This window comes from Lonchura striata, chromosome 2 (genome assembly GCF_046129695.1).
Source record: "Lonchura striata isolate bLonStr1 chromosome 2, bLonStr1.mat, whole genome shotgun sequence".
Taxonomy (NCBI): Eukaryota; Metazoa; Chordata; class Aves; order Passeriformes; family Estrildidae; genus Lonchura; species Lonchura striata.
This window is the reverse complement of record NC_134604.1, coordinates 65,777,781-66,036,561: the sequence shown is the minus strand read 5'-3', so window position 1 is coordinate 66,036,561 and position 258,781 is coordinate 65,777,781. Positions and strand designations below refer to the sequence as shown.

General features: G+C 37.8%; 1 protein-coding gene across 5 annotated transcripts; it reads right to left on the bottom strand.

Annotated features, from left to right (window-relative positions):
- Window positions 1–22,329: 22,329 nt before the first annotated feature.
- On the bottom strand, window positions 22,330–253,988 carry DCLK1 (doublecortin like kinase 1). 5 transcript variants are annotated; one of them, XM_021541918.2, is made up of 18 exons: window positions 253,716–253,988; window positions 250,383–250,771; window positions 240,663–241,009; window positions 142,396–142,495; window positions 103,045–103,161; window positions 90,182–90,276; window positions 72,970–73,054; window positions 71,496–71,604; window positions 66,646–66,703; window positions 65,808–65,927; window positions 60,504–60,650; window positions 55,318–55,451; window positions 54,506–54,583; window positions 53,771–53,867; window positions 51,887–51,967; window positions 45,429–45,542; window positions 39,738–39,811; window positions 31,082–31,250 (listed from the first exon to the last, which is right to left on the bottom strand). In XM_021541918.2, the coding sequence occupies exons 2-18, from the start codon at window positions 250,756–250,758 to the stop codon at window positions 31,193–31,195; spliced, it is 2,190 nt and encodes a 729-aa protein (XP_021397593.1). In that variant the 5' UTR covers window positions 250,759–250,771; window positions 253,716–253,988; the 3' UTR covers window positions 31,082–31,192. The 5 variants fall into 5 exon arrangements, with proteins under 5 accessions (XP_021397592.1, XP_021397595.1, XP_021397593.1 ...); XM_021541917.2 differs by lacking the exon at window positions 39,738–39,811 and having other exon boundaries at window positions 22,330–31,250; XM_021541919.2 differs by lacking the exon at window positions 39,738–39,811 and having other exon boundaries at window positions 31,082–31,261.
- Between the last annotated feature and the right edge of the window lie 4,793 nt (window positions 253,989–258,781).

Genomic DNA, 258,781 nt, shown 5'->3' with positions numbered 1-258,781 from the left:
ATTAATTTTGCTTTCCATATTAATAAAGCTGCAACTCATTATGTAAACCATATGCCATCCCCTCAGCTGGATGCATTATGAAATCCTCTGAAGAGAGAAGCTTGATTTTTTTTCTATTAAAAATGGGAATTCTTTTTCTTTTGCTAAAATCTCTTTTTCCCCTCTTTTGCCAATTTGCATTTAGTCACAGTCTCCTCAAATCCACTTCTTACACTTCATTCAAAAATGTGACCGAGGATTTCCAAAAGAGCAAGGGCAGAGGGAGAGAAGAATTGGCAGGAGCAAGAAATTATTGTCTCCAGAATTTCATTATCATTTTTAAAATATTTTTTTTGATTTCTCTTCCTTACACCCATGTAAAGTCCCTATGCAAGCAAGAACAGATGTTGCAAGAAGCAGAGTTCACCCTTTGACCCCAAAATCTCATTGCTTCTTTTCTCTTGTGCATGTTTAAATTTAGAGTGAAAACTCTAAAAAAATGCACGAGAGTGGGGTAAGCTGTGAGACAGGGAATGAATCTGATTTTGGAAAGTCTTCCCTAGCAAACCGTCTCCAACTTCCACTTATGTCACTTTGTTTGTGAATGTCCCAGTCCCAAAAGATGAAGACAGCTGAAATGCACTCAGATACCACACTGAGCGACGTTGCATCACAGTACCCAAGTGCATAAATTGGATCTCCTTCTCCAAAATTATTTTCAGAAGATGTGCCCAATTGTCATTCCTACTGTGCATAACACATTCCAGCAGATGACCTCCCCTTGTCTGCAGTAGCCCCATGCACAAACCCCTCTGTAGAGAGCTGTGTCTTAGAGATCTCCAACTCTTTCCTCCACAAACACTAAAAGCTTTTGCTCACCAGCAATGACAAAAATAAATGGAGACAAACCCATATTTCAATACTCTCATTCTTGCCTATTTTTTCATATTGTTTTTGTCATTCTTTTTACACAGACTCTGCTCAAGACCCCCTGCTGCCATCCTCCCATTTCTGCCCATTGTGGGACATGTCCACTGCTCTGCTCCCAGCCAGCCTCTCCCAGCTCCCTGTCCTTGGCAGGGCCAGCTGGCTAGAGGCAGGGTGGGCAGGGCAGGCACAAAGCCAGCTGCCAGATCAGTGACAAACAGCTGGCAAGGGCTGAGGCACTTTGCTGAGAGTAGCTGCTGGCTGTGTTGTGCAGGGCTGCTGGCACAGGCTGTAGCTGCCTCTGTGCTTTGGTTTGAAAACCAAGCCCTGCTCCAAGGAAAGCAGTGCTCCTGAACAGCTTGCCTGCCCCACCACTGCTTGCTTACACTGCCAGGACACCCCAAGCGCTCTGATAGGAGCAGGATAGAGTCTTCCTGAATGCTATGTGACAAACACACTGGAAAAAACTGGCCAGGAATCTTTGAGATGAGCTGCCTAAGGGCTTTGAGAAGATCTCTGCAGCTAGTGCAGGGATCTATGAATATTTCCACTCTCACAGCTCCTTTCTCAATGCCAGTTTTTCTCTCTATCTGAATTGCTTGTAGACAGAGCCATGGAGCCCTGTCCAGCTCAGAGAATGGAGTGCTGCCATCCTCCCACAGGTCTCCTATTTTGTGCTCCCTTCAGTGCTGCAGAGTTGCACTGCCAGTGATGTGCAATGTTGAGTCCTTGCCCCTACCAGAACCAGCTCATGCTCCCTAGCAAAAGCCACTCCAAGAGCTGCAAGAAAATAACCAAGAACAGCAATGCAATTATAGCCATTATATCTCAGCACCTGATTTTTAATTTGTCTGTTCCAGTTTTATTCGTTCAGAGAATGTTTTTTCTGGGGAGATTACCTCTCAGCTAAATTCTCTGTAAAAAATTCTCTCAGCAGACATAGTTTTTCACTCTCTTTCCTCATGATGTTTCTTTCCATATGTCTAAAGTGCACCTCCCTGTTCTTTCTCACTGATATAGTATTTGTAGATGTAAGATGTGTATCCATCTTGACCTTTCAAATGCCTTGTTTTCTCACAATTAATATATGAGTTTCAGCTTTTTACATCTGTACAAAATAGAGTTCTCTGAGGCATTTAAACTCCTTAGAATATGAATTCTGTTTTTCTGTACATCCTTTGTAATAAAGGACAAAATAATCAACATCTAAAAGATGCAGAAAGGTACCCTGGAAACTAGCATTCTATAAAATGATAGAGCACATTTCAAGAATGGAGAAAAGACCAGAGATTAGAGCTGGCAGTTCTCCATTGTGTGGCCGCTTACTGTCACAGAATCCAGCAAGAGACAGCTTCTGCCATTTCCTTTCAATTTCTCTGTATAAATCTGCTCTCACCTAAAGCTTGACCACATGACAGCAGATACTCACATTAAACTGATTATTTTTGTCTGAGCTATGTTTAAAAGAGGCAGTTTTACCTTCCACATAAGAAATGTCCCTTCTGGAAATATCCCCCATTCACTTCAGAAGGAGCTGCCTTTCACATCTCTAAGAGACCCCTGTGTTATGTTAACTTCATGATGATAACCAGGCAAAAGAAGATCCAGCCTAGCATCTGCATTTGAATTTCATTAAAATGTCCAGATAAGGTAACCAGATGCACAGAGATTAACATAAAAATCTACAGGTTTCTGATACTATATGTCAAGTTTAAATTTTACAATTTCTGAGCAATATCATCCACTTGCCACAAACCCTTCTCCCAAATTCACTTCACTAACCTTGAACAGGTTTACAGTTACCCAATCTTCATTGCCACACAGGGGCCAAGAGTCAGTTCATAACCTATTGAGCTGCTGCTCCCCCAAACGTAGAGTGCAAGCACAGAAAATACGAGCAGCCACACTTCTGCAGGGAAATAAATATCCTGACCAAAGAGATTTCTCCTAGCAATATTTAGGCCTCCCCCTTCCTGCAGATACAGCAGAAGTTGTGTGTCTTGAGAGTGGGGCTGTTCTCAGGAGATCACAACCCTCTTTCTCAAACACTTTTAAGATCACAGAAGGAATTTGACCTGAGATAAGCTCAGAATGGGCTCACTCCAGTCCTGGGCCTGGTGAGGTCTGGTTAGCACATCCTGGGTAATGCATCCAGACAAAACTTCCTGTTGTGGCAAACGGTGAAAAGATCACCCAAAGTTATGGGACAGATGGCATCTGCAGCCATTGAAGGAGTCTGCCCACTGCAGCAAACTGGGTAAAGAGGCAACTGCTCACCAGTGGCCACTCAAACCACACCTTGAGTATGACTTTGTGGATTCCTGAACCTTGGATTGTAAATAAAGCCATCTGATGAGAATTTGAGCTAACATAAAGGAGGTACTATTGTCCAAGTGTTATCCCAGGCATAAGAAGAAGGAAATAAGCTGGGGGAGCACTGATAATGGAAAAAAAAATCCATGAGGAAAGCCATCTCAACTAAACTGAAAGCCAACTGTGCTGAAATCAGTCCCAACTAAGCAAAAGTTAATTCCAGCAGGGGAGATTGCCCATAACCCACCAACTTAAGAAAACCACCAACTCAAAAGAAAAGAAGGATTAAGCATGCAGACTAATTAGCATTGGAAGCAAGGGGATCATTTAATCAATGGAATGAGAGAACTGTGTAGCCAATGAATGTTAATTCCTTTGTTTGCTAAGATGTATAAATAGTGAAGAGTTTGAATAGCCTTGGGATCCCACCACTAGAAGACCAGGCTGAAGAAGGACCAGTGGGACCCTGTAGGATCCATGGGTGGTGAATATCTTCTAATCTCTCTTTCCCTCTCTCTCCCCCTTCCCTCTTTCCTATTTCTCTCTCTCTCTAGCTCACATTTATTGTTAAATAAAATCTATTGCACTGACTTTGGCATATGGTCTCATTTGCACCTTAATTCAGGCAGAGACAACTCTCAATAAATCAGATCATAACAGCTGTAGGCAAGTTGGACTTGTTAAACTATTGAGCATCCTGCTAGTTGACTCAGCAAGCTGTCTCTACAGTCCCATTGGAGCAAGAGAAGTATGGCTATTTCCTTCTTCCCCTAACCTCACAGCTGTTGGGTCAAAGCATGCTTTAAATCCATTAATAAAGCAAAAACTGCATAACAAAATCCAATCAGATGCATTTTATTAATATCTTTCAGAAGATGCTGACATCACAAAAAGTACAGCTTTGTAGGGGTTTTTATTTTGAAAATTATGCTAAAATAGAACAAAATAGATAAATCAGTCAGATCAACAATTCTAGAACTTCAAGAAGGAAAACAGGAAAGCTTCTATGCATGGATATGACCCAAAATGATTTAGAAAGTCTCATTAAAAGGAACAGGATGCAGCATTTCAAATATTTCACCATCTCTAGCTTTGTGATAAAGGTTTCAGGAACTCACAAAATTAAGCTGTTCACATTGCTGGTTGCACATCATCTCTGAAGCCACAAGGAAGTACCTATCATCACATATTTTTTTTTCCTCTCTGTTTTGTGGTATGCTGTTGGACTGCATAATGGAGACCAGAAACTCCCAATTTAGGATTTTCTGTAGGAGCATACAGAGGTTACAAGCACTTCTGAACAGAGATCCTTAGACCTAAAAGCCACAGGCAGCATCCTGCTGTTCCAGGTGGCAGGCAAAAAAGGAAGGCTTTGAAAAACTCACAAACTGAGGAACGCAAGAAACGGACCTTGCAAACCAACAGCCAAGGGATTCTATCGAAGATTAAGACTGCTATGGCCAGCAGGATACAAAATGGTCTCAAGGGAGTAACCAGCGAGAAACTTCACTGTAAAGCTGGTGGGGAAGTTCTCTAGGAAAAAATGGGAATGGGATGGCAAGACAAGTGAAATAGAAAGGACTCATGCCATTTTTGGCAGATTTCATGAAAAGCAGTGTAGACTGTGGGACCACTTAGAGGATGCCTAATAGACTTCTAATAGAACCCAAAAAATACCCTTTTGACTTACATAAACTTGATTCAGTCTTTGTCCATACTGGCATTTTTACATTGTCATATTCTACCATGTCATCCACTACAATCTATCTGTCTAATTTCGCTTTTTCATCTTCTTTTTTTAACCGTATGCACTCCATAAATTGACCTAGGCAATAAAGATTTTCTAACAGGTTTCTCTTACCCCTCTGAAATTTGCTTGCACTTCTGAAGCCAGAGGTTCTTTATCTTTTTCCCCACTCCAATGAACTTTCATATTTATATGTATAAAATCCAAAAATGAAGTATATAAAAGTGTCTGTTGAGTTTGTATTTCTGTTTCCAAGTACATTCTCCATCTGTTACATCTCTTGCCTATGCCGTGCAAATTAGGAACTCTCCTCAGAAGAATATAGACCTCATGGATTCTATTTTTTTCAATTTCTGTCCCACAATTCATTCCATTATTGTCTCAGTAGCCACACCTCCTTCTCCTCTTAATTTACGCTCTTAAAATAAAAATCACAAATCATTAAAAGTCATGCACAGCAAAAGTACAGTTATACAAGGAGGATTCCTTTTAGTGACACAGCCAAAACTTTACAGAAAACAGCCATATTGATATAACAGAGAAACACTAAGTTTATAAATATTTTTATGTTGTTATGATTCAGTGAAAATTATTTCTGAGACTTTTGACTCCTATGGTTTTCCTGCTTAAAGAGAACCTCTATGTGAACATCTGTCAGAATCAACCTTTGCCTTTCCAATTCTCATTTGCTGCATAGATCACCTAATGAATTCCTCAAAATAAGTTGCTGCAAGGTTCCTCTCCATTTTTTTCAGCCTTCTCTGACATTTTTGCATTTTTCCTGCATGGAACCTTTTATGAATTCACCAGCTATTGCTCTATAAAGAGATATGTTGTTAATATTGGATCTATTCCTCAACCATTACTTATTTGACTTTTTTCTGACATTTTGTTTCTCAGCCCACATATATGTATGCAAATCTGCCTAGAATATTTTCTATTTCTGTACAGCTTTTAGTTCCCACAATTGCATATCTTCTACAGAGTCATTCAACTCCCTATTCATGACCAACATCTTGACACTAGCAAACAGCCATTCACTGAATTTTTTTTCCCATGACTTAATTTGGGAATTAGTTTTTTCCCCATTTCCTTTGTCTGCATGTAACTTTAAGATCTGAAGGTTTCCCTCTGAAACAGCCACACTAGCCTAAGTTCACTGAATTTGCCTTCCTTACATCCTGCACCCTAGTGAACCTCCCAGTCCAGAAACCATAAGGAACCCCATCCAGACAGTAGATTCTGGAACAAAGCTTCCTCTAATGAGGCAAAAGAAATCAAATTAATTGTATCTAATGACTTTGAAGCCCCAGTAACAATCACAGTACATGGAAAGACCTCATCACTATCTCTGCTATTTTACAATTTATTTCTTTCAGCTCCTCAGATTAATACCATCTGCTCCTAGTAATTCACTGCATTTGTCTTTCTCAAGTTGCTTCATAACTTCCTCTTGAGAGACTGCAGTCTCTCTTAAGGCCAATGTCTGGTTTCCCATAGGAAATGCCCTCTCAATAGTACCTTCCACAGAGAACACAGATGCAGGAAATTTGTTTGACTTCACTCTTAGCTAAGACTCCCTTCCAACTGACTCCTCATGGCCTATCATGCACAGTCACTTGTGCAATTTTCTAAACAATAACAGGTAACTATGAGTATGTTGTATTGGAAATATTTTTTATAGTTTAGACAAAGCTTTCCTGTACTTATATGGCACAAAGTCACTTTATGGTCTCAGTGTTTTTTTATAGTGTTTTTCCCCAACATTTCTTGGGATAGAATATTTCAGACAAAGAATAACTATATTAATAATAAATATTTTCATAATTTAAAATATTTTTCTTTCTTCCTAAACAACTGTGTTTTCATGGAAGAATTTCTCTTGATTAGAAGTAAGCTGAGCCTTCTACATTCCTCACCTCAGTTAACTCCTGCAATTAGATGATGAATATTTTCCTTTTTCCACAATCTCCAAAATGAATTATGAAATAATCAGTTGATTATGCTCTCAGTAAACTACTCCAACCTGCCATTCTGCAAAGGCCAATGAGGTAGTGCACTAATTATGCATTGCTAGAATTGCCAGTTTAGTAAGTATCTTACAAGTTATTTGGCTAAAACAACATCTTGGGTTTGAATGTCTTGTATGGGTGCTGCTTGTTCAAACAGAACCAATAGCATGAAATCTCACTGACTCAAGAAATTATGGAAAGGCATGTAAATTCTGCTGTCAAGCCAACAAACTAAACAAACTAAACACAATAGGATTAAAAGATGGGATGAAAGTATAAGATCAAAGAATCCTTGTCAGAAACTCTTATGCACCAACAGTCACTTCTCATGCAAAATGAGTTGTAACTATACTGAAATTAGACAGGTAGAAAAAGCAATCCCCAGAACAACCAGAATTTTTGGTTTCCAAGGGGTTTACATCATCAAATACAATTCCTTATAATACTGTTATAAACAATTTGGAAACTAGGAAATGCTACAGAGAACAGGTGTAGAGGACTTCCTGCAAGGATTTCCAATTAATTGGCAGCTGTATGCTGCACTTCTGCTTTACAGCACAGCAGATCCAACAGCAGTGAAACCTGTTCTCTAATTATGATGTGCCAAGTGGCTTAATCAGTTTGCAATCTCTTTTTTTTTTTTTTCCAGGTATATGAAAACATGATTAAATAAACAAAAGGTAAGAGAGTATCTTATGAACAAGATAATTCAAGTCTAGGTAATACTGAACTGTCATCAACATCTTATGACAGTGTGGAAAGAATCAATCCCTGAGTACTTTTTTTAGGTTTGGAAAAAAGAAACTGTGCAAAGATAATATGTAATGAATACACTCTTAATAATGCCACCTAATAGCTATAAGATGCCTTTTTTACAACTTCAGATATGATATACATTATTTTCTTCTATAGTAATTATAGTATTAAAACTGTTAATAGTCAATTTTTGTAGACTCCTAAAAAGTTCTCTAACAATGTAGTCATTTGTGTGCCTATGATTTTACCAAATATTCTTTGACTTACTGAGTTTCCATTGATTTGCTCAAGACAGGTGGGGCTCAGAAGGATTTTAAGGAAATTAAACTGCAGATTGTGTCAATGGTATGGCCATAACAGCCACAAAAGACAGAAGAAACTTTCTGAGAACCAGCCATGTCATGATTTACTTGTGACTTCTATTTCTATCTACCACAATTTGAAAACTGGATCATGCTTTGAAGGATACAGAAATTTTATGCCTTCAAACCTATACTAAAATTATTTTTGGGAGAATTTCAGATATTACCTTAGAAGCTTTTAAATCTTTTTTAAAGAATTCGAAAATTCTATTTTTGCAGGTTTTCTGGGTATTTCTAATCATGCAGAATAACTGCTGGTTGTTCAAATAAAGGAAATAGTTTTTCATGTCTGTTGGTATGTGGTGTCTTTCAACTTCATTGAAAGCACTTACTTCTGTATTCTAATAATGGGTGTAAAAATAGTGCATGTTCACCTGTATTTATCAGTTATTTCTTAGCACATTTTTATTATGATTTTTTCTCTCTCTTCTGCCTAAAGAAAGCAAGTCAAGGTATGAATTCTCCATTTAATTTTTCTAAATTTAAATGGAGAATCCATGCCTTGACATGAATGCATCCCTTCCTGATGAGATATAATGCGTTAAACACATTATAAAGTAAGTAATTTTTCTGTTGTTAAATAACTACTGATATATGTAGATGACTTTATCATACCTCCTGAGCCCTTGTCGGCCATTGTCTAAAATATTGCTGAGACTGGGGTTTTTAAACTGGTTTTGCACATTGGTTAGAAGTAATAATTATATTTCCATAATAGTACCCAGGTGTCTTTCCTGTGTTAATTTAGGATACAGCAAGGCATATGACTAATTAAAACTTCATTTAGAACCAGGTACTCTTGAGAGCTGTGCATAAATGACTTTATGACATTTTTAAACACACAGAAAAATGATCTGTGGGATAGGCTCCTTGTGTCTTCTGCCTTATAGGCAATTGAATTTTTAAGAACTATATCTTTCTCTATCTTAGACTTTTGATTGTATAGAATAAGTAACAAAAAATATAATTTTTTTTCATGTTGAAAATATAGTAAATGAAGAAGCCGTGACCATCAATCTAATATTAACTGTTTTAAATGTTGAGGTAAACTTTACAAGAGAAGCCCAGTGAGGAGATTATTCAATGGAGTTATCAAAAGCTAGACTGGTCTTGGATACAATGACTTGGTTCTTACTTAGACTCAGCTTACAAACCCTGCAGGTAATAAAATATGGCTCTGGAAGAGAAAAGGAGTATGAAGTTATAAATAGAAATTCACTGTAAAATATTTCTTCAGTATCAGTGGAAACGAGGTACAGACAGAGAAGAGATTAAATCTACAGGAGACCAGGGGTATATTAATTAAGTGTCTGATATTGCAGAACATGTCTGCAGTGAACATAACCAATTTTGTCCTGGTGAATTGATTTTCTGATAGAGTCTTGAAGACTAGTGTCCAGCATCCTCGATAAAAATCTTTACATCTACATTACTTAGTGAAATCCAGAAATAAGAATCACATTCTGGTCATTTATTAGATTTAGTTTAAATGCTAAATTCTTGCATGGCAAACAGCCACTTACTCTCAGGTTACTGAACTTACTCTCTGTCAGATCTAAAAGAAACTGTGAAAAATATTTACATAAGCATGCTGGGACTCCATCAAAGCCAAGTGTTTGGGTAAGAGAAAATTTTTCATCTGATCTCCAAGTTTCCTAAAACATCACTCTCTTCATTGATAGAAGCTAGAAGAGACAGAAAATTTTGTGTAACTTACAGAAATTAAAACCAGAAATGTGCTGGGTCCTGTAAGACTGTTTTCTCATGCTTTTAAAAATTCAAACATTGATAGAACTAAGCAAAAGCTGTATTAAAATAATCTGAATAAGCTTGCAAAGTCAAAAGGTGAAAGTAAGGAAAACTGAGGCAGCCTTCACTCAATCCCTCTTATACATCTCCCTTACTCTACAGTACCACCCTAACACAATCAATCATGCAGTCTGCATTATATTGAAGGGACAGTCTTCTGAAAATCTGGGGACAGTTTGGGGAAAATTCCAGTTTTCTTGTACATAAGCACACATTGATAACCTCTCCTTTGCAAATTATTTTCCAGTGCTTACTTACAAATCACTTTTTTTTCATAGCAGCCTAGTGATTTCCTTCTCCATTGCATGCAGGTAGGAACTAATATAATTTCTGACTTGAAGTTTTCTTCTCATCCTTCCAATATCTCTTTGCGTCTAAGCATATATATTAAATCAATGAGTAATGCAAAAAATAACTGTTTTTATTGCCCCTTAAAGAACACTGCATCAGCAAAATGAGACAAAAAGAAACCTAGCAAGAGATTCAAGTTCAGATCTTCTAAATATATAACCTTGTCCTGACAAATGTAACAGGAAAAGACAAGTAAAAGTTGTATGTGAGAAAAAGAAATAATGAGAAAATTATTACAGTTTAAGATGAAACCTTAGCTCATTCTACCAAGACTTCTACTTACATACACAATACAATTTTCATTTTACTGTTACCTCTGACTTTTTAAGAACTCAGTGATGAAGCTTTTTGTTCTGCTATGCATCATCTACTGTGACAACTTTGTGGTTGGTGCTCCTGTGCATGGCTTTAGAGCAATAGCAAAAGCCTCCCATACCAGATTTATTCCTGAGAATTTTTAGCCAACATAGACAACATCAAAATTTACTATATGATTTATGGATGCTCCCTTCAGCTCAATTTTACCTTCAAGTAGGTTCCACAGTCTTACTGGAGTGTACATATGTATCATCAGCAGAACAAACCATTGAGTATATAATTATTTTATATACTTTAGTACATACTGGGTAGAACTGCACACAGTGGTATATATCCACTGAAAGCCTCCTCTGAGAAGAAATTCCATTAGAACAAAGACAGCTGGCTTCCATGAAAATTCAGCTATAAGCCACTCAGAGCAAAACAGTGTTGTAGTTGAAAGGAAGGCACCAGAAAACTTGAGAAGCTGGAGCGTGTATCTCAGCACTGTTTTTCCTCTGTGTCCATGCGTCACTGGTCCTTAAGTAGCCCAGGTGGTGGTTGGAAAAGATAAGGAGGTGACTGCTCAGTTGTTCAAAGTACGAATTAAAGTTTAATTAATACCTTAACAGGTATTAATCACATAGACTGTTCTCTTCTCCAATCTCCAAGCCTGTGCTATAGGTACAACTCCTGTCTATTTGCTCTTTGTAGGCCAGATCATCAGTAGCCAGGATGAACTTCTAAAGCCAGTTTTCAAGTGTTAGCCAAAGAGTTTTGCCAATCTATTCAAGTAAGAATACAAACACATTATATGCACACATATAAAATATACATCCTATAATATGTGTGTGTGTGGGGGCATCTATGCGTGCATATAAATATACACACATTGTTAAGTATAAATATATTACTTGCAAAGGAACAGCAATGGTAATGGATAGAAGATTTCTACTTATTTACTTTTAAATTAATATAGACTCAAAAAGTTGAGGGAATTTTTTAAAGCAGCACCAAAGTCAGTAGTAGTATTCTACAGCTATTAGTGAAAGACCTTGTTGTGTTTTCCTTTCTACAGGGGTTGTGCCCCTTACAGTGTTTTATTTTCATAGCTCTTTAGAACTGAACAAACCAGAAACTAAATTAAACTCAATTAAAATCATTGTAAGTAATCTAGGTGTGAAGCATGACATGAAAAACAGAATTTTGCCCACTTTAAACATGATAAAATAATCAGCCTTGGCTGAGTCACAAAAGTTAGACCATGTCTACTATAAACTGATGAAACTTTATTTCCCTAATAAAACCTGTCTAGGATTTTGGGGGTCTTTTATTTATTTATTTATTTATTTATTTATTTAGCTATTTAGTTAGTTCATTTTTAAGGAATGAAGATTTTAAAAAATCTTTAAAATACTTACCTACATTTTTCTAAATCTCTTAGAATCTGGGAAGGACTGACTAAAAATTTCAATTTTCTTTAGATTTGGAGATACAAGAGAAACCTAATCTGAAAAATTTATTTAACAAAAAGAAAGAGTCAAAGAGAAAAAAAAGAAAAAGAGAGGGGAAAAAAAGATTAAGGAAGTTCTCATGAAGCTAATGTCTTTGGAAACCTCAGTTTCATACTAGTGTAGATGTACTTGAACTTGTATCTCAGTTATGAGAAGGTACACATATGAAAATTTTAGAACTACATTTCAGTAACTGAAGCAAGCAGCTTCATAACTCAGCTTTATCATTCAGATCAGCATATGAGACAACTCTTCTCACCAAAGCAATATATCAGCTGAAATGAAAGGTCTCTTGCTGATTTTATACTCTTTATGTTCAGAGGTCTTCCCTTTCCCTGAAACTATTTGTAATCCTCTTAAATTTAGATAATTTATAGCTTCTGTCCTCAACATGCAGTATATATTATCAAAAATAAACATGAAAAAGATTACTATAAAGTAAGGTTTCTTTACTGTTCTGTAAATGATTTACAGTTATACTGTAAAATTGCTGTTAACTTGTGCAACAACAGTACTTGGGATTTTCCCCTTTGTCAACAAATCCTTGATATTTCTGTAAGGGCACTGAACTAGGTAGGATGTCTGGGAAAACAGAAATTGCTACTGCAGCACATCAGCATCCTGATGCTTCATCTGGCACAAGAGGAGCCAGTTCCAGAAGGTGAGACTCCTTGTCTTCATGCATGGAATATGTTTTGCACACTGCAAGGGTCAGAGAGAGTGAGACTTCTAAGATGACCAGGGGAGGTTTCCAAGATACCAGTAGACATTGGGCAGAATGGCAAAAATACAGAAAGTCCCTGGGATGGCTGAAAATGAGCCATGAGGAAAGGACCCCAGGGCAAAAGGGAGAGTTACTTACACATCCTTGTTATTTCTGTCTGTCTGACTCTATCACTAGGAGTTCTATTACTTGGGAAGGCAGTTAATTACCATGGTCCAGATGAGAATAAAACCTGGCTCTTCAACATTCAAGAGCTTTTCAATCTCTCAGAAGCATTCACTAATAAAAAGTCTTACAAAGCATCTTTGGCTAATTGATCACTGGCCACAGCTTGCCAGTCATGACTTGCTGACACCAACTTGTGAGGCAAATAAAGCACTTTGAGGTACTCACCCATCTGTCTGCTTCTGCAAAATGCCTGTACATGCACTAGTGGCTTGGTGAATATACAAAGATAAGAAGCATGTATTCCCCTCAACACCTAAAATAACCTTTACACATGTTAATTAATTACTGCTTCTGGATGCCTTAGGTCTTTGCAATAGCAATTTAGTATACAATGTAGCAGAGGATAAAGGAAAGACAGTGCCTTAAAGTTGTTACCTTCAGTTATCTAAAATTTGTTGAATGGGAGTATACAAGCAAGGGTTTTTAGTGGGAAACTAAACAATAAGTATCCAGAAAAAAATTTTCATCAAGCAGCGAAGTAAACAGCCATCTGCACAAAAATTAACTTTATTTAGAATGAGATGTCAAAAACCTCACTGACCATGGCGCCGTAGGTTTTGGGCCTCTGAAAATCCTAATCATAAACATTAATTGAATTTGGGACTTGAGGCTGAGGTACCCAGAAACACGGGAGGCTGAGGATAGAAAGGCCTGGAGAAAGCAGTACTGGAACAGCGCATTGCTCAACTCAGCATCCCTTACCAGTCACAGAGCACAAGCCTTGCAAAATGGGCTACCCATGGAGCTGGGAAAGTCAGGCACAGCTGCCATTGGGGTTAGGGTTCAGAGAGCCACAAAGCCCACAGCTCCAAGAGCCCTGGGAGTGGGAAGGGCATGCCAAGAGGTACATGGGTGTGCACTAGCATTGTTCAACCCTTTGTAGTCTGGGACATCCATGATGTTGGGGACCTCATCCTCAGCCTGGAGCCATCATTAAGGTTAGGGATCAAAGCTACAGGGGCTGCAGCTCCAAGAGCACTGGGGCTGGAAAAGGCATTACATAGGGAGCACGCCATTGCACCAATGTCATTGGCTCTGCAAATTACCAAACAGGACAACCAATGCTGCTGGAGACCTCATCCTCAGCTCCCAGCTGCCATTAGGGTTAGGTTGTGGCTTCAGGAAGCTGCGCTAGAAAAGGCATGCCAAGAGGGACACAGCACTGCACCTATAGCATTCATCCTAATAATTTTTTCAATTTGGCACACCCATGGTGCTGAGCCCACAGTCTCCAACTGCCATCAGTGTGAGCATTAGGTTTCAGAGGTCCACAAAGACTAGAGCTCCAGGAACACTAGTGATGCAAATAACATGCCATAGGAAGCACCAGCACTGCTGTTGCAATGTTGCACTTCTGGATGCAGTGAGAAAGACACAGGAGAGACAGATCATCTGTCTAGGCTTGGGGCTGAGCCTGCCACAGGCCAGGGAGAGGGATGTCTGCTCTTCCTTCAGCTCAGGCTAAGCTAAAACACAAACATGCATTTATTCATAAAATTCAAAGCAGACAACACAGCCACAAATGTTTATGAAATATGTAGGCAGAAAAAATAAAAGCAAAAATATGCTTGATCTACTTATACTAAGGTAACATGAGAAAGTTCCTTCATTCCATTATTCAGTGAATTTGCTGTTTACTTCCTGATGAGATGACAGCTTCTGTTTTTGCCCCTGCTTCCTTTTTGAACTGATAGTGCAGCTTTTGTAGCCAATGGATTTTTTGAAACCTCCATAAGGATAAAGACTGGCTTCATCTTTCACTCCTAAATGCTCTTCTTTTTCTGTCTGAACTAAGAGACAGGCTGTTCACTCTCATTAACAGAATAAACCACAGCATTATAGAATGGTTTGTGTTGGAAGGGACCTAGAAGATCATCTAGTTTCAAACACCCTGGTCAGGGAGCCTTCCACTAGACCAGGCTGCTCAGGGCCCCATCCAACCTGACCTGAACACTGCCAGAGTGTTCAGGCAATGCCTTGCCATTCTCACAGTAAAAAAATTCTTTCTAGTATCTAATTTAAACCTACTCACTTTAAAGCCATTGCCCCTTGTTCTGTCACCACATGATCTTATCAAATGTCCCTCCTTATCTTATCCCAGAAGGCTGCTATAAAGCTGCTCCCAACTGCAGCAGTGTTATGGCAACCACTATCTACTATGCCACTTTATTAGTAATTTTTGGATCGGTTGTATTCCATTTGTAACTATAGTCCTAATTTTAATTAGTACTATATTATTACTATAATTAATAATATTAAAATATTCATTGAATAGCCATTGCTGATATAAAAAATAACTATATTTATCTATGAATAATTTTCTAAGGAGTGCTCCATTAGAAGTCACCTGCTGCTTATAACTGGTGAGCACAGAACTGTGGCTAAATGAGGTCTAAATCCTGTGATCTCTCCCTTCAGCAGCTTTGTGCTGGGACTCAGTGAGGAATGCACCTTTTGAACCCTGTGTTCTCCATCATTTTTGTTCTCAGGAACCTGTGCACTTGTAGCACACTGGCTGCAGATAATTAATTACTAATATTTGTCTAGAGAAGACAGCAATCAATTAGTGAGGCAGCAAAAAAACATTTTGGGTGTACAAAATGTGCAAAAAACACATTTTCTGCTCCTGAACCTCCGCAGAGAAAGATGTGGTACATACTCATAGATCTGCATGTAGATCTGCAAAAGGAAGATGAAAATGAGAACATTTATCTCCATGTTTTCTGCTTTGTAGGTCCTCATTGATCTAGAAGAAGCAAAAACCGGTTTCATTGGTTGTTTGTTTGCTTTTATGCAGAAAGATTTAAGTATGTAAATTATTAGTTCTCCCTCTGTAACAGAGGCATATTTTGTTGCATTCATTTAATTATGAAACTGAAGTCAGTGCTGTGACCTGTTGCACACCAGGAGATTACAAGACAGGGACTAGGGGTCCTTTTCTGTTAAAGAGCATTAGGGAAGGACAGCAATCATTTGCTCAAATTGGATTAAGGTCAAAAATAACTTTTGTCTACTGGTTCAGATCAGGTTTTGTAGACCACCTCTCACCTTACAGAAGGTAGAATAAAAGGGGCACAAAGGTACAAGACATGCTTAAGTTATACAACTCTGAACAGGTTCAAATGCTCCCATGTCTGTGTTACATTCCTATTGGATCATGTTTCCAAAATAGAGTGTTTACTGAAAGCCAGATGAAGGTTCTTCTCTAATTAATCCATCAGCTGATCAAAAGGGTAATCAAGAACAAAAGGAGGAAGAGAGAGGGAAAAGATGCACTAAACAAACAAACAAGAAAACATTTAAACTAGAAGTCATCAAATTAGCATGAGTAATGGCAAGCTGAAGTGATGGCAACCTATTGGCAGGATTTCAAAGACTTGGATAGTGTCAGTCTATCATCCTGGAGCTAAAAAAGCAGAGTCATTAATATTCAAGAATTTGCTTTTGAAGCTCTGGATCATTCACATCCCCTACACAGTTTTTCCATATAAAACAACTGAAGCCATTGGAGAAGGATTGAATTACATAGCAGGTTATATAGATGATGAAGTGGGAAAATGAATGGTGAGGATAAGAAGAGTTTCTTAAATTTTAAGTTCTTGTACAAGAATGAAAGAGAAACATACTGCTTAAATTAGCAGAACAAACAAAGCAAAGAATGGATAAAAACCTCAAGTAGGAATGATTCAGCTCGTAAACCTGAGGGCTCAGCAGGAAAAATGCACAACAGAGAGAAACCAACTTAAATTTAAGAAAGAGGAGCTTTAAACTGGATTACAGGAACAAAAAGATCTGACTCAAAAGGTTATTGGGATAAAGACAGGCTGCCAAGAAAAATAGCAAGAGATACAATTATCAAAGAATTTAATGGTAAGCAAAGAGCATTGACAGACTTGTAACATTTCTGTGTGGGATGAAGTCACCCTGATAAAGCCCAGACTAGACAAAGCTGTGATTCTTTACAGCCAAATCTCTCTTAAAAAATGGAGTGCAATTTCTTTTACTCATTTCCAGTAAATTAAAACACATTATACAATCTTTTTTATACTTAACTGTTGCGATGTGCTTGTCCTGTCAGAGTGTTTGTGCCTGGCCCAGGTTTACAAGGTTAGTGCAGGTTACAGCATTGTCATCTGACACATGCACATCATCAATGGCCAGGCTGAAGCACTGCTTCTGTAAACAGCAGTGGGCAAAGAGCTTCCAGGTCCAAGTGCCAACACGAGCTTCTGCTGCCATATGGCATGGAGACAAGCAGCAGGGTCAGCATTTCACAGTGTGTTGCCTGGTTTCATTCCTCAGATTGATGAGCATTAGCCAAAGAACTGCTCGGATAGGCTTGCAAGGCAGTGTCACTTGTGTAGTCAGCTGGTGCAGATTTTTTTATAAAAGTCAAAATAATCTAAATGTATCAGTATTCAGGGGTTCAGTTTTCTGGGTTTCCCCTCCCTAACCTTTTTATTTTCTTTGTTAGGGCTGAGTGGTAACTTCTAATGAAAGCTAGATGGAAAATCAATGTTTCTTTTGAGAATAAAACTGAAATTATGAAACAAGGAAATGCTTTTATTTAAAAATACTCACAGGACTCAAATATTTAAAAGGTCTTTCAACAAGAGCTGCATTCATGGTCAAAAAGTTTCATAACCCATTCTGTGCTGGAAAGATCAAAATTATACAATTCAACCTAACACAGGAGGCCTAGTAGCAGTCATTTTCACCTCTAATTTCAATGCACTAAGACAGAAAAAAGGAAAACATAAGGGTACTTCTCTCTAGCTGAGAAAGAGGAAGGATAATAGCAGTGCTTCACACTCAGGGATGAAGCAGAAGTAGGAGAAAGATGAGGAAAAGATGAGGGTGTTGCTGCTTCCTCTCAGGGCTTTATTCACTTATGTTGGAGAACAGCGAGATGAAGTCCTCCACCTTGCAAGTGGGAAAAGGCTCCTGAAGGTCCATTGTACAGCTCCAAGCCAGCATCAAGCCAGCTCTCCACTCATCCCTTCAGTGATCACAGACCTGAAGGCCCTTGCAGAAAGGCAGCCAGGTACAACCACCAAGCTGCCCTTTTGGGCAGGAGCACTGCAGGCTCCCATCTGCCTCTCTTTGGCACAGGGACCAACAGCTAATTTAGGCTTCTCTCAGCTACTGAGCTTCTGATTTTCACAAAATATCTATGTCCTTAACTATTTTTGAGAATTCTGCCTCTTCTCTCCAGATGGGTTGAAATCAGCCAACAGACTCAGAAGTCATGAAGGGAGGAGTGGGCGAGGATGACAGTAGGACATGAGGAGACAAAAAAGAGGTAAGAGTTTAACTAACAGTATTCTGGCACTCAAAGTAATGATTTATTTCCACAGATACAGGCAAGTGGTGGTACGTTGACAACTCTGGGGCACAGGAGACTCACTGGAGTGTAATTTAAGACACATAAAAGCACACATGAGACTGAATGAAAGTCCTATGGGAGATTTTTCTTTCACATTTAGACTTCAAGTAGTTAAGTAGCAAAGAGTTTAATTCTTCATTTCTAGCTATTCTGTTCAATCTTCTGACAAGCCTAAATTTCCATTGCCTTCACACTCACTGGAGGGGTAAGCACACAGCCCTGGCGTCCCAGGGAAACAGCTGCATGAGAGAACTTGCTGCCTTGTGTGGGCTCACTTTGAAATGCATGGCCATATTACTGCAAATTCACATGGTTTTGTATCGGTTCAATCCCTCTTACATTTTTTCTGAAACACTTTCTGGAGAAGTACTTTGAATTTGTCAGGTCTCTCTCTCTCATGGTTATTTGTGGTTTGGCTTTCTCAAACTATCATATATATATCAGTCTCAATCTCACTCAAGCTCCAGTGACCAACAGAGTTCCTCTCTCAGGATTTTATCAGTGGCTTCAGGGCAGAACAAGCCACTTTTTGCCAGTCTGTGTTTCCATGCAAACACACAGCTTGGTCACTAAATCTTTCCAAAAGCCTCAGAAAATTTCCACCTATAGCACTTATGTTATCTTCAACACTGAGTTCAAGGAGGAACTTACAAGTCTTCCTTCCAAGTAGAGCTTCAACAAGGAGCATAGGTTGACCTTTTAATGGCAACCATTGCATATTTGACAAAAAATAGGCTACTGAGCACATTAATACACTCAGTCAGTGAGTTAGTTACTTAACAGAGCCTCTTGGGTTAAATGACGAAGACAGCAGAGAATGAAGATCAGATTCTCCTGACAGAGGAAAAAGGAATAATGTGATACTTTCTCATTTGCTACAGACAAATTAGGAGAAAATACAGTGATTAATTACTAAAGGTGTTTTCTTAACAACAATAAAAACATCATCCACCATTCTCAAAAAATAAATGCAGAAAATCACCAAAGTTCTCATACACAAGCGAGGGAAGGACTGTGGTTTTGCCACAGATGCATAGAAAATAGTGGAATTTTGAGAAAAAGAAAAAGAATAAAAATCTGGGTTTTCTCCTCCTTCAGTCAGTGGAAGGGATCTCTACTGCAGGAATGTGATGGGACATCTCTAGTGCCACTTCAACCCATCATTTCAGTAAAGACTCAAATTGCTGTGCCACAGCAGTGGGACTGTGGTCTATAGCACACTCTGTTATGGCTCTCAGTGCAGGGGACACAGCTTGTCAGGCCACAGTGCTTTGCTTCCAGCTTGTGGCTGCAAGGTCTGCAGGCAAAGAGGGCCTGTGGGATCTGCAGCCCTCAGTATTTAGGTGTGCATTAAGGAAAGAGTTTGAAAGAATTTTTAGCAAAAGGGATCTAGGCCAAAATACCTTTCTCAATTGCAGTTTAGTTTAGTATTGCCTGAGCAAAAATGAGATATTTCATATTCTTAAGGAAAAACTGGAAATTATGAATTCATTACTTAATCAGGCTAATGTAGTAAATTAAGAGGTAATTCTGAAGGAATAATGAAAACCCTCTAGTGGCATGTTAATTATGACTTTCATCTATTTAGAAAGGAGGATTATGGATGTGGGCAAGGATAAAAAGAGATATATTTTCAGGGTCAGTGAATTTATCTTTTCAGGCATCTAACAGAAAATAAATTGATTTCCCTCAATGCAGATGATTTGAAAAGTCTTGGATGAGATATGCCAGTTTTTTACTCTATGGCAAAATTGAACTTGCTATATTTCATACTTCATTACCTGCTCAAACAAATATATGCAAATTCATGCTTTTGATCAAAACTATGCAACCTCTGATAAGAGACAACCATCCAAGTGCTAGAAGTTCAACTTCGTAGTTTTAATGTCGTTTATTAATTCCTTACTGTGGATTTTGTTTCTCCTACCTAGAGTTGATATAAAAGGGTTACAGTCTGGGAGTATCCTGAAATATTATGGTATGTATACATGGTAATTGCATGTAAAATAGCAATACCAAACTCCATGTTACATGAAGGGAAATAAAGAATGAATTAGTGATTTCCATTCAGATGATTTCTATGCCTGGAGTGTAATATGTCTGCAGTTCAGAATGCGCAGCTGGACATAATTGTGAGCCTATCTTCCTTATCTACCTGTTGCCCAAAGGAGACCCATCATAAGACTTGGATAGCTCTTTGATACAATGCTACCAATCTCCTTCCCCCCCTTACCCCGATTTCCAAAGTCCAATTTCAAACATAACTGAAACAAGTACCGGGAGGAATGTTAGAGTTTTGAACAGGTCTCCTGTTTAGAAAAATGAAAGAAAAAGTCGAACCCCAAATCCAACTTCTTTCCAGGGAAATCTTGGTTATGACTGTGCACTGCTGATTTGCAAGCTGCCCACAGGGTTTCCATTTGCTTCCTGATGTCTGCTGCCCCATTTGCTGCCTGGCAGCTGCTCACAGCCAGTAGACAGGCAACAAACCAGCACCAATAGCTGTACTCTTTGGTCCCTTTGCAGAAGCATGTCTTTTAAGATTATCTTGGATTCAACTATCTTTCAAAAAGGGGATTTTGCTGGCCTTCATTTAGCAAATGGTAAATGGTACTTCAGGCATCAGCAGAAGCTGCTGCTGACTGTGCAGGGCAGAGGAACCTCGTGACTGCTGTTGTTTTCTGGCAGAGACCAGCACTGCAAATGCTGGCACACAGCAGGCCAGAGTTTAAATTTCTACCTACACCATAAGTGGAAAACATAGCCCAGCTAGTGTAGCTTTGGGGCAGAGCAAGAAGCTACAACCAGGGCAGCATTTAGGCCTAAGGTTTTCAGCAACTGCCTTTTCCCATATTGAAGGTTAAGTGGTAACAAATAATAAAGCTGAATGTCATCTACCACCTGGGGACAAGTGACTGCAAGATAGAGTCTGTGCATGTCTTCCATTATTGTCCTGTATAAGGCATTCCAAAAGCCTAAAGCATGGATGTAATTTCAAGTTAACACATGATGCCTCCTCTCCATTTACTTCCCTTTCCACTGAGTATATGCAATATTTAAACATACTGTGCTCCAACTTTGTCCAAGTCTTTCTTCTTTTGTAACTGCAGTATTTTTTCACAATACCCCACTCTTTCAGTTTATTAAAAAAAAAAATTCCTTGAAAGTCCAGCTATAAAGAACAACAGTGTAGAACTTAATCCTTAAAAAACAACACATAATTTTCAGCCCTTACCCCTTAGTGTAATTTACTATTTAAGCCACCACTATTGTTGACAGCAGTCCCATCTTCCCACTGCAGTAGTCAGTTTCTTTGTACCACATTTCCTTGCATGCTGGTGCATGGGAACAATGAACAGAACTAGGTAATTAATGCAGGGCAAAGCTTTTTTATTCCCCTGGAGCAGTTGCCCTGCTCTGTTTTACACACAGATGTACAATATTTGAACCACACAAGAGAAGTGAAGAGTAGGAAAGGAGAAAGAAACAAGTGGCTGGACAGGCTGGAGGTGTGTGGACAGGAGCAGAGGAAGAAAGGGTTGACAGTGAAGGTTCATGAAGGATTATTATATTCACAAATCATTAGCCTTCATTTTGGCATGCCAAAATCGTGTGCTGCCAGTAAGATGCAGGACAAATTCTTTGGGATGACAAAATCCAAAAGGGAAAATACCACATGCCTATAACCCAGCTGTCAATTAATAATCCCTGTGGGAAAAAAAAAATCAATATTCTAGACAGACAGACATCTAACAGACTCTTTAGATCTGCAGCTATGTCCTGCATCAAGAATAATTCATGAACCAGTGGTTAAATTGCAACTATTAGCTTGTAAATGAAAGTAGGGTTAAATACATATTTTTATCAACAGAGATAAAATAGCACTTTTCCTGCCTTTCATCAAAAATAATCAGAGAGCCCTGGTGGGATCTTGTAATTTTTATTACTTGTAATTTTTAAACATTAGTAACACACTTGCTGATAGTGAAAGTACAAAATGAAAATTAAATCAATTGTCAGAACAAATGAAAGAGCACTATGCAATGCATTATTCTCTGGTCCTTTATTCTATTTCTTAATTCACCAGATAATTCCTAAAATCCAGCCATTTACAATCAAACTTCCAATCATTAGTGGGATTTAGCAGGCTTCCACTGTTAAATACCATTCACATTTCTCATGAGAGTTGGTATGTATAGTGTTGAAGGGCACTAGATACAAAGCCTGCCCATCCACAGCTAGACAGTATTTGATTTTCATACCTCTATCCAAACTGACCTCCTGTGCTGGGATATTAACACATGAAGTGAGAATTTTCTGAATAGTTACATCCTTTTTTTATTACCATGTTCTTCAAGACTCACTGTTGAACAGAGGTTTATATGGGAAAGCTAGGATGTGGCTGCATGACTAATTTTTAAAGGTTGTGCACAGCTTCTCAGGAATGCAGCTGGATCTAACTCCTTGGTGGCTTGCTTGTGATGACTGAACTGAAATATATTGTAATGATTTTCTGCTCAAGAAACATGAACTCATTAGAAGCTGAGGGTAGAGCTGAAGTATTAAGTAGTTTCTCCTTTTTTATTCTTTTATAACCTTATTAGAGCAAATATTTTACATAAGAGTAAGCAGAAACTTAAAAAACTTACCTCATAAATTAAGGTGATAATATCAGATGTAATTTCTATTCACTCACATTTTGAAAAATTTGTCTTTCCTCCTTATTTTTGCAGGAATATGTAGCATATAGGACTTATTTAATTAGTACCTTGAAAATTAAAGATTCCTTTATACCAATCAAATACATAGCATAGTTTTTAAAAAAATCTTAATTTTTTTCTAAATTTAAATAACTTCAAAACTTGTTTGAAGGCCACCAATTCCTTAGATGGCTTTTTAGCTGGCATGAGAAAAGTGCTATTTAATTTCACACTCCAGTAATCCTTTAACAATTTCCTTTCAGGCAGAATATAAAATCTTATTATTAATTCCTTAATAAAATAATAAAAAAAAAAAGTTATTATGGCTATGTCTTTAACCTTGGGCCATTTTGAGCAGTTATTTTCCCCTCAGACAAGACACTAAAGATCAGTACAAATGGCAAGTGATAAACTGGCCTTTGGGAAATACTCAATAATCCTCCTCCCCCCTTTTTTTTCACATCAACTCTCTGGAAATGCCTCTTCAGGACTGCTTGTTTTAGTATCAGTCAGTCAGTTTGATACCTCCCACCCACCCCTTAACTGGCAATGGCAAAAGTTTCCAAGATCTAACATTACCTTAAATTCATCTCCCTATTACCATGAAGAATGTCACAAAGATTACACCTTGTTAAGATTAACAATAAACACCAAATTATCAGAAGTTCATATCTCAAGGGCTTATTTACATTTTCCTACGTGCTTGAATTTGCTGAAGAAAAAAATCGATCACTCTCTTTTGTGAGATACAGCACCAGGAATTCCCTTGGACATTGTATTTATACTTTACAAATAATCCTCTCCTTCAATTTACCAATACATCTCTTTCCAATTCTCAAACTCTCACCATATGATGGAACACAGCTTCAATAGCTGTGGGCATTCTGTTTGAAAAGAAAACAAATTTATGGATTCTCTTACTCATGTAAGACCTTGTTGATCTTACTGGCATGTTTGAAGCATTCCAGGTATCTAATGGAGATGCACAGGTCAAATAAAGCAATTACCTCTGAAGGGCAACGATGGTGGTAGTAGAATAGTAATAGCAGCAGCAACAGTCGTGGAGGTAATGTCAGCTCTTCCTGAGAGTAACTCTAGACAAGTAAGCTAAGCTTCTTTTTCATCACTGTTTTTTTTTCAAGACACCTAAAATTCTATGTGTATGCATAACTCATCACTAGCATTAAAATATGTTAGACACACAGAAATAAAGCTGTCTTCTGGCTTTTTGAGTCCAGAGTCTTCCTACATCAGGAAACACGTATGAGGACATATCAGACACACCTCAAGAAGAAAGTTTTTCATGAACAGATCAAGTAGCACCTAACAATCATTTGGAGTTTCTCAGTTTCAATGGTTCTATTGGAAAAATTCTCAAAAATCTGACTGATTGGCTGGTTAGAAACCATCTTCCAAATGCCAGTCTACCCTTGCCATGGCTAATACCAATGTGCTTTTTCTGTCTCTATCATTTGGTGCAAACAATTATTTTTCCAACCTGATATTTACGCATGGCTTGACAAAATGTGCAACACTGTAGGCGGGTGCAAAGAAAACAGGTGCCAAGCTCTATCCAATGTCCCCTTCCCACCCACTTAGGTAGGGAGAATATTCTGGACATGACTGAGCACTGTAGTTTATCACCCAAGCTGATCACTAAGAGAAAGATTAGAAAGAGATCTCCATTACAGGTGGATCAATCCACAAATCCTTTATTTCATGGAGGTTTTTGTCCCTTCCTCTGGCCTCTGTTGCAGAAAACTTCAGGCAACATGAAACCTCAATATAGCAACTCAATTTTTACTGAAGCCATTTGGCATGGGCTATCAGAGTATATATGCACGCAAATACAAAATGCATAGACATCACTTTTTAAAAGCTGTACTTTCCTAAAAGGACCCAGTGAGGTAGAATTGCTATTAAAAACAATTAATTTGCAGCCATTTTTTAAACACCTAATTTCCCCACTAGTCTGTATGCAACACTACTTCAAACAGCTGCACACGGTCTCATTTAGTGAATATATGAGGAAAAGGTTTGCATTATGTTTGCTAAAAGGACTAGGATTTCAATTCCATCTGCTGTTGGGTGTGTTTGATTTGTGTATTAATTATGCCTGTTTGTAGCTGTAAATTTGCTCCAGATTAGTAGGTGATTGGTTCCACACACAGATTCACTACACTGCATGGCTCCCTTGCACTTTTATACTCCCTTATACTTTTCAAATGGTTCCATACTTATGCTTCCATGCTTTTTAAATTGTTTTTGATACCTATCTTATTCAGTGTGAGCTTTCAACTCTGTCTTATTCAGACAATTTTTTTTCCCCTTAAGAGAAAATATCCTTTTGATTCTTCTCTTCCCGGACACCTTTCACTTGTCTGGTATTGTCAGCTTTGTCCATGGTGCTACTATAAAACACAAGAAAAAACTGCTTCTTTTCCCAGTCTTACAGGGAAATTCAGCACATTCATATTTAGTGTTTTCTACAAGGAATGACTTAAACTAATGGGTTTAGGAATTACATGAGCACTCAGCAGGGCGTATACATACCCATTACTGTGCAAACTTTAAATGCTTGTCACGTCAAAATAAAACTCTTCCACATGTGGAACACTTTTGCTCTTGATCACTGAGTTTTCCTCCTGGTTTTCAAAATGCCCAAAAGTTCTGAGCTGTCACCTTTGTAGTTAAGACCTGTGAGATATGCTTGAGAATGTGACACATCTGAAATGAGCTGCATAAAAACCGCCTTTGTGTCTACAAATGTTTGTGTACACTTAGAAAATAAATGTTGAAGAGGTCAAGCTGATTTCTCTCATATTTTAGGAAAAGAACTGCTCTGAGCTGAAAAATTGTATGCCAAGTTATGGCCTGAAGGAAATTTTTACAATCAAATTAAAAACCTTTGAGACTAAGAGTTTATAATGGAAATACTAACACAGCCTTAACCATGGCAGCACTAGCAGGCACTGCAATAATATTAGGAAAGCTCTCCCTGCCCACAATCTAAACTAAATAAAAAAGATACCATTTTCCAACATATACCCCAGGCTAGCAAATAACAATGATTTAATGTACTTGCCCTGTGGTAATATAGTACCACTGCAAACCTCTGAGCCAATTTTTCTTTTCTTTTCTTTATTTTTTCTTTTCAAACATATATGCCCCATAGGGAAAGGATTGCAATTTAGCTCTTATTTGTGGATATATCGCTTTCATTTCAACAATTCTTTAAAGCCTTCCTGCTGTCACATGCTACTGTATGTAAGCCCCCAACTGAATAAAGACCCACCAGGCTTTTTCAGGAGTTTATTCACAGGTTTGGCTTTGCTTATTTTAGTATGCACCACATTTAAATTAGATGAGGGCTACTGTAAAGCAATAACATTGTCAATGACTAGAATCTCACTTTCCCCTCTAACAGTCTGAAGCAAATTAATGTATTGGTTGTTCATTAACAAGTAAACAGTTTTTGCTACAATGTCAAGGAAAAGAGAATGTGTTCATTAATATGAACAATCTTCATCTACAAAGATGATTTACACAATGCATGTAATGTGATAGCTTTCCCCTAACTAGTACACTACCAAACTGAAAAGCTGATTCTTAGGACTCTCTTGAAATTACAATATTGTTTTTTTACCAATAAGAAAGACAGTCTCAGTCACCTATGCCACCATTGTAAGCTCTATAAGTACTTAAAAAAAAGAGAGATTTCTGGAATCACTTGTGGAATTAATAAAATTGATAACTACAGACTTACACTGCATCAATGATACATATTATTCAAGTGATAACTTGAGCTAAAAATAAGATTAATTTGGTTATAGAAATTCCTTAAACAACAACACTTAAATTATTTCAAACTTGATTTTTTTCAAGAATTTTCTGAAAAAATCAGCAAACACTGGCTAAAAAAGCAAAGCAGTTTGGATACACCAATGTAATCAGCATGCCTAGTGCTTTTCTGTTAACCCTCTGAGTAGAACCATAGTATTCTGGATTTTTTGTACATTAATGCTGTGAAAATTATAACTTACAGAAATACTAATTTATATGTCATGACTTAATAAATCACATTCTAAATATATTTGGGCTAAGAACCTCATCTCATGAGTGATTAATCCATCCTAGAATTTTAATTATCTGTTAGAGAAACAAGTCTCTAGCACCTGTATGGGAAGCTTAGATTATTGCCCTATATTAGATGCTTAACTCTCAGACAGATACATCTAGATGAGACAATTCCCAGCTCACTATCTTTTAGCTAATCCTGCACTATCCAGTACTACATTTTCGCATCAAAGTTTGCTTACTGCATGTAAGCTGACTAGAATATCCCACTTAGGTTAGAGTCCACATTATCCCCACTTATATTTAATTGAGAGGAATTAAGCTGGAAGCGACCCTGCTCTACTTTCCTGCTAATACTAAGATCAGGCTGTCAGGCATCTCCAGAGACCAAACAGTAGATGACCTGAGTCACCCTTCAGAAGTGCTCGTCTCCATCTCCTTGGTGATAGATGGTGCCTACCACAACTGCCATCCATCTCTGCTAACTAAAACAATTGTTGTCACATTTAGCAGCAATACCAGCCAATGATTCAAAAGGGAAATGAATGAAGTCAGGACTGGTCTGTATTACAGTAAAATGACCATGGTGTGCTCACACAGATTTTCACATTAGAAATAGTCTACTATGCTTGATTTCTTTTTTAATTGGTGTTTCAAATATTTATAGGGACACATATTCTGTCTTCACTTACCCCCAAGAATTCAGAGGTTAGACTAAAAACATGGCAGTTACTGCTAAACAAGCCTAAACCATTATAACTTCCATGAAACCATAAATATATATATACATATATGGATATATTAAAATATATATCTATGGATATATGGATATATTTTAAATCATCATTGGAAACTCTTTTGAAACAGTTAAAATTTTCAGATACCTTTCCTTGAAACCTAAAATAGGCTATTAGCAATTTGAAACCCAGTCTTTCACAAACCTAAAAATAACTTAAAGAAATATTTTTATGGTTATGGTCATAAAACATGAATCAACAATCAGAAACATAAGATGTTGAGGATGAGTAGGACTTTCAGGATCTAGGATTATTTTTATATATATTTTAAGTAATACAAGATGGTCTAAGATGAAGGAGCCAAACATCTTATTTTAATGATAACCCTGTATTCCAAAGCAAAGAAAATGTGATAAGAAAATCCCAGATGGGTTTTTGAATAATATTTCTCATGCATAAGGTAAACCATATTTTTTTTCTTCTGACTTCCTTCTCTAATTAAGAAGAATGAACATTTGCCTTTGCTTTAAGACTGCCAAATTTTCACAATAGTCAAGGAGCATGTGGTATTAATGGACACTTTTTTATTACCACATGTATGTCTTACATTTACATAGCTGAGCTGTATCTCTTCTAAAGGGAAGGCTGTGATAAAATGTGGGAAGGTCAGTGCTGGTCAAACTTGTGCCAGATTCTGACCTACTGTAAATTAGGGTAGGTAAGCGGCAAGGAATGGCTTATCTTGACTGAGGTTTTGATCCTACAGAAAAAAAATCCTTGTCCCATCAAAAGTTATGAATGTACAGCCATTAAGATGACAGTGGTTGTTCCCTATCTACTGAGCATCTTCTCTCCAGAATGAGTCGAGGGTTGGAACATTATAGTGAAGGATCTGACAAACAGATACAACCCTTTCCCAAACCTAAAATCAGAGAACATTTGTATGGTAGTTCCTTTGTCCCCTCGCCTCCTGATCCAATGGAGTTCTCTTATTTGCTTCACTTGATTTAAAATGTTTTTACTCAGGTTCCAGACAGACTAACTGAAGCCTTCTGCCCATGGACATGCATTCAGAGATCAGTCTCCTGATGGCTTAGATGATTTTCTAGTAAACTCAAAATCTGAAGTTGGTGTCTGATGTAAGCTTCTACCAGCAGTTCCTTCTACAGTTGATGAAGTGAGACCAATAGGTTAATCAAAACATGAGTCCTGCCTAAAATGTGTGCCTTTGTCAGGTGAATCAAAACTGGAATGCTCATCTCTCTGTATTACCCAGGAAATCTGAAGAACTGGTTTCTACTAAATATCTCACTTCTAGATCATCAATATTAGATGGATTAAAAAATATTTATTAAATACTTATACCACTTGTGTGAAGATCCACAAGATTAAATTCCTGTAAGTTTTCATGTCTGAGGCAATGAAAGATGCTCTTTGTAAGATGGAGAACAGAATTCCAATGTTTCTTGAACTACAGTTCAACTGATACTTCCACCTAGAAGTGCAAAGATCTTTACACTAGCCCCCACCGGCTGCAGGTATACATTGGCTGCCACAACTGCTCATAGGGACAGTTCTGTGAAGTAACACCACTCAGAATGGGAATGGTACTGTGGGCAACTTGCCCCGTTCCTGAAAATTTATTTATACTTCCCGGAAAGCTGAGAATATCTGCACATCATTTTGGGTAGTATATTGATACTTCTGGCTGTATACCAGGAAAGAAAAATGAAGGAAGAAAGAATAAAGGCAAGATAGAAGGCAAGGCTGGGGGGAGAGAGAAAGAGGAAGAGTGAGAGAGAAAAGAGAGAGAGAGAGAGAGAGAGAGAGAGAGAGAGAGAGAGAGAGAGAGAGAGAGAGAGAGAGGAGACCACATGTGACTTTTAAAAAACACTGTGATGAGCAATAAGAAAAACTATAAATTTCACAATGTTTTTTATTTTAGAACATGATTTTGAAAGTTGTTTTTCATTCAAATGAAATTCTGAGCCATCTTTTTTTTTTTCATATCACATCTGAAGCAAAAGTCTACACACTGTAATATTTCTGTGGAAGCCAACTTTATGATAATTGTCAAATAAAAAGCTATAATGTTGTCTTGAGGTTTTAACAAACCAGTAATATATATATACTCTGTGTAAATGCCCACTTTATTAAATATTACAAATAAAACTGATGAATCATTTTTAGTTTCTCCATTCTAAAGACAAAACTTCTCATTCTGTTTAGGCTTTACATATATATTAAATGACTTCTATTTTCTCCAATTTAGAAGTACTCTAGCTATTTAAAGGGTAATGCTCATCAGTGTTAATATTTTTAAACGGTTCTGCTGGAAAAACCAGATCGTACTGAGAGGATACCTGTACATTCCTCAATGTAATGCAAAGGAACCAGGAACTTCTCAGCTAGATCATTACATACTATTACATGGCAGAATGTGTCCTCAAGCAATTTCCCAAAACGACATTATCATTAGCAGCAAACTATATGGAAGCAATCTTTTGTGGCCATCATCATGTCATCTTCTGTAAACCATGAGAATGACCTAAACTGAATTTCCCATTTAGCTCTTCATCATAGCCTCCAATAACAGTCACTCCGTGTTGAAATACGATGCAGGTTTGGAATGAGCTGCTGCAGAAGATACCATTTGTTTAATTTTATTTTCATTTTTAAGCCTATATTCATCATTCCTAAGCAATAGTATATTTGATCTATTTTTGGCCAGAAACAGGCAAGGAACTTCAGGATACTATAAAAGATATGTGCGTATAAAAGCAAAAAAGCCAGAATAAAACCCTAATATGGGTTGTCAAGATTTAAGGTGATCATTTACTCAGAGGGTTAACATGTGCTAAAATTACATACTGCAGTTCCTAGCTCCACTGATGAAAACATTCACTGCTTCTATCTTTAAATAAAAAAGCAAAATAGCCTTAACCCTTTGAGGATCTTATTAGCAGCAAGTTGCAATCTAAATAGAGAACAAGTATTTCAATAAATTAGGAAATTATTCTTACAAAGGCTCTATGAGCACCCTTATGTGTTCCACCATCCCAGCTTTTATTGTTGGATAGATCAACTGTATTCCCTCCACACAGGCCTGAAGCAGTTTCAGGGTCTCAAAGGGTTAAAGCCAAAGCTTTTGAGAAAAAGTGTTTTCTTAAAAGGGTGAGTTAGGTGAGCGAACAGTCTCGGAGGAACTTGGTGAATAGTCTTCCGATTCGGAGTTGAGTTCGGGTGGAGCTTGCTGAGCCTTATAACGTCCCCTCACATCCTGGTTGCGTCTTCGTCGGAAAACCTGCCTCTCCTTATCAAGAGCGGTGGTCTGGCAGGGGCATAAAATAAGAATAAATGAAATTAGGCTGTGTGTGAAACGCAAAGATAATGAAAACCATGAGGTTTTATGTGGCCTGCAAATACCAGGGATAATAAATGTTCAGACCAAATTAAGCCTGCTCTGTCTCTGTCAGGTCTGAAAGGTTGAGCCCACAACATAGCTAAATGCTTTAAAAAGTGCATTTCCCAAACCTTAAGAGGTAGTGTGACATCATCAAGCAGATACAGTACCATATATATGGATGCCATATGTTCTACTTCTGGATGTTATTAATTTCATCCTTTAACAGGATCAAATTTCAAGCCAAATACCAAGTGACCTTCCCCCCATCCTTCTCAAAGTATAAATCTGTTTCTACAGGCAAGGCAGAGATGTACACTTGTCTTTGATTTGACCTAATGAAGGCTGATACACACTCACCCGTGTTCAAGTCAGTGCAATCAGCTAACAAAGATGGATTGTGATGAAGTTGTCAGACAAGAGAGATAAACAAACACTGAAGGGAGCTAGCCCAGCTCCTTGACACATCATGCCGCTCAATGGATGTTCTTAGGGAGAATGTTGAAGAGCTCTGATGGAAAGACCTGTTTAGCCTGACCACACTGTCTCTTCCTGTTAACCAAGGTCTACTGAATTCAATACTCTGCTAATTTTATACATGCCTTGTTAAGGTATCCAGGAATGGGACAGAACAATATTTACTCGATGGGCATTAATTTTTGGTCGTTCTGCCATTATTGAGAATGCAATTCTTAATAAGATGGTTGTTACTTCTAGCCACATTCTTTCTTCTGCTTTTCTGGCACATTTACAAGGTGAAACTTCAACCCAAGTAAGGGTAGCCCTAGTCTGACTATCAGTTTCAAGCACAGGACTGGGTTTTGCTGTCTTCTTGATTATGAGACCTTAGACTGCAACCCCTGAAATCACTGTAATATTACAAGTTCAACAGGATGGCCTTGATTCAGCAAGAGCACTTTAACACATGATTAGCTGCTTCTGAAGCAGAGCTGCCCCCTTAAGTGCCAACCATGACTGTTTTGGAAAAAGCAAAATGGGAAAAGGCAGGTGACCAGTAAGATGACATACAAAATGCAACCAACTATCTGATCATGGCACTGGAAGCAAAGATAACTTTGAGAACTAAATAGGTTTCACTCATAAGGCTTGTAAAATTTGTCCCTATATTGAAAAGGTCTGTTTAAAGGAATTCAGACAAAAGGTTATTCTGCTTCAAAGAATTTATTGCATTCTCTTAAGATATGCATGACTGATTTCTCTAGAAAATTTACCAGTTACAGTGTAAGCCTCATAGGGGAGCAGAGATGTATTTATAGTCAACATATTTTTGAGACTAAAATGAAAACTAATTCCATCATACTGGTGCAGAATAGCATTATAGCAATCCATGCTTTCAAATAATGCAACCAGCATTCAATAATGATGTAAGAGAGACAGAAAAATGGACAGGAGTACAGAACTACTATAGCAAATGGATTTAGTTAGGCTATATTGCTGAATGATTATTTTTGTGTCTAGAAACCATACAGCACTAGTTTAAAAGGGTAAAGTGATACACTTTGAGAAGTTCATCCCTATATTCTTAATAAGAATTGCTACAAAATCCAACACTTTGCATCTGCCAATTTTTTTTTTGTTTACTGCTATCTTTTGGTTAAGAACTCTAATTAGTATTTTCAATGCCTTCTATGTTTCTCAGTCTTGAACCAATTCAGTTTTTGATTATTTTTAATGTGAAACAGAAGAATACCTAGATCTTTTACACACAGATAATATACTGCTTACAGTATGTAATTTTGTGTGAAAATTGGAAAGAATGCCATATATTACTACTCTATAAAATACAGATTTCCATTTAAAGGATATTTTTTTATGCTTACAGGAAATAAGCATTTATTTAAAGTTTAAACCACATCACATCATTCTGCGGTAATAGATACTCTCCCCTGAGAAATTTAAACATTTCTTGTTGAATACAGAAAAATACTTGTATTAAATTGAGAATTTATTTTTCAAACCTACTATATGGGAATGGCAAATGTGTATGTAAAATCTGAAGGTATTTAAATTTAGATAACTGACACATAAGGGAATATATAAGAAAATTGGGGGTTTAGGATATTGCTTTTAATAAAGAACAAAGATAAGTAGGTACCAGAACATCTTTTCAAAGATGTCTGTAAAAATAAACCCCAAGGTATTATTTCTATGTTTGTTAGGAAAGTTTTAGAGACTCTTCTTTAAATCTCTTTGTTTAAAAATACATAGAAGTACTCCCTCAATAATGAAAGATATTAAGAAAAAACCCCATGATGGTATCACCTAAACTAGCACCTTATGCTGCTGTAGTTTGTAGGGCCAAATATTTCTGGCTTTCTAACCCTTCAGAAACTTCCTGAGATATTTTGTTACTTTCTTTACATTTTTATCCAGCGTTTGCCCTGGATTTGATCTAATCAGTCTTTGTGAAGACATATTTCTAGAGTCCTGGACATTATTGTGGTTACTCTCCTGGGCTGAGAGAAATCCAGAGCCTTTCTCATCCAAAGAGATTACTGAATAAATAGTTACAAAGCCACAGAGAGTCAAAGAGGTCAGTATTTATCTAGTGAGAGCAAAAGCTACGCAGGTCATATTCTAATGTTTGGTGTTTACCATGTCAAAACCATGAAATGGGGCACTTTTGGCCACAGGAAGTTCAGGCCCTATAGAACTTGCAAGAAAAGGCTTATTTTGCCCAATGTTCCAATGACATTTGACACCTCCAGTGTGTAATACACTGCTGATGGTATCATGGCTCTGCATTCTGCAGATATGCTATTTTTCATTTAATGATGTTGTGGTTACTTTTTACCTTGAAAGAATTTCAAAATATGACAGATCCATCCTTTGGAACATAGAGAAGATGCTAAGACAGTTACATATGAGTATTAACTGTCTGGGTTTTGTAAGTTCTTTCACCTGCTGTTCATCTGGGTGATTTTCTGGTGCATGAACCAGTCCATTATGGATTTCCAGGGCATTTCTACTTCAAGCAACTCTTTCAATAAATAATAGGATAATCTGAAGTACACTTATGCTTCACAGGGTTGCAAATCCCAGATTTTCATTATCACATTTTGACATTTTATTTTTCCCAGATCTAGGTTAGAGACTGAGAACTTGGAAAACCATATGAGAGTAATGGCAACAAAAATGTAAAGACAGCATTCTTATTTAAGATATGCAGCTGCCTCCTGCAATCCATATGAGAAAATGTAGAGCTTCTTATTCAGCAGAAGATAAGTGGATTGCCCCTAATAATTTGGTAGCAATGGGTCTGTAGGACTTCATTAAGAACTAATGCATTTTGCACCAGCATTTAGTAATCCTGACACCCTGTACCAAGTGCTTACTAAGCCATTTTTGGAAATGTATTTAATTTGTAGTAACAGAGCATTATTTTAAAATAATTGTTACTGTCATTGACATATTAAGGTGTAGTTAGCATTTTTCCAGGATTTTACCTTAAAGAGTGTTCTCATCCTGATTTCTACTAACTTGAAGTTACAGGACTTATGAGCCATGCAAATCTATTTTCATCTTGGAAAACACTGCACTGTGTATTTATGAACAGATTTTCACGAACTACAACCGCTTTGATATACGTGGTGGATTTGCAATGGGAAGAGCCTTATTTCAGCTGTGGGCTGATATTTTCCGTCAGGTCAGTAATTACTAGATTAAAGTAACTGAATTTTATGAAAGTGAGCAGTGACTGTTATTCTTTTCACTTGTCTTAATTTACTGCTGGCCACCAAATATAGATATATATTAGTTTCATTAATAAAAGAACATTAATGTGCATTTTGCCTCTTAGTCCATACATTATTCATACCAGCCAGGAGACTAAACTGGGGATGCAGCTGTTCATGCATTAATCTAAGAAACCCTTCCCTTCACTCGCTTTTATTCTGCAGGAGCATACTTGCAATTTGTTAGCAATTTTCATGAAGCTTTGTTTAGCGTGTGGAATTAGATGAATCTATGTATTGAAATACTGGTATTTTTTCTTCCAGTACATTCTTTTATATCGACAGTTTTATACACACATTTAAAAGCTCACACCTAGATAAGTTTATCTTATTTCTTTAAACTTCTAGCTAGTGACCTTTATACATTGTCAGGTTTCCTTGCTGTAAAAATTGCCATTAAACATTGCTTGTGACACAAGCCAGGCAGCCCTTCAGTCTCATCTTTTTTAAAATTTCTTTTCCATGGGTTTCTCAGGGGTTTTATATATATATATATATATACACACTATATATATTTTTATATATTTATATATATATATATGTGTATACATATATATATAAAAGTGTGATTGATTCATGAATCAAGACACTTTTTTGAGAGTATTTCAAACTTAGCAATGCACCTCATCCAGGAGCAAGACACTCACAGTATTTTCAGTCCCTCAGGCACAAAGTATAACTAAGTGAAGTTACACGGTGATTTGGAGACGTGCAAATGACCACATCGAGGGGACAAATTAATCGAGTGGATTTGAACCCAGACCTCCAAATACAAAAGCCCGATGCTTTAGCACACCATGTAACTTCCAGCATGAAATTTAGCTAAAATGAAAGTAAAAAAAAAGGAAACCAAATCAATTTGATATATGCTTTGTGCTGGTATTGGTGAGTGAACACAAAGGCAAGTATTCTATATACATAACTGTTGAATTCATATTGGTGTATTTAAGTTTGTGTTTACTCTTTGACATCCCCCTTTTTATAGACACGATGCCTCAGCTGGTTTCAATTACATGTGGAAGAGAGTTAGTGCCAAGTTGTTTGCATGAGTGAATTTTATTTATAGTTTGTAAATCAGTTGTGGGTTTTTTACTCAAAGATTGGGAGAAGATATTTTATATTATTTTAGGTATCTGCCTGTATTTACCAATATTTTGTTTACAGAGGCCTTTATGTTATTAAAAATGGCACTTTATAGATAGCAAGCCTGATTCCCAGCTTCCTTGTCCCATCTCCAAGACGTCCGGCTGCAAATTTTGACTTGAAAATGTGTTGTATCCACTTGGGACAGGTGTAAGTAACTCGACAGATGCAAAGTAATGTGAACTAGGAACTAAACTGAAGATGGAATTATGGGTTTCCAAATGAACTATTTAGATATATTTTTAACAGTGACAGTGAGAACTGTATTTTAAAAATCTAGTATTTATTAAATTAATATTGACTAGATTGACAATTTTGTTAAGCATCCAATGTAACTCATCTTCTTACTATTGTCATTGTATAGATAGATCATTAATGAGTTTTCCATACACTTCCTGGATTTTATTTTGCCCATTTTCCTTTTCTAGAGTGTCTTGGATATATAGAAAATAACACACCCTAATATTCTACACTAATATAATATACATACTACTACACATACTGACATTTTGTATTAATATTTTGTTGGATGCAACCACTCTGATGCTCCTTTCATATTCTGTATCAGCCCAGTCTACAGGGTTTAAACTGGGACCTCCAAGACTTGTCCCCTACTGATGCTGCTTTGGCTTTTACTGCACTTATGATTGCAGGGCTGATGTTCCAACAACATTTGGTGGATTGGTTTTAAAACATGTATTAGTCTGCAGTCCAAATGATTTTACTGATTTGGGCCCTGTGTTTTCCCAGGTCACTATATTCAAGGAACTGTGAAAGATTTTCCAGGCTCATGCCAGCTACAACAATTCTGCTCTATCTAAAAAAATCATGTCACTTCTGCATGTATTGCATGTCACTGAAAGGGAAAAAAAGAAGACACAGAATATGCTCAGAAGAATTAGGATTTTGAAGGACTTCGAAAACAGAAGTCTTTTAGGCAGAGAAAGGACAAAGTTTTCTGGTTGTTGAAGGAAGAAATAGTGCAATTTTGAAAGTATTTCAGAAGACTTCTAGAAACTACAGCTAAAAATGAAAAGAGGAGTGTAGAAGAAATGAGTAGGTTAATGCTAACAAAGGGAGCATTACCTTTTCCTTGAGACATGGTTTCATTTTTCTCTGTACTTGTGAATTCAGATTAATTTTCATGTGCCTGTGATAAATTATTTGTTTTATAGACATGAATTGATGAACCTTCTCATATGCTTTCCATCTGCACTACTAAAATCTAAACACTTACTACATCAAAATGGTTTTATTTAGATGAAAATGTTGGTCAAGACAACAGCTGCATGTTTCTGGGAGATGAGAGAGGCCCAAATACACAGCAGTGCTTGGTCCACTCGCAGAGGATTTCTTAATTAAGCATCCACGCCTAGGAGCCCTGATCTCCCAGTTTGCCTTTCCACACTAGGTGCACAGTTTAGAAAACCCTAATTATAAACATTGTTGTTACTGCCCCCAGCTGGAAAACAGAGCAGTTTATGTATGAATAAGAGAGATTATTGCCCATCTGCTCCAGACCATTATTCAGGGATGTGTCATTTTGCATGCTGATGGCAGCCATTACTAGTGCTTTAGTCAAATGACCTTTTTTTTAATAGCTTTATTTATTTACCAAATTCCAGACCTAGAGCCTTCCCCTCTACCTCTTCAAAATGCATATAATTTGTTTCAAAACCTGGGCTATGCAGTTAAACTGAGTCAAGGCCAATCTGAGGAGATGTTCACTTTTTCTCACAGGATCCTGTTTCTGGAGATCTGCTCCCCATGAAGCAGGGTTTTTAAAACATCCACATATTGTGTATAGCAAATTGAAAGACTTTCATTGCTTGATTTTTTTTTTTTAATGTAAAAAAAAAGTACATCAGAGAAAGAGTGTAAACTGAAAATGGATAGCAATTAACCTCCAGGAAGATAAATAAAGCTCATGTAATCTTCCACACCATTTTACAGACCAGACATTAAATTTGCAACTGTTCATCAAAATTCTGCTTGACAGAAAATGCCATCTTTCCTTCTTCAGCAGAAAATTCCTCTAATACTATCAAACCCACAGTCATCTAAATCTGGGCACTCAAGTACCATTCTCCCTTCTCCAAAACCAAGGAGCACAAAGAAGGAGGCCAAGTGACAAGACAGATCAGCCAAAGTGGGTTTGTAGCCACCACCACAAGTGTGATAGGGTGGAATTAGATGAATTACTGCTGCACACTCCAGCACGCAGAGTGAGAGTGTTTCTCAATTTTTGCTAGCCAGTGTTCAACTCATGAATAGGATTGACTTTTCAAACTTTTGCCTGAAAAATAGGCTTATTTTTGGGTTTGGGTTTGTTTTGTTCTTCTTTCCCCAGAACATCCATATCAGAAACTACTTAGCTCTCAGTGTGCACTCAGGGAACCATTAGGTTTTATGGAAAGCGTGCTGCAGCCCAATCCATGCACTTGGTGAAATGATCCAGGGTGGGAATTTTACTTTACTGAAAACACTCACAGTGACCATCTCTGCTGTTTTGCTAAGGTGGCTACTTTGCTGAAATTTTACAAACCCCTCACAGACAAACTCTTAAATGCAGTGTCAGAAAACACAGGCCTTATCAGAAACTTATACAAATTTCTCCAGCTATCAAAATGCAGGTCTTGTGAGTAATAAGGAAAAAGACAGCAAGTAACCACTTGATGGAAATTCCAATGCTCTGGATTTACTGAGGAGGTGTGTGGGCCTCTTGTGGGCTATCAGACCTGGAACCCTCCTTGCCCCCACTCCAGAATAAGCCCGTCCCACCCAGACTCCCATTTTATAATACATATAATTTTAAGCCAGCTAAAGACAACCCTGGCACAGTTACACAATGAAGAAAAATATATTCAAGAGACTCATGCAATATTAAAAAAAAAAAATCAAACCAAAAGAAAAAAATAGTTATCAGAAGGATTTTAAAAAGAAAAAAGAAGGAATGCATTGTTAGAAACACAAGCTTACCAGCACATACAATGCATTGTATTTCAGTGAACTTGGGAGAGTTTCTATGCCCGCGTTATGCAAATGCATTGTTCATTCTAAGGTAAGGATTGTGTTTAGTGGGTTTAAAATGACAGTATATAGCTCCACATCTTGCATGGAAAAAGAAGAAAATATATGCTGAGAGCCTGTTGCTGCTCCATGTGTTTTGAAACAGGAGCACAGGGGAAGCAGATGCCTTAACAAGCAGAAGGGAGGGGGAGGGTGCATCAGCATATCTGTAGATTTTCTATATACACTGTCCTTTTAACTATAAGGGAGATTGATACTGAGCATGTGCGATGAAGAGAAAGCTGGCAATGTGGGTGTGCGGGATGGGTGAAGAAAGGGAATGAGGGGGTGTGGCATCTCAATCAAGATTAAAACGAAACTGATAAAGCAGCATATGGACCGGATAACAAATCAAAAAGCATGTTTATCCACTGAAGGAACTGGTTAATGGAGACTGCCAGCACGTTGCCATGGAAACACTGACTGTTGGCGCTGCACCATCTCATACCTTATCCAATACATTCCTGGTTGTTGGTAGTAGTCCAAAGACCCTGATCTCTTGATGGTAAACCCGTGGTCCAGCTGAGCAGAGAGAAATGGGGCAACTCAGTGGATCGACATTAGGCTAGAGAATTCAGACTCCAGAGCAAGCTGTTCCTTATTTAGTGCATATTTACTGTTTTCACTTTCACTCTTATCTAACATGCTAAAGCTATGTACCGCAGAGGAAAAAGAAAAAAAAAAAAAAAAAGAAATAAAAGAGAAAGATACTAATTCTAGATTTGGTCTTGCCAAATTAGAGGCCAATTTATTCAAACTAAAATGGTTTTCAAATCTGTTAGTTAATGCATAATGCATTCATTTAAAAGTCTGAAATATCTCGTTACCTCCAAAGACAGTAGTGCCCTTTTAAGTTGCACATACCAGTAATAGAATATTGTCTTTTGCAATTAAACTGAGAAGTTCAATAATAATAATTTTTAAAAAATTAAATTCAGTGCAACCATCACAAGGAGCAGGCTAGACAGACTACACAAGGCTTAAATTAGACTGGTTCATAATCATGGAATGTGTAAAGATGAAAAGAGTCAGGTTTTGATACCCCATCAATCATGGTAATTCATTTCTAAAAATGCGTTAACCTTGGAGAGTAGGACTACTCAGAGCCATGAATAACATTGTTTATCATTTCAGCTTACACCTCATGCTCAAAAAGATAACAGTACAAAACTATTTGATTTAAAATTGCACCAATTAAAGTCAAAATGGAAATGAACTTAACATTGTGTCCAGGAAATTGTGTTGGTGATATTACTTAAGGAATACAGATCTTTCAAGTTTATTTTATCATTAGCAAAATCATGTGCATAAGAACAAAGAAAATGTGTTCTTTTCCCTAACCCTTCTGTGCTACACTTAACAGACGGTGGAAACATTATTTAGCTGAATTACATAAAATTTTGTGGGGAAAAGTCTTGACAGAGACACTCTAACTGCTCTAAAACTGTTGCAATGATTTTCAGATTTTTGCTCTATGAAGGAAAAAGGCCATTTTGGGCTTCAATAAGAGTGTGGCATGTATTTCCAATACTGATGACAGTTTCTAATTCTAAATTCAGAATAGCAGTTCAACACATTTCCAGGTACCAACCACTTCAAGGGGAGTTAGGAACTAACTGCAAATATAACTTTTTCTTGATAACTCCCCTGCAAGTGTAGAATTTAATAATTTATTCTTTTTTGTTAAAACAATGCCTCTTTCATCTTATTTAGAATTACTTAAATGATGTTTCCTGTTTAAAACCATGTACCTAGAGTTAAATTTGTGTTGGCTTAACTACACTGGTCTGCTATTGCCATCTACTGGCTTCCTTGTATGCTGCACATAAAACACACAAAAGGGATGTTTTCCTAAAAAGCAGATCAAAAATATTGCCCTAAAATTGAATAGCCAAAAATTTATTCAGAGAAAATGGGGAAAGTCACTCCCTAGTAAGATCTGAAATAGTTTTGGTGGTGTGGAAATTCTGCCGTGAGAAACACAACTACAGAAAGTGACCCCAGGACAACACAGACAATAGATGTGAAAGGATAGCCAAGAGGTTCAGCTTTAAGACTTGAAGTAAAACTTACAGTCTAGGCTTGGCTTCTCCTCCACACCACCCAAGAAATCCCATGGCTAAAAATTCCACTTGGTATGGGTAATTTTTATTTTAAAATCAGCAGAATGCAGGGCAATGACCCACACGCTGCCTGCCATTGCCAGGGTCCCCAACCCAGGACCCTGTAAGCAGAAGAGAGCTGCACCAACTTCCTAGGCAGCTTTTCTCTTTTTCTGTTCTACTTGTTTACTCTGCATCTCCAGCTGGAGTTTACTCCCATTGCCAAGAGAGAGACCTCATACAACCTTAACAGCAGATTAGCATTAGTCTTTTTCTCTGTCCTAACAATGGCAAAAGTACAAGTACCAAAGTGATGACATACAGGCTAAGATTTAACACTTCAGACAAGGACATGTACTAAACAATGCTTGATTCATACAAGGAATTACAGCACACCTTTGGATTGCAGAAGCATGCCTAAAAAGCGATTTGCACTCTTAGTCGCCCTAGCCACTGTCACTAAAGCCTAAAGGGTACAGCCACAAGGGTACCTTTGTGGCCAAACCAAAGTAAATGGAACTGACACCCTTGAAGAACTGAAGAATAAATCTACCTCCAAAATTTAAAAAGGCTAGCTAATATAAACCTGCTTTTATGTTTTTACTGCAGTACCTTTTATAAACACCATCACAGAACTAAAAAATACTGCTCCTGTTGAAAAGCTCTATGAGAAACATGATCCTGCAAATATTTTGGCACATGTTTAACAGTAATGTGGCCATTCTGACACAGACTGAAGGGCACTAGCCCAAATGGTCTCCCACAGAGACCGGCAGTCAGTGCCTGTGACAAGAGTATAAGAACAGGGCAAGTAAAGTGATATTTCTCCTACACAGTCTCTCATCAGCAAGCAGTGTTTTTCAGGGACTTGCTAATTCTCTTGCTGTTTTAAAAGCTAACTCTCCAATTAAAATTTTGCTGGCAAAGCTATGTTGGTTCAGGGGAATTTTTTCCCAACTGAACATAGTTACTCTGGCATAATTTTAATAATTGCATCACCAGAAAAGTCTCTTTGTTTGTATAGTTAATTTTGTTTGAGAAATTATTCTACTACATCAGCAAAGGAACTGCTTTGCTAGGCATGCACATGTTCATTAGGGTAGTTCGTCCAAACTGATGAATCCTTTCAAATGAGGACAAACTTGAAGTCTGGACACATGCACAAGAAGTAGAATGTCTCTGCTTGGATAGACAGAGATAGCTTTTGCTGAGATTGCCACATCAATAAAGCAGAAATAAGCCTGAACCAAAGGAATCAATGCAATTTGGACATTGCTGAAGGAAGCAGTAGCCACAGAAGTCGTATGCAAAACACATGTAGCTTCAAATTTCCTTTCAGTTAAGCTGACCAGAGACACATCTTTAGGAACTTAATTTTCATATTAGAGTTTTAATTGGTGCATATGGTAAATACTCCTTGAGATCTTTGAGGTGTGTTACTTTTTATCACCAGAGAAAACAGGCATATAATATCATATATCACTGTGAGGACAAACTAAGAACTAAATACCACATATTAGCGAGCTTTATACATAAACAGGGTTATAATATTCAAAATAATGATAATATTTATATTTCATACTATTAAGCTATAGAAATATAAGCACATATTAACACATTTTCACAAACATAGACACAGATGTGTAATATAATATACAGATGGCAACTCTATATATTATATACACAAGCACTCTCTCAAAAAGTATGTAAACATACAGGCAGGCACAAACCCCCAGTATTTTTATAGCAAATAAAGTTAGTGCATGTCTTTAGTGCCAAACAATATGTTACAGCATCTATACATACTTTGCAAGTTCTAAATCTAGAGTAGCCTTTGTTAATAGGATTTAATTTTAGCTTATCTGAGATTTCACAGTTAAAGGGAGATTCCCAACATAAAACCCTGGTGACATGCATATCAAATGTATATTAAATAGACTACCAAATGCAGAAACAACATTTAAAGACATTGCTGTTTCACTTTTGGCTTTCTTTTACATATTAAATTATTTTTGTAGAAAACAAAAGTAATTTATTCATAAAATGGAAATTATCTAGCATTCTGAAACATTACCAAAGCACTAAAGAGGTCTATACTTTCCCATCTCTTCCCATAATCAAGTCACTTTCTGAATTATGTAAAAGTATTTAACACATTTCTACTTTATAGGCCACGTTGCAAGATCAGTCATATCAGGATATGAAGTTAGCCCACAGAGATGACCACTAAAAATAATCTGTTAAATTTCCAAACACTAAAAAATAAATAAAAAATATTTAAAAATATTAAGAATATAATTAATCATACACATTTTTTCCTGATGTTTTGCAGTGGACAGATTCACTACAGTGCCTTTTTCATTACTCAGGTGTTAAATTGCTGCAAACAATTCCTTGGCAAAGCAACTGGGGCAAATAAAAAAAAAAAAGGAGGGCAGGGAAATTAAAAACATAAAGGAGGCAACGGATGGATGAAAACAGAGGCATAATTTCTTGCTTTTAAGCTTTGAAGTCATTAGCATGGAGGATCTGAGCAGTAATTCTCATGGACAAGCGTGCTGGCAGTCCATTCAATAGGAACACGGTTTCAGCTAGTCTAGAAAGAACATACCTGCAGTTCAGATGAGCAATGGGTATGTGATGTTTTAGTTGTGGGAGAGTTGCTGCAGTATTATTGCTTAAAAATGAAAATAAATAAAAGCTGACTATGTTAGCTGATGACTGAAAAATCTAGGCAAAGCATGAGGAACAACTTGCTTCCATGTTGAGGACATTCAGGGTAGGAAAGAGTAAAGAAAAAATATGAGAGAGGCAAAGTTTGAAATGTTAAGTACTTATACCAAGTAACTTTGAGAGAGTATCCCTTTTGCTGCACAAGCACTTCACACCTGTGAGCCAGATTGCATGTGCTGAGCTGAATTTATTTCATGCTGATTTAACTCAACACTGGAGGGGCTGAGCTGAGAAACATGAAAGTGGAAACAGTACAAGAAAGTGTACATGTGCAGTCACACCACCTGCAATTTATGGAAGCTGGGAATGAACACTGAGTAATCTGATATGAGAATGGTTACGTTTAACATGTCACATTTTTAGTGACTCTTTGGAGTGTTCACATTACTATGAGTAATAAAGGAAAGCTTACAAACACAAGCAGATGTATCAAAAATGTGAAGGATGTGCATGTTACTATTCAATGGCATTAGTATGAATAGTCTCTTCATATGCTGAATATATCCTGTGTCCATGTATATGTAATACACATCTGTATTCATCTGTGAGCAAAAAATACAATTTTATGTCGTGTATGCTCCACTGAGGATGACATTGAAATCTCAGTAAAGCTTGGTCAAAATTTTGGCCAAGCTTTGTTTCAGACACTCCGACATGTTCAAACCTAGAATGGCTCCACTGGAATTGCAATGTGACAGAAGGCAGCAAGAAGTTCCATTAAGTCTTTACCCCTTTAAATATTTCTGCTGACAGGGAAGCAGGCTGTGTGTGGCACTACAATAAAATGCTGCTGCCCAGCTAAATCTGAAGTGGCTAGACTCATGTTAACCATGAAAGCAGCAGTGAGGCATCACAGCTCTCTTTCATGTCTTCAGAGAGGAGAGGCTTAGGCTGCCATACAGATTTTCAGTTAAATTCTAAAGAAATTTCCATTTTAAAGTGGTGTTGTCTTGCTACAGTTTCTGTGTGGCCTAAATGCATATAATGAGTCTGCTTCCAAGTAAAATGTCATGATCCCACAGTTCAAATTGTTGAATTATGTTGGAGCTAGGTCCACTGATCTTCTGGTAAAATGTGGAACTGTGTACTGTGTGTACAGTTATATCTCCTCGGGCAGTTAAATAACAATGTGACTCACAAGGAGAATCAAAGAAGTTGTGCAGGATACCATCTAACTATGCTGATATTAAATAATGCTACAATTATCTACAGATTAACCCTCTCTGGTTTCTTTTGGTGTCATAAACATAAAATTGTCTGGTGGGCACATAAATCTGTTTCATCTGTGTATTTCAGATGCTTACTGCTATGACAGAAACTCCAGCTGCTGTGCTGTTCGGCTTAGGGCCTGTGTTGAAATGCTTCTTTATCTTCCCAGCTACTGAGAGCTGATGTTCATTCTCTGGAAGGCCATCATCCTGCAGATAAATAAAGCAAAATAAAACTTCAGAGAGAAAAGACAAAAAAAGAAGGAACTGAGAGGTGAATTGAACTGAGAGGTGAAAAGAAGGAAATGAGAGGAACTGATAGGTCTTATCAATACAGAAAAGTATACAAAATTTTTATATTAAAATCATTGTCTCCATCAATATATTTAAGGTACTTACAAGATGGACATATTGTATCACCAAGCACTCTCTCTCTTCTTCCTTAACCAATACTTTCTTCTCAAATTTTAGGTAATTTTCATTAATAATAATTAAGCATTGCATTCTTCTTAACATTTCTTAGCATTTTCTTTCATTAATTATCACTACCTAGTTATTTTTATGCCCATCGATATTTTAAAACCTGAAGATTTCAGATGCGTTTAAGATTCTCTTTACTCATCACACAGATTTAATGATAATGACCTCAAAGGTAAAAAGTATCCAAGATATTAAAAAAACAAGAGCCTGGGCTGGGACATTCCTCCTTCCAGCTGAGACTTCAGAGCAAACCTGGATACCTGCACCTAGGGATCCTGGCATCCTCCATGCTGAGCAGAAGTCCTGACAGAAAGAAGGGAGTTTGTGGTTTTATACAAGTCTGCAGACTGAATTCAAGCCCAGGAAAAGAGGTTTTTTAGAAGTTGTAGAAAAGAGCCTTATGCCTGAAAAACGTGCAAAAGCCACTGCTCAGTGAGACTTGCCCCACTAGCAGCCTATCCAGGATTTCAGGCAACAAATACACAGAATACATGGACTAGGAAACAAAATGTAAAACAGGCAAAATATACAGGGCCACGTGCCAGAGTCATCCCTAACTGGTGCTGTATGGTGTGTATAGGTATAAACAGCTGAAATAATTATTAAACTCCACTTAGGCAAAATCCTAGCAGAATAAAGGTAAACACAAAAATATCAGAATAGTGAGAGATGACAGACAATTTTTTCTTTTATTTTTCAGCCATTATGAGTGCCCTTAAAGAGTTACAGAGCTGCTGCAGTAAATCATGAGTTCAATGAGCATATGGGAATTTTAGGGAGGTTGGTAGGGTTTGTTATTTATTTAGCTTGGGGAGTTTGTGTTTAGAGATCCCTCACTCACCCCTTAACAAAATGTCTCAGCTGGCAAAATATGGTCAAGTGCACACAGCTGCAAAACACAAAACAAAACAATACAACCCAGTAGCTGATTATTGTCTATCACTGGGGAGTCCTGGCTCGGTGGTATATGACCCCTAAAAATAACCTGCTTCCCATTGACCTTGCCTTTCCCAGAAGAAAGCTAGTCTGTAAAGTGAACGCCCCATCACGAGAGGAGGGAAGAAAAATAAAATCATTCTCTTGGCTTTCTTGACATGAAAGTCTGCCAAGCGTTCATGTCATCTTGTCAAAAGACTAAATTACAGACAAGACAATAGTTACCGAGACTGTGGTCACATTTTATTGGTAAAGCACCACACCCACAGTTCCAGTGGCAACATGCCACAGACACATAGTTTGGGCTCCAGCTTTTAAGTTAAATACCTTCCAGCCCAATTAAGATGCAGCATAGGGAAATATCAGAATCCCTCTATTGCTACTAAGTTTTTATTACTACTGTTGGTGCCACCTGATGTTTAGTAGCTCTCTTTTATTTAAACATGCTTTATAAACAAATCAATATATATTAAACTGGTTCCTAGAATTACTTCAGTAAACAATAAGATAGCTGTTGAGGGGGAGAGATGACAGCTGTTTAACTAAATACAAAATAAGCTGCTCTGCAGTTTTGAAAGTCAAGAAGTGAAAAAAATATGAAATTGATCAGAATCATCAGGGAAAGTTGTAGAATTGGAGAACAGTGTAAACACTGCTGGCAAGAATTTCATTGGGTTGCTGAAATGGGAGGGATGTCAAACCCTAAAGAGGTTAACTGTTCCTTTCTCCTATTTAAAATCTTTGCTTTTGGCTAGGATCACGGAATTAATCACAAGAAGTTTTTAAAAGGTGACCAGTGTTTTTTGCTGCTCCATCTGGGAACTGTAAAGAGTCCTGAGCTTCAGAAGATGTTGACTGCTAATAGTATGAAAGTAGACCTCTCCTGTGCACACCTCAGAAGCTGAACAGTCAAAAGAGCTTGAAAACTCTGGCCCAGAATTTGAGTTTTCATAGTCAACATGAACTGCTTGGAATGGTAACATATTTTTGGTTTTTGTTTTGGGGTGTTTTGTTTGTTTGTTTGGTTTTTTTTAATCAGCCTCTACAAAATACCTTTCATGGTCTGTTTACAAGAATTCAAAATAAAAAACAATAAAAAAGAGGCACAAGGTCTTGGAGAAATTCCAGTAATTTATAAGAACTGGTTTCATATTTGCATTGTTCTCTGTGGCAGGAGACATTGCCACTCGAAGTGTTATAAAGATATAATGAAGCTCAGGATTCCCAGACTCCCACTGCCCTGGAGCACTTAGATCCATTTCACAAGATGGTCACAAGAGCTTTACTTTCCGGGTCTAAAAGTGTCAGATGGCTAGATCATTATACAAGTAACAGCAAGAAATTAGAGTAAATAGAAGTGCTGGAAAAGCTTTTGGACACTGCTTCCTTTAAGGATTTAAGGAATTTTTTTTTGTGCCGTGTCCTAGGGTGTAACCAAAAGTAGTGCAGCTGCAAAATAAGGAATGTATTTTAAAATTCATTTTCTTACAAATGTTTAGCTTAATGATACTTATCTCTTTGTTATTAATTTCTTTTGCACACAAATTTCCAAGGCAGACATAGTGAGGGAAAAATATAAAATCTCCAGGTTCTTTAATTCTTTTTAGGCTGGTGTGTGCCATCTTCCTCTTCCAGCAACAACACACATTTTATATTGATTATTTTAACAGAGAAGGATTTACAGAATGCAAGCCATCCCTTTCAGCATTCACTGCTCAGTGATGTATTAGGAAACATTTACTACTTATACAAAAAGGAATGAGTTTGTCCTGTAACTTGTTTCAGGTTATAGATAACATCAAAGTTTAAAATGCCAGACCTCAGGCTTCCTGCCTCTTTTATAATTCTTTGGCTCTGCAAAAAAACTGAGCAGGTAAAGATTTGGGGTCCCTGTAGGGGAAGTATAAACTAATGGATTTGTTTCCAGGTCTAAGTGTATCGCATAGGAGAGATGACTCCAAATAAACCAAATGGAGGGGGCAAAGAACTGCTGCTGAATTGCATTTAGAATTCAAGATCTCCATCTGTGGCAGTGGCACGTAGCCAACAGCTTTTCAGGTTTTGTTTTTTTGAATTGAAAACAGCTGGGATATTATTCACATCGAAACTGCTTTACTGGTCTGACTCTGACCATAACAAGTTTTGCAGTTTCCAAGAGGAATCCAGATATTTTTATAGCAAAAATTTAAACTGAAATGAGGGTTTGCTCCTACTGAAACTGTCAAAGCACATTCCAGGAATCTCAGCAATTTACCAAATAATCACATAATAAGCAGCTATAAAGCAGAATGGTTATTTACAATCTACAAAATGGTTTTATATAGTGTAAGCAGTTACAACACTTCTATCAAAGGTTTGATCAAAGAGAGAAAATGTTTCTTAAAATTGTCAAAGAAAACACATGCCTGCTTTTCAGACCAGCTGTTCTATCTAGTATTTTAGCTGCAGCTTTAACACTCTGAATAGGTTCAAAACTGAAATAAGGGAAGTGTTGTAGTGAGCTCTATCCAAGCTGAAATGAATAGAGAAAATAAACTCCAGCATTTGACACCATGGAAAAGTATTTAAGCAGGTTACCTGTGAAAATAGAGTGTAGGTGAAAATTCCATATGCCATTTCTTCTCAGAAAGACAGTATACACATAAATGCTCAGGTAATTACAACACATAGATTGCAGATCCTTTTTTAAACAGGAATGAGTGCATTAATTCTCTGTCCTGAAGCTGGGAAAATGAGGTCCAGGGAGGCTGTGTGACAGACTTGCAGCTGATCCAAAGGGGGATGGCAGAGGCAGGTGTAGTTGGATCTGATACTGTACATTCTGCCTCAACAGGCTGCCCCCGCTAGCTTATCTACTGATACTGCCCAGACACACTTCAGGGAAGTGCCCTTTCTCATGGAACCATTTAAGCAGCTGTTTCAACTCAGCCATGTTCTTATTTCTTCCAATGTGAACTAGGATTGTAATGCCAATTTGATGCCCAGTATTAAGTGCTTCCATGTGTGATGCCTTGAAATGGCAGCAATGTTTGGAATGTGTTAAAGTACTTTCCTGAACTGGTCCCCATGCTAGACTTTTTCCTCCCAGAAAAAAATATATGGAGGACCTAAGAAAATTCAAAAGCAGTTTTGATCTGCGTTATGAACTATCTCTAGTGTAATGATGCAGACAAAATACTGATTTGTTTCAGTTTTTAAAAGCAGCAGAAAAAAGGGAGTTACAGAATTGTCATGAAATATTTGCTTCACTTACTTATAGACAGAACTGCTACAGGTTTTGATTGCAGAGAATTATTACCAGCATAAAACTACAAGTGCAGCAGTGCTAGACCTAAGATTAATTGTTCACCACCTGTTGTTTCTAACAGTGCATCACAGCCACTTGTTAAGAAGTAGTATATTTAATAGAAGCAAGTAGATCTTGACTTTTCCGTGGTATATCCTCTAGTTCATGCCAACCAAGTACTTAAGAACTTTGTGAGCCAACAGTTCTATCCAGACCACTATATTTAATAAGCACCAATGGGATCATCCTTCAAAAAAGGTATTAAATTCTCTTTTGCATTCATTTATTCCAGTTCTCTACACCAGCTTCTGGCAAAGGGTTCCACATGTTATTGCACAAAAATTCAGGAATTTGCCAAGGTGCTTCAGTAACTAGAGCTCAGGTTTTTCTAGCAGAGCTCTGGAGTGTTAGAAGTCTTTATCCCCAGCCCCTCTCCCCTGCTATCCTCACCAGCAGGTGAGAGCAGGGAAGCAGATCCTCATGTCACTTGCACGCCACCACCATTGGGTTACTGCCAAAGGGCTGCACCTCTTCTTTTTTATACATCACACTAAAATGGTTTTCTAAAACACATAGTGGCATAGCAATTTAAAAAATTGTTATGGGAGGTAGCATTAACATTTCAAATATATTTTTCATGAAATATGGAAGATTAATGACCACTTCCTTAAGTGGTGTAAGCAAGTGACATTTCAGTAATCTCAGCAGCATTGTGCAGGCTGGCACTGTGGGTGACTTGGCCTCTCTGTGGTTTCTGATCAGTCACTTCCATCACTTCCTCTTCAGCACTCCAGAAATCTCCACACGTCCTCCTCCCATGGAGACAGAGACCCCTCAATCACCATAAGGCATTATAAACTGTGACAGAACACTATGTCCAAGGATAGCCCCTGGCACCAAGAAAAAAAATATTTCAGCTGCTTGAATGTCATCTTCAAAGTGAAAAGATTTTCATCAGACATTGTCCTAGATCCTTGCATTCTTCATACACCACAGACAGGCTCTGCATGTTAATAGTATTTACAATTTAAAAAGTAGTTTGGGTAGTAAGGGAGCCCTCTAAGTTTAAAACATGTCCTTGGAAAATACTTAAGTGATCACTACTACTCTATATGGAGGACACTTTCACAAAAAAAAAATTAATATCTGGAGTGACTGTATATTAGAATTTTTTGAATAGTCTTTTAGGGAGAAGGGGATTTTGGGCACAGCAGCTAAGGGACCAAAGAGTATTCCAGGAAGGACCGCACACCTCAAACTTGCAAAAAACAAAATGAAATATTATTTCCTCTTCCTGTATTTTTTTCACTGTTCATCCCAATTGTGTTTCTTTTCTCAGCTGATCCTTCTGAATTGGAATATAGATTATGCCAAATTTTTATTTTTGTCATACAAATATTTTAAAACATGTTAAATAGTCTGGAATAATTAACAAATTTTAAATACCATCAGAAGCTAAATATGATTCTAAATGTTTCCCTGCTGCATTCTGGATCAAGTAGGCTTAATATTTCAGTAACTCTTACTCATGACTGCAAGATTTTTGAATGCACCTCATCTCAGGAGAATAAAATATGTCACTGAACCTTCAAACTGAGAGTTAGAGATATACATTTATCAAACAGAAGTGAGCTTTGTTGAAAGTCCATTTCAGAGAAAATGTAGCTTAGCACACACAAAATAGTGGCAACTCCAAGGTACACAAAATCAGTCTGTAACCAGTTTATTTCCAGTTAAATCTGTGGCATCTTTAGAATATAATGGCCTTCAAAAGGGCATAGCAAGGGCTTGACAGAAAAGAGCTCAAAGGTGCCAAATTGCAAGAAGCATCTACAAGTCTGAAAATACTTACATTAACCCATGGATGCTCAAGAACTTGCAAGGCTGAGAATCGCAGATCTACATCTACTTGAAGCATCATTGTGATAAGTTCCTGAGAAATTGAATACAGGGTTGAATTTAAAGACAACTTTCAAAGAACAAATCAATATTTCATACACTTAAGAACTCTTTAACTGATTTTGTAAGAGTGCTCAAAGAGAAAATGAACTACTGACTGCAGAAATACACTAAGATTATTCAAAAAATAGAAAAACTGGGAACTGATGAACTCTCAGCTGAACTTTTTAATCAGTATATGACAGTACCTTGAAAAGCTAGAAGACAGTTCTGAGTTACAGTTCTGAAGACACTGTTTAAGAGAAAAGCACTTAATACATAATGTGAAAAACAGATGGTCCCATGAAATTAGGTTAGCTTCCCATTAAGAAAAAGCCAATTCCTTTGTAAGAAAAGAAAAAGCAATCAAATATAGTTTTACTTTGAACCCTTGTATAAATTACATAGAAGATATTAAAAAAAACACCAAAACAAACACTTAAAACCATTATTTTTCATAGTCCAATTTTCTCTGCAATTACTTAGATTATTTTATTCAGAGTGGAATAAATGGAAACAGTATGGCAATATGACAGCAAATAAAGGTACATCATCAAGGACCAAAGCTAGTAATTCTTAGTTACAAGAAAAAATTAAATCGATAGGCTAAGGCTTCAAACCAGAAATTTTAGACAGAACTATTTAGCAGAAGGAGTTTCACAGGAAAACCCACCAGCAAAGGACTTGCAGGGTTCCCACTAATGATGCTATTAAATAATGCCTGCTACAACACAATGATTTGGTTTAGAGGATTTCCAACTCTATGACTGTATCTCATTCTTTGACATCATTAGTTAGCAGGATAAAATAGTAGTCCTGATCACCCTCCACATACCTGTAAAAGCAGGATGTAACTCTGCAAAGAATGGAGATTCAGAGCTACTCTCATTACCTGCATCCACCTCTAAATTTAACTCTTTTTCCTTGTGATTAATCAAACACTGTCACACTTAAGGAAACAGAGAGATAGTTTTTCATAGATTATTTTACAGACCAGAGAAGTAAATTGACTGAAAGTAAGCACTTATTTATCTACAGAATGACCAATTTTTATTTCTAACATGTACATATTTATTATGTCTTTGTCCACACATATTTATACATATGACTACAGTGAATACTAGATCCCTAGAAAATCTTTGAGTTAAACTGTTACTCTAGTGCATTGGTGAGACTTAAAAAACATGATCTGCTCTGCAAGTATAATGAGCTCTGTCAAGGCCTGTATCTGTAAATAATTATATCTGCCTTAGCAAACCAAAGACTGCAGGTCAAGAGCTGTGACCAGAACAAGTGTGTATTTCATACCACTCTGCAACAATAAGGCAATGGGAGGCCTGGTTCTTTTCCAGGAAGAAACAACAGATATAACATCTAATGGGGTCAATAAGGGAAATCAGCCTCTCCGTAATATTATTAAATAATGTTCAAAGGCTCCAGGCCGGTACCTGGTCCCCTCATAAGTACATATAAAGCACAGTCCAAGGGAGCTTTTGAGCTAGGAAGTGAATTAGTTTAATTTTTTTCTTAATAAATAAGGGCTGCTGGTATCTCTGTTGTGTGAGAAATCATATAGAGATATGATGTCCATTTCAGAATGGGCTCCATTTGAGAACCACCTGGAGTCTAAGAGACTATAACCAAATGAAACATAACTGCTGACCCAGAGGAATTTATAGGTGTAGCAGGAGATACATGAGACATATCAAATACAACACTGTGAAAGGATTAGAATGCATTAAGCACTCCCACTGGAAATAATATTGTAGAAGAAAATAGCACCAACTATAAAACTCACCTTTGCAGAGTCAGAAACATTGTCCCAATATGGAGATGGAAAATCCATCTGTCCCATCAATATCTGATCAAAAAGAACTTCTTGGTCATCTCCACTTCTGTAAAGTAAAAACCAAAGAAAACCAACAACAAAACCCAAAGAGAAATTATTTTCAGATGTGGTTTCAATAGACTTAAAATTGCTTTGCATTGCTCATGCCTTACTACGCTTTTGGAAGTTGTTGACTGCCCCAAACATGCAGCCATGGGTGTTAATGGTGAGATCATAAAACACAGTGCATTTGGTACTCTCTTTCTCTCTGCTTGTCTTTAGGATTGTCCACAATTTTGCAATTGCTTTGAGGGGATAAAATATCTGACAGGTCCTTATTAACTGGCTTACATTTTAATTACCTTTTACCAACTACAAAATATGTTGCATTTTGTCCATTAAAGAAGATGGTTATTTCACATTGTACTTAAACCTTGAGGCAAAGGCACGCAGAACCTGTAATGAAGGCTCTTGTTTTGCAATGCAATAAAGTATAAACTACAATAAACAAACACGAGACAGAGATTTTACCAGAAAATCACAGACATTTATGGGGCTCGTGTAGAACACTATGCAGAGCACAGGAAATAAAACATCAGACCCTATGAGCAGAGAACTTCTACTAGTGGGAATCTCTGTGCTTAATGTGAAAGGAACACAGGGACAATTCACATAACAAGGATGGTTGAATAGGTCAGTCCATACCCACGGAATGGAGGAAAACCACAGAGCAGGATGTAAGTAATCACACCCGCTGCCCAGATGTCCACCTTCAAGCCATATCTAGAAGTGCGAGAGACATGCATGGTTAGAGACATCTGATTCTTTTGGACTACAGTGCAAGAACAGAGGAAATATGTTCAAAATCATTAATAATTTCTTATAAATTCTCATGTGAACTTTGTCTACCTACCAATCCTAATTCTGCTAACAAATATTTTTTACATTTACATCTTAAAATTAAAATTACATTAGATCAGAATGTGTGACCAGAATGTAGACCAGAAAACATTGGACTATATTCTTCAGTTAGCTATCTAATTCAAGTGGAGTTTACTTGAGTTAGTGATGGCTGTCAACATGAAGTCTGCAAAGGTGACACAAGTGGCTCAAGCCAGCAGGCATTTACTCTGTGGAACAAATTAGAAGAGGACAGTGTATAATAATGAAATAGAATTAAGTGAATGGTAGTTAGCAGTCTCTACAGAATAGAAGTACTTCCACTGTATCTGCAAATGACTAGTTAGTAACTCAGTGTTAAGCTGAAAATTTGAGGCCAACAACTGGCAGAGGCTGACCAAGATAACTCCAAAGCCAGCCTGCTCTGAACTGGTTTGGGTAAGATAGCCTCCAGAGGTCCTTTCCAAGTGAATTGCTCCATGAGCCATGATTCTGCATCATAGCCAACCAAAGGCAGCATAAAAATCTTAACTGCAAGAATTCCAGTCTGGCACAATGGCAAGAATGCACTCCACTGAGTACACAACATCAGTGGATCACCACTATAAGAGATTTACCCAGTTTCAGCGATGATTTCTGGAGCTACATATGTTGGAGTCCCACAGACAGTATATAGAGGTCCATCCACAATTGTTGCTAGACCAAAGTCTCCCAGCTTCAGGGACTTGCTTCCGTCTTGGTGTTCATAAACCTAAATCAGGAGGAAAATTGAAAGCTTTATCACAAAGCCATCAAGGCAACTACTATAACCACTTGCTAACTGCCTGAAATGTTCTTTCTTATTTATAGTTTTTTTTCCTCCTGCTTACCTTTAACATATTTCTCTGCATGCTTTGAAAATTCACAGAAAATTTGGACAACTTCTCTCAAATACAGTCAGGATGTTTGGGAAAGACTTTTCTTTCTACCTGTCCAGCAAAAGATATGCCACTTGATAGGTGCTAAAGCCCAAAAGTAAATGTGTGACCTTCCAGCAGTGGCTTTCCTACGTCAACTCTCTACTGAATTCACAGTGTAAGTGGGTTGAGTTTATTCATTTTACTTGCAGAGAGCTTAAAGGTTTGCACAGGAACTTCCACTACTTAGATAATAGAAAAGTGACTATACTGACTTGGACTTTCCAAGCTCTTCTCTGTGTGCTGAAGCCGCAAGGCTCTTTTGGAGTATTTCCCCTAGAAATAGTGTCCTCTCCTTGCATGACTCTTACACACCAATGAGTTTCTTACTGGCATGCTAGTGTCGGGATCAATGGGCCATAAGCAGTTAAGGCTGCTAATGGGGATAGGTAAAAATCCTGTCTTAAAAATTGGTCTTCACAGTGGCAGCGTGTCCTTTCATGGGGTTTTATGGGTGCAAAGGGAGATTAAGATGTAGTCACATTAAAAAAAAAAAAAAAAAAGCTAGAAACATCAGTAAAAAAAACCATAATTTTAAAAGCTGGCTCAGAGCAAAAGAAGGGCTCCAAACCTGTAACCACTGAAAACTAATGTCCTAGAGTGACTTTATAATGCTGTATTGTGTCCCCCACCATCTGCTTATGTAAGATAATAAGTTCTGTACCTTTAAGATTAGAGCAAATAAAAAATGCTTAAAATAAATAATACAAAAATGTATCTAAATTAAACACTAGACTGTAAGTCTATCTTTAATCAATGTTCTGGTTTGAGTCCTTGCTTGCCATTTTGGAATGTTTTCTATGACAGCACCTTAAAAAATGGAAACATTCTAAAGGAGACCTTCTTATAATATATATGTGTCAGTTAACTATTTTGCAAGCCAAACCAAAGCTCTATGCAGTCTGGATCACCGTTAGTGATATAGTGTAAACAATTTGCATCAAAACAGTGCAAAAATAGTAGGTATCATACTTAATAATCAAAGCCAAAATAATCCTTTATATACATATCTTGACCAGCTACTCCTACATCCAAAATCACATTTATCTACAACCATTTTAAGAAGAAAATACTATCTTTTTTTCTTATAAAAATACAATAAATTCTACATGGGATCCTTGAATAGTTTACCTGGAGCAAAGGTAAATTATTGAAGCCTCTCCCCACAGTTTCCTACAGATCTGTTATAGCTCATACTAATTAGTTATATTATATGGCCCCCATCCCCCATTTCTTATCTGTTAATGTTAGTCATGTCTAGAGAGAAAACCCCTCTCTGTCCTGAATCCCTGCTTACCAGGTGATACAGCCACAAGCAGACATTCAGAATACACAAAATTCTTCTCCTCTCCTTATGTTATTTTTAAGAATTCAACTGGATCTTTAAGAGGACCAGCAATATATAATGGATTCACATTTCTCTTCTACTAAGCCAGAAAAAAGTTATGTTTATAGAAAAGCACTGGGAAAAAAAAAAAGCAATTATGGTTTTATTCAAAACACAGATTGTTAAATACATCTGGTTCCTGAAACTAAAGAAAGTGTTCTCTGAAATGGCAGTAATAAATCTAATTTCAACAACAGTTTTAATTAAAGTCTAGAGACTAGGGCTTTAAATATTCACTTGTTGAAGTATGTAAAGTGTGCACTTGGACATCAAGACCTGAATCTGGCCTAATGAGTATTTCATATTCTGTTTCATGCAGTTATCTTCCTACATAGCCTTCTCTGAGCTGTACTAACCTAGCAAACATTCATAAATTCCCTCCTTCAATAGACCACACCTTGTGTGAGTCATCCATACTAGAAATTAATTACAGAAGATGTTTGTTTGGCAATATTTACCAATGCAGAAGGTTTGGTACAATGAATTTTCTAGTATTATGCTTAATCTGTTTAGAGGAATTACTTTTCCTGGAAAACTACTTCAGTTGACTTGTAAAGAAAGTAACTTTTCCTCACCCTGTTACAACTTCATATAAAAAAGAGCCCAGTGTGAAGCTGTGGTATGTTACTTGCCAGTCAAGGAATGGGAAAGATAATTTAACGCTCATGTTATTTAGAATAAATGCTATATATGTTCCTGCATTTAAATACTGAAGGGCAATTATAGAAATGGGGATTAGTGCAAATTGCCCACTACGTAGTGCTTTCACTGTTTTAACTAAGCTATAAAACTGTGTAATTGTACTACACTAATTGAATGCAGCCACACATAATTGTATGCCACCATATGTATCCTATTAGTATAAAGACTGTCAGTATTTTCTAAGCTGCTCTTGTGATCAGTGCAGATGGCAACAGTCAGAAAAGTTGTTCTCCAGGGTTTATTATATGGCTATAAAGACATCCCATGACTTGACAAAATAAACGTTCTAAATAGCAACAATTATGAAAAATGTTTCAATTAAAACATGGAAGACTCCCTAGAGAATAAAAAAACAGACAGAAAATGCTAAAACATTACAGGTATGCAGCACAGCCTAAACTCTTGGACAGTTGACCATTAGGTGGACTTTACATGCCTTGAGGGTGATGTGGAATATTTAAGCAGCTAAAAAATAATGGGTGCTGCACACAGGACAGGTTCACACACACAAAGATTTATTAGCAGGACCTAGATCTGGTCTCACACATCAGCTCTAAGCCTGAAAGTTACTTTTGGGAAGAAGGAAAAATTAAGAGACAAAGGAGCTGGGGAGAGATGAAATAAAGCAGCTCCAGGTGAATATGCTCTTCTTGTCTCCTTCTCCAGAACAGCATGTCCCCCTTCACTCCCTGTGTTCTCTTGCAACTCTACAGCCTTGCTCATCCTCCCTGTTGTCTTTTTGCTGCTAATGAGGTTGTTTAGCCTCAGGACATGCTCCTCTAAAACTAGTTACCATCCATGAGTAGGAAAAAGCTGGGGGAGAAAGGGTTGATTCTCAAAGTACTGGCCAGGAGAACCAGCAATAGCACAATCAGGGTTTGCATGTGGAGCACTGTGACAGTAGCAGAGAGAAAGCCACAGCACAAGAACAAGGGAAAAATACTGCCATTACCACTTAGGGGAAGGCTTAAAGAGCTGCAAGGTAAAGGGCGGGCAAGTGGAAGGTCTTTAGCAAAAGAAACACTGAGATCCATGTGGCATTTTTCAAGGGTTTTGCAAATGCCATGAAAATAACACTAGCTGCATTTTTGTGCCATAGGGAGCCACACATCCCATTTGACAGCTAAGAAAAAAGCGGAAAGGTTCAGGCACACTGAGGCCACAGGCAGCCAAAGTCAGAATCAGGGTCAGAGCTCAGGTAAGGCTGGTTCCAAATCACTCTTCTAAAGCAGTGCTTGTTTCTTTCAAGGACCTGATAAACCTTACAGAATCAATGCAATTTGTGAAGCAAATGCTGGCTTTTGAGAATTAGGATGCTGCAAGAGATTAAATGCTGTATCCTTACAGCTCAGTCTCAAAATCAATGCATAATTCTGGAAAAGTCACTAAGAAATAATTCAGCTACAATGTGAACAATGTGATTATTCCCATTAGTGGGTAATTACCAGAAAATCTGAGCAGGCAAATCTAGTCCTTGGCCTGCTGCCCTCACCTCCTTCCCAGACCTCCTGACCATCTCTTTTCCCTCAGAATTTTAACTCTGACAACAATAGAGTTTAGGCATTTACAGACAAGTCAAGACAGCAGCAGAGCAAAGCTTGTTCCAGACCAAGACCCTCCACACTCCAGGAACAGCATTAATGAATCCTGGCATGGGATTGCTACAATATCTGCATGCAGCCACCTATCAACACCAGTACCAGAAATTAAAATGGATTAAAAGGGCCAAGAAAGGTGTATCAGTCATTAGTGTCTAGTGAAACTTCCATCCAGTGTGTTTTCAGCAGTTTCTGGAAAATGAGGACAGGTCACTTCCTCACCCAGAACCTGCCACTAGAGGAACTTCAGCTGTAAAAATTCTACTGCCTGGAAGTTCAGTAATATCTGCTCAAGTCAGCTTTCTCATAAAACCTCTTCATTATCAAGCAGGACTAAATGCATTAAGTCATGGCTGAGAGCACACAGCTGAGAGAACTGATACTCTATGCTTCTACAAACATTGTTTTATGGTTGCAGAATATATGGAGAATTGGGACATTCTCATGTTGGAACATGTCAGCAAATTTAAAACTCAAAACAGTGAAATAATCAGGAGAAGCTAATTTCTCAGGAGAAATAAAACTACATGGAGGATGCAACTGCTGCATCCAAGTGTGCAAAATTCTCAGAAGACTAATTGCCAGGGTACGTTTTTCACTGTCTTCAGTGGATAAGGGTCACATAGATTTAGTCAGAAAAACAAAGATGTAGATTGTTGGTTTGTACAAGTGGCTTAATAAAAAGTGCTATAGATTTGGGAGATGCAGTAGGGGGAGGGCAATGAAGTCTCTTCCTGGCTCTGCTCTGATATGTGACATGATTAGGACACAGCATTTACATGCACCATATTTGTAAAACTAAAGGGTTGCTAATTATTTAGGCAGTGACAGAAGTACAGAATAGTCTGCTGAGGACAGAACACTTATATTTATGAGAAGCTTGAAATTTTATTGCAGTTTACTACAAGTTTACTTCTAGTGATCCCATTACTCAGCTGTTGTGTCCTATGGAACAATCTAGATATATGACCTTACATTGCTGTACTTCCTGGGACAGCTGTTATTCTTAGAAGAGCTTTACAATGCAAAGGTTAAAATTAAAAGATCAGCAACTTAGAAAACTGAAATAAACTTGGCAGGCATGTGGAAGGAGGAAGTGCAGACCTTTTTTCACACACTCTAAAGTTATCAGCAATACTGAAAGATGAATCTTCACTTACCAGCAGATTCTCCGGCTTGATATCCCTGTGGACAATGTTCAGGCTGTGAAGATATTTGATAGCACTGGCCAGATTGTAAAGCATCCCACTGGCATCCCGCTCTGTGTATTTGTTGGTTGAAGTAATAGCATCAAAAAGATCTCCTCCCTGGAGCAAAATTACCATGAGATATGAGCAACATTGCCTGTGAAATGACTGAAAAATTTAGGGAAGATCAAGGAACATTTGTACAGAAGGAGGAGGAGGAGGGGAAGGGAGCAACAGAGTTTCCTTGAAGCTATAAACTGTGGGTACCATGATGACATCTCCCATAATGGCAGGTAAAGAGACCAATAACTCAGAACCATTGGTCATGGCTGAGTTGGTCAGCCAAGAGGCTAGAGTTTCTACTGCAAACCATTCCCATCTGCTGCTGCTTTTGTAACATGTCCAGCACTTGCCCACCTGTGTGTTCAGAGCCTGCTACAAATGTCTGGCAAGATACATACTTGAATATCATGATGCCATTGGCATTTATAATCATCACAATCAGATTGACATCAAACTTTTGCCCAATGCCTAATTGAACCTCAGAAAGATGAAGGAACTCTGAGTAAAACTCAGAACTCAAAGTTACCTATCCTCACTGCAATCGTATTTTAGAAGTCTGTTTCCATCTCATAAAGCTTTGCAAACATGGATTTTAGAAACCACTTTTTCTACACGAGATGTGGGGTTTTTGGTAGTGTGATGCCTCTTGCAGTTAATACTGAAGGACTTTACAGCATGTATGTCAGGCAATTATACTGGGAGACACAGGTGGCTGCTTGTGCAATTTTCAGCTCATCATACTGCCTAATTCAGCTAAAAGCTGCTGTCAGTGAAAGAAAAGCAAGAAAATGAGACAGAAAGAAGGAAAAAAGAAAAGAAAGATAACTAAATGGAAGTCCTCAAAGCTGAAATGATCTTCACCAGAGTCTGAGGCAGCCACATTTCCAGAGGTGAGCTGGCAAGCAGGGAGAGGGACAAAGATGGAAGAGTCATTTTAAAGAGGAGATTAAGAAGGGAGCTTGACAGATTGGAGGAAAAACCAGTGATCTCTTTTGGGAGATTCTACTCAGAGATTTTGGCCTTTGGCCAAAATCAAAGCAGAATCACAAAGAAAACACAGTCCAACAAGAACCAAAAAAAAGAAAAATAAAAGGCAAAGGATAATTGCAAAAGCAATGCTAAAATTCCCTGCTGCAGTCAAAACATCAAGAAAAAAAAAAATTAGAGAGATCTGTTTTTAAAAGAAAAAGAAGGTATTTTTTGAAGGTAACAGAGGAGTCACCGCTTTGGGACTCTCATAGTTTTATCAAAAGCTTCAAGATATTTTCTGGGTTTTTTTAAAGCTCAACTCCAGAGTAAACACTTTTTCCACTTTCCAGAGAAAAGAGAACAGAGGGGAAAGAAAAATAAAAATTCCAGGAATCACGGCTACAGAAAAAACGGTAGGAAAAGAGAGCCACCAAAGACTCAAACCTGGTAAAACAGACTTTACTAGTTATAAAAAACCAAACAAACTATTAAAATTTTTGCATTGTTGAGGTGCAGCTGAAGTATGCCAGGGCTAGTTTATTCCCATTGTAGATACAAAATCCCAGCTCTTTGGAAATTGCTTACAGCCAACCATTTTTAAATCTGGACCACATCAAACTTCTTGCCCTGGCTGGTGACTGCTCAAGACACATCAAGATACATAGTGTCAAGGAAAAGGAAGAACAAAAGGCCAAGCTAAACCAGATAGAGGATTAGAGAGAAAGAGGCCAAATATTTGGCAAAAGTACAATACCATGTACTTCATGGCATTATCTGATCCCTAAGTATTAGATATCAGCATGTGGCAAAGTATGTGAGATAAATAATCTATCTTCCCTAAGCTCCTTCCTGTGAAACCCCTGTACCAGCTGCTTTTTAACATGAGGCAGTGGATTAGACAGATCTTTGGTCTTATCTAATATGTTCCAGATGCTCAGAAGAAGTGTCAATAACATCGGCAAAGCATCTGCCTCCAAACAAAGAAACTAGTCTGAGCTATGAGGAGCAAGAATGAAAGAAGCTGAGCCTTAAAAACAGAAGGAAAAATTTTGGCCCAAAGTCAGAAGAAAAGGAAAAAATGTTCATGCACAGGAGAAACATAAACTCAGAAAAAGATAGAGGCTGCAGAGTAATTTAACAGACAGTCAAGCCAATCTGAAGCAGAATAATTTTCTCTATTTAAGCATACTGTAGTTGGTTAAGTTTCTTACCAGGCATGCTGCTAAGAAAAGAGAGCATATATTTAGTCTACGGGATTCTCTGTGGTTAAAGGAGAGGTGATATCCTGGAAAGAGTTAACAGAGCTGACAGCTCTATCAGGCAGAATTGTTTTCAGACTTTGCTCTCCCCAAAGAGCACTTTAACCTGCAAGGTTCTGCTAAGCCGATTCACACAGCAGGTCACTATCATTTATTCAGGCACCAGGGGTGAGTTCAGGATGACATTTCAGTCTTAAATCCCCTGTTCTGGAATGAAACAGGACCAGCAACATCTGAATGCAGTTTTTATCATCTGTGCACATGAGGAAGTGTACTTGGAACTACAGTAACCAATTATTTATTTATTACCTTGTTATGTAAATGATTTGATCTCTCTTTTTCTTCTGCAAAAGTGAAATCATATCCTGGAGCAGTAAAGGAAACTCAGCAATAAATCTTGCTTCTTAAATTGGCCAAACCCCTGTTAGGTTTAAATAACAATTTTGTTTTGCCGTGTAAAAAGGCAATGTGCCAGAAACCAGGTCTTTGCTTCCTTTTACAAGCACCACTTGCAATGTGTTTATATTTGTATTTATGAAGTGCTTTTTCTTACACTTTACAAAGCAATGAATGGCCTATCTGCCATGAGGTGAGGGTGGGATTTGCAGCAGTCACTTATGTCAAACATGTTACTGCCAATTAATGCAGGGTGGTATTAACTGAAACCGGGCTCTGCACTATCAAACCTTTTCTCCGTGCGTCTCTTTCCTGTCTGTAAGTTTGATTTAAATGTAGGGCTTCTAAAGTCAGTCAATAACAGATGGTTAATCAATTCTAACAGTGCACGCTATGAAATGGTAACAGTCACCAATTGGTGAATTAACATTTAATGTCTTTCCAGAAATGCCTTCCCTAGTACCCAGAGAGTGCAACAAGGCTTTTATTCCAACTATGTATTAAGGAATAGATGTTTGTACCAGAGAAACAAAGTTGATTTCCCCAAATAAGGTTATTTCTTCTACATTTTTTCTATTATCCTACATAAAAGTCAAGATTATTAGAACAATGCTCTCTAGGAGATGAGAAGTACAGATTCCTATAGAGCCCTTCCATAATACAACTAAAAGAATATGTGCAGCAATCTTTAAAAATAAAGAAGAAAGAGCACAAAAAACCAGATTTCTCCAGAAAGTGACTACAATGCCTTTTTTTAAAACGTACATCTTTAACATTTATTTTCTAAATTGTTTTCTAAGAGTTTTCTGTTCCCTCCTCTCTCATTTAGCTGAGTAGGACTTCAATTAAAAATCCATTGGACACTACAGTTTACACATTTTTCAGTCATGAATAGCACAGCAGGTTTCACCCATAAAACCAGCTCTGTGCTTATACCTTGGCAGATTAGACAAGGCACAGCTTTTAGTTCTTAGCACACCTCATGGGGCTAAGATGAAGGATTTGTCAATGCAGGCTAAAAGCTGTGGATACATGTGATTACAGTGCTGTGCAAGGGGATTGAGGTACCTTTGAACAAGCTCTCGCAGACACTGAGGAAAACCAACAGTATTTGGTTTTCCTATTGGAAAATATTGGAAATACCAATATTTCTTGGTATTGTTTGGATTATATCCATTATGGATCTCATAGTGAGCTCACAAATGAATAGAATAGAATAGAATAGAATAGAGCAGTAATTATGATTAAAATAGTGTTACATGGCTAATGGTATCTGATCTCAAGCTGTGCTATTTCACATTGCATGCCTAAGAGTGAGAGAAGGCTGTGATTGCCAAGGGAGTGGGGAAATTATTCTGGGCCTGGTTACACAAAGGGATTCATGGCATGAAAGAGTGCCAGTATTTTTCTTTTGTCTTAGGATTTAACTTTTTCATCAGAAAAAAATATGTCAGCTCCTTAGTACGAATATCTCCTAGTGTGCTTCCTCAGAGTTTGGAGATGGTAGACAGCGGGGTTAGGGGGACCATAAGCTCCACAGCACTACTCAAGCCAAACAGGGCATCTGTCCGGCACAAACCTATGAGGACAATGTTGTCATCTCCTAAAATGTGGGACATGGCCTGAGCTTCTCATGGATGACAAGACTTTCTTTCCCAGACTGCTATGAGGACGGGGAAAATCTGTGGGCACCCACCCGTGAGGCACATAGAGTCTTCCATCTTTGGACTGGGAATATGGCTAGTGTCACTGGTGCTGCTTGGGGGATAATGGAACAAACCCAAAAACCTTCTTATTCTACTTGCTCTTATATTCCAGACCAGAGACTGAAAGGGTATTTAAGAAACACCTGGACCTGGAATTGCCCTATTTAACATCTCAATGAGGTGCCTATATTAAGGGCACCTTCTAACCTCCACCTACAACCAGAGCAAAGCAGATTAACAATCCTGTTTTCCAAAAAGTGATTTCTCTAAGTCACTGTGAAGAAATAAATAGGGTCCAAAATATAAATTATTGCATTCGCAAATTTACTTTTTAGAATAGAACCACGCTTTAAAAGGCAGAATTTCTTTTTCATTTTCCCTTTCCTTCAGCTTAAATTTAGATTGCTATTGAGGAGGCAAGCTTGAGACTGTGTTAATATAAATCAATAGAGAAAAAACACATTTAATATTGTTTAGATTTAATGTAAATTAATAAAAACTAATGAAACCCTTTCGCCTTTTCGTATTTTGAAGGCTGGTATTTATGGCTATTTGGACTGGGTATATTTTCAATTCACCTCAAGGCAGATTATAAATTTTTAATGAGTTTTCTTTTGAGGAAGCAAACAAAACTGGTGGTATACAAAGTACTGTCAAAGAATGTTTCCAAGTGTGGCTTACAGGAAGTTAGACAAATATTTGAAAGCTAATTTAAAAAAATCTGACAGTGGATTACACATCTTTCAGTAGGATTCTAGACCACTTTAAGAGAGCTCTTCCACTTTACATTATTCCATGATCCCATGTTTTTCAGTAAGCCTAAGCAGGAATGGAATTTTTCAATATGGTTGATAAAATAAGCAGGTTTACTCCAAAATACTCACCTTTACAAGTTCCATGACAAGGTACAACTCAGTTGGCATGTCCATCTCCTCAATCAGAAGTACAATATTGGGATGCTTGACTCGTCTTAAAATAGATACCTCATTCTGGATCATGTGTTCCTGACACACAAAAAATCTTCAATGAATATGGGTTAGTGGGAAAAAAATTCACAGTAGAAAAAGCAGAGAGAATTGGGAGCTGCACAGATTCTCTGGGGTTTTTGAAAAAACTAACAGATGTTGCCTCCAGCAACAGAGAAGGAACATGTTTAGAAACATCAATGTGGTAACTGAAAGTAGAGAGAGCAGAACACAGAAAAAGAAATGGAAGAAAAGATGTGTTTCTGGTGCAGAGAAAAATGAAAGCTTTTTAAAATTTTCTCTGATGCAGAATCTTTAGATTTAACAACATCATAGCATCTTCTCACAGAACCTTTTGTTACTGATTTTAAAAGCTAACAGTCACTTGGTGCAAAATTGACATCAATTTAATTAACTTATGCCTTACACACAGTGACCAGTGTTATTATAATTATTTGTATTTTCTGCTTTCTATAACACCTGGAATGATGAAAATTAGAGGACATAATTACATAGATAAAGTGAAAGGAGTCACGCGCAAGCAACCAACTGGAGAATCATTGCACAAGTCTAGAACAGCACATGACTGCCTTTTCTCCTGAAACTCCAAGAGTCTCCAGAGGGTAGGCAAAGACTTCAACCAAAGAGATTCAAACACTTGTCAGGAAGGACACAAATACCAGCTTCTCAAAATGATCTCTCACAAAAAAATTCTTGGAAAAAATAGTCTTTTGGTCTCATATATTTTGGTACTTACTTTTCCTCTACATTTACTTTTCTTGATTATTTTCAGAGCATATTCTCTACCAGTTGATCTGAGGAAAGATAAAAAATATGTTCAATCACATTGAATATTTTTATCAGTTGAGTTTATATTTGTTATACGAGTATAATAAGTGTAGTAAAAGTTCTAGTAAAATATTATGTTTTTTCTAAGAAACAAAGCTTAGATTTGACTAGTATTTTAAAATGGAGCTAAAGTTATTAAATATGCATGCTTGAGAAAAAGACATATAACTTTTTTGTTTTAAAATGAAAGCATTTCAGTGTTTTCAAAGCAAAAAAAATTGCTTGACTTTTTCTTCCATTTTCTAATGAGAATTTTTATTTGTCATTTTTATGTAAAAATACCTTACAGTGTTCACAGGTTCAAATATTTTCAAAACAAAGAAATTTTGTTTTCTATCCTACAAAAAATACAACCCATGGAAAATTCTTACTTACTTTTTAATGAAAATGAAATTGTTTGCATATCTGCAGTCACAAGAGCTATGATAAAAATATCAGTCCTTGGAATACTTTTTTATGTATTCAGTAATTATAGGATATTTAGCAGAGTTAAATATGTTGGCTTTTAGCGAGAATGTGGAAGGTTCTGGAGACAGTAAGAGAAATTAGTTCAAGATGACAAGACATTTCCTTTTAACTACTGTGTTGTTTTGAATCCTTATAATGTTTATCACTACTACATATATCTATTATCTAGAATACTAACAGAAAAATTAGCTTGCAGACAAGTTAACAATATCAACTTCCATTTCTTAATTAAGTTACAAAACCAGAAGATGGCTGTAAGAATGAAAACAAGAAGCTCTGCCTACAAGCCCCAGTTTCACTATAAGATTAAATGGAAAAGGGATAATTTAAGAAAAATATATTACTTTATATTATACTTATATTTTCATTTTGTAATACAAGCCTAAACAAGTTACAAATGTCTATTACATTGCCTTTAGGCATGCTTGGTTAAAAATTAAGGAAAAAAAAAACATTTCAAGAATACAGGGTCATTTTTTTATTCCTCATTTCACAGAAGACAATAGTTAAACTGATATATTAAACTGATAGAGAGCATGTTCAACAGAGATATTAATGTGTCTAAAAGTGTGCTCAGTCTGTTAAACAGGACATGAAAAGTGAATAATACACTGAAAGCACTGTGTCTGGAAAACAACTGGGCATTTTTATTTCTATATTAAAACATGGAGAACTCCTCTGGCAATGATGTACCACCAATTTTTAATTTAAGGAAAAATGGGTATTTCAATAAATACCACAAAATATTCATTCTGTCTACCTTTCCAGGCAAAGAGCTAAAACTGTCTCTATTAGGACACCAATTAAAATAAATCACACAAAATAAGAAGGTTTATTAATTGGAGGGGGTGGGGGGGTGGAATTACAGCATATCTGTTCAAGATTTATGCAAATAAAAATAAAAAACTTATCCTATTTGTACTCTCCCACACAGAGGTTTAGTGCTACAGCCCCCAAGAATGGGCTGCACACCACGTAGAGTGCCACCTTCCAGTGCTACTCTTCAGTGGTTACAATCCAAGCTCAGTGAGGGACAGGAAGAGATTTGGACACTATTTTTGGGACTAGAAGAAGGAGGTTGAACAAGAAATATTAGAAATTAAGATATCTGGGGTTCAAATTCAGACAAAATACAGCCTCTTTCAATAGCAGTCTCTTTCAAGCTGCTTGGTTGCCCTAGGAATGCTTCCTTTCTGTCATGAGAAAGGAAATTGATGGTTTTTGTTGGCCATGAGAGACTCCATGTACTCCAAGACACTGGGAAATGTGAGCTAGTGAGGAAATGTCAGCATTTGAAAGTATCTGAAAGTTAAAAATGAACACATATGAAAACACCGCAGGACAAATTGTGCGTACGATAGAGCAGATATGTAACAAGCAGATGACAACTCTGACTGCTCTTTGTTTTGGTAAAAAGAAAATTAAAGCTAAGATAATGTAAATCCTTTCCCCTGAAAAGCTGCAGAACCGTGGCCTGTCAGCAGCACTGCAACTTATACACCACCAAAAAATATGCATGGCCATGTCAGAAAGTCACTGTGAAAGAGTCACCAGTGTACCTCTTGCCTCTCACTTCTTGCTCACTCAAAAAAATAAAAAGGGACTACAAAAAGAAGGCAACATGTTATGGCTGGACAGGAGTCTGGACCCACTGCACTACCACAGAGTTGTACCTCTAGCTCACAGGGTTTGGTGCTGTGTTCCCTGGCTTTTAAAACTTTTGCAAACTTCATGGAGATTTAGATTGCACTGGAGACAAAAGTCTATCTTTGTTGTTATATTTGTGCATGCATTAAATGTATTTAAGGGTGTGTGCCTGTACATTCACAGATGCTCAAAACGGGATTTAGAATTTCTCATGTGAAAATTTTGGAGATGGTTTTTGATTTCTATTTGGACTGTTCATTGTCAGAGGAAAACGCTTGTGAATGTATCAAAGTGATCACAAACCTATATTAACAAGTGCTCACAGACTGATCTCACAGCTATGGAGAAGTATTCATGTGACCAGTGAATTTGTGCAGCAAGACCCATTCCTACTTGTTTAACACCTTATGGTGCTATTCCTTTGAAGTGTAATGCACACAGGAATTGTACTTCAGAAGAAAATGGAAAAGTTCTCTGTCCCAGGTATCACCCCATTAATTCTGGCTCTGCAAATGATGGACATATCAGACTTTGAAGTGAGGAGGTTAAAGAGGCTTAAAAAGACTGAAAAGAATATTGAAGAAGTTTCACAGGTACTGGTATAATTTACCCTCCTTACACACTTGTGGTGGGAAGGATATACTGCTTTAGAAGTATAACCTCACAGAAACAATTACACTTTAGTTTTCAAGATCTCCAAAAGTAGTAGCTCTGATAGAAATGGGATCTATGAAATGGTATAGCCCAGAGACCACAAGTCCATATATCTGGGAATAACTGGGTAAAAATGCTATTTGAGTACATTAGACACACCATGTTACTGGATACTTCTGGGATTGGTGGGATAGACAAGAGGACAGGAAACAGTTTTCATTCAGGCTCTCCAGGATATTGTAATCAGCATTATTTTTAGGTGTGATGGGACTTTTAATTTTGTTCATGTATTTTCTCTCAGTTTGGGAAAGAATTGTGACATGCACACTAGCACATCTATATTGCCTCTCAGCACAAAGTGCATTTTCAGCTGAATGAGTTTATTAAAACCACAACTTTTCTTTATTTTAGCTTCTAATCTGCTTTTCCCAGTCACTATTCCCTTCACCTTAACGTGCTTTTGTCTCTTTTTTCACCCATTTATTTCATTAGTCATGCCCCTCCATAGGGTTTTACAGTGTTTCCTTTGTTTCATACCATTTTGATTTGCTTCCTTTAGGTTTCCACACAGTTGAGTGCTCAGACCCCGAGGTTTGATCTGAGCAGCTACTGCCCTCTGGATGACCAGCTCCACCAAGAACTCTGGCAGAACACTAAAGGCCTCACCAGAACTTTGGCCAAGTCCCACAAGCACACTGTCAGCTGACATGAAATCCACTCTCACCCTTTTCTGAAACAGCTGTCTTCATGATCTCCAAGTTGCACTTTTGGATGCAGAGGTGGACCTGGATTTTTACAAGGAGCCTAGTTTAAAACCAGCCAAGCTAATTTATCATTGTTTGTCAGGAGATTTAATCTCACTCTCCAGGGCTTATATCATATTCTTACAGGCTAAAGAACAGTTTTACCTTTGAGCCCAAAGGTGAAGTTATAGTCCTCTGTAAGAGTCTCCTCTCCAGGATATGGTAATAGGGGATAGAAAACTTAAATGATGAAATTTCATTTTCAAACCTTGACATCTCTATTGTCCTCTCTTTTGGACACCTCCAGCTCCAGCAGCTTTTTTCTTTGTCTGCAATGCTACAATTTAACATGAGCAATCCTATGGTAATTTCACAAACAGGTGAAATGCTTTCTGTCTTTTATATCCCATAGTGTCCTATTTTTAACAATACCACTAAAAGGCAAGCACTGTTCTGCTTAGAGCATTCCTGCTTTGTTCCCTATTTTTTACACTCTTAAGGTTGGGTAGAGCCAGTTCAAGCCTGAACAGATTTAGAAACAGACACATGAATAGTCAACCTGGACATTTTCAGCAACATTGACACTTGAGGTAACTTGTGACTTCTCTAATATGGAGTAGACATCTAAAATCAATGACTCTTTTCACCTCTTAACAGTAAAGGTCACTGAAGAAGTTAGATTTTGGTGTCTGCAGTGAGGCTCATAAAGTTGGAAGGAGCAAATATAGTGGCACAAAGCAGGCAAGCAGGAGTTATACGTCCATTAAATTAAAAATAAATATGGAAGAAATTACACCTCAGTGTCAGATGGTAGAATAGATGGATCCAAAATTACTTCTTTGTGCTGACCATTGCCACTACACCCCAATCAGAGAACTTCCTGACATCTTTACAGAGTGCTGCTATATGTGAAATGTTCCACTGGTCTAATGTAAAAGGAGCATTGCAAGAACATACTGCAAGAAAAGATGTTATTTCAGTGCAACAACAGAGATGTAACACAAGGAATTGGTAAAATCATGTGGAGTGTAGCAGAAAAAACCCATATAAACCCCACAACGAATTAAATTTATAGATTGCCCCTTGAACTCACTCTTTTTTTAATTTGAGAGGACATTAGTTTTTCCATCTGGCATTGAGACATTACCTTATTACATTTCTGTATTCTACAAATAAAGATACGATCTGGAAAAAACATGACATTAATAATTATTTTTTACAGTAATAAGCTTGTTATCCTCCTCACCTTTCTATACACTCCTTCACAATAGCAAAATTTCCGTCTCCTATAGTCCTTCCAACTTTATATCGCTCTGCTATTGACGCTGGGACCTGGAAACCTTCCTCCAACACTTCTGAAAGAATCATTAGTACATTTTTATTGTTAGTGAAGGAAACACAGATGTTGCACATAACATGCATTTTAAGTCCACAGTTTAGGAGCCTGGAAACCATTCAGTCAGTATCTCACTTACTGTACAGTGAAACCATGCTGCTGACATTGTATATACTCAACAGGTTTCATGCAGATACAATATTGAAAAATAAGACTTCTGGGGGCTCAAACATACCACCATTTGAGTGTTATATAGTTGCTCTTGCAATATGCCCCCAAGACAAAACCAAAATTGTATTTTTTTAATTACAAAAAGGCCTCTATGATCTGCACAAGCGCAGACCAGCCTCCAAAAAGGGCTGGAACTCCTTGACACAGCATGATTAAATATATGTACCAAAGAAGTCCAACACTCAAGCACTTATTTTATTACATCCTGTAAACTGAGACATCCATAAAACTCCTCATGTGCTAAGTGCTAGTTCTCCCCATCCCCCAATATCAAATATTTAGTTTTTAAACAAATGTTCTCAATAATACTACCTCACATGCAACCTGGGTACCAGATGTTTAGGTAAAATTGCATTACACAGTGTCTAAGCATACGAGAAGCTTGTAGTTTAATGTGTTTTAGTGCTCATTCCTGTACTGTTATTTTTAAATGTATTTGAAATAGTGTTACAAATACCTAACATGCCTCTAAAAGCTGACTGTAAACTGCAGCTGATACAAACTACTATATAAATATTGCAATGTAAAAAAAAATCCTCTCAGAAATGTGATTTTTGTTTACGATCTTTAAGACAGTGCATTTAACTGTGTATTACTCTGTCCTTTGTTCTAGTTTAGTATTAAAAGTGAATGCTAGGAATGCTAGGAAACAAGGAGGCTGGGGTTTGTCTGCATTCACAGACAGCATGAAGAGCTGTTCTCCAGCAGGAGCACAGATACACACACACACGTACATAGATGTGCATGTGAGCCAGCAGTGCTCGAGCAGACCTTGTCCCTTAGCCAACTCGCTCAAAGCCTTAGCATGGAGTAAGGCTATCCATTTCTGAGTAAAGACCCAGGACTGCAGTGTGTTCTTTAGTACCATGGCAGATGAGACAAAAATACTGAAACAAGCCAGTCAGTACTGTGTTGCATACAGAAATAAAACCTCAAGTATTCCACAATAAAAATACCTCTGAAGAGTGATGTCCAGGTCAACTCTGATCCAGAGTGAACCTAACTGGTTTGCTAAGACTGAGAAGCTGCCTCACAGAAAATTATCCAGCCTGTAATGCTCCCACCTTCTCTGGCAGGAAGAATGACTCATTTCCTACACAGCTGCTGTTATCACTACACTGACTGCTTTGTAATGTCAGCCTCCAAATGTTACCTTCTGCAGGGCCATCATTTTCATCCATAGAGCTGCAAACTTTGGTGGATGCTAATGAGGTAGAGGAGCCACTGTGTTGGGAGCTCTGGAAATGGAGACACAAATGAAAACAGATGATTTTTAAGAAGCACAAGTACCCACAGCACGTTCCCGCTGGACACACGTCCTGGAGAGGCTTTAGTGTTCCCTATTGTAAAGTATCTACTTCGGTGGATGGATACATGGATGCTTGGGAAGAGTCCAACTTCTTCCACTGAAATTACACTTTCGGTAACCTCACATTACTGGAGAGATCCTTGATCCATCAAGTGCAGCAATGTGCCTACAAGAATACTTTGATATATGCTCCAACACTTTCTCCCTATTCCTCATGCATTTTGGCAGGGAAAACAGAGGAGCCGTATGCCCTCTACAGGCCGGAGACCGTGCTCTTAGAGACCCTATTAACTCAGCAGGCACTAGAGGAACCTAAGTTGGCTGTGTTATGGGCAGAATTCCTCAATTTTACAAACCTCCCTCTGTTGGAATCCTCCCCAGTTTTGTTCTAAAAGGGAGAACTCATTATAGTAATGTATGGACAAATAAAATGCCAGGGTGGTTGCAGTTTGCAACCAAAATGGTTGCTGTTTCCTTTGACTGGGGGTAGCTCACTTGCGGCAGTGACTCTGTTCTTGTGCTCCGTTTCATGTACTTCTCCTGCAACTGTAAGAGCCTGTCTGTACAGCTAATGGGGGGAGAGTGGTGTCTCTGTGGCCCCTCAAAGGAAACTTGTAGCCACCCACCTTGGATGCCAGAAGCGTAGGAGGCAGGATCTCACCGGGGAAGCCTTCCAAAGCACCTATCAATGTCTATCAGTTACCTACAGGCTTTAGGAAAACTGCTTCATCATGCATCTAGATGGATGAAGCTACACAGATATTTGAGATGGACTGGATTTCACCCAAAACTTTTATCCTGTGGTGCATAACAATTATACAAACTCATCTTCAGGATTCTCCTATCTTCAAAGGAAGCAAGAACTATAAATGTAAAGGTGGCCCTTCAAACTTAAATCCAAATGAAGCATTTCTTCAGGTCCTCCTATTACAACTTAAGTGAAAAATATTCAGAGGATTTGCAAAACTAAAACTTCCTTGGGTTCACGTCATTCACATGAGGAAAGTGCTGCACTATTTCATTATCTTCTTCAGTCTATATATTATATAGATTGCAGGCTTACTTCATGTAACTAACACTATCACTTCCTTATCAGTATTTTCAAGGTTTTTAGATGCCCACAATCATGGTGCCAATCCACTTTACAAATTAAATATAACTACTTTGGAATTATTTCTTTTGTCTGGCACTGCAGAACACAGCTCATGGCTGGAGCAAGAATAACTGAAGTTGCAGCAGTTCAGACATTTGCTGAGTACCAAGCCAAGGAAACTGCAATCAACAACAAAATCTGGCCAGTATGCCGAATTCATTTGAACAGAGTAACTTTTAATTTCTCCCATAACAAAGGTCAGATGACTTAGACAAAGTCTGAACTTGGCCTACTTTTCACTAAATAATCCTGAGAGCTTGCACATCCCATCTACCATGAGATTCTTTACCCTTGTTTCCTTTAATCAACCCCAGCTCCCTCTTTTCATCCAGGCAAGTATTTCTTCTGAGCTTTGACCAGAACTGAAGAATGCATTAATCAATTTTTGGACTGTTTTTGTTGCCTCTTGACAACAGACATCAGCACTGAGTGATTATATGCAGTTTGCTAAGATATTGCTGCTCTTGTTTCATGGTTAGGACGTGTTTATATATGTTCTATTCCCGCACTAAACTCTGCGTGACATCCCAGTAAAAACTTACCTCTGGTTCATTTTTGAACAAATGAGCAGATGTGGATCAAGGTAACGGGAAAATGCTAGGAGTTCTCATGCCTGGAAAAGTCAGTCTCAAAGCCTATTTTTATACATGTGTAATGAGAGAATTGTTTCCTTTACAGTCCTGCTTGTAAAATAAGTAGAAAAACATGTTCTCTCTACTCCTTCTGCTATGTTTGTTTGTTTTCCTAGAATAGAGATCCAATTTCATACTTATTTTCCCACTCCACAGTATTTTCTGAAAGGAATTGCAATTTAAATATGTTTAATATTTATTACTTCTATGATCAGGAATGAATCATTACAACATTTAAGAAGTACAATCACAACAAGGTTAGTGCAAGATTTTCAACAGATTATTTAACAGCTACTTTTTTCATATTTTGCACTTTAAATGGTGAGATTACACTACTAAGTAGATGTTAGGTCAAGGCTGCTGACTGCACAGCACTGCAGCTTCCTTTAGCAGCCTGATGCTTCTTTACAAGTCTTGCAGTCATTGCTGTCATCCATAAGAATGGGAGACATGAAAATTGAGACCTAACTCAGTGGCCATATCATCTCAGAGTGGGTGCCTAGAGACACTCAAATTTCTGTTTGAGGACTGAAATTTTCAAGGACCTTAAAACAAGGCTTAGCCAAGAAATGCAATTGCTTAGTCCTTCCAAAATGAGATATCTTCAAAGACTCATTTAAGCAAAGCATTTTAGCAAGTGTTTCAATTTAAATACAAATAATCTTAATGATCTACACATGAGTGAAATTAAATTGACTCCTAAATAGGTCTTGGACAAACTTCTTAAATATGTATTTAACCTAGGTTTAGTCTAATAGACTGAAAAAAAGTGGCCCAAAGAAAATTTAAAGGAAAAAATTTACTTCATACTGAGGTTTTAAGTGGCTCTACTTCTTTTTTTATTGGCCCTGTTAAAGATGGGAAGGTTCCAATGTTTTTTGTTAACAGCAAAACTGAAATAATGCATCAGTATATGACATAACACTGGTCTGCAAACAAAACATACAGCCCCTTTGGTGACAGCAGCCTGCGAAGCATTGGCACAGAGGCAGAGGCAGAACTCGTCAGTGACAAGAAAGCAGTAGCTAGGAAGATGTGCTAAAAATATACACTAAGACTTTTAAAACTTTAAATAATTATTGAAAAACATATCAAAATGTACTCTTCATTACCTTTGCTGAACCCATCCTATTAAAACAACAACAGATTGAAAATAAATCAGGAACTGGACATTCGCACATATTCACCAAATCTGCTGGCAGCACCCCTTTCACAATTAAAGAGATGTTACTGGATAAACATGACACAAATATTTTCATCTTTATTCAGCCCTCTCTAACAACACGCAGGCATTTATTTATCTTTACTTCAGCTAGAAAGAGATTTCATTTATTTAGACTTTAATTAACTCGCTGTTCTCACAAGCTGAGAGCCCTGCGGGTCCAGCAATCCTTGTGGGTCTCAGCCTTCCTTCCAGTTGGCTTGCCAATCGTGAGGCAGTCTGTCGTGCACGCTGTTGTTCTCACATATGTGGACCCCATCAGGGATTTTGCAGATGGGGAGGGGGAAAACCAACCCTAAGCAAGAGTATAATCTCTTCAACACACAGACTTTAATGCAATTAGCTGTTTTAATTTTAAGAGATGCTGAGGAGCTTGGAATGTCATCACTTTTACACAGATTTAAAGGGGTCCAGTTGCACAGGTTGCCAGCACATGGCCAGTTTTATGGCACACCTTCATAAAAGCAGTGGCATAAAAAAATCAGGTCTTTGGTGTAAGCATTTCAGATCCTATTCAGGTTTATACAACAGATGGCCAGCACACCACACACCTCACTGATGTGAATGGAAATATTAGCACTATAGAGTTTCAGCCATGTCTCACCCAGAGACTTATTTTTCAACTGTTTGGTAAATAGTTTGTATCTCAGTGGAAACTGTGCTAAATTCATGAAAAAAAAAAAGAGGCAGCAAAATAAAAATTACTGTAATCTCTCTCTGTTGATACTCACCTTTGTTCTAAACAGCAGAAATTTTTCTTGTGTACTACTAAGTGTCAGCAGTAATAAAAAGAGACTTAAAACAAGTATGATAGGAAGTTTGTTAGTGCAATTCAGATTCCTGAATCTCAACCCTAAACACTGCATTCTATTTGCTAAACCTCTTAAAACCTTTTTTAGTGCATGTGGAGTTTACAATGTCTCTCAACAATAGGTTCCTTTGTATTTTTCCAGTATGAAGGAAGCATCTGGATGAAATGTGAGTAACAGAAAAGCACACAGGTGTAATGCTAAGTTTGGATCTCATGCAGAGCTCTACTCTTCTAAAAACTGGCTTAATGTATTGAGCATTAAAATTAGTAAATAAAGTGTAAGTTCAGGAAGGAGGCTCAGGAGAAGGGAACTATTAATATCTTTAAATTATGCCTCCTAAGATGTTCCTATTCCAAAGAACTCAAAAGAATCTTTATAAAAAATACAAAAATATAATCATGCCAGTAATATGTGTAAGATGTAGCTCAACTCAGTAAGGAAAAACAGCTTTAAAACCAAGACTAAGCATTTAGCCCCCTACAGTCACCTCTTTTGGAGCCCATACTAATGCTCAGTCTGGTTATAAAACAACCTTTGAAAGGTAGCTGTCATGGCTTCCTGACAGGCTCAGTTCCTTTGCATAATGATGAATAATGGTAAAATAAAGACAACCATCCTGTAGAGGTATTAGCTTTTAAAGACTGAAGGAGATAAAAAAATTCCCATAATATGTAACAGTGTTAAGCAAGAAATAAGTGAGTCAATGAACAGCAAAATGGTACATCATCCAAGAACAAAAGCAGAGGACAGCTGATTTAAAACAACAAAGTAATATATTTTGATGTAACTTTTAAGAAGATAAACTGATTTTTTTTTTATTATTCAACTTAGAGAGAAGCAAAGGGTTACACTGAAATTCCCTCTCCAAACTATAACCAGTGAAAAATGTTTTTGATTTTCTTTTGTTTAACTTTACATTTTTCTGCTGAGACAGGGAAAAAAAGCTTTCATGTAAACATTACAGAGTTGGCAAAAAAATTACTTCATGAAGAAACATGAAATCCACAATCTTCATTCTGAAAGAATGGAAACTAATGGAGTTCAATGTATATAAAGATAAATGATGCAATTGTTTTCCTTTCCGGTTTAGATACTTCACTAAAATGGCACATCAAATTCAAATTTATTTATAAACGGTTTCATCTGGAAAGGAGCAGTAGAAAGTGTATGCAAACCTGCTTGCAAACTTATTCATAATTCTACGTCCTGCCCTGTTTTGTTAGACACTTGAGAGAGGTCCTACACAGGGAAGTGATTTTGTTGTCGTTCATTTATGCAATTATGCAACACAGCTTGAAGAAGAGATAAATTCAAATGACACAAGCAATTATCTGGTGTATTATCAGGGTCTTGTGTTGGTTTTCTTCTTTAAGGGATAGAGGGAAAAATGGAAGAGTTTGCAAGGAAATGGAGCTGACAGACTGAAGTTAAATTTGCAAGCTTGAAGCACTTTGTTTTATTAAGATCCCCTCACTAAGCTGCAGTATTGGATGCTTATACACTCATTTGATTTGTGTAACAAGACAATTCAGAAAGACAAATATAATTTCCTACATGGTATTTAACAATAAATTTAAATCTAACCTCCACTGGTTCCTAACAGCTGATTCCAAAGTTGAGCCATAATTCACTCTAGGCTCACTCAGTCTTTGACATCATTCAGGAAAGACTGATGATTTGAAAAGTGAAAAATCAGATTAGTGGTATTGGAAGTTATTACTGTCATTTCTCTATCCTCATTGAGATTAACCTAAAAAATTACATGTACAGTGATACAATGTGAAGGAGTCCTTTTACCTCTTCTAAAATTATACACAGGTAAAATTTTCTATTCAACTACAGAATAAAAATTGAAAAGCTACCAACCTGAAGGAGTATCTTATACCTTTCATCTAATTAAGGGCACAGAAAAATAACCATTTCACTTTAAATTATTTAGTTGTATTTTAAAAGCTCTCACAGTATTTTTGACTGTTTCTTGGTAGAGGCAGAAACCTCAGATATTTTATTTCTACTCTTCCCCATTTCTATCATATTGCTTTCCTTTCCATGTGTGTACGCCTTTTTTTAGGCAGAACTATTTACCAGCAACCAAGGGCATTTCAAATCTAGGACTTTTATCATGCCCACAGTTTCCTCCAGGAACATCAGCTGAAGCATCAGGCTGACAGATGACATGTCAGAATTTGTAACATCTCTTTTCCCCCACCCCTGCCAAACAAGAAATAAAACTAGGCTATGGATATGTGACGATGCATTTTTAGAGTGGAAAAATGTATCAGAAAACTACGTACTTTTTAAAACACACCAAGTATGTTTCAGTACTATTAGCTTTTCACAAGCATATTTTCCTAATACTTGTCTTAGAAGAAGTTCTGCTGGGGCTCAGGCTGCTGGTTGGGACCTTTCTTTGGATATTCCACTAATTCCCCACTTCATGCTTCAAATCCAGCCCATCATGTGCACACAAAATTACCCATAAGCAATTCCAGGCAGTTATATTTACTGTCTTCACAACACCCACTACAAACCAAACTCCTCCTTGAAGCATTTTTTGTATCTACACACTAAAGCCCTGAGTTTATTACTAAAAAACACACTGAATGCATCTACTGTTTAAAGGAACCCATTAGGATGCATGAACCCCACATGCTTACACTAAGGTTAGATGGACAATGTTGATCCAAAATGAACAAGGAACACCAAATGCAAGAATTTTGTTAAACCATGTTAATCACGTTTCCAAAATAAATTCTCCGAACAGTGTGCATTTTTAATATATATTTATTACATCACTTACAATAATCTACATTAATGTTAAATCTAGCAAAATAACAAATTGCAACCAGGATGACATGGTCAAATATGAAACACAAGTACAATACAGTATGATGAAACAATGGCACAAAAATGAAGGTGATTTTTGTCAGCTGATTATAAGAAATAAAACATTCATCAGTATTTATTTTGCAAGTTTTACATATTTTGTTGATAAATCAACAGCTTTCTTTTTGGTTTCCTGTTTCACATGAATACAAAAATGGTATAGTTTTAAAAGCAAATATCCAAGCACTTTTCATTAAAAAAAATAATTGTATGCATAACTTTGTAAAATCTTAAACTTATGTTGTAAATGTGCCAAATATTTACAATATCATAGTGCAACTGAGAAAACAAAGAGGTCTTAACACAAACATTGTTAGCTCCTCTTTCACTAGAGCCCAAATTCCAAAACACTGTATTGCAGGGCAAACCATAACCTAATTACCCCATATAACACCAGACAACAAGGACACGCTGAATATAGTACAGCTTTCTTCACACTTCACTGCTGAGGGTTAACTGAAGCGAACTGGAGGATAATCACCACGCGCAGTCAGGGACACCAACCCGCGCAGGAGCGCGTGCGCACGGTGCGTGCGCTCAGCCTTGCGCGGACACAGCTCAGGTGCCACCTACAGACCCACTGCCTGCCTGGGGACAGCTGCCAGCTGGAGACAGCCAGAATTGTCATGGCAGCAGGCATAGCTCTGAGCCCCTGCTCTGCTCAGCAGACCCTGGTTTTCTGGATGGAAGGGCTTTCCTGGAGGAAGCACACCCATTTCCAAAGAGGAGGACAACCACTTGCTTGCTTTGCTCTGCACATAAAGGTATTGCTGTCTGTGCTTTGTAAAGTTGCTTTTCATTACTCATAGCCACAAGCTCTTGTCACTAGCAGATAGAAAGTGAAGATTAAATAAAAACCGATCTTGTATTTGGTTGCACACCATTAACTGGATATAAAAAAAGCACAGACAACATTAATCTATGCATTCATCAAGGGATGAGGTAATTTAGCACCATAAGGATTTTCTGTCTGTTCATTTCTCTACATTTTTGACAGATATGGTAAACTTGAATTGATCAGTTTCTTTTCTATATTTCTGTTAATTCATTTTACATTCAGAGTGCAGTTTTTGTAACTATGCACCATATAAAGTTCACACAGCATTGTGAATTATGAAACTGCAGAACAAAACATTATTATTTATCTCAATTTCACACAATCTCAATCCAGTTGTTCTCCTAGGATGTTGAACTATATATATCCTTTCTTGCAATATACATTTATAGCCACAATATTAATACCCCAGAATTTTCATCTTTCAGCCAAATATGCCCTGTGAAAATGAATTGAAGAGAAAAATAACTAAATATAATGTGCTGTCTCTGAATTATTTTACGAATTGGAAAGCAATTTTTACATTACATAATGAATGCTAAAGATTTTACCGATTTCAACAAAAGAACTTCTAATTTTTGCATGACTTAATGTAATGCAGAACAGCACCATTGAAGAGGAGGCATAAGACTGAACATGTCAAAAGGATACCATTTCAAATATTCAAATTTCAATTTAGGATTAATGTCTTGTCTTTGTGTATGTATTTGTGCATAAGTGTCTATCCTTCCTACCTTGGACTCAATGGTGGGTTTGCCACTAGCTTCTGGTCGGTTTGAAATTAGCCCTTGTTCATAGATGTGGTCTCTTAAAACTGTACAGAATTCCTTGGGGTAGCTGCTTAGCAAGGAATGGTTGGTGCAGCTCCACCAACTTTACCAGAGCTGTAATGAATCCTGCCAGATGAGCATCCTCCTGTTAAAACATTTTCCCCATTTATTTGTTAAAAGTCACAAATGGGACATAACAGCACATGGGTTCCAAAGCTATTAATCTATGTACGTGTGCATGTGCGTGTAAATATAAACATATGCATTCTGTGCTTCACATGTGAACTGCTTGTTGCACAAAAGAAGAAAAGAGGTTTAAAAACAAAAACGAAACAAAGTTGCAGAAAGCATTAGGGAAATAATCACAAGTATTCATAAAGCTCAAAGGGAAGCAAAGCTTTCACAATCTATACAAGACTCTTTAGCTACATTATAATCACCTTGGAGCAGGCACAAATAATGCAGCATACAGAGAACTTTCAGAGGTTCAAACACTATAAAGTTGCTTAAGCTATTCTATTATTTAATGCAGTTAATGAACTCTAGGAACAAACTAAAACCTGTGCTGTTGCAAGCAGAATTACAGCATCAAGGAACACAATTTCAGTTCCACCCATAAACTGAAACCTTCTGGTCTTGCTCAAAAGAAACATTTCATTTCTGCTCATGTATAATGGGAATTACATTCCACACAAAAAAGGATCTCAAAGTCTATAAACAGTGTACCTTTTCAATCTCTAAGGGACTTTCATTCCTAAAATGAAATATTAATGATATGTCTTGCCCCTGAATAGCCCCTTAATACAAGTCATATGTTGAAATGATTAAATGTTGTGGACTAGTATAATCTTTTTTAAAACAGTCTTGATGGAGAACTCACTATGATAACAATTACTGATATAAGGTCCATTTTTCTTTTCCACAGCTAAGCAAAGCTGTGGGATTCAGGTTTGATGGCAGTCTGTGCTCCCTGTGCAGAACAGTCTTAATAAACTGACTAAGCAGCAGTAGCCTATATGGGAGAAGTGAGGGAAAATAAAATTCCTGGAATTTATTTTCTTTACAGGAAAAAAAAAATTAAAACGTCAGGAAGTATTTCTCTCAATCTAGTCTAGTTGCCTGAATTTTTGGAAACTGATCCCAATGCACCTTTATATAATATGAATTTCTCAGGATCAAGTAACACATTTTGCAAAGACATTCCCTCATAACAACCAAAAATGCAAGTAACTTCACAGCTGTGAACTTTTTCAGAACAGGGCAGCCTATGCATTATGGTATGGGGTGAGGGATGGACTGTTCTTATGGCTGGGAACAGTTTTGGATTGAAGTCTGAGGCAGGAATGGCAAAACATGCATCTCAAAAAGGAATGACCTGACTGCTTCAGCAAACCTGCCAGACCAATGACTTTCCCTCCAAATGATACTGGAACCACATATTGGAAAAAGAGAAGGTAAGTTTTGTATTCTGCTGCCCTTTTATTTCTTTTTGCAAATATTCTCTGTAAAGAAAATTATGTTGATGCAGTCAAGCCATAACATCACATGCCAACATTTTCCATTTGCTGAGTTTTATTATGGACAAATCAGCTTAAAGGAATTATTTCACTCCATTTAGAAGTTGGCATGTAGCAGCTAAAGCTTTTCTTCAATTAAGTAAATTTTCCTGATTTCAAAATATATTAAATCATCACTAAATAGCTCAAAAATAGAACCTCTATAGATTTTTTGCTGAGAATAAGAAACACGCTGATTTCTAATTCTTAAATTATTAGTCTTTGAGAAAATTAAAGGAAAGGTATAAGACTGCAAAAATGTGTGATCACTACACTATGGACTTAATACCACATACAATGGGAAATATTGCTATTATGTAAATTAACTAGACTAAGATTCTCACAATAAAGCAGCAGAAAACAAATAAAAATTAGTAGATATTTGTTAAGCAACTGGTTCTAATGCATGACCTACTTTAACACTAAAGGAGTTTTGCATATTCATGCTGTACAAAAAGAGCACCTCTAGATGCTGCAAAACCAGAAAAATTAGGTCAATAGGAGGATGATTTACAGTATTTACCGTTTCTGTTGGCTTTCTTTTTAAAATGCACAAAATGTCTTATAGGAAATAAAAATGATGTTCCCATTCTCAACATAAGTGAATATAATCAATTACTTTCTCAGGCAAAATACATTTTTCCAAAATATGTCATCATAAGTATGTCAGATGACACCGCTAGACAGCAGGCCCTTGTATTTCCTCAGTCAGAAATCTGTCTCTCTTTACTTGCTACATATGGATGGTCAGCATTAACAGCTCTTGCCAGGTAAAACATTCAGATTGCCTGTGAGCACCCTTCTGTTTACAGTCATCAGATGGCAATGCAGTGAAGAGAATTTGACCACTGCTCTGAAAGAATTACTTTTGGCCTGCGACCACACAGGATTTCTTCACTTTCCTTTCATTTGGATAAAAAGATTAAATTTAGGGTGCTTCAAATGTGCGTGTTGGGATCAGACAGCATGGTGCAAGCAGTTTAATATGGCAGGTTTTTTTCTTCTCTGCATTTTACCTATTCGTTGGTAAAAGCAAAGTACCTATTAACTGTTCATATCAAAATGAATAAAGATAGATATGGTAAAAACGGAACATATAATCAGTACCTTTGATGATAAAAATAGTGCTATTCATAAATGTGCCCACTATGGATTTGTGCATTATATTCACTTTATCCAATCTTTGTGCCTTTAAGTATGCACAATGCTGTTCTGGATTTGATGGACATATTCAATGGCTCATTCATTACAAATTCTTGCATTAAAATGCAGTGATAAAGCCAAAAAATACCCCCACACACTAGAATTAATTTGGCCCCATGTTGTTAATATTAAATATGCAAAACTCTTTTGCGCGGTTCACTATTACTGTAAATTAGCAGCTATTTTCTTTAAAAATGTTAAACCTTCATCAAATCACAAACCATAAACATTGTTCCATTTTCTCTTTTACACTGAGTCTCCTACTGAATCCATATCATCCGAAGAGAGTGGGCGATACAGGTCCTGTAAGATGAAGTGCAGTATAGATTTGTTTATTCTGTTTGATTTGTTGTACTGCAACTGTCTTATATTCTTTTTGTTACTGTGGACCAGAAGACATTGTTCAACAAAAAATACACGTTCTATATGCTCATATTGTTGTCTTAATGTCATATAATTATTTTTTAATCAAAAAGATAGTAAATAAAGCTGAAGTTTCAATGTACAACAAAGAGGAATTATTTTTTTTCTTTGAGTCTGTCCTATTAAACACTATTCAAACAGTATTTGTTCTGAAGAATCTCTTAATGGTTTGGAAACCTGTAAACATTAATTTAATCTCAAAGGGAACGTATTTCCCATTTGGCCATTTTGCAGTGGCAGAGCAGTAAAGTGCTTACCTTACATAAGTTAAAAAAACTAAAAACTTGCCACCCACTGGTGATATAGCATGGATACAGCAACATTTGACCCCTGGACTGCTGGCACTGTATACTGCTGTTGCCTATGTTGTACTGACAATGGTGTTCCTTTTCCACAGCTCCTCTGTGCCCGTGTGAATGTATAAAAAGACAGCATGTTTTACATTTTGTCCCCCCATCACCGTCTCTCTGTCGGTAGCCAAGCAACCAGCTCATGACAGCAGAGGGAGAGTCTGAGTGGATCTGTACATTTCATTCTTTCAACACACTGATCCTCTGATGGATCAGACAATCCTCGAGTGCCAGAGGTGTTATGGGATGATACATCACCCTATCCCACCTCCACAGCCCAACAACCCTCTTCAAGACACACAGTCATAAGGAATGAAAGTTCAAAAAAGAGAAGTGGCACAGGATAGGGTCCTGTCCTTTTAAAGTGATTTAGGCATAACTGATGTCCAGAGGGGTTCTGATTGGGCAGGTGGCCAGCACATCTCATAGCCATTTTTTGATATCTTAAGGTGTTTTGGGGGATCCTTTCTATATAGAACACACTAACAAATTGCAACAAAAAATCCCTGTAAGAAAAAGTACAAGGAAAACATGAGAATGGGAAAGCTGATGGAACCAGCTTTTGGGTTGACTTGAATGGATTTGTTTTGCTTTTTTTAATCACAGTAAGATAACACAGACAAGAAATGAACAAATCTAAAGGCTATACTACAAAAGAGGATCAGCTAAAATGAATGCTTCACATATTTCAAATTGTGATCTCAATAAACAATGCAGGTTCATATTTTACTTGTAGGCATGATGTAAAAGGGATTTAAGTACCTTAAAGGGGGGATGATTCCCTAGAATGCATAGTCTGTATGTATTCTGCCAATGGGCATGTATAGACACAGTAGAAGACATTAGACTGGCAGAGTGAAAATCACATCTTAAATACATTTCTACTATGTTGCAAACAATCTAGACAAGAGAACAATTTTAAACAGACAAGACCATCTTATTCTGAATACTAACTAGTCAGTTAATTATTAAAATTTCCTTTGAGAATGTACAGTTTGGGAATTTCTAAAACATACAGGAAAAAGGAATCTTTTGATTTCCTAGAGAGGGTAATACCCCAAAATTTTGAACAGTATCTCCCAGGTGGCTGCTCTGACTTCTGAATATTAAAAAAAATATGCATTTTGAACTGACAAATAAGGTATTTCTGAATTTTAATATTTAGAGAATATTTTTATGTTTCTTTCATAACTCTATGATTGCTTTAAATCAAAATCATTCACCAATTTCAGTGCCATTTTCTCTGCTATTTTACCTGCTTTCAAATGCTTGAAAGTCTTAAAAAGTTTTCCTTTCTGAAAGAATTTTTGTTACCTATAATTATCCAGAGAGCTGTATGTCTTGAAATTATGAGGAGAATCTAATTATTATTTTGCATAGATTTTATAAGAAGACAAAAATTGCTGAATGAATCTGACTTCTTGGCTACGTGCAACTCAAAAAAAATCCTTATATACATAGAATTCAATCTGTATAATCAGTAAAGAGGTATCTTAAATCTATTTTTTATTCTGTAGGCTGCAACTCCTAACAACATAGAAAAAATATTTAAATTTTTTTCTAAATGCCATGTCACCTTTTCTGCATAGTTAACTGCACTGTGTTGCAGTAGTAATATTTGTGGGTAACTCATTAACTCTACTTGAATCTGCTATTTCAAACCTGAATTTCAAATGTATTAATCCTCTGGGAAAAAAATCTAAAACTTAATTATGTTCATAACAATATAAAAACTAGAATCTTAATTTCCTATTTAAGAATAAAGAAATAATTAAACTGCATGAAAAAGTAACTATAGCACACAGTCTGCTAGATAAAATATTCAGAAGCTGAAAATTGGTTGACAGTTAGCTAAGATAGCTGATAAATTGTTCCTAGTTCACTTTCAACTTCGTGAATTACACCCATGAAATTAATCTTTCAAATCTTACTTTCTTCAAATATAGACTGAGTTTTGCAGAAGATTATAAAAATATAACTTTCACTGACTTCTGGATTTCTGGAAAAAACTCAGCCAACATACATATGCAAATGAGAACAGATAAATTTTATCTTTTTTGTATTCTGGCTTTTGAGGGTACAAAATTTTATCTGTAGGGTTACAAGAGTACTGTTTTCCTGACTATGTACCACAGGACAGTAAGTATGTAACAGCATGTAAGGCCACATTTTTGACCTTATTTACATCAACCAAAAGCCTTCCTTCAAAGGCCAGAATTCATTTTTTTTAAAAGATGAGTGATGAAATATCAGTAAGTAAAATGATTAATCCCTATTTTAAGCTGCCTAATGTACTCCACAGGTAGTTACTATTCCTAGGAAGAAATCCCTCCCTTTGTGGAAGTACCTTGCTTTGGGGCCTCTGGATTCAAAAGCCTGACCTCCTCTCAGCTGTACTTCCAGGAAAAACACAGGCAACCTGCCTTGACTCCTGGGCATGGTGATGTCAGGTCTACAGCTCCCACATAGCACTGGGTGGGGATGCTGAAGAGCTGACTGATTAGTTAAGGCAAGGTGAACCAGGCTAGGCTAGAGGAAGTGTCCCTACCACCTTCCAGACCCAGTCCTTACCACTGGCACCCCATGTTGGTGGCATGAGAGAACACAAACTCTAACTGCACAGAGGCACAAAACACCTCAAATTACAGAGCTGAGCTGGTGTCCCCAGGACCCAGCACTTTATTTCAGTTCTAATAACAGTAGCTTCCTCAAACTGCAGGTAAAAACAGAAAGACAGTGCAGAAAACCAGCCACCACCTTCACCTCCAGCTCATGGCTACAGCAGCCAACACTCTTCCTTCAGGGCAGGAACACCTCACCTCTCAATACAGGTGACAAGATGGGAACTAAAATGCATCTCTTCTCCCTTGTATGTCTATCACATGATACCAGGACTTCAGCAACCTCCTAGGGAATATGCCTCACCCTGCAACTGGCTTGTCAGCACCGTAGCTGAAGCCACTGAAGACAAAAACAAATGTTTTGAGTTTAAATTTGGTTCATGACAATATGGTACATAAAATAACCTAAGTTAAATTTAAATTAAAAGATACAAAAATCTATACTAAAACTGAACAGAACACCACTTATACTGCTAAAAAGGAAATTGTTATCTTCTAGCACTGCTTAATTCCTTATTTAGTCATTGGAATGAACAATATAGCCTTTAATGATACAATCATATGTTTTTACACTGAACTTCTAACTCATTCACTTCACAAGCTAAACATGAAGGCAGATGGAAAAAATTCTCAGACTGAGTGTTAAGTTTCCATCCCTGAACTTCAGAGTTGATTTTGTAATCTAAATAATGTTATTACAATGCTTTTTACATGATTGCAATCTATTTTTACATGAATATATTCCATGTTTCATGTGGTAAAAAAAATAAATCTGTCCAAAATAAAGCCAGACAAGTATGAAAGGTACCCTACTGAGGTCAAGAGGACTGAATACGAATACTGGAGAAGAGAATTCAACTCTCTAACCATCTTAGTCTTATCTCTCCTGTAGTACACTTCAATATTTATTTTCTCTACAGTTAGCAGTCTGATTTTGTTACCGCTACATAGCACTTTGCATCCATAATACTGGCACTCAGTGATCCTATTACACTTACACATAAAAAGAAGCCCATCTGCTCTCCTCTTCACATTTGAAAGTCAGAAATCTTGTGCCTAGAAACCTCTTGTGTCTAATGGTGCTGATCACATGGCTCCCACTCACCCATCCACAAACATTAGCAGAAAAACATGTCTTCACTGTGGAGAGCAGAGCTTCAGTGGTGAGAAAGTAAGTTTAGGAAAGTTACCAATGAAAAGAGACAGCCTTACAGCAAACACAAATCCAGTGTAAACTGGTATCATCCATCTAAACAGACGGCCTCACATCACCAATGTATAATTCATTTGGAAGACTCTTTGTTCCCTCTCCAGTGACTTATTAATGATTCATTAATAAGCCTTGAAAGCAAGAACAAACAGGTGGGGAAGACATTGCATTCAAGAAGATTTTAGCACCAGCTTACCCACTGGAACCTACATCTTTACTCTCTGTGTAGCAGATGATGAAAACCTTGACACTACCCTGAGGCTCCAGCTGCTGCTCACTGGCTGTCCCTACACTGCAAGATCACAGCCTCCCTGTCTGTAAGCAAGTCATGGCAGAGACCCATTGCTGTATCCCAGATGGAGGTAAGATGTGGACATGCTCCATTCCTCAGCTCCCTGACATACATCAGATATAAAGAATGGTCTGCAGGCTAGAAGGGAGTCATGTCATGCTACAGCTATTCCTGATCTGGGTATCTGGGGAATCAGTTCTGCACCAGCTCCTAAAGTCAAGCACTACCAATTTTGTACATAATCCTCTTAATTTTGAGAGACATAAATTGTATCATTGTTTAAAAACTGAAAAGGGAGAAAAGGCATGAGTTCAAACTCTGTTTAAAAACAAGTCTGAGATACAGATTACTGCCTTAGGGATGCTTTCATTAAGTACTGACCACAGTTTAGAAAACAGCAAAAAATACATAGACATCAGTCTTATTTATTTTAACCAGATAAAATTAATTCAAGCAGCATGTGGAGCTTTTGGGTTGGATGAATAATATTTTATCAGAGGGTTACAGTAGTAACCTGGATGCTTAGAAATATTGTAGATTCCTCCATACCGGATAACTAGGGGGAACCTACAGCAACTATCAACTCTTCTCCAGGAAAGTGATGGACAGGTCTCACGTGCCTTGGTGCTGATAGTACCTTCACTGCACAAGGCTGTGATATCACAGCTAAATTCCACAGTGCATTCTTTCACCTTGCTTCAAAATCAAAGCAGTCTGTAGGCTGTGCAAGTGACAATGCCCACAGTGAGTTAGGAACAAAAGAGATTTCTTTGACATTTTTTTTCAGTTGTGAAATATTTGGAAAAAGAAGGTAAAACAAACAAACAAAAAGTTTTGTGAAAAAGGAGAGAAACCCCTGGGTTTTTTTTCCCCAAGGATAAACCAGTTCTCAGTATACTTAGCATTTTGACAGACACAGAACTGTTGCATTCCACTTCAGGTTGTTTTACAAACACAAGGACTGTAGCCAGGCTCTTCCACCCTATAGCTCTACACACACACAAGGGACCAGAAGGGAGAAGGCTATTGGATAATGGCTATGCTGGATTCTCCCCAGCCATGCTCAGAAATCAGTTTCCTCATTTCCTTACCCTCTGTTTCCGTAGGCTTCCTGGGCTGGTGGGAGATGGGCTTGGAGACTTCCCAGAGCGAGGAGTAGAAAGTTGGCTACCAGGGGTTCCATTCACTAAAAGGACAAGAAATTGAAAAGAATGAATACAAGGCATTATTAAAGGAAAAAAATATTTAAAGCAACATTTTTCTTCGGTCATTGTTGAACAGATTAATTTGGTTTTGCTTAATGTTTGAAACATTAAATAAGGTAATCCAAAAAATAATTATTTCCTTAGATTTTTGGCTCACAAATACAATTTTTTATACAGGTGAAAGCAAATAATGAAAAAACCTGAAAAGACTTTAGCCAATGGCAGAGAACATGATCCTATTTTCTCAAACTGCATTGTTCCTTTACTGAAAGTAAAGTACTTCTATTATTGAAAGTAATGGGGAACAAGGTGCTTTGTTAACCTTAAAAGACAAAATATATAAACATTTTCATTCCATTTAACTATGGCTCGAAGTGCTGCCCACTAAAACTAAAACACAGTATTGCTTGCAAGAACAAACCAACTGCCTGCTTTTCACTTTTTGAGTGAGGACTTAACCATTTGAAGAGATTTTTGCAATACTATCTGACCCAAACACCACCTCAGACTTAACCCAGAAGGGCTTTCTGGAGGCAAATGAATTAGATATAACTCCTCCAGTCTGACTTAGAGGAAAGCATCCCTCTCTCAAATAAACAAGTTTCTTCACATATGCCAGTGCCTATCTTTATAGAAGCATCTTCACGTGCACAGCACATTAGCCAATAAATTAACAAAACAATGCCAGCAGAGGACAGAATTCTACTACAAAGTAACCACATGAGAGGCTATCAATAATATTCACATTGAAGCACTGACAGAAACACTACGAAGCGTGTATCACATAGACATGTAAATATTCTTAAACAAGCAAGTATTCTATCAGAGTCTACATTTGCAAAGTGCTAGGATAAAAAGAACAGAAATCAGATTCTGAATCTTAGGAGAATATTTAAATACTAGGGCTATCAACAAGGCATTTGACTTACCTTCTATGAGTTCTAACATGGACAAAATCTGACTGTTTAACCTGATAAGAGCAAACAGCAAAATTCCTGCTCTGTTCTAAGCCAAGCTGTAGCCAAACAGAGAAGCAATGGGATTAGTTAAGGATAGCTGGGGCTGCTCACAGAGTGAGCTGAATGCGATGCAGGATTCATAAGCAGAAGCCTTTTCTGCGTAAGGCTGACGTCTTCTGAGCAGCAGTGGGAGGTGCAGGTGCTGTCTTAGGGCTACATCAAAGGTGTCAATTAAGCATAATGCTGCTGCTTCACAACGCTGAGCCACCGCAACCCCCACTCGCTTTCCATGGAGCCCCGAAAGCCTAAGCAATTTTATATGCTGTTCACTGAATCATAATGAGGTGCCTTTGGGAGCAATGTAGCAAGTGACTCATCCGAAAATCAAAATGACAATAACTCTTGTAAAACCTCGTCTGACTGGCAATCTAGCAAATGCTAATTCCTTTGGATTAATAGAGTAGGCATTTTTAAAAGATTCTTCTAACTTTCTGCATAATACATTGTTCTTACTGGCTAATACTGGGCCCACACAATATAACGAAGAAATATGCATACCTACCACACCACACACATCAATGACCACATTATACTGCATGATAATCACTTAATAGTGCTTAGGTGCTATGAGCGATGCCATCTCAACATTACTTTGTGCAAAGCATTGTTTACAGTAAACGTGCAATATATTTGCATAAGTATAGAAACAATGCTAAGATGCTCTAATTGGATTTAAATAGGCTATTTTTATAGAAAAACATTTCACTCACCCAGGCTTCAAAATATCTTTATACAGAGAACAATGATCTGCGCATATCAACACTCATTCAAATATTGCAGTAAGTGTAGGGGAATTCACATGCATATGTATGCACATATATTCATACAATATTCAGCAAAACAGCCAGAGATCTGTCCAACAGTGACTAAAATAAAATTTATTACTGGTATCACTGAAATAATTTAGGAAAAGAGAAAGATGAGGACATTAAAAATGAGCTTTCTGGAATCTCAAACTTGTAAAGTTATAAAATGTATCTTCTAAACATCTATGGCATAATTTAGAAACTAACAATAATTCCTACTATTCATACAGAGCTAGTCCTCAAGACTGCTGTGTAACAGGACTATTTCTCTGCCTTCTCTTTATATGAACCAGATAGTCTTAGGTCTTATTATCATAAGCAAATTTAAGATAACAGATACATTTCAATATACCTTGTAGCACTAGGCACTGATTCCTGTTCTTTATAGATTAACTCCTTCCCCATAACATTCACAATAGTTTTTTTTTTAGAATTAATGTAGCAATCACTCTGTCCTGAATACAAAAACTTGAGGCTACCAAGTGGTACCAGACAAACAGTTGCAATGGTGTATTTAACTATCAACATATTTCTGTATCTATATCTATATATATATATATATATATGCATTGATGTATATTATGTTGATGAGTATCTATTTAGGATGAGAAAACAAAGTATTATCATAAATCCTAAAAATTTTACTTACTTGTCACCACCAGATTATCCAGAGTGTTTAAGCTAAGTTTGAATGCTCTCTTCAACTGTGCTTTTAAAAAGGAAAATTATGATAGTTGTGCTTATGTTGGCCATCTGCAACATGTGAAATCAAGAGCATAATCAATGAATTGAGGCCCTCAGCAGATTTAAGTGAAGGTTTCTCACCTCCTTACCCATATCTAAAATATAAAGGATATGGTACATATTCTGTACATAAAACATGTACCAGGATTTTTGAGAGCTTACAGGGACTCCCTATAGAGAGCTGATTAGGAAACTCCAGAGATAGCAAGTAGCTCTGGAGATGAGATTCCTTTTACCAGTCTTTAGGTACCTGTTGTATTGGCTTCTACATCTGAAGTAGTTTTCTAGACTTTATTTTAACCAAGTTGCTGTCACAACACAAGTTGTGTCATCCTGAATCAATCATCTAAACCTGACCTGATAAACAATCTACTAGGAGCATCCATTGCAGTGTAAACTTTCAAAGCTACACATGAATCCTTCTGGATGCTCTCCATACCTGGAGATATATATTGCTGTAATTGTTATTACATTATTCTTACTACTGATATTATTAATATAATCCTTAAGACAGACATCACAACAGGACAGAAATGATAATTTCTGGTATTTTCCCAGTACATTCCAGGGGTCCTCCTTTTATACCTTTTTGTTTATGGCTTCCTGTGCTTGTGAGTCATTATACTAAATTTGCAAATGAAGGTGATATTAGGTGCTGTGCATCAAGAAGAGACTGAAGTGATTCTGACCCTGTTCCTGAACTCCATTTACAATCATTACACCATTCTTAGATAACCTACTCATTACCAGAAAACATGTTAACAAATATGTGAATAAAAGCTGTAAGATTTAATAATAATACTGCATTCCTGATCACTAAATTGCTCTAAAATCCATTTCTAGGTGGAATGTATTTTTGTAGCAAACTGTATTTCTATCCAGTATCTGCACTGCATTTCTCACTGACTGATACAGCACATGTTCCTAGAGAGCACCTTGATGTAGATAAAGACATATGAAATTGGTAAATCGCTGTTGTGATTGATCATTTTATTGAGTGAGGCAAGAGGCTTCTTGTCACTTTTATTTATAAAATGGCAAGGGTCACAGACTTGAGCTTAACACACAGCACCCTTCCACCATCTTATGAAAAAGATTTATCAGTTCAAAATTTCAGCAGTGAAACATGTATTAAAAAACTGCAACAAAACCAAAATTATTGTAGCTACTCAGAGCAGATGTATGCAACTGCTTAGCTGTGAGCTCCTTTCCTCACTGCCCTCTCTTGCTGAGGATGTGCAACAGGGCAAGGACCTGTCTTTGTAGTTGCTTGTTCAGCACCTGGCACACACATGAAGATGGAAAAACCCATAAAATAGAACACTAAAGCTAGATACCAGCATCTACTGAGATAAATGCAAATAGGTTTTCATATGATAATATAAATAATAAATATTATAATATTTATTAATAATATTATTATAATAAACCAGTGAAAATGCTGTAAGTAAAAAGTACTTTAACAGCATTCCAATAAATACATTTTGATAGGGCATATTTTCATTAAGTAATAGAAACAAAAAGCAAGAAAAATTAATTAAAGCATCAAGTGCCAGTCTGAGAAGCCACCATACCATTGCAGTGTATTAAAATCAGTCTCCTACAGAGTTGCCTGTGGATGTGCAAGCATATTGTACTCCATAAAACAGATAACTCAGTGTGTTTAAAAAAGTAGTGTGCCAAACACAAAAATGCATGTGAAAAAGAAGAAGGACACTAAGGGAAAGAAACAGTGCAGGCTTTTTTTGCAGCCACAATTTATTAATAGGAAAGTTTGGCTAAAAAATTATTTAGACAAGTCAGAATATGTGTAGGTCATATTCAGTGACTATTAGCAGAAAATATGAAATTACTATTTGACCTTGCCTCAGTTACTTCTGTAGTTTTTCCCTGTCCTTTCCAAAACAACATTTGTGTCTCGGTAACATTATGTAGTTACAAAATAGTTAGGAAATAAACCATATCTTGCCTTTTTATTCTTTCTGCTTTTGTATTTTACTTTTGTACATTGTGTCATTTTTGTCTTAGCACCAAAAGACAGAGTGAGTACAGAGCACCACATTAGGCAAGTGCCCTCAGTGTGACTCCTCAGTGAAGATGAGGCTTTAGAGGTTCTACCTTAGCATGCAGCTGGTTGAGAAAAAAAGCCAGATACCAACACTGCATTAATTTCAACTGGTGCTAAACTGTCCTTTTTATTTTCAATCTTTTGTAGAGTTTGTGTGAAGAAGTTAAGCAGATAAAAGTAGAACACACCTTTGCCACTGAAGACAAGGCCTGGCAGACCCACACAGGATTTTCACCTGATCAACAGATTAATAGATCAGGTTTACATTCCCCATCCCAGCAGCCACCAATGCACAAGTCCTTGTTAGTCACTGGTACCTGTGGTAGCCACACAGTCTAAGCCAAGCTGTGCAGAGCTCAGCAGGGACTCTAAACCCTACACAGGCTCTTCCACCTCAACCCAGAGTCACCTATGTCTGCACTATCAAGCAGAGAAGTACTGCAGACACACAGATATTACAGGCATATCTTGTATCTCAGAAGAAAGGAGACTGCCTGGAAAATGCAGTTCCCTGGAATCCACCAGTATTTGTTTTTTCCTCCAGTCTCAGAAGCTAAGTGCCTCTTGGGTTTGTTTTTCCTTCTGCACTTCAGCTGATATCTATGAAAGTGTCTGCTAATTTAATGTAGTACCTAATCAGGAGAACACCTGCGTGTATGTAAGATTTAATGAAAATCTCTGTTTTGGACTGTTTTGCCTAACTAGAAAAACCAGGATTCGCAAATCTGTCTGTCTGAACAGAGTACAATTTCCGAGCACGTTTCTTCATTTAGCATTTATCTTTTCATCCTTTAAGAGGGTTAAACTACTCAACATTACCAAATCTACTTCTCTTACCAGCTCTTGTTTTTGTTACAGGGTATAAAATGATGAAAATTAATTTTTTACTGATTAGTATCAAAGACAAACACTATAAATAAAAAATTAAAAAGAAGCCAAGATCAAAGCATATATCATCTGGATATCCCTGGGTCTACAGGATGACTCCATCACTCCCATGGGTGTGTGGTCTTGGCTTTAGGAAAATTTTGCTTCAGCATATTTATTACAAAATCAGTCAGCTGAGTACCTGTAACAGTGTGAATAAAGACACGTGACCTTGCAAAGACAATATGATGAGTTATGCTTTTTCCTTTGGGATACAAAAGACCTTCTGGAGTCAGGTGGTTGAAGGAGGGCTGTTTATGGATAACAGCCTAAGGTTGAACTATCAGACTAAATGAAAACATATCCTATTGCAGAGGAACATCTCTACTTCTTTCTTTCTTATTCTTTTTTTTTAACTAGCAGAGAAAAGCACAAACATCTGACCTAGGGAAGACTTCCATAAAATCCTATTTCCATATCCACTTTTTCCTTTAGAGAACATCTACAGTTTTGATCACGCTTTAGTTTAACATGCAGTTTCACAATTTCTTTACCCAGGTACAATTTAAAAAAGAACCCTCACATAGTCTTTGGTAACATGACCTACTATATCCATTTCTCACTATATTCCCTTTGTCATTTGGAATAAATACATATCAACCCAAGTATTCTTGAAATAGTCACTTGTCACACTGAATAACCCAAACTCCTAAATAACTCTTTTTAAAAACCAAACTTTAACACCTGAATTGATATTGTAAATAAGATTTCAAGCATCTGACATATTCTGAGTAATAACTTGAGGAAAACAGGAAGGGAGAAAAAGAACAATTTTGGCGAAGGTGCTCAAACTGAAAAAAAAAAAAAGTAGCTACTTTAGTTGAGAGCAAGTCCTGAAAATTAGAGTTGGAATTTCAGGAGGTAAACCAGAGTTCACCCAAATGTAGCATCTTTCCAGAATTTAATGGAGCATGGGTACAGTAATTCCAGTCATCTCATGTTTTATTTGATTGATTAAAAATAACGATGATGAAGACATAAATGTTGCTGCTTTCTTTGAATCTACTACCTCTTTGTCCACACTGAAGCTGCTACCAATGGTGTTAAATGGCAGCTGGACAGAAGCCACCAGCTACTGAATCAGACATTCATAATTTTCAGTCACAAGCAATGGGCTGATACCCAGCCTCACCAAAATTAAACGTCTCTTTTATTATGCCTTTTCCAAAATATTATTTGATGCCAACAAAAAAAAAACATCAAAGTGGTTTACAGGTTTTAGGAAGACATCAGAAAAATTAAATAGAGGTAGGATAATCTCTAGCACTTGGAATCAGTCATCAGCCTTCTACCTACCCAGGAGGTCACACTATCTTTTCTTTGCTTTTCTTCTTTGCCTTGTTTCATGCTTCTCTTCTCTATTTAGACTGAAAGCCTTTTGAAGCAGACAATATCTCAAATGGATTTGTAAAAAGCCAGAAAGCAATCCTCCTGCAGTGAGATTTCTGTCTGGCGGTACTGTTTTGAAACACTGTCAGATGTAAATAACAAACTGAAGAAAACAAAATAATGTAAAAGTCAGCCATTACACAGATCTTCCTAGCTTACTTGTACTCTTGGAAGTTAAAACATTATTCTGTGTTTTTATATAAAAATAGGATACATCTGTTCTCAGGAGCCAGGGTGACTATCAGGAAAATATAAGTACATTAAACATATGCTCTGTTACAAGAAAAAAAAAAAAAAAGGAAAGCAAAAAGACAAGGATGAAAAAAAGGTGAACACTACCTATGTAAAGGAAATACACCAAAGAATGGTGTTAAGGCAGATGGAGTCCTTTTGCTCACTGTAGATTGCATAGCTCAAGAAACAACAAGGAGTGTGTGTTTCTCACAGACCGATGCATTTTACTGTGCCCTCAGCTAACCAGAGCAAAGATTTGAACCTTTGTGGCCCTGAGCACTTTTGTAGCCTCTGGTTCCATTAAGGGTCTTTTCCCTGCAACCCTGAAGCCTAATTTCCACTCACAGATTCCCCACTTAGCCCTGTGCTGCCATAGCAGTGTGTCCTAGAGGCTATGGAACAGTGTTTTTCCTCTTGTTCCCATGGCCATGTATCTGCAAAGCCTGACAGTGCTGTTATGGTAGGTTCTGTATAGGACTTTCAGGCTTGCCAAGGAGCCTGTCTATAGGGGCAATAGAGGGCAAAAGGCACCTGCAAAAAGTGAAAGTCATCTGAGAGCATTAGAATTGTCATTAAGAGTCCTTTTTCCCCAGCAGCAGATGAGACAATGAGGGAAATGGTTCTCCAGGACAGTGGCTGGTGGCTCCCCAGGAAGAGGGGACATTCAGGGTCCTTTGCCTGTTCCTCACAGAGTCAGGGGTCACCACAACAAGGTGAGACTGAAATGGAAAGCAAGGACCTTCAAGAAGAATTTCCTCAAAAACAATTTAACATTATTGAGTTTATCTTGACAGCACCAGTTTTGGTAAAATATTGTTTTTCCAGACTTATGATGCAAAAACAAGATACAGAAAAACAACAAATTACCAACCCCTCAACCCCCCCCTCTTTGATTTCTGTAAGCAACTTCAGAAGCTATTGGGATGAATTTGGGAAAGTTATCACCCCAAACCACCATTTGCTCAGAAAAAAGAAACTCATGGACTTCATCCAATTTATAAATAGTTAGTGAAAGCCAAAGCTTAATTCATTGTCCACCTGAAATTCTGTGTCAAAGAAGGGAAACAGTTGTTGAGGATGGCATTTAAGTTCTTAAACCAGGACAGGTTGTCTACATGTCTTAGTTTCGTTTATACATCTATTTGTCTAACAAGGGGAAAATGGACCAAGACTTTGCCTTCATTAACTCTAAAAATGATGAATCCAAATCAGCTATGCTGTTGAATACCTGCATTAAAGACTGTACCATATTATAGATGCATACACAAGAGAATAAAAGTTAACTCAAGGATATCTCTTCATGCGACAATTTTACTAGTTTTAATACCCAACTTTGAGATTTGAATATTTTTTAGCATAGTCTTTGTCTATAGAACTTTCCTTTTTTGGCCCATGTAATTATCCATGTGTATTTTCTTAATATGAGCATTAATTTAAGTCAGAAGCAGAAATATTATCCTTTTGTGCTGTTAGAATGTGCAGACTTCTCAAAGTGCAGAGAGAATCAAAAAGAAACAAAAGGAATCAAATTCTTTGTAATTAGCAATAAGCTCTTTTCCATTCACCTCTCAGTTTTTTGTCAAGGGTACACTACCAAGAATGCTTTCTGCTTCACTTTATCCCTACTTGTTTCAACTTTGTTCTATGACAAAACACCATAAAATGATACACCTTTAACTTTTTGTAATATGTATGAATGATCTTTGATCAGAACAAAGAATCTACTCTTTTTCTTATTTTCCCTGTTTATTGCTAATCAAAGAAAAATCCCTAAAAGTAGTTTAAAGGTTAACTGAAAGCAGTTAAAAAGCATACAATAAAAATACATGTACATACAATTAGCAGTAACAACATGAGACCAAAGTCATAACTTCCAGCTATGCACAAGCCATTCAGGAGCTTCTCTAGTACTGAGACATTTAATGCAGACATAATGGAAAAAATTAGCTGCTCGTATGTGTGCTAGATTCTCTATTATATCAATAATAGAGAATTATTATAAATGTGTGCCATTTATAGTGTGAGAACTATTATAAATGTGTGCCATTTCTCTATTCTGCTTCTGTCACAGGTACGTAATTCAAAGAAACATGCAGCATTTTTATGCTTGCTGAGTGGCAGAAAAGTGGAATCTCTACATATTGTTTGCATTTCATGGGAAAACTGGGTTTTGTGTAAAACAATCTAAGAGTCATTGTTCCTCTTTCTTTGTCCTACTGTGTTTTTTAAATGCAATGTCCAATATAAAATTGCATTTTTAAAAAAATCATTGACTGGTTTTAGCTTTATGTGACTTAAAAACAATTCTTGATAGCAAGTGCTTAGTACAATATTGCTTCCTTGTATGAAAGTAATACTGATCTAAGTACTCATGTATGTAAGGTTAGAAATAGGGTTACTGTAACATTCACACATTTTGACCTATTTGCAAAAAACAAGCACCAGAGATACACACAAAGCAGAGCTGTTCTCCTCACTAAAAATACATTCTATAGAAACACTTTCAATTGTTTATATTTTTTAAGCTTAACAAATTTAGAATAGAATAGAACAGGACAGAACACAATAGAATAAAATAAAATAGAATAGTTCAGTTGGAAGGTCCCTACAACAGCCATCTAGTCCAACTATCAGACCAACTCAGGCCTGACCAAAACTTCAGCATGTTCAGCTGAGAAGTGGAGCAACAGAGTGGCTTTGGCGAGCACCTGGCACCTGACCAAACACACAGTATTTCTTGGTAAAGGAATGCTTCCTAGCTATAGAATCATTGCATTGTTTAGACCAGAGAAGACCTTTAGGATCATCAAATCCAACTGTTAATCCAGCACTGCCAAGACTACCACTAAACCATGTTCCTCAGTGCCATGTCTACACATCTTTTAAATATCTCCATGGATGCTGACTCAAACACTTCCCTGGGTAGCTTGTTCCAACGCTTGATAATGCTCTCAAAAAGAAATGCTTCCCAATGACTAGTATAAAACTTCTCTGGTGCAGCTTTGAACCATTCCAACATTCCTTGTCACTGGATACCAGAAAGAAGAGCTCAGAACCTTCATCTCCACATCCCCTGCTCAGGAAGCCATAGATAGCAATCAGGTCATTCCTCAGCCCTTCCTTTTCTCACAACAATACAACCCTGAAGTCCTTAGTTGCTCCCTATAGGACATAACTTCCAGCACTTTTATCAGTTTTGTTGCCCACTTCTGGACACATTTGAGTACCTTCCCATCATTCATGAACTGTGGTGCCCAGAACTGTACACAGTGCTCAAGGTGAGGCTGCATCAACACTGAATGCATCCTGAAGATCACCTCTTTCTCCTGGCTGTGTTTGACACACCAATTGTTGATGCAATTTGTTCTCCTGGTTACCAGGGCATGCAGCTGACTTGTAAAGAGCCTGCTGCCTGGGGTAACCAGCACCTCCAGATCCCTGTCTGCACGGCAGCTCTCCAGCCACTCCTCCTCCAGTTTATACTTGTGCCGGGCATTATTCCATCCCAGGTGCAGAATTTACCATTTCTTTTTCTTAAACTCCATCCCATTAATCATTGCCCAATGTTCCAGTCTACCTAGATCCCTTTGCAAAGCATCTTGTTCTTTCAGAGAGTCATCAGCACCTCCCAGTTTGTTTATATCCTCAAAATTGTTAATGGTGCATTCACCTCATCTATCCAGAACATCAATAAAAATATTGAAAAAAACTGGCCCTAGACCTGAACCCTGAAGAAATGCTGCTGGTGACAAACTAACATGTGCCTACTTCCTATAAATATATTTTCACATAAGAAATGTTTAAGATGGTTACATCTGTCATCAGCACAGAACCATCCAGAATGGCTTGCATTTTTAATATTTTTACTACATTGTTTCATTTTTTGCTATAAATGCAATGATATGTTAATTATTATTGTTGTGTAGTAAAACCATTCACATTTTTCCACAGGCTGCAAAATAATCTTCTGATCTTTTGAAGTATGCAATATATTCTGCTCAGACCTTCACAGAAGTGAATGGCAAGAAGCTAAGATTTACTCACCTACACTTCCCCAGCACCTTTAAGTAAAAACAGTACTTATTTCTTTCAGGACCAAAACTAACATGGTATCATATATTCAACACAGAAAAAAACCAGGTTGCTGAACCCATAGAAATCTGTGTTATTCACAGGATACTTATTTCACATAGAAATGAGCATACATAGTTCAGTGTTCATTACCTGTACTCACAAATTTATTAGGAAAAAAAACCCAGAGCCTGTAACATTCACACACCAAACAGGGCCTCCCTTGCTAAAGTTAAATTAAACTCTGTTCCACCTAGCTACATAAAAAGTAACATATTTATGAAAGAGCTACTCTGGACTTGTTCCTCACAACTGATATTTTATCCCATTACCTCTTTTCAGGTTTGTGTAACTCAGTCATTCTCTAGGATGTGTAGGAGGCAAGTTCCCTCCCAGCCCTGTTACCTCTATCTATCCCTTTGTCTTTCACTGTGTGATCTTTTTTTCTCACCTTTGCCTTTCTGGAAAAGAAAAACAAGAAGTTCCAGTTGGTCTATCTCTACCCTCTTTGAAACCAGCACAGGGTCGTTCTGATCAGCACCTCCCAACAGAGACCTTACAGTGCTGGATGCAGGTTTCAGGATGCCATTTACTTTCCTCTTGGCAGAAGACTGAGGCAGAAAGGGAGGTGGATTTCAGACAGCGCTAATGTGTGCCTCTTGTAAAATCTATATTCACAAGGAATGCTGAAAATGTTTGCATGAGTCTACTCAAATGGTTCATACCAAGAATTTTTTTGTACCTTCAGGCCCCAGTGCTGGCAATTTAATGCACTTTTTAGTTTATTTATTTTTTCTGCTTGGGGAAAAACTGCAGGTGTAAACTACTCATCAGCTATCTAGTGGGAGCTACTGTGAAGGCAGCCAAAGCAAGGCTCTTCAGTCAGAATTTTCTAAAGCTTTTTGCTGTGTCTGCTCTCCAGCCTGTATCCCTGGTTCGTTAGGTCAATTCCGAAATTTCTTCCTCAGCTATCTTGTCACGTCACATTCACATCTGTAATTGCATTCTTTCTCTGCCCTGCCTTGTTTTCTCAATATCTTCATGATCTTTAATCAATCCTTTCCTCACTCCCTCAGAAACAAAATATGAAAAAGATTGTGAAATTAGCCTTTTAGCAACAGAGATCTTATGCTGCATAACTTGGGCTACTTTCTGGATTATTCTCATTCAGATCCTAGTACAAAGACTACCATACATTTTTTCCTCAAAGTTTAGGTATTGGAAGCAAAAACATGCATGAAAATATAAAGTGAATTGAATCACTGTAATGCCAGAGTATGATTTATAAGATGCTGAAGCTTTATTTTGTATTGGGAAGACACTTGACCTTAGATGTCACTGAGAAAACGCATGAATTTTCAGTATCAACTGTTTTGTACATACAATGTTTTTCCACAGAAATGTAGAATTTTAAGTGCATTTCCCACTCTATTGGAACAGAATGGTTGCTGTTGTTAAGAAATGGTTGCTGCTGTTGTTTGCTTGCTTTACCTGAACTAGTAGAAGCAGGAGACTTGCTGCGTCGGGATGGGCCTGGACTCTTGGTGGTGCTCCTACGTGAACTCGAAGCTATTTTAGTATAGGAAGTAGATTTCACCACCCGACATTCTAGAAGACAAAGAAATAGCATAAGTTAGCAATTAAGAAAGCCAGCAAGATTCTGTAACAGAAAGAGCACTGAGAAGTGAAAACATTTAGCCCACGCTTGTTTTCATTCACCTTGAGGAGTTTTATGAGAAAGTATAAAATCTGTATAAATGGCTCCATTAAAATCCAAGTACAGTACGTACCATATCGCAGACAAAGAACTGCTGCAGTAATCCAGACTTTTAAATTCCATGGTTACTGCAGGTACTTAGGACAGCTTAATTTAACAATGCTGAGACTACTCATAAAATTTCTTTGCTTGTGAAGATTTCAGTACAAGTAATGTGGCAATTTTTTGTAAACAGTCCAAATGCAATGTAAGCATTTTTGTCAGCCAAGGCAGTCTCCTCTAGAAAAACCTGAAGTCTTCTTTTCTGTATCAAAATGTTACGATTGAACACGATGACGCAATTGTCTTCCACTGATGAAAGGTTTGAAGAAAATAAAGCAGGTTTGTTGCTCCTGCTTAATCCTCTGGTGAGCAATAGCCCACATTGTGTAGCACACACAATTCATCACAGGTGAGAGAAACAGCACCACTCGCTCATAACAGACATCAGTAAAATCAATGAAGAGGCGAAATTACCCTCCCACTCGAGAACACTACAAGATGTTCAGGTTAGAGTTTATGTACACCCACACAGATCTGTAGGCATCCTTGCATTACAGCTGCAAAATGGTTCTTGGCCCGAGGATGAAAGAACTTATTGTGCATAGCACTGATGTCTTGCACCCCTAATGGATACTAGATTAATCACCAGACATATTACACAGCAGGGAAAAAAAAAATCCACTTCTTAGTCAGTGTACAATTAAAACTCTGCAGCAATGTTTACACTGTCTTCACCTGACATTGTCAGTACACTTCACTTGTTTAAAAATACATCAGTAAACATTTAGTTCTGTACCAGACCTGTTTCCTATTTTATTCCCATGGTTAAGGTTCCTCAACAAAGGTTAAGAGAAATAAACATGAGCTTTTTCTTCCTAGTCAGAAAATACTGTGTACAAGCCTGCACATTATTTAGTCTTCACAGATCAGTGGAGCCTGTAACATAGTTTAGACAGATTAGAGAACAAAGAAATAAAATTGAGCATAACTAATTAACTTAAACATATACACCCAAGACGATGTCATGAAATTTATTTCTCTTGGCTGTCCTGTTTGTCTTCCATCAAGCTGTTCAAGGAAATAGAAGCAAGAACTGATGCATTACTGAGTGAAACATCTAGCACAGGTGCGAGCTGAAAGGACCAGAGAAATGCCTTGATCTTCCCAAAGATTTTCTTACCAAACTCTACACATTCCTAATGCCCAATAGTAACTAATTTCTTTCAGTTGACTTTTTTTTTGTGATTCATTGATGACTTCTCTTGTTTTATACCTAACAGTGGAAATGGAGAAAAACATTTACTCTATGAGGAAGTTATCTACTGAAAACAGGAGGAATCAGATGAAAGTTTTCAATTAGGTGCCGTTGGGCAACTACAGCAGGAATCTAACATTGATTTATTGGCATAAGCAGCTACTCCAGAAACTATATACAATGCAAACGTAAATAAGTTCTTTATCTACCTGTAAACAAAAATGTAAAACTTGCAAACACCTAACAGCCTGTTAAAACTGAGACATAATCCTAGTGTGGGTCTCATTCACAGGAAACAGTCAGGAAGGCAACTGCATATTCCAATGATCAACAAATAACAAGATTAAAGCAGAATGATCCAACCAAGCAAAACCCATTGGAATATATCATTTGCTTAGCTGAAGAATTGAAGGAAACAGCTACTTCATGCAATATGTAAAAAGCTTTCTTGTTTCCAGCATGTAAAGAAAACAATTATCTACATCCCTCTCCTGCAACTCATGCTAAAGCTTAACTCTTATTTTACTACAAGTATTAATACTAATTCAGGTTCTCTCAATACCTTAAAAACACCCAGACTTAAATATGTTATCACACAGGCATTACCACCATAGCTAATTGGGTCAGACTTGGCTAACAATGGGTCCATCCTGGAGCCATTGGCTCTGCATGACATGAGAGAAGTTGCTGGCAACTCCTCATAGAAGCCACCCCTGTAGTCCCCCCCAACCTCCAAAATGCAGCCATGCAAACACAGTTCATCAGGAAATCATCCTGAGGGGCTACATACGGAGCCTGACCTGTGAGTAACCCCACACAAATGGCATACTGCCCTAAGAGGAAGTCACCTCTCGCAGCTAAACGATCTCTCTCCACAGGAGAGAAACACAAATGGCCATGTGATAATCCAAGAAATGTACAAGCATCACAGGGTCATAGGATAATCCAGTTTAGACATGAGAATTTCCTAGTTCAGTTTCATGCTCAAAGCTTGAAGTAGCTCTACATTCATAGTCCTGGATAATTTGGGGGACACTTTAACCCACTTGGGGCATACACAGTGTAGGAGGAAGGAGGATCTTGGAGAACATCAGTGTCAACTTCCTGTTCCAAGTGACAGAAAAAAACAGTAAGAAGAGATGCTCTGCTCACTCTCACAAAAAAAAAAAAAAAAGAAGACTAGGACTGTGCAGGCAGAAGGCAGCCTTGGCTGCAGTGACCATGGTAGGAGAGTTCTGTATTATGAAGGGATTGGAGGGCAAAATGCAAGATCACAGTTCTGGACCTCAGATAAGCAGACTTAGGATTCTTCAGGTATCTGCTTGGAAGAGTCCCATTGGATAAGGCCCTGGAGAGAAGAGGGGCCCAAGAAAGCTGAGTAATATTAAGGGATCACTTCCAAGTTCCACAACAGTCCATCTCAACAAGCAGGAAGATGTTAAAAAATGCCAGGAGGCCTGCATGGATGAACATGTTGCTGCTGAGGAAATTAAAACATAAAAAAAGAAGCATAAAGAAGGTGGAAGCAGGGACAGGTAACCTGGGAGGTATATAGTCTAAGTCCAAGCATGCAGACATGGTTAGCAAAGCTGAAGTCCAATTAGAATTTAATCTGAGAGACATCAAGAGCAATAAAAAGTGCTTCTTTAGATACAGAGGGAACAAAAGAAAGACTGCAGAAAATGCACACCCATGAAATAGAGTGCCAGTGCATGAGATAGGACCCCAGTGACAAAACGTGGAAAAGGTTAAATTATTGAATGTCGTCTTTGCCTCAGTCTTCACTATCAAACCAAACCTTCAGGAACCCCAGGTCCCAGAAGCAGGGTGAAAGTCTGGAGAAAGGAAAACCTATTCTGGGTGGGAAAAAATCAGATTAGAGAATACTTAAGCAAAACTGGCAATGTAGATCCATGGGACCTAATAGGATGCACTGTGCAGGTGCTGATGGATTTGGATGATCTTGTGAAGTCACTCAGTAGTCTTTGAATGATAGTGATGATTAGGAAAGCCATTTGAAAACTCAGCAAATCTCACTCCTATCTTCAAGAATACCCAAGGAACCACAGAAAAATCAGCCTCACATCAGTCTCTGGGAAAGAGATAGATAAATGAATCATGAAAATAATTTAAAGGCACATTAGGGACAAGAAAATAATCAAAAGCAATTATCATGGATTCACCAACAGGAAGGCACACTCAACCCATTTGATACCTCTGCAATGAAATTACTAGCTTAGCAGATGCAGGGATAACAGTGGATATTGTCTACCAGGACTTCAGTGAGGCTGACATCTCAAGACATTTTTCTTTATATCCAGTCTAAAATTTTTGTTTTAATGTATATCTATCACCACTCACCCTCTTACCAAGCATTACTGTGAAGAGCCGGACTCCACCACCTTGATGGAGAAGAGATGCTGCCCCATTCACATTGGAGGCTACTGGCAGGTACCCCTGAAGCAATTTCCTTTTCCATGCTGAAAAACCTCAGCTCCATCAGCCTCTCCTCACACAGCAAGAGCTCCAACTACCTGCATCATGATGGTCCTTCTCTAATTGTGTCCAGTTTAATGATATATCCTTTGAACTGAGGGGTTTTAAAATAAACACAGTATTCCAGATGTGGCTTCATATGCTAAGCAGAGTCAGTTCTCTGTCTCTACTGAGTCCTATTTAGACTATGTCACAGAAATAATGTCTTTTTTTCCTATTTTTCAATTTTTGTAAACCCTTTTGGTTTATCAACTTTTTTGGTACAATTTTCTTGTTCCTCTCAAAAATAATTCACAGGTTGTGAAATTTTAAAAGGTCACAGTTCAAATGAGCATATATTCTTTTAAGGTAAACTTGTCAAGCACCATGTTTCCTATGGGTTTACAAGTTTATTCTTAAAGGACATGGACTATGGTATGGCCTGTGGAGGGCCATGTAGGAAAGCCTTCAGTGCTGCACAAAGCAGGCTCAAGAAACTCATGCTTTCAAAGACTAGGTCAGGGTCTAAAAGGATTTCATGGGTAGAATGTAACAAGGCTGCTTGTTTTAAATAGGTCTCAGCTCCCAGGAACAGTTTATGCATGAGATTGTGTTGTCACATTTAGTTTGTAAAGTAAAATTTTACTGCAGGCAAAGATCCCACTCAGTAACCACACAACCACTGCTTGTTCCTCTAAGACATTACCATAATTTGCCTGTTGCTGTAGGAGAGCTCTGTGTGTACAGAAAAAACAAAACAAAAATGCATGTTTTATTGAAACTGTTTTCTACACAAAATCTAAACTGGTGAGCAAATAAATACATACCTTCTCCTCATTAGCAGTATCTGGATTACTATACAATAGGTCCTTTGCAAGTAATGAAACAGAAGAGCTTTCTCCCAATTTTCTTTTGATGCCAAAACTGTATCAGAAATAGATCTGAACTCCTGGCAGAAGAGACAACTGCCTTTCTCACTCATGTGGGCATGGCATTCCCAGCCAAGAAGAAACATCAAGTGTTTATGTATTATATTCAGTAAGGAAATAAATGTTTCATGAAACCCCAGTCCTTCCTCTCACCATTGACTGACTGAGAATAAAGGAACAAAATTATGACACCCATGGTAATGCAAGACAAAAGAAGGTCAACTTTAGTGTTTGAACTTTACAGAATTAATTGTTTTCCAACTCAAAATATTATATAAATAAAAATGTGTTTCCAGTGAAAACATCTTGCAATAAGATGTTCTATTGTATAACTACAGACAAAGCTATAAAGCAGGAGAAAGAAGTACAGACTAACAGCAAACAAGGCTAAAAATGTAACACTGTAGTCCCTTTATTGTATGGAATATTACCAGAGTTCTGAGGCCTTTATTGGACATTAACAATAGGGCTGAAGAAAAAAAGAGAAAATACCCCAAGGCTACAATCTGACATAATTAAGACTGTAGGGACAAGATAAGAAAAACAGAGTTACTGAGATTGTACAGTGGTGTCAGTGAGCTGAGTAGGAACTGTCAGATTCAGGGTGGAAGCCCAACATACATACTTGTGAGCTCTTGACTCTTCCTGTTGCCAAATGGATAAAATGAGGTAAGCATGAGGTAAATAAAGGATGCTAACACACGGAATCACAATGCCTGCAGTCTCCAGCCCCATGATGTTTCATTTCTAAAATGTTACATTAGCTTCTATGCTCATTAGATTCTACAATGGCAAAAAAGCAGCAGAGAGTAACTAATCTGCAATAAATGTGTCATAAAATGAAAAAGCTTAATATGCTTCTAGAGAAGACTGTGAAAAGTTATTTAAATTACCAGGAGATCAAAAAGACTTGCTTGTCAGCAACTCAGAAGCTGACTGTATGGCCTTCATGAGTTCTTTCTGGGGAAAAATATTACTCTCTGCTGCATTTTGCTTTTCTTTGAGGTCTGTGCGTAGGGAATAGATTTTATATTTTCAGTATCCCTGCCAATCTGTTTCTCTAAGACCAGAACATTTAACTTGGTTTCAGCAACAGCTGTATCCTGCAGATAAGCAAAGGGGGAGGATCAGGGATGTCTGTGGTTGTTGGTAAGCCACTTCACTGTAAGCCTTGGGCTGCTGCCTTTTACCACCACTTAAAGACATTAGCGTCACTAGCAATGTCCTCAGGCCAATCAGTGGATCATTACCCCAAATGCAGTATCAATTTTAGTTTTTAATGTTAATGGTAATTTGTCCCATGCTGCTAATTCTTAATGCAGCTAATAAGATTTTACTTTTCAGCTGTATTCATGCCTTCATATAATGTCAGTAATCTGTTTGCAGAACTAAGTTTCACTCTCTTCAGCAAGAGCCTCCTGTCTAGTGGCATTGATACAGACTGCAATTCACCCTACACAACTGATCAATCACTGGCAGCTGTGACTTGCAATTACATGTTCAAAAGGGTAAATATCATGCAGTTTCCAAAAATGAAAGGGATATAGAGTGTTTCACAGAGGTTTAAGTAATTTCAAAGCTTCTATCATCATGGTTGTGCCTGCTTCAATTTTTTTCTGCATGTCTTCCTATTCAATGTGTTCCTGAACACACTGCAGATGTGGATGGACAGCGATGTATGCGTAGAATGCAAAATCCTGAAGTTTAACCCATGCACTAAGCTCTATGTCACTGTAAATCCATGGAATTTTGAGACATTAGATCTTCTGATTTGATTTCTTACCAGTAATTGGCCTTCCACACATGATAAAGATTAAGAATTCTATTTTACTGTGTGCCAAATGCTTGTGGAAGCAATTACCTAAATCTCCCTTCTTTTCTTTTTTTTTTTTTTTTTTGCAAAGAAATATACTTTGATTGAGGTATAAAATACAGAAACAGCTAGATTTTCTTTCATGTGAAAAATCATTCTCCAATTCAAAAACTAGGGTAAATATATACAATAAAATACAAACCATTAAAGACATCTATGCCTTATTACACATCAAGAAAATAGAGAATCTTGAAAAGGCTTAGGAACACAAATCACCCAAGCTAGGAATGTTTTCAGATGTATGCACTATTCCAAAAATACCTCATTAAGATAGAAATAAGGAATGTATTTGTGAATTCACGTATTATCACTAATATCTCATTCTGCTCTTATGTATAATCTTCAGATTCTGAATTCAAATGTTTCTAAATTCACCAAAGTCTAAATATTTACCAGAAGAGGTAAACATTTACACATAAATCAAAATGTTGCTTCAAGCATTTACTATTTTTTTTCCAAACATGTTCCTATCTTAAGGACACTGTTGGGAGGATAGAACTTATCTAATGCTAGATAGCTAAAAATATGAAAAATTATGAACTATTCACCCCACAGTCCTTCTACAGTCAATGGAACATTGTTCAATGTTCATTTGTATGGCCTTTCTTAAGAATCTGTAAGTTAGAAAAGATGACTCTCATGAATTATCAGATACAAATTATAGGTTTTCAGTTTTTGTGAAAATACCCTAATTAAAAGCAGTATCTCTGGACTGGCTACAGGCTTTGTTACTTAATGCAAACATTAACACAAGATTTTGCTGTATTTTGTAACTTTACTGTGTATGAGTAGATTTTATTTCCCCACCTTCTCCAAGTCCTAACCTTTTTCTCAGATTCATCTCACACAAACCTCTACATTAATATTTTGTCTACAAAAATAACATTATGTTAAATCTTGCTATACATCAAAAAAGAAAACTGCTATCATGAAAGATTCCAGCCCACAGCAGTGGAAAAAAAGGATTGAAAAAACATTTTTAATCACAGCAACAGCTTTTCTGATGAGGCACAATATCTAATTATTTTCGAGCTCTGCATTTGTAGGCAGAAAAAACTAGAAGAATGCTTCAAAACCTGCTTGTCTAAGTGAATCTGAAATACTTCTGACTGAATTAATGTGAATGAACTTGCATTAGTGAAATATTAAGACTGGACTATCAGAAACTATTTTAAGATACCTGAGGACTGAGTTGAAATAAAAATTTCGTCAATAGCTAAAACATACCTTTAGCACATGTTCTCTTTGACATGTCTTGAATATCTTGCCACATACTCTGTTCCACTCCCAGAGATTTTAATTATCACTGTTTGCTCAATATACTTCAGCCAAGATGTTCCAATGCTGATACAAATGTTCATTAGTTTGCCCTTGTATTCAGCACCCTTCCCCTACATCTCCACAGATTTACCATGCTAGCTGCAGTGAACAAAACATCACAAAGCTACTTTTAACTAGAAATGTTTAAGATGGCACAACTAATTACAACTGCAACCACCTGTACTATTTTTATTTATAGCCTCATCATTATTCTTCACGGAAAAAAGAAATATGACATGCCTTTGCTTATGGATTTCCTTTTCTTTCTGTGACAAAAGCTTGTTTACTGGGCATATAGAATATCAACAGACATCTCTCAAAAAACACTGCTGAAGCCACAGGAAAAATTAAACACTGAAGATGCCTTACTTTATCTGCACAGTTTAGGATGGAAATTTTCTTGGCTTTGTTTTATTCATTCAGCTGGAGATTAAATGAAAAAATGGTAAAAATTAATTCTCAACTATTCTGTTCTTCAAAATCAATGGCATGCTTTCCTTTTCAGCACAAAAAGGTAATATTTGTCCTATTACCCATTAGATAATTCTGTTCCTTACTTTGAGAATAACTGGACCTCCTATCCAATCCATATGATAAATATTAACATCACCCTTAGCACTAAGTACATAGGCATTCTATCATATATTTTTTCAATTACAGTCCAAGAGAAGTGTCAGTGCTGCAGTCCAACAAATTCTGGTGTTCTGGTATTACTACTTGCTATCTGAAGAGTATAACTTGTTTTCAATTGTTTACTATTCCAAATTACTCTTTTGGTAGTTTACAAGCTTAAGTTACAAATTTCACAGCTACAAATATAAACCCTCATTTGCAAAACATCATCTTCACGTAGAAAGTATCAGCTAAAGGTATTCCTGAGAAACACCCATTCTAAACAGTTAACTTTTAATGCAATTTAGCAAGGTCTCCTGAAGTTACAGATTTTTCTGTATAACTGATTTGTGGTGAGCACCAAAATATGTATTTTAACTGCCCTACTTACTTTTGCTTTGATTTTTTTTCAATTAAATCTGCCTACTTATAATGCACTTATTAGTCTAACAACTTTATTGTGAGGTATTAAATTTTAAAGGCCTTTTTTTCATCAAAGAAATGAATTAGACTATATTGGGATAAAGATTATAGTCATAACAGTAAAACACAAATCAAATTCCCATGGCTTACACAGCTATTTAGTTAGATTAGCAAGGAGTCTTGCACAAAGCCAGTGATATACAAATATAAAATATCCATTTAAAACAGATGAATATGAGAAGCCAATTGTTGTGAGTAGTTTTGTTATTTGAATGATCATTAAAAAGATAAAATACAATCAGGCAGATAACTCACAACAGTGAGACTAAGAAACAAGATATATTAAGAAGAAAATTAATCAGAGAGAGTTTTTAGATAACATTTTCAAATTAGCGAGATATGAAGAATATTTAGATATACATCTAAGATGAACTCTGAGCTACCAGACACTATTTTATGAGAATTTAGAAGGACAAAGATCTCAGAGAGAAAGTCAAAGCAAATGTCTGTCTTTAAAACTAGGACACAACAGAAAACTGGGAGTTGCAGAAAATACACCCTTATTTGAGATTATTGAGAGAAGTTATCCAAAGGGAGAGTATAAAGAAGAGAGACCATGCTCCTTTCATTTTGGTTGTGGCAAGACAAGAAGCAATGGGCACAAACTGAAACACAGGAGATTCCCTCTGTACAGAAAAAAACCCATCTTTTCTCTTTGAAGGGACCAAGCACTGGCACAGGTTTCCCAGAGAGATGGTGGAGTCTACAGCCTTGGGTATATTCAAAAGCCATAATCCTGGGCACCCAGCACCAGATGACCTTTAGACATCCTGTTAAAGCTCAGCCACTCTTTATTTCCATGACAATACAAAGCAATAAAGGAAACACAATATTTGAAGTTTAAAAGATATTAAAATTATATACAATAGTCAAAATAGTTTTGTTGAGAATAAATTGTGCCAAAGTAGTCTTCCTATAAAGGATAACAGGAGAGACAGCAGATATTATAAGGCTTTCTGCTCAGAACTTTGAAACTCAAGCTGTGAATCAAGAAAATACCATCTATAGAAATTGCTTTTAACATGGGCATGGGAAAAGCTAACCAGGGTAGTTTACTGTCAAACTAGGAGACAATGAGCAGAGAAACTCACCGGAGTTTCTAATCCTGGTCAACATTTACTTGTCTTATTGTGCAATTAATGAAATTGTTTAAATGCATTTTAAATCTGTAGATGTCACTATCATAGGTAAAGCTGTAAGCACTGTGGAACAATATAAATCTGAAGACTGCAAAGTCATCAGAAAAAACAGATAAATTTAAACCAGTCCAAGGTACTAGAACCACAAAAGAATAAGTGACGCAATAAAGGTTGAAGCCATCACTACAAGAGTCAGTTGCTTAGATGCAAAACAGCAGTTCTGCAAAGAGGGATGTAAGTTTTGCAGTTTATCACATGCTCGATATGAAGTAAATTACTACAGCAAATAGAGTCATCCCCCTGCTGAGGGTATCACCTCTGTGAAGGACATCTGACTTAATCCCCTGGGTTACTGCAGTGTTAGCTAACACAACAAATCCACTTTTGTGTTTCCCATTTATAAACATGAGGATTTCACCTTCAGAGGATTAAGAGAATACTAAGGAATATTATAACATGAGGAAATATGACTAATGACTAATATAAATGGGATCTTTCTTTTCAGAAAAGAAGTGATGAGACAAAACAGCAACCTCCAATACTTAGTAACACTGCCAAAATGAAGAAAAACTAAATTCCTGCTATTAGTTTTATTACAAATACAACAAAGCAGAGTGATCTTAAGCTTCCAAAAGGTAAATTAATTCAGACATGAGAAAACCTGTTTTCAGCTGCAAGATAAGGAAATACTGGAACAGAACATGTGGAGGACTTGTTGAATTTCCCTAACTACAGCTGCACACACACACACATGTTAGCCAGAAACCTATAAAGTCAATTTAGGTAAGGGCAGGTTCTCCCATGTAACCTCTCAGATCCCTTCCATGATTCTTCTGATTAAGTTTTCCTAGTATGACTCATAAAAGGTACACCAAAGTTTTTTCACTGTCAGCACTTCTACCTGAATGTAGCTGAAAGATAAGTAAAAGGAGGAGATACACTCTAACTGTATGTAAAACTGAGTGAAAGTCAAAGAACATATTAGTGAGGGAAAAGTGTTTGCTTAATGGGTGAATTAAAATCATTATAGTTTCCTTAGTGGGGAGACTATTGCGATATGAATCTTTTATTTGTCTTCAAAAGCAAGAATGATTAACTTTTAGACGTTTTCTCAGTAGGACATTAGCAGAACTGGTATCTCCAAAAAACAGACCTTCTCCTTTACAGACAATTCAGAGCCTTTTGGCTAATATTGTCTAATACCATTGAGATATATGTACATTACCTCCAAACCAACTAGATGACAAAACTTCAGACTGAAAGAATACATTTCTTACTGGCTTCATGAATTAGATGCTTTTGTATTTTTATTGGACAAATCTAAACTGATTTTGTAATGCTAGGTTTGATGAAAAGGCATTATGTCTCTATCTACATTTCCCACAACTCAATCTGCTCTCGAAATACATCTTTCATTCTTAAGCTCACAGGCATGTCCAGATAAAAAGATCTAGATGAAAACAGAAAAGCTACATTCCATGTAGCTCAAGAAAAGCTGTAATTAAAAAAAAAAAATAAAAGAGAGAGAATGAGAGAATAAAAGCCAACCAATCAAAACCACATTAGCCTATATAACCTTCTGAAGCACTCTGGACTGTAACCATGTGAAGCAAGGATCAGATGTTAATATTCAGCCAGTGCTTAAATGATAATCAACAAGAAGTATGTAGGCAGGGGTACAGGAGAAGTGCTAACTGTGGATCAAAAAACTATATTTATATACATTCCTTAGGTTATTGTTGAAAGCAATGCTTTACACTTTACCTAAAAAGTTGTAGGTATCATTTATGATAGTGCCTAGCATTTCAGCAGGTCATTGTTTACAGAAGTATTTTTCCTAACCTTTTTTGTAACCTATTTCACTACTGAGTTGCACAAACTTAGCTGATATTAGACAAACCAGTGTGACTTGATCTTCTTCCATGAAATGAAAGCCATTACTACGATTTATAAAGTTTTCAAATGTGGAAGCCAATCAATTTCCAATTTTTTGAACAAAGTTGATATCCTACTGTCTGAAGAAGGCTATATCATGTGAATTCACAAAATATTGGGCTGCTTTTGAAGTTGTATAGCAAGTATGAAAGATCAACTAACAATTAATTTAACAAATTCTACCACATTATTCTTTTTGAATCCCCCACAATTTTCTCAGATATGTCCTTATGTCTTTCTCAGATATGTATTACTTATTTAAAACATTCATTTAAAATTTTTAAGTTATTCCATACTTTAAAGTATTCCTAGTTTTGGAAAGGATGCAACACTCTGAAGCTGTTTCTGAGTAGATAAGGAACAACTCTCACTAAAGACCTTATGCTAACTTATCTACAAATATTCTCAAAAAGCTACTTCATTTCCTTTTAAAAGTCATTAAAACATGCTTTTTGTTTTTACAGGAATATATATTTTTAAAAAAGGAAATACAGAAAATTCCTAACACAGTTGAACTCAGAAGTTAATTTTAAAAGCAGATTTATTCACAGGACCTACTTACCTTCCTCTAGACATTCTAAGAAAGAATGTGACTTCTTATCACCTACTTAAGCATAGAGATAACAATGTTGTTCAAAGTCACAAAATACTGATATAGACAACAATGACAATGATAAAATAGTCCCTAGAACTCCTAACTTCCATTCTCCCAGTGTCTGAAACAAAAATCTCTTCAAGGACATCATAAATCCACTTCATACCCAAAATGTAGAAATACTGAAGACAACAACATATCCTTGTCTTAACTTTCCAATTTGCTTCTAACCTTCCCATGGTTTTGTGTGTCAGTCCCAGCCTCCCATATGTCTGTTCCTCCCACAAAAATGCCTCTACACTTTCTCTGACACTAATGTCTATGAATAGAAAGCTCTCTCTGAGGCAACCTGAACAAGGCAGCTTCCCTCTCCGTATGATTCCCCGATGATTTTATAATTTAACTATTGCAGTCTAGATGATGTAACACAACCCAAAACAAACAGATGGGCAAGAGATATAAAGTGTGGCAAGGCCTAAACTGGCAAACATCACTGCCAGAAATGTTGTTGGGCTTGCAGCTGCTGACATTGCTCCTGGGACATGTGCACGCTGAGGATTTGCTGGCAGCTGCATTGCTGGCTGAGATTTTCGGCATGTGGTTCTACTTAGGTGCCACAAGCTGGGCTTTGTTTGCTTACTCCACATTAACATGTGCCTGCATGCAAACCTGTAGAGATAAAAGGTAATTCTGGATGCCAAAACTCTGTTTTGTAGATCAGGCATGTTTTCCTGTGCTGAAAGAATGTGATGAACAAATGGAGATTTTTTGATGAAGCACGTTTACGTCTGCAGCATAAAGATCTGGAGGTATTATCCTAGAATTAATTTGAGTAATGGCACCAACCTAGCTTTGTGACAATGGAGCTCAGAAGGGTAAATTATCATATCCTAACTTCTGTGCTCCTGCAACAGGCTGCTGGGCTGTGTGAGAGGGTTTATTTAAATCTCACTTGGGCATCTCTAGTATTAACAGGAATTCTGTGAAAGTACGGAAAGTAAATAATCAGCCCCTGGAAAATTTCTCTCCTAATTATTATTATTCCATGCTATCTTTTAGTGACAGAAGGTCCAGTTCATTAAACAGATAAAAGCAGAGGACTAAAGATATTGCTTTGAGGGGAAAAAAAATTAAAAACTAAGAAATATTGGAAAAAAGATACAAGTATAATAATCCAGTGCAAATTCAGTGATAAAACATAGTAAATCAAACCCTCAAGTACTCTGTTCAGTCTCAACTCATCACTCTGTAGACTATGACTAGGCAATGGCATTTCCACTGCAGTTATGGAGTACAGCCAGGAGCAAGAAACACTTGATGGACTGAGCTATACAAATTAAGTGATCAGTAGGAACACCTGAAGAAGGGCAATAGGATTTCAGTTGCCTGAACTGTTTCAAATAAGCAGCATCTTTTAAAGTCCCCAGTCTCATGAGAAAATTGACTTACTGTTCGAAGAGGAGCTCCTTTCCCTAATACTCACACCTGATGAACCAAATATCTGCTTTCTCACAACATATAAAATAAATAATCTGTGTACCTCTCACAGGTGAGAGGAATGTTGTGCATACAGCAGAGTCTGAGATTAAGTACTGTAAATCTGAGATATTTATAGAATACAAAAGTAATAGATATGGATGCAGAAGTAATGTTTCAAATGGGTCAAAAGGTATTATGGGGACAGAAGGCACCTTCAGAAGAGCATGAATATTGAATTCATACCTTACTTCCAGCAGAGTAGGATCTGTAGAATCTACAGTAGCTGGATTAACATATGGGCTGCTTTGAAACAGAAAGTGCAAACAAGTATTTTTATTTTGTTCATTATTTCTTCCATTCCTTCACCAAAATTAGTATTTTTATAAGGTAAATATGGCTTTAAAAACAGGTAATACAAGTACTTGGTATCTATTCCTAAAACCTAACTCTTTATTCTAACAAGCTTGCAAATTACATACTGATACATAACAAGACAACATAGTTGAACTGCACAGTTGTCATCTGCAAAACTGGCCCACTTTCAGTTACTATTTAGATGTCAGAAGGCATGAAAGGAAAGGCTTGATGAGGCAGGAGGGTAACATGATCCATATATTTTTTATTAAGGCAAAATATTTTTTTCTGGCTATTGATGCAAAGATGATGGAAAAATTTTCACAAATGCTCCCAAAATCAATCAGAGACTTTGAGGCAGAAGACTTCATCAGCCACAGTTCCTACTCACAGGCACCTCATCAATGATTTAATATGACAGAGGGAACTGCAGCTTCATTATCTGGTAATATTTTATTTATTAATATTTAATTAATGCATATCATAACAATTCAGAATTAGACTGCATTGCAGAAGACGAGGGAAGGAATGAAGCTGTTCTCCTGCCTGTGCTAACACATCTGCTCCACAGACCTACAGGGATTCACTCAGCCACAATATACAACACAAGTGAAAAAACACTTATATTCTACAAATGAGTTACAAATTCTCCGTATTAAAACTGGGTGAAATAAACAAAGATGTCTCCAAAATTCATATAGTGGACATGAAGAAATCTATTTATCTTCATTATAGTCTGAAAGTGTTTGGGTAAAAGTCCCCAGTTTAGGTGAACCATGAGCGAGAAAAAAAAATGATGGCAGAAGAAGAAGAAAAAAAGTAACATGACAAATTAGCAGAACCAAACCTCTCCCCCACTGGGAGGGAGAGGTGAAGGCCAAAGGGTAGATTAATCTTGCTGTATCATATGGTCTTGATCTTAAAAATTTCTCTGCGTGTTTAGCAGAAATCACATGCACAATGGGGAGACTTTGAAAAGATCAGGAGCCAGAGCAGATTAAGATGAAATGGGGCCAGATCCAAAAAGCTGTCAACCTCCCACCCTTTCCTGCAGACTCCCATGTGGGCAGGAGATTGTTTAGTGGCTCCACACTGCTGGTCTGTGCTGAGCTCACTGATGAGTGCTCTTTCTCCTGGTGCCTCTAACAGAGAAGGACTTTTGACTTCTCTTTTCACAGCAATATGAGCCACAGCTGTGGACACAGGTCACAGTAACCCCTCTACCTTTGTGGCCCCAAGTTAAAGTGCAGAACCTGGCTTATCCAGCCTCACCAAACAAAAAGGATCCATACCTAGCCAAAGGTATGAAAAGGTATTTTTGAAAAGGAAAATAAATCAGAAAATTCATTATGTCTGTTTTAAAACAAAAATTTAAAAAGAGAAAAGGGGCTCAAGCAGATGAGCAGGTTACTGCAGCTCACCCAGTTACTGCATGTCAGCTGAGTCAGAGCCACTATCTGCATATATGCATAGTAAAAGTGACTTAATGCAACATGGCTTAGCTAAGCCTACAATAGAAAATTTAATTATGTGTACATGCACAATTTATAGATCTGAGCTGATGGGTGATTACTTTTCAAGCTACTGAAATTGCTTGCATACACAAACCTTGAAGTCAACCAAGCAAATCATTCAGGCTTTTAAAAAAGGAATTTAAAGAGTAATAACATAATCTATTTATTTAATCACATGATGACAAAAAAATGAAGAAGAACCCCTAAAAGTAGAAATACTCTTTTATCTATTTTTCCAAAAACTCAGAGAGCTGTTTTACTAATTTGCTTTCAGAACAGCTAGGTGCAAAAGCATATGTTCATCCACATAAATCTAACAGCAGTGTTTTCACTCTTTTTTAAGATAAAAGATAATCTGTTCCATGATTTATAATCTCACTGACTTCCCATACTGAATCAGGCAGCTGAAACCATCCCTATCAACCTGCAAATTATTATTAATGTGGTAGCATACACACATACATTGATACATTTTATTTTAATTCATGGTGGGCCAGGATAGCATAGTAATTTTATGTCATCCACTAATGACAAATTATTACAAACATTCACTCAGAACTTCCACACAAAGCGTGCCAGACACACACAGATACATAATTCCCAGTTTTACACTGGCACAACTATTGTGATCTTCAGCTTGAGAGAAACCTTGTGTGAATCAGATGTTCCCCATTCTTCATTATGAAGAGCAACTCAACAGACAACTTTTATAGCTGCTGCTGTACATGTCTACTTCAGCTTCTCCTTTCTTATTCTTGTTATTTTTTTCACAATTTCCTAATTAAATGACTTACATTTGTTTGCTCTTTTAACATTACCCTATAAAAGTCTACCAATCAAGTTATTACTCGCTGAACTAGGCAGAACTCTTTCTTCTTCCTCATAAATTTTCCCTGCAACCATAACTTCATGCTGGTTTCCCCTCTAATATTTAGATGTGCTTGAATGAAATGCATTGGCTTGTACCTAATGCAATGCATGTGTTTACGGAACACAGCGGGCATTACTCCATTTTCAAAAGGCATAACAAAAGAACAGCCATTTATGAAAGTTTTACTGTTTCTGACTTCCTCTTCACCCCCACCCCTTCCCAGAGTCCAGCTAGAACATCTGGGTGCACTGGATTAAATAATGGCCTCTTTGAAGAAAATTCACAGGAAATATTAAGCTTCTCTCAAGACAGGAGATGTTATTGCATGGGAGCTGGGACAGGAGGAGCTCAAATGGAGAACTGTGCTTCTTCAGGATGGAAATGTACATGCATCACTCAGATGTGCAAAGGTCCACCACAGATACCAGGGTCCTGGTGAAGTACAGAGCAGTCAATTGTCATGGCAACATGGGATCCTCAGCACTTCCTCTCCTTGGGTGAAAAGGCAAGGCTTTTGTTGATGGACTGTAGTTTAAAAGAGACTGCAAATAATTTTGTCTGATCTGTAATCTTTGTCTATCTCTGCACAATTTTTGATATGTTTTTGTATCTCAAGCAGGTACATGCTACACTTTCTTTTGCTAATTTACACCATCGAGAGAATAAAGCAGCTGATAACATCTGCAGAGGTTATGCAAGAGAGGTTCATTGTTTCTCCAGTTCAGTTTCTCCAACTTAGTAAGATAGCTTTTTATATCAATAGAACTCTATATCCTTACTAGGTTTAATACAATGCATTGCTTTTCATTATTCTGGCAAATGAGCAATTAATTTCATTGTAATCTGAAAGTTAGTTTAAATAATACAGAAAGTTCTACAGCATTAATTTTAGATATTACCATCAGTATACAGGTTTTTTTTGTTTTTTTTTTGTTAGCTTTTGCATAGATCCAGCCTGCAAAGTTAACTGCAGATCTCTTTATCTGGACTCAATTGTATCCAATAAAAGATTTCTACAGACGTAGAATTAAATATTTTATGGCTCTCCTAGCAATTTGATATGGAAAATGAATCTCTATGGAAGCAATAGAATTTGAGGCAAGCAACGTGATGCTGATCTCCACAAGATTAATTTTACATCTCGGGCATAAGCTATTTTTTCTTTAAATACGTAGGGGGTGGGAAAGTATGTGGTGATTTTACTGTATTGGTACTACAGAAGTGGAGAACACCTACATAAAGCAAAGCCTTACATTTCACTTCTCTGGATTTATTCTATAACCTACTAAGCAGCAAAGGAGGCAGGGGACACTCTTATCTGTTTTCCCCTTTTTCAGTTTACAGGGAAAGAATACTAAACCAATTCGTTTAAGCTGTTATCAGATACAGGACCTAGATTCACAGTGTGTCACCTCAAAAACTGTCCACCTGCATGTCCTGAAGATGAGCCATGCTGTACACAGTAATGAGAACCCCTGCACTCATCCTAGGAAAGCTTGAACTTCTCTAAGCTGGGTGATTTTTTTCTGCAAATTTACCTGATCAAAAAGCTAGTAGTTTGGCACCTTTGTTCATGTAAGCCAGTATGAAAAACAGAGCTATATCCCTCATCCTCAAGTTTTGAAAAGCAATGCAGAGAGACTGCACCAAAAGAGTCTTTTAGCATATGCATCAGTAGGGAAAATTTATTCTCAAAGCGTACTATAAAAAAACCCAAGAAGAAAACCAGTTCTACTCATTTTTTCCATCTTTTTTTACAAAATTTCTCCCTTCATTTCTTTTGAATTTCTGTAACTTTCTACCTTTACATCATGTCAAGTACCTAAAAGAAACTGACTGGATTGGCTTAGCAAATAGCCTTATTTAATATAATATCTCATATCCTAGATTCCATCATTTCCATAATTAAATGGACTTGGTATATCAGGAATTTTACATATACAAACTACAGAGCTAAATGTCTTAAAAGATTAAAAAAACCAGAAAGCAGAATTTTCACAGCTTATTTCCCTTTTCAAATATTTTTAGACTGTTTTTAAACAGCAGATGTTTAATATGCACACTTCAGTGCATTTTCAGCTTGAACAGCTTGATTTAAACTGAGTTACCATGAAGGAATTATGACAATATATATGTCATATATATATTACATGCTGCTGATATTCCTCCTGGATGATAATTGACCATACATAGCCTTCTAATAAGACATCCTATTTTTTCTCAGATAAATTATAGATATATCTGCAATTATATTTTAGGGTTCTTTTTACTTATGTTGATTTTTTTTTTTTTATTCTGAACAGGACATAAAAATAAAATTTTGAAATAAGCCTTATTTCAGGGTGAGAGTGCCTAAATATCACCCTCTTCAAATATTCCAAGCTTGTAAACAAGCTTTCTTTTTTTGACAGTGAGTTTGCTTGTACCATAAGCAGTACAAACATCATAAGGAGGAAATCCTAGTGATCACTCTAAGCATGTAAGGCCATCAAAGTCAAAGCATAAAAAATAAGAAAGACACAATCTGATTTGATTTACCACAAGGAAAAAAAAAAGAAAACATTGAAAGACTTTGCTATAATATTTTATCCCATTAACATAAACACATATCACTGTAATTCCATTTTCACATTTGCAAAACAATAGTTTTTGTCAGTAAAAAGAAAGGAACACAGGACACTTTTCTTTCAAATATCAGTAAAATCTTAAAATTAAGTTGTCTAAGAGACATCATTCATGAGAAAATCCCAGGACACAGAAGCTTTGACTCAGTAACAATTTTGAAGAATATCTTTAACTCAGCGGGAAACAAAAATACTGTCTACCAGCATCTTATCACATTTTGAGGCTTATTCTGTCTCTCCCCTCTCCCCTAGGAATAGGCAGGGGTTTTGTTTGTTAAGAAGTAGGAAAAGAAACTGGGAGGGGAAAATACAGGAGCTAACTGTGAAGAAGTTACTGTGGAAAGTGTGATCAGCTGTGCAGAATCTGAAAAGGGTGGAAGAGAAGAATGATGCAAAGGACATTTTGTGATCCAGCCAGGAATGGACAATTAAGAACCCCTGACAAATCACATCTGAGGGACTGGGTATAACAAAAGCAACACTAGGGCTGCAGCTGGAGACAAAGCAGATGAAAACAAACAGAGAATTTGAGAAGATTACATGAGGGGAAGCCCACCAGTGCCATCTGTAAGAACAGTGGTGTCCTGGCAAAGGAAAAATTGCAGTGTAAGACTAGTCTTTTTATTTCCAGGTGAAGAAAGCTGCAAGCATCACATTTTATACTGTTATTTGTCACTGTTATTCCTGTTATTACACCATTTTTGACTACTTTTTTCTTGTTTGAAATACTCTGTGTTGCCACAGATATTTGCTGAAGTTTCCATTGGCAATCACATGGTGCTAGAAAAGTCTCATTTCTCCATGGAGCTAATTTCTAATTTTCATTGTTCCAAACTTGTCATATTGAAACATTAACATTGGCATTATGAGATGAAAGGGACTAAACACATTTTCAGCAGAGGCACAGATGTAACTTACTTTTTCAGTCCAAAGATGTCTATTGGCTGAAAACCAAATGCCAGGGTTGCATTCTGTTTCAGGCCCTCAGATTTAATAACTAAGTCACACATCTCTAACTTATCTTCTCATTTCTAATCTTTCAAAGGCTTTTAGCTCAATGTAACTTGCTTTTAAAATCACCTTTTCTTGAGCAGTTCAAATATTGAGCTAAATTTTTTTCCTACTCCAAAAAGTCATTAAAGGTAAAATATTTTAATAATACAAGTATTTATTTTCTTTAGTTTTACCAAAGCCATCTCATACTCCAAGGTTTTGATAATGCATTAAAAATTTTTGAACATTTTCACTGATTCTTTGGTATAAAAGATTCCCAGAAAATGCTATAATGTGGTTTTGGTTTTTTGTTGGTTTTTTTTTGGTTTGTTTTTGGTTTTTTTTTGGTTTTTTTTTGCATTGATGGTTTATGTCTCCGGACATCTCCAAGCACCAACTTTTGTGAGGACTTTGGTCCTCAGGCTAATTATTGCAGAAGTCCTAGATGACACCTTTGCATCATTCTCCAGACACTATACTTTACTGCTATCCCAATGTAAAATACACAATTACTTTCTTGCTCTGGTAATTAGTAGCAATATTTAAAATATTTTTTTAAATAAGATAGCAATTTTAAAATTTTATACTTCTGATGAAGTGCATGTCAAGAGATGTACAAAGAAACACCAAATTATTCTGTTCTCTGACTCATATTTATCACATTGCCACATTTAAAAGGTAAGATATTTGGTGCCAGCAACTTTTGTTTCTTCACAACTCACGTGTACAATGTTGTCTACACGGTATCATGAGCCCTCCTTTCTACTGCAAAACACATTGTTGAGATGCCATTAAGCAGAACATAACAGTTCACTTCAACTGAACGTTCAGCTCAGTGCTACAGTTGAAGCTGCTTGATGCCTCCCATTATGAAATGTTGTTTATCAGTTCCTATAAATCTTCATGAACACTTTAAATGTGGACTGAAAGCTTCTATGTTTACTGTCTGTCCTCAGACTGACTTACCCAACTTAAAAGTCCTCAACTAATTCCCAAAAGATAGAACTGGTGAGGGGAAAGTGCATTATTTGTCAGGTTAAAGAGACCAGAAGGAAGCAGAACTGGAACTTTGCCCAAACAGTTGTCCTAAAACATTTGCTGATAAAGTTCAGTTTTTCTTTTATTTATTCAGATATGCAGAAAAGCAAAGCTATGGTCAAAATACAAATCCCTAGAAGTGTTTTCATGTTATTAAAAGCCTTCAAACCTTTCAGAGATATTTTCTGAATATCCTGGCTGCATCACAGAGGATCAATCTCCTCTACAGCTTCAGCTCATTGACTACATGCTTGGGTGTGCCATGTTGTACTACCACCATCAAGCATCTCTCATTTGGAACTATCAGGTGAGAGGCAGAACTTCCTTTCCAATATCCTTTTTCTGATAGTCTGGAGCTATGGTTGTTCCGGTCTGGAAAGGTGATCTGGAATTCACTGTTTTGTACTCCTGGTGCTGTCCCTTTACATGAGGAAGGAAGAAACAGCCACACTGAAACACTGGGGAACCAAACAACTAGGAAGTAAAACACAGTTTGAATTCCCTTACATTTGTGAATCTGATTTAGTTAATATTCGTACAGTACCATTGCATACTGTTTTGGATTTAGAGAGATTTTTCCCTTTTTTTAGTTGAAACATTTAATTTTTTCATAGTCTTTTTTAAAAGGGATGTTTAAAATTAGTGAAATTTTACCAAACACTAAACAGTAAAGAAATAAATTACTTCTGATCCTTAGAAAGCAAAACAAAACCAAACTGCAAGAAACCTTATGAAAAGGGAAGTTAAAATCAATAAATCATTAAAGGAATAAAATCCTTCAATGGAATCTGTATACTGGTGATTAAAGTTTTGTTCCCATTTATTTATGCACACGTGTACATCTATCCAGGAAATATTTTTAGTTCTTTCCTTATCGTGTATCTCATCTCATAATAGTCCAATTTTAGCTGTTTCCACACATCATTTCTATTTCTACCCTTCCTTATCACAGACCACGCACTACCACTCACTTGCTTACAACCTGAGGGTAAAGGAAAACATACAAACTAATTGATTTCTTTGGAGAAACTTGGAGGGTGAGGAGGATAGGGTAAAATTATTAGCAGAAAATTTCTTGAGCATCAGGCTCCGATGGCTTCTCACCAGCATTTCTAAACAATTGGAATTCTCCCCTGTCCTGTGATGAGATGAGCCAGCAAAGATGGGGTACTTTCCTTGGGTGAGGAGTTACATTCTAAGAAGGCACAGCTTCAACGCTGCACAAAGAACACCAGTAACTGCTGCACCACATATGGTAATCTTTTGGCATCTTACAGCTTAAGTATCTAACAGCACAAATAATGTATAAGCCAACAGCAACAAACATCTATTCAAATAAAATTCTTCTAACAACCAATTCAACTGGCCTCAGACAATTATGCTTTCATTTTGCCCCTGTTTATCTGTGAAGTTACAGTTTCTGGCTAACCTATGCACTGTTTCATATCCTAAGGATCACATATTTAAGTCTGAGATTTTAATTAGTGCTCTCTGGCTTTGAAATACCCAGGAGATACATATTACTGTTTCATTTAGTTTCATTTTTCCTTCTTCATTACTGGGTTTGCAGATCACAGGCAACTTCAAAGAAAATGAGGCCAGCTTCAACTAGGCTAGTAAGGATGGCAATCATATTCTGCCAACCTAGGCGCTTCTAATACACATAATATGTGGCATCTAAACACTTTCCAAGCAGGAGGCCTGACAGCAATGCTACTTCTAATGATAAATGCACAGGAAGTGTATGTTGCTGTAGGAAGAACGCACCTGAACTGTTGAAAATCATGTTATGGATTTAGGATCCCTTTTCCTTTCATTCTTCCTGTTCTCCTGGAAACAGGTTATTTCCATTTATGAGGTGCTGACAACTCTCACAAAAATGTCCAATCTTTGTCATGAAGAATTTGACAAAAAAGGAAGTATTGAGGTGGCTAGACAGAGCCATACAGAAATATGAGCGGGATGTAAGGACTTTAAACTAAAAGAATGTAGTTTTAGACTAGAAATAAGGAAGACATTTTTATAATGAGGCTGGTGAAACTCTGGAACAGGTTGCCCAGAGAAGTGGCAGATGTTCCATCACTGGGAACAATCATGGTCAGGTTGGATGCAACTCTGAGCCACCTGATCTAGTTGAAGACGTCCCTGCTCACTGGGGAGAGGGGATTGGACTAGATGAGTTCTGAAGGTTCTTTCCAACCCAAACTATTCCATGATGCTAAGGTTCCAAAGTTTCATGTCAGCCACACATGGAAAACACAGACATCAAAAAGCCAGTGTCTAATTTAGATAGTCCTGTTTGCCTTAATTTGTACAGGGTGTGAGTAAAAGTTTTTAAAAGCATCACTGTCATTAAAAAGAACATTGTGTACTCAGTACAGCATCATGAACTGTTTCCCAAAGGGAAGACATGAAAGTAGCTTTAAATATTTTTGAGAAATATTCATGCAGGTTATTTAAAAAGGAGGAGAAGGTTACTTCCCCCTCATGTTAATCACCAATTATTTCTATTGCCCATCCACCTAACTGTATCAGGATTACCAAAAGGTAGTTGAGTAATATCAGTGAAGAAAGATGTGAGACCTAAGTCTTATAGGTGAGTCCAGGAAGTCTATTTCATATGTGTGTGGGAGGACAGGAAAAAGTTCTGGAAAACATGGTGAAAATCAGCCACCAAAGTTAGGAATACTTGTGGAAGAGCAGACAACATTAGGAACTGTTCAGATGAAAGGTAGTTTCTCTTAAGGAACTTCTGGGACAATTTAAAGGAGAATTATATTCTAGTCTCATTCAGAAAGCATCCATTATGTGCTTAAAGAGTAATTATGCCAAGAAATTTTCTCTGTTATATGTTGAGGAGAGAAACTGCTCATCTGGAATCTCTGCCATAGCCAAGATACTACCATGATCTAATTAATCATGGACATTCTTTCTCAAATTCTGTCTACAGGTGACCTCTTTTTTCCCAAAATTACCATATAAGCAGAAAGTATTTTTCAGAAGCTTGGCCTCTTAGGAAAGCAGAAAAGTTCACAGTCTTCCTACTGAAATATTATATTATGTCTTGAATGACTTCATCACAAAGTTATATTCATTGCTCCATTCAAAAATATAAAGAGTATATGAAGAGCTAACATGAAAACACAGATACAAATATTGCCATACATCACAGAAAACTGGTATATTGCCATTCATTTGAGAGTTTGGAGAAGGTGCGCCCTCGTTATAACTTCCAATGATAAAGCAAAAACACCCCACAGGTATGTCAATATCCTGGGACAACATCAACATTTTGGTACTTTAATGGAGACTACTTACCTTAAAAAGAAAACCTCTCTTACATCCAACCACAGCATTATCATTTGAAAAAGTAACAGAGTTGCTGATAAGCATCCCCTAGAAAGTTTCCATTACTGACAATATACATGGCTCTCTTTTCTTGATAAAAAATCACTGAACTTTCTTATTCAGGTTCCTGTTATAATAAGACCTATCTATTTCCATTATTATGAAGGAACTCAGGGTTCATTCTTAAGGAATGGTATGAAATGAGCTGCAACAAAACCAATAATTACGAGCTCCTCACAGTCTTTCAGATCCTATGATTTTGTGTATTAGATCTTGAGAGATTAGCCTGGTACAGTCTAGGCTAGAAGCATTTGTCCTTATCTTTAAAGAAAAGTGCCATAGAAACTGTTTATGAAGATTCCACTTGATCTTACAAAGATTCCTGTTTTGCACTGTACCCATAAATTCCAGTTACTTTTAAACTATTCAAATAAGGACTATTGTGCCTCTGTACTATAAGCAATTCCTGGTATATACAATTGTATCTCAATCAGTAAACATCAGTCACCTATAGGAAGTTCCAAACACCTAATATGCACTTAAAATTCGGAGTCAGAAAGAATGAAATTATAGAAGTATCAAGAGGAAATACTCAGCATCCTATCTGACTGCAATTCAAGTTATATTAATGATTAATACAATAAAAATCCAAGGAATGCACAGGCTCAAAAAAATCTATCTATTAGGTATCCATTCTAATGCAACACAAAAATACACACTGTCAAAGAAACTCTTATTTTAGCTAGGAAACTTAATCAGCACTTGTGTAATGGTAGCTAATCCCTTTGACCTCAGCTAGAGCCAAATCTTGGGGCTGAGAAGGCTATACTTAAGAGAGGATCCAGGAAAAGGATTGAGAGGACAAAAAAAAAAATCATGTTCTCCAAAATCCTGGGATCACTCGATGACTGAAAACCTTTTAGCACATTCCTGGAGTCCAGACACAAAGTACTTGATAAGACTTTCAGCACCAGAGTTCATGAATAACCATGGTTCACATATAAGGAGACTGCTGAGACATCGATTCATGAATCACTTTATGAAACTCTCAACCCTGACATAAACTGATAAAGGCTTGGCTCCTTCCAAAGCTACTTCACTCTTTAGACCAGTTACCAGACACAAGCACAACACAGTAAGAATTTTATGTCTTTTAACAAGGCCACATGCTACTTCAGTGCCCAAAAAGTTCTGAAAATTTAAATGCACACTGCATTTTTCAACCTGATCAAGATTTCAGAAACTCTAGGCATAAATGGGGAGATGAATGGTAAAGTATTTAAATGCTACAAGGCAGAAAAGGAATAACAGCACACTATTTGTACTGGGTTTGAACTCCTTTAATTTTATTTTTTTTTCAGTGTTTGGGCACAATTTTCTTCAAATTACTTACAACAGCTTGTTAGGCTATCTGTATGATATCAACTTGTAAGAAAATTCTTCTTTGCAATGTTAATGTCTCAGTGAGTTTAAGAACAGTTAAATAACTGCTGTAGTAACACTCTTGTTGCACAAGATGTGATTATAAGATGTGAAACATGGTCGTTCTTAAGTAACTTACAAGTTATACTTTCCTAGACTTTTGTTCTATTTTTTTTCAATTAAAAATACTTTCAATTTGGTATAGGTTCACAAAGTTCTGATAACAAAGCTGTCTGACTCACACAGAAATGAGAAATATAGGGGTAGATCATAAATCTCCAGAAAAAAAATGTAGGAACTTAGGAGAAAAATATGTATTTCACACAGTATAAAGAATATTGTTTAATCACTTATAAAAGTAACCGTAAATTCTCTTTTCATTCACATGCTCTCAATAAAAATAACAGGCACTGTACTAACTGAAGATCACCATTTACTTAATGCATATGAAATGCCTAAGTTCATTGACAATAACAACAAAGATACTTCTAAACACAAAACTAAAAGTATTGGTGTGATTAAGGAGTTATGCCTATAACATTTTGGTTTATGGATGCAACTTGAGAAAGGGTGAAGGTTCCTGGCTCTGGATGGTCATTTTCAAAGTTTAAGGTTCCCTCACTCTCAAAGTGGTTTCACAGATGCAAAGCAGATTCCCAAGACTGTGGTCCTCCGAGGTGACAAAGTGACACGTGACAGGGCCATGCCAGTCAAGGGGGAATATGAGCAACAAGAACATCCACAAAGGTGCTTCACTCCATTACCTGGCAATTAGGACACACACTTAAACAGATGACAATTAATATTTAACGCCTGGGTATTTTTGCTTGTAAGGGATGGTGGATACAGACACTGCAAACTACCCTAGGAGGCAAAGAGCTGAATGGAAGTGCTTCTTCTCCCTGGTGCATGACCTTACTTACTAGACTGTAGACACATGCACCTTCTTGCTTCCTTCCTCTTTAGTATCATGTGTCTTGCATTCCTGCACACAAAATATCAGGACACTTGTTTTGGAGGTGGAAAATGTGGACCAGTGCCAAAAAGAATCACATTATTTTTGTCTACCAGGAAGTCATTGGTTCTGGTTCCTCATATAGCTCTATCCATGTGTAGAGCTTTAAGCTATAATTACAGATTTGTCCATGACAAGAATATCAGGTATTTTGGAATCCTGTAAAAAATGTTGTCTGTTCTGTGCTACCTTGCTGTGCACCTAAGAGTACTTATTATGAAGCGACGGTCATGTTTACTTTGCATTTCTTGCAGGTTTTCCTCTCATCTAGTCCTTTATCAAACATCATCCCTCCTGCCATCCACTCATTCAAAAAAGAGCGTTGTACCCCAGGGCAGTGGGGAAGATGTGGGTGCTGTGGAGGTGGCTGTAGGCTCTTTTTACACCATGTCTCTGGCTTCCCTACAAAAAGCTGTATCCAAATCTAGATCAATTCACCAACCACCAATCACAGCCTTCTCCAAAGAATGCAATTATTCCAAATTTTAACATGTGTAACTGGTATGAATTTGGTTTAGGTTGGCAGGAACATGTAAGTAGGTGTAGATTGCTTGTAAGGGGTAGAAAAAGGAAATGAAACTTTTAAAAAAATTGATCAAAAAGTAGAGAAGGAGTTATAAAAGCCGTATTTTTGTTCCACTTAAACACAAGCTGTTATGTAAGTGTCTACTGCAGTAGGTCTGGCTTTAAAGAAAGTTAAAGAGGCACACACTGGCTCTCTTGCAGCACATGAAGTTATTTAACATACTTCAAGGAATTGAAAAAATTACAGACTCATTATTTTTAGTTAGTATCTCAAATTTGCCTGTAATAAGAGTATTAAAAGTTATCAGGCAGACATTTATGAAGAAAATAATTTTAAAATGATGTTGTCTTAAGAAATAAAACCACCTGGTATCGTAATGACTTTTTAAAATAGCAATATTTGGGAGGCCATAAAAAAAATAAAAAAGAATGTTTACAGTGTCAAATATTAGCATGTTTGACAGTTCTTATCAAATTTTCACACACATAAGAAAAAAAAAATTGAGCTGCAATGTCAGAGAAATATCAAACCAACAAGTGCCTAAGGAATCTACAAATGGAAAAAGGCCAACCTGGAGATTCAAACTTACTACAGCATGGATCTTCTCAACAGACAAATCCCTATACACCAAACAATTAAAGACCGTACTCTTAATAAAGCAAAGCACTTCCGTTTGCTGATATTGTTAAGCCAATACTCACACCTGGACTCTCATGCCTCACACCATGAGCTGTGCTGCAAGGTGAGCAACAAAACCCACCTGCCATCTAGAGCCACACACAGTTTTTCAGACCACCCACATTTTTGTTTCTTCAACGTCCACGACAGTACCAAGCAGATTTATCGCAACATTGCCTTACCTATCAACAGAAAACCCAGAAATTAAGTCTCCCAAGTTAAAAAGTGTCAAGGACTCCAGAGCTGTCTCTAACTTGAAAGTCCCTAGGCAACTTTTGCCTCTTATATTAATGGGTTCTCCTTGAATGCTATCTGGTTCAGGCAATTACATTTTACTATAATTATTTAGATAAAACTAAAGTAAACAGGCTGAGTCATCCTGGCAATAGGCTAACAGTGGGATATCTGGAGAATGTAGCTTTACTAAGAACATCTGCTAACACCACAACACTTACTGAGGTGTGTAAAGTCCCAGTGATAGGTTTTTTTCCTTCTGAGAAAGTTTAAGTAGTTGCAGATCGAAAATGCATGTTGGGTCGGAAATAGCCCATGAAACCATCTTTCATTCTGTGTACCACAGCATACTTCAGAGATTGGTCAGAGGAGTATTTTGGAGTTTACACATGAGTTTATTCATAGCTGATGTCCTCTCTGGAAACTCAAAGAGACTTTTTATTCAATATGGACAGTCAGATAAACAAAAAGAGAGACAAGCTTTACTAATATCAGGGGGTTTGCTTCAAAGGAAGCAAAATCAAACACATTTTTTCCTGAACAGTGACAGGTCTTACTTGTACATGATGCACTTTGCAACCGACTCAACTTATGCATTCTTCTTTGGGACAGTCATTTGCATTTCTCCAAGGATTCTGATTAGAAAGGGGGCTTTTCTCCCATGATGTGTTTTATTTTTTGCTGAATATAGAAGCCAAAAAATTGAGATGGTAGATCTGTCATTACTACACTGTTTCATTGCCTCAGTTTGTGATGGTTTGTTATGTTTTTGTAGTTTTTTAAAATATCCACATCTGGCTAAAACCTTTACTCAAAATCAGCATAATTTTTGCAAATGTGACTACATGACTATTTCCATGTTTGGTATTGACATTTTTACTGAGCAATTCTTTTTAGGCTTTCCATTTTCCATCAGTTGAACTTTGGACCCTTTCCAATATATTTTGGATGCAAACCTAAGACAGCTTTTGGCTTGCTTTTGGTTGAAATTCCAAACCTCCTCCAATGTACAAGTCCCCAAATTCTTAAGTCTAATGAACTTCACTGACTAATTCTTTTGGATTTTCAAATTTCTCTTTCTTAATGTAATAAAACTTTTAACATTGGACTGGTTTCGTTTTCTGGTCATCATAAATGAAATCAGTATATTATTACATCTAATGATCTTCCTAAAACAGTTTTTTATTGTAATATCATTATCATTAACAGCACTAAATCTAAGAACATAAACGTTCCCAGCCAGCACTAGTAGCATTTTGTCTGTAATATGCATCTAGGAAGTCTAATGCACCTCATGATACACTAGAATTTTTCCTGCTACTAAGAACTATCACAGCTGTCTACATGTAGTCTGAGCTATGATCCCAGAAGACTCCCACCAGAATCTCAGGAGAGAGCTCTTCCCCAAAGTGATTTTCAAAAAATATTCTGTTTTATTTGGGCAGGTTTGTTGTTATTATTAAATGCTTAAGTATTAATTTTAAAACTCCATTTTTAAAGTCAATTTCAAGCATTTACTTGATACCAAAATTAGGCTCCCTGTTGTGTATATCCCATGGTTTCCCAATTTATATTTTTAAGCAGAAAAGAATATCACCTATCTTACAGCCCTGCAGTATACAGCAACTGCTGTGCAAAAATAAATCTATTCCATTTTCTGAAGTCACTTATTTTGCAGATATCAATATGTGCTTGCAAAATAGAAAGAGCATGTATAGTCTAAGACAGGAATAGTTTGTATAAAGCTTCATCAAATTTTTTCTCTTACAAGATTTTTTTCTTCCCAAACATGCTGTCCTCATCAGAAACAGCCTTACTCTGTAAGTTTTATTCTTTTTTTGCTAGATAATCTTAACAGTTCTAAGTAGCTAAGAAAATAATATCTCTTTTCTGTTCCAGAGTAAGAGAAAAGACTAAATAACTTAAATTTCTTTGTCTTTTAACTACACTCCATTAGGAATAATGAGCAACCTTCTACAAACTTTCCTTGGATGAGATCCTTCATTTGAAAGAATGAAATTTCATGTTAGTCCCCTTCTTGATTTAATAAATTTTAAGTCCCTAGAAGATTTTCTTTCAAAAGGAAAAAAAAAAAAAGACAAAAACAAAATAAAACCAGGGTTACAATTCCCATAGAACATTTAAAAAAGCTCTGACTGAAGAATAAAAGAAATCAAATCAGAGCTCTATGACCTACCACCTACGGGTGTTCAATTCCATGGCAACATGAGATTTCTTAAAGATTACTCAGCCTTATATTGCTTTAAGCATATTATTAACATCCACTTCTCCTGCAGGGAGCTATGCTCAGAAAAAGGTTTCTTCGAAGGTGAGTGTTTACAGAAGCAACCTGAGCTGTCAGGCAAGACTTTTGAGGTTTTCCATGGGAAATCTCTGTAGGTTGCATTTTGTAAATAACAGCACCAAACTATTCTTGCAGCACACATTGTGAGTGACCACTTTTGCAGCACAGACCAACACAGCCATTATTCAAAATTCTTCTACTGATCTTTATACCTGATACATTTCTGTCTGTATACACCATCTCAATGAATATGTATGACTATATAAATATGAATATAACTGGTTTACTCTACTTTCATCACTTTGAAATATTTTACAGGTTGTGTTTGATTCTCTCCCAGCTGCTGTGCTGAAGATTATGTTTGATAAGATTTTTAAAGAAAGCTTTTAATGATTATTAAGGATGAAGACATTTTCCTCATATGCCTTCAAGATATTTTTGCTTTGTAAAAGCTAAATAACTGAATTTTGTATAATTATGCTCTTTTAAAAGCATAAAATTATGCTCTTTTAAAAGTATAAAAGTGTCTGGGCAGCTCTGGCACTAAAAGAAAGTGTGTACATACTCAAAATATGACTTCAGGTATAGGGCCTGTATCTTTAATAAAGATTAGACAATTACAGTGGTCAATTTAGCAAGTTAGTCTACTTTTACTGCTGGCTAGTCTAATTTCCATAAAAAAATCTCTGGTACAACCATGCCACTCAACAAACAGGCATGTCTCCAGGGCAAATCCTAATACATTTCAGCAGTTGAACGTTTTTTTCAGGTTCTCAGACTGAATGATGAAGCCCCGATGACAAAGAACTATTCATCTCAAAGCTGTGCCATGCAAACTTGTAATGGGATTATGTTGCTCACCCAAATGATTGCCTGCCACAGAACACAGTTTCAAAAATTGATCAGATTCTAATAATTTCCAGCATTATGAAGTTTCTGCAAATGGTGAAAAGTACAAATGTACTCACCAAGATTACCCACACTGCATGCTCCATTTTACCTGACAAATTAACAAGATAAGAAAAGCACAAACATAAACATCTCCAATATGAAACTTCTCTATGCTCTTCACCAACCTACTCAACAAACTTGGTGGAAGAGGTTAAAATATACAGCTACTATATTCTTCTTCCATTATCACTAAAACTGGAAAAGTAAAATGAAGAATCTCTCCTAAAAAGAACTGGAAATAAGCTGCTATTTTGGAAGCTACCATCTTCTGAGGGTCAGACTGATCACACAAGCTCCAAACTAAACTTGTGATCTCAAATGGACTATTATACAAACTAGAATATCATCAAAGGCTGCAAAATAAAGCAACTTCCATGGCAAAAGAATAGATATGAGACAGTCAAAGTAAGAGCTTGAGTCCCAAGATGTACCCTGTTGTATATATCGAATTTCTGCCTTTATTCCCCAGAAACAAAAATTTTTTAGAAAAGTGGTCATAAACATTGGAATTATACTTTATGCATTTGGATATACAACTCATGTTCACAGTTTGGGAAAATAGCTCTAAATGTTCTGTAAGAAAAATGTTCTCATGGATCTTCTCATTAATCTAAATATTGAAGAAGTTATGAGAATCAAAAAGAAAGAGGAAAAATATCAAGCTATAGAAAAACATTAAGTATTCAGTCTACTCTGATTTACTATTTAATAACACTATCAGTTATGATTATATTTCCTTGTACATTAGATAATAGTACTGGTTATGCTTAATAACAATTTCTCTTTTTTGAAAAATAAACTGAAGTTTTGTAAAATCCCAACATAAATACCATTTTTTACTATGTAAATATTATTGAGGAAATCCTTGATATTTTTGGGCACAAATTTTTTAGCACTTTCATATCCAAAATCAGCTTTACTGCTGAAAAAGGTTGAAGGAATTTGCACACTCAAACCTCATTATGCAAATGAAACAGGAATTTCCACCAGTTCTAGTTTATTGGATAGCATTTCATTCATGCTATTTTTAACAGACTTCTGGGGAAGCAAATACCGCAGAAAACATATTGAAGAACATTTGGTTCAATGAGCAGAATGAATTAGCATTAACTGCAGTTCTACTGTTTGGCCAGTTTCAATGGCTGTTGTGCAAGCTGTAAGTAACCACAATTTTTCCTAGCTATACATACAGGCAACCTCTTCACTGCAACATGGATGAAAAGTGATAACTATGCAAATATACATGCATTGTGAGGAGTTGAGGAAAGGGACATGCATTTCAGTGTAAATCTGGACTGGAAAGCATGTATGTCATCTTCTTGAAAGATCTAACATCCCCTATTCATGTCTATAAATCTGCCATTTGGTGGGATGAAGCAAAGATGTTATGATTTAAGTGGTCAAGCTTTCTCTGCTAGAGATGCTTAGGCAGAAAGGTGAGAAGCAATGTCTCAAATAAGTACACCTTTGAGACACAGTGGAGAACATTGCAGACAACAGATAAAGAAGTGGGCTTTTGCAATCAAGAACATACCTATAAAAAAGGCAGATTTTAAAAGAGAAATGCATATAATAAGCCTGAAGTTCTGGGAATGCATTTTTCATGTGAGCAGCTCATTTGACTCAAGCGTTACTACAGATTTTATTTAATGAATGCCACATGATATTATATTAACAGCCACCTGACGATCACGCTAACAGCCTGTTCTGAGTACTCCACTGAAAATCAGTATCTTCCTTTTAAGAGTTTAACACAAGAGAAACGAGTGAGTCACTCACACACTGCCATACAGCCAAGTACTTCCAGGCAGCCAGGGCCAAGCTGGATGCACAGGCCTAGGGAGGGAGGTACTTCCAGCACAGCTGGACACAGGTGGTCTCAGTGAGGGGTTACAGTTTTGGGGGAAGTTGTAGAATCTCTACTGGATATAAGAGAGCCTCTCTTAATATACTTATTGTGAGGAAGGGAATGAGGACAAGTGCCAATGTGCCAAATGGGAGGAAGCTGAGGGTACTGTGCAACTACCTACAGCACTAAGAGAGGGTGGAGATGAAAATGGAGGTCCTGTAAATGGAAGATAAAGGGAGCATTTGATGCAAAGCCATTGGAAAAACAACTTCTTTCCTTCTTGCCTTTCTGAATCATTAGTCTAAGTGGTACATCCAGCCAGAGTCTGACCTCTCCTGCCTTAGTTTGATTCTTCCTCATACACAGAATATCTGTTTCCAAGGCCCAGCAGCTGTTGACATTTGAAAATATCACACTGTAGTGGAACACTTTATATTTATGCCTCTGTTGAAAGCAAACTTGTATCTCGAAGTCCCCAGAATCCACCATTACTTTCCAATTGCCAAAGCACGAGTTTTTGATGAGGGCAGAGTAAGTCAGCCAGCATGCTCTCCACTCCTAATCCAGCCAAAATCTGCTTAACACATCCGTCTCTGTCCTATAAATCAGGGTAGATGAGGACTATAAGCAATTTCCCCTTCCTGCCTCTTTTAGGAAGGACAGATTAATGAAGGTTGCAGAAACATGACAGCTATTAACAGGGATAAACACGATACCCCTGACCCCAGCCGCAGTTCCTGGATCAGATGCGTGTGCACGCCTCCATGCACACACGCACGTGTGTGAGGACACCACAGGACTCAGATTTTCCTGGCAAGTTTTCTGCTGCTGGCAAGATGAAGCAGTAACACTGCTGCCCCAGAGATGCTGAGCTGAGGACTAACACAGGCCAGCAAAGTCAAAGTGAAATTAGGTTTCAAAGTTCCAGTTCTAATTTTCCCCAAAAAGAGAATCATTCTCCTCATTGTTTCCATAACAGTAATATGTGCTTTTGACAAGCAATCTGCACTTGTTTTCACATCCAGACATTCTGTATTTGTTACACTCTGCTTGGAGGCAGAGACACTGGCTTTGGCTAGCTGAGATTGCAGCTTTTGTACATGATGCACCTCAGTACATGATGAAGTCTTCCATAACCTCTTTGTGCAACTCTGAAGGTTCCAAAGCACTCAGAAAACATTAACAGAACATAAAAAATAATTTAATTTTTTAAAAAATTAATTTTGATACTGCCAGCCTCAAAGTTCTCTTATTTTACAGTGCTGAGAAAGAAAGATCTGTATAAGCAAAGGAGATGTTCTGAATTAGGGCAAATCTCATGAGTTACTCACATTGCAAAATCCTATTTAGGTGCCTAAATAATAGCTGATTGCAAATATTTTTGTGAGAGTGGCCCTTAAACCTTAATCTTTGCCAACACACAGCTAAGGGCTATTGAAAGGCCTCCCCTAACCTCTTCTTGGAAAACTGAACAACCATCAGCTAAAGAAAACCTGGGATTTCTGGGAGACTTTCCAAAACTGAAAGCTAACAATGCCTGCAGCGTTCACTGACATACTCTACACTGAAGAGTTTTTTTCTTCTTACAATCTGCTGTAATGTGTGCATTCATTCATGCTTTTGTGCTTACATATCCCATAAAAACTTTTTATGAAAATAGCATCACTACTGACACTTGACAAACAAGGAGCGTTTACTTCTTAATTTTATGGTGGTCACTCACATGCATCCTTATGTCCCATCAGCAGATCTTTGATGAAATTGTGTGTGGCTATCGCATCTGTTGATTATGTCAGATATGGAGATGATTGCAAGGAATTATGATGGGTATGGTGCCTATTGTTTCTGCATTTCATGCAATAAACAGTGTGTTTAGTATGAAAATCATCTGTACATCCAGGCAGGGAAGAAACTGCAATGTATAGTGAGGACTGTTTGTTTTTTTCTCTTTAATAGATCACTCATTAACTGACTTTTCTTAGCTGATTGCCAAGGGGATATGTAATGCCTCTTCCTAAAAGACATAAAGCAGAAAAGGGAGATGATATAAAGAAGGAACACATACCCTCAATTTCAAGGGCAGGTTTGAGCCTGAAGTCAAAGCAAAGCTGACCTAATTGTTCAGCCTAAAGAAAACTGATGAGTCCACAGATTTTTTTCAAAGAAAAAAGAATAATTTCTTTCCCATGCTCAAAGTAGATAAGAAATGTAGTAATGGATTTAATTTATAGTAAGGGAAGATAGCTGGAGAAGATAGCTGAAAAACAGTAAGAGTTTACCACTGGCACAGAATGTCTTGGTAGGATACAGATTCTTCCTCATCACAAGCTTTAGAGGGGCTTGTTAGCCAAGTATGCCAGAAATAAAATGCAGAATGTTAATTCCACACTTAAATGGGGATATTGATTCACTGACTTCAACACTCTTTTTTTCTAAATTTCTGATTCTATGGCTTTTAGAATGTGCTATCCAAAGGCAAGAGCAAGTCATGGGAGCAAGAGAAACAAAGATGACTAGAAATAATGCAAACTGATGAGATTTTCCCTCTCTGATAGAGTGGAATTAATCTCATCCTAAAATCTTTTTAAGCAACTTTAAAACATAAAGTGTAGACAAGAACAGCTACATCAGGCATATAGATACCTTTAGAGAAGCAAACCAGACATTTCTGGAGCATAATTCATATGAACTCTTCAAAAGATCCACTTTCAACTGAGTCAACCAAATATCTATAATCTACTTTATCAGTAAATCTGGTATTTTACTGGGAAATATTTCTGCTAGGAATGGCTCAGTCTCAGGCAATTACCTACATGCAGCTACCTAGTGTTAGCTACAATGGATCCCAGTATACATGTGACTGGCTTCCCAGCCCCCAACTTTGCCTCTTGATCACCTCTTTTATTAGGAGTTCTGAAGCCAGATTACAAAAAAATGGCATTCCTCTTCCTCCCTCAGAAGTAATTCCCAAAAGCTCAGAACCCTGATTATTTATATATTTCTTCTATCTATTTTTCTTTTTCACCTTCAAATTTTGCTTTTCTTTAATCTTCCTGCTGCAAGACCTTAATAGTTACTCTCAACATCTGGCTGAACCTGGAGTCTACTGGAGGGAAGTAGTGACAAACCAGCAGAGTGTTGCTTTAAAATGCTTTTCAGGGAAGCAGAGAAAGGCTTTACAAGCCCTGCACAGTTGGATAGCACTTCCTAATACTTGTAATGTTCTTAGATTAACTATGAGGAATGCACAGACACGCACTGTGATCATACAATTTCATTTGCCAAGCAAAACAAGTTAAAAGCTCCTTTTAAAAAAATTATTTTCTCTTCAACTCTTGCTCCTGCTTAGAGAAGCCCGACTAGATGCATACCAATTGGTACATCAGCTATTATTGGCAAGCAACCTAAACAAGTTCTCTGATATCAAACCTCCTGAAAGAGAGAGAGCAAAGTTGATGTACACTTCTCAAAGAAATAAGAGACATAGTGTGAAATCTGATTTTTTTCCCTTTCTTCATTCCTGCAGTAAAAAAACCCACTCAATGTTCACTGAATCTTTATCTGATAGAAAAGCAAGCACTATAACAAATAGCTAAAGTTGTATTTTCAGCACAGATTTTAAGGATTTCTCTTTTTATAAGATCAGTACAAAATGGTTTTAAGCAACAAAGTTTCAGACAAAAATATCACTTACTCAAAGAGATGCTGATATGTCAGACAAACAAAGATTATGCAGAGTCAGGCTATATCTGTACTTTGGCATTAGACCTCCAAAAACCAACTACATACTTCTAAAAGGGATTTAGACAAATCTGTCATCAGCATTTCTTGTATCTTTGCAAAAACTGTCACAGTGTTCACTGGGCAGCCACCAATGTCATCCTTCAGATGAAACAAGTGAATCCAGACTACACAGTCAAAGGACCTCCATTCTGAGCACAAAGCCAACTGGGAAACTCCTTTGCTGGTCAAATGTCCCCCCACTTTCCTAATTCCCATTCTAAAAATGGCTAAAGCTACTTTTTCCACCATCAGTACATTTTGCCTTGAGAGTCAACTGCAGCAATTTCATTCCTGCAAAGTGCAGATCTGGTGGTGCTCTATTTTGATTTTTTTTTCATATTATAAGGTCAGAACATGTTCTTGCTTCTGTCTGCGCCTGCCACAAAAGGTCATTCCTGTGCCCAGAAGACATCTCCTTTATCAGTCATCCTTCAACTCATAGAGTCAGGTCTGCTCAAGTTGCCTCCTTCCGCTCCTACACAGACTAACGGAGCATTTGTCTGCATCTGGGAAAACCAAGAGGTCCTCCAGCTTCACAGGTTAGTCAGAAAAATATAATTACACCATCTATAATTACACCAAGTGTGAGAGCATTAACTGCATCAAAAACCATGATGAAGTGGTGACACTAAACAGATACACACATAATGACTGTGGAGTGTTTACTGCTGTAACAAAATCTTCTCTGACTGATTCTTCAGCCAAGTGTTCTTTCAGACCTTTGATATTTTAAAACAATATTAGAGATTTTGATACCAATGGATTACAAAAATACCATGGACAGAGAAAGAGTGTAGGAGCAATAAAACTTTTACTGTGTCTTGTTCTGCACAAAATAAACTTAATGTTGCTGGCAGTTTTGTTTGTTTGAATGCACAAAGTCTATAGTTAGTTTTTCTTCTTTTTCCTTACAACTGGGATTCCCAAATCAGGAATATTCTTTGCAACAATAAAAGTATCTGAAAACAAAACATGTATTTTCCTTAGAGGATTACATACATTGATTTCATTATTGTATTAGTCAGCCTCTGAAAAACAGAGAACTCATTGAATTTTCTCTGATGACTTTGTCTGCATCTGCTGATTACATTTATCTTCCAGTTAGAATTGCATCTTTATTTCTTTATCACACTACTTGTGAATCATTAACTAAATCTCAATGGTAGATACTGGAAGCCTGAGAAATTGTGATAAAGAAACAGAATAAATTCAAAGCCAAAACACAAAAGACCTTACCAAAAAAGGAATACCACCAAACATGACTTTTCATACAATATGTACAATTCAGGCTGAAATCAAGTTTTATGCTGCAAGAGGCAGACAGCTTTATTGTTTCTTTCAATTATCTTATTTTCAGTATTTTGAATTAAAATATTTCTTCTATTTTTGAAATCAATCCAGGTGATACTGCTTTAGTTTAATTAGCATGATACAGAAATATGCCCTTTACTCTCATTGCAAACATTTAAAAAATACATCTTACCACTTTCATCCAGCAGGAAATCATCCTGGTAACGGAACTTTTCTGGTCCACATGCAATAAAAATGTCATCATCGCCAAAAAAATCCTGAAGGCACATCACCTGCAAACAAAAAGGAAAGGAAGGCATTGTATGAAATACCTCACCATCGGAATTATAACAATAAATCCCTCTTTGTCTCCATCTGCATGAAAATTCTTCACTTTTAATGGAATCAACAGGGTTTCATCTCCAGATAAATTTCATGGTGCTCTGACCATCTGTTATGAGTGAGAAACTTTTATGGACACTGCAGGGAAAGATAAGACAAAAAGCTGTAACTATCAGATTTATTACATGATGCATCTATGGTATGAGGTAAACGCCTTCTGTTTGTGCACAAGGTACCATTCAGTAGTTAGTGAGTAATTAATTTGCTTTTCAGTTCACATCTCCATTATTTGGCTGCAATGAAATAAAGTTACAGCTTTGTATGCAGAATGAAATGCAGTTATTTCAGCAAAAATCTCTCTGTCAGGGAATCAAACTTATATGGTGAACTAAACCTCCTTCATAAAGTCTCTCTCTGTGTGCCAGAGTCAATGTGAAGTTCTCTTTGAAGGCACCAAGCTGAACAGTCAAGTCAGATGAGCTGGGAATAATTCTTCTAATACTCAGTAAAATGATAAGCTCTTTCTATTCCTTATGAACAGTCAGTTAATATTGGTTCAGTTCACCACATTGGTGTGCTTTTGTGTCCCTACAGAAGATTTTAGAGATTTTATTTCAGCCTTTCAGCATCTAAAGGAGGCTTGGAAGAAAGGTTGGGACAGGCTTTTTAGTAGGGCTTGTTGCAACAGGCCAAGGGGTAATGGTTTTAAGTTAAAAGAGGGTGGATACAAGGAAGAAGTTTTTTACAGTAGGGATAGCGAAGCACTGGAACAGGTTGCCCAGAGAGGTGGTAGATGCTCCATCCCTGGAAACACTAAGTCAAGAGCTGGATGCAACTCTGACCAACTCTGGATGCAACTCTGAGCTCATGGCAGGGATGTTGCAACTAGGTGAGCTTTAAGTTCCTTCCAACCTAAACCATTCTGTTCTATGATTTCCTTACAACAGCTTTTAGTTATTTTACAAGTCACTGCTTAACAATTCAATCTTGCCAATCATATGGAATCATATTAAACAAAGAATCAGTGACTTCTATGAAAAACTGACTTCAGACTTACTGACTTACAGCTTTGACAAATTTTAAAAACAAATTAGATGTCTATCCAGCTTTAAAAAAACACAAAGATACGTAATAAAGTCTGTTCTCACTTCATATTTACAAGAAGATTCGATATGAGCAGGCTTGCTTAAATATTGTTATATCAAGTTTTGTAATTAAATAATGCATTGATGTTTGAACAGGGTAATTTCGCAAATAGAGTTTCAAGTCTACAGTCAGCAAATCAACACATGAACAGTCTCTAAAAACTGACAAAACAGTTGAGAACAGTCCAGATCATCTAAACAAGCCCCTCAGAAAAAGCATTTAAAATCTACAAAAAGAGAAATGAAAGAATTACCTAATGAGATTTTGGCATTAAAAGTACCCCATCAATCTGAAGTAACTAATGTCTAGGGGTTATAAAATTCACACCTATCATTCTCAGAAACATGCCTGAAGGCTTTGACATCCACAACAGTTATGAGCCTCAGCAGAAATGTCATGAAGAGGAAAATTAGAGGTACATGTCGTGACTTACTTGTAGACTACTATTAAAAATTATAACAATTTTAAAGGTAGAACATTAGCAAATAGAAAAAATAAAACAGGAAACAGAGAACAACTAGATGAAATAAATGCAAAAAAAAAGGACAAAAAAAAGGTTCTTCCTAAATTATCCTTTCCTTAAGCAATACATGCATATTTAAATTCAGATCCACCACAACCCTATTTCTATGACCACTGTCATCTTAACACTACACACTACCTGAACATCAACAATGTAAATATTTGGTAGAGCTTTTTACCATGTTCCTACTCTGTTTATGTTCTATTAGTGTATCAGCCTCAGCAGCATTTAAATAAACTCATTTGCTTCCCATCATTCTTTTTTGTCCACGAGACATATCCTGCCTTATCTTCCCACCCCATACTCCCACCAAACTTCAGACAGCTCTTCTCTCCAGTCAAGTTCCTCTGAAATTGCCACCTCTCCCACTCCATGTACAAAACTACTAATTTGCAGAATTACATTAAAAATCCTGTGATTTCCTTTTTGCTTCCCAAGTTTGACACACTTCTGGGGAGTAATGACTTTTACATCTGTCTTTATACCAAACACAGTATTAGAATCAAACCAGCAATAAGCAACTCTAGACACAAAGTTGAACTATTTTGATAACAAACATGAATACAAATTACATTTCAGACAAAAAAAAAAAAAAAAAAAAAAGAGGATTTAATAAAACCCAAAAGTGTTCAGTTGTAACCAGTTAAGAGGGTTTCTTTCAAGCCTAAACAAGACATTAAAATTCAGGAAGCAACACTTAACACCAGGCTCAACTATACCTATTTTTAAAGCATCTCAGGTTCAATCAGTGCAATTTAAATGCAAATAAGAAAGAAAATAAGATTAACACACAAAAAATTTGTGCTTAAATATCTTTGGGGTTTATTAAACTTTACACTTATAATTTAAAGTGTTATTATGCTTGCCTCTTTTCTCCTTGCCCTCAGTTTCATATTATGTATGTAAAATTACAGGGGTTTTTTTGCCTCCTGAAATGTTAATAATTTTGGAATTATAATTCTAGCTCTTAGAAAGGTTATAACAAGATCACAATTTCCTTTCAAATCCATCTTCTTCCAGAGCAATTTCTCTTAAGATTTTCAGTACCTTTTTATACTGCTATTGGAAGCTCTGAGATGGCCTTCGCTGTCTGCATTTTCCATCCCTGCTGTCTCAGCATCCCTGCCCCTCTCTGCAAGTTCACACTCCTCAGCAGTTAAATTAAAAGGCATCTGACACATACACAGCACTCCTCCTTCCAGGTTTTTTTGGAGAGAAATCTGCAAACACTTTCTATTCACACCCAGTCATCAGCTAAGCAACAGGACCTGCTTTTTATTACCCATTTTAACTTTTGGAGAACGTGGCTCCTAAAAAGTTAGAGTTTGGAAGATCAAGAATTTTTATCACCTTAACTGGACCATACAAATGTTTTAGAGATCATGCTCTGTTGCATGTGATCAGCTTTAAAATTAGTCATTTTTAAAATCAGCAAACTACAAAAGCCTCCCTTGGACTTTTCTGTTGTTTTCAAGGCACAGAATCCATCTTCTTTTTCACAAATAAAGTTTTATTTCTCACAAGGGGAAAAACAAAGTCAATGCAAGAGTAGTCAAATGTGCACCTTAAATAAAAAGAAAATGAAAAAATATTGTCTCCCACACAAGTGGTACTAAATACTCTGCGACTCTTTTTAATCAAAACCTTTCTGGTAAGGAGACATCATTTAACATTAATGGTGTCTCTCTTACACTTTGTAAGGGAATGAATAAATAACAGTAGCATTAGCAGAGGCCAGGGAATGCTTGGATTGATGATGAGAAAGGCAAATTGATCACTAGTACAGGTTTTGGTTATAGGCAAACCACATAAATAAAACTGGCTGACCTGGCCACAACCGCGGAAATCAAAGGAGGCAGAAGATTTTGTCATGCCTAAAATCCCCTGAGCAAGTTGTACACAGTGAAGCCTGGATTCCACACAAATCATCATTGCCCTAGTAAACAACTCAAGGCACTCACATGCCCTTCCAGTGGGCAGCACAGGTGTCTACCTAGGAAGACCTCCCAATTATTTTGTACCTCAGTAGCTGCTACTGCGCTTTGACCCTCTAGTCAAAGCAGCACAGCAGCTGTGTCCCCAGAAGGGACCCGCGAGGGCCAGGATGGGCCAGGCACCCACAGCTCCCAGGGAAGCACAAAGCATATCAGCAGAGCTGTCCCAGAAGAGGAACAGGGAGCAAAAGCAGCAAACCTGTCTTCCAGCCCAGCCTCAGGAACGGCTCTGCACCATATACACTACACACCTTAGGCATTTTGAAAAATTATCTTCACTTTTCCTTCTTTAAGCAGGTGAGCATTTGGAACCAAAGAGAAATCTACTATGGGAACTTTTCCTTTGATTGGCCTGAAATATTAAAGTTCACCTCTTTGGAGATGGTCTCCTTCTTATGGAGACCCTCCTTCTTATATATACAAAAGACATCAGAAATTGTGCTTCACATGGCGGAGTGCACATGGCCCAAGAACAGCAGCTTGTAGAGCCAATCCCTGGTTATATTCTCTCACCACAAGTAAGAAAGAGCAGTCAGAAGTGGTTTGGAGGAGCTGCAAAGGGAGGGAGTGAAAGGAGAACACAGGGGAAAAAGAGGGGAGGGCAAAGGGAAAACAGGGAAAGAAAGAAGAGGGAGAGAATCACAGAGGGAAAGAGCAACAGAGTGATTGGATCAATCCTTTCAGTAAAAGCATGAAATAAAAGTTACAAATGCAATCCTCTTTTATAACTGCTGTATTCTGACTGTATTCAGAGACTTTTTAAATTCCCACTTTAAAACACATCCACAAAAAAAGCCCAGAACTAAATTCTTTGTGTATATCAGTCAGAGCAAATTGAATTATTTTCTATTCTTTTAAAGTCGACCACGCATCAAGTTAATATGGAAACATTGATATTTTTGAATAAAAAATATTCAGAAAACAAAAGTTTCCACTGCATTCAGGAACATATCATAGCACCAGCACATTACAGCACAACCACCATGATTACTATCACACTTCTTTGTTACAATTTCCATAGTGCTGGGTTCTCGGGTAGAAAAGAAGGAGGGGGTGTTCTGTGTGTTTGTCTTCTTTTAATAACAATTTAATTTGACTTAAAGCTGAAAGCTGTTTAGGATGAGCAATGAGAAAACCTCAAGCTAGCATGTCCTCAGGCATCATGGCTATTGGAGAGCTGGAAAGAAAAGTGATGACAAAGAAATGAGGTGGTTAAAGCAATAGAGATGAAGAAGGCCCTAAGGAGAACTCAAGTGATAAGTGGGTACAGAGTTTTATGAAAAGCAACAGAGAAGTGGAGCATAGCAATAGGAAAATATGAAGCACTAAGGAAGAAGGAGACATGGGCTGCCAGCCAGGAGCACACAGAGAGGGTGACAGAGAGGTAATTGAGGCTGGTGAGGAAGCAACAGTCCACAGGAGGGGGCAGGCAGAGAGTCAGTGGCAATTGCCTTCCAGACTTCAGCCATGATCAGCGAGATGGGAAGTTTGAAATCTGTTTTAAAGTAGCTTTTTTGAACCTTAAACAATCTCATGTTGAGTTTGATTACCTTCTCTGATAGCAAAAAAAGACAATAAAAAATATTTTCTCCTTGGAAAAACCTCAGTGTTTAAATGACTCATGATTTTAGGACTCTGACTCATTAGTTTTGTGTCAAGTTTTATGAGTTTTATTACAGAGCTTGTTTTCATTTTCCTGCTACTTTTGGCTCACTCAGACTCAATGTTTAATTCTTAGTCAGGTCTCTTCAGTTATTCATGTCAAAGGAGCTCACTATACCTCTCTACTACTATTTTTCTTTTTCTATTTTGCCTCTGGCTGATATTTCAAGTTTAAAAAAAAAAAAATTAAGTCCCCCCCTTGAGATTCAATTTGATCTTTAGTGGTATTCTGCCTTCATTTTTCTCCTTAGTCAAAGTACATTTTTCACTAACAACTATCTTTGCAGTACTTACCCACTTTTTATCTATTGCTTCATGGAGGAATATCTCAGATACTGAATTTATCTCACTGACATCTATCCTGGGAGTCAGTAACAAGTCTCATGATAGCTATGAATATTCCTGAGAGTTTATAAATAATTAAATCACAAAACAGTTTGTGTTCTAAAAGACCTTTAAGTTCCTCTGGTCCAATTTCCTGAGCAGAGACATCTTCCACTAGATCAGGCTGCTTAGTGCCCTGCCACTGGTCTTGGGTATTTCCAGGGGTGATGGGGCATCCATAACTTCCTCTGACAATCTGTGGCAGAGCCTCACCACCCTCACAGTAAAGAATTTCTTTCTAATAGCTAATTTACACCTACCCTCTTTTAGTTTAAAAAAATATTTCAAACCATTTCAAACCATTTTTCCTATTGCAACAGGCCCTGCAAAGTTTGTCCCCAGACTTCTTTATGTTCTCAAAGACTGCTATAAGTTTTGCCCAGGGCTTTCTCTTCTCCACACTCAACAACCCTCACTCTCTTGGTCTTTCTTCATATGATAAGTGCTCCAGCCCTCTGATAATTTTTGTGGCACACCCCTGCAGGTCTCAGGCCAGCGGAGGAGAGGGGGAAAATCACTTCTTAATCCTTGCAGAAGTGCAGTATCAGAAGACACCGCCTGTATTACTCCATTTATCTCCCAGCATCTCATATAAGCTTTTCCAGTGCTTTGTTCAGTTTTGTACCATACTGCTTATTGTGTAGAGCTCCCATCAGAAGACAGACCAGTAAAACAATCAACTGTTACTCGCACAGAAAGATTTCACAGCTTCTTGAAAATCAGAAATTAATAATTCCATACTGCTTTTTAGATAATTTCTGTGAAACGAGAAATCCAAGCATATCAATAGGGCCTTTGCAGAAGGGGAAGGAAAAATACCTGTTCTTTCTAAATGCATTTGGTAGCAATTCACTTTTTTCTTCCTTTTCCTCAAGGAACCTCAGACTCTCCCCTCTTTCTGAGGAAAAGGAATTATACCTCAGCTGGAATTCACAGACCATCACATTTGACTATTTCTTTCAAGGTTAAGGCAAGTCTATTTCTCTTCCTTTTGGCTCACGCTCTGATGCTTTTATTCATACCCTTTCACATTTATCTGTCATTACACACATGCCATTTCTAGAGAGCCAGTCACCTACAAAAAATTTCATTTATCATCAGTGTATATGCACTTCCTCTCCCAGCTTCTGCTCCAGGTTCTCCCCTCAGGTGGTGGCTTAGCTGAAGTCATTGCGAAGTATCTGCTACACATTCCCAAAGTCAAGCAGCACCAAACATTCTTTGCTGTTGGAGTGAAATCTCCATGGTGACAACTGCATCGTCAAGCTGTGAAGAAGTGAAGAAGAGCATTTTATCATGAGATTCTCATTACAAGAGTGCCCTCTGTAAATGAAGAGGAGATGGTACCATGGAGATTTCTGTAAATTAAGAGATGTTACCACAGGGGCTCGAGCTGGCTGGAGCTGCTCTTTGCCAACTGGCCTGTGTGGCCACATTGCAGATTCATGCCTCTCATTTTGTGTGTGCCCCCTCAAAGCAGATGAACACAAGACACCATCATAGCTAAAAACACACAAATTTTCATCCTCAAAAGCAGAGGCAAAACAAGCCAGCATCCCTGTGCCCTGGGAAGTCCTGCTTCACCTGCCTCACACGCATTGCCCCCTCAGCTGTGTGTTGGTCAGTGCTGGCTCAGGACTCACTGCTCTTCATTTTGCTTCCTCTGCCACCAATACAGAGGTTTCTCTCCCTTTCTGACTGCTGAAGATGTGGTATCAGTCTACTTCTAGGAAGTGTGTATTGATCAACATTCATTCTGTGAAATACACAGCTCAGCCTGCACGATCTTTATCAGACTTGGCAAAAAAACTGGCAGAAAAATCACCTACTGTCTTCAGTTAAAATATGTACTCAGTAAAATATTACTTTCTTGGTCAGTAAAGTATTTCATAAGGACAAGAAAACCTTTCCATACTATGCTTTATACACTAATCTTAATATATTGTTTTACTTCACTATTTTACTTTTCTTGTTTGCACTAAATGATGGCACACCTAGAAAACCAGTCAACTTAAATTAGGTTTTTCAAATTCCCGTTATGTTCCTGTTGAAAAACAAGTTCACTTTGTGACAACCCCTTCTTAAAAGCTTTCACCTTAATCTTTTAAAATTCAGATAAAGATAGTAGGTTTGCAGTTCTAATGCACAGTAACTACTACACTTTGGCTCAAAACATTATGTGAAACCTAAATAATTTCTTTGTTAGACTCTAATTTAGTAAACAAGCTTCTTTGTTAGAGAAGCATTCAGATTCATGAAAGGTTTCTCTACAGGAACCACCAACATGGCCACTTGAGACTCCCTGTCAAAAACTGCTTCATAGCAGACAGGACAAGAGCCATGAGAACGTGGCTTTTGCACTGGAGAAGAATCCTGCTAGTTACCATAAAATCCCACAACAACTGCACAACAGATCAGCATGCTTGTGATGGACAATTCAAACACCAGAACAAAGTTTGTACAGTAACAGAGAAGGAATTCTCCTCACACATTTCATGTTAAACAGAGGCTGTTTCAAGACAATCAGACATTGATAGATGTTAGCTCAGCCATCAGGATGGCTGATTAAACAGCAGAAGATATAATTAATGGAACAATGGAAGAATAGTTAAGGCTTGATAGCAGAGCTCAACTAGATGGGGATTTTTTTTTTTCCTTCTGCCACATTCATGTATTTTTCCTCGTGAGCTGCAATACAATACTACCGTTTAGTGGTCAGACACGCCAAGTGCAGACTCCAGCAGCCCACCTGGATTTCTTCTCCAAACAGGTGGCAACTATTTGCTAACACTGTATTCACATAACCCTAAGAAACAGGAAATGAATATTACTCTAATTTCTGATCACTTAGCATAATCATCTCCTTGACTTCAGGTGCTTGAATTAGGCCTTGTTAGAGGTACTAAAATAGTTTTGGAGATTGAATTCAGAATATGTATGTAACAAAGGAAACAACTCAAGCAGCTTGAAAAACTGGGTTTTGCTGAAAAATATACCATACCCCTGTGAGCTTTTTATTTTTTTATTATGACTGAATTCTGCTCTTAAATATTCAGAAAAGCTAAGCAGAGAATATGTTGTCCATGATTTAAGGAGCAAGGAATCCTAGTATGGCTAATATCCTCTTTGTCAAGATGGTGTGTGCTTTTACTTCATCATTCACATAACTGTACTCCTGCCACTGCACTTGCACAAAAGCAGCTGGTTCCAGAGCATTCTCTTAAACTATCATAAGCACTGGTCAGTATGTTCTGCAGCAAAAAGAGTGTCAGTTGCAAGATCATCGTCTGAAGGAGGCCCTTGTATGAATTTCTTATAAAAGAAAACCCCACAATTTGAAGGCCATGTAGTAAAAAACCCAAACTGCTTTTCAATCATCAATCATTTTACAAGTGAAAATATTATTTTTTACCTCTGTTGGAATAATGCTACTTTCTAGAATACCACTGCAGATATATTTTTAAAAATTAAATTCACAGTTTTGTTCTGTTTGCTGTGAACAGCAGAGCACTGGACTACTTCTCATGTCAATGTTCAAAGCTTTCAAATATGCAAAAACAACCAATTATGAGTTTTTATTGTTCACATTTCATGAAAAATTTTCACTGATGATCCTTCTAGTTGGTTAGAGCAGCTAAATGAGGAGGCAGAGACCAGCTAGGTGAAACAAATTCATTCAAAAGAAAAATGCAGTCAGGTGCCAATTTCTAAAAATTATAATTACAGGTTTGGAGATAAGAAGAAAATATCTTTCAAAAGTACAGACAAAAAGTAAAAGACAAAAGTAAAGCAAAAATGTTTTTCAGGGCAAGCATCTAGTGCTAGGTAAAAGGAATCATTTTGCTCAGTCATGGTCGCTATGTTTAGTAAATGCATTATGTTGGCCCATTACCTGAAACAGTAATTAGGATGCCTGCTACTTCTGAAGTAGTTTGATTGCATTTCATCCATAAATCTCAAAAATAAGGTGCACACAATCAATGTTTCTCAAAAAACACTTTTACAAAATACCTGCATACCAGTAAAGCTTTCTGATTGCAACTTCTCCCTGATACTCAATAAAATTTTCCAGAAAAAGGCATTCTCACCATTTTACATGAATGTGTACAACACTTATTTCCATTTTCAAGTAAAAAAGCTATCAAATTCATGCTATAAGACAAGTATGGATCCTTGAATTAACTGTTAGAACAGAAGCATTTGATTAATTTTTTACCTCGGTCCACTATGTATTTTTCTAGAGGTTTGCTTATTTTTGTGAAGTTCTGCTCAGCAGGAGGCTGTAAGCTGGGCCCTGCTCTGCTTGACTGGCCAGATGCTGCTCTCTGCCTTCCCAGCTGGGAACTGTGGGAGCAAGCTGCAATCATTTTTTGAGACACTGGGAGATCACACAGCCTTCCCTTGGAAGCAGCAGAAAACACAGCTTCTCTGGGAATTGGTCCAAATAAAATTTACTGGCTGTCTGGATCCAAATCCAGATGGAAAGCTTTAATTGGTAATTTTGCTTTAGGTACTGCAATCCCTCTATAAGAGAAATTATATATATATATATTTTTATATATATTACTGACTGATAAATGAAAAGCTAAAAGTTATAATCTACACACCATTATGAAAGCATCTAATTTAGAGGCTACCGGGACATTAGGTGGCATTCCAGGAGCAGTTTCCTGAAAGACTTTTAAAACCATGATTTTCTTTTGTCTTTAAATTCAGAGCAACCTGCCTCAGCACAGCTTTGTCAAATGTGGGAACATTTCTGGCTTTCTTGCTCTTGTGAGAGAGCATGCACTGCAGAAGGCATTTGAAGTATGAAATTTGTAAAAGTTAATATCTGAACTGAACCCATCACACCTCGTGCCTGCAGCAGAACCAGATTTCAACCACCAATTTCAAGCAGCAGGTGGGCTGTGCAAAAAGAATATTCAGCTACCCAAATGCATTTAGAGAGTTATTTTCCCTTCTTTCAAAGTATTTTAATTCCAAAATCCCAGTGCATCACCTTAATATCCATGACAGAATGTTTAAATGTTAGCTTACTGGCTAACGGCGGACTCTGGTGATAATGCCATAAACTCCATTTCTTTCAGGCATAATCATTCATAAAATGCATGCAGGACAGCACTCCATCATAAACTGCCTGGAACGTAAGTGAGATGTGTAATGGCTTTTGGCTGCACACACATGCTAACTTAAGGCTCAGCATGCAACACAGGAAAAAAAAGTGACATGGTTGAATTCTGAAAAAAAGGAGGAAAAGGGAAAACAGATGTCAAGGTTTCAACAAGTCACTGCACACTGCAGCTGGAACCAGTACAAAAACAGCATAAGTATGCTGATAATGTAGCATTTCATGTAATGATAAGGACAATAAAATAGCACAAAACGCAAAAGCTCAAATGGTTAAACACCTTCCTCAAATTCCAGAGGGTCAGTTGGGCTGAACAATAATAGTAATCCTTTCAAGAACCAGATTAAATGATTCAACCATTAAAGCTCTTTATGCTCAAGAAAAGTGAAAATAGAGAGATTCCATTCTTCTAAGTGCAGAATATGGACAATCTAAAATCCAATCCAAACAGACATGCAGACACACATTATCTCATTACCATCACTCTTGAAACTATTTGGCAATAGTTTCCATTATTACAACAGATGTTAACAAGATGGATAGAGGGCATGTTAAATAAACATTAATATTAATAGATAAGTGTCTATGCAGCAAAGCCACTGTTCAAATTATTTATTTCCCCAAGAGCATTTCTTGGGAAATTAATCGGGGAATTTTTCTTGCTAATAACTATTAAAAATTCAAGGTATTTCCATTGACAAAGACTGTATCATTCAGAAAAAAAAAAAAAAAACAAACAAACACTACGCAATGTAAACATGGTCTACATGTGTAATCTTTACACTGGTGGAGTGATTCTTGTAATTGCCAGTCTCCTTAGGCTTTGGCTTCTTAGGACAGAGCAGCAGAGGCAGGAAATGTGCACAGAGAGAATCCAAACTACAGAAATTTACAATGTGAAAGAGTTCAAAAGCTTAAGGATAAAGAAAGAACAGACATACTAATAATCACAAAAACCTGGAATTTTAAGTCCAGCTCTGTGAAGAGACACCTTGGTCAGAACAGTGCCTCCACGTCACAGGCAGACTGCTTACAACTGCTGAGATTTCTCAGGCATGCTGAACATGGAGATTGCTTTCTCATGTAAGAGTTTCTTACTGGAACACAGCCTGTTGCTTGTGAGTGCTTCAGTACAGCAAGTCCTGGGACATTACTAAATCTAGCAAGTGAAAAATAAGCAGAGTTTATAAATTCATGACTATGACATGAACCATCAGGATTAGAGCTAACAAAAAAGCAAGCAAGAAAAACCTGACACCAACAATTGGAAAAAGGATTTTTAAAGTACTGCTACACACAGAGTCACAACTGACTTCTGAAAGATCTGAGAATTAAAAAGAAATCTGCTAAGATGTTATCAGTGTAAACTTCAGATAAAACCCCGCCAGCAAAAGATTTAATAAATTAACGTTACAATGAGAGTTGAAAAAGAGTTTTCTCAAGCACCTCTGAAAGTTCCAGCATAATGGCATAGAAAATAATTCCTTCAAAATCCCTTCTCTTTTCCTAGAAAAACCTTTTTTTTAATATTTAAGCTATAAACTGTGAAAGGAGATACTTTTATGAAGAATCAATATCCAGATCTGTTGATTTTAAGATTAAAATTATTACAGTATACTAGTACTATATCTTCAAAACTACTTGTTGCCTAAGAAAATGTAAATTAAATTTTTTTTTGCTGCCGTATAACCCTTCCACATTCATCACTAACCTGACTGCTGTGTATTTATAGATTGCAGAAGCCAAAAGCATTGCATTCATGCTTAATTTCATCTGTGCACGCTTAGGTTGACTTATTTTAAGCTGTAGCATAGCTTGGAGGAAACACGTGGAGATGTAGTAAGTACCAAAGGAATTTGTTTTGATTATTTTTGACATAATAAGATACATCAAACTGACACCCTGATGCAGATGCACTTCTCTGCTGGCAGTGCAGCATCACTCACATGGAAAAGCCATACCAAAAATACCTGCCAGATGTGTTTGGAAATGTTATGCTATTTAACAAACATTTGAAGACTTGACTCAAACCCAAAATGAAATCAAAAAGATGAAGCAATCTATGCTCAGGCAGTGCAGACCCAAATAACTTGTTGAACTGGAAGTCCAGAAGCTCAGCAAGTTATTAATCTGTTATGCTGTTCCTTACAAAACTTTATAATCTTTTAATTGTATCCCTGTGTTCTGATTCTACTACCTGTTATGAACATGAACTTAATAGCCTTCAGCTACAAATCCTTTACTTCTAAGATCCTATATCTCATAGGGAATGATGTGATAAAGCAACTTGAAAGAAGTCACATTACAAAATGTAGGAGAATTTAGCACATTTGCAATTCAGAAGGCTGCTAGGCACAGATAAGTTCTAAAGAAAAATACAATCACAGAAAATAGCACCATGTTGGAAAGGGAAATTTGCACCAAAAGCAATTTCAGCTGTGATAACACCTTGCTGTGTCTGTGAACTTCCTTTTAACTTACTGATGTTCTTCTGCAGCACAAAGGCCCAGATCTCCAGGACAGGCAGTCTCCACACAGCACCCAGCTTCAGTTTTTGCATCCAGAACAACCCAGGAAATTAAGTTCTGTCCATATATCTGTCTCTACATATCCCATGTGTATCAATATAAACTGATCTAAAAATCCCAGGATCAATTTGTAGCTGCCAACATAATGAACCAGAAAATGTCAGGCCTATAAGAAAAAAAAAAGAAAAAAAAAAAAAGAGGTTTGCCCAATCAGGTTGTCTCTTGTTGTCTCTTCTCTCTGCTTCTTTGCTGCACATGCATTTGGGTTTGGTGGTGGTGGTGGTTTGGGGAGTTTTTGGGTGTTTTGTTAACTGAGAAATTGAAAGAAATAGGTTTCCAGCTCAGAAACAAAGGAGAAGAAAAGGTAAGTATCCTAACCACCTGAGAGCAAAGATGGAGCTATGGATATGCTCATTGTTAAATCTGTGTCATTTGTGCAGCACTAAACAAAAATAATTACCAAGTGAGGCAAAAGCAGAAAGAAGGAACTGAATACACAGCCCACACAGTCACAGATGGTGACACACTCTGATGGGGATGGAAGCAATTATGAGCCAGTCTTAGTCCTGGGACTATTCAAGAAGTCCTTGAATGATATTCACAAACATTAGGCACGTGACAGGGGATAAGCACTCTCATATTAATGGCATGGCTCCAATTACTCCAAGTGGTTTCATTAGTTTGGAAGTGTTGTTAAGTCCTTTCAGCAAGTGCAGGTAGTGCTTAAAAAAAGAGAGGATTTTCTTTCTTAAAAGATATTGCAGTAATAACTTGATATTGGAATCCAAATCTTAAGTCTTTTTATTGCTTAAAGGAAAACCTGGAAACGGGGAAAGTGAACATAGAAAATCTGTCACAACCAAGCTTGCAGAGTGCTGCCATGTGCTTTAAAATTGTTCAAGGGCTCTGGGCATAGTTACCCTTCTCAATGCAAGCTAGGCAGCAATGTATATGAGAAACATTTGCTTTATGTTAGCGACACAATTACAATTTTCTAGCAAATTTATAACAGGCAACAGATTCACTTCACCAAAAATATCTCAAGCACACACTCAATTATTTGACTTTTCCCAATCATTTAAAACAAAGATAACTCTACAACCCCCCAAGATATTTCCTTCCACGCCTTTGCATTTTTTCTAGAGGTACTTCCTTTTCCATTTGTTTAAGCCTTTAGTAGCATCCTTCTTTGCTGAAACAAAAAGTGGTCATGCTTTCCTTTCTTATAAGAAAAATGAACCTGAAAGCATACAAAATGCCTACTGCCTACTTCAGAGCAGTAACTGAGTACAGAAATAACCCACAAGCTTAATGAGCATAAGCTCTCATGAGGAGCCAGAGATTTTAGCACCACCAGTGATGGATCTGTGTAAGGCCAGAGTTAGGATCCAGAAAGAAGCATTATAGGTCTTTTTATTTGGCAATGTATTATTTGTGCATATTCATTTTAAATAAGGATATATTAAATAATATTTCTTTTTACCTGTCATTACACGCATTGAGGGAATGTATTCAACAAAATTAAATTCATGAATACTCTCTGAATAGAAAGTGATTTCAGAAAAGGTGGTTTAGAGAAATAGCATAAGTGTTTTGAATAATTTTCAAGAGTTGTCTCACTGCTGACAGACATCGTAGCTTATAGTGTCAATAAAAGCCTCTAGTTAACGTTTGCAAATACATTTACTCAGCATCCCTAATTAAGACATCCTAATCCTGTGAATCAGTGTGGAAAAGTGAAAAAACATGACACAACACTGGAAGAGAACACTAATAGAGATTTATAAGACAAAGCCAAAGATCCTCCTGAGTACATTAGAACTTATTTCTACAAACAGAAACTTGATCAAGTAATGCATTAATTCCTTTAAAGTGACCCAGAAGTTAATGGGACAATATTCATGCAGGGAAAAGCCACCCACACTTGAATGGTACAATGACTCAACCAACTTAAGGGCTCGGGAGAACAGTAAGATACGAGTCACTATCTGTGGCATCCTCTAAAATGTCTCCTGTGCAAAGATTACCGTCTGCCTTGCTGAATCCATCAGCGGCCACTCCAGGATGAATTCATCGCACTAATGGCAGGTGACAGCCCTGTCCTTCCCCTGAACCAGCCGTGAATATTCAGAGAAATTAATACTGCCTCCAAATGAGGCTGAGCAATTCCTGGTCCGTCTGCAGCGGCTCCAGAGGTCTTAATTCAATTTAAGTACCCAGCCAGAGCCCAGGGTCTCTCTCAGCCGGGCTCGCTGCCCGGGTTTAGGCGGCGATCGGAGCCGGGGCGGCGGCGCCGGGCGGAGGCGCCGCAGGAGCAGGAGCGGCGCTCGCACGCACGGGGGCGCTGCGGGCCCGCGCCCGGCCCCAGCAGCGGCTAAACGGAGAGATAAAGCGGAAAAAAGGACCCTGAGAGAAACCCCTACATCCTCAGCGAAGCGGTCATAGCTCGACTCCAAAACTCGTGATCTCCAAGAGCGAGAAATCCAAGAGAAGGCTTTTCTCCCTTTCTGACATTTCAGGTGTATTAACTTAGCTTTTCTTAAAGCCATACTTGTCTATGGGCAATCAAACTCCCTCCCCCCCAGCATGAATTTATATTCTTCACAGTTTCTCACATTTTTTTTCTGAACATCAGAAAAAAGCTTTTAATGTGAGAGTGACTGAGCACTAGCGCAGGGAGGTGTTAGAGTCTCTAGCCTCAAACACTAAAAGGCCATCTGGACACTAAAAAGTCCTGGGCAGCCTGCTAGGGGTGACCCCACCTGAGCAGGGGAGTTGGTCCAGACAGCCTCCAGCAGTTTCTTCCAGCCTCAACAATTCTATGATTCTGTGATCTTTTTTTTTTTTTTTTCCTTTAGTTGACTTTCTCTTGTCATCACCCTCCCACTCATACTCTTTTTCCCCATTAATATCCGCTGCCTCAATTGCCTTACTCCCACCTTGCTGTCTCACTTCTTACTCTTCATCTGTTTTTTTGCTCTCAGCTAGTAGAAGAATATTCTGCCCTTGTGAAGTAATTGGGGAGGGTACATGTTTGACAAGTGGAGCTAACAATCAAGTCCTACTGAAGCACCTTCCTTCTCCATAGTAACATGGGACAAGAGGCACTACAGGAGATCATCATCACCATGGCCAGAGGACATCAATTCAGGTGTACACACGATCAGACATACTTTGTGTAACAAGAAAATTGCACCATTTTTGTCAAAGTAAGTATGCTTCTCTCTGTCACAAGGGCTGCTTACATGCTGGAATTAAATGTATGCCTCATTTTTCGGACAGCTGTATACATTGTAACTATACTGCAAAATCAAGTTGATTTTTTTTTTCCCCAATCCTGATTTTTAAAACTAATTTTAAAGGGTGATAAAGAGACCTTATATAGGTTTAGAAGCCAAAACCATGACAGCAGTCTAAGAAAATCCTTCAAAACAGCTCATTCCCTTAAAAAGAAAACAGAACCAAAGCCAACCTCAATTTAAGTCCCTTTCACAAACAAAACTGAAACAGTAGTAAATAACAGAACAGATTATGTGTCCATATTTTCCAGAAACAAGTCTCACCCCCACCAATATCTCTCAGTTTTGTCCTGTGAACAAATTCATCAGCAATTTTACTTGGACAGCAAATTACAAAGCTACCTGTCTTGACTACCCATCCCAGATGCCAAACCATTCCTGAGGAAGAGGGGTGACTACTTTGTCTAGCTGTGGAAACTTCAGCCAGACTCCTGAGGGAAGGAAAAGCTGTTTTCCCTTCCGCCATCACCTGCCCCAGCATCACTGGGGGAGGGCATCATCAGCTCAGGAAAGCTCTTCCCTGATTCAAAACACTGAAACACACCATAAACAGAAGTTAGAAGAAAAGTTTTTCATGCTTCTTCTGTTGCCTCACAAGCTCTGAGCTTACCTCCTGGCACACAATGAAGGCTGTTTTAAGAGTACAAAAAAAAAAAAGGTCCACAGTGTACATCCATAAAACTAAAAAATTCAAGCCTGTTGTGAAATGAAACATTAAACAGTGTTTCATGATTGTACTCTTGTGACTACTTAACTGCAAAAAGAACAGAAGAAAGAGTGAGCCCAATCCTGAAGAAAGATACCTACTATATCTTTGGGCCTTCTCCACAACTCCCCTACTTCTCATTAAGAGATTTAACCCAGGCCCTATTTTAAGGAATTCTGATGTATCTCTAATTCTTCTGCCAAGCAGCACTAGCTGTTAAATTCAGTTAAGTTTATAGCTATCATGTTATATGCAAGGGACATATGATGCCACACTTTGAATACAGAAAGACACACAATTCTAGCTTTGGAATTTCCTGAGAGCATGTGGACCACAACAGGTGACAATAGGAGAGATTTCCCAGGATGTTTATGCTTTTTGTTCCTCATCCTGCTATTTTCCAACATTTAAAAACACATCAAATCCATATCCTTCAAGGCAAAAGATTTATGTATTCTTTAAAAAAAATTCAATTTCAAAAATAACACCACATTCCTGCATAATCCTATCTTTTTTTTTGCTAAGTCTGCTTCCCAGCAAAAGCCCTGCATTCCAACAATTGCTTACTTTCTTGTTACAGTCTTAGCTGCAGTGCCTTGATAAATAGATGTTTCCATGGAGATGACAAATGAATATCATCCATGTTGCAATGGGATTCAGATTTCATCTTGAACCATTAGCTTTCAAACCAAAGCTTATTCATTATTCATTTGCAATAAAGGAAATGGCTGAAACTCAGTGCATTATAGCAGATTAAAATCTGTGCATGCAGTTTAGAAGAAAGTGCATTTGTCACCATATAATATGAACAAAACTCCCTGGGATTAAAATAATGATTCCAGAAGCTGTCCTAAAGGTCTAGAAAGATTTTCTCCTCAATTAATAGGATGCCTACATAAACTATGGAATTTGAGACATATTTTAACTATTAAGGCATGCAGGGGACTTTCAGGAGGAAAAAAACCCAGCAGATGACATTCAACTGTTTTTCAAACTGTTAGAATTACACTAAATGCTTTTCAGAAACAGGCTTAATAACATAAGCCATCAAAACTTATTAGCTTAGTAGTACATGTAAACTTGTGTGTCCTTTTTGTCAGTTCTTGTGTATGAAACCAGTATCTGCATTCCATTCAGAAAAGTCCTTTCTTGTATGACTGGCTGGCAGATGACTAGAGTCTTTGACAGCTCTGAGGGAGCCTAAGATGGAGAAGAAAATATTTTCAGTTTTTTCAAAACTAAAAATTTGCACAGTGGCTGCAGTTATTTTTAAAAAGACCTTAAAGCTCATAAAAAGCTTTGCACTTGGCAGGAACGTCTACTTTTGTCTGCTCAACTTAAGAGAAATATTTGTTCTTCTATATTTAATAAATTAAAGGCAGTACACTAATAGGATAGCCGATGAAAAGAATATACAATATCAATGCACTACATTAAAACATTTTTTCAGTCGTATGTCCTGAGCTAGAAGGAAGAAAAAAGTCAGTGCGCTGTTACTGCTACAAGTAGTACACACACTGAAAGAAATTTTGTGTTCTGCACTTCCACACAAGGGCTTTACATTTATGGCAATTTGAAGAATATGAAATACTCTTTCTTAAATGCTGGCCCAAGACTGGCCTACTTGGAAGGAAGGAGTCTGATCAATGCTTGAAAAATACAGCAGACATATGCACTGCAGTGTCACCTAATAGTTACTGGCTGCTGTTGTCATTGCTTGTAACAGCATTCAAATTCATTGTAATTGAGGTAGGCAGGAAATTTTTTGGCTGATTGTGAGGTGGGAGCTGTCTAGATGCATATGACCTGAAGGAAATTTTGCCTAAAGGAAAGTTATTGTGCATCTGACCCACAGAAGAAAAAAACAAAAACCAGGACATACAAAAGTGGGACGTCCTTCACACTTGCCCTGGTTAACAACATCCATCCATGCTCCTGCTGTCTGAGCACTGGAGTTGTCCTGGGAAAAGCATGTCAATTAGAGTAAGTTATAACTAATTACGTGTCTCTTCATTTGAATTACTGTCCATTAAGAAGTGACCTGAGTTTACAGAACACATTTCATTCCCATAACTGGCTTAATACCAGTGTGGCAAGAGGTCAAAAGGTAACAAGAAATTCTGAAGCAGGATTACTTTGACACGTAGGAAGGGGATAGTGAGCAGCAGCTCATTTTTTTCCCCACTAACATGACATGCCATTTTCATACTACTGGTATCTCACTTAGTTCTGCAGATTGCCGTGAAGCTGGAACGACCACACGCTCCACTGCACAAGCAGCCATCTCCAAAATGTCTCTTTGTATCTCACAGATGAGGCTTTATCCAAGCATAGGGATGCGATGAAGCAAGCAATAAAGGCCAAACCTTAGTCACATCAAGGAATATGCAGACAGTCAAGACAAAGAACTGAGCTCTTCCCATGCAGGTTGTCTCACATGGAGTAGGACATCTACTAAATGACCTTGTCTGCAGAAATGAACTCTCCAGGGTTATTTTTGTTGCTGCAGAAAGGAGAAATGAGTTAACCATTACTCAGCCTTTGCAAACCTTTGAGGATTTGATCCACCACATTTAATTTAGAGAGTTTTTCTACTCTTAACTCAAAGTAGAAGTTGAAATTTCATTTGCCCATTATTGGAATTCATAGCAGTTAATGCCTGGAACTGCCTAAGGTTTGAAGTGAGACATCTGGGACACAAATTACAGAAAATAGATTTGTTTCTCAAACCTGACTCTTTTCTTATTTGGCAGGAGATGCTCGCTTCATCACGCTCTTAATTTGCTTCTGAGCACAGATTCATAATAACCATGACAGTGTGTTTTCACTCACCAGCACAAATTTTAGCCTTCAGAGGCAGTAAAAGGAACAGGCAGATAGACAAAGCCATGGAAACCTTTCAGCACAGCACAGTGAGGATTCCAGCATCGAGCTAGATCACCAAGGAGTGAAATACATGCTCTTTTCCTTTGAGAAGAAAAAATAAACCCCAGGATGAAACAAGGTGATGCAGATACAATGTCTTACAATATTTTTTGTAACTTATCTTCCTAAGATAAACACACAAAAGACCTAAACTTTTGGTGATATTTACTGGAGCCAAAATAACTGCTGTGAACTCGCTGTAGAGTACATCGGATGTTCTGAAGGACAGTGTGATTGTTAAGTGTAATGTTTGCAAGTACTTGTTTAATTTAACCTATAACTCCTCTCTGCTTGCTCTCACATGTTTCTATAAACCTATCACTGTGTGCATCACCTGCTACAGCCTTAACCTTCCCCAACTGGATATAGAGATGTAACTCCACAGGTAGACAGCACAAGACACTCTGAATCCATGAAGTGATCATACATGATCCTTCAGCACAAAAGTCACTGTAGCCACCTACTTCACCTGGTGCAGAAGGAACCTTTGCTGCCCGACAGCTTCCTCTAGTATTATTTCCAGCTATTTGATACATAGGTGCTGTCATGCTCAATATACTTGACCTTTTGAAATCTGCAGCTTTCAACTCATTTAACAAACATAACCCTTTATTTACTAATGTTTAAAATACTTTAGAGCATAAAAATTGCCAATGTTCATGGGAAAACAAGAACACATACACTTATATAACTGATCATTTCTAAGGTGACAGCGAAGTTTTAAAATCACATCCTTAAAAGTCCAGAATGGGAAATTGAGATGCAGGCAGGGCTAATTAGCAGCCATAAAAGACTAATTAATGTACTAAGTCCCAAGAGGGAACAAATGTTCACACCCTTGTAGCATTTGGGCTATATAGATTTAACTCCTAAGCTTAGGAATAAACTCCTGTAGGTTCAGCTCCAAGCTGAGTTTCAGTTAGACGTTCCAGAAGCCACCACGTGATTTGTTCTGGTTTAATCCATGTGTTAGATATATTTTTTTGTACATTTACAGAGTGTTCTGAGTTTGGATAGTGTTGAGTAAAAAGCCAGACAAGGAAAATAATTTTCCTTGAGCCCTGAAGGAGAACTTAAATCTTCTACTTTATATCTAGAAAAAGATATGAAATGTTTATCAATTAAATTATTTGGCCTTTTTCAAGGGCATGATACTAAAGCAAGAATACATAATCTTCAGAAGAAGTTTGCACTAACATTATCCCATTTCCTACTAGGAAATAACTGAAGTCAACAGAATAGCGTTTTTACTGTGAAGTTATATAATACTGTGATCCCAGGGCAAAAATCAGCATTTCAAGCACAGAAACTGATTTGAGTTGAACTCGTATTACATGGGGAGAAATGAGTTTATTCCCCTACTTCAGCCAAGCACAGTTAACTGAAAGCTGAAAATCTTTAAACGACATGGCCCCATGAGGCAGGCAGGACACCCCAGAGCACCTGTGTGGCACCACAGTAAAGCCATTCTGCCACTACCCAAAGCCAAACTCTGTGAGCAGCACCATCAAAGCCATGGGCCATTGCTACCAAAGCCTTCTACCAGTGCTTGGCAGAAAAAGACTCAAGGATCGCTTCTCCCCAACCTACCAAAACAGGAGAAACATAGCTAAAGTAGGAACTGCTTATCTGCAGAACCACACTATGGAATTTCTCCCCCAGTGCACCTTATATACTTTCCTTTTTTCCTTCCTCCCACAACCTGACAGCAATTAATGGACTCAGGGATCTCTCAACTGAAAAATTGTGGAAGAAGCTGCAGTAGGATAGAAAGGTCAGGGCTATCTATGTCAGTGTCCTGAAGCCCCTGAAGGACCAGGCTTGTAACCTTCCTGTCATCTCATGGTGGCAGAAGCCCAACGGGGATTCAGGGGAGAGAAGCTCAAAATGCAGTCTACATAGTTTCCAACCTGTTGGATGGTGAACTGTAACCAGAATGGACCAAGCACCACTATGGTACCCCTGCAAGTAAGAATAATTTTGATTTTAAATTACTACTCTCTTCTGAAAGAGATCTCATTTTGGTCTCTTGAAACCTGATTTTCCTAGTTTCTACTCTGCAGAAAGGAGGATTTATGCAGCATGTAGAGCTGGCTGCACTAGGTATATATATATCTGGCATTTGGATCATCCTCTTTAATGATCATGTTGAGTTCTTAAACCATTTGCCATCATTTCATATCAATATCTATCCAGAAAACAGCAGGAAAATCTTCAGCAGCTGCTAGTCAGCCATTTCTCTGTTGCCAGGCAGGATATAACCCAAACAACTCCAGTGTTTTATAAGGAAGATTTAGCCCAAGGTCAAAGAAAAGCAGCATTTCTGTTCCTATGAAAACTCCAATTCACTCAGATTTTACAGGGTACGTGCATTACTCATATATGCATCCTGTAGAAGTGTATTTGAATGTAATAATATCTTTTTCCACCTCTGCATCACATAGGGCAATTTCTAGCCCCAGAAAGTGCAAAGGAATATTGAGGAGGATGTGCCCCTCCCAGCTCTATAACTCAAGGAACTGAAAATCCATTTTGCCATGTGCAATTGCTGTTCCAGCCACCAGATGCTACTGCGGCATTAGAAGTTGCCCGGAGTTGCGGCTCCTCACAGTCCACTACTGCGGAGTGGACACCACACAGCCTTTAATTACATGACCATACACTGCCTCATGCCCCGGGCTGCTGTCCTTTTGAAGAGGATAATAAAGAAAGCTTAGTTATCTGTAGAACCCTTCTTCATTTGCTGCAAAAGCTGACAGGTATGTAGTGAACAAAAAGAGATAGTGGGGGATGAGGAGGGTGTTGTGACTGAACAAGGCAAAGCTGAGCTGTTAGAGACTGGTGAAAAGGGCTGCATAGCTGGGAGCCTTAGTACAGACACACCATTCTCACTACCCAGAATCAGAGGATGTTTGCAACACTGCACTTGATCTCTCCATGCCTCTGTTCCTTCTGTAAAATTAAGATAACGCCTGCTAACATCTCTGAAATGACTTTATAAGTATTAAAGAGTATTTCTAGCATTTACACCTGAACTATTAATAGCAGTAAAAGTCAACACTAGATAGTATAGAGAATTAAAAATGGCTATTTAATGCACAGTTATTTATGTAATTTTTTGTTATTAAAAAACCCTAAATATGTACAAAACTCAAAAAAGAAACTGTATCCAACATGTTTTAAGGATCTTTGTAAGCAATATATACTTAAAATGCAGCAGCACAATTTAAGCTCCAACCTCCTTCTAGCTTCATTGAAAGAAAAATTCAGAAGCCAGTTAAGGAGAGGTGTTTGCCTGTAAGAAAGCCAGCACACCATGGTCACTGCTCTGGCTGTCTGGAATAAGGAGAAAATGGCCATGGTATCTCATGGATGGCCAGATAATAAGAATGAAGACAAACAGAGAACAAGAATGGATGAGGAAACCTAGGGTGAAGAGTTCAAACAAGTACCCAAACCATACAGAAACCCTAGATTTAACACTTAACCCTTCAGCCATTTGCAGTCATTTTCCCCTTCATGTTGCAGCTCCAGTGAATGCCTGATAATCTTTGCATTATCTCCCTCCTCATTTCATACAATCAAAACATGACTGTGCACTGTCAACCAGAGGCCTGGAATCACATGGAGATTTGGGAAGTGAAAGCTCCACCACTCTTCCTCTCTATGGCCAGACCTGTGTTTTGTACAGCAGCCACTGCCTGCTCACAGTACAGCAGCGCAGCGGGAGAGCAGCAGCTATCTGCAAGGCTGATCTCTGCCACCACAGGGTACAAGGAAGAAGGAGAGGCACAGGAGTACAATTAGTACCTTAATTATTCAAAGCAAAGTCCTCTTATCACGAAATTGAAGGTAATCGTACCACAAGATAGAGCAATTATGCTTTTTTCCCTTTTTTTTTTTTTTTAATCTTTAGATTGCAATGTCCTAACAAGCAATCAGGCTCAAACATTTAAACTCAACATGAAGAACTATAGCCCCTGTCATCTCATTTCCTTTAGGTAGTGTTTTTCCATCATCAAAAATAAGTCCTTATCCTTCCCTGCTGATTCTCAGCTCCTTTCTAGAATCCCAGTCACTCCAACAAGATCAAAGGAGAGCTTCTGCCCTACTGCCCACTGCCTTCTAGCAACTGTCCTGCCCTGTCAGAGTTTTAGTCTTGCCTGAGTCATTTAAATGTAAGGCACACAGATGCCTTTCCTCTCATCTTTCCTTTTTTACCTTCTGTCAGAGAAAACAAGAGCCTGTGAAACAGGGCAGTTTTCCCCTGCTGCTTTACTTTGCAGAGCATTCAGATACATCCATAAAGGGATGTGGCTAAAATGGCATCACTAAGCTAACCATGCACCAGGGATTGCTTCTGTCCTTACAACTGCCTGGAGCAAGTGCTGAGGGGTGCAGAACTGGAACGGGGTAAAAGACAGGAGCAAGAAGGTCAAAGAGGGAGGTAGAAAGTGATAAAGGGGGAAAGATCACTTTTCAAAAGCACAAAAGGATGCAAAGGCCAAAATCTTTCTGGATGAAGAATCCAGGGTTTGGTAGCTTTTTCCAGCTATTACTCACCTGGACCTGATTGCCAGGACTGGCTTGTGGGCTGTGGTTGACTAAAGAAGGAAAGGGTCTGTCATTTAACCTTGAATGTTACCAAAGTTTCATAAGATGTTTTGAAGCAATGGGAGAGTTCTACTCTATTTTCTTAAGTAAATTTTGCAGACTGTTTTTCTGATATAACCACAGTGACTTTACAGACACAAAGGCAAGGGAATGAAAGAATAATATAAATGTGTGTTCACTTGTGTTTGGGAGAGAACAGCAGCTGCATATTAAGGTTTCCTATATATTACCACAACTACATGCATCACAGGTTGAGTTTTGATTATTGATTAACCTACTAATTGATTATTCTACTCATGAAAGGTTAATAAAATTTATTATTAATAATAGAATAATAATAGATTTTTCTACTAATTCACAATTTACTGAAAACTTAGAGGTTGCATGTAAAGAGTTTCCTGTTTTGCCCAAGTAAAACCCTGAACCAGCCTAGGGAACTTCAGTGGCTTCAAAACTTGAACACTTTCCTCTATGGAAAAAGTCTATTACACAGTTCTGGTCTTGGCTGTTCCACCATATCAGAAACCAGACAGAGTCATTGTTAAGCATCTTCTGACCCAGCTCTCTAAGGAAAAGCCACTTATCCCTCTCTGGGGTCTTGATCTTCTGTCAGTATCTCCATTTCCCTTGTATTGCTGGATTGTAAAGCAACCCTCCTGACCTACCTTTCCAGACATGGTTACTGCTGGGCTGAATGGGGCAGCTGGAGGCTGCAGGAGAGAAGTACAAATGCTGCAGTTTCCTCTGCCTTGTGGGAATAGGCTGCGGTTCTCAGACTGGGTAGGTGCCTCAGAAGATCTTCAGGCCTGGAGGAATCTAGAGTGCTGCTCATCTCCTACAGAAGGGGTGCGTATTCAGAAAATAGTGCCTTTAGCTTCATTACCAAACTCTGAGAGCTTCTTGAAGAGAGTGATTTGAGGAATATTAAAAAATTCCAACACGTTGCAAAGAGAGGGATATTAGAAGCAACTGTTATGTTTCTTCTAAAGACTTTGCTGCTCTTAAAAGGTAACAAAAGTGGTGAGAAAAGATATCATTTCACTAAGTTAAACTTGAACAGAATTTAAGCACCTGACACAAAATCTTGCAACTCCCAGCACAGTTCAGCAGGAGAATTTTAAGCCTATTTCAAGCAATGCCAGAAGAAATTTCACTTTTCTCTCAGCTTCTACCATCACACTTATAGCAATCACATTTTAACCATGGAAAACCTTCGAGAAGTAGTACTCAGCAGGCCTAAAAACAGCCTGATTGTAATGGAACTTGACTGCCATTTTCTATTCACAGACCCTTTCAGTTCATGCAGTGCATGGTGTTATGCAATTTACTGGTTATAATGAGGTTTAAAATAACTGAGAGACAATCTAGAAAAAAAAAGCATATGCACTAGCTATTTCTTATGCATTTCTACTTCAATATCAGTAAGGCCTCCCAGCTACATCTTGATACATTGGTAGAGAAGCGTGACATTTCCTGATAGAATTAACCACAATATTTGGATCCTAACTGATTCACTCTGAACTCAGAGCTGTTTAAATTCCTGAATGATAACTATTTTGCTTCAAAAGAATTTTCTTACTTCTTTAATTTTGCCAAGTATGATAGCACAATAAGGTGAACAGGAATTGCTACACAGCATCACAACTGTGTGCCATGGAAAGCAGGGACATGCCTCTCCTATGGAAGCAAATGACTGCCTGGGAAGCTGAAGTAGCCCCTGATGAGTCTGTGCTGCTGCAGAGACACTGCTTCCAGTGGTGCCTTGTAAATTTAAAACTACTGTGGAAATCTCTACTGTGTGTTCTTGTGACAGCAGAACAGACCAATACTGATGCTTTCACACACATGTCAAAATATTTTCCAAAAGGTACCCTTTAGAAGAAGAGCAAAATAGATTCCATTTCTCAACTTTAATTTTCATGCAACAGTAAAACTGTGGATGAGGGCAGAGGCAGCTGGATTTGGATAGGATTTGCTGATCATGCACAGTATTTTGTTTTTCCTCTATGACCACAAAACTGCTAATAAAGCAGGATATAGAAGACAAAGCCAGAGGAGTTCTCCTACATATCAGTGTGAACACGGAAAATGATACATTCAAACCACTTTAACTTTCTGACTTTAGTTTGACAAATGACTATTATGTATCTTAAAGATGCAGGGAACACCTGTGAACTTTCAGCAGCTGTCAGTGAGCCACCATTCCAGCTGAATACACAATACTTTGCTGTAGGAGGGCATGCTAAATGACTTAAACTTTGGTAATTCTCTGCCCTTCCAAAGTTCCTATATGTGCTGAGTTGGTGCATGTGAAGAACAAACACGTCCCATCACAGTTCACCTGGAAAGAGCCCCAGAGCAGCACCAAGGACTGTCCAGGTGCTGGGCCCTTCCAGCCCCAAAGGACTCCTTTTTCCTTCTTCACCTTCACAGGCCTTTGGAGGACTATGGAGTTCATCTGATAGTTTTCAAATAGTTAACTTGTGGAACAGTGCCATAGAATTCCCATTTTCCAAGGCAAAAATCTGAGCCAAGCATTTTGAGGAAAAGTCATATAGGTGTTACAGGCCTGAATACTTTCATATATGAACTGCCTATTTTATGCACTGGCAACAGAAGCTTTCTATGCATCTGTGAAACTTAGGAAGTCTGCTGTGAGGGCCTCGATACCTTGAGAGGTTTAGGCAATTTTCTTTGCACACTTCTTTGTCTATGCTCTTTTCCAATGCAAACCTTTCCAAGAAGAGGGACACTCCAAGTTCAGTTTTATTAAGTTATCTAATTGCATCCCTAATTCTAGCTTCTGATCAACCCCTACTGAAAATATGTATTTAAATGCTACTTCCACACAGAAAGAAAGACAAAAAAATTAGTATCAAGAAACATAATTGCAGGCAACAAAGCATTATTGAAAAGCGTTTTCATTCTCTTTTTCTTTTTTCCCTGTCTGCAATATTTCTTCTAGAAGAGCAGATAAAATGCCAAGAAGTGGCATTCTAATTCAGGACCTTTCCAGGTACGTTTGACATTTCAGAGCAACTCAACCTCATTTGCCTCTTTGCCTGTCTGCCTCACCAGCCACCCAAAAGTTTATTCTCCAGAGATCAGTATAGAATCAGACTTTTTCTGAGTTGTCATTTTCGCCTTCTTCCCTTCCACTAGAATGAACAATACCCTTTTCCGTAACTGCAGTGACTGATCTTTTCTTTTTCCACACTTCAAGACAGGAAATGTATGCCTGACTTTTTGTTGAAACCAACAAATGCATTTCACCGTTTCTGTTTTTAAAACTTTCTATGCAATCATGTTCAAAAAAAAAAAAAAAAAAAAAAAGCAAAATGCTAATCTTGTCTTCTGGATAAAGAACAGGACAGTGGCTACATATTTCTTCCATAACTACAGGCATAACTGATCAGAACAAAAAACAAAACAGGGGGCTTTGTTGTCCAGAACTTGTGACTTGGATGACTGACATAACATGGACTAAAAGCCATCCTTAATTTGGTAGTTAAACAAAAGCAATTTAAAGCTTCCTTTACCAAATCACAAAAATGGAAAGGAGATTACTAAATAGTAGCTGTAAAAGAAAAACAAATCAAACAGTAAAGAAATAAGATAAAGGAAAATTCCCATTTCCAACAACTTAGGATACTGAATATTAAGCAAATTGAGAACAAAAGCAGTAGTTCTCTATGGATAAAAAGGGCATATTTGTTAATGAAATGGCAGAAAAGGTTTGTCTACCCTCCATTTCAGAAGTGGCAGAGAACCTACTGCATTAAGTCACAACAGGCTGCATTCCAGTCCATTGAAAACTGAAGCAAGTATCAGGAACTAGCTACCAAAAAAAAAAACAAACCAAAAAAAACCAAACAAAACTAAAAACAAACAAGCAAAAAACACCCTAAAAAAACCCTACACTTTCAAAATCAGAAGAGCTGGATATCCAAAAATCTAGATGAAACTAAAAAATAGTCTATCTTGTAGAAATATAAACCTCTGGGTGCTATAGAATCTTTTAAAGCCTGGAAGGGTACCAACCAAAACCAAAATGTTATCTCAGATAACACCAACAGACAAATTTTGTTAGCCTGACACTTCTCCAGATAAATGCAAATCACTGAGGAAATAAAGAATTGGAAGATTGGTATATAATGAGTGTTGGTCAATGCAATTTTGTTGAAAAAAACTATTTTGTCAAACAAGCCTGGTTTTACTCTCTGAAGAAATGATCTGGCTGATTAATGTAACTACATAGATGTACCTGACAAACGTAGCTCTGATACCTGAGTTGTTATAGCATGGCATTCTAATTTAAAAAATCAGCAGTATTCAGCATCACTAATGCACATAATAACTGGATTAAGAGGGCAGATAACAGCTCCCAAACAGTAGCTGCAAGTGGGAAATTACCTTGAAAACAGATTTCCAGCAGGGATCCACAGGGACTGGCAATTGGGCTCAATGTTTAACAGCAATCTTTTTTTTCAGTCAGTGACCCCAAAACAAATAGAATAAAGTCATTTCTCCTTAAAATTTTTGACAGACAAGGATAGGCATAATAAATAGAAATAATATTCTACAGATTACTAACGATTCTGGACTCTCAGATGACATCTCAACAAAGAAATTAAGCATTTCCATAAAGCAGGAATGGGCCAGATAGCTCACACCAAAAAGCATTCCAGGGAGACTTCGATTTAACAGAGTTCCAGAGACAAGAGATGCTGTAGAGTCCAAGAAGGCAAAGAGCAAAGGAAAATGTATAAAAACATGACATATGGGATAAAATGGAGCAAACCAGAGTTGTTTAGTCTGGAGGGGAGAAAAAATGACTTTTTCATAAACATTTGTAAATAGAAAGGACTACTGCATGGGGAAAAGATATGCTGCTAGGATGGGAGGAAATTTAATGATAAGCAAGGAAGATATAGGTTATACTTCAGAAGAAACTTTTTGGCTACAAGAACAGTAAAATACTGGAAAATGCTCCCCAGAGAAGTTGCAGGGTCCCTTGGAGGTTGAAGTTTTCGGCAAACCTATTCCAAGAGTTGGTCTGGCCCTGGAAAAGGGAGTCTGTCTCAATAGGCCACTAACCCCTTTGAAGCCCTTTCGAATATTTTTCTCCCTCAATCCTATAGCATGCACATGTAAAATGAATAGAATTCTCCCTCTAATCCTGCCAAAACTTAATGAATTTATGACATATCTTTAAACTGGCACAGATAGGAATGTTTGCAGTCAAGGAACCCAAGAGCCTAAATAGAAACTTGCGAGTTCTGCTCAAATATCTTTTTATCTTGGTGAAATATAAAGAGATAAGCAGATTTCTGAGTCATTAGATCTCTAGATACTCCAAATTTTATTGTGCAGAGAAATTTCTATGTCCAAATCAGTCTATTGAGAGGTTTTTGATAAAGATTACACTCGCTGTAGCAAAGACTATCATCTTGTTTTGGCTCATGCGAAAAATAATTTGGTTTTACATTTATATTTTCTTGACAAAATAAACTTTTTGGATATAAAAAAGATGGGGTGCAGCAAGATCTATCTTTTGTACACAGGGAATTTTTTCTAGTAAAACATAGATTTAGAATAACAAGATTTAGAAAATATTTATATCTCTTAAAAGAACTGTTATAGACTCAATATAATTGGCATACTCTGCAAAAGTCAGAGTCTATTTCTACATTTGGTCTCCCTTCTCTCAATACACCAAATATCCCTGCATGGTTCCTTTTTACAGTTATCTTTAAAGGAAAAGAGCAGAGCAAAGGGTTTGATCATTCTGTCAAAGAGTGCATAAACAACAGCAGCATCCCCTCAGCTAGCATGCTTGCAACAACTTAGAAGTAGGAATTGTTCTTTTTCCCTCAAAATATCCAACACCTCAATTAAAAAAAATGTATTTTCACTGTGATATAACACTAATGAGAGAAATAATCTGAGAGATTGATTATCATCACTGAAAAATAACTCTAAACCTATTTGATGCTGCTAACACTAAAACTGATAACTAGGGCAAGAGTTCAGATGCTGAAAGTAGTTTTATATACAAATTAAATTCCTGGTCTTTTCTGTAAATAGAAAATGGACTTTTAACACACACATACACTTGCATAGATATACAAAGCTAACTTTCATGGCTTTTCAAGTTTTTTCAGCTTAAATAACAGACATCACATATGACCTTTATATGGTCATAACATTTTCATTTAAAGCTGAGATGGAAACTAAGAAGGAACTGAAAAACATTATCAATTGTGCTAGTTCAGAGTGAAAGTTCTCTCTGCTTGTCACATAGGTTTAGTTCATGCATTAGCAGTGCACAGAGTTTAAAATCTAGTGAAATTTTTAAGGGTTTATATTTTTTTATGAGAAGTGACATTACACTTGGCAATTAAGTGTAAAAACTGTTTTCTATTTGAGATCTATCACCTCTTGCTCATGTGATGAAAAACACCAAACAGCAATTCCCTATTTAACACTCCGTCATTCATGGCTGTAGGGACCCCAACTCCATTTCCTTCTTGTTGGCTTTCCTCTCCATGTTAAAAAGTCTTAATCTTGGAGTAAGTTTCAGGGCCTTTATCCATATTCTCTACTCTTCTCTGTACATCAGAGAAAAAACAGGGCTGGGCAGGACTGCACACACAACCTGAGGAGTGTGCATGGCACTCCAGTGCTGTGGGCATCAGCAGCATCTGCTGTTTTGGCTCCAAATCACTTTTAACAATCATTCCATTTGTATGTTTGACCACTGTTGAGTATTGAAGCCGAGGCTTTTAAAATACAATCCATTTTAACTTCAAGAGTTTTTTTCCCTGAACAGAAGTAGCTGATTTAGAAATGATCATATGCCTTGCTAGGTGCAACACTTTTCATCTGTAGACACTTGTGTTTCTTTCTGGCTAGTTGTTTAATATCATGAAATACATGTGTACATCTTTGCCACAAGTTCTAAGATAGCCTTTCCCAATGGGACTCACGATGACAGCCCAGCACTGACCCCTCTTCTCAGACATTTATGAGCATAACAAAGTCCCAGCACAGAACCCTCTGAGACTTCATTATGAATCTGATCTTACTGCTGCCATCTGTTTCTCAGGTTTTCATTCATTACATGCCAAGGAGACATTTTCCTTCAATGATGCTCCCTTACTTATCCAACTAATTATTACTCCAACTTTCTGAATCTAACTCAGTTCATGACTTGCACATAGTGCTTCCCAAAAATTAACCTCAAAAAGATATCTGAACTTCGACAGTTCAGATGGCAATTATGGGCAATTCATATTGCATATTTAATTTATAAGAAATGGCACAGTCATAAACAAAATAAATTAACCCAAGCCTGTTTATTTCTGAGCTATAATTTCCAAATAAGTTCAGATTTTAAAAATATACAATATGGAACCAAACAATTAATTGCAGCTTTGCTTTTTTCTTTGTTTTTAATTCATGCTTACCTATATTTTTGGATCAACAACATTTTTTTCATTCGTGCTAACACTGGGCTTCTGCCAGGGATAAACATGGTCTTTCATTGTATTCAAGTCTGCTAAATTTTGACATATTTTTATTTTTCAGACTTATTTGACGACCTCTTGGGCATCTTCTCACACATTACATCACATGCCTGTGATTAAATTTGAGTCAAGTGATAGCAAAAAGATCAAAAAAAACCCACAAAAAATGCAGAGGATTGCAGGGAAATGTGAGATAGGAGTCAGTTCTGCAAGTCTTACTTGTATGGTAGAAATTTTGACAGCCCTGTTTATACTCCATTTCTTTATCTCATCAGTCTGTGTTCCAGTTCAGTCTATAAATGGTTTGTGGAAAGACTAAACTATATATTGTGCAAAATCTAGCACAGTAAATACTGCTTGACACACATACAGCACAGTTCAGCTGAAAATTCTTTATAAAACAGATCATTCCTTAGAAATGCTTTCCTTAGGGCCCTCTGCTTCCTCCTGACATCTGTGGAAGCTATATCCAAGTATCTTAACATCCTCCCACATATGCTGACATAAAGGAGGCAATTGATCCATATTTCCTTACCCAGTGTCTAAGTAACAGATATTACAATTTAAAACACCTCAGTTCAAGCTGCTCTGTGTTCAAAAGTCAGAAAAGTCTCTGTTTGGTAGTCAGGCTGGCTACCAAAATAGTTGATTTTCAACTTTTCTTTAAACAGCATGATTTATAATGCTAAAATCATATACGTGGACAACAAGAAGATACACATATTTCTGTATCATTTGCCAAAATTTCCCTATTGTCCCTGCCACCAAAGTATTCCAACAGCCCCACAGATTTGTTCTCAATCTTAAGGAACTTGGGTTAAGTGGCAAGGAGATTTCAAATCTTTTTTTTCTGAAGGAGAAACCTTTGGAACTTCCTTAAGGAACTAAAAGGCTATCGTGACTTCAGTTCATATGAAACCCAGACTGGATCCTGACTTAAGCAGGAGTTAATGAGTGGAACAGTCTGACATGTTCATTTGATAAGGGGTGATGAAAGGCCAGCTGTCAGATTTAATTTGTTTGAAGATAAGCTGATTTATTGCTTACAAGTAATATGCTTGGCACAGGGTACTGTATCTCAGTAATGGTATATTTCAAACACTATCACAAAAACATTCAATTCTGGTAGAGTACATTCACTGTTCAGAAAAATAAATGCAATTTTCAAAATTACATTCTAAGTTATGATTGTTCTGTATTTTCACATGTGGGGAAAACAAAATACAAGCAACTTTTTTCTAATAATTCAATAGCCTGCCAATAGCCATCATTCAATGACTTGGAGTATTACATTGCTTTTCAACTAATATTGAACAAGGAGCTTTAAATGGGGAAAAAGATTAAACAAATTATCCCTACAGGATAACCAATGAAAGGAGAATCAAAAGCAGCAGCAGTCAACAGCTGAAGGATGACAAGGTATAAAGGAGCTGAGTAACAAGATAAGAAGCAGATTGATAGGGGATACCAAGGTGAATCCAGAGAATCAGGAAGGATGGATATAGTTACAATGAAATTGGATAATATACAAGACTACAAATGTAGTGCTCTCTTTCTGAGGAAAAATAGTAACCAAAGTAGAGGTTAAAGAGAGGAAGTTTGCAAGCTGTTTAACAGAAAAGAGGGAGGAGGCAGGGGCAGTCTAATGGAGAAGGCAGAACAGTGAAGTGGAGGTGAGCAGCTATCACTGCCTTCCTGCTCCAAGGCCAGGTGGTTGTGAGATGGAGACGCATCCCTAAGGAGTACTGCCAAAGGCAGGAGTTTAGACACAGCATGAAACAAAGCCTCCTGTGAACAGAAGGATTTGGTGTTAGTATCTAAAGCGGGCATTCCAAAAAGACCAAAAGAAGAAAAAGTAGGTAAAATCAGACCTCCTGGTTTCTGTTGCAGCTAGTGGTCTATTTTCTGCCCTTCTCCACGTTCAAAAGCAGGAAACAAGACTGTGTCCAGTCTTGGAATTCCCCTCCCCATTTCCATGCCTCCTCCTCTTTTGATCATGCCTTTTGATGTCTACTGAAATTACTCCACTGAAACTCTTTCTTCCTTGTTCTCATCACTTCTCTACACATCACTGTACAAATGGGCTGTAGAAGAGATAAAAGTTAATTTGTATTTCACCAATACCTTTTTTTTAAACAGACAGAAAAGTTTAAAAGTAGATCAGTTATTCATTAAAAAGAAAAGACTCATTATGGTGTAGTACTCATTTTGTAAGAGTTATTTAAACAATTCCAGATATACAGATCAGGAAACAATGCAATGACATTTTTACTTACTCTAGGGTATATATACAAATGAAAATGAAGGCACCACGTGATCTTATGAGGCACAGCTGTAAAGAAACTGAACAAGCCCCAGCAATAAAAAAAGCATCTGCAGCCAACAGGAATCTCATGTTTCACATTTACCCAAACTTTTGTATAGATGATTTTTCAGGGAACAGGACTCAAATTGTTCTCATTTTACTAGGAAAGAAAAGGCTACACAGTCTTGGTATGAAGAGGAAGCTCACGAGTCATTCAGAATAGCGGCAACACAAAAGAAACATGTATTATTTTTTAAACAGGAAAAGTGGAAAAAAAGAGTTGTATTAGGGGTCCTAGGCATCACCATCAGAGCAGCAAGAAAGCCTCCCACCAGGCTTCCACAGCCACCGCTTCCACTCCTAGTGCAAACTTATGCCATGCTCCTGCCTGCAGTGCCCAACTACCTCCACAGTTTGAAGTACTTGAGAGCTTCTCTCCCAGATAACTCACTGCCCTACCCAGAAAGGTTTCAGGTACTTGATGGCCTTAACAAGAACGTCTTACAGCACAGGGCAGTAACTTTTTTTTGTTTTTGTGAGTCTTGAGGCAGGGTAATGTAGTGCCAGCTGACCTCACTGCAGCAGGGTCCTCTGCTGGCCACCCCTTGCTGAAAAACCTGTCCTGCAAGTGGCACCTTTGTCCTCAGGCTGAAAAATGTGTCTCTCATGGGAAACTATCATCCTCACTACAGAGTTCCTTTGCAGGGATGCTCAGGAAAGCACTCTGATGAACCTTTAAACAGCTAATAGTTAATAGTTAATAGTTTTGAAAGCTGCACATTGTATAAAGAAATATAGGTTTTTATCAACTCTTTTTGCTCTCAATACAAGAGCTCATGCAAAAGTGGAAAATTAAAAGTCAGTATTGATACTGCAGTTCTGCAAAGCATATTGTGAAGAATTATTAACTCTGTGACAAAAAGCACACACCCAGGAGGACCAATCATTCCCATCTGAAGTAACAATAACCTAATGGAAAGTTTTCAATCGCCTCTAAAATACAACATGGAAGTCTTGTGGGGAAAAAAACAAACAAACCAAAAACTCCAAAAGAACAGTCTTATAAATGCAGGTAAATCTTTCTTCTGCATCTCCTAATGTGTTTTTTCCTTACTTAAGTAGTATCAAATGACTGCATTTTCCTATCAATGCTCATCAGGGGAAACACTCCAAGGATATAAACTCACTGGTACTGCATTTCCTGCCTTAAGCAATTGTGTTTTTCCTTCATCCTATGCTAGGATTCCTATGTTAACCAGGTAATACTCCATATGATACTGCTGGGTTTGTCTCTATTTACTGCCAATCCCTGTCTCCCATGCTATACCCCCATTCATTTCCTTACATAACTCAGTCTTTAAGAGCACTTGACAACCCCAAGGCAAAAAAAATTTAGACACATGCTTTCAGAAATACAGGCATTTCTAAAGAGACAGTATCTACAGATTCTCCCGATTTTTTTTTACTTCTATGGCAAATTTAAATGTCTCTAATGTAAGGTCCTTTATGTCTGTAACAGAGACCTATGACATCTTGCAAGCTGGTACATTTTGAACATGTCAGCAAAACAGCTTTGTCTCTTGAATCTTGTTAATGGGAATTTTTTTCTACATTCTTTTACTACAGTTCTAATTCTAGTTGAAATTGCTGCAATTACACAAATTCATCCAATGCACTAACAGGCCATCTTTTCTGATTTAACTTTTAAATTACTATTGACTATATTTTTTTGTTTATCATTCTTTCAAAATACCAGTTTATTCCAATGATTTTTTCAAGATGCAGCACATTACCAATTAAAAAAAGAAACTAGCATATTACTTTCATTTATTTCCAAATTTATAAAGCTCAGTAGTTAAGAATAAAATTCAAATGTAGTCAGACCATATTTTTTAAAAATAAAAAACAAAGACCATTCTTCTACCAGTGACATTACTCTTTGAGCCACCACAAGCAATGTGGCACCCTGCAAGATGCCACAGAGTACACGGCATGCCAAAATCAGATCAACCCTTCTGAATTTCACAGATGGCGCAAGTAGTTTTGTACAGGCAACATACAGTGAAATATCTCTTTGCTTCTTGGAAGGTGATTTATTCTTCCCCAAATGCACACTAATATATTTGACACTTGCATTCTGGCTAACAGACCTAGGCAGGTATGAAATAGAATTTTTATGAGTAGAGGGGTGGCTCACACACATTTTGCAACCAATAAGAACTAGAGAAAAACAGTGGCAATGCTGAACTCTGATACTAAATTTATGGATGGTCACCAAAAGTCCCTCTGCTGAAATGCACTGTATGATCCCGAGGAAATATACTTGAAAAAGTAGATTTAATTTGGTTTTAAAAATTTGGGGAAATAAATTTACACTTTCCGTCATCCCATTGACTTCTACAAATTAAAAAAAAAATATTTGTGCTAGAATTGAACAGAAAAATCCTTTTGCCATTAGAGTATTGACCTTGTATTTCAAAAGCATTCAGCTGCTCTTGTTGAAATGCAAGACAATTGACATATCAGCATGATCCTGGATAATAAAAAGGACTAGATGAAATTAAGTCAAGCTCTATGTTGTGGGTTGACCCTGTCTGGATGTCAGGTGCTTACCAAATTGCTCCATCACTCCCATCCTCAGCTGGGCAGTAGAGAGAAAATATAGGGAGATAAGGGCAGAGAGAGATCACTCATCAATTATTGCCACAGGCAAAACAGGCTTGACTTGGAGAAATTAGTTTCACTAATAACCAAGTAAATCAGAGTAGGATAACGAGGAAAAAAAATAAATCAGAAAACACCAACTCCCTCTTTCTGAGGCTCAACTTCCCTTTCTCTACCTCCTCCTCCCCCAGTAGCACAGAGGGATAGGGAATGGGTGTTCTGGTCAGTTCATCACATGTTGTCTGTGCCACACCTTCCTCCTCAGGGGGAGGACTCCTTACACTCTTCCTCTGCTCCAGGGTTGTGTCACTCCCACAGGAGACAGTCTCCTGTGAACTTCTCCAATGTGAGTCCTTCTTTCAGGCTGCAGTTCTTCACAAACTGCTCCAGTATGGGTCCCATCCATGGAGTACAATCCTTCAGGCTCACACTGCCCCCATGGGTTCTGAGGTCCTGTCATGAGCCTGCTCCAGTGTAAACCTCCCACAGATCTCCTTCAGATACCCATCTGCTCCAAAGTGAGGTCTTCCACTGGTGTAGAAGGATCTCTGCTCTGCTCCGTGGATCTCCATGGGCTGCAGGAGAATTTCTGCTCTGGCACCTGGAGCACCTTCTTCTTACCTTGATGTTTTTCCCACATGTTCTCACTCCTCTCTCTGGATGAAGTTACATACCCTCCTCCCCAGCTTTCTTAACTCTGGTATCCAGAGGCACTACTTTGCTGATGGCTTTGGCCAGGGGCAGGTCCATCCTGGAGTCCACTGGCATTGACTTTTTGGGAAATGGAGAAAGCTTCTGGCAGCATTTTACAAAATCCACTCCTGTAGCCCCCTGCTACCAAATACACAGAAACAAAACACACTCCAACATCATAACATTCACCCACTGCTGTACATCAAGTTATCATGTATTTGTGAAAAGATGCACAGCAAAGCACTGAAATTGGGTTGGCACACATTTCAAGACCTTTCCTCAATAATGCAGACAGGCAATTATTCTAGTTGCTTTCCCACTTCTTAGATGGTAAGCCATAATTAACAGATTAAAAGTGGAGGTCACAAATAGTTCTACCTGTAGGCAGAAACTGGGACTGAAGAGATCAGTACAAATTTGGGAAGAGAAGTAAAATTAACCAGATGAAGAACAGTGTTTATATAATTTAAACACATTATCCTGCAGCAGCATTTACTTTAGATGCTGAGGAAGGGAAGATGTAGGAAGGATAAATATTTCATTTGTATCTTCTTTATTAAACGAAACAATGCCAGGTAACTCAAACTAACCCAGTAAAATCAGGTTAAGAAAAGAACAGTTCAATTAACATTTAGGTTTGTATATTCCATGTATTTGTCTGAGACAGGTGAGTTTATCCAAGCTTCAGCCAAGAAAAAAGCCTATGGACAGTGGTGTTGATGACAGCACTATGACCTGAGACTATGTTAGGTGCCAGTTGTCATGGTGACATCCCAGTGTCTGTTTTACTGTGGATTTTCACATACTAGGGAAGGTTGAGGAGAATTTTTTAATTCCAGAGATTGTGACAGTTGACAGCAACTATCAGCTAACTGCTTTCAATTGTGGTTTTGTTTGGCTTCAGAAAAAAGAAAAACTAAAATTTTCCAAACTTTAGGTTTGTCGACCTCATTAAAATTATGGAAAACAGTGGCTTTAATAGACAGCCTGAACAAAATCTGGTAAAACTGATACTTTGAACAATGAACATGACATTTGCACAACCTTAAATATAAATTGCAGATGTTGTATTTTAGCAGAAACAATGCAATCAACTTTCAGCAATTCAAACTATGAGGAACAGCCCTTGTGATACCAAACACATTACAAAGCCACGTGCCAGAACAAAACCTGTTTAACTAACTGGGGAAAAAAAAAAAAAAAAGGCAGGAGTTTTAGACAAGAATTACAATTCACAGTGGGTTTTTATTTTATTATAACTCTGGCTTAACTGATGGTTTTTGCTATGCAAAGTTTTCCACAGACAACACTGCAGTTACTGACCCAGCCATGAAGTAATATGTTCTGTCTCACTCTGGACAGCCCTGGAGAAAGCACTCAGGGTTGTACACATCAGTGAAGAGTAGAGGTGAGCACTGTAAAAAACAGTCCTAAATAATCTACCTCCATTATGCTTTATAAAAAATGTGATCTGGTGAGAGAACAGCATTCCTAAATATGACTTGAATGACTTGAGAACAATTTACATCCATTTCACATTACCAGTTCATGGCAAAAAAACCCACATCTAAAAGAAAAGGCAAAAAAACCCCCAAACCTTACACTTTGAGTACTGAACCAGACATATCCATGCAACCACTGTTTCTATATTATGACAGTATTTTAAATTCTGATATAAATATATTGGAGAGTCTCCAGCCTGTAAAGATTACCTTTTATATACCAAATATTTAACTAGGAAAGAGAAAGACAGATGAACTTATTTATTGAGGAAGTATATGCCATGAAGTTCCCCACATTTTGCCCAGTTCAGTGATTTACCAAAAGAACTACTTTCTGAAAGCAGACACTTTTTCTATTGAATGTCTCTTGATCTTGTAAAGCACAAGGGAAACTGAAAACAAAATGAGACCAGGACTTACAGCACTATTTTTCATTAACGGCAGGAAGCTGGTTTCACCTTGCCATGAACTTACTTCTCGTTAATGCTCCACAGAACATGCACAAATACTGCTTGAAGCAGTAAACTAAATTAATCAATAGCTTAGTAAAAGTACTTTCTGTGTTCCTAGAATAAACATCAAGATGTGTCAAAGAACAAGTGAAACCACCTAAACCTTCACCTACCTCAGCATCAACTCAAGCCCTTCCATAGAATGAGGAATGTTAATAATAACCCTTGTTTCATAAAGAAGGCACCCAATGCAAACATGCTATCTTGATACATAACTTTTTGAATGCCTCAGAAAAATTTTATTAACCATTTTTATTTGGCTAACAGCATCAAGAAGGCTTGGTTCATCCCTTCCTGCGAACTCATTCTAAATTCAAAAATCCTACAAAAAGATGTAGAGGGTGATGTTTCTGTTGAAAAAAAAAAAAAAAAACAAACTATAAAAGAGGGAGAAGATAAAATAAAGGATGAGAGTCAGGAATGGTTAGTTATTTTTTTAATTAATATAGAGGCCAATAATTTTCTTTTACAAGGCTTTCTTTTTCACTACCTGTTACACTTTCTACTGCAGCTTCAAAGGTGATGTTAATGAAACACTGCTGTAGTGAAAATAATCTAGTTTCTCAACATAGCTGTGGGTATAGAATCTTCTCCTAGTAATCCCAATTCACATAATCTAAGGATCTTCAAAATCTTGAAACCAATCAAACTCCAGGTTTAGCTTAAATTTAATCTTGGCCCAGTCTGAACTTCTGACTTCAAAATCCAAACTAAACTGTATTAGACTTCATTAGTCCAATGTCCAATTCTTTAAGAACTTGCCACCTCAGAGACAAATCCTCTGCAGAGAAAGATCACAGAGGTGAAGGTCTTTGGCTTGGATTACTGTGCTATCTCAAAGAAAAATCCACATTAAAGGCCTTCTTCCAAGTCCCTTATTCCCGTTACCTGCTCACATCCACTTAAATCCTGTTAGCAACTCTGCACAGAATACTTCCTGTTCTGCCTCTCCCCCAGGTTTTCTTCTTTCTTCGATCTTTCATTACACTTGTCTAGTCCTGCAAACATTACTCAAACAACCCCCTCAGACAACGGCTTCCAGCAATTCAGGAAGTTTTAAGGCAAGATTCCTTTTAGAATTAATCATCCCGAGTTCCATATCCTATTAGTATTTTGCTCTAATTAATGCTGCGGTACTGAAATTTGTTTTTAAATAAGGTGTCATTGTATATAGCCTATGTTTCTTTCAAATACTACAAAACTTGCTGTATGCAACTCTCTAAAAGCATTTGATATATTTTTATAGTCTTCCAAAAATACTCATTAGCAGTACAACCTTCCCTCCTCTATATCTTTGCCTCCTACAATAAGCCTGAAGATCTGACGCATCCATTTTAATTGGAACTTCCACTAGTAATTACTCTCTAATAGCACCTTTCAAAATCAATTAAAAATGCTTAGTTCCAGAAAGAAGTCTTAAAACCCTAAGAACTCTACTAGTCAGGCTACAGCTTATGGATTCTTAAAAGATAGTGTTATTTCTGTTGGCCTCAAATTATATTTTTGCTAGGGCAGTCAACAGTGACCAATAGTACAAATGGGTAACATGTCACAAGGTAAAAAGAAAAACATATAGTAGCAGACCCCACATCTTTCATGCATTTGAACAACTAATAGTGTACCAGGACTTTTCTACTTCCACTGTGCACAGAGGTTTTGGATGAATTTGGAGATATCAAAGCCCTAAAACACATTAGTGTCTTAAAATGAATACACAGGAGCAGCTTATGATCAACTACTGCAACTCACTGAGCAACTCGGGGTGCGGCCATGCTCATCATTTTTACAGCTGCAACTGCAGCAGTTCTAAAGTATAAAAGACATAATACCTAGAAAGACATTAATTTAAAACAGTGGCAAAAATGTGACAAGTTGTTGGGATTTTTTAAAACAGAAAATGAAACACATAGACATAATTTAAACATAAAAGATATGAAGTAATGACTACTGTGTAACCTAGGTAACATCACTAACCCCATATCCTCTCCCTTGGGGTTGAGCTATGCTTGGTGACTGCTTTTTAAACTAGACCATGAGGACTGTAAGACTTTCACAAAATGCAACCATCCTTAGCATTTTCTCTAAGCACTATATACATAAATGACTTCTGCTTTTTTTGCCAATGAAAGACTCTGAATATTAGCTTGAAAAGCAGGCAGAAAGTCGCAGCAGAGCTAATCTGAAGTCGTAACAGCTTCCTTTAAAAAAACTGCCCAACAATCATCTTTCCAAACTCCAAAAATCTAAATCTTACAATTTGACACAGTTTCTATGATATAAGAATAGACTAATCCAGAAAGAAATACCACTATTAAGTGTATATGGAAAATAATTTCAGCAAAGTCCTGAACCCTCAAAGACCTTACAAACCTATCAACAGTGGGAGACTCATCAAAACAACACAAGGGTGATGTAGAAATAGCCCAATCTCTGATACATGTGGATGGAAAAGCTGGATCACATTATTACAGTTCAATATCAACATGTTAATAAGTATCTTTTAATAGGAAAACAAATCCAAAACTAGAATAATAAAACAGCTTTGTAATCAAAAGTTACACTTTTGTTTCTGAGTGGACCTGTTGAAATTATTCTAAAATTCATCCACTGGGTGGTTCAGATTTTTTTTAAGCTTACAAAGCAAAATATTTAAGATGTAGCTTGAAAGATAATCAATTCTTCATAAGTACACCAGAAACAAGTTACCATATGATTCCTTTACTACACTGGCAAGGGTAATTTAAAGAGTGTCAGAAGTCCTCAACAGCAGTTTGCAATTCCAATAAAGTTGCTTGATCTACAATGATCTGATGACAGGCCATTTTTGGAGATCATCCCTAAACATGGACAATTTTCAGCTTCACTCCTATAATTATGTTCCTTCTATGGACTAGAGAAGAACACAGGGAGCATTAATCATGTTTGGAGATATTAGGGTTTCCCAGTAGATATGGTAAAATGAGCAAGCAAAAATGTGTAGAATAGAATAGGAAAAATAGGGGTTTTTTTTTTCAGAGAAGACTTCAGCAAAGAAAAGCAGAGACTCCTGGCACCTGAATGACTCTTTAAATAGGAGAAATAGCATAATCCTGCCACTGAAACTGTTCTGTGACAGAAGTTATTGAAGAAGCTGCTCTGGTATGGATGTTGCTATACTGTACAATATGACCAGACAGGGTTAGCTACAATGTTTACATTCCAAAACAGCATGGTAGCATGGTTTGAACTCACTTGATAAAATCATAATTGTTAATTTTGACTTGTGTTGGATTAGTTAAAACTCATGCCTACAGCTACTTTAAATTCCACAAACAGCTCCCCTTCAGCCTGACAGAAAACTGTTGCTGACTGTTGCCCTGTAACCATAATTTATAACCCAACTTCAGGGCAGAGCACAGCCTCAGGTGCACGGCTGTGCAGTGCTCAGCGTGTCTCTCCTAGATCACAGGAGGGCTGGGTTAAGCCCTGAGCTTTAACAGCCAAAAGGATACCAAGAACATCTTTTCAGTCAGCAAACATGGCAGGCACAACTCTGAGTACATCTTCTGCGGATGACTGCTGGGGCCTTCAGAAAGAACACCCTCCAGGAGGAGAACCAACCATTGCATTTCTCTCTCCATATCTCTGTCACACAAGTCTAATGGTGATGGTCCTACTCCTCTGCCTTCCCAATACCTTCCCAGTGTCTCTGTGCTGAGCCACTTCCTTGGCACCACTTACTTGATTCTTAACAGAGCACATTGCTGTATTTTACTCTCAGGAAAATTAATTGCATCAGTTTGCAATCCCTAACCAAAGGGACCCAGTTATCTTAACCGATTCAGTGAAGGACTAAAAATAGGGATGCAAAATGGTCACCTGGTCATATTAGTTTTACAAGCCAACAGCTTTGTAACAGAATTATGCTTTTTTCACCATAGAGGGATTCCCATTAAGTAACCAAAACCCAATTTTGTCATGCATGCAAAAATTAATGCCTACTGTAAAAAGTGGATTTTAACTCAGTGTTTTGTGCTGTTGTGTAAAACATGCTGAAAAAAAAAACTCAGCTTTTTCTCATTGGGAAATGAGGATTTTGTTTAACTAAAACATTTTGTGAGAACATAGGCATTTCATTAATATTTTAAGCAAAAAACAGTGGCAATGTTTTTCAAGTGCTCCATCCACAAATGAGCTTGATACTTTGTCCCAGTTATGCACAAGGCCCTGACGTATTGGAATCTTGCACAGAATGAAAATTCCCCATGAACACGTACTTGAAGCTTGAGTCTGCAAGCAGATGCCACGACCCATTTCAAAGGCTACTTTCATCTATAGCAGAAAAATTCTTCAAAAATATGAACTGAAAAAGTCTTGGAAAAAAATCATCATAAAGATAATTTATCATAAACTCACCACTTCCTCAACAGTAACTTTATTGTCTTTGAAATTAAAAAATTTCCACAACTCATTTGCAGCAAAACTAAAATTTCTTTCAAGAAAATCCACAAAAGTGCATATTTTTTAACAAGTATTGACTCTTCAGTTTCATATATACATAAACAGGATTATTCAGTGAAACTATTGAACCACTCTGAACCACAGAAGCTGAGGGGATAAACACAGGCAAGAACTTACACAACTATGCAATATTCACAACAAATCATGTGAAGTATTTCATGATAATGAAATATTCTTGAAGTTTATAATTTTCTAAATGTTTCAAATATCAATGTCCAACTTCAGGAAGTCTTTTCTACCTTCCTGTACAAGCTTTTACTTGAATCTATCAGAAGATTTGGTACCAGCAGCATTAGAACCGAGGTGAGGCATGAAGTTCTTTTACTCTTCTTCATTTTGAAACTCTATATGCTCTTAATATTCTAAGCACTACCTCTTCAATTATGCAGATTTTTGTGATTTCTTTTAGGACTAAATCATAATCTATGTACAATTCTTCCAAGATTATTAATTGGGTTTTAATTTACCCTTCATCCAGCAAGGAAGACATTTATATTTCCTAAAATTCCTGAACCTTGTGAAATACACTGTATATTCCACTAGCAAACATTTGTGTAACAAATTGATACAGGAAGATTTTTAAAATACCTTCCATGTACATACATGACAGAAGGAAAGGTTTCTAATCATTGCTGATCTATAATTGTTTATCCATATCTCCAGTTAAGTGGGAAATGTTTTCCCTAAGGAACTTCCCTTTCTCAAATACATATTTGGTACAGTGCAACACACATATCAGAAACATCTCTGAGATTCTGTACTCCTGACTATTGCTCATGATGCTCAGTAACTTAATAGTCTCCAATTCATCCCTTTTGGGTTGAGAAGAAGGATAGGTAAGAGCAGCAAACTCTGTCAACAATATTGTGGAGCAGTACACAGAGCTGGAGAGCAGGAAATAGCTTTGTGGGAGAAAGATCTGGAGGCTTTCCCTCATCTCCTGTGCTCAGTGTGCTGCTGACAAGTAGGAATTCCTTTCTAGCTGACAAAGAGCTAATAAAGCCAAATTACTGCAAGCTAGAGCTGGATAAATTCAAATTGGAATGTGCAATATATTTCTCAAAAAAGGAAAATACTAAGCTACTTGTAACAACTACCATGGGTTATGGCTGATTTTTCAATCACAAGAAACTTTCTAAATATCAGTTTCTATGCTACAAATGGATGCTATTCAAATACAGCTACAGCACTGGGAGCCAAAAATGAGAACATTAAACCCCTTTTTTCTTCTTTACATAGCAGACTGGGGGTAGGTGACCACACCCATGGATAACCTCCCTCATTTTTTAACAGATAATCATTGTGCTCTGCTGCAGAGTTAAGTCCTCCTATTGGTTCAAAAGATGCTGAAAATAGTACTTATTTTTACTTCACTGCAGTTTTGAACCAAAGTTGTTACAATAACTCCTCAGCATCTCAACAGCTTTAGGATGCTTATTTGCTTTATTCTATTCCTTCAAGAAAGCAGCCCTAGTTAGTTCAGAACACGACCTACTTGACAGAAATATAGGTCCAGCAAAAGCACCATCAGCAAGTATTGCACCTTCCACAGTGCTATGTGCTGTGCTCACAATGTGCTGTTCCATTATCCAATCTTCTCTTTCCAACACAAAAACAATCCCAGGACAAAAAAACCCCACCACAACAGTGCCTTGACAACAATAGCCATGGACTCTTCATTATTCATTTTCTAGCCTCCAAGTGAACAGATCTAATCAGAAGGACATTGTTTCCATCAGTAAATACCATGTCTCATTTTGATACTCATCCTGATCATTCCTCTTTGGTCAATCTCTGCATTAACCTGACACACTGCTGGCTCACAGCAAATCCTGGATTCTCTGCAGGTGTTGGAAAGGATAGAAGTTAGTGCTTTATGTTTTGCCACTACATTAAGGATATTGTTCAGAAAATATCTTCCCATAGCTTTAAGCACATCTGTATGCTGACATGAGCAGTTGCCTTGGAAACTAAACTGCTCAAAATGTAATAAGGACAGAAGATGTGTCAGCCAACTGCTTCAAAATTGTTCTCATCATTAAACTACACCACTCATCAATCTCTGCAATATTACAGGAGCTGCTGCTAAGTAATTCTATCAATTTGTCTTTGGAAAACAAGAAAGTTCCTTCCAGTAAGGTAGCTTCTATCACTTGTGTATTTATAGGATTTCAGGGTGTGGTTTTTTGGGTAGAGGGGGTTAGATTTAGAAGAAAAACAGCTCAACCCTGGTTATAGCTAATCATTCAGCACTGTGATATCTGTAAGAGAGGAAAACCAGTAATGTTTTTTACTCTCCTCATTCAAGCAAGATGAAGCCACAGCCTTCACTTAAGCATTTCAATGTTGCTGACTGCAGTTCAAGATGTACACACTTAAATAACCGAATGACAGCTGCTGAAGGAAACAGCTTCCGGATTTGTGCATACAGAATACAAAAAAATGAAAAGGACTACTTGCCAGAATCATGGTCTTGCTCCTTCACCTATATAAAGTGTTTCTATAGGTGAAGGACACATTTTTTCATTAGTGATTATAAAAAATATTCTCTGATAAAAATTAGAGTTCAGATGATTGTTTAAAACATACCATGCTGGCAAAAAAAAAAAAAAAAAAATTGTAATACAATTGTGGCTTATTTCAACATGGTGACAGTGTCATGCATACAGATTCTGAAACCCAGAACTAACTTATGAAAAGTCATTCCTCTGACTGATGGAAAATCCTTGTAATATTATATGTTTTTAATTACCTGCAATACATCAAACATGCCCTAAGTTTTGAATAAGGGATGCAAAATCCCACGTTAGCATGCAAAAGACAAATTTTCAAAAGCTTTTAAGGTTTTCAAGGTCATCCTTGCTAAAAGACATCTTTTTCATGAAAATAAAAAGACATTGCCTTCTTAAAAATGTCTGTGTAAGGAGATTTTGCATTAAATTCAGGAGCAGAGTCACTTGTGCCCTTCTTTCAAACACATGCCATGGACCCACAGGCTGGGCAAGGAGAACAACAGAGAAGTAGATTTGACCTTAGGAGAAATTAACCCATATACCATGATACCAGCAGTAGCAGGTAAATGCCATGAGGGCTCACAGGAAGATGTATCCATGTTTTTTCGCTTACTGCTGCTGGGGATTCTTTGTATAAGCTCACAGTTAAGATGTCATGCTTCAAATAAGAACTGTCTTATCAATGTGTCTCTCAAAGACAATTTATTCTGCCTTCTTGTCTTTCTAAGTACCACTTTGCATCCCCACAGTTCTGGGGAAATCTAGGACAAACCTAAGTGTAATACTTGCTTACTTGTTATCAGTCACTGATTAACAGTTCAAAACAGCAACTTCCTTCCAAATCTACATTGCTTATTCTCCCCCTCACTCAAAGAACAGAGGAAAAATGGTTAAGCACATAATGCTTGGAGCTTGCTTCTAGCTCATCGCCTTTCTTAGGGCTTAGATGACCCTGGATATCCCAGACAACCAGCAGAGCCCCTTTCCCTAATCCACAGTACTACCCTTTGAAAGCAGCTCTCATTCCTCCCCTTTTATGACATGCTCTATCTTAGAAGTTTTCTCTTGAAATTATTTATGTAGCTTAATTCACTAATTATTTCCTACTATGTTCCAAACAATCCTCTTATCTCCCTATCATCAGTCAAAATAATATGTGCAATTGTCACAATTAATAATTCTCTGACACATTTTTCTCTTTTTTTTTAGTACTTTCAGATGCTTAAAGTCAGTCTGCAACAAGAATCTGACCTGTGATGAAGATCCAGAATGATGAGTCAAGCATGTGTTTATGAAATGGCTGGATCACAGTAACTGATTTCAGTATGAGCTTCCTGCTATCTTTCCTGGCCTCCAGCATGGCTGGAAACTTTACCTCAAGGGATGCAGCAGCATCAGCACAAATTCACCTCCAAACCTTTCAGCCCAGAGCTCTCCATGCAATTATTCATACTGAGCTGACAAGATATAAGAAGTGATTTTATCATGCCCTTACATTAGCCCCCAAATGGTCTTTTGTCACAAACAGGGTAGCAGCAAGAGGGATGTTTGAGGAAAGCACAATCTGCCATCTTGACTGCATGTACAGTACAGGTGAAACCTTTCCAGAAAGATGCCTGTGTGGGGGAAGTTGCTGTAAGATGGCACCTTAGCAGGTAACTGCATTGCTTCATGCAAGGTGATACAGATCAATTATTCAAGCATTTTGATACAGGAACTATACAATCTTGAAGACTTGCACTCTACAAAGAAAAGGAGACAGTACAACCATGTGGTAGCCTGCAGGATCAGTGGGCTCTGAAATCTCTTGTTAACGTCAAATACTATTTCGTATGAGCTTGGTTTGATCATAATTATGAAACTTCTCTCTGTAGCACAAGGCAGGCAGAGAAAGCACTGTCCAGGGTCTTTGAGCCTTTGCACCAGTTTTGCAGTCTGTTGTAATGTTGAGAGAAAACTCATCTCTATCTCAGAAACAATAACAAGACTAAGATTTCTGGATGAAGCTAAAGAATGTGACTTAAAAGGTGACTTAGATGAACTTATATTCATACAGTGAGCCAGCATTGCATTTGTACCTCCTCCTACAGAGGTGACTTGTTCTCGCCCTCCTCAGCTCTCCTACTACCCCTAAATAAACAAAAAAAGCCTGCCACCAAAAAGATGGAAATAAGATTCACGCTACTCACTGGCAGAGGACCAATAGTCCATTTTAAGCTTTCAGTTCCTATAGAGCTTGCACAAAAACACAACCATAGATTTTAAGATTTGCTTAATATTTTGTTTACTTATGTGTCCCTAGACTAGAGGGTGGAGAAGAATATTTTGTGGGATGACAGAGAGAGGGTCAGTCAGGTTATTCCTACAGAGTGAAAAAATTAGAACTTAAAAGACTACCCTGTGATTTAAAAAATATATATTACATCAGTCAAGAAAAGTGTTAGCTTATTTTCTGAAGACAGACCATAGTTAATATGGAGGACAGCAGACTTGAAAGGGTAATTCATTGCATCAGTCATATCAGATTATTTTAAGAGGAACTGAATTGCCCTGTGGAAGTAACTCTTATGTCTAAACAATTAGTTTAGACACTGAATTTCAGGCAGTCCTAGATGAAATTAATCACCCCTTCCTTTATTCTCTTCTACTTCTGTATCCCCCTTTGCCTGCTGGAACATAAAGGAAATAAGGCTCTGATAGTAATTCATGTAGAGCTGATACTGCTGTACACTATCCAGTGTCTCAAGTTTCTTATTTATTAACCCCTGGGAGTCTCTAGCCTATAGGGAAACAGTAGGATACTGATATAGTTTGTTTCAATAAAACAATAATCCCAAATCATAAAATCTCAGAAACTGAAGTTTTTTTAATTCACAGAATATTAACTTACAAGTGCTCTCCCATAACAGAAAATATCACAAAGAAAGGAAAAAACACTCATAACCAGAGACTTCAAATGGAAGTGTCTCTTCAAAGACTGTCAGTCAGTGAAGCAGACCTTTTCAAATGAAGCAAAGTAGCTGAGACAAAACTTCAATTTATCTTGCTGTTTTCCATATAAACACATTTAATTTCAGCAAACACACAGAAAATTTATGTACCTACACCCAAACCTGGCTATCTAATAAATTCTTTGTTGAATTTTTCACTATTCAATCAATATAAAAATACGTACCTATCAGTAAACAGATTAAAAGTAACACATTAATTTTGAAATTCTGTGGCTCCAGCTTCTTTTCCTTCTGGATTTTGATCAAAATATCTTAAAACGTCTTGCCACTCTCCTTCTAGCCACATCTAAATTTTGCGTATTAAAAAAATCACATATAGAAGGTGACAGCTCTGCAGTTTATGAGGAAACAATGTCATTGAGCAAGTACCTGTAGGTTCTACTTCTTTCTTTTATCCACAAGGAAACCTTTTCTTGCTTTTTCACTAAATGTCACAGTGAATTTGCATTCTTGTCTAAGAATGGGCCCATTAAAGCACAATACCGAAAATGTCCAATTTCTTAGTGAAAAGCCAATGATGTTTTAAAATAATAATGGCTCTTCACAGCCTATGTGACGAACTGACTAATGGACCTGGGCTTTGGAAAAAGAAAACTTCAAATGACACATAGAGGAAGGTTACAGGATTGGGGATGCCTTTCAAAATATAGTCACTCAATGAGAAATTCAGGCCAGGGAAAACAGCTTGTCAGACTACTTTAGTTTAGAAGCAGAAATACAGGGGGAAAACTCATCAGCCTCACACATATCTATGCAGGCAATAGCATTTGTCTAGAGAGACTGCAGATAATGCTTATGTTAGAGCAGAATGCATACATACAATATACTGATTATAACAAATATCGTGCAAGTTGTGATATGGTTGTAGCTGGTCCTCCAGTTGGAATAGCAACCATGTGGTGAATATTTCAACCTTGCAACACTCCTGACAGCAGGAAAAAAAACATTCTAAGCTGGCACTAGACACTCTGTATGCAAAATAACCAGCCTCAGAAATTATGATAACAGTACCTAAGTTTTATCAAGTATTTAATATAATTACAGACTCTTTAAAAGTGTAAAAGACCTTTAAGATCATCAAGCCCAACCCTCAAGCTAGGAGCACCAATACCACAATTTACTTTAGTGCTCCAAGTTATAGATAGGTACAAAGCAGAAAGATCCAGAAGGAGAGCTGTAAAATTTGACATAACACTAAAAGTTAAGACTTTTGATGTCACCCCAGAGCAGGGTCAGCCTGAGCATGCAGCACGCTTACACCTGGAAACATTGCACATCCTTGCTCAAGGCTCAGCCAGTGAACTGACAATCAGCAGTGAACTCCATCCTGTTCCTGCTGAGCTTTTCAAATGACCTGTTATTCCAGGAACTGCTGTTTCCACAGCATGGTCTTGGATGGAAGTATGTGACTTTTACAGTATGACTGCAGAACATCCCAGCACTAGGTTTCCAGGAAACACCTTCAACATTCGTGCAAATGCTCAGAAATGAGTAGTGTGTGATTGTTCTTACAGCTGCTGCCACTTCAGGTCTTGGTGGATCTAGTCCCTTAGTGATACAAGAAGCTCCAGATCAAATACTCAATTCAGGTTCTTTTTAGTGAAATCCTCCAAATAATTGATCAACCACCTTCACCACTTCTGACTGCAGCAGAAAATTGAAGTTGAGAAGTAGGCATAGTTCTCCCCTCCTTTAGATGGAAGAGAAACTTTTGGCCTACAGAAGGTGGGAAAGGGAAATATTTAGAAGTACTGAGCAGCAATGAACTGAGACTGCATAAGCTGAACCATATCTGTCTGGAAAGATGCCCAGCAGAGATGAATTTGGTCAACAGCAGCTATGCCCAGCCTGTAGCAGCAATAGTGTGGCCAACAGGACCAGGGCAGTGATCATTAAAAAGTGCATAAGCATTTCACAGAAAACGTACAGAAATACCATCTTTACAGTTTTCTCAAGACCTGTGCTGGGCTTCCAATATCTCAGAATCAGCCAATCTTGACTCACTGAATTTTTAGGAAGCTCTTTGGAAGCAGACAAAAATTATGAATAGAGAAGTAACCTCTGGTGTACTCAAGAAAAGCAAAACCTTGGACTAGACTAATGAGGTCTTTATATTTCAGAGTGGAAATACTCTGTGATGCCTATACAGTATTAGAGAAGATCCCTCAGTAACAGGATCTGAGATTACTAAATGCACTCAATGGAAGCAATTAACAGAAAACATGAAGAACTGGAGGTGGTACTTAAGGTGTACCTTAAGTACCACCTCTGCCAATCTTAAATACTTCACCTCAAACATTTATCCACAAGCCAAAGGCTTTCCATAAGGGAAGAGAAACTTTCTTTACTCCAGAAAGTGCTCTAACCATCAGGTGGTCAAACTGTCCTGAACAGCAGCTCTGAACCCCTAATGAAGCTGTTTCACTTTGCAAAGTACACCACAGACCATTATCAGTTTAGAAAGCCAACTAACATGAAGGGCCACAATTTTCTAGTCCAGATATTAGCATACTCAAGAGCAAAGAAAACCCAACTGTCCATTACTGCAACCATGTCATTCTTTTGTTGTTAGCTTATAGCTTGGTAAGATTGTTGCATTGTGGTCATACAGAGAAAGGCAAATCACCTATTCCGAGTGACAACTAGGTTGAAGGACTGAAGATCAAGTGCTTTTTTTTTTTTAAGTTGTCCCTTGATCTTCAGGCAGGTATCTGATTTTCACACTTGCAACTGATGATTCATCTATAAAACCACAAAGAGAAAAGCAGCAGCATCACAGTTTGCATTATGTAATTGCAAAGTATGTTTACCCCAGAAGTCCCCTTGTCCTTGGAGTCCTCTGCCTCTCATTAACCACACAGCTCAGGCCTGCCACAAGCTTGTTCATATGGCACCCATGGGACAACTTCATCTCTTCCTTTTCCTGTAACTATATCAAGCAGTCCTTGAAATTAACTTTCAGTTAAAAATTCTTATGCTACAATACAGGGTTGGTAACAAATCACTGGGAAGCATTCAGCCCTCTGTATCAAGTCTGCAACATTAGGCATCCACGAAACACATAGTAAATTCAGTATTGCTTTATGCTAGGCCAGATAAGGAGCTGATAAAAGGCAGATAGAAGAGCGTTGACTCATACCGGAGTGCTACTTAAAATGCTGAACTTAAAATAATATGGGACATCTAGCAGATCTAAGACTGGTGTCTTTTAAAAATAAATAAGGATGGAAAAGGCAGCTACTTTAAAACCTGCCAGCAAAGAGAAAATCCTGTTAGTAGTTCATTTTCTGACAGAAACCTAAAAGAGATGAAGAGAAAGTGAATAATTCTCTCCAGTCTTACTAATGGCAAGGTAATACAAATTATTACAAGACACTAGTACATTTTTCTGAGGTATGACTAACTTTTTACTCCAAAGTTTAATGCAAGCTAATCACTGGTACTTCAGGTATAGACACATATGTGATCCAGGAATTTAACAGTACTCCCCCATACACATGTCTTCCTATTCCTCCCCCTCTCCTATTTTGCATGGCAGTCTCTAACAGAAACTAGATCTTCTGTGTGGTAAGAGTCATAATAAAAAACAAGAATTCCCAGCATAAGCTACCTTACTTAGTTCAAGAGATAGGAAATACATAGTTCTGTGTATAAGAAATACATGCAGTGTCAGCAACTGAGTGTATTTAACCTTTCTTTCAGTGTTCAACTGCCTGATCCCATGAATAGGGCAGCCTTAGTGAGAGCATAGAGTTAGGGATAATGCCCTTTGACCATGGGCATTAACTGTAAGACAGCCAATACTTTTAAAGTGCTTCTCCTGTATCTAAATGTGGAAGTAATGGCAAACACTAATAATGGTCTAGACTGTCCTATAAAAAGCCTGACATGACTGAAAGTACTACTTACTAGAGTACTCAGTGTTAAACTGAGATGGGAACTTCACACAAACTGTCACCAATGGACAGGAGCTTACAGCTCCCCTGCCTTGGGCAGCAAGACCTTTCACTAGATCAGATTGCTGAAATCCCCATCCAGCCTGGTCTTGAACACTTTCTATGTGAGATGGGGCTCCAAAGCCAGCTGTGAGCAGCCTGAAACACAGTACCTCAAAACTGACTGGTGAAGGATCTTGTACCTTCAGACAACACACACACAACAAACATCGCACAATATGTTTGTAGGTCAGAATAAAGAGAATTAGAATTGTAAGCTGAAAAAAGACTCTTGTGCTCTCCCTTCCTAAAACTAGCAGGCACTGGGAAGCAAAAGCACAACACTATTTTATGTTGTCATTCATTTTTGGGTTTTTTTTTTCCTGTAACAAGGCAAAAGAGGACAGATGATGGAGCGAACATACTCCTCCATAACATGTAGCTCCTATGTCCAATTTTTATTCTCATTCCTGAATTCGTATATATACCTCATTCTTAAAATTGTATCAAAGCTTATGTACTAAAAAAAAGGTATCTGATTAGACCTAACAAATACTTCGCTTCTAAATGTTTTCTGCTCAAAATAAAGATCTATTATTTGCCAACAGACACTGTGTATGTTTTTGTTTTGGCTCATTAACCTAAGCTGGGCAAGGTGTAAATTGAAAGCTCTGCTCTCATTGATTCATTTTTTTAAATTGAAACAATGGATTCAGCAAAAGACGCAGAATGTTTATGATTAGAAATTAATCACTCCAGCCACTACCTAAAAGACAAAGGTTGCTGAAAAATAGTCTTACAATAACACATTGTGAATAGCCTAAATTTCATTCATAGGTTTCCTTTTAGTCCTAAAGGCCAGATGCTGCCTGTTAGAAAAATGTTCTTCAGCCAAAACTGTCATCATCTTGTATACACTATAATGACAGCAGAAATTCTACCAGATTATGCCCTTTTATTTTCACGTCTTTGTGTGTGCAGATCTGGGTGTGGGAAGGACTTGCAGATTCACAGTTTGGAAAAACCAAACGTAGTTAAAACACACTTGAGGTTAGCTGAAATTTCCATTTTCCTATACAAAAGCTACTGATTTCCAAGGCAAAATTTCTAACTCCCAGTGAAGCTTTTTTAGAGAAAAGAGTATAAACATATTTTCATGTTATTTTAATCAGTTGTATCTCAAGCTTATCAGGTTTTCCTAGAAAGCCAGAATCTGAAAGCTACCCTCAATACCATTATATTATCAGTGCAGAACTTGCCCTTCCTGCCTAAAATGATCAAGACAAATTTATTAAATGGGTGCAGCAACGCAAGTTTTATGAATCCTGAAAAAGACGTGTTACCCCACAACTGGGTTTCCTCTGTATCAGTAGATAAAAGTTTGTCAACAAATTATATTAATGCAGCAAGCAAAAACTTCTATATATCATAAAGCAGTTGTACTACAAATAATGGGAACTTTTTACTGATAGAATGACACTTCTTACTGCCATGTCTATTTTCAGTACTATACTGCTCATTGCAGTCTACAACTTCCTTAGGAAGGGACAGACACTGATCTCTTTTCTGTGGTGAATAGCCTTAAGTTAAAACTCCCCTAAGTCAGGGGAGTTTTAGGTTGGATATTAGGAAAAGATTCTTCACTGAAGGGTAGCTGGGCACTGGAACAGGCTGCCCAGGGAAGTGGTTACAGCACCAGCTTGACAAGGGTTCAAGAAGTGTTCATGCTCTCAGGCACATGATGAGACTCTTGGTGATGATCCTGTGCTGGGCCAGCAATTGGATTCCATGATCCTTGTGGGTCCCTTCCAACTCAGCTTATTCTATGATCCTATGTGTAGCACTGCACTTAACCATGATAAAAAGGCCAGAGAAAATATTATCACATTTTCAGAATTGACTCATATATTGAAGAAATCAAGGACTGAATAATTTCACTCCTTGGAAATCAAAGTGAGCCTCTTCTTCTCCAGCCTAAACACCCCCAGCTCCCTCAGATGCTCCTCATCAGACTTGTGCTCCAGACCCATCCCCAGCTCTGTTGCCTGCAGGACAAAAAATGTCTCTATAGTAAACTGTTTAATCATTTCTTCCTTCTGAGTTACTTTGAAAACCAGATGGCAGCATCAATATTTCTTTTTAATATTTGCAGCAAAATAGTATCTACAGCAGAAGAAATACAGTTTTCAAAATATCCCAATTCATGATGAATACAACAGGATGTATATCCTAAATCCTTAGTCTTCTGAAGCCTGGCTTTGGCCTTCGGACTCTCACTTTTAAGGAGGGGACAATTCAGGCAACTAGATCTGCCTAATAATACCTGAACTCAGAACCAACATAACGAGGCACACGTAGTTTAATGTCAGTGTTGAGTGCAATAAGATTACTTCCACCAGAAATGTCTGTCTTCTACTGTATTACCCAATCACACTTGCTTTGCTTTAATGCAATTTTACTTCCTTATATTAGAAATATTAGAATTATTCTGCATAGCCACTAAAGTAAACACATTCAAAGCAATCAGGAAATCTGAATATGTAATACACTGCTCTAGACAATCAAAGAAGCCCTGTCAAGTCAGATTGTCCTGAAAATGAGTTCATTATCAGCCATAGGAGTAAACACAAAGAGTAAGTACTCAGTGCAATGTTATTTAATGAAAACAGAAAGCTCCCATCAACGACTGAAAATCTGTAAGCACACTTTTACTGAACTTTAGATGACAAGCATAGAAAGCATGAATTAGGGCAGAAGTCTTGCAGAGCAAATAAAGATATTCTGGGTGACTTAAGTTTTCTTCCTGTAAAGGCACAAGCAATCAAAGTTGATCTGTCTGCAGAAGGAAGAATAAATCATGAACAACTGCTGGGAGGATGTATTACCGTGCCTGGTAAGAAAGCCTGACAGCTGTAGTCCTACCACTCAAACAGGAGTGACTCATGGAAAATGCTCTACTTTTGACACTCATTCAATGGGCCTGGCTCCTCCCAGAACCTCCCTTCAGCCTATTTTATAAGGGAACAGGAGACCCTGGCAGAACTTCCGCCACCACTTAGCCTTGGAGGGTTGTGAAACTAACAACATTCAGAAGGTGGGTTTGGTCTGAGATGCTTCACAGAAGCACCTAAACCTCTGAACAGTCAGAGCAGTCAGAATTTTCCCAAGAAAAACAAACAGCACCTCTGTAACCCCAGGGGAGAACCACAAGGGGTTTTTTCCCCCCACAGGGAAAGGTGAACTGTCATAAACCCCTCCCCAAGAAACACCAATGCTCCTGGGCCTGCATGGATTCTTCTGAGAGGATTACATATCCAATCCTGCAAATCCTTTTCTCTTTCTCATTTACCTCTTTTCCACCTCCAGACCACAGAAATCTCACTGCAGGTATCAGTCCTGATGTTTCCAAAGCAACACAGAGAACTCATTCTGCTAAGGAGTCTCCATTCTCTTAAAACCAGGAGTCGTGGCATATGCCAAATAATCGGAGCCAGGAGGAATAGTAATCACAGGCTGGGTACATTTTGCTCTCCTGAGCACAACTAGAAAATCCATTTGAAAATTTTAACTGAAACACTTCAGTTGAAAGGAGGAGAAATCATTAATGACCTACAGGCTGTTCCCAGGAGAAACGTAGATATGTTTGAGCTATCAAAAATAAACTCCAACATAGAAACAAATGCAATGTATAAATGTTTTTATATCAGCCAAAGATTCAAGCAAGTCACTTTTTTGTCAATAAAGATCTCCTTTTGCTTTTGTGATTATCAGAAAGGTTTTATATTTATTGACACTAATGGAAGTTTCATCTATAGTATTTCTATTTCCTGCAATATGTTTTCTAGACAAAAAATACACAAACACAGAAGCAATGCAGAAACATTATGAAATAAGTTTATCACCCCATTTATAAAGGACTAAGAAAGACTTAACAAATTAGAGGTGATCTAGTTGACAGTTCCCCATTCCAACTTGTTTTGAAGGTAAAGTTTTTGCTAACCTCCCTCACCCACCCCCAGTACTTTAACTGCAATCAAACACTTGGAGGGGTTGCATTCATGGACCAGTTCTATATGCACCCAGAAATCACACAGGAATGCAGGTGAAAAGTACCCACTTTGATCCTGTTTAAGTTCCCCACAGTGAAAGACTGTGCACTAATGTAGCGGTTTGTTCCACCTAAATGTCTACTACATTAAAAAATATAGAACAGATAGTTTCAATAAGTTTTTAACTGGGAAAACACAAGACAAGAAAAAGTCTGAAGCAAATTCTAAATTGCAAATACTCAGTGTTTTACCCGTCTTTCTGAGACCAAAACTGAACTTAGTCAACATTTTCTTTATAAACACTGCAGAAAAGTCAAATATTGTCATTTTGTGTCAGATACTGCAGTGAGCATCACTAAGTTGTTCTACAGTAGTTGGTAAGGAAATATTTGCTACTGCTTCAGAGTGAAGCTACAAGAAATACTAGGTAACACATAAGACACCTTTTATTCCCTCTTCATAAATGCCAGGAAAATGGAAGAGTCCTTCAGTACTCTAATACCACAAAGCTGGTTTCATAAATTCCTCATTAAAGGATGCACCGATGCAGCTCTGGTGCATGTTGCAATAAATATGCTGCCTTGTTTAATTCTGGTATTTTACAGGACAAGCCAGATCATTGAATAATCAGATTTAGCTATCAGCACAGCAGGAGATCAATGTTTTAAACCCATTTAAGGGCTGCAGATACCATATGCCAGCTGACAAAATCAAGCAACATAATTGACTCAAACACTATCCTCTTCGGTTGGGCTGCTGTTTATTGCAAGACAGTCTATGAAGCTGTGCTACAAGAACAGCCACAGCTCCTTTTGTCAGAGCTCGCTCAGCTGATAGGCTCGTTAATAAGCCTTTGTACACAATCTGTATGAATAAGTGAAGCTTAGTATTTAACCATTAGACAGTTTAAACATGTTTGTGGAGAGGGAAGTTACGGGAGAGGGTGAATGAGAGGAAACTGTTTAGTACACAACAATTTCTAGTTCTTGCCAGCAGAGACTGTGAATTTCTCCATGTCATGCTCACTCAACATTACTAAGATGGAGGTTCCAGTCTTCTGTTTGCTGCCTCTTATTCCCTGCTCCAAAAGCAATTTACTGGGAAGAAAGAAATGCATAAGCTGCTGCAAGGAGCGATTAGAGGCTGTGCTGTTACAGCTAGAGAAAACAGCCTCGACCAGGCACCAGCGAGCTCAGTACGCACAGGGAACCGCAGCCACGCTCCTGACTGCATTGCAGACACACCAGGGGCTTTCATCCCTACAACCCCCTGGAAGCTTACACGGAAACACTGCAGAGGACACGGCCACAGCTGTGGCTGCCACCACTCCTGAGCTTTCCAGTCTGTGGATTTCAGTTTGACAAGCAGAAATCTTCAAATTACTCAAAGGTTTCACAGGAAAGGTATCCCCCTAAGCTACTCCAATGCTCCTGACAAGCAATTACAGCCTCTCACTGCACAGCTCCTGTTTGAACCTGGCTGGCATAAGAAGAGATAAAGAGGAAACAGATTTGATTTTTGCAGGTTTGGGGTGGGTTTCTTTTTTAAGTTTGGGTTTGTTTTTTTCTTTTTTTTTTTTTAAATATGGCCATCCTGCAGTGCAGTATACAATAGAAATGCCGTTTTCAATTTTTGTACAGACTAGTGTGCTTTCATGATGACCTGAAAAAAAAAAATTGCCTTTGCATTTCTATAGGTACTTTAAGATTTTCTGGGGCCTGAATGTCACAATGCAAGTAAAAATAATTCACTTTTACAAGATAACAGAAAATTCTCTCCTCTGTAGCAAGTCAGACTGAAACAGAAAGCTCAAAACATGCAGCTAAAGAAAGCCACATTCCAAAAATATATGACCCCCACACTTCAGCACACACTGTAAGTGCCTCTTACATATGTTATCCATCTCTATATAAAAAATACAGAGCAGGACTTCTTTCAAGTTACACTGGAGTTATACCAGCTGAAGAGATCAGAATAATACCTTGCTCACCTATGAGTTCATATACACCACTTTAATCATTTTTATTAGCATTTCATATAAATAAATCTATTTCCTTAGACCACAGTAATGAAATATTATTTATGGCATAAACAGAAAGAAGAAAAAGCTACCCTTCTAAATCCACCTTCTGCAAGTGGTGAACACTGTTTATAATATGGTTATTGAGATAGTTTAACCAATGCATATCACCAGTTATCATGAAAAACTAAGACAAGTAATAAATTACAAGTAATTCCAACTCCTTGATATATTAATGTAATAGTTCTTTAAGTATCTTCTCATATCAAAGTACACCGGGAATGTGAACAATTGAGTAATAAACCACTCAAACTCATTTCACTGCTTTGCAGTGAACCACAGTGCATCCTACACAAGTACAGCCATGACTTAAAAAAAGCCCCAAACCTTAAAAACACTGGGCTGCACTAAACCAAGCACTGGTAATAGCAGATATGTTTAGGATGAGCACACTCCTTTGCTGGGTGTATGAGAAAAATCCCACTCAACTGCATAACTAAAAAGTCTGCCTGTGTTCACACATGGAGGCTGAATACACTTATGACCTTTCTCAATTTATAAGTACTGGATTTTACAATCTCAGCAAGGGAATTTGATGAATAAGGACTTCCCTCAGCTCCTCCTCCCCACCTATTTAATGTAGTTTTATGAATACATTAAAAGGCCAAATAAAACCTATGATTATATTCAAGATCTAGTAAAACTGACAGTAAACAGTAGCCTAGGCAATACTGCCATGTGAACAAGAACTGCAGACACAGCCTGTCACAGCCATGGGCCATGTCATGGAAGGTTTCTAGAACTTCACTCATCCTTGGTGCTCTTGCATTTAGCTTATCTCCAACCTGTCAAACATCATTCTGGAGCCTGAAGCCCCATGCAGGGCACATTTCATTCCATACTTGATATTTTCTGAGACCAAGCAGTACTGCAAATAACTACTTTGCTTATAAAACCAGTAGCAATGTTTTCCAACATGCCATTCCCAGTTTGTGCTCAGCTGAAATCAACTACAACATCAAAATTATTTTATTCAAATCTGCTTAGCCAGCAGCTGATTTCCACGTGATATTTGCTTGTTTTTCTCAACTTCACCCTTAGCTTTTACAGTGTTAAAAGAAAAAAACCTCAATTTAAAATCTCTAACATAGCTTTTCTCTTTGATTAAATTTGCAGGACAGATCTTAATTAAAAATTCTTCCTGTTTCACAGCATTAATATGAATATGTGACAAAATCAGAAAATTCTCTGTAGCTGGAAACAAATGAGCCAAACCACATACTAAACTTGATTCTGTACCTCCTTTGTACAAAGCTTCAACTAGTTAGTATTTTTACACCCAGTTCATAGGGATGCTAGAAAAGTGTCAAAAGCTTTCCTACAGTCAAGATATATCAAATCTATTTCTCCCATATCCAGGAGGCATGTTGCTCTGCCACAGAAAGAAGACAAACTGATTCAAAGTTACTTGTCTTCGCCACATCTATATTGATTGTTGCTTACCCAGTCTCTCTTTATTCCAAGTACTTGTCAATTTATTTTTTTCAGTGTTTTTCCAGGAATTAATCTTCCTGGCCTGTAGTTCTATACTTTCAACCCTGATCCCTTCAGAAAAAGGCACTAAGTCAGTCTTTGGTTTTTCAGGATTTCAGTTATCTTCTGTTCATTCTCAGATAAGGTCCCTAATAGCATCAACCCATTTTAGTCATTTGCTTAAACTTTCTATCCGTTGTAAGAGTATTTAGGAAAGGACCCCAAGCTTTAGCCTCCATGGATGTATCCTAGGCTGTGCTCTGCATCTTAGCCCTTGTGCTTGCCTGCTCACAGCTAATCCTGCTCAGCAAAGTAAAAATGGTGCTTACAACCTCTTTAGCAGCATCTGTTGTTAACTTTCTCATCTTTCTGCTTAACAGACGAGGTCTTTCTTTAGTGATTTCCCTTGCAACTAATGTATTTACAGAATGTTTTCTTGCTGCAGCTTTGCCAGCTCTTTCTTGTTTTGTACCAAGTCCTTCTGATAATGCCTCTACACACGAGCACCACTCTTTTTTAAGACATGTTCAAAAGCTGACCTAGTACCCCTTTTTTGCATGGCTCCTTCAGTTTCTGACTAATGAATAGCTTGTAATTAGGCAGTAGCAATTATGGCTATCTATTCTTCCCAAAGAAACAGCTTGTATTTGTGCCCTTAGAGCATGTCTTTAAGAAACCTCTACATCTTCAGTCCTCAGACACTGACAAATTCTTTAATTTTAATAAGTATGTTTACAAGGCCACAGCTAAACAGCTACTTTCATCTAATTCACCACCCTCCTCCCACCCATTCTTTCTTTTAGTCAGACACAAATACAGAAGATATTCAATGTGAGTTGCTTTCAGCACTGCCATCAAAAGAAGTGCTGAAATTCAGCTAGTCTTTGCATGTTAAAATACTATTTTCTGGAAGGTGCCCTGCTGAAGTCCCCCATAATACTTGGAAACACAAATAGTCTACTTGAATAACCTAAAGAAAACCAGAATCACTTTTTTTTTCCTCTTCATTGTACTTTTAGAGGTTTTTCAACACTGCCCAGTGGATTAAGTAAAGACATCTTCAATACAGAAAGAATTAATCCTCTGAGCTGTCCTTGTTTTCCCTTTAGTATTTATTCAACACTTGTGTCATAAAAATTACTGCACTTACTTGACTTGAGTGGCTGACTGGCGATTCTCCTCCTCTGCTCTCATGAGATCCCACCTGGAGTACTGCATCCAGATCTGGGGTCCCCAGCACAAGACAGACAAGGACATGGAGCCCTTAGAGCAGGTGTAGAGAAGGGCCACCAAGACTATGAGAGGGAAGGGACCCCTCTCCTATGAAGACAGGCTAAGAGAGTTGGAGTTGTTCCACCCGGAGATGAGAAGGCCCTGAGGAGACCTCATTGTGGCTTTTCATTATTTAAAGGAAGGAAATAACAAAGAGGGAGAGAGACTTTTAAATCAGGGCCTGTAATGATCAGAAAACAGCAAACAGCTTTAAAATGAAAGCAGGTAAAGTTTAGATTGGTCACAAAGAGGACAGTTTCATACAATGTGGGTGGTGAGGCACTGGAACAGGTTGCCCAGAGAAGCTGAGGATTCCCCATCCCTGCAAGTGTTCAAGGTCAGGTTGGATGGGGTCCTGAGCAACCTGGTCTAGTAAATGTCCTTGCCTATGGAAGGGAAACTGGACTAGATAAGCTTTAGAGGTCCCTTTTAAACCTAAAAAAAGTTATGCTAAATAAAGTACAACGTTGATTTGCAAGTATATTAATTTCCTCTTATTTCAAATATATCAACAAAGCAGCATAGTCATGTTCTTGGTTCCAGGCTAAAACAGGAAGGTATTTGGTCCTTACTACCACCTAATAAGAATAGCAACACAATGTAATATGATGAAAGCATAGTATCATATTGGGAGACTTCAGCTCACTTCCTTTCAATATAGATCACAAACATCCCATCATATCAGGATATGACTTTTTTTTTTTGCATTCAATCAGTGACTGTTTTATAGAGCAGCTGATTAGGAAGCCCGCAAAAAAAAAAAAAAAAAATTACATCCTTGACTTAGTCCTAAATATAGAGCGGTTCTTCAGCTTCAAGATTTTGAAAACTCTTCCACACAATAGCTTCCCAGTTGGAGCAATGAAGAAGAAAAATAAACCTGTAGTTGCATCCAGCTTCAGAGACTGCAAACACAAGAAGTAAGGAAGCTTGTTAAGAGAATATGAAAGAGCCAGAAAAAGAATTTCAATCGTTTCAGGCTCTGTGGAGATTATGAACAGAAAGAACCAGAAAAACCAGGCAGGTACATATTTCCTATTAAGTAAAACCTAAGAAAAGAAATCAAACTGGTTAGAACAGCAGTGTAGGAGTGAGGTTACCTTTAAAAAAGCTGAAGTCAAATCCAAATAGAAAAACACAGCTCAACAGATCATAAAATATGGCAAATTAATGTAAAAGCACACCAAGGCAGGCAAAACAAACAAAAGATATGATGAACAACTGGCAGGCACTAATGACAAATCTTTTTTCAAGCATATCAGGAGCAGGAAACCTGCCAGAAACTCCAGGAGGCAGCTCATCATCAGAGTAATAAGGGAAGACTCGGAAAATAAAGGCATTACAAAAAATGCATCAAGCAGATTCACTGCAGTATGAGACACTGGGGAGCCTCTGTAAAGAGCCTTAACAGAAATATGAACACTGATATGAATCAAAGACAAATGTTAATGTTTGAGCATGAAACCCCAGGAAAAAGAAACAACAGAAGGAGGAATATAATGTATCAATTGTATTTGCGGATGGTATCTGGATTAGCAGGTCAACAAACTCCAGTGCATTTACATACTCAAACTAACTTTAAAAGATGCAGGAGTGAGAACAGATGAAGGGATTAGCCCTATGCCTGCCAAATTAAGGGTCCACAAGTTGCAAAGTGAACTCAGCAGCTCAATTCCCTTGTCTTCCACATCACTGCAAAGAATCCTAGACCAATAACTTAGATACACACATTTAGTACCTGAATGCTAAACTGTGTGGACAGAATATCTTGGTGATTGTTAAGTACCCAGGTGTGAGAGAGTGAAATGAAACCCATTTTGTATTAAAATAAAACTTTTTTCCTGCTATAAAGTCTGAGTTTTTGTCGCATGCTCTGATATTGCAACACTATTTCTCAGAATTCCCCTACCAGGACCCTTCTTTCTAGGGGCCTCCACAGATGATTTTGAAATTTCAATGACTTTGAGCAAAGCCAGCAGGAACCAACAACACAAACACTAACCTCTCACCAGGACCAGATGGCACTAAACCCAGGCATCCTAGAAAAACTCAAGCATGAAATCAGTGAATTACTAACAGAACGGTGTGTCACCTCTCAATTAAAACTTGGTATCAGAGGACTCTGTGGTGGAAAAGGTGACAGACTTTGAAGAGACTGTGGGCAAGACATTAAGCCTGAGATTTGTACTCTATCAACTAATGAAAACTGCAATGAAGAATGGAATTAGGAGCTATCTAGATAAATATAATCTTGCCAGGACAAGTCAGCATAGCTTTTGAAATGGAACATCCTGATTGACATGGCTGCTGGAGCTCTAGACACAAGCCAGCACAGAAGCCTAATAATCTAGGGTTCCTCTACTTCAACAGACTTTTAAGAAAGAATTTCAAGGTAATAAATAAAAAAGGCAAACTACAGAAATTTTCTGGGTTTGGCTGGGATAGAATTAATTTTCTCCACAGCTACTAGCATGGGGCTATATTTTAGATTTGTGCTGGGAACAGTGTTGATAATGCAGGAATGTTTCAGCTATTGCTGAGTAGTGTTTACTCAGAGGCAAGGCCTTTATTGCCCCCCACCCCACCAGTGAGCAGGCTGAGGGTGCACAGGAAGCTGGAAGAGGACAGAGCCAGGACAGGTGACCCCAAGTGGCTAAAGACACATCCCCTACCATATGGTGTCATGCTCAGCATATAAAGCTGGGGGAAGGTTGACAGCAGGCTGCTGCCCAGGGACTGGCTGGGCATCAGTTGTTTGGTGGTGGACAACTGATTTTATTTGCATCACTTGTCTTTCTTGGGGTTTATTCTCCTTTTTATTACAATTTATTGCCATTACTACATTTTAATTATTAAACTGTTCCTATCTCAACCCACAAGACTTTTACCCTTCCAATTCTCTTCTCCTATCCTACTGGGAGCCAAAAGGAGGGAGAGCGAGTTCCTCTGCAGTGCTTAGCTGCACTTGGACTTAAACCAGGACAAGGAAACAAAGATTATATGACAAATGAGCACATAGGCTGTAAAAATGGCAACTAACATTCAGAGTAGTTAAATCAGGCATACAGGAAAATGATACTAACTTCACAAAGATAACTGTGAGCTTGAGTAAACAGTTACCTGCTAGGAGCAAGAGCTTGATAATTATGATAGAGAGATGCATAGAAATATCAGTCCCCTGCCCAGCAGAAAGTTAAAATAGGAAATAAAGTATCAGGAGTCATTAGGAAAGAAATTTCAACAAACACCTAATAGAATTTCAGAAAGACAAAGGACACTTTCCAAAACACACAAGTCCTGGTGGATGCTCAGAACTGCTTGAAGGAAAGCTTTCAGAAACTTCCTCCAGAAAGGCTGGGTTGCCAGAGCACTCCTCATATGCACCATGCAAAAATGGAGCATAATCTAGCTTTTACCAGATTTCCACTTCCTACCTTCCACTTTTTCACTACAATCACTGAAACTATCAGCAATACAGTTTCAGAGAAGCACCTGCATTAGCATCATTCCCCAAGTCTTTCCTAGAACAGACACATTTCATAAGGACTATTATATTCATCTGTCTGTATGAATTTTCCTATCACAAGATAAACAGTGAAAATAATTACATCAACATGTCCTGCGCTCTGACAATTGTTTTTTACTATAAGCTAACAAATTTAATTAGATATTCATAGGCCAGAAAAGCTACCAGAAAATCTAATTCTTTTCTTGTCAATTACGCTTTTGAGACACACAGTCAGAATGAATAAAAACCAAAACCACCCTGGCTAGCTTTGATTTTTCCACTGAAAAATAAAACTTTTCCAGCTTTTTCAATCGTAAAAAAAGGACAAGACATCCCTTTTCTGCATTCTCCTCTGATATACTCAGTTTTGAGTAGTCTACTCAAAATAATGCCAAAAAAGTTTCTCTATTAAAAAAAAAATCATATTGCTTCTGACTAAGCACCTAAACTAAAAAGTTCCTATGAATTTCTTATTTGACTGTCAAATCAATGTGCTCAAAATTCAAATAGCCATTGGTGGCACCAAACTTCCTAAGGTTAAAAAAAAAAAGGAAGACCTTCAATGGTTAATTAAAAATAGCATATGGATAAAATGCTGTGAACCGGATTTCCCAATTGTTTTTTTCTGAAGCATAATATCAAGCAGCTTAGAACAAAAAAAAAAAAAAAGCATTAAAGATTCTCACATAAAGCTGCAAGATTTATGAAGCCACATTGTCAAAACAGAATGATGACAACAAAATTAAAGACAGAAAAATTAGAGCTGCCATCACTGCAACTAAACACCTCTGAACAGCTCTTTTTTTAAAATTCCTGGGCAAGCAGCATTCTTGGTTTGCTCTTCTTACCCTGCAACTGTGTCACCCCTGATGGCATGGGTGTGCTGACACAGTTGTTATATAACTCCCTCACTCCAAAGTGGAATTAAAAAGAAAAAACCCAAACCACAAAACAAAACCCACAAGACATGAAACCAGCAGATCTCAGAGCTCCTAAGAGGAGCACAACCTATTACAACACTGTTCCTGGCATGGGTTCCCAAGTAGCAGATTCCCAGTCCCTTTCTCTTGCCTTTGCTTCTGACAGCGCCCAGTGCCAGGCATGACCCCAGCACTGTGGTGATGCTCTGCCCTGGCTGTGGCCTTCCAGGACACAAACGTTTGCATGGACTCTGGTAGCCTCAAAGGAATACACTCCTCTCTTGCAGGTCCAGTTCATGTTGCCTTATAAGTAATCATAAGTCACGCCTTAGAAATACCTTTTTCACTATTACAACACTTTAGACAATCTTAAAGAGGATACAAACATCTGAAGTGAGGTAAATTAATCTTACCTGAAGACACAAACCCATGGCCATGCAAGGCTCCTTCCCTTCCTATGCAGAGCCAGGCTGCCTAAGCTCCTGGTTTCATTCTCCTTAGGCCTCCAACATATGCAAGTTCACACACTACAGATCCTGAGAGCTGAATTTAAATTCTTAATGAACTCTTTGATAAACACATATATAACTTTATAAAAGTTCCAGGTCATTAGCCATCACTAAGAATCAAGTCCCAAAGAGAAGCATAAATGCAGAGCCATACCTGCAGTTTTGCTAATTTTTTAGTCAATGGTATCCAGCCTCCATCCCATGCTTTGAAATACTTTAAAAATTATCACATAGAAGTAAAAATCAGACACTACATAAGACTTCATTAGGAAGTTAAGAAAGAAGGGGAATTCAAACAGAATGGGGCTTTTCTTTTTTGTAATAGAAAAGGATAAGTCCAGAACAAGAGTAGAAAACTACCTCCAAACAAAATATAAATACTACTTTTCTGGGTGAATGTGGGTTCTTCCAACCAGCCAGATCCCTTCAAGCATCAGGATGAAAGTAATCCTATTCTAAACAAAGGGGAAGAGTTGTATTGTCTCCTCCTTATAAAGACTCAGTAATCAAACAGATACTGAGGTTTATCTAGCTGTGTACGCATAATTGAGTAAAATCCAGAACTATCCAGTCCACAGCTTTTTGCTCCTTTTCACTTCTTTCCCATCTCAGTCAAACATCATACAGAGCTGTAACTTCTCAACTCCCTCACATTCACTAGTATCAGTCTCTGAGAAAGTGAACCAATGGAGAAGTTTAGAGAAACGACCCCTGAACTTCATTTTTTCACCATTAACTGATCCTTTTCTCTCATTTGTCAAAACCATAATCACCATTTTCCACTGCAGCACCCACTTTGTAGATAAGAGTTTTCTGCTACCTCTCACTCAGAGAATCATTTTTCTCCACACTCTGATACATTAAACAATATCACACATGGCCACTTTAATTTTCCCCTTTCTGATCTATATTCAAAACAGAAGTGTGAATTCTATTCCAAAGGTCAAAAAGAATAGCAGCACTTTTGTTAATTCCTGGTCTTAAAGGTCCTTTCCCTCCTGTCCAGGACTGCAGGAGCTAGCCTCCTACAGCTAGGTGTGAGGCTGTACCAAAAGCACGCCAATCAAATGCCAAAGTTAGTCAGTACCATATCCTCAATGCCTTTGCTTTTACAGCTGTAAAAAGAACTCTTCTTTCAACTTCAACATAGATACATTTTCTACATCTTTGCAGGTACCGTAGGTTGTGCTGAGGTTTCAGAGTATGAGCTTACATATCTTACAGAACAGACAATATTACCTCCTGAACAATTTGCTGAGGGCTATGCCTCAGTGCTCCAGAAATTGACTAAGTGGAAACAGCAAAATCACTCTGCAATAGTAGGAATGACTTGTCTTATTTAAGAATCAGAAAATCAGCATGGAATCTAGTGTCAACACTTCCCACCCCTTTATGTTTCAATATCACATATACTGACAGCCAGGAGCAGAAATCCCTATGGTTTGCTAGCTCAGGTAACTCACCACAAAGGCAGCAGTCACTGGAGCTCTGTATTAAAACACTCCTGACCCAGAAGGGCAGCTGTTAATGGGACAAGCAGATGCACCAGCCTTCTGCCAGCTGGTATAGAGGGAGAAGAAATCCTTAGAGCTGGTCTGCCACAGCTGTGCCAATGCTCTTTACTCCAAGAGTTTCTGCTGCAAATGAAAAGTGGGTTATCCATGACAGCAGAACAGTACGTAGCATTCACAAAGGCCACCTGAAAATTTACCCTACCCTAATATACATCTAAATAACTGTGTCATTAATTCATTTCCCTACCTAAACAATATTATTACCTGAAATCAAATGGGAATCATCTCTGTCTAAGAAACATCATAGCTTAGAACCACTTTTTAGGCCTAATACAAGGGTGGTTTTTCCTGACAGCCTTAAAAAAACAGTTGAAAAATGAGTTTACTGGAAAATGGGAGGAAGAGCTTCTATCTTGCAAGAACTTTTTCTGACCATCAGAATTTGCAGACCTATGCAGTCATCTCCATTGTAACTTAATTTTGGCTGATGAAACTGCTAGATGTGCTTTAGCCATTCCATCCTCTGGTTCTCTGTTTATTGGTCCTGCTAACTTGAATTTCAACTACACCAAAATACTTACAATGCATTTTTCAGTCTCCTATGTTAACAACAGAGAGATTATTTTTATCTGGCCTTAAAATCCCAGTCTGCTGCAGTAACAGTCAGGGGTGATCAAGTGGGCTAAGAAGTAAATAATGAAAGGACACATTCATATGAAGCCCTGACACTGTCACTTGAAGCACATAGATCTTGCCCTCATCCAGCTCTGCCACCCAAGGCAGGCACTTCCTTTCCTGCCTAAGCAGAAAAAACTATTCGCGTTTCTGTGTAGTTATAAAAGACATACGCTCCTTGTTTATCATGAAACACAGCTTGTCTAGAGACAAGGTCACGACTATGCCCATCTTCATGTTACTCACCTGCCACCAAAACACGATCTTCTTAGAATAAGGTTATTTGCTACTCTAGCACAATGTTTTACCCAGTACATCATCTTCATTTTAGAAGCTGAAAAGGTCATTCAGCAAAGAAACGTTGCTGAATAGCCTTTATTTGGTTTGGTCCTATAAGCAGTATCTCTAAATTTAAGTCCTCTACCCCGGAGGCACTCAGTGGCAAAGACATAAATAAGCTGAAAATTTTCGAAGGCTGATGAAAGGAAACCAAGAAGCTTCTATATAAAAGGCAAACCCCACATGACTTTACCATACACTGAACATTACCAGTCACATGGGAACTCCCTCCTCAGAAGCTGTGGTTGAAGGGAATGAACCTGGAGGCCCACCTCCATCCCCACAGGAACAGTTTGCTTATTCCCATACACAGAGGTGAGCTGTTACATACCACTGTGGTACCCATAGTGGTATGTAATGCACCATCAGGACTAAGAGATCAATTAACATCCTATTCTGACCAGAACCTTGTCCTTCCTCCTGCCTCTTCTGCCCTTTGTTTCCCCTGCTTTTATAGAACAGCAGTATTAACTCACTTCTAAAAATGGAATGTTCTTCTCCAAAACTCAGCAAGAAATTATGTATCTGGAGTAAAACTGCCCATGCTATGTAGCAGTCTCACACCACCTTGATGTGGGAAGCCTCATTAACTACAGCTATGATATGAAGAGATTTCTTCACAGAAAAAGCTTCAATGTTAGTTTCCATGAGAAGTTCTTATAATTCCACAATCTGGAGCACAGACTCACCATTTGGTTAGGAATCTACAGCCAAGTTCATGACTTCCGAAATTCTTGTGAAAAGCCTCTTAAATCTGAGCAAACGAACACAACTCAAACATATCCAGTAGATGTGGTTTCACAAACTGCAGCCAGCACGCATTAGTGCTGCTCTCATGTGACTAACCTTCCACCTCTGGCCAGCTGTAACACTTTCTCCCCCATCCCCCATGTTGTACTGGGATTACTGGTGTTGGGATTCCAGTCAGCTATCTCAGAGTTCCGGTGCTGGCACAGAAGACACAAAGGGAAACACAACTGCATCTTTTGGCAGCACTGCTAACAGAACCCCAGCCAAACAGGAAACTGCTTTCTAGGATGGTGCTCTGTGTTGACAGCAAAGCTCTGGAGATTTGATCTGGATGAAACATGTTAATTATACCACATAAACTTGAGCTGGTAATAAAAAATCCCATCTCTCTATGACACTAAACATTACCATCTTAAAAATTAGTCTGAGTTTCAGAACCAGGGAAATGTCTACTATATGTGTAATGACCACCACACCTGCTCAGAGATAGAGAAAAATATGAAATAACCTAATTAAAGATAAATACAAAAATAGGACTATACTGAAGGGCCACAAGAACAATATGAAAGGAGAGGTGCAATAACCATTTTACGCTCCAGATTTAAAAATATAACTAACAAGCAGCTAGTCCAAGAGACTTCTTTGAAGCAATTTGGACAGTGTTATGCCAGGAGGTCATATTAAAATAAAAATGTCTGTTTTACATATATTTGATTTTAGTAACAAACACTAGAATCTCACTTATCAACAAGTCAAATCTGAACTGAATATGAGCCTTGCAGGCTCATCAATTTCAGTATACCCAGCTCTATAGAGAAGTTATCCTTACACTCTTGTTCCCCAACTGCCAGATGCTCCTCTCTCTCCCAAACCACTGATAAGAAAGAAGTTCTGTCTAAAAAGACTGATGGGAGAGTGAAAGAGGACTTAAACCTTTAATGTGTCTCCTGTTATTGGGCTGCCTTCCTCCATCTGTGAACACCACCCCATTTTCCACAAACTTTCTTTTGTAACCACCATATTTGCAGGGTCATTTCTTATTATCCTTGATTACCCATATTAAAGAAGTTCCTCCAGCAAATCTCTCTAAAAACAGTCCAAATTTGATAAATGAACATGGCTAGGGATGGATTAGGAACCTTGATGTACAGTGAAAAAAATTACAAAATTATTAATTGCCTAAGACAACATATAACTTCTAACTTATATGCTAAGGCATTTTACATAGTAGAGAGCACACAGTGTGCATTCATGTTGAGGCCCTGGAGAATGACAGGGAAGATACACAGCAGAGCTAAAAAGCTGAAATGTAGGATAGAAGACTTTAGATTATTCCAGGAATTGCTTGGTAGAAACCAATGCAAACCACCATGAAGTCAAGTATCTACTTTAGGTCCCTTTGTATTAAGCAGCATCTGCTGCTCAGCCTTACGGCTTGTTTTTGTTTTTCATCTCTTATTTCTGTTTTACTATGTTGCTGTTAAGGTTAGGAATCATTTGTTATGGTGACAATATTAAGTAGAAGGTTAGAGAGCCCCTGGCCCAATTACAAAAGCAGTGTGATGCACACAGTCCATTTTCCTACTGGCTTCCCTTACTCCTTTTTCTGAAGGGAAACCTTTATGTGGCTCACTGGAACAACTATTTGACAATCTCTTGAGACATGCAGATCCTGTACGTTCCCCAGTTTCCCTGAGAAGTACACCCTGAAAAAAACCCATCATATATATCCCAAATTGTGGGTTTACTTGTATGTACTTTCTACCTGACATTACCTCAGCACAGGCTGAGAAACCTGAGCCTTACGGCCGAGTTGAAAAGAACAATCCAGCAAAGTTTGCAGTCCTTTTGGCAAAGACAAACAGTTTAAAAGGTATTTAGGCAGCTAATGATGCTGTTAAGCACCTAATAAGGCTTTCAGATTAATACTAGCTGCAGGAAGCTAAGTACACATAAACGTCTTTTAAAAATCTTGGCAAGAGCACAGAGGTGTTTCTGAAAAGTAGCTACAGGAGTCCCACAAACTCCACACTGCCTCACAGCAGAGAAGCCTAACCATTACTTTACAGGCCACTAACTAGAAGATTTGATGACTCCTGCATTAGCCACTAAATCTGTTTCCAAACACTATGTTGCCTGATTTACTTCTGGTGCATCCTAAAGTTTTCAAAAGACTACTATAATCTCCAGTATTTTTTTTCCTGTCTGGACACTAAATTTCTCGCTCTAGAGCAAAATTTTAGACAAGCCCTGGGAACAGAGAATAAATTTCAGAATGTAGTCAAAAGCTAATAAATTCTGGAGATGAGGGACAAAGAAGCCTCATAAAACTACAAATTGCTGTATGAAGTGAAAACGCACCAAGGGGGGAAGTACCAGCAGGAGCAGAGAGAACACACCATGCTTATTACACACATTTTAAACTCTACTGCAGGCTCACATGTTCTCAGTTACAATTGTTTCAAGGCACTGTAGTATTACATATGATTTTCATTTTTATACTGCACATGCACAATGCTTTGTTTTTCGTACCAAAACCCTACCTTGCACTTGTGGGACTAACTCCTTCCCAATGCAAAATTTTAATCAGGAGTCATGCAATATTTGGTAATTTCCCCAAACCTCCTGCTTCTAGTGTCAGGCAATTATGCAGTACTTGTTCAATTTAGAATTCAGCATACAGTGTGCAGTACCAGGGAACTATTAGCTATTCCCAGCAGAAAGTCTGGAAGAGCATCTGGTGGGGTAAAAAAAGACAGGGGATGAAGGGGATGACAGGGAAAGAAAGTGAAAGCTCCATATTTTTTTAATTTTTAAAATAAACACACCACTTTATAAGCTGATCATGATCATTTGGTCTTTTGTTTTCAAATGTCTGCAATAAGAGACTGACATCACTACTAGTTTGAATGCTGAGAAAGCAGCCATGCTAAAATAAACAACTTTTTTGTCTGAAGTTGTACATGAGGACCAATACAAAAAAAGACATTATACATTAATATATAGCACAGACACTCTATTCAATACAAACTTATTTTCTGACAATAAGCCCAAAACCAAGATTAAAAGCTTGTCTAAAATATCACACAGGACTCAGAAAACCTAAATACAATAGATATGCCCAAGATCAGCAGAATGTGGAAAGTTGTTAGTTTTTAGCTAGATCCTGTAGTTCTTCATCTACCTGCCAAATAATGATTCACAGCAGAAGAATTATGAAAATGTTGTACAGCAACCAAGAGAAGCATTATGGTTTGATGCATAGATCAAAGACAAATCAAGACTGAGCTATTATAAATAACTGATTTCCTGTAGAAACAGGATGTCTAACATTCAGCACACAAGGTAACAGATTAAAATGTTTCTCCCTTTCTTATCAGCAACCGAGAACCTGTAAACCAACTAATTTGGGGAAATCCAACTCCAATTCTGAAGATATACATATAACTGATGTCATTCAACTCACAAAATAAGGATCCCTCTAGGGATGAGTACCCCAAACACCAGAAGCAGTTGCAGACACCTTGCCAAGGGACATCCAGCTGGCTCAAAACATCCTGCCATTCACAGCCCTTCAATACTGGGCTTCTTGGCCTGAGCCAACAGCAGCCTTCCAAAGCTGTCATTTGCTGATGGTGAACAGAATCTGAAACTCATCCCTCCCAAAAACTGCCTGCAGCTGTGCTTATTAACATGCAGAAGCAGACACACCTAAGAAGGCTGCCCAGCATAGCAGCTGGGAGTACTGTGCTGCATATAAACTTCAGCAAACTGAGCCAGTGTACCAGTCTCACTTATTCCTCAAATTTAAAAGCTTAATTAAAAAAAAAAAAAATCCATCAACTTCAGAAACAAGGGGCAATGAGAAAAGGAAGCATTTTGCCTGAGAAAATAATTTCTTGCAAGACTCCCCCTTGAAAACAACTGTGAATAATAAATACAGCTTCACTTTGAAATCACAGGATGGGCTTTTGCCACTGCTGTGAAAAATTAGCCAAGCCTGTGCATATTCAAAAGAAAACAAATATCTCTGAAGTTTGGTCATTACTGCAACCCTTTTCTGGTTCCTTTCAAAGGGGGCACAAAATCTGTCAGTCAATATCATCTGTTGAACCCTCAAACAAAGCAGCAGGTTTGTGGGCAATTTAGAAGCTCCAGACTGAGTGATTAAACACAGTGGTATGATACTCTATCCTGGAGCTTTTTCCCATATATATGCTTTAATAAACCCTGAAAGCTGATCCAAACCAGACTTAACACCTCTAAGCTAACTTCAAACCCTAGGAAGCATATTCTCCTTATGTGTGCTTTAACTGTCAGTACTATTAGATAGAGCTTTTGTGATGAGCCAAAGCCATTAAGGTCTCACAACATTAAAAAAAAAAAAGTCCCAAAGGCAAAAATTGCTCAAGTTTACATTACAGAAACAAATGTCTGTCCTCCTGCTCCTCATCTTACTGAGGTCATCCCCATTTGCTATGAATTGTCTCTGTTAATCAGAATAAGAGGTCCAGCTTAATGCAACCAAGTATTAGCTAATATTTAAAATGGTAGGAAAATAAGCAGTAGGTAAAAAGGTACATCAGTATGATAGTTAAAAACAGCAAGACCAGTACCTACCTATATGCATTCATTGGACAGGCTTGGTTTAACAAGCTGATAAATACAAAATAAGATCATTCCACCTCAAAAGGCTGTCAGCAGCTGCCCTTCTTGTTCTTTAGCCCAGTCTTTTATGCCCCTCATGTTGATGCATTGCACCTGTGTGACCTCTGCTCCCTTTGGTGATTGGTCAGTGCACCTCAGCACACCATGGCTCATCACCTTCAATGCTGCTCACCTGCCCTGCACAGCTGTAGCCCACTGGGGATGAGGCTCTGCAGCAGCCCCTCTCCCAAAAACCACAACCTGTGTACCTACAAATAAAAGGTCTCTTTCTTATAAAATACTAAAGAAGTTCACCCCACCTTTGCAGAGCCTTAAACAACAAGCAGCACACAGAACAGAAGAGACAAAGAACAAATATTCTGAGATATAAATCTCAGGATGACTCATGAGATTTTCATCAACTCATGCAGAAATGTGGGCAAAAGAGTTTCCCCAAAATCCAAACATCTGAAGAGCCAGGCTATGACTAAAGAAAGGATGAATCCATTTTCAGGAGCTGAACAAAACAGATAGTTTTTGGAGCCATATTTTTTTTGCATTATATTGTAAACACAATATCAGATCGCTAATTTCTTCTAATACAAAGCTTGATTGGCCTAATAATTCAAGGCTAAAAAGGGTCAACAATCTGTTAAGTGTATAGACTCTGCCATATCACACAGCTGATGTCAATGTCATCAAATCAACAGCAATATTATATGAGAATAACTTTCTTTTAATGGTACATTATTTAGATATTTAGACAGCAAGTACCAACAACTGACTAAATGAAATTCCAGTCACCTGCTGTTTTTTATTGGTATTTCAGAAGAGTCTCAATTCTGTGATAACATTCTTCTGAATTACCCTCACGGGGAAATCTACCCAAAGAGATTTCTAGGAAGTTATTTTCTTGGCCAAATGAATGCCTTTCTTAAGGCAATATTAGTATGCTTACAGAATTTTCTCACAGCTCTGCTCCAACACATGGCATAGACTGTGGTTAAGCTTTAGTTTTTTGAATTTTAAGATGTGCTGTGAAATAATCATGGTTAAATTCAGCATCTCTTTTTCTCTCCAGATACTTTGGAGGCAGCATAGGGAGAAACTGGTTCTTACCTCAGACTGGAATAACTGTAAAGCATCATTAGGTAGCACAAACACCTTAAGACCATAATTCAGTTCCTTCCTATGAGACTGAATTATTAGAAAACCGGACTTTGAACAGAGGCACTCTCCAACTCTAGATCAAAATAAGAATACATTGATGGTACCAAAAGCTGGGAGGAGCCATCAGGATAGGGCTGGCTGATGCATCTTTTGTGCCAAGAGCTGCAAAGACACAGCCAGGCTGGGAAGGACATCCTTCCAATGTGAGCACACCAGACAATATCAGCAAGTTACAAAGCAACCCCATCTCATGTAAAAGGCACCAACCTGGGCTTTTTTTTCCCATTCAAGCCCTCTGTTGGAATACATTCTTTTTAGCAATTCCAGAGCTAGCAAAAATAAGGATTTCTTCAGAAATTTATATTAATGTGCGTATTCAGTAGTTTGTTCAATTTTGTCAGGGAGGCAGTAAGGAGAGATGGAATATAAGACATGTGTTTTACACAAAACATTTGTGTGGATTTGTTGTATCAAATCAGGATTTTAAAGACTGTTATATAAGAGGAGGAAAAAAAATGACAGCTCAGCCAGGTTCTGTACAATTTGCATGACTGATCTTATTTACGTAAAGATCTAATAATAATTCATAGAGTAGCACTGAATTGTATTGCAATGTCAATTGCTCTCTTGTAGATGGTATTTATAACAAACATTCTTATTTAATAAATATTTAAACAGTGATCACTGACTCTTCAATCAACCTGTCTGGTTGGAGATTACAACATCAGAGCATCTCCTTAAATCTACAGCTTGAGTGCTGCCCTGCATCTAGTTCAAAAGGACAAGTTTAGGTCAAATACTTAATCCTGTTGCCTGGATTTGATCAGTCCATGCTAACTTCCACATTAAGTATGTTTTAGCTTTTAATTATTTAAATAAATTTTAGGTAAATCATGCCTCAAGTGACTTGTAAAGCTATTTGGACAACTGAAAATTATTGTAAGTACATTATGCAGAAATATAATTTAATGTTCCCCACTTAATAATACCCAAAAGGTTTTTAAAGAACATTGTAGGGCTTGTATCATGAAATTAAGTATCTGAAAGAGAGAGCAAGCACAAAGAACAGGCTGCTATTTATGGCATTCATTAAAAGATAGGCAACTTCCTCCTTTATATTCCACTGCATTCTTCTTCTCTATTCAAAGCCTTCAGGTTACTGCAAAAGGTGGTTGAGGACTCTCTTTTGCCCTATGAAATACCACCATCATACCCACTGCTTTATTCTTAACTTTAAAAATGTATTTAGTTTGCTTAAGGTACAATACCATACCAGAGATCTGATATCTAGCTTTTCAAACAGATAAATTAATTTAAGTCACATTATTGCTCACTCTGATTTCCAGTAGTTTTATCTGTGCTCACTGCTCTATCACTTACCTGACGAACATCTTCACTATGAAACAACAGATTATTTTATTACAACGGCACAGAAAAGGTTTGAGCACTTCTGCACTTTTATTACAAACTAAAAAAAAATATTTAAAATCAGTAATAGCCGTGATAGCAGAAGTCAGAGATAAAACTGCACTCCACTTAGTAATCCATCAAACTGAGAGGACTGTGCAGAGGCACCACCTTGGATTCAGAGACTTAATGCCAGTTTTTCAAAGCGAAAGCATTTCTAAACAAAGCTAATTCAAGTCCAGAAGAAATCTTGAGAGTCAGCCTGTAGGCATGCCAGTTCACTAAAGGAGGGCTAGTATTGTGTGGTAAAGGACTTTTTAAAGTGTCCATAAACTATAAAGTAATTACTGTGCTTTTTGGCAGCACTTAACTTAGGAGGCTGTATTTTGCTCAGTCCTTGGGAAGGCAAAGTGGCTACAGGTAATGTTGCTTTTAGCCTAAGCCATAGAACCAGAGATGCTATCAAATTTCTAGCTGCTCAGCTTTTCTTTGTACTTTGTCAGCTGCCTTGAAATTCCAGATTCCTCCTGACATTTTAGCTAAAAAGGAGAACAACTGTTCTTGGCCTCTTTTCTTAAACACCTGTGGACAGAAAATGCTATGCAACATCTTTTCTCCTTCACCAGAGTATCTACATTTCTGCATATAAAAAACTTCTTTGTATTATACTACTCAACTCTCTCTCCTTGCAGCTATTCCAAGTACTGATTGACTCAAACCCCAGTGAAGAGCAGCACTCATGCAACACTGCACAGTAATGGCCTTTCTTTAGAGAATCAAGAAGAGGCAGACTAAATCTGAGCTGTAAATTCTATACTGAGATCAAAAGACCCTATATTTCTACATCTACACCAGTCTCCTAGGCAATGTCCAATTCTCTCACTCTTTCATGGAACAGGTTTCATTACTATGTCTATGTGTGATGTACAATATTTTATCCTGATTGCCACTTACAAAACTAAAAGGCAAATTATTATTCTCATTTGAAAGTATTTGAAATCCCAAATGAATTCGTTAGTTACTTTGAGACCATGCACTCAAATTCACAGCCATAGAACTGACGGATGGAAGACAGCCTCAAAAATAAAATTTTATACCAATGCAGAATTATGACTCACAATATGATCCCTCTGCCTGCATTCATTTTAGAGAACTGATGACAGGTGTCAGTTTGTGCTTCTTAAAAGAAAGATCAGATGGGAATCCAGATTGTAATCCCACCACAGGTCAAATAAGGAAAAAACTTTTAGAGTCCAGAGGGCCCAGGGAGTCATGTGTCCAAGAGTTATTCTAATAGGGCTCACTTTTAATACTGTCTTTCCTGGGATATATAGAAGGAGAACATTTAATTGCTGACTACAAGCCACAGAACTGGGACTTCTTGTAAAAACAATTAATTTTTTAACCAGAGAATCACAGGATTTCCCATATGGCCAGTTAAACTGTTCTCAAAACACGCATTTTGCAGTGCTTTATGTCTATGTAACTATTACATCTCTCCACAGGCATTCTGTAGCTGTTTATAACAGGAGGTTTGTATTGGCTTAGTTGCATTAGAAGACAACACCTCAATTACACTTTAAAAAAAACAAAGTTCTAACAGTCTAATATGGAGGCCACACTCCATGGAATATCAAGCTTTCGCTTCCACTGCCTATTAGTGCCAAGGATGAAATCACTCCACAGCAGTGTCCCTGCCCTTTGTGCAGCAGAAGCTGTTTCTTGGCAACCAGTGCAGACAACTGAGTTGCCACGGAAACTGGAGAGACTAATTTATAAAAACTCTGAAACAAAGCAACTATAAAGGCAACCCTAAATAGGGTGGGTATATCCTGTATTACTTCCTACAGCATTCCCACCATTAAGAGAATCAAAAATATTAAATTATTTAGTTGTAATTTTCACTATTTCTGTAAAATTGGACTTACAAAGAGCTAACATTTCATTGCTTCAGCAGCCAGTAGCTCGTTTCTCTCTTTGGTTCAAGCTGGCAAACACACCTGAAGATTTATACTGCAGTTGAAGAGGAATGCTTTCCATGCTAGCCAATGTTTTCTCTTTCAGGGAAGAGGAAGGCTGATGGAAAACGGCACAGAACAACTGTTGAGGAGTGTGCCCAAAATATCTGCAAGCTGGATAAAACAAGTGGATAAAACACAGTGAAAAAGCAGAACAATGGTGTACATCATAGATCACTTGAGCTAAGAAACATATATTCAAGTTGCTTATTTATTTATAAATATTTATTAGTAGAAAATATTTTCTCTTCTTTACTGACTAGAGACATGCTAGAGATGGCCATCTCTGAATGCATTCTAACCAGAGACACATTTTGAGTATGTGCACATGTGGAGAGCACATTAAAAGCATACATTTTTAGTGGCGAACAAGGTGGGGAAAGCATGGCCACATGCTTTAATTTCCCAGAAAAGAAAACCAATATGACAGCAAGTTCTCTCCTCAGAGAGCAAACTACTTCATTCAGCTGCCTAGCCAGGCAACTTAACTCCCCAGAATGATACATTCCAGAGAAAGAGATGAAGAGAGCCTGCGTACATTTGCTCAGAGACAGCAACTCACCAATGGCAGGTGCCCATCAATGGGCACAGGATGGATTCTCCTCCTGCCACATTACCCTCAGACCTCTCCAATTCACTGTGACATCTCCACAGAGTTCAGGTTAGATAGCTACTATTTGTTTACTGACCATCTAGATACTGCAAGACACAGCAGCAGTGACAGGAGTCCTGGCTGTGCCACCTCCTTAAGGGGAAATGTCCATTTGCAGCACCAAGGGAATCAACCTAAGTCTATTTTACTTTGCCATAAAATTCCTCAAAGTGGTTGAAACTGCTGGAAAATCTCTATTGCTCTTTCAAGTTTGATTTCAGCAGACTCACAGGTACAAAACATAGTAAGTGAGGACTGAATAAATAGTCCATAGACTCTTTCCATGGGAAACTAGACCAGAACCTCAGCAGTTTAAAAGAAAATGTGTCTTTGTAATGCTTTCTTCAAATCAAATGTCAGTCACACAACTGCACTCATACTCAGCTATTCAGTGAACTGTGAAAGCCAGTGTTATCAGTGCTGATTAGCACCAAGATTGTCAGGTGTGTAAAACCCAGCAGAGTTAAACAGCTGCTCTGGAGAAATGCTGCACATAAATCAGTTATTGTAAATTAGAAACAACAAAAAAAAAAAGCATCCCAACTGCACAAGTCCCTGAGTTTCCTTAGTTTCACACCTTTCCTATTATGCAAACAAAGAAATTCTGCACAGATTCCATTAATTTTCATGGAATAGTGAAGTAATTTTGAGCTATAAGGTCTTGGAAAATGTTTAACATATGATACTAGACATCAACAGTATTTCCCAACACAGACAGGCTTACCCTAAGAACCTGAAAAATGCTACTACATACAGCTTCTCCAGAGGATTAGAAGTAGAGGACATTATTTCATTTTTATAGCTTGAAGGGTTGGTGTACCAAATATCATCTGTGTAGTTCTCTCTACTACGGTGCTCTAACAGACCAAACATAACTTTTGAGCTATCCTTAGAGAAACCCAGAAATATCAAACAAGACACAAAGAATTTGAGTTATTTTAACCAGTCACTGAATGGACCAAATTCTCTTGACAGAAACGTAAGGCAGCAAGATGAGTTTCTCACATGTCTCAGAAGTGTCCTTATACTTCATCTGCTTGTGTATTCTAATGCCTTAGAAGAGTCAGAAGCACTGCCACCTTAGCAAAAAGCCAAAGAAGGTGGACAGCACACATTCTTTGCTCTTTATAACCTTTGTCCTAAAGTGTATGAAGTTTTTATTAGACTGTAGGCTGTTAACTTTTTTTCACTGAAATACATCATTGAACATTCTCTGCTCTTTGAAGAAGTAGATAAAGATACACTCTCTATTACAGTACCAATTTTCTTCTACTGAAGACATGGCCTGGTAAGTCATCTTAAACTTTGCATCATCTCATGAAACCAGTCAATAAAATTGCACCTAGATAGTGGACAGCATTATATTTAGAAGATATTTTCCAAACAGTGAGTGGAAAAGCCATTGTTTACCACCTAGATGAATTCGGTTTACCCAGCAAAGAGGTTGCATCTCCAATTTTTCATCAGATTATTAACTTGTTGGAAGAAGGCAGCAGCTGTTTTGATAAATGCAGTTTACTGCTTATTTTGACAACTTCATTCTCAATTCAAAGACATCCAGGGGATTAAGGATCCTTTCTTATGCTGAAACATTTTGGCCAACATCCAGGTGAACTTGATCCCAGGTGGCCAAGAAAGCCAATGGCATCCTGGTTTGTATCAGCAACAGTGTGGCCAGCAGGACCAGGGCAGTGGCAAGGCAACATTTCAAACCTGTGTTCAGTTTTGGGTCCCTCACTACATGAAGCACACTAAGGTTCTGGAGCAGGTCTGGAGGAGGGCAATGGAGCTAGGGAAGGGTCTGGAGCCTTATGAGGAGCAGTTGAGGTAGTTGGGAGTGCTTAGCTTGAAGAAAAGGAGGCTCAATGAAGACCTAATCACTGTCTACAACTGCTGGAAAAAGGTTGTAGCCACGTGGTGGTCGGTCTCTTCCCCCAGGTAACAAGTGATAGGATTAAAGGAAACGGCTTCAAGTTGCATCAGGGGAGATTTCAGTTGAACATTAGGAAAAAAATCTTCACATAAAAGGTTGACAAGCACTGGAATAGGCTGAACAAGAAACTGGAGAAATCACCATCCTTGAATCATCATCTATTTAAAAGAGTGTCAGGGGCATTGGTTAAGTGGTGGACTTGGCAGCACTGTGTAATTGTTGAATTCATGATCTTAAAAGGCTTTTCCAACCTAAATGATTGTGTGATTTTATAAGTAGTAACAAACATTAGCCCAGTCTCTCTGAAAATGAGGACTTTCAGATTTTCACATAAGAGCAATACACTTCTATATCTCTAGAGATCAGCAGCAATGGTAAAATAGTGAGTGCATTGGTGACAATTTTTTCCACAGCCTGAAAAAATTTTAACAAATATTTTAAGCAAGTGGCAGATTGTTTGCTTTTATAAGTGACAGAACAAGATCAGAGAAGAACCAACCCAAACTTACCAATAACTTTTTCCTCTCCAAAGACAGCTAGATGTACATGCTGTGCCATATATTAAATTATTTCCTTATAAAGCCATCTGTCACAGTTAAAGGACTAGTCCAGATGGGCTTTGCTCAGTACTAGTTCCCAGATGAACTGAGCTTCACAAATCTGAGGGAAATCTGAACCATCACATCATAACAAGATATAAGGAGACGATGGAGGGTGAAATCCCCATGAAACAAGTAACTGGGATAGCACAGGGTTTTTTTCACAGACAACACTGACTGGAAGAAACAAACAAGCCAAAAAAAAATCAGAAAAAAATTCTGCCTCCCTACTTGTTCTCAAGAGAACCAATGTGCATGTTGGATTGTGGGTGTGTGTGTACATAAGCACACAAAAGAGTTCCAACCTGCCCTTCCCACATGGTCACATTACTGAGTAGCAGGGATTGATGCAGGCATTTAAAAAAAATGAAACCTGAACTATGCAAGGCCTATAAAAAGATATTTTAATATATCTTTTTGGTGTAGATCAATTGTATCCTTGTTCAGGAAATAACTTTACATTTTTGGGGGGAAGGAAAGAAAAACTCTAAACCAACCTTCTCTTTGCTTCCCTGCCCCTCCCCTGTATGATAACATCTTCCCTGTAGGAAGGGAGAAAACTAGAAAGATAACAGCTTGCTCAGCTGTTTTGCAGTGTTAGCTGCAATTAGCTGAAGGTCTTGATTCTCCTCTATAAGACAATTTAGAAGCAAGGGAATGATGTCTGAAGAAAGTTTCACAAAAATTTTATGAATGAGAGTAATACCAAAAAAGCCTAACTAATTTAGTTGACTATTCTACTGCAGGATGTGTCACAATACCTAACACTTTTTAGCATTAGCCAATTGACTCAGAATAGAATTATTCACAGCACTTACATCTTTTCTGAGAAAGAAAGGCTGATAACATGAAGCCTACAGAATATGTTAAAGTCATGCAGAGCATAGCTGCCTAAAGGGAAGAACTCAAATCATGGCTGCACTAAAAAGACAAACCAAAGCTGGGCTACTAAGCCTTTGTCTGCTAAATTTTTGATTTGGAAAACCCTTACTTAGTTTCAGCTACAGCTTTTCCAAAGTCACTTGTGATGTGTCATAAATACTTGGATATATCACAGCTTATGTTGATGGAAGATGACTTTCTACATTACTTGTTATGTGATTGGAAATGAAGGAGTATCTACCCTTCTAGGGTCTGGAATTCTTCCTCTCTTCCTTCTATGGGGTGAATTACTTGGGATTTGCCAGGAGACAGCTGCTTCTCCCACTGCAGGGACTACCAATAACTCTTCTGCTCCCAGAGTTCCTGTGAGTTTCACAGATTTGTAAATTGGTTCCTTTTACTGACCTACATTTAACAGAAATTCCTCTGTAAAAGGCAAGTCATCTTTTCATGTCTCTTCAGTAGCCCTGTGCTGCTTTCTAGAATATTTTCTCTCCTTACTATTCCTTTGTGCTGCAGATAGCTTTACTCCTGCAGTGTCCTAGCATCATCCACAAGAACTTTATACTGTCTTCTCAATTTCTGTCTATTATCTCCCCTCACAGTCTCATGATCAACTTTGTGTCCACTATTTAGTAATCAGCATACCTTTCTCTACACCACAATTTCTAAGTGATCAAGATTAAATACTAATTTAGAAAGGAATTATATACACCTTGATAAAGGTAGAATGTCTTGATCTTATTTTGCATAAGTGTCCCATTTGTCTGTTATCCATCATTTTGCCTAACATTCATTAGGACTGCAAAGGTGGAGAAGTGGAATCTTTGTTCTTTCTAATGTATCACACACCCACTGCACCTTGAAAAATTGTTCCAGCTCTACTTGACAAATTGAAAATTGTTACCTTTCCTTACCCTTGGAGGTTTTTTTGGTACTAAGTTAAAAGGCTTATTTCCAGGTATCAATCTAAAATAATACAGAATAAAGCTAAGGAAACTTGCTACACATTTTTAGTGAGGTTTTGTTCCCAAAGAACAGAAACACTGTACAGACAGACTATCACTGATTTGGCATATAAAACCTTCCCACACACTCTACCTAGGTTATTCTAGGGGAGATGTAAAGCTGCTTGTCACTTCAGGATTTCAGAAGTCATGACAGACTGCTTTAAAAAAAAATTAAAAATGAAGGGAAAAAAAAAGGGTAAGCACGAGGACTACATAATAATCATAATGTTTCTGTTTCAGTGCTGCAGCAGCAGCAGATGATGCTGCAGTTTGAAGCTGAAGCCAAGGGAGAGGCTCTCCTAGCCAGGGGAGGAACTGGAAGCAGTGGTGAAGAGCCTCAAGTATCCGTCATTCCTTTTAGAGCATCCACCTCTTAATTTCAATGATCCTTCTGATTACTTGCCTGTAAGTTAAAGCACTCCTCTTCCTACAGAGGTACAAAATGACATTCAGTTATTCCTCTCCTCCTCCTCCTGTAACATTTAAGAGAACAGTTCCTACTGAATGCTGTGAAAAATGACTGGCATTCAGTTGGACGCAGCACAAGAGAAACCAGAGCTAGATTTTCTTTTCTAGGACAGCCCTCCTCCATCTGCAGATGGAAAGGTTAGTTTTTTACAGGGATGCTGCACTTAAAAAGCTACTCCTCCTACAGTGTCATTGAAGACTTGCCAGAGAAAGGAAAGTCTCATCCTTTCATTCTCATCACCTCCCCCCACAAACAACCAAAGGATGAAGCACAGCAGGCTCTGTACCAGGTCACCTCATTTAAATACTGCTGGTTAAATAGGATTTAAATCAAGCTGTAATATAATTCTGTTTGAAAGCATTTTTTAGCAAGATGACATTCCTACAAATACCATTAATCTATAACAATTCCTATAAATCTTAACCAGTTTGGTCTTTTGGTTCCACATTTACAATTCCATAAATGTTTTAAAACAGCTTTTAGCTTCCTAGCATCATTTCTTTCTAATGTCTTCATAAAATTGTCTGATTAAAAAGAAATTCAACTGAACCACTTTGTATCAAGAACAAAATTTCTTGAGTAAATGTATTCATTCTGACAAACACTTTCCCTCAAACTATCACACACTGACTACTGGAATACCTATACATGATTATAAAAGGTTTTCTTTCATTTCAATCTTCTGTTACAGAAATAGAGCTCCAGAGAGACTTTACCTAGTTACTTAGCATGTCCAGAATACAGATATCAAATGTTCATCTCAAATTTATGTGCTGTTAAATTCAACAAAACAAAAAACAAACAAAAAAAAAAATCAAGTGTCAATGTTTCTGGTCCTTAGCTTGTTAGACTAGCCCTGTTCTTCCTATTTCATCCTTTAAGATATTCTGTCTCTCTCAACCTTTCCTCATGGTACTGATGGCCAACCAATGCTAATATTAGTCCAATTTTCTTTACATAAGGTACAGAATTTTAGTTTGCCTATCACTGAAGAAAAAAAAGCAATGTGAACAACTGCATTCATAAGGATGCTAATCAAGTGCAAAAGCAATAAACACTTCTACATGCATGTTATCCCACCACCTCATAGCAATGCAATGTCCAATACCTCTTGCATTAAAAATCTTCACATTGTGTTCACTGCTCTCTCATCTGGTTTCTGTTCCTCTGGTTCTGACAGGCCACTTGATTATTCTTCTCTATATTAACTGCTTCATATTTGCTTTATTAAATTTTACACTGATTGCAGTGCGTGCTCTTAATTCATCAAGATCACACTCTATTTAAACAGATTACTCCAGAGTATTCACCATGCTCCTCAATCTGCCCCAGAACAGATGTGTTCTGGTTTAGAAACTGAAACATCCAAATATAATTTCTTTTTCTCTAAGAACTATAGGCAGCCTTCTTTTTCACAAATGTACAGAACAGTGAAGGTGGTGGTGCTCAGGAAGTATTTTCATGCAGCAAGAATAAAAGATGTACAAAAGCATTTCAGACAACAGTCTGGGATACTGAGATGACAGGAGATAATGAACTCTGCTAGCACCATCATACCTACAGAGGGGCACTGACCCTATACATGCTTATGTAGCTGTAGTAAAAAGTGGATGGGAAAAAAACCCCAAAAACTACTCTGCATCAGAGTCAACAAGGCCATATATGGGCCATTTTCATGATTGTGAATTTCTATATTTTTAAGTTTTTAATTCTTAATCAGTGAGGCAGAATTATAGCATCCATGAGTTAATTCTTGTGTGAACACAGGGTTTCTCATTATCAGTGCACAGCATGCCAGCACCATTCCCACAACACACTCACCTCCCTCTCAAAGTTATTTCCTCACCAAAGAGCACACAAGCATGCCACTTAAACACTCCATAAACTGCATTAGCTTTAACTCAGATTCTGTGTGTGTGTAAATGCAAGCACAGATTTCATGCATGGCAAACAACAGAAGGTTAAAGAAATCTTAATTATAAGCATACAAGATATACTAACAGAACAAAAGAGCTGGACTACAGAACTGGGATGTGCTAAGGAAACCATTTCACACAAAGAAACTCCACAGAAAACACAATTTCTCTGAATTTGCTAGATTTTAAAGAAACAGGAGTTGTGACTAGAAATCAAGAAAGGAGATAATACTGAAAGACACAAGAAATTTTAAAAAATCAAAGAAAATTAAGGAGACTCCTAGAAAACCTTCAAAAACAGAAAAAAATGATTCAGAGGCGAATAAGAAATAAGGGAAATGAGACAGCAGGATATTCCAAGGACTACTAGAATAAAGGTAGAGCTAAGGTTTAGCTTCTAGATGCATGGTATATGTCAGAGCTGCAGTTTGCAATTCAAATTAATGTAAAACAGATATATAACCTGTCTGCAAAGGAAGGCAGGTATTCAAACACTATTCTATTTAAAAAGTCAGCATATCCATTTTAGGCAATGTCTGTCTTCCCTCCCTTTTAATCAAAGCCATTCTACTCTGGCTATTCCACAAGATGCCCCCAATTGTCCCCTGTTGTCTGGCAGCTTTGAAAAAATCATTGCTTATACCAAACCAAAAAGATAATTAAAAGCAGTTCAAACTGAGATTTCTCTGTTCAAGTGATGAAACACTCTATTCACTTGATGACTAAATGCCTCTTACAATTTTAAGCTATTAAGCTCAGTGGAGTTTTATTTAAAAGAAGTTTCTGAGACTCAACATTTAATGGAAGACCAAATCCACTAGAACAACTGATCTGGGAGAGGCAATCAGCCTTAACTACTTAACATGAGTTTTATTTTCAGTATCATCCAGCTGAATTCAAAACCCTATATAAAGCTTTGCTGCTTCCAGTGGGAGCATACTAGAGTCTTTTGCCTTGCTTTCTCCAGTTACACTCACTTACCTCTGATAATTTCAGACCTGTTTGTGCTCATTTTTATCTATGTGTAAAGTACTATGTCCTGTCCTCAGGTCCCAAAGGACTTCTTTGCTCTTCAGTCTATGACTTCAAGGATTCAATCCTATGGAAGAAGCTTCATTCCCTTGTCATCAGCTTTGCCAAGCAAAATCACCTGCTTGTAGCAGGTATTCTGACCTACTTCAGAAGCTTCTTGGGGTAAAATATAAGTATATATTAAAATTTAAGAAAAAAATGCAATACATACCTCATATACCATTAACCAGTCACATCAGGAAAGCAGTCTCAAAAGTGTTTGATTTATAGATAAAAATCCAAGCTATTCTCAGAGCATTACTGCCTTCATTCAGTACAATGGAAATATTTTCACCTACTGGTAATTGTATTAGTTTCTAAATCTGATTGAGTCTGGACAGTCTGGCCCCATGAACTGGAACACAGTACTGGGACATAGATTCAGAAGAGATTAAGTCAATACTTCCTCCAGGATTGAACAAATTAGTTTTAATCTTCAAGAGAAATGGAGGGGGAATGAGGCAGAATCGATGGTACATCACTGATTTAATATTACATAATACTGTTATCCCTGAAGATCCTTTCCATTTCAGTTCCAAAATTCGTATCTAAGAATCTGTGTTGCACCTCCAACATTGAAAACAATCCTTCTAGAGGTAGAGACCTGAATTCATCTTGATGAGCACCTGAAAAGTATGTCATTGCCCTAGACTTGCTTTCTACAGAAGAATCACAAGAGACAATTCCAGACTAACTACATTGAATATTTAAAAATATTTGTGTTTCTTGCCACTCACTACAAGCAACAGCAAAGTGTATGGCTTAAGAAGCTTAAAAGTATTGAACACAAAGTATTTCAGAGTTTACTGCAGTTTCAGACAGGAATCTGGTTTCATAAAAACTTAATTATAAAAACAAGGTACAAAATCGGGCTGTCACTACAATTTTCTGCACTGTCAGTAATTTTTTACTTATTTTGCTAGTATCAATTGCCTTTTGAAGGATTTGAAAGACTTTGGCTCCTATAAATGCAAGGATTAGTTTTTAGAGAAGAACACAGCTAATGACAGAATATGTAGTTTGTCCTCTCAGTATTCATCGTTAACATAAGCATCTTCTACATAACAGCTTGGCAAAAGGTTGTTTAATAGAAAACTAAGTGGAAAGAAACAAGTAATCTAGGACATACTTGCACTAAATCTCAGGTAGCTGCTCAAACTTGAGTTTGAGGAAGTTATTATCCTTTAGGTCATTAACTCAACTTTTTTCAAAACAGGCACTGCCAAGGTTTTCCAAGTGTTTAAGAATTCAAGGCCCAACATTCAAAGAGATAATTATACAAAAATACTTAAATTAAAAAGGAAATATTTAAGTTCTCATAAGCTACAAGGCAGAATTAAGAATTCTTCCTATGAATAGTATCATTTAATTTCTCAGGAAGAAAACACTTACAAAAAACTGTGAGAGGAAAATGTTGGGTTTTTTCTTTAGATATACTTAAGATTCTCCTAAAGGGCTAGAAATTCTTGGTCCTCTTATAACAACTAATTTTAAAAGGAAAAACAGAACTGAACAACCCAGCAAATCCGACATCCATTATGCCTTTTTAAAGGATCATTACATACACTTAAGAGAAAGGAAACACACACTTTGCCAAGAAAAAAGAGCATTACTAACAGTAAGAGCTTCAGAGAGTACAAACAAAATCATCCCAGTGAACACAACAGTTTGACAATACACTAAAAATCTTCAATGCATCTATCTCATTTGCTTCAGACAAAGTCATAAGGCAGGGGGAGCAGAACAAAGAAAGTTTAGGATGGCTACAGTTTGAAAGCACCATAAAAAGATAAAAGGTTTCAGCTGTTCATTAAGGACTTAATTGGCCCCAAGAATTGTATTTTACCAAGCAGTGGAAACTCTTCTCCATGACCACACTATCTCATGCCTGTCTCTACAAAACAGATGAACAGCATCATCAGAGAAATCTGCAAGCACTTTTCCAAACTCTTCCATGAAACAATTGAGTAAAAAAACACCAACAACTCTCCACAAGAAGATCAGACAGTTGAGGATGTTCCCTTATTGATTGCTTTTCTTTTCCTTCCCCAATAGTCAGTAAAACACAAGTCAGAACTTAACTGGATAATAAGCTGTTCTTGGTTCCATTGCATATTTAAACAAAAGCCAGATGTAGAGTAAAAGGATCCTTATTCTAGAAATGGATAGTTCTGAATGACCACACCATCTTCTTTCCACTGAGAAACACTTCTTCACACAATACAAAACTCCACCTCGAAGAGTTAGAAATTACTCTTCCTTAAGAAAGGCTTCTGACAGTACATAAACTCTCTAATGAGGATCTGGATATCTTTAAAGATATCTTTATGTGATATCTATCACATAAGATCAGCTTACGTGATATTTAACATATTCTGAAGCAGGTATGCGAGTTTTCAGTCTCATTTACCTAATAACAGCTCTTGCTTTGCAGAGCACATAAGCCTCTCCAAAGGATGCAGAAGATGGCGTCTTCTCAATTTTCAAAGTCAGTCTACAGTTCCTGTGGGATGCCAGTTGGCAACCATGGAAACTCCTATTGTGAGAAGCTTTTGGAGACACAGCAACACAGTTGTCAGTCGCAGATTAATAAGAACCGACCCTAAACAAATGAATGAACACAAACTGCTTTCAGTCAGGAATGGGCTTCTGTTCACTCCTTCTCAGAGAACTTTATCTGAGTAACAATTAAAATTGTTAGTCAATGTCATAACTTGACAATGAAACAGCCTATCCAGAAGTACAAGGGTTCAAGGACCTCACCTCTAACACCAATTGCCAACACATTTTCTACCCTTGCACAAATGCTTTCAAACCAGTTTTTTATGCTTTTCTCAAAGTACAGTCTAATTTGTAGTAGAAATCCACTTTTCCCAGCAATAATTATAAGGATTTCCCAAGACTCCCAAAGACCATCACAACTTGCTGAAACACACAATTTTCATTCAATGATATTTTTTGTTGGTTTTCCAGACTATCATGAAGGGTTTTTTTCCTCAGTATTGAGAAAAAACCTCATCTTTTTAATCTTTCCCCAAAATCACTTTCAAAACACAAAAGCCAGAAATTATACATCCTCCATAGAGAAAAAAAATTATTTTGATTAAATATACTGCAGGCAAGAAGGAGGGAAAGTGAGGTGCATTATAAGCTGGAGCAGTGCTCTTCGGGGTTTTTTTAATGTCTCTCATAGCTATATAACATCGTGGTCTGTCAGAATTGCCAGACAGGGCCTAAAATTCAGTCAAAAGTAAGGTATTTTCTGATGGGTATGGCCTTCTAGCATTCACATTAGAAGCCCTTTAAGAAAGAACAGCTCATGGAGTGTAAGCATAACAGGTTTCAGGTCCCCAGAAGGTTGACCAGTATTAAAGTACTCAAGAGCTGTTGCTTCCTTGTTAAAATGTTTATGTGAGCTGCAGAAGTAATTTTATTTAATGTTTTCTCACAATTAGTTAGGATCTGCACAGCTACACCTCACAAAGAATTCACCATTGTCTCTGCTCAATCAACATCACCCATGTGCTTGTGGCTGGCAGGGAGCTCCAAAGCCTTCAAACAAAAGGGAGAAGATAAAATTAGTGGGCCAAGATACAGAAGATAAGATGCACTCAACATTTTTCCTATTTTTGAAAAATGTGGACAAAAAGCACTATTTTGAGTGGATTGCAGCTACAGCTTTACAAATACAAACAATATACACAACCAGTTACCCTTGAAATGAAATGCACCTTCTATATTAAGATTACAAATGCTGAAGTGGATCAAATTTATGACAAAAATAGTTGCTGCATATAAATTTTATTTTAGTTAACATTCCTTTGGTCTAGATTGTTGTACAATATACACTACCCAAATGCTGAGATGAGAATGTTATTTTGTGAATGATATCTACCTTCATTTATGTAGGTGTTTCTGTACCAAGAACAATCCAGGTCTAGAGAAAGACATTTGAGATGTTTAATATATCCTAAAAAACAGTACCTTTTGCCAAGAATGTACTCTACAATACAGATGTTATTATCAAATGTTTTTTACTTGTTAAGAACAAAACCATGCTCATTTTAGTTCTAGGTGCAAACAGTTGCTTTTGCTCCCCTAAGAGAATATTTTTTCAGAACAGTAGTATTCCTTTTTAAAAACTACAATATCACATGTCTTTAGAAAGATAAATCCACCAGAGAGGGAGTTTTTTTGCATTATAACATAGCCAGGTTTTAGTGGGTTTCCATTAAAAACCAAAAGTTTTATTACACTCAGTGATTAAGCTTCAAGCTTTCCTGCACTGTGATGTTCCCTTTCCTTGCAGTCATAATTCTTTAATAGCTATTTTAATGGCTTAAAACAAGGGTATTGAGGGACATCCTATGCCTCACACTACACCTTCTGTCTTTAAGTAACTGTGACTGTATTTCATACCTGTAAAGGTAATTTTGTGATTAAATATTTATGAGTAAAAAAAACCCAAATAGATAGTAACTTTTATTCTGATATCCCTGACACTGACCATTTATCTGTCTGGAGTCAAATCAACAGCATAATGCATAAACTAAAAAATAATTTGCATGATTGCATCTTGTTAAGCTAAGCAAATCACCTGTTCAAATAAGTAGGTCCTATTATAAACCAGATATTTGTTCTGCCAAAAGCACACAGAGCATGTACAAGGTAACAAAGCACTGTTGTCCAACCTTTAGTCTTTGTCAAAACATGCAAACTGTAAATACCCTGCACAAATATACACATCATAACACTTCTAAAAATGGCACTGTCTCACAATATTGCTGTTAAATGTGACCTTGATTAGTTTTCTCCCATTTTAGCCATTGCTGTTACTCTAGAGGTGCACCAAGCAAACAGAAACCAGAGAATAGCTTTCAACAAAGCAACAGGGCTCTATCTCCACATACAGCTGTTGTCCCCAGTGTCTGCACTGTGTCCACACACTGCCTTTTAGAAGGTCATTTTTTAATGCACATAAAACTAAAAATGCCACCTTCTGGTAAGGAAATGATAGAAATCAAACTGGAACACTGCAGCTACAGTAAAGCAAGACACATTCAGTCATGAGAAAGTGTTCCTTCTCTGTTCAAGTATGTGATATTAAGGCCCAATGCTGACAATATCTCTTCATGAACTTAAACATCAGGTTAACCTAAAAAAATTGAAAATTGAGTAGTGTTCATAGTAAGAGCATGCCCTCATTATCTGTATTCCTACAGGCAGTCATTACACCTACTCATTCTATTTTCATTTCCCTTACATAGCAAAGTTGGCAAGGAAAAGGCCTCAAGATCTCCCCCTGGAAAGCTTTTGAATTTGGCCTGTGCTCACAAGACTGTTAAACACTTCTGAGAGTCCCACCATTTTCTGATGCATCACTATGGTACAGGGAAGTAATTCTATCTTTTTTCTCTAGAGTAAAAAGACCCTTGTACCAGTAGAAATTAAGTATATCTATAAAAGTATACATAAACTATTCAGACATAGTGTGAAACTGATCCAGCTCTGAGGAGTCATTAATAATTAAACTGCAAAAGCATGCTAAATTCAGGCCATTGATGTGCTTTATAATCAGATTGCAGTTGTATATTGTGCCCTTTTTAGCACAAATGAAGTTATATTCTAAGGCTTCTGAGACCCTAAAGTCAAAATACAGATTCTGATGGGCTATAAGGAAATGCAAATAAACCACTAGTTACCCTGTTTGTAGTAAGGATAAACTTTTTTTTCTTAAAATAAAACTAAAGTAATGCATGAAATCCTAGGCCAATACCCACCCAATACTGGAAAACATCAAGTTTTAGTCCCTGAACTGCCAATGACCCAATGAGACAGATTGGTTAAATTTGTTGGGGTTTGCTTATTTTGAGGATTGCTTTCTCCTGGCTTTTTGTGTTTAGTTTGCTTCTTTTTGGTTTGGTTTCTCCCCACACCTTTCTTTTGCTATTCTGGAATAAAAAAGTTAAAATGGCTAATACAACACACCTATTTAAGTCCTGGAATTCTAAGAAACACTCACAAAGCATCATGTGCACCAAAACTTACTAAATGTTCCAAAACCAGGAAGGAATTTTTGCAATGGGGAATCAACTGAATGTCAAAGGAGAGCTTTCTTCCTAGCAATTAAACTTTCCTGAGGTTCTGATTGTCAAAGTACTACCTCTCCCATCAATACAAGTTCTTTACACTGTCACCAAATTTTAGAGGCCATCATTTAAATTCCTCTTCACTGAACAAAATGTTTATTAACACATTTTAGATCAAAACATCACAACTAATAAGACTATTTGAGGGCAATTATTTAAGTATTTACAAGTATTATTTTTCCATGTGTACTGTCAGTATGGTAAAACCACCTACCTTGGATGCCCAGTTAAGTCTCTGACTCCTGCTACTTTTATTAGCCTGAGGCATCTAATGATAGTATCCAACAACAATAGACATACCACACTGTCCAATAACAATACAGGGGACTCATTATTGCTTTGGAAGGGCAATTCTAGCATTGGCCTCATAATATAACTCAGAAGACAATATAGAATAGCTTGTCTCCAAGTTATATTCCCAAAGAACGATTGCAGGAGAGCTTTATTCTCTTATCCTTGCAGTAAATTACTTTTCTTGACTCAGAGCTTTAGGATTTTATTGCTTTTTAAGTTAGCGATCAAAGCTTTAATCACAGATTTGTTAGATTTAGCCCCACAACACAGGCTTTTCCAGAACCCTCAGAGCTCCAGCAGGAGTCACAGTAGAAGTTCCCAACTACAAACAGTACTGGAAAAGTGCTGGATTTACCATGGATTTCCTCCCAGTAATAATTCACAGCTTGAATTTAGCAATAAAAAAAAAAAATCTATCATCATGTCCCCAGCGCCATCTGGGAGATCAGGCTTTTGGCAAAGAAAAATGGAGCAGCAATTGCCTAGCAGCACAGGAAATCAATGACTTCCCCACTCAGGGCTGAGCAACAGGCTGCTCCTGCTGAGCACAGTCATTCACTTCCCTTCCTTCCAGCAAAGCTGCTCTGTACATGGAGAAAGCAAAGTCTCTGTTACACCTGCAGGACACACACACCCCTTCCTCTAAGCCCTGAATTTACCAGGGGGGTTAGACAGTGAGCTACACAATTCCATGTGTATATCCAAAAGGGGAAGGAGTAGTCTCTTGGGAGAGTTACTGGACATGAGGGTTTCAGGCTACAAGGTAGGTAACAAAAACACCACTGATTTCAGCTCAAGTCAAAGCTCATGAGTTGACAAAGGATTCAACTGAACTATGCCAACATAAGGCCAAGAAAATCTGGTCATCCCTTTTTCCCCAGTAGAATGATAATACTAAGTAATTTCATGAATTAGAGTTCCAAAACAGATGTAAAGGGTTTTTTTGGTTTTTTGTTTCTTTTTTTGGTTTGTTCTAAGCACGATCATTAAAGGGGAGTTTTAAATACAAAAATATAAAAGTGAGCACATTATCCAGGAGACAACATTGGCATCCTTTCAGGCTGAGCTTCTTCAGAGCTAAACCACAAGTTTATTTGCATATAAAATACAAAGCACATGCATTCCTTTTTTACTGAGAGGGTTTGCAGGAACCAGAATAATCATTCAAGATCTTCTGCAAGTGTCCTGCAGAGACCACCACTGACCTTTGTAGCTTTAAAATCTCAACTCCTTCCTCAGACTTACTAGTCTTAGTGCTCCCTGGAGCATGAGACAAGGAAAGAAAGAACAGGAGCTGAGAGTTTCCCTCAACACACACTTCACCTTTGCTGCAGAAAAAAGAATTTCACATTCACATTTTCCTCCAGGTCAAAGTTCTCAATAAAGTCACAGTAAGGAGATCATTACAGGCATCTACACAGTCACCAAGAACTGTACTGCTGTGTGTAACTGGTGTCAGAGGTTACTGATAGAAAACAGCAGATAGAAGGGGCTTCTGGTCAAGCCACACTTGGCCCTGATTTGATCCAATGTTCTGAATAAGCAGCTTGTCCTTTAAGCAGTCTTCTCCGGGATCAGAAAGTACTGCTGTAGCTTTTTCTGGAGTGGTGCCTGCACATCAGCCCCAGCAACTGCAGATATGTTAGGACATCACCAGATCTTGCTGAGCATTGATTTACCTGTATCAGGCAGATTTGGCAGCATCTCAGTAGCAAAAGTGTTTGCTGCACGTCTGTGAATCATTGAACCTAGAATCTGTAAATACACAGCTGTATTACAGCAGAAATATCACAGTCTCTAGCAGCTTCTAGCTTATCAGGGAGACTTCTTCAGTTTAATAAGCTACATCTGTAAATGCGAATACCTGCCTTATTTCTCTAGAGTCACCATTGCTCTAAATCAATTCAGGTCACACTGAAATTAGCCTTGCCCTTCAGCAGGTTAAGAGCTTTTCCCGTTTTGCTATAATTAATACATGTCCATAGAAAAATTACAAATAAAGTGAAAGACAAAAAAAAAGTAGGATTATTCTGTAATATTTTTTTATGTCACTCTATCCCCAAGTTCAATAAGAAGCTTCTCAAAAACCTCACTCTGCTGCAATTTAATAAGTCAGCAAAAAACAGACACTGCTTGAAGGTATTTCACAGAAGAAATAATATGAAACCTACAAGAGAATCCTCAATAAATGTGAGCACCACACATAATCCTACCTGTATTCCTGCAATAGGAAAAAAAGCTCATTCATTTTCTAAGCTTGTACTTTCTTCATTGTCCATTTTAGGTGCAATAAGATTCATCATTTAGTCACTCTGGAGAGCAGTAGGTCTGCATTTATCATGGTGAAATGCGTCCTCACTGTTTGTTCTTACAGTTTACGGAAAGACAAGCCCAATGACTCATAAAACTGCTGCAAGAAAAAGCTGAAACAAGTTAACAGAATGAGCTTAAGTGACATCCTTCATCCTACGTTTCTGGTGTGCAGAGCCAAAGCCATATCACACTTTCAACAGAACAGATTTGGAGCTATTATTTATCATAAATGGCAAGACCCTCAGCAAGGCCAAGTAATGTTTCATGGTGTTCCTGAGCTGCTCACAGATCTTAAGTACACTATAAGCAGTAGCTCTGGCTGCACGTTCTAGAGCAAATGGGACTCTTTTATATTAATGTATATTTTCTTTTGGAAAATTATATTTTTTTCATGCTGAGAATGGTCATCATGAAAATTCTTACCTGTTTTCCATCTAGTGTGTACAAGCGTTTAACCACCCCTGAATCCAGCTTGATGGCATCAGTTATATCAGTAAGAACCTGTTCAAAGGAATGTGCTGTCTTCTTGTTGAGCAGAATTCGGACTGCCTTACGTGGCTTCACTCCACTCCTGATGATAGTGACCAGTTTAGGCCTAATGAAATCCTTATTCTCTTTTGTATCTGGAGCACCTCCTTTAGCAGTGGCTAGAGATGGCACTGAACGAGAAGTAGAAGTTGTCTTAACATTCACTGACCAATTTGGGTTTACATTCTTTGTGTACTCCAGTTTCTTGAAGGGTTCTATGGAGCCACATACATAACTTTCCCCTGTGGAAACAAAAGGAAAAGTCCAGCAAGTCAGATTGGAGAGAGAAGAAAAAAGAAAAATGCAGGAAAATACAAAATCAAATCCTTCTTAAATTATTAAATATTATTCTTATCATTCTTGATCTACAGCACATAAATATTGATCTCTTCCCTTCTCAGATGCTACTGACTAAAAAATGAGTGATATTTTAAAGAACACTCTTCATTAACTGTTCCAGAAATGCTGTTACAAAAATCCTTGAAAGCAGCAGTTTTCTTATCAGGAAACACTATTTGCAGTGGGGACCACTGCTATCAGTAAACATAATAAAGAGTGCTCATATTTCACCAGCAGCCCAGCTACAGCACATTATCACATTTTTATTACCAAAAAATATGGGCTACAAATAACATTTTATTAAGAAGGTAGATGAAAGGGTCATGGAAATTTCTTAAGATTTGATTTTTTAAAGCTTTAGGCATCATAAACCCAGGATATGTAGAGACAAGAAACCTCCCTGTACTATTGACTGACTATATATATAATATATGGGGAAATGAAGACAAAGAGTAGCAATTACAGACTTCTCATCACAACAAATTTACCATACTAAAATGAAAAATAGTGGCTATTAGTTCCTCTTTCTGTTGGAGCATTATCTACAGTAAAATATTTTTGCAAATACCACACCCACACAACTGCTGGGGAACTAGAAATCAGCCAGAAAATCCAGCAGACTGCAGATTTGCACCTGAACCCAGTCCAGCTGAAGGCTGCTGTGTAAAGGACACCTACTTGGGTGCTCCCAAACTCTCCCTTGAGCTTGACTCTGTGGCTGTGCTAGCAGTAGCACTGGATGAGTTGGATCAGCTCAGTGATCTGACTGAACACACCAAAGACACTACTAATTTTGCAACATCAAGCTCATCCAGTTCATCCTCTGTCTGGGGAAAAACAAACAAACAAGCCAAACAAAAACAAAAAACTCAAAGAAACTAATACTAGATCCAGCAAGACCACACCTTCTGGCAGCCTGCAGTTAAATCACAAATAATTCAAGATCCTATCCTGAACAATACCACAGAGACATCTGAGATGTTTTAGCTCTTCTGGGTTCAAGAGTTCACTGTATGCTAATAGCACAGAGGCCTTCATTTCAGAAATTTAGTCCAGGGTAACAAAACCAGAACAAAACTCAGTGATGCACCTCCTATGCCAAAAAACATGTAAAAAACAAAGATATTCCTAGCGACCCTTACCCCTAAGGAAAAAGGACTCGCAGTTCAATCATTAAAAGAAAGTATTAAAAATTAATTTCTGAACAAGTTTCAAGGCACCCAACCCAATTCCAGAGATATTACAGCACACAAGGAATAGATATAAAGAGTCACCACATTTAAAAACGGAGGCAGGCAACACTGGGGCTTGAGGCTTGGATAAAGGTAGGCTCTTCCTTTTATCCACTGCATATATACAAGATAGATAGATATGTATATGGAAAAATCAGAGTAGAAGGGCTCAGCTACAGTAATGAGTGGTCAAACAGCACAGGTTCTATTTTATCCATGTCCCTGTCCAATTGTTCTAGTATTAGCTACTCAGTTACTGCCAGGTCAGAATGCACCCACAGGACCACATCCACAAAATCAGCAAGTTTTAAGGGAAAGAAAAGAAATCCTACTATGAGTAAGACTGCTCTCCATACAATAAATACCTGCTCTATAAAATAATTTGCAGAAGTCTAATTTAAAAAATTTTAAGTAAAATTGATTCTTGTCTACACTTGTGTTTGCTGTAAGGTCCAAAATCCACCAGTTATATCTTCTTTTGGTTGTTTGTTTTTTGGGGTTTTTTTTCTGTTTTTTTTTGAGGGAGGATATAAATCTGGATTTTCAGGCTGAGTCCTATTAGAGAAATTGTTCACTTAGGTTGCAGAAAATACCATTTATTTAAAATCAAGTCTTCAAATTAAAACCTACTTCTCAAAGGGCAGGATCATAAATAAATGTCGATACACAGTGTACTCAGGAATCTACTTTAGTTTATTAAGAACTCTTTTGGTTCCCCTTCCTGAAAGGACAGTGTTCCACATGATTTTTAATATCAGTTACATGCAAAGGTCAGATGGATTCCTTGTAGCATTTAACTGCACATCAGCTCTTCATTACAAAACTAGATTTATATAAATGATCATTTAAAAAGGACCAATAGAATCACTGAAGGTTTGGAATTGTTTGAACATAAGCATTTTTGCCCTTTCCTGATTTCCAACAGTACCATATTACATCACTGAAATATTTACACCAAAATAATTTTTTCCAAGAGGCTCTTGATTTATTTATATTTATCTATAATATTTATCTACAAAATACCTACTATATACCTATATTAATACCTATTATATATATAGAATACAGAAAAGAGGTAGAGCATCCAAGGCATTCTTATCTTTAATAAGAACTATTTTACATATATTAACAGAAACACAGACACTTCTGCCATAATGTTGTTATTTAAATCTATTTCCAATGTTATCCAGGGACTGCAATTTTCATGCATGCTGGTCCTAAGGGTCAGGCCTGTAAGAATAAAAATTTTTAGCACCTCTGGCATTTGTATGCAGAGTTTATTTATCTCAAATAAAAGGACAAAATACCTTAACTTAGATTTTTCATTCCCTTATTTTTCACCAGTGCCTCCAGGAGAGAAGACTGTAAAAAGTTTCACAAGGGGCATGACTTAAAAGTCCAATAAATCCATCTCCTGCTTTAGCTATTGCTTCCTCATCATCAGCTTTGAGTAATTGGCAGCTGGAAGAAGAAAGTAACAACCTCCAGATACTAGATTCCTAACAGAACAAGTGTTGAGAAGGATTCTTTGAAGAAAGTGGATTATGCAAAGAGCACGGACAACAGAGGCTATTTAAAAGTGTCAATTTGATTGCAGCTCCCCAGGAGAGGGGAGCAAGTGTTTCACAGTGCAGTCGGCCATCACTAATGGAATTTTGACTCTTGATTACAGTATCAATAGCCATTAGAAAAAGAAAAGGGGAACGCCCAGTTGGCTTTGGGGGATCCAGAATCTAGGGGAAAAAGTGATCACTACACCTTACAAAGTATCCCTTTCCTGAGAGCCTCTTCACTGCAACAGTGGAAATGAAACACACCCCACTGGAACCTTTCAAAAAAATGCACAGCACTTGGTGGTCAGTTTCAAACCAGTAACCCAACAATTTAATTTGTATAAATGCTCAGCAGTTCAGGAAATGGCATGTGGAACAATGGCAATTCATGTGAAACAATCTCAATCTTAGCATTGAGAAATTAATCATAATGTAGAAGGGCAGATTCCAAAGCATTGTTTATGCTTTAAAAAAAAATAAAGGACAAAAAAGAGTGAAAAAAAACTACTACCTGCAGTTGCACATCTGTCAAAATTCAATGCAGCTGACCTATCAGAGACATGCAACACTGGAGGATAGTTCTTATAGGTCATGACAGCATTTCAAGACTTGCTTCACTTATTAAATATTTTTTAAAATAGTATCTATGTGTACAAAGTGGTTGCTAAGGAGACACTGAATCACTGCATGTAAGTACTGGAGCTTTCCTGATGCAAGTGTCTTCCTGTTTTCCACATTGTTATTAGCAGTAAGTTGGTTTTCTTGAGTTTGCTGATATTCTCCCTATAAGAATGGCCTTAAAAGCCATTTTTTGTGTTGCTTTTCTGCGATTAAGGTGATTTGGCCTAAAATGGCTTCATGAGGAAGCCAGTTGATCCTAGGTGGAAACCCTGGGGAAGGAAAAGAGAACCTGGTTTGAATCACACAAGCAGAGAAGGAACAACAACCCCTCTTTGTGGAGGTCAGGATTTACCCATTTATGGAAAATAGTGTTGATTCCTTGGAGTACAATATGTAGCAGGAGTGTAAAGTAAATTTGTTAATTAGCAGTGATTTACTGGGGTCCATTTCCCCAACAGATAGGGCAAGAAATATGTTAAGAGGATGGGGAAGTGACTAGCACCCCCACCACTCCATGCCTAAGCATACCTGCCTTTCTTCACTTCTACCCTTTGGTTTTATACATACAAAAGGCAGAATCTCTATCTCTCTGGAGAAAGGACCAACAATTCTGACTGTGCCTCACTACACAGAGCAGATTGCAAAAGGAAGATGACCTGAATCAGATAAATTACTGATACTTGATAGTTCCCAAATGTGTTAGTTAATAGAACAATAACCTACTTTAACTACATTGCTGCTGCCTTGTCTTCCTGCAGGGTCTGAAAAAAATGCAACAGTGCAGAAGAGATGGAGCATCTTCAGGAAATAAATCTGACCTACACATGTTCACCTTGCAATCACATGCACCAGAAACTTTAAATCAGATCTCCTCTGACCTTGGAAAGGACTTCTTTCACAAACTAACTTCCTTCTCAGTTCAGACTAAAAAGTTATTTTTTTCCTCATCAAAAGCCAAATAAAAATGCTTCCTCTTCCCCCTCAAATTTCTGCAGTCTTGTTACAAGTAAGATAGACACTGTACACACTTTTTAAAAAAGTCCACCAAAAATAATGTAAAGCACCTTGAATAAGAAACCACATGGACTTCCAAAAAGCTGTTAAGCAAGACACAAAGATGATCAACAGCCTAATGGATGAACAAAATAATCAAATAAACAGTGCCAGAACAACCCTCTACTATTTTATGCAACAGGATCATTCAGCTGTTTGTTTATTAAACAATATAAGGATTGCAGCCATTTCTGCCACAGGATTCAGTCCAAGTTTCCCTAAATTTGATAGCCCTGGATCAAGTCCATGGTAAATATCCAGTGTAAATTTAATCCTACAAACAAATGTCCACATAGATTCAGCTCTACAAACATTTAAACAGATACTTCACTATTATTATTTTGATAGCACATTACAGATGCATATGAATCTTTCTAGCCCATCAGCTCCCAGCTGCTTAGGTAGGCATGAGCTAGAGGAAGCCATTAGCTCTAGAGAGCATCAGAGACCAAATCAATCAATTCCTACAGTCTGGCCTGGCTGGGCTCCTCACCAACAACACCCGAGTGGCGGGCAGAGTCAAGAAGGCAGCAGGAATAATGGGAAGGAGAGGGAGACGCTGAGATACAAGAAATGAGGTGACCGTAAGAGCAGCAAGACCTGTATACAAAACAAGTCAGGAACACTTGCAGCCCATGACTTCACCAAGGATACACTGCCTTTTGAACCCTGCACTGGCAGGCAGCCTCTCTGCTGCTCTGAGCACAAACTGCCTGCCTCCATCACGAGCGCCTTCCCAAGTCCTCATGTGACCCAGCATTTCCTCTGCCCTGCAGCGAGGTTCACATCTCCCAAGAGTTATTAGCTGGCTACAGCTATTACTGGATTTTAAAGCTGGCATATCTGCATCCTTTCAAACTGTTCCTTCAACAAGGTTTGCAGCACTGAGGTAATCCCCGAGAGGCATTAATTTTTCTTTTCCAGATTATTCCTTAAAACTGTTTTTGCCATTATGCCTACACAAAACCTGAAGACAAAGACAGAAGTCTTTAGAATAATTTGGCAGTGCACCCACTATTGACATGTGACAAAATTGTTTCCCCAGTATGCTCTCAGCCTTGTGGTCTGGGGCTTTCAGCTGGTCTTTGACTGCCAGCTCTCAGCTGCAGGGTAAACTTTGTGGTAGGTATCATAGAAACCTAAAACAATCAATTCTGATTCATACCCAAGACTTTGAGGTAATATTATAATAAAAATTAATGAGAAAGGGATGAAGTTCTGGCTACAGATTGATTCTGTGGTCTTTGTTCCACAAAGCAGGTCTCCAAGAGTAAAAACTGTAAATATTCTTTGTTTCAGAGTCACCTTGCATTGTTTATTTTGGGGTAAGACCTCTCCAGCTTCAGATTTAAGGATGATACAGTTTTGGAGAAGCAAAGTCCTTTCCTGAAACTTCCTTTATAGCTAAAAAAATTAGCCTTCAAGAGTAACTTCATCTTTATTGTTTTTACATGCTTTGATTGCATGTCATGCCTAGGAAATAAAGTCATGTCACACTCAGAATCCATTCTTTAAATGTAAGAGGGTTCTAACATCAGGGCTGACAAAAAGGAGGAACTTTAATCCATTTCATTATTCCCTTCATGTAGGGTGACAGAAGTTACAGACCATATGAAACTTTTTACAACAGTACATACCCCTTGTTATCAAATTCCAACAAATCTCATGTGCAAAAGTTTTAACCAAAAAAAAAAAAAAAATCTAAACAAAAAGATGAGAGGTGGGTGGGGGGAGGAAAAACCAAAATAAATCAAACCAAAAACCCACAAAACCCCACACCCAGGGATGTCATTACTTTCAAATAAAGAGAAAATGTGTCCATGCATCTCAAAATAATCTACATCACCAGCACACAGCCATGCCAACTTTGAGCTGTATGCAGAATAAAACTATATATAACTGAAGCAAAACAGCTCTTTTACAATCTTTTTCCTTTGGGACTATCTTTCATGCAGTTCCGTGTATTTAGCTCCAGGATGAAAGACAGTGGCTGCTGCCTCATTTCCCTCAAGAGCCTCTCTGTCTTTATGTATCATATGTGAAGGTAAGAGTACAGGAACTTCCTCACAGGCATAAAGACCAAAACCAATTCTAAAAATTAAGGCTTTATACATTTGCTTTACATTGAAATCACCAAATCAATGTACCCGCAATCACATAAATTCATAACAGTCTCAATAAATTAATTAGTGAATTCACACAGGAAGGGAATAGTCTCACTGTGAAGAAAGCAATGCTTCAGATTTCAGTAGATGGAGCACAAATGTCATTTGGCAAGAGGCAAAAATCAAGTGATTTTCCAGCTATTTAAACACAAAGCACAGCTTCAAGCTAATTAATGCTGTACCAGACGAGCCAAACTCTAATAAATTTGTATAGTAAAGAGTGGAAGGAGTTTATGCAAAAACCATAATTGAGCTAATAATATATGAACTCATGCTCCACTGCAAAGTTCTGTGAGTGAAACAACCCACCCTGCAGTTTTATACAAATAAACAGAAACCCCTTTTTAGATAGAATGAGGATGTAGCTCTCTTTTTCCACAAAAAGACTGACTTCTGTAAATCCTGCAGTCCTAACGGGACAAGAAAACAAGACTGTCCTCCTTGAATGCTATCAGGAAGGGAAGATGTATTCATTGAAAGGGTAAGGAAAAAAGTCCCAAAGGATTAAAAAAATCCCAAATGCTTTCTTTAAAATAAACCTAGGCTCTTGCACTGTCATTCATTTTGACTGACTGATTAATAGCTGGTATTATTCTTCACTAGGATGCCAAAATAAACCAATCTTACAGGTTGCTGGATTTATTTTTTAATTCAGTTCTTTATTTTCAAAACTGGTTCTGACTGGCTGCAAAAGGACTGTGCAAATCAACATTAACATCAATGAATCTTGCTTCTTGTTGAGCATACCAATCAAATAAGCAAATGCACAAAGACTGCTTTTAAAGAGACGTTGATTAATATTGGTCTTTCCTCACAGAAATTGATTTTCTCTGGCAATTAAATACTGTCCTGACAAATATAGTTTCAACTGTGTCCTGAAATTGATAACATTGCTCCTAAGACCAGTTTCCTATAATTTCTCTACACCTCTGTTACTGTTACCTCCAAACATGTTACTTAGACAATCTCACTCCTTCACTTTTCTTTCTGGGGCATCTTCATGTTATCCCCTACTTTCCTTTTTACACAACGAAGATTATCAAGAATATCAATTTCTCAATACTTAAAAAGCTCTCCTCTGCTATGACACAAACAGGAGACAACCCAATAGTGGCTGTACACCTGCTATGCAAAGCTGTGCTCCTTTTTCAGGAGCCACATTTGGCATTACCCTTTTATTCTTCTCTCTCCATATTAGCCTTCTTCTGATCCTCTCATTACATCCTGTTACTGCAAGTTCTCTCACCTGGTACTAAAAATTAAAATCACATAGAAGTTACAATCTCTGTTGCAACTCTAAATTGGCTGTCTGGTGGCTATCTATCCATTCTTTACAGGTTTGTCCATGGCATACTGGGGCCAAGGGTAGGATGGAAGCAAAAATAAATTAATTGTTCTACCTTTATTTTCTTGGAACACAATCAAGCATCTGCATTTAAACTTCACAGGTAAGAAACACTCATTTATGGCCATGTGATAGTCAATGCTTCATACACTGTACATTCCGTTTTACACTAAAAACCCACTGCAGTCCAGAAGCACTTCATGTTGGAAAAGCTACTTTAGCTATCTGTAAAACTTGTGAAAAGTACTATTAATTTTTTAAGTTTAATATTCAGATTGATTAATGATGACAGCTTCTTTTGGCAATAGAACTATCACTGATGGAGTGATAAATTTGTTCTCAATCAGCAAATTAATGACTGGCATGTCTGACATTTGACAGTGACCAAGAATTGTCAATTCTGATCAAATCACTGGTGATGGTTTATCCTGCAGGTACACAAGCCTTATTTAACAGACAACCTAAGATCTCTACAGCTACCTGAAAGGAGGGTATTGGTCCTTTCCTCAAAAGTAACAAGCAATAAGACAAGAGGAAAGGCCTCAAGTAGCGCCAGAGCAGGATTAGATTGGGTATTAGGAAAAATTTCTTCATGGAAAGGGCTGTCAAGCACTGGAACAGGTCATCACTGTAGGCTTTTAAGATGTGCAGATATGACACTTAGGGACATGATTTAGTGGTGGCCTTAGCAGTTCTCGGTTAATGGTTGGACTCGACGTAAGAGGTCATTTTCAACCCTACCATTCCTATGACTGGGGAAAAGTGATAAACTACAGAGGAAAAAAGTTTACAATCTACCCCAGCTGAATCATGGCTACAATATTACTCTTTTAACAGGTTGCTAACATTTATGTCATGCAATGAGAGCCTAGTATTTTACTTAAGATATATTTACCTGTAGAGAGAGCTCTTCACTAGGCTTCAGAGTCTTGAAAAAACAAAAACATCTGAACTGGATTTCACATAGGTTTCATTAGCACCACTGAACTTTTGAAGTTCAACAGACTAAACTCTTATTGGTTTGACCTTGCATCTTTATGAAAAGAAGGATTAGATGCAATCTTCAGGATCTAGGACTATCAACACTATGTTGAAAGGAAAAGTTTAGACACGTTCAACAAGGAAATAAGTAGCAAGGCAACAATATTTCAAGGTGTCATTTAAGATATCCACAATTCTAGTCAGACCATTGGAAATCCTTCTTTTATCAATAAGAATACCATTTCCTCTTTTGAAAGACTTAAAAAGATTAGACAAAGATTGATTCAAACTTAACTTTATACCTCCAAATCTTACTTACTGCTCACCTTCTACTAGCTGGTCCAAGGAGGAAATCTTCTTGGAGCCATCAATTGTGTAGATTGTTCTCACTCCCTGGGGCAGGTTCACATTGTCGGACAGAGTTCGGGTCAGGTCAGCCAGGAGAGCTTCGAAGGACCTAAACCGGTCAGGGGAGATGGCATATACAATCCCTTTGAAATACCGGTCTCCATTACGGTAGAAACGAACTTTCTTGGCTTTCTTCTCAGAGCTCAGGGTCTGTAGAGTACGGGTTCGGTAAAAGCTGCAGTGGGCACTGTGGGTAGGGCTGGGTAAACCATTCACCCGGGACCCTCTGCCATATCGCTGCGCTTTATCGCGCTCATCAAAATGCTCCAGCTCCATATCTCTCCCAAGGGACATCTTGAAGTTCAACCTAAGCAATGCACAAGAGGAGAGAAAAAGCTTAAGAGACATAGAAGTTTTAAGGGAGCTCAATTTATGTGTTCTATACATTGCTCTTACAGAGGACTACTTCCTAGGTTGAGAAAAAAGTTTGAATAAAACCATGCTACATTCACATGGTCATTTTTCACATAAGTGTCTTGCCATGCCTTAAGAGCTACATTTAAGTTAGACATCCTAATAATGTCACACATGAACCCAAATATGAAGGATAAGCAAACACTGAGAAGTGTTTGTTCAAATTCAGTATCTCGGGAAATGAGGTGACTAAGTTGACCTAATGGAAAAAAGGAATAAATGCATCAGCTTTCTACTTTTTCTCATGTTATATTCAGGCGCTATTTGAGTCTCATCTACCTTCTTAACTGTTTGTTCCCAGTAAACTCTTGGCTTCAGCTGTGATCTCAAGAGGTGTTGTTTCAGAAAGGCTGCCAGTTGCCAACAACTAAGCAATTAAGAAATTCTCAGAGGAACAGATGTGGCAGGTTGGCAATGAGAATCAGGTATCACACATAGTGGGTCAATCCCAATGTTAAAAACTACCTGCATATTCCAACCATTGGTTTCCTCACAGCCTAAGCTTTGCAATAAATTATTTCAGTTGTCCTTGCACAAATGTTTTACACACTCTAAACCAACAGAAGGGCTCAAATGGCACAAATTTAAAGAAAAAATATATTAGGAGACAGTCTTTTTCAATGATCAAGCTACTTCAGGGCTCTATGTCTTCCAAGATATATTATTAATATCCTAAGCCTAATATTCAAATTGATTAAGGCAAACAGCTTCTTTTGCCATCACGAAAGGAGTGATAAAACCAGTGCCATTGAGGAAATAAGCAATTGGTGTCTCCCATGTTTGACTGTGAGAAACACCCATCAGCCCTGACCAAAACAATCCCAGTTGTTCAATAGTGTACATAAACAGTTCACATATTCTGAAATAAAATCAAGGAGACAAATATTCCTGCTACTTGTTGACAACCAACACAATATTAAATAATAGAAAGTGAACACTAATCTTCACAAGCAGAAGACACAAAATAAAAAAAAAATAGAATAATCAAAAGATCATTAGGTTCAAAACATATTCATTTTCATTTAGGAGCCACACAGATTTGCAGTTGTCTGCAGAATAATAAAGCACTGAAAGTGTATTTATAGCACAGATACATAGGCCTAATTTAGAAGTGGCCTGTCTCATTGATTTCCAATAAAAAGACAAAAACCAGCAAGCACTAGCTTTGTTTCAACCACTCATAATGATGTGACCATTAAAAAAAAAATGTATTCAAGCCAGCTGCAGAACAGTGGGAGGAAATAGAGAAAAACTTACAAATGCTCTTTGACTTGCAGAAGTTTGTGTTAAACTAATGATTATACAGCTGGACACTGATGCTGCAAAGCTGTAGGTGATGTACTCAGCAACTTCTCAGAACAGTCCATGTGCTAGACTAGCACAAGCACCTAAGGCAAATGTGGGGCCCTAGTGGGAATTATTTACCCTACTTTGGTTACAGCTCACAACTGACTTTGTTACACCAATACAGGATCATATGCTTATGTATAAATGCAGGATTTATACTTGAAAATCCTCCAGAAGTACTTACACATAGTACAGTATATGTGTTTTCTTATATATAAAAAAAGACTAATCTCTGCTTTCCCATGCACACTACATCCTATTTCAGTGAAATTAACAAGAACATTTACTGTAGCATTTCACTCTATAGGTTAGATGCAAAATACAGCTTAGTGGCCACATTTTAGGATTGAGAACACACCACTACAGCTTCCATGTTTAAAAAAATTATCAGTTATATTCATTCACATCCAATTCCACTGAGAACCTGTTATTCAGATTTAAACAATCCTGGAATGCACGATTCAGAAACTGTATCTCTGAAGCAAATCCCGTGCCAAGAAAAATGTATTTTTCTTAGGTCTGCTGTTATCTTTGCTTAAATCATCTCTAATACACCCTCCAAAAAAAAAAAAAAAAGTTTAGACAAAGATATATTCTTTCAGCTTTATTAATTTTGGATGAGGGGCAAAAAAGAAGTGCGAGTCACTGTCCTTTCTTCCACACGTTTAGCTTTTATCAATAATATCTGTAATTCCCCACTATGTCCTTAAAACCAAAATAGAGCTCCCCTTTAGTTCCACAGTCCTGGTATGTAAAGAAAAACGTGTCTAAACCACAAGGTCAGAGCAGACAAAGAAATCCTAAACAATTTGAGCTGATGTTTCCGCTTGTGTATAAATATATAGTCTTATACAGGCAGATACGGAAAACTAACAGACACGCCCCTGAAAAACCACCATGCCAACACTTCACACCCTAACATCTGTTAAAGAATTATTTATAATACAGGTGTGGGTGAGCATTTCCATGGGGGGGGGGGGGGAAAAAGAAAAAACACGCATGCTGATTAAAAAAAACCCCACATCACGCCGCGATGTGACTGGGACCCAGCGCAGATCATACGGCGACTAAGCAGCAGGATGACCACTAGCCACCGGGGGAGGGCGGCGGGTTTGGTGGGGTAACACGGATACATGCGGCAGCGGGCTCACGAAAAGACGGGGTTTATTCTGCTGGCGTAGGGGAACCGTGTGTGAAACACGCCCATTGCTCCGGAGGTGGCACCAGGCACCTCGGCACCTCAGCCCCCGCGGGCTGCGGGGCGCGACCCGCGGGGCAGCGCCGCGCCCGCTCCCGGGGCCGGACCGCGCTCCCGCGCCCGGGCCTCGCTCCGCGGCCGCGGAGCCGCCCGCAGCGGCCGGCGGCGGCCGCCGCCCCACACAATGGCACAGGTGCAGCGCTCCGCGCCGCGCCCGGCGGCCCCGCACGCCGCAGCCCCCGCGCAGGACAGGGCAGGGCAGGGCAGGCACGGCCCCGGCCCCGGCGCTTACCTGCTCTCCGCAGCCTGGCGGGCACCTCCTCAGTCAGACCTGCCGGCCGGGCGCGGAGGGAAGGCGGCGGCTCGGAATGGGAAGCGGCCAAAGAGCGGCGGCTCCCGCCCTCCCCCCGCGACCACCCGGCTGTAGGCGCAGGAGCTGCCGCAGAGAGCGGCTTTGCTGCCTTTGTTACGCCTCCCCTGGCTGTAGCGCGCTGCCGGGGAGCCCGGGCTGCAGCTGCTTCGCCTTTCTTCTGCTGCTGCCGGTTGCAGTGATTTGCATTAGCCCGGCCCTCATTGAAATGCGGCTCTTCACACCAGCCTCTCCCAGGCGCTCTCCAGAGGGCGGCGCCGCCGCCGCTGTCTCCCCCTCTCTCCCTCCCGTTGCGGGCTCGCTCTTCCATCGGCGCTGCGGGAATGCCGCCGCCGGAGCCGCTGCCAGCCGAGCCCTGCCGGGACCGTCGGGCACCATCCCCGGGTGGGCTCTCCCCGGGCCACATCCCGGCCGCACCGCGGGTCGCTGCCCGCCCGGCGCCGCCCGCCGCCCCGGGCAGCCCCGGCCGGGGAGGCGGCTCTGATCCGGAGCTGCCTGTGCCCGGGGCAGAGCTGTGCCTGGCGAGGGGGGCATCTGGTCCGAGTCCCAAAAATGCCTTGGGAAGTAATTTTAGCGAATGTGTATGTTAGTATTTCCAGGAGGTTTGCCTGGGCGCGAAGTACTGAAAATCCACCGAGTCCTTAAACCCCCGCGACACGGATTGCGTGCTGAAGGTGGGATTGATGTGGAATTTAGGTATTCAAAGCAGCAGCCATGCTTATTCATACCTCTCCCTTAGTTGCAGCTGATTTTCGAGGTGACTAACTTCCATAGATGCTACAGTTTTTTAGGCTGAAATTTCTCAGAACGTGTGTTTGGCCAAAGGCATCTTGGGTTTCATCTGAGTCACTCAACGCCTGAGCCCATCAGGTCTTGCAGCATGTTTGCTAAGTCAACCTCCACACAAAAAATTCAGCCATACGTGATGCTTTCTCCTCATAGACTTGTTACCCTTCGCTTTAATGTAAAAATTTAAGTGGTGAGATCCTTCTTGAGATGAAGGATCTGGTTTGCTCCCCTTTGTGCAACAAAGACTTCAGCCCTCTTCTGCTTTTCAGGTAAACAGCCTATGGTCCAGGGGGACACAGAAAGGAAGAAAACACAGTCTGTCCCTTCTGTTGGAGCTGCTCCACTCTGAAAGAATTAAAAATGCATTAGATCAGAGAGAGGGAATTAGTCTGTAACCTCGTGGTTATGGCAGTCATTTGGGAGGGACAAAAGATGGCTTTGTGTGTCTGTATTATGGACAATTTATGTGTTTTATATCCATAAATCCAGAGACAATCAGTAGAGCAGGGACTTAAGCCCAGGGTGCCCTGCTCTCTTTGATAGACCTTTAATCAGAATAGAGGCGCCTGTTTAATCTCTCTGAAGGCAAACCAAGCCTTCCATCTACAAAAAATGTAAGAGGCTCAAAAGAAGAAGGGGATGAAGCACTTCCTTTCTTTTCTTTTCCCCTAGAGAAGTCCACATGTAGGTTCTCAGGAGACAGGAGATTCCCCAAAGGAGAAAAAAGAATTGTTGCCTTGTCTTCATCATCCTGGAGGAGTTTTTTAATCACTAAAGAACAGAGCAGACAGAAGTCTTCTGGCTACACATTTTCCCTTAGTTTTTGAAAGGGAAATGGGAACCTAAAACCTTCAGAAAAAACTTTGCTCAAAGGAGTAATAGTATTAAAATACCTGAATATCAAAAAGAGTCAGAATTCTATGTACAATTGTGTCCACAGTACACTCACCACCTAGCTTAGTTTTTGTGGATCTTGTTCTAAGGCACTTAAGTCTTCCCCTATGGACAATGAGGTGCAGAGTCACTTTACTATAAAGACTGTTGTTTTTCAGGTGCAAGTTCCTAAAAAATGAGCATGTCCACATTGAGTATTTCACCAGCTTTTTAGTCTGTTTGGTTTTAAAATGTTCTGGTCTGTGCTTAGACAAAACAGATACCGGTGATATTGATAACTTTGGTATACTCGAGGCGAGAATGGAAACTCATTAAAAGAATTCTGGTTGTCTTACAACAAAACTTTATTCTTTAAACCACTTCTTTTGTAGGTCAAAAATCAAATAAAATATTAATGACAGTCTTAAATGATAAGAAAAAGCAGGCAATCACAAAGATTAGAGATGGGAAATACCATTGTGGTCCTGAAAAAGGAGTATTCTTTAACATTCTTCAGTGCTATTTTGTTCAGTTCATTTTAAATGTCTCAGTTAAATGTTTTGGGGCTTCTGCTCCCCAAAGAAAATATCCCTTTAAAGCTGAATTCCTCCAATGAAAATGATTTTTTTTTTTTTCTGATGAACAGGTTAATGGAAGTTTCTTATGTTTCAACTCATTACTTTAGCTATAGTGCCCTGCATTCACGTACATAATTTATTTCTCCCATTGGTGTTTACATCTCTCAGACATGTATTATTAACATCTAGCCTAAGTGTTCAAAATATTTCACAGATGTTCAAGAAAGACCTTCACTCTGACTATATCAAAAAAAGGTCAAAAGAAAATACAGTATAAATTAAGGCAAGAGTATAAACCCAGTAGGAAAGTATCTTTTAAACTATGTTGTTTTGTTCATTTGAAGTCTTGTGTCTAACATAAAGACACAACACAATAGTGTAGTCTGTTTGTCAAGCATTCTTACCATGCTTTTATTTTTAAAGCAGTTTAAAATATGCTTTATCTTTTTTTCTTGTGTCTGTTCTCTATTTGAATTAAAACAATGCAACTCCAAATAGAAACAAAACCTTAAAAAAACATTTCAACAGCTATAGATTCATCCTGTTAACAAAGTATACTGTTTTCCTAATAGAAAATAGTCTTTCCTTGTTGGACAGACTTTGAAATGTTGTGTATTTCTAAGACCCCTGTAAATGCATCTTTATAAATCACAGTACAGTCATTTCACTTTGGATAAAGTAACTCTGACTTCTCATCTCTGTTGATCAAGTTTTTCAGATCTAAGAGTCTTTCAACAGTTTCAGCTTTTCTGAACATTTGTAATTTTTGAGTACCTTTGTCAAAGTAGAATCAGAAGCAGTTACGTCACCACCTGTATCTTGAAGTCTGTACAGAACATTGTTCTGGGATCTTCTCTTTAGCTGGCTAACCACTGTGACCCCTAATTCCTTTTCAGAGTCACTGCTTTCCAGGACACAGACTCCAGTCTTCTAAACATGACCTACATTCTTTGTTCCTGTTGAATGACCTTGCATTCAGCTGTCGCAAAAAGCACGTTAAATGATCCTGGCTCACTAAAGGATGTCAATTTCCCTATGGAAAAACCGTTTTTTTCTTTGCATTATTTAGTGCTTTGTGCATTTCGTGTCATCTGAAAATTTTACCATTAACGTTGTTAAATATTTCTTCAGATCCCTCATAAGTTTATGCAGCAGCAGAGGACAGCATTTTCTGAAATGCGGGGCTCAATGCCCCGTGGCAGTGGTGTCAAGGGTGCGTTTACAGCCTGCTCCACTTCTCATCAGAGAGGCACTCAGCTCTCAGGATGCCACACCAGGCCAGGGGAACTGGTGCTAACATTGCTGCATATGCCCAGCTCAGCAAACAGCCTGTGCCAGCTCTCAGCAGGGATCTGAGCAACTGGAGTGGCACCAGCCAGCTGGGCACTGCAGAGCCCTGCGCCAGCCCAGGCTGGGCTGGGAGTCCTGGCTCCAGCCACACGTCGGGAAAAATTCACTTCTGAGAAACAGCAGAACTCTACAAATTCCTCAGGCATTACCCAAGGAATGGTGGTTAGCTGTTCATACTGGCATTTGTAGATCTGCCATTTAGCTGTTTCACAATTAATTGTTGTGTGTTGCACTGATTTTGTACAATGCCAGTCACTTAATTAGGTTGATATACTGCTGGAGGTCTGTCACTTTACAGAAGCGTATGTCAGCGCAGTCATCTTCATCAATCATATCCAACAATTTCACCCAGAAAGTTGCCCAATTTGACATGCTCATTGCCACTAGTTACACAATCATTTTTGGTATTGGTTACATCACGTACCAGGACTCCATTTGTTTTACCTGCTAGTGATTTCAGCACAGATAGAATTATAAAATCAAGGTCATATTTTTTGTGTTGTCCAAATGTAACCTTGGCTTTATCCATATTTTACATCCTTAGAATCCTAAAATGTCTTGAATAGCAACATTAATTGTTCAGGCAGACTAGTAATAATTTCTTTTTAAATTCTCATGTACTAAAAAGTATATCTATATTATTTTAGGCAAAAGGATATGGCATTCATGACTGGGATGGGACCATATTATGAAGAACTATTAGTTGAATATTTGTCTGTTCTGCATTGTTATTATAAAATTTCTCAGTGTTAATTTCTCATATGTATGTCATTTATACTTCACTTATCACAGGCTTAAAATAATGGGCAAAAGAAAAGTTTTTGCTACATTATCTGTCCTGTATTTCTCTTCATTGAAGAGTTTTAAAAAAAATAATACTCTCTCTAGATGCACAACTGGATTTTTGAATCTGGTAAAATTATTGACTGTTACAGGCTCTTTTCCTCATTTGTTTTCTTATAAGTGACTTCTCCAAGAAATTTGTGTTTTTAAACTGCAGACCAGGAGTTAATTCTCTTTACAGAGAGCAGATATAATTACCTGCTGGTCATTGGATAAAATTCCTTAAAGTTATTTCTATGCCTTTGTCCACTGGAAAGAGGTCTCATTGTAAAGGGAACACATTCAGTATCAGAAAGTTATCTTATTTCACTTTCTGATATTATATAAATGCTTTAACTATGTCAAAGAAAGACCTTCAGCATGGCTTGTCAGACTTATGTCTCTTATTTTTCTTTCAGGTATGAGCAAGGACATGTTTAAAGAGCTGTTTTGCTGATTTGATTTGCCTGTAATGGTTACACAATTAAACCTAAAGCACTGTCTTTTGGGTTCAGAAATTATAAATGAAGCATCCATGTGGTGGATCAAATCCTACATGTGAAACAACTCTATCCA

Coding starts and splice junctions, on each gene's coding strand:
- DCLK1 (XM_021541917.2), bottom strand. CDS start 250,758: ATGTCCCTTGGGAGAGATATGGAGCTGGAGCATTTTGATGAGCGCGAT. Junction 66,704..71,495: donor GTGAAGGAGTGTATAGAAAG/GTGAGGAGGATA, acceptor ATCTTTCCTCAG/ATCAACTGGTAGAGAATATG. Junction 51,968..53,770: donor ATGTTTCTGACTCTGCAAAG/GTGAGTTTTATA, acceptor TCAATTTCTCAG/GAACTTATCACAATGATGCT.